We start from the raw sequence: 247,041 nt of genomic DNA on the forward strand, positions 1-247,041 counted from the left end.
CCCAGAGGCCCATTGTCTGGACGGGCATCATTCACAGACTTCCATAAGGAAGCTGCTGGGCTGTTGGCTCTGAACTACTGCTCTCCATCCTGGAAAGGTAGGTAGTAGTACAGCAAAAGGGATTCCTATCTGACAAATAGCTGCTGAGGAGCCTGTTGAGCTTCCTTCTTGTGATGAACCTCCATGTAAGGTAGCTTCTTTTATCAGTTCCTCCTCAGCTCCACGTGGCAGCAGTCTGCTACTAATTGTGAGCTGTGCTTTCAGGTTCTGCTGAATACACGGGTTTTAAAAAGATTGTACAACTATTGACTAGTTTCTTATTGTTTGACATTTTTTTAACAAAATATTTCAGCGTGTATAGCACTAGGCTTTCATTCCAGCTCTAACATGAGCTCTGTTGCTGAGTAGCAGAAGCAGCAATTTTCTGTACCATTACACATTATCTGTAGGAAAGAAACCACTAATGTAGAATCTGGCTATAAATTAAGCAGAGCTTCTTTGATATTTTTTTCCCCTCATATATGTTAGCCCAGAACAATCACCTGAACACCCTAAAAGCAGTTCTTCCTTAGGAAAAGATTAAAACATTTCCCGAAATGCTATGTAGCTTTAAAGATGGTTTTTAAACAGCAGCATATCAGCTAGCAAATGTTATGTTCGTATCAGTTTGTTCCCTCTGCTTCTGCTTTGAAATACATAGAACAGCAAAAGCTAGCAACCAAGCGTAATTGTGGTATTAGCTTTGTAAGTAAGGGAGAAAAAGTGGAGAAGATGCATGAGTCTACTTCAAAGAGCTAGAAGAATATTTGTAGAAAAGGCAGGCTTGTCCATGAATAGGGTCTGACAGCTCATTATCTATTGAAAGGATGAGCAGTTTTCGCTGTGGGAAGGCAGCCCTTCTGGATGCAGAAAATCCTACTTGGAGTACAGCTGAAATGAGAGGAAGTTCAGGTGCGGTAGTTTATAGATAGAACTGGGAGCTACAAAAGAGGGGGAAAATGTTGCTATCACCTCAGAGGTCGAAAGTGCTTACTCTCACGTAAGGATTTTGTTTAATTGGCTTAGCCTGCCCTTCAGGCTCCCTGTTTCTTCTGACAAGAAGGAGTTCTGCAGGCTGCGTGGAGAACAAATGGGGGTGTTAAAAAGGAAGTAGGGTAGATTTCTGAGACTTAAAGAAAGTGGTGTTCTCAAGAGGTTTTGGTGCTGATTCTCCAGAGTGAGAGGAATAAACCTTCCCTGGAAACATTTCATGAGCAACGTATGTTTATATAATTACATCTTGTGCTTCTGTCTGAGTCTGTCTTAGTGTTGCTTTCCAATGAGTGGTCAGGTCTAACTTCCTATTTAATAAGTGATTTGCTGCATGATTTCTGCAGCATGATCCTTTAATTTGAATATTCACAATCCTGAAAAATTAATTCCTTTGCATCATCTAGCAGAAAGGTAATCTGTGGCACAGGAGGGGGGGAATGGCATGCCGTTATATGTTGCATTTGTCTTCCTGCTTCTTCAGTCTTAATTGGACTAATATGCAAAGATCATGTGTTTAATCAAGCTGCTTTCACCATTTTCCTGCACAATGTAGTTCTGGTCAGTTGGTGACATCTAGTGAAAATAGTGACTTTAAGATTTGATAATGTTATTCTTCTGTGAAATAAATAAATAAATCTGTTCATTTGATCAGAATGTTTGGTTTGACAGTATACAAACAAGAATGTAAGACTTTTCTTACAGCTTAATTTCTATACATGGCTGCTTTCTTGTGTATTTAAGAGTTGGTATTATTTTACTAACTGGAATAGTTTTGGTGGTGTTTGTTTATGCACAGAAACAAAAGAATGCAGTTTGAAATTTGAAAACCAGTACTCAAGTCTGATTTATGTGCCTCGTGGCTGCCAGCGAAGCAGGAAATGTATTGTCTCAGCAACTTGAGTTGAACTTTATTTGCTATGCCTGCAAGGAGAGAAACTTGATGGGGATGTGTAGAATTAAGGGTTTTACAGCAGGCTTCCACCCCATTTGATCTGAACTATCAGCCTCTACAGTTTCCACTCCACAGAAGATCTCAGAAGGCATTTGCTCTTGGTGTAACCATTCAGGCTGTTTGGTGAATCTAATGGAGACAAAATGTGCACAGTGTTTCAGGAGGCACTTTCAGTCACTGACCTACAGCCTCATGATGCCACCTGTGCTTCTTACTAAGATGCACTGCTGTAGGTGTTCTCAGTGCTGCATGGGCATGAAGTATTATTTCCTCTTGTGTGTGGATGCTGGAGCTGTGAAGTTTAACAAGGGAGGTGGTGGAGTTACTGACCCTGAGGGTGTTCAAGGAACAATTGGATGCTGTGTTGAGGGACATGGTTCAGTGGGAGCTATTGGTAACAGGTGAATGGTTGGACTGGATGATCTTTCAGGTCTTTTACAACCTTGTTGATTCTATGAAGACAGGGATGTTATTTGATGATATGAGACAGGCTGTTGATGGATCCTTGCTAGAGGTCACCTCATGTATGACAGGAGGAAGCTACCTGTACCTGGATGACAGCTAGAGGAGAATTTTCTTTTTTTATTTCTTGTTGTCTGTTTTAATATAGCTGACTTCTTCTGTAGCTGAAATACCTGCTTTCTGTCATTTTTGATAGCCTTAGGAATCTTTCAGAGTGAATTTGGTTTTGTGAGGCCATTCTGCATTACACCAATTTGGGTGCTTGAAATTTTCTCTCTGTGGGGAGGTGTATCTTGCTTACTTTCCTGGCAGTACTAGATGGGATGTCTTGAAACAGAGTACCCTTATACCTGTTCATTTTCTTAAGTGTACTGTTTCTGAATGGACAGTGTCAGCCCTGCTCTGAGAAACTAGAAGTGATGGAAATGGCATCAGGGCTTAATTGGTTGTAGTGTACTTTCAGTCCTGCCTGTTCAGACTGACAGCTGTGTTGTTCAGTGCAATAGAGACTGTTATGCACTTATTGAGTGTGTGGCATTCAAGGGTTAGAGAGGCTGGATCTTAAGATTACTTACTTCAGTCCTTGTATTTGTCTTGTAGTTGGATGTTTGGGCTAAGCCAGTCTATTTCCAGCAGTTTTTGAGGACAAAAAGGCACTGATGTCTGACTTGATATCAACATCAGGTGCCATCTCATCCCCACTGAACCATGCAGGATGTGCTGTTCTTATCAGAGAGCCATTTATAACCAGTCTTGGTAGAGATAAATCATGGGTGTAGGAGGTTCTTATTGAGCTTTTTGAAATCTTAACAAAGGGAAGAGTACTTTGGGTTATCTTCCATGTGCACAGATACAAATGTATGTGTGTAGATGCACCTTTTTTCTGTGAGACTTGGTGTGGGTAAGGTCTAAGAAAGTAAGGTTTGTTCCTCAGTTTTTGTGGTTGTCTAGTCTATTAATGTGAACTGCTTAAACTGATGCAGGGAGTTGTGGCACCTCCTCCTACTGCATTAGCTATTAGCTTGCTTTTAGCTTTTGTGTTATTTTTTTCTGCAGATAATTTGGGTACAGCTGTTCTGCTCCACTGAAGCAGAGATTAAGTGAGAGGGTGTGTTGTAACTCTGGACTTTCAGCACCATTAGCAGTTAGTGCAGAATGAAAATGAGAAATGATGCTTCCTCTGCTGCACGGGTTAAAGATCTGCCAATAATGTTGCAGCTGTCTGTATCCAGACAGTGTCTGGGGAGGGTGTGATGCAAGGTAGGAAGAGACTCTTGGAAAGCAATACTCTCTGATCAAATAGCACTGGAGAAGCTGCTGCAAGTGGTGTGATTTTAATCTAACAAAGGGGAAAATGGATCATCGGTAATGGTTAGGCTTGCTTATAAGATGGGAAAGGGAAAACAATGGTGTTCTCTCTGGGAAGATGTGAAAATTTGCCTTAGTGCTTCTGTTGATCATTTTGTCACTGGTTTTAGCTTAGATTGCAACTAGGAAAGTATTGGCTAATAAATGAGCAGCCTGAAGTAGTAAAGCATGTTGGCATAACCTTTAGCAGGCTCTGTGGGTGCATGGTCTGCATGTGCTCCAAGCTGCCTGGAGGCCTGTGCATGTGGCTCTCAGCTGAGCTCACCAAGAGTGGCCATTGTCATGTTAACTGGAGCTACTACCCCCTCAGTGCAGCTGGCTCAGAGGGTGACCTTGTATTTGCTTGAAAAACGCATGCAGATATGATTAGTCTAGCTAATCATAGAATCCTTTGAGTTGGAAGGGAACCCTTAAAAGTTATCTAATCATACTCCCTTGTGGTGAACACCTACAACTTGATCAAGTTGTTAGAGCCCTGTCCAGTCTGACACTGGATGCCTCCAGAGATGGGGTATCTACCACCTCTTTGGGCAACCTGTGCTAGTGCCTTGCCACTCTTTTTGTAAAACCATTTTTCCCTTATATTCAATTGAAATGTCCCTTTTAGTCTGAAACCTTTCCCCTTGTTCTATCACAGCAAACTCTGCTTAGCCTGTCCCCTTCTTTCTGAAAGCCCCCTTTTTAAACTGAAAGGCTGCTCTCAGGTCTCCCCAGAGCCTTCTCCCTTCAGGCCTTGCTACTTATACCTTTAGAAACATTAGATGTTTCCAGTCAGAGTATTGCTGTGAGTTTAAGCTGAAAGAGAAAGCAATTTTTCTTCCTGAATTCTTTTTCAAGCATTTGAGTGAAGAAAATACTAACAGAAAGCTGATGGATTTAACTACCTAGAGGAAAATCTCACAAGATTTTAGTCACTGCAATGCCACAGTCCCACTAATTCTCCAAGTAATTGTAAAATTCTCTAGCATAAGCAGTTTTGGAAAATATCTCAATTTCCTATGTAAAACTGCTTAAACATCACCTCCTCTTAAAAACAAATTACAAAGACTTCCAGATGTGTCATGAAGAACAAAAAAAAAGCAAACAGACTACTGAGAAGTAGTCCTCTACAACCTCGTGGCTAGTCAGAGCTTCCTTATATTGTAGGTAGAGTTTGCAGTGCTTATTTGTCTCTTAATCTGAATAGGTGCTGTGACTACTTCAGTAGAGGTCACAGACTTGATTATTCAACTCAGCTTGCAAATATATTTATTTTAAGTGTACTGCATTTGAGGAAGAACTGTGCTTTGTGCAGAAGTTGTGCGCAGTGTGAGTTTTGTGGTGCTGTGTTCCTGTAGTTGTTTGGTAAACCTTCAATTTAAAAACAAAAGTAACACTCATCACGTGCTTTTCTTTGTGAGTATGGTTTTCAGGAAAAATTTCTGGCTGCTCTCAATCTAGGCAGGGGGATGCAATGCCTGGCAGGTTCATATTTCAGCTCAATTAAGTTGTTTTGGGAGCTCGGTAGGTCCTGAGCATGTGGTTCATTTGCTCTTCTTCACTTCTGCTTTCCTCAGGAAATAAGTGCAGCAGCTCATCAAGTGATTCACAGTGGAAAGTTCAAAGAACAGAGTGAGAGCTACTGCATGCACCAAGGTGCCTAATTGGACAGAAGCAATAAAGCTCTCTTTATCTGGATGTCCATGTTGACTGTAAGAGGAGCTGCTGGATCTAGGAGCCCAGGTATGTCGTGTGGATTTCTGTAAAAGCAAAATGAACAGGTTTAACTGTTGAAAGGATCTGCAGTGTGGTTTGCAACTGGTTTATTTTTGCAGAATCATTTTCTAGCGGCAAAAGCAGCAGAAGTTGAAAGAAAAATCAGAGCTGTTTGCTTGTATTTTTTGTTCTAGTAATGGTAACAATATTTCTTTTGCTGCTGATGGTGGAAATTCATTAGATTTGGTCCTTATAATGAGCTACTGTTTTGAGATATATGCAGTTGCCATTGTCTAGTTCCTTTGAGTTTGCACTACTATTCTGCCTGTGACTAACGACAATTACTCTCTTTACCCTTGTGTTGTGGGAAGGACAACATCTCAAAAGCAGGTGTTCCTGATACCTGAGCTGCTTCTCTCTTGGCTTCATCAGGGGCATATACAAGTCAGAGAAGAAACTGTTCCCACATAAGATATCTAGGCAAGACTTTTTAAAGGGGGGAGGGGAGGGAGGGGAAGAAATGAAGAGCGAATGCATGAGAGACAGTTTAAGACATTTTTGTATGTGTTTTTGAATTCCATGGAGATGCTCTTAAAAGGTAAATGCTCTTAAGTGTTTGAGACTGAAATGATTTTGAGAGGTTGTGCTTCAGAAGTGTGTCCAACTTGAATATCTCAAAGATACTGATATGCTTGAACAAATTATGTTCTAGTGTAAATTAAGGGGACTCCTTTGGCAGTAATAGTTACACTTTCTTGAAACTAGCTGAAATTATATTTACTGCTGAAAAAGTGAGGACTGTTTCCTACTGAAGTGCAACTTTGAACAGTATTCAACCTATGCAAAGCTGACAGGTGTTTTTAAACTTGTTTGTATTTTGTGTTTTGTCCACAAAACTTGGTTCAAATCATCAACCACGTTAGGCTTCTGTTGTATGAAGTGCTGTGCCAAAAGTTATGAAGAGCAAATCCTTTTCTCAAATAATCTACAGTTAAAAGACTCTGGAAATGATGGGTAGGAAACTTGAGTCTTGCATGTTAGTGACCTCTGCAACCCTTGTAAGGGTGAGAAGGTAAATAGTGCGATAATATCAAGGTATAAATCTTGTTGGTGTGCCTTTTGGTTTTGTCTCATGAAATAATGTGTCAAGTATCAGTAGAATTAGGACTGAAAGTTGTAAATTCAGTACAGTGCAAGCTCAGTAGAAGTAACAAGCGTGATTAGGAGGTGCAGAAATAAAATAGTAGATAGTCTTGTACTGCGCTGGTTCTAAGGCACCTGTAAGGACAGAATGGTATGAGTTACAAAGAGGGAATTTGGGGGATAAGCCAGTTTGTTAAAGAATTGAAATATTTCCTACAACTTAGATATTACACCTTTGGGCAGCTTTTTTGTGAGGAGGTAGGGGAATTCTTATTTTAAATATTTCAGAATATTGACTGGCACGACTGTCCAATTAGCAAGCTATCTTGGCTGCCTAGGAGAGGAAATGGGTAAAGAGATATTGCTGCTGGATTTTTGGGGTGTTGTGAGCTGTGTGATTCTAACAGTTACCAGTCCTAGTTCTTAAATTTCCTTTTTAATTTCTTTGCAGATGCTCTGAAATTTGGTTTCAGGCTTCATTGTGTCTTGGTCAGTCATCTTGCTGTGAGACCCTTCTCTGATAGCAAATGATTTTAAGTATTTAAGGAAAGGTCTTGATTGTGGTGCTGATCAGTTTGTGGTTCCTTTTTTGTAGCATTATGAGATCATCCTTTAAACTGCTGGTGGCATCGAAATCTCAGGTAAATAGAATTTTTAATTAAAAATACGTATTTTGAAAAACAGTAATGCTTGTTCAGTCCTTATATCAACATTGCTCATCTTTTGCCAGCTTTGGTGAAGCCCTTATTCTCTTTTATGCTATCAGTCTGAAAAGACAAAGGCAAACTGCAGTGTGATTTCACACAGGCTTCTTGTATAACATAAGGGAAAACACAGGAATAAGTTCCACTTCCTCTTTGTTACCTGACTCCACTTTCTGAATGATAGCATTAGGTTTCTTTTGTATATTTTCACTTTCATGGCTTTTTAAAATTATTAGTATTTGGACTCACTTTTTTTTTTTAATAATTGTGATAGTTACAACTCACCCAAACTGAAAGGACCCCTTAATTTAAAATGAGGATTAGGACAAATGTTGGAGTGTAGTAGAAAGTCAACAGATTAGGCCTTCTCAAAATATCTAATTTGCCCTCGTTTCTAAGGATGCTTTATTCCTAGGCCCTGGGATATGGAGACAGCTCCAGGAGATTCATTATCCTCCATCAGCAACAGAAAATGCAAAGGACTTAAAAGTCTGAATGGGTCTGTAGATCCACTGAAGGACTGTTAGGATTAAGAATACATAAAACAGAAGATCCAAGTGGAGAGAACAGACTAATAGTATATTACGTGTCTGACATCTAATTTAGAATGTCTGTTTTAGTCTCAACTGATGGAGTAAATATGTGAATTGTAATTGCCATTTTGCTTTCATGTACTTCTTGAGATTAACAATTTCAGAGTGCTAATATCTTAAGTGGTTGCAATGAGTCCATTTTAGGGCCAATTTTTGTTTTAATAAATGTTTTAATAAATGATCTGAATACAGATCTCAAATCTGCACTGTGTAATTTTGTTGATAATACTAAGTTGGATGGATCTGTTGACTCCCTAGGTTTGTTCAGCACAAAGACCCTCTGAGGGTTCTTCTCTGACCTACCTCCTCACAGGGAGCAGAGGGGTGGCACTGATTTCTTTTCTTAGCTGTGCAGCCAGGAGGAAGGGCTTGCAAAGTAACCTGTGAATAGAAAGAGGAAGAAATTGGTAAATATTTTTGGCTCTGTTCATGTAGTGTCACTGCTTGCTCAGGTGTTGGCCTTGTGATGTAGCCAGAAACACTGCATTTTATCTCTCAGCCCCAATTTCAGTATATGTAAAATGTCTGCCTCTGTGAAGGATGTTGATCTTCTTATACAAATGATCAAGGTGAATCTAGGGAATGAGAGTTGGGTTACTTTTTACTTAGCATTGATTTAAGCTTAGCAGAGTAGTTTCCAAGGCAAGATATTTCCATTAGGTAGGGGGATGGTGCAATTTGGGATGGGATTGCAGCCTCCTTGAAAAATTGTCTCTGAGCTGTGCTCTCATTGACTCTGTAGAGCAGTACCCAGGCATTTTCAGAATATGGTACAGCACCATGATGACTCAAGTGGGCTGAAATCCTGTACCAGGGCAAAGTATAACATATGACAAATGTTTCTCCCACACAGTCATGAGGAGCAGTGTCTTCCTGTTTACTCTTCATAGTCAGCCCTGTGAGTAGAAAAAGCATGATGTGTTGTTCTGACACAGATAATTAAGGAAAACAACAGCAGTGAAACACAAACTGTTGTTGAGGTAGGAAGTTCCAGACTGACACTGTTGGAGAGTGATGAAAATCTCACAACCCTCCATCTCCTAGTGAAAGCTTGAGTATCAGCCACAGTAGAGTTACCATCCTCTGTAGTTTGAAGGATCAGTATCTGCATTCAAATTTAGGTCTCGTGTGACTGTTGGCTTGCTGCAGACAGTGTGGTGCACAGTGATTAGCATTCATACTTCATGAAATGTATAACCAGGATCTTTTGTGCTAATCTGTTGTGGATCTGATTATGGTAATAGTTAAAATTTTTTCTTTGACTATGGGGCAAATGAAGACTGACTCAGTATCAAAGTTGTATGTAGAATCTGGGTTTCCTACCTGGTTTATCAGTTTGTCCTGCTAAAGCCTATATGAACTGTGTAGGAAAAAAAATCCGTGTCTCTTGGGAGATAGCTCATTTATATGATTGCAAGGTGTTAATGTTATTGTCCAGGAGCAGCATGCTTACCTACTAAAAGTAAAAAAGAATCAGTGGCTGCAAGCATTCCCATGCCTATGAACACACAAACTCTAATCACTATGACTAACAGTCTTGTTTTTCAAGACAGTGGGATAGAATGGGATGATGTAAACTGTAAATATCTTTAACTTCATTTCTGATTTTAGCATGGACAAAACAGCTGAGCTCATGTGGCAGCTGGAGGATTCACCTTGTGAAGCAGGACAGCAAGATCAAAGCCCTGATGATGTCAATAAATCAGAAGCGCCTGAACAGCCTGCACACAAAAAGGACAAACTACCCCAGAGTCATACTCTCCAGTGGGAGGCTCTAGGCAAACAGTTTGTAGAATACGAGCAGGTGGCTCCATTTCTTATTGCGGAGGAACAACAGAGAAGGCTGCTGGACTTTCTTCCCCTCTTCTTAAAGGTTTGTTCTCCTTATTGCCTTTGATGCAGATGCCAAAGATGTACACTGAGATCTGCTTCTGTGTATTATGTGACCACTTTAACTGCCAACAGAGTTGATTAGCATTTGATCTCTGGCTAGGAGGTGGGCTCTTCTGTTTCATTGAGAGCCTTAGGATACAGTGTCTTGATCATCTCTCATCTAACTAGCCTGCTATATTAGCATGAAAAAAGCATATAGTGGAGCATGGCTTTGTTTATGTGAATGGCTAACTTGCTGGAATATGCTCTTTCAAAGTGAGTACCCTGTGAAGTGGTTATCTCATGTATGCCTCCACTATTCTCTTACTTAGTGAAGGCTGGGCATAGTTTCAGTCTAGGGAAAATGTGACTGTGGTATGCAGCTAGCTAGGGGAAGTGAAGGGGTGCAGTGTGAAAGACAGGATTTTGGGGTTGATGTCTAATTCTAGTACTTGAGAGGTGTTGTTACAGATAGGGAAACTGCAGCATGAAAAGCGGAAGGTCATACTGTGGGTGAGAAAAGAGCTTTGAAGTAGAAAGCTTCCAGTAATAAGCTCCACTGCCATGTTCCTTAGATCTCTCATCAGCCAACAACTTCTAATGTGGTGATGTTGAAAGGTGAACCTAGAAGAACCCCTTAATGAATGGGAGCCTCATTGGTTCATTTTATTAGTGTGAGAAATGAAGCAAGCTATACAGTGGCATGATAGCATGGCATAATCCTGAGAGGCAGAAAACCTGGCCTGAACTTAAATGTTTTGTGACCATGTAGTATAGAAAGAAATATATATTTTTTTTCCTTAATTACCTATGATATTTATGGGTGTAGAATCTGAGATTTTGCACTCTCATCTTATAAACCTTTCAGAAAGAAAACAAGAGCTTGATTTTCTTGAAACTGTATTTTAATGGTGGCGTATTATGTCTGTATTCAAGTGCTTTCAGTGTTCTTAGGTGAACAAACTCAGACCTATCCATTACCTCCGTATCTGAGCCAGATTTCCAAAAAGTAATGAGCAAATAAGGAAAAAATGTTGTTAGACTTGGTAACTGTATATGTGAGAACGGTGTGAGACACAAAAGAGATGCTACTACAAAGAATGTATTGAAACGTGTGATGGTAAATCACTGTGCTCAGTCCTATGAAATCTTTGCTGTCCATTGTGGCAAGGAAGAAAATAACTTCTAGATAGTGGAGAGTATTTCACTTAGCTGTGTGAAGAATGAACCTGTGAAACTTGCAAATCTTGATACAGTGTAGAGTTTTGAAAATGCTACAGGGGCTGATGTCAGTTAAACTGAATGAGGTAAGCCTTTGGTGTCAGTGTGTTGCAAACCAATTCACTGCAGACTGAGTTGCTGATAGTATCTGGCAGGGGCTACTCTCGTACATATGAATGCAAGCTCGCCAGGATCCAGGGTAGTGCAGACAAAAGGAACTGAAGGGTATGAAGAGTCAGGGAGTACATTGCCTGAGTCTCAGAAGTGGCCTTTTCATTTAATCTGAATCGTTCTACATGTGTTTTGCATAATGAGTAACACTTCCTCTTTTCACAACTTCATCATCTGAATTTGTTTACATAGAATTGTGTCCCTCCTGAACCAAGAGCTGGATCTGGACAGTAGTACTGTGTATCTGTATACACTCTCCTGCCTCTGAAAATGAATCTCAGTCTCTCTCCCTGCATATGGCATTACAAGTGCATGGACAGACTTGTCTCTCTTGTGAGCTCACTGCAGCTTTTTGAGCTCCCAGAATTATGGCCTTGAAAAGGGTCAGTGTTTTCCTCTCAGTCTTCAGATAGTGCTCTGTAACATTATCAGTCCTGACTTAAAAGTTTTCTGTCTTATTTCATGGATCTACTTTTTAAATAGCTTACCGCAGATTGCACTGCTAGATCTCTGAGACAATGAGGTGCAACTTTTTCATTTGTATTAGGATGTTCTGTTTTTCCTAGGGCCGTTCTCAGAATTCCTTTCCTTCCTTCTCTTGAAGCTATGTGGGAAGCATCCTTAATGCTTTCAAGATGTAAATTGATCATAATTAAGATAGCTTTCCTTTGTAATAGTCTCTTCAAACTGCCCACTCCCCCTTTCCTAAGCATAAACAATGTATTGCAGATTGTAGGAATTTGTAAATGTGCTGAAACACAGTATTTATTTTAAAATTCTAAAGGATATTATGGTTACAAAATGTATTAAGAATGAACACTTTTCTCTTGTGTTCTAAGAGAGGGATTCTTTACCTTCCCTTTTCTTACATTTATCAGAAGAGCTTGGAGATGCTTTGTAGTCATTTAGGACCAAATGTATGCCTCATCATGTCCTTTCCCTTATGACCTTTACTCCCTTCTCATAAGAGCTTCCTGCTTTCTGCTGAGTCCCTGATTTGACCTGGGAAGACCATCTTTGTTCAAGATGTATCTGTTATAAAGCTCTTAGCTATGCTAACTACTCCTCGTGCCCCTTTAAGGATTTTCATCTGTCCTTTCCTTGCTGAAGCATGCAAGTGCTAATGCATCACCCTCTGAGAGCTTTGGATTTTACTGGGTGTAGAGGGAGGGCGCTAACTAGGAGCCAACTGAGATATGGAGGCTCATTAGCCACCAGCACTCCTTCAAGCAGAAGGAAAAGAGAAAAATGTCAGCTATCTAGGAGTAGGCTGGGAGGCATTTTAATATGACCTTTGCATCTTCCCTCCTGGTGCCTCAGAAAGCATTAGAATGTTCTAATACATGGATGGCTTTCAGCTTAGCATTTCTCCATTAAGCTCTGCTCAAACTTCAGAGGGAAATGTCATCCTCCTTAACACTGAAACAGTTTGTTGTTCAGCATAGGCAATTCTAACATAATGCTCTGTAAAACAGTTGGGAATTTGTACTTTGCTGCTTGTTCCTCCAGTCTGTGAGTAGGAAGGACAGATGGTAAGAGCAGACAAGGAGCTTGTGGCAGAATCTTAGACATCTACAAAACAGCCTGGCTTAAGAGGAAGAGAGAACAGATTAGGTTGACATCACATTACTTCATTTTCTTCTGGGGGCAGACATTCTGGAATGGAGTTGGGTTGATTTTCTTCAAGATACAGATCTTTATATGTTCAAAGACTAATATGTTTTTTGAGGAGACCATATTTTAGGGATTAGTGTCTGACTCACAGGATGATCACCCATAGAATTAAATTGGAATGCTAGTGGCCTGATCTGTAAGTAGCATAATGTTCTTGGTTTGTTTAAAATTAATTACCAGGGTCACTGTGCAGCTGCATTTCACTCTCATGTAGCCTCTCAAAAAGAGGCATGTTCAGAGAAGACAATTAAGTGAAACTCTAATGAAGTGAAATGAAAGTGCTTGCCTTATTGCCTGAGTTGTTCTCTGTTTACAGTTTTGCTTTGTGTAGGAATGAAACAGCTTTTCTGCAGTCTGCCCTAAGCAGAACAAGGAGGAACAAACAACTTGGAAAAGCACTAGCATGCTTTTTGATACAAATAATTATTGGCACAGGGGCATGACAGACATTTACACAGTTATGATTGTGTCCATTGAGGAAAATTAAGTAAATACTGTCTGGCAGATGTACTACAGGATTCAAATATTAGTTCCAGGTAGACTCCTGTATTTGTAGTGCACCAACACTACCAGTCCATTCAGAAGCATTTGACAAACAACACTGGAAACTTACGGGGGAATGTCAGTTTCATGTGTATTTATTGGTACTTTGCAATCATCAAAGACATGCTCTATCAGAAACATTTTAACTGTTTTTCAAACTTGGATTTCAGGCCTGGGAAGAGTCTGCTGGAGTAATTGTATTCCCCAGCATTCAGCTGCTAGCCAGTGAGGTTTCCAAGCTTCTGACAAAGGAGATTAAGAGGACGCTCAATGGCAAATCTGCAGGTAATGTTCCTGTAGCACATCCACTGGGAGTTTGCTGTCATCTGCCTGTCTTCTATGCTATGTGTTACGCTTAATGAAAGGAAAGAAAAGAGACAGAAAATGCTAGGTGTAGGAAGACAGATCTTCTAGTGTCAGCTAGCATTGGTTTTGTATGACTGCGCTGAAGATCTGGCTTTGTATGCCATGCTGACCTTATTTTGGAACTTTCTGTGTAGTAAAAGAGTAGGCTACACTTAATATTCCAAAGAGCTTTCTTTAATGGAAAAAATTCTGCTAGCCCTACATGGTTTTCCTTGTGGCTCTTGTGCACTCTTTGCACCAGCCAGCTGGCCAACCTAATCAACTGAGATGGTATTTGCAGTGAAGCTCATCACTTTATGAAAAGCACTTTACATAAACCGGCCTGAGCCTGATGTTGGATCAAAACTGTTTAATGTATTTTCATCCACCTCACTGGACTCTTGCTAATACAATTTTATATAATTTGTCAGATTACTTAAGAAAAGATCAGTGCAATGTTTTCACCTTTCATTGAGGAATTAAAAGTTCAGTGTTTTTGTACTAACAGAGGAAGCTCGGCTGGGTTTGGAGCATTTACTACAAAAGAAAGGGGAAGCAGAAGATGGCCATTTGCTCCTGAAATCAGTATATCTGCTCTCACGGGCTGACTTGGTAAGAGAAATCACTACTGGTGATTATTTTGTTGTTGCTTTGTTTGGTTTGTTTGTTTGTTTGTTTGTTTGTTTGTTTTTGGGGTTTTTTTTTTGCCCCAGCAGTGAAATGTATAGAGCTTATGTTTATGTTGTTCCTGAAGCTTTGTACATCAGCATGCCTCAGGTACACAGCCAAAGAGAACACATGACATGGTTTATAGTTGAGGCTTTTCTAAAAGAAGTGCTCTGTGCTTTCAGATGCCTGATGGGCAAAACAAGAAAGGTACCTGTTTTCTCTAGTGTTCCTCTGATCCTTAACTTTTCTTTTGCTTCAACTTATGTAGCAGGCAGATAACTAGTAAGGATCTGTTTGTCTGATAACATAGTGGTTAGATTGTCATTTTCAAGCACTTTAGAGTGTGTCGGTCTGTACAGCTGCTCTTGATGAAGACTGCTATCAGCACTACAGCATGGTGGGGGGGTGTGAAGGGTATGTCTGCCCTCATATTGAGCTGTGCAGTTTGTCTCCTTATTCAGATGAATTATTTTAGTAGGCTTAGTCTGTGTCACAAAAGGAGCTCTGTAGTTAGACACAGTGGGAAGTTTCTAATGAGATTTGTGCTTTTCAAATATAAAATGTTGCTTTTTTTTTTTTTTAAGTATAGACTCTCACAAAACTTCGTATCACAAACCCTGCTCTTTCCTTTAGTTTGCTGCTGATTTTTATTTTGATTATTGCATGCCAAATGGGCACCCTGGGATGCCACTTCTCTAAGTTGTGCAGAGTCGTTAGTGGAAGTAGAAAGAAACTAAATGCTGAGAAATACTGCAGAGAAACAGTGCCTTAAATTTATAAAAGGGGTAATAAGAACTGTTTGTACAGTTATTTGGTAAGTTACAAAAATAAAGGAATTATAGCTAAATTGCCTCTATGCTGAGTCAAGGATGGAATGAAGAATTCATACAGCTGTCCTTTTAGGCTCCTATAGCTACAGGGTATCTCCTTTGAACTAATGATAAAGGAAACCCTGTCCCAGATAGATCATACTATTATTTTAGCTGCTAGTGTGTAGATTGCATGCTTTATCAACTGCAGATCCCCTTACACAGAGTATGGTATGTGTCAAAGCTGTAATACAGCTGGGGTGGGAAGTCTTGGGAACAGCTATGCATGATCAGTGTGTTCTCCTAAACAAGTCTGTAGAGCTGTGGTATGATTGCAATGATCTTTCTTAAGAATAAAATTCTCAAGTAGCTGATTAAGCTTTCATGGGTACTCATAGTGTGTAGGAATGAGGAAAGCACAGCTGGCAACAGAAGGGGATAACTTTTATTTTCCTAACATAGAGAACAATGTGGAACATCATTGGATCGGGACTTCCAGCAGCTCTATTGCAGTGCCTGTACCTTTTCTTTACTTTTCCTCTGGAAAAAAACAGTGATGGTGAGACAAATGAAGATGAAACTCAGGAGATGCTTATTGAGGTAAGATACTGTTCTAGGAGCTACTTCACCTGAGTACCCATATATTCATGCAGGTTTGAGACTGGAGCTGGTGGTAATTCAAATGACCAAAGAAGGGATGGAAAATTATTGAATAATTTGAGATTATACAGTAATTTCTTGTTTAATAAAAAAGTAACAAAACTGGGGAAAACTCCAGAATATCCTACTAGAAGTTGTCATTGCACCTTCTGGTACCTGTATAAGAACTGTGGTGTTCTGTTTCTTAATTTTTTAATTTCCCTATTCATTCCCTGCTTAACTTCTCCAAAACTGCTGATGGATGGAACAACCAGTGGTTTAGTTTTTTTTTTGTTTCTCAGACCTGGTTCACAAAACTCAGTTCTCATTTCACAGTACTGTTGTTCAGATGCTTGGGAGGGCTTCGATACTATGGTGCTGTGGTCTCCCTGTAAGCTATGCATGACCTGTTCGGAATTTTGTGCTGTTTTGTTTTTCGGTGCTTGTGTATGACTGTGGGTTAGTGTTGGCCTTCATTTCTCAAGCATTTATAAGGGTGTTTATTCCAGCTGTTGTTTTTTTTTTTTTCTTTCCAGATAATGCTTAACATGTACAGAGAGGAACAAGGTGTAGAGGAACTTCTGGCAGCTGATAAGCTTCAGTCATTAATTATTGCAGCTGCTTCCCTCTGGGACCAGTGTAGCCATCCATGGAAAGTACCCACAGGCCGTGTGCTACGAACAATTTCAAAGGCTCAGACCAAAAACAGCATCTTGTACTTACAAGGTATGGTTTTGTGATTTGGCTCCTCCTTTCCTTGTGGTTTCCCTGAGAATTAATTCTCAAGAAGCCAGTCTCCTGTGTAGTTTTTTGCTTCTATGTGGTAGAAATAAAATTTGGTACTCAGTCAACTGCAAAGTACAGGCTTTTGATTTTCTGGGCAAGAATGTTATTTAGTGCTTACAAACATCTGGAAACTGAGGATTTTTCCTATGTACACATAAAAAAAACTTCTGGCAAGGGTCTGTCTCACTAATGTAGACTAGCACAAGATGTATTATGGTTTGGTTTTATTTTTATTTTTAAGTAATGTGACTCAGTGTATGAGGCTTGTCAACTTTCTAAATTAAGAGATTGAGGAATAATAGTTTCAAGTATTGAATGGTTTAGTAGTTTGGAAGCTATCCTGGAAGAACTGTCCATTAGATTAGACAAGAAAGAGTAGTCTTTGCTCAGAGCAAACTGCATACAGCTCAATGCATATGCATCATTAAGCAGAAAATTCATTTGTGAGTTCTGCACAGGATGTGACTGACTTAATACGTGTCAAATATGTCTGCTTCACACTTGTCTTCTACTGAGGCAGCTGAATTCAAAGAATATGAATTTGGGTGGGTGGGCTACGTGTTTATGTTCTTCAGAGTGAGCTTCCCTAGGTGAAGTAAAGAAATGTATGTGTGCTTTAAGAACAGACGTTCTGCATTTAGCTTGCAGGTAAGCTTAATGTTTTCCTTCTTTCTGGCAAGAGCTTAGTGTCTTCTATTTTATTAGGAAAACTTTACAAACTTGTTTGTTGTTCCATTTTTATCAATAACTTTGGACTTATTTGACTATCATTCTTAAACAGCTGATTTTCTTTTCTGCCCCACAGCTGTGGACTGCATTAAAATAGCTGTTCAGAATCTCTTCAAATTGGCCGATACGCTACCTGCTTGTGATGCATGTCAAGCTGTTAGTATTGTCTTGTGCTTTGTGAAAGACTCCTATCCTGTATCATCAGCTTTATTAACAGAGTTTGAAAGTAATGATGGCTACCAACTCCTGCTAAAAGTTTTACTTAGGTAAGTATAGAGATGTTCTGTGGGTTTCTAGGAGGTGGTAGTACTTCATTTTCAGAATGCATGGCGGTCTGTTCTTAAATGTTAGTTACATATGTCATTCTGTGTGGGTGTAAAACCAATAACAAAGGCTCTGATGGATTTTTTTTCATTGCTATTTTAGGAGGGGAAGCAGTTTACAATTTCTGATACAGTTAATTTTTGTTATGGTTTCAAGAGAAGCAGTTAGTCCATAAGTCGGGTAGGGACTTACTGAACACATGACAAAGGTTATTCATCAATTACTAGCATTAGAAGAGATCTAGGACACTTGTTTCAGCTAGGGTGGACTCTTAATTCAGGAATACAATCAGCTAGGGAAAGAAAGAAGATCTTGCTGTGCAGAAAATAAACAAAAATCCACCAAGGTGCGAAGTTACTGTTTCTAGGATGACTAAACAAAGCAAAAAGGTGACAAAATAAATGAGGAGGGGAAAATGTGTGTTCAGTGCCTGAGTGATTTATCCAAAAAAGTTTGTGTTACTAAGGCATGAATATATGACTGTCCCAACTTTTGTTGCCAGATGTGAGGGGCTGCAGCAAAATGAAGGAGATTCCTATCTGAATGAGATTCTGGATATGCTGACTTGCCTTACAACCTGTGGGAAAACTGAACTGAAAGTTTCAGGCAATATTATACATCCACAATTACCTCAGTTTGATTATGAATGGACACGGTCTTCTGGTACAGTATATATGTGTGGCAATGTAGGTGGGTCGTAAAACAAAAGTGTTTGCTGCTTGTCTCTAGATGGTGTATGAAATAGCATCCACTGATCTATGTGCTTAACGTTACAGAAACCTGAATGTTACCTACACCAAAATGAACTGTTTGTCAGCTGTACTGGTTTTAGGTTGAGGATGTGTGTCTGTGAATCTTGTTTCTGGTCTCAGATGTGATTAAGCTCTGTAGCTGCAGTGCTTAAGTAGCACTGATGCTTAAAAACAGAACACACAAAAAGGGCTATCTCACCTGTTTGTCTTGCAGGAATGACAGTCAAAAACCTCCAGGCTTTTCAGGTCTTGCAGTCCATTTTTCAGAAAAGTAATGATCAGCACCTGTGTGGAACAGTCTTAGGAGCAATTGGTACCATATGGGCCTGGGACACAGTGAACTTCTTCCTTCTGGAATGGACACTGCAACCTATCAACCAGTTTATTGATATAATCCATTTCAAACCACATCCAGTCCAGATCCAGTTCTTCGGACTGGTAGAGTCAATTGTTTTGGACCTGTGCTACATCCCCCATGAAATTCTGAAAAAGATTCAGTGTTTGATAAAGGAAAATGTAGTGCCTTTCTGCACTTTGACAGCTCTCCGGTGTCTTCTCAGCATTACCAAGAAGGATCTGCTCTTCAGTGACATATTCCGGGACTCTGGGCTACTAGGTCTACTGCTGGCACTTCTAAGGAAGCAAGCCAAAATCCTAAGGAAGTCAGGTACAATTTAACTGGTTCGTGATGACTGTGGAGGCAGGCATACCAATAGGAATGAATGCATCTTTGTACTATCAATTAATACATTTTATATACTGAGTAGCTAGACTTGTTTGGAAGCCGACTGGCCCAAGTTTAAATTTGGGATGTTTCTGTCATGCTAAGCCCTACTAAGGTGCCCTCTGAAATCTTAATTGTATATCATTCTGTGCACTGTTCTAAGGAGCTCATGTACTGTTCTTTACCAATGTACAATTGATTACTCTGGAGGGTACCGTTCATCCCACACTTCTATAAACTGATTTTGACTTAGAGTTCTCTGAGACAAAGTTTTGCACAGTACTCAGGTCATCTTAAAGCAACACTTAGTTGGGAGGACTGGTTATGGAAGGTGGTTTCTTCAATTTTGGCCATATATTAATCACAATTACTGCCTCCCATTGTCATCTGCTATAGTTGTCTCCTATATGGTTATCTGACAGGAAGGTAAGAGTTCAGGTGTGGTAAGTGTTGAGTATAGCTGATTTATGGTATGCACTCACATATCCGAAAGGTGTTTTTTAACTGCTAATTTATATAAAGCATGATAACATTTTGTGCTGTATGAACTGGGAAATTCATTTAAATTCTAGTATGATTTTTTATTTAGTTAAAAAGAAACCCAAAGTACTAGATTTAACTTCTAATGTAGCAAGCAAAATTGAATTATTTTTATGTATTTATGTTAAGCAATAAATTGAATAGGAATTGCAACACCAGTTCTAGTGTGTGGGTTCTGTTAACTGTAAGGAAACAGATTTGTGTTCTTGATATCAGAGAACTAGTATTTTGAGAGCTCTTAAATAAGGAACATCAAGACAAGTTGCCAAGAACTGTGGCATTTATCTTGCATTCATCAGTTCTATTTTACTGCCTTAGATTGCTTGGGGATGTAAATTGTACAGAATGAGTGACTGAAAAGCTTGTTAATTTATGACACTGGATACATGAGTAAAGAGGGGCAAATGAGAACGCAGTGTGAAGAGGTCACTGCTTCCCTCTCTTGGTTTCCAGCAATTTAATCTGCAAACTTCATGGACTTTAGATCTAACAACTTATCTTACACTGTTTGATTCTGGAAGTTCTTGCCTTTGAATGTGGAGTTCTTGTTTTCCACTTATAGTTTATATTCTTAATTACTCTCTGTTGCTATGCTATTTTACCAATTTACACTTCAGAAGCTACAACATTTTGTTCATACATGTACCTGCTAGGTTTCACCAAAAAAGGTGACTACATCAGCTTTATAAATGGGAAGTAAAAACACAACTATTAGCAGTATTTTCTGTAGTTATGCAAGAGATGTGAGATGCAGCACATAGAGTCAGACCTGTGTTTCCCAATCTCAGATTACAACCTGGTCATTACACACTGCCATGTCTGTGTTTTGTTGCTTGCCTTTGAGTTCAAGTAGCCTGTAAGTAGTATTTAAGTTAGAGCTAGAATTTGCTGGAGGATTGGTTTTCTTCTTATGGTACTTTAGCTATGTCTAACTAAATCTTGTATAATTTTTGTTGTTAACAATCCTCTGATAGCTGGAACCTCTCTGCCTGGTCTGGAAGAAGGCACTGATAAGGAATTAAATGCTGTAATGCTGAAGATGGTGGCTGCCCTTACTGTGGGATGTGTGAGAAACACTGGTAAGAAATGATATGACTGCATTACCTTTGTGATGCTTTATGGTAAGTAGTCATGTTGCCTCTTAAGAAGAACAAACTTTGTCTTTTGTGGTTCACTGAGTGATGTTGCGCTAAATCTCCCCTCTTTTAGTCAGAAACCATTTCGTCTTGGCCTATCATGACAGACCCTGCTAGAGAGTCTGTTCACTTCATTTTTTTAGCTTCCCTTTAGATACAGTACAGCACTGGTATAGTTGGGAAAGGTTTGTGTGGGGAATCTAATGGAAAAGAGTAAGACAGTAGTGGAAAGGATCTTCTGAATACCAGAATCTGCTCAGTACATTCAATGTGAATGGTGTGAATGTATTCTTATGAACAAGCCTCCTTCATAAACTGGAGGAATGTTTAATCTAAAAACTAATTAGGCATAATTTCATGCATTATTGTTTTGGGAAACTGCCATTTCTAATTATTAGAGACCATTATCATCCTGTAACTTTATTTCTAATTGTTGTGCTCTTCAGTTTGTGTCCTTCAGTGTAACTCTCTTCTTTCCTGGCTCTCTTCTGTATGTGTAGAAATGTGGCACCACACTGAGAATGTGCCTTTGAGAACTACAATTAAAGGATAGTTTAAGTAACAAATGATACCTTACTTGTCCCAAGTTGTTTTAAAGGACTATGGAATGGTGCCATACATCAAGATATTTTTGGATGATGAGTGCTACAGGGGTGCTACTCTCAGCATCTTGGAGCAGCTATCAGTCATCAACTATGAGGAATATATGAGCATTGTTATTGGAGCCCTTTGTTCTTCTACTCAAGGGGAACTACATCTGAAACTAGATCTGCTGAAGGTAATTCACATGGCTTCCAAGTTGCTTGTTGTTTTCTTGGAAACTGCTTGTCTTGTGGCAAATTGCTCTTAATCTCATCCCTAACACAGAAGAGGAAGACTGTGAACTAGTGAACAAGGCTTTGCTAGATCTGTTCCTCTGTTTTTTTTTTATCAGGGTGTGTATGTATGGTCAGCACTTCCACTCAGTATCAGACCGAAGTATTTTGAAGACTTAATTAGAAATGCAGGGCAGAGAAACAGAGGTGACAAATGTTAGGACACAGTTGTAGGTGCAACTATGTAATGTGACAGAGAAAGGACAATCTAATGTGAATGAAATGGAGATGTGGGGAGAGGATGTGAGAGGAGCTAGAGGAATAATACAGGGGGGGGGAGAGTGTAGGCAGGCATGAGAACAGCTTGATTTTTATTTTTCCAAGGTTGTAGCTTTGCTGTCCTATTTTTGGTAATCTCTTGGGTACACCAGTGCCAGGGGGAAAAAAAAACACAGATAAGTTGGTGGAAAAGAGAATATTTGGAGGGTGAAGTTAGAACTATTTGTGGCCTCTATTGTGTGTACAGTCTTTGATCCATTAGCAACTGAAGGAGAGGAAAGAATTCACATGTTTAAATTTGGTTTAGTTCTTGAACAGCAAATTAAAAAGCAGTGGTGTGTTAGCATGAAACTAAGTCAGGGTTTACCTTTTTTATTAAGTGTGAATGCAATTCACCTTTCACTGCAGTAGAGCAGCTTTTGTGATTTAAAAAATAAAACAAAACTGTGTTACTCTAAACTTTGTAGCATGTTTGTTTTTATAGCTTTGATATGAAACAGTAAACTTAACAGTATTTATGCAGAAGTTGAGTACAGAGTCTAAACTAATATGAAAATAAATGCAGCTTTGGTGTCTAATTCTGACAAATGATAACTGTATTAAAACAATGTAAGCAAATGAATTTATTATCTGCATCTATTGGGACTGTGATTGCATTATACACAAATTCAGATTGATTTGCTAATATATATTTAGCTGTTAAAGCCTGAGCCAAAATGTAATTAGGAGTGCCGTATTCCAGTGTGGCATGTAGACAATTATGAGGAATAACAAATAATGGAATGTGAAATAAATTCTGTTAACGTTAACTGAGTTAGGGGGTTTCCAACAGACATCAGTTTTATAGGTTCAAGACAGAGGAATACTAACTCATAGGCGATTAAATTCTAACTGAGTTAGAGCTGGAGGAAATGTGGTTACTGTTGACCTTCTCTGAAATGTGTTAAAGCCATCCTGAAAACTTCAGCTCTGAGTTATTAAATTTACTTGCTATTCAGAATTCTCTGCCTGGTTTGATACATTATCATACAAAATTGAATGGCAGTAATGGTGTTTTTCTTCCCCCTATAGTTCTAGAAACATTGTAACAGCATCTATGACTATGAGAAAGAGATAAACATTTGTTAGAACTGCTCCTCTTCAGCAGGTTGTGAAGTGAGTCACTTTCATTGGATGTCTGTAGGCAAAAAAAAAAAAAAAATTAATTAAAATGAACTGATTTTATATGAGAAGATGCAGCCTAGCATTTGGAACATGCACGGTGCCTGAAAGGGCATCATCTTTGCAAAACAAATACTGGAACATCCAAAAAACCTGGTATAGGTTACATTAGATTACAGTAGACTGTTTCCCAACAACCTGTTCTTGTTGTTTGTTTTTTTCCCCACTGACTTTACTTCCACTACTTTAGCTCTTAATGACTTTACTAGACTTGTTTTCCAATGGCAAACCTTGGTATCAAAAATTTACAGGTGGAATACATTTGTTTTTATATCTGTGTAATATCATCAAGTGACACTTAACTTATAACCTGACTTCAAGCTCTGCAAAAATAGAGAACCTGTGGACTTATTTGTCTTTGGACATGACTTCGGTGCTTTTTTTTTTTTTTGCTTTTTTTTTTGGTTGTTCAGTTTCAAGATTGTTGGTGAAAGTTTGAAAAGATTGGTCAGAGAATAAGCAAAGGTCTGAAACAGTGCCTCCAGCCAAATTATCTAGGATATATGATGCAGGAAATTTGTTTTTGTTGCTTTATTTTTGTGAGCACTATTCCCTACCTCACAGGTTTGCATGTGGGTTTTCTCTTGAGAATGTGTTCTCATCTTGGTCACTTGACTTTATAGGTACATGGGGAAAGGTAAAAGCAGGGAGGCGATGTAGTGATGACCTTGCTTTAACCAATTATTTTTGTTTTTGATAGAGGAGTTTCATTGAAAGAATTTCACACACACACACACAAACACAAAGTGATTTAAAAAATATTCTGCATATTTGCTCTTTATTTTAAGTTGTTCTTTTGTTTCCTTTTTTCCCCGATGTTTATAGTCACTCTTAAGAATTCTGAACTGTCCCAAAAGTCATTCAGCTTTCAGAACTTGCAGCGGATTCAATGGACTCCTGTCTCTTCTCTCAGACATGGAAGGTGCCTTGCAGGATCCTCCATGTGGGCTATGGGCAGCAGTTGGACAGAATTGCATATTGGAGCTTGTCTTCCGTACACTTCAAGGGATAACAGCAGCTCTTCACCTGGACCCTGTAAACAGCAACTTCTTTCAGAAGAATGGCCTCTTTGAAAAGATGGCAGAGGATCTTGGGTCACTTGGATGCTTCTGGACGCAAAGAGAATGGCACATCCCCCTGAGCCTTGAGAAGACAAGGACATTTGCAGAATTCTTAGATGCGGCTTTCTATTCTTCAGAACCTTTCCCAGCATGGCTGAAGAACTGTGTATGGGTTCTGAGTTTTCTTGATCATATGGTCAAAGGAACCCTCCATCTGGAGAATTACTTGAATGAAATAAGGTCAGAGATGGGTGAAGAATCAAGAGATGACCAGGAAGGAACTCAAGCTCAAGGGGAATGTCCTGTTTTTTCCAAGAGACCAGTCAGTGAATTATGTGCCTCTGCTTATAGCTTATGGGGAAACTCTGAAGAGAAGTAAGTTCTGATTTACTACAGGCAATATAATTAGACTAATGTCTGCATTTTATATGGTAGTTAAAGGACAAGGTGTGGCAAAATTTCCCTAGAACAAACTATTTAGTCGTACAGTCCCAAATTCCAGGAATCATCTACTTGTACAGCATAGAGAAAAATGAAAAATGAATGGTTATGAGCATTCCTGATATGAGTATGGCAATAAGGAAAGGCTATACCAGAAATCAGTGTAGCTTTCAGCTATGAATCATTCCTGAATTATTGATGTTTTGAAATTTTTTTGAGATCTTAAGCCTCTTTCTGTGTCTGCAGTCCTTTTCTCAATAATGTTTCTGACTGGAACTCCAGTTAAAAAAAAAAAAAAAATTCAATGTTTGTAATGGGTAATTCCTTCAACCTTTGTTTTAAACTGTCCCTTGCTTATCACTATATACAAACAAGGTCAAAGGTATTCTGGAAAACCGTCAGTTTTCATGATGTACAGCATATATACTTCTCCAGTAGTATTTCTTTTTTAAATAAAACATTCTCAGAGTTTCTGCAAGCCTGTAGTTCCCCTAAAGCAGCTTCCTCCTAGCTGTACTCCACTCACTTCCTCCTGAAACTTTCAGCAGGGAGCTATGCAAATTGAAAGGAGGAACTTGAGTGCAGTCAGTGTTGTTAGCCTGTGATACCCTGTCCTGTGACATGGATTTAATGTGCCCTGAAGAGGGGGATCAGGATGTGATGTGTCAGACATGGGGAAAACTGGCATTTATACTGGATAATATTCATATCCCCTTACACTATTCTGTGATCAGTGATGCAACAGGCTGCTGGGTAACAGGGGAATTTACCCTTTCATTCCCATCTGAGAAATGGCCCTCTGTGTTCCTGCCCTTGTGTTAATGTTTGAACCATCTTCTGTTTTTCCTTTTGAACATGATGATTTGAGACTGCTTGCTGCAAGCCATGTTAGTAAGGCTGACCATGCTTTGGGAGGGAAGCTGAATGCCCACCCCAGCAGAATGGTTGCTGCAGCTGCTGTTGGGTGCATTAACTGTGCTAATGGCTCTTTAGATCCTTTGTATCTTTTCATTTTATCCCCTGGCCATCTTGTCTGACTTTTAGGTAATGGCAAGCAATAGAATGTTTGAGATCCAAGCAGCAGTAGTGATGGGGTAAAGGGTTGAGTCACTAGGCTGACTGGATAACTCTGAGGCTGTGATATTTGTAGGATTGAGGAGTTGGTATATGGAGACAGCTTTTCTACTGAGACAAGTCGGCCAATGAAGGCATCTCAGAAAACCACAGAGACGAGACTTGCATGATACATTGATCTGACATTCTTGAGGGAGTGGGTGCTGGTGTGATGAGTTTGGTATTGGTCCGGCTCTGGATTTTACTCATTTGTTCTGTGTTCAAAAGCCCAAAATAGCACTAAGCCTACCAGGCAGTGTTCAAAAGTAACAAGGCGATGATAAAGACTTAACTACTTAATTTTATTTTATTCTTTTTGGAAGCATGATCTTACTGTCTTGTCTTCTGATGTTTATGATTTGGTAGGTCATGTTTTACATTTGCTACATGGCATATCAGAATGAAAATTCATATTTGAAAAGGATGATGGGATTCTGAGGTAACTGTATTTCTTCAGTGGTCAAATCTTTAGGGAAGTTGTTGTTTGTTAGAACTGTGCTTGCTGCCTGGCAATTTATTTTAGTGTCAGAGACGGATAAATTGCAGGCTTTGGGAAATCACAGCAGGCTTAGGCTGAAAACAAATTTGCTAAAGGCAGAAAATGCAGCAAGCAAGCTACTGCTTTTGAAGTAGTTTCTTGAGTCTGCAGTACGGGTTATTTGCCGCTGTGTGGCGGTGTTACACGGTACTTGCTGTTCTGAGACATTTAGAATAAAAGGCGTTAATAATGACATTTTATCCTCCTTTATGTCTCTTGTCCAAAATTTCGATGGTTGCTCTTTTACTTAAACTCCTTATACTACCCATAAAGCACACTGTAACACTTTTTTTTCTTTCTGCCTAGTTTTATGTTATCTGTTGTCTTCACTCAAAATCTATTTGGGGCATGTGTTTCTGGCAGAGTGCATCGTAACTCCAATTCAGAGGTGCACCCAGAAATAATTCTCTGATCCTGCTGAACCTGTGGTGCTCAGAGTAGTTACTGCTAAGAATGCTGAGCCTTGTTACTGCCAGGCAGTTTTAACACTGTACTCTGCTAGAACATTGGATAAAAACCCCCTTCTCTGCTGTTAATTGTAATGTTAAATCTTATATGTTTTCTTGCAGGTCAGAAATGAGGGACTGTGTCATTGTAAATCCAGGTGCTGTCTGTGTTATGGTGAGGCTGCTGCCCAAGTTGTACAAAGAAGGACACTCTCAGGTGAGTATGAGCCATATTAGGTTGTCTGCTACTCTTCTCTAGCTTTGTTTTTGAAATTTAATTAATATTTCTACATTAGTAAAGAGTAGAATTTACCATGGAGTTCTGGCAATAGCAGCACAGAATTCTACTGTATCAGACCAGATCAATTAAAAATTCATGGTTATTGATTTGACTAAGCACTCATACACCTATCTGATGCAGTGTGTTGGTCTGGGTTCCAGGATACTGCAAAGGCAGCAATGAGATGTTAGTTTCATTTTTACTATAGAATGGTGTAGTCATATCCAAGGAATGAGGTGGGGAGAGAATAATTCCACTTTCTGAAGTGAGGTCATTAATTTCCTCGGGTTTGAGTGGAAAAAATGAAGGAAATAGGAATAACACTCAAGTAGAGATGGGAATGGGGCAGGTGAATGTTACTTTGAATTTTGTTTCTGTTATAATGGTAAAGCTGTTTTAAATAGTGTGTCTCTTAAGTTCCATTTCAAAATAAACCTGGTGGTTGGTTGAGTGAGCCACTAAGTGACAAACATTACTGTTGTTCCTTTCAAATAAGTTATAATTAAATACTAAAAGCTCTGTTTAGTTGCCTAAATTGCATGTGTGAACATTTCTGCCACTGCCCTCACTTAATGGTGTGTCAATGACCAGGAACTGCATCGTGCTTCCTCACAGTAATAAAAGAACACAGACACTTGTAGGTGCACTATGCATATTCTATGTACCAAGGCACAGAAGCTACTTAAGACGGCCATCTTTGTCTCTATTTCAAGTGCACTCTCTCTGCACCAAGCATAACATTTTTAGTGCAGATAAATTTTGAAGGTTCTGGAGGACCTTAGAAAAAAAAACAAAACAAAACAAAAAAAAAAAAACCAAACACACTTATCTCTTATGGTTGTATCTAAAACTTCCTGACCCTGAGGTGCCACAAACTCACAAGCACAAACTGCAGTGGCTACATCTCTTTAATATGTGAGTACACCAGCAAGGCAAGCACCATTAATTATTAAATATCCTCATCATTATTATTCCTTTAAATCCCAGGGATTTGACTTTACCATATTTTTCGTATACTACATTTCCTGTCTGCAACACAGTAGCCAAAATTTCTTTCAAAACAATCATTTTTACCTGTACCTTGGTGTCTTGCTTATGTGGCTTTTGTTTGCAATCCTGAGTAAGCTGGGCTTTGGTATCTTTAATAAAATCACATGGAATGTAGCAAAGAATGAACTGAACTAGCCCACTGATAATTGTTGAAATGTTGATATATCCGGCAGCCAGAACAATCTGACCCTTTTGATCCATAAACTTATTGCATAACTTAGACTCACCTTTGCTTTATCAGGCCTTCCATATGGATAGGGAATTGGAGCAGTAACTTGCATACATTATATTCTTCTGTCTCATCTTAAATATTTGAATAGGTAATGTATATGCAGAGATGGAAATAAAACCAGATTGTTCATCCAGAGCTATGCAAGGTGTGATTGCAGCTAACTGCTGGCACATCTCAGATCTGTGTAACAGAACCAAGGCATCAGCTTTGAAATTTTGGTAATTGCAATAATTAATTTCTGGAAAACAAGTAGGATGGTTAATTGGATGAGAGAGCGTTATTAAGGATGTGCATCAGAACTGGCTCTGTGGTTAAGCTGTGAGAGCTTGTGGAGACCCTCAGTAGATGGCAGTGTTCTTAAAAATATGAAAGTCTAGAGCACAAATTCAAGCAATTTCAATCTTGTATTTAAATGTGTTCATTTTTCCCTCTTTTTTTTTTTTTTTTTTTCTTAGCTAGTAAGAAATCCTTACTGATAGTGCTTATTCATCGTTGCTGTTGTGAATAGAACTGCCTCAGGTAGAATGGGATTACTCTTATGCTCAGTAGACTCAATAGAGTTTAACATCTTGAAATTCTGTTCATCAACTGAACTACAAAAAAGGATGGAGGAAGTTGTACCCATATGTTTTGGTGACTAATTCTGTCTAAAGATGCTGAATGAATGGATAGAACCTTGTGTCTTGCTGTTTGGACAACTGAATGGTGCTACCAGGCAATGACACAAAATGCTAAACTTAATTACCCTTACTTTTAATGTATGCCATTGCATGAACACTTGTGAAATGAAGTCCTTCTGGGAAAGTGCAAGTCAGGCAAGATCCAATGACAAGTTACTGAGTAGTAACTGAAGGATTTTCCCTTGGGTTTTCGTCTGTAACAAATACGGTGCTTTTTTACTCTTAGTTTGATAGTTATGAGAGATGAAGTAATTCCTTTGTGGATAGAGCTTTCTTAATGAAGTTTTTCTTTTAAAAAAATCTAGGGAGGCTTCTTGCACTGAGCTTAATGCTGAGCCAAATAGCATGTATTTTTAAGGAGCAATGGTGAAGAACAGAGAGTGTAGCTCATGTCTTACAGCTTGTTTTTTAGTGCTATGATAGATCTTTAAAAGTGTCACCCTGAAAAATAATCAGTATAGGGCCAGGTCAAGTGTAAATATTTTGCTTTCAGCAGAATGGCAATGAGAAAGCCCTGCTTTTAGAGAAATGTTAATGGAACTCAATAAAAGGAACTTGTTTTTATTCAGACCCTCAGAAATAATATCCATTTCCTGCCAAAATTGTTGCTGATAGGTGGCCTTTGTGGGACCCAAGCAGTAATGGGCTAAAGCAACATTGAGTATGTTTGCTTAGAAGAAATAATTGAAAGTAAAACATATTGTGTAGCAGATAAACCATTTCTTCTGAGCATCCGAAAGAAAATTAGAAGTTGAGAACAGATATTGCAGCAATTTCTAGATATAAGATCATTTAAATGTCATATCGATATGAAACCTTAGGAGCCTTTAAATTCCTAAGAGAAAGTCTTTGAATTGATAGATGTTATTTAGAGGTTATTGGTCTTATTATTGCATGGGAGTCACATGCCAGTTCCCACTGAACTACATGTAGTTTGATCGCATTGAAGATTCTTTCTTTATTGTGCTGCTTATTCACTGCCTAATGATGGCATCATTGCATGCTGCAAAAACTAAGTACCAGAATTAACAGAGGAATTCCTAATACTAAAAAAAAGTTTTGTTGGCTAACTTCAAGTGGTCAAAACTTGTTGGTGTGTATATATTTTTAGAAGGTAGTAGCAAACCTGGTATTCAAAGAAGGAAAGCTCTGTGGCTTCTATTATGAGTTCTACCAAGATGGAAGATGATATTGTGACAGAGAGAACTTATGTGGTATAATTAAGATAGACCTAGTTAGATTCAACCTGCTGGAAAAGAAGTAGTTCACATATGCAGTAATGTAGTTCATAGTGCTTCTTTTTCCTGTTTATTTGTGGGAACCATGTGAGCACCAGTCATACTGTAAGTTTGTAAAGCTAAGTTATACAGACAGTTAGCAAAGTAAACTTTGTTAAGATCAGTGAGTGAGAATAATCAGCAAATTTTTGTAATAGAATGGGAACATGCTTGTGGCTGGGAACTGCATCTGTGATTTCAGCTATAACTAATTTGAGTGCTTTTTGTGTGTGTTAATACATATTTTAAAGAGTAAAATGCACAACTGATATTTCAGAAGTAGAACCAAACTATGATCAATGTTTTTTAACTCATGGATGTTCACTTTTTCTTTGAATGCATGACATAAAACCCTGAGTTTTTGAAAACATTACTTTTGATGCGTTGATTTCTTTGCCAGGTAATTGCCAGTCTGTTAGAATATTAATTATAATTTTCTGCAATGGGCTGATAGCTTTTCAAGTGCGATGTGCTCTGAATTTGAAAAGTATTTTCTTTTTCCAATTGTATGCTCAATTATTAAAATATAATTCTTAAACATAAGAAAATTGAAAATCCTTATGAAATTAATCCTTGTCAGTAAGGGTTCAAAGTTCTTAATCATCTTCCACATCACATAATCATTATGAAATGGAGTAACAGTGATTTAAAATCAAATACCAAATTTTGAAACTATAGGTCCTTAGGAGCAAGAATCTGGGAACTACTTAAACAATCTGGGCAAATTGCTAGTTGACATCTTGGCCTTTTAACTGTAATCTGAAGTGGAGCTGTGAGCCCAACTGCATTCTAATTGCACCTTCAATATCTTGATTCATGGTGCAGGTAATATGTGTTAGGAAAATCAATTTATGTTTATAGAAACAGCCTTATTTTCTGTCCATCACTGCTATTTCCACTAAAATCTCATTTTACTGGAACTAACATCCTTGAAAACAGCGCATTTTATTCAAAACAAGGCAATGCCAGTATTGACTAAGCTGCTAAGCTTGATGAAAATGTTCAATATTTTTCTATGTCATTGTGGTTTTATTGGATTTATTTTGGAGTAAACCAGTATTTTCACTTAGCCAAGACTGTAAATTTCTTTATTTATGCTCTCCTGGTCTTATGTACCCAGAGGCTTTCCTTCATCCAGTGAAAAGGTGGTGTGAGATGACAATTAAATGTCCAAAAAGATGGTGAGGTTTTGTTACTCACAGTACAGAATCAGTTCCTCTCTTTTGAAGAAGTTTGTTATGATTTATTTGGAAGCATGCTGGAACTTGTTTCCCTAGGAATGATTGTTTTGAGATAGCAGAAAAGATTTTTCTGAAAAAATCTCAGGTATAAAAACCAGTTGTCATAAAAATGCAAGTGCTAGTTATTGCCTAAGTGTTTCAATTACAGCTAAGGCTTTTGGTTGCTGGGTACTCTTAAAAAGAACTTTCCTGTATACTTTATCTGTCCTGTATTTGTTTTTAGCTCTCCAAATTGGGCCTTTATACAAAAGAGCTGGATTACACTTTACTCTTATGCCTGTTTGTTCAAAATTCACTGAAGTTTCTGATTGCTTGAGTTATTATCTCTGTGCTTGCCACCTGCATTCTTCTTTGTTTTTTAAAGTTACTTTTGAGAGAAAGCTAGTTTGGTCAGGGTTAGACTTCATTCTTAAGTGGAAGCAAATTGTTCTAAAGATAATTCATGAAAATTCAGGTGCTTTAAGACCATTAAGATGCAGCAAAGAAGTAAAACATCAGTTAAGAAAAATCAGCAAGTGTTTAAGGGCTTTGCTATATTGTTTTCTTTAAGCAATAGCTTTTTCAGAACACAGAGATCATGTCAGTGTGACTCTCCACCTTAGATACGTTCTGAGTAACTGTATTGGTGTTGAAACTAATGTCTAATAACTTGCCCTAGGTGCTTCCCTCTTTTGCATGAGAGGTGATTGCTGTCATCCTTTTGCTATTATGGTGGTGTGACAGGAGAACTTAACTGCAGATAGCTGAGCAATTACTCAGATGTGGATATATCCAGACTGCTGAGGTGCACAGTTTTATAGAACAGTCATATAGTTGCATGTGAGACTCTGGCTTTAAGGGGCCAGATTTCTGTGCTCAGAGACTCAAATTGCAAAACCAAGTTCACTTGTCATGTATGTTCCTGGTGTCTGACTTCAGGTCTGTCTTACAGATTTCTCAGGAAATCCAGTGTGCTGTGGTAGATCATATTCAGTCCCTGGTGAAGTCAGAGAAGAGCCGCCAGGTGATGTGTGGATCTGGCTTGCTGAGCACTATCATAACTTCCTGCCAGGATGCCTTCCGCAATGGCAGCCACCCTCTGCATCTGCCCCTCACAAGAGTTTTTGAGAAGCTTGCCTCACAATCTATTGAGCCAGATGTGTTAAGGTATCACATTACTTTTAATTGAATGAATTTGCTGTAGTGGTGCATATTTTTGTAAAGTCTGTGATAGTTGGAAACTCCATGTTACACCTTGATTCATCAAGATGGGTTATATGATTAAAATACTGAATTATACGATATAATTACTGAAGCTGGTATAAGTCTTCGGTCTCATGCATCATCTCTGCAAGGGTTGTAAAGCCATTCATGAATGATAACTAAATAATTGTAAATCAACTAGAATTATTTAGGATTATTCTGCTCAAGAGTTGAAGTGATTCACTTGGTTCAGGTCAATGTTAATGACAGATCACGGAATCGCAGGGGTTGGAAGGGACCTCCAGAGGTCATTGAGTCCAGCCTCCTTGAGATGCAGAAATAAAAAGTGAAGTTTTGTTTCTATGTTGAGGATGTGCTTTTTCCTTAAATTTTCATATGGCTTGGTGTGAAATACATGGTAGAGATTGGAGTGCAGGTATGTAGTGCAGTGTATTTTTCTGATTAAAAAATAGATCCAAAGATCTTTTTTTTTTTATTTTTTTTTTTTTTTGGGGGGGGGGGGGGGGGGAGCAGAAGGAAAATTAGAAATATTTAAAAAAGCTCTGCTAAAAAAAAAAAAAGTCAAACCTTTAATTTTTTTCCAGTGGAGGACTTTAAAATTGAAAGTATAAGCCCAAACATATTTGCGATGATACAATGGAAAGCACTCTTTCTGTTTTATTTGAGATCTTTAAACTTGTGTTTCCAATCAGAAAATTGTTCTCCCTTGGCTTGAGTTTTGTGTGGTTTCTTTTACTACCAAATATTGTATTGATTGTTTGGGGCTTTTCTTCCATTGTTTTTCAGACAGTTTCTTTGTTTGGGAGGTTCTTTGTCAGTACCTTCCCAGTCCAACACAAAGAGCACTGAGGTCCTTTCATGTCCGGAGAGTGATTCATCTAAAACGGGTTTGAATGGAGGTAAGCACTCAATGAACAGTCTATTACTGATACTGTAGCTGGATTATAGATGTCTGTATAATGACAGAAAACTGCTATTGGAGCGAGCTGTCCCAAGCTAGTCATAGTTGGAAATAGTTAAGCATGTGAATGAGAGCCGTTTTTTGTAATCCTTAGGATATCTTAGTCTGCCTGCTCACATGGTCTGTTTGCTGTCCCAGTCCTTTAACTATTCTGTTTTTCATGTGAAAAGCTACCATAGTGGTATTTTGCACTTTTCATGCTTAAGATACCTAATATAGCATTGCAGATTTGAGACTTAAATTTTTTGCAGTCATTTTTTTTAGATCTCCCACATGTGGTTTGTAAACATTTGTAATGGTGCTATTGACTTTTCTAAGTGTGAGGAAAAATGGAACCAAAGAGCTTGGGAACCTTTTACTGGAAATGGAGTTCAGAGCTGCCTGAAGATATGGAAAGAAACCTTCACTGTCTGTCATTTCTGCGAACTCATCTATTTTGCCAACCTGCCATTTTGAGATTCCATCAGTGCTATTCTTTTGTCTGCTACTAAGAATTTCTGCAGACTGTATTAGTATACAGCTGAGGCTGTATTACTTAAAAAGCTAATGCTTTATGTAGTGCTAGATCTTAGCAGTGATGAACTGAATACAAAGTGTTGTGGTTTTGGTCTGACTTTGTGCTTTGTTGATCTCGTACCTGCAGAGGAGGTGGCAGCAGACAATAAAACTGCTCTTCAGGCAGCTGTATCTCTCAGCAACTCACCTTGGGTGTCAAAGGGATCTGCATTGGCACTCCAGACTGCAATGAGTCTCATCTCCATGACATCACCACGAAACTTACAGCTCCACAGCACTGCTTTGGCTCCATCGTTTGTGGAATTTGACATGTCCATGGAAGGATATGGGTATTTCTGCAGCTGTTCTTCTTGTTAGCTGCTTTGCAGTCTTTCCAAGACCTTATTCTGGACACTACTAGTCAGATTTCTCATCTCAGTTATTCCTTTATGCCCTTTAGCTGCCTTCCTCACAGCAAAGTTGCCAGTGTTTTTGGTCTGTAGAAAGTATATCAACTTACTGCAGACTGCATGGACTCTGCCTTGCTACCTTGACTCTGCGGTATTAAGACACTGATGCTTTTTAGGGATGACTTTACATTTCTCTGAATATTTGCTTGCTCTTGTAGGTGCTTATACCTCCCTACTTTAGCCACTGTATTGGGCCCAAGTGCAGAGCAATCTGTCTCAGGTGGAATTGGCATGGGTAAGTACTTCTTACTTCACCTACAGATTTCTGAAAACACAGATTTTTCTGGCACATTAAAGGCGTTCCATTTTTGTAAGAAATGGTAGCTGTGTGCTTTAATACACTTCCATCTGTGCCCCAGTACAGCTCTGAGCTGTAGAACTCACCTCTCAAAAATTATACATTACATGCAGCTGTGCAGTGTTACATGTTGACATGAACTTCAGCATCATAAATTTAAATGTAACTACTAAGTAAGCAAGTAAGAAATACCAGATTTTAAAGTTGTCTTCCAGGGAGAAACTCGAAATTGTCAGTTAATATTAGATAAGATTGTTTTATATGTGAAAATCCTCTTTTCTGTTTAGTGGGAAATGATTATTCATACTGTATCTTTTGCTTCCTGACTGTTATGGAGTCTGTTTGAAGTTCTTTATGGCTTGGTGCTACCCAAACAATGAAGTCTGTGACATAGGGATCTAGTAATTTCTCAGCAGTCAGTTTTAGTTCAGTTATACATACATGTGCATTTGCATCTGCGGTCCCTGATATTGAAGACAGGCAGTAAAATCAAGTAAAACAGATGGGAAATGAAATCTCAAATTCAAATGTTGTGCTATAAATCAAACAGCAAAAAGTCTGCTGTTGTCTGCATGGAGAGAAACCTCCTTCTTAACTACCTTTTGTTTCCTATTTACAGGCAACAGAATGTTCCCACCCTCAAGTGGTCTGACTCTCTCCTGTTGGTTTCTGGTTAGCAAATTTGGTGTGATGCACAATAGTCACCCACTCCGTTTCCTCACTATTGTGAGGCACATGTCAAGAACAGAGCAAGAATTTGTTTGCTTTTCAGTAAGCTTCTCCCCTCAGGACTGTTCCTTGGTCATTTCCACAGAAGAAGTAGAATTCCAGCCACTTGGTGAGGCTTTTCTCAGTCAAGCTGCAGTGTTATTCTGTGGTGTGTGAATGACACTTTGTCTCTTTGGTTTTCTTCTTGCAGCATACTGTTCTTGATCGTATTTAAGTTTGCTTTAATCATTGAAAATTATCTTCTGGCCTGCAATAAGTGATAAAACTAATGAATACTCCAGTGAATCATTGAACATGAGCTGTTCGTACGTTACTGTGCAAAGCTGTAGGGACTGGGTGTGAGGAACCAGCTGGCTCCTGACTGTTCTAGTGTGGCAGCTTACAGGTTTGGAGAGTAGGACTGAGGAATTTTGGAGCAGTATTGCTTTCTAATCAAACAGCTTATTTTCTTTCTTCATTCTACATGTTTGCTATCATGCCAGCCTGTTTATCATCTTTCCTTGTTAGCATTTGTCCCTTGGTCCTCATTGAATACAGTAGGTACTTCAAGTGTGGATTTGATTGAACTTTACAGAGAAGGATGGAAATGGAATGAGAATAGTAGGTGGGAATTTCATGGTAGTTTTGAGTGCTTTGATTCCTGTAAATGAAGTTAAAAATTCCAGCTTGCTTCTTTTTCATAAGAACCACAATTTAATTTACAGAGTTTTATCTATTGAATGTGCTAGGAATTTTTTTCTGTCAGTGAACTCATTGAGTAGCCTGAGGGTTTCTCATTTCAGCTAATATTTTGAATTTGGCGTAGTTCTCTCTAGTTTTACAGTATTTTTACAGTATTCCTAGGGCTCCTGGAGCAGTCATGGGAGTTGTGTGAGTCTCAGGTCCCTTTAGGGTAAATTTTATAGATATTCAATGGAATAGCATCAGCTCATTCTATATTCAGACTTCTTAATTCTGTCATGTTTAATGGCTGTGTTCCAGAGATGGGGAGGTGAGAGACTTGCTATTGACTGTCCACTGTATTTCTTGTTAGATATCATGGAACCTGAAGGAGAGATCCAAAATATCTCCCCATTTCCAGAGCAAGTCCAGTTTGGCTGTGGCAAGCTGCTGGTCACTGGCCAGTGGCATCATCTCACAGTGACGGTTGCTAAGGAAGCAAAGAAGAACTGCATTGTGTCAGCATTTATAAATGGTCAGATGCTTGGCTCTGCAAAGGTGAGAACTGCATAGAACTTGTGCCTTACAGCTTAGCATTTGCCTTTCATAGTATTTCATTTTTGTATCACTTTGCACATACCATGTCTTCTCAGTGCAACCATATTTACTTAAGATATACATACCTGCATTTGAATGGAAAGATAAATCCATATGAAGTAGGAAATAACTCTGCTGCTGTTCAGAACTTAAGCAGCTTACACTGATGGTTTGAACTAGGTTGAGTGTTGTTTTTTTTCTTGTTTTCCCCCTTCCCCTAGCAAGCAGGAAACTTGTCAAAATTGAGTTGTTATACATGGGAGTCAGGTTTACCTGGTTTACGGGTAACCCTGGGTTATGTTCATGAAAATCAAATGTACTTTCCTTGCAGTCTGTCTTCTGTATAGGGTTTTTCACATAGAAAAATGGTGAATTAAAGTGTTTTTAGTTTGTGTGAGATATCACAAGAAAGCAACCTACAGAGCCAATGAGATGTCATCATCATGCTCCTAGTTCTGAAGCTAATCTCACATAATTATTGTGATTTATAGATATTGAATGCATGAGTGCTGAAAGTGCAGCCTATTTCTATTGCAGCTCTAACTAGTGTGGTGTTATTTGTTTTGTAAGGTTTTTTTGATTCCTTTTATTAATTGGAATTCACAACCTTGGTCTCTTCCAATCAGTTCCCATGCTTCAAATCAGACTTAATATATGCAGAGCTCACTTGTGAGCTTTCTACTTCCTCTGTTAAAGCAACCTGCTTAATTCCAAATATTCTCTTTCACATACTTGAGAAAAATGATCTGTCTTCTAAATGTCTTTTGGGACCTATATCCATTTCAAGAATGAAAATTTAATTTAATTTGCCTTCCTTCAAATGAGACTGAAAGTCATCAATAACACTAGGCCTCAGCATTGCAATTGATAAAAGAATTCACAGCAAATATATTTAACATACAGTTACAGCTCATAATAAATTAAACAAGCATTTAGTAAATAAAAATGGTCCCTATACTGGGGTCTCTGACATGATGCAAACCTTCTTGACTTACAGTGGAAAAAAAGATTGTGTAATAAACAATAGCTGCACAACAGTTGTTAACATCGGAAACTGCTTTTGGGTTGTGGGGGGGGGAGGGTGGGGAGAGAGGGCTACAATGTTGCACCTGGACTAAAAATCATTAGTTTAAACACCAAGTCCTGCCTCTTGTTACTGACCAGCGCTGTGCTATGTATCTCAGCTGGTCAGTTCTAGCAGTCTCCCTAACAGCAGGTAGTTGGAGGCTGAGAGAAGCACAGAAGTACTCTACAGTACAAAAGCCATTCTAACTAGTTCTTTTTAAAATTGTCTCAGTTGCAGAAGCTGCATCTTTACTTTGTTATCAAAAACACTGGTCTGATCTCCTAGAATACTAAGCTTTCAATGACACTAACTAATGCGCTTTAGCACCTTATGCTCTTCAAAACTGATCTCTGAGTGGCTAACACAAGGCCCAGTTTGGCTTCTGGTCTTGAAAGTCATTCTGATTTATGAAGTTAAAAACAGATGACAACCAAATCTTGTTTGCCGCCACTTGAAATGATTTTGACTGTTCCCTAAACAAATAGCTTTGAACTTCCCATAATAATTATGTTTGTGTTACTTATGAAAGCACAAGTTGTAAGCAGTAGCTGATGATAATCATCTCACACAGTTGTGAGACTTCACTAAGGAAAGAGGAGGCAGGCTGTACCTTTTGAAAAAAGACCAGGACCTCAAGGGACTCTGAGTGTGAGTCCCCTCAGTAAGTTCTTCCTATGTTGCAGATGCGGTATTTCCAGACGTTACCAGGCAGTTGTGTTTCCATGGATCCATCTTCTTTTATTGATGTCTATGGGTATATAGCTACTCCTCGAGTTTGGAAACAGAAGTCTTCCTTGATTTGGCGCCTTGGCCCCACATACTTATTTGAAGAAGCCATTTCTGTGGAAACCATGGAGATGATTAATAAGCTTGGTCCACAGTATTGTAGCAATTTCCAGGCAGTACAACTTCAAGGTATGTGATAACTTTTCTCTGACAATATTTGTTTTTCAGGGCAAAGTTTTCTTTTATTTTTACTAACTGCCATTAGAATTATAGCTGTGCATAAAGCTCTCTTGAAAATCATGGAATTCCATGTTGATGGATGTTGTACAAAGTTATAGTAATATGCAACAAGGATGTTTTAACATACTGCAAAAACAGGAAGAAAAAGAAGGGGGGGGGGGGGGGGGAGGAAGAATCAAGAAGGAATTTTATCCTGATTCTTTCAAAGAGGGATAGGATAACATTTCCTTCAGATGCAAGATTGCAATTTCTGTTGGACAAATGTTAAGGATGGAGATTTGTAACAGAAGTCTTCTGCATTTATGGTACTACTGAATAATATGGCAGCAAAAGAAACATCTGTCATTGTAAATGTTTGCAAAGTAGGGTCAAGAGAGGGGTAGGGGAATAAGTTACATTAAGTTTAATGAAGAGGCTTTTTAACTAAAGCCATATTATTAGCTTCAATTATTAAACAAGCAGATAAAACATTTCAGTTATTGATTACTATTTGTTCAACAAGTAATGCATTCCTCTGTGTACTAGAAATCAAGAGTAAAGTAAGATGGTCATCTCCTGTAAGAAAAGAGCAGAATAACCCCACCTAATCATGTGCTAGCCTAAAACAGAGTGAAAAGACTGGTGGAAAGCCCTCCTTCAGAATGATGTCTGTGTAGGGGGGAAGAGAAATCTCAGTCAGGATGCAGGAGGAGGTGTGGGGTTGTAAGACAAATTAGATGGAAAAATAAGTCCCTAAAATAAAAAATAATACTGATAGAAGTCAGATGGATTTTTTTTATGTACTTAGTCTTCAAGTCTAGTGCTTGTTCTCCTTTGAATGCTGGTCTTCCCAGATGACTTCAGAACTAAACAAGTATTGTATACATTTGACTCCAGCCATGTCCTTGTGCAGAAAAATCATTATGTAATCAGATCATTGTGAAGCAATCTTTCTATCTGCCCCCTCTCTGGGAAATATCTCACAGCTTTCTATTTCATTAAAAAAATTCAGAGAAACTTTCCAAATAAGAACTTTGACTTTAAGTTTCAGTGCAAAAGTCACAAATACTGTGCTACAATTCCATGTCCCTTTAAGGGCCGTCACCATTACTAAACAGCTTCATAGATCAACTGTTTTTCCACTTTATGAAATGGTCAAGTTGCCCTGCACTTGTTTGAAGATTCACGAATTTTTCTAATTCTAGTTAAGCCAAAATTAAATTCCTGTCTGAACTTTGTTTTCCTTCAAATATTTTTCATTTTCCTCTCTTCTGTCTTTATGAAGTTCAAAACATTCTTTCAGAAGCTCACAGTCTCTCATCTTAGGTGAGAACCAGTATGGTGAACAGAATCCTGCACAGCTCGTGGTGGAAGAGAAGATTTCTTTTGGAATCAATGCTGTGTGCTCATCTTTCATTACAATTCAAGATATAAAGAGCTCCTACAATGAAGTGGATGGCCGACTGGTTGCTAAAGAGGTATTGTTCTCTTTATTTCTCATTTGCTTGGTTTACTCTGAGCAAAATTTATGACTCTTCTTCATTCCATACCTTTATTTATTCATTTCAGCTTCTTTACCCATTCCTTCACTTGTCTGTTAATTGCTTTAGTTTTCATCTATAGAGATAAATAGATGGAATGGTGTGAACACAATACTGAAAGCCTTTCTTGAAATAGCAACAGATAGGGTCCAAGGATAATTCATTTACTTGGTGAGTTTTCATACACTACTGCTGCATTCTTGACAGTGCCAGGCCTACTTGATGTGCCAAAAAGATTAAGTTGTGCAGTGTTTTTGGGTGGATGTTTGTCCTAATGAACTCTTATATACAGAGAACTTTTCTGTATTCTGCAAGTAAAACATCTGAAGTATTATATCCTTTTCTTGTTGCTTTTTGTCTCCCAGTAACTCCACTAGGATGTCTCTTATCTGTTTCAGATTGGGATTAATTCCCGGGACAGTTCAACTCCAGTATTCTTGGCCAAGAATATTGCTGGACACCTCTCAGGCTCCTTGAGGACTATTGGATCTGTTGCTGTGGGCCAATACGGTAAATGCACAATGCTTTAATGTTTCTGAGTTTTGTGTTTTTGTTTTTATGGGATGATCACTGTCTGATAATAGATACAGTCTGTATGACTTACTGACAAAGTAACGCTATAATTTCCTAGGGGTGAGAGTATTCAAGTCCTCTCCAGCAGCTACCAGCCTGAACTTCATTGGAGGCCCTTCCATTCTCCTCGGTCTCATTGCTATGGCATCTGATGACCACACCATGTATGCAGCTGTCAAAGTCCTCAACTCCATCCTGAACAGTAGCCCAATGAGTGAAAAACTGATGAGACACTTTGGTGGATACCAGGTGGGTGCTCTTTTGTTCATTCATCTTTTCTTTAGAAAACCTTATTTTACAATTTGTCAGTGGCAACGAATATACTGGCTATCAGCCCTAGTGATTGGAACTGTGCAGTTCTGGGATCTTGGAGGGGGGAATATGGAAATCCTGTGCTTACAGATCTCTTCTGAATTCCATGATTTTTGTGAACTTCTATAACATTATATCTACTGGTGCAGGTGAGGACAAATGCATTTTGGTCAAACACAGTCTAATAATGGAAGGTGTCATGTTCCTCATTTAAGAATGTTGTATATAGTTGGTAAAGTCAGTGAGGAAGATTTGTGAGTTATCCACCTTTTAACAACATGCTTCACATTTCCCACAAAGACCTGTTCTCTAACAAATCTGCTTTTTGCCTGTGGTTCATCCACCCTCAGATTCATTTTCACAGACATGGGGCTGACAGGGTGTTCCTATGCCTCAGTCTTTACAATGTATGATGAATTGTGCTGAGAGAAATAAGTGCTGTCTGCATTTTTGAATGTAAGTGTTGTAAATTGATCTTTCAAACCTGAAAGCCATTCAGACTTGAGAGTCTGGCCGTATCGGAGCTTTGAGGGAATGGGCAAGTTTACAGCACTGTGTATATAATGGGTGTTTTAAGACTGAAGTGTGGAGTTTTGGTTCAGTATCCTCTATTTATGCTTTGTAGGCTAAGCAGACTTATATTGTGCAGAGATGGTTTCAAGCAAAACACTCTTAACATTAGGGCTTCATGAATGATTGATTATAGAGTTTCCATGTTCCCAGTTTGTCAATTTTTCATGAATTGATCCTCATTCCTATGAATATATTTATCAGTCTTAGGTACTACTTGCTCAGTACTTTCTAGCAGGTAAACGGTAGATTGTGCACAAACTGTTCCTTTCTATTCTGTGCTAAACAGTATTCTCATGTTGCAATGGAATGATTTTGCTCTTTATATGTCAGAGCCTTTTTTTAATTTTAAGTAGGCGACTGATAAGCATGTGTTGTGATACATATTTTCAAAGGAAGTCTGTTCCTCCCAACTTATTTAAATTGTAGTGATTTGCTGAACATTTTTCTTACTATACCAGGAATTGTTTGAGTAGTTAAACACTGCTTCATTTTAAGCACTAGAAATGTTTCACAAAACTCTTTCATTTGAAGAGGTTAGTATAGTTTTTTAACTAGCACAATTTGCAAGCAACTTAAGGAACAGAGTAGAAAACCCACTGAGGTTCTTTGAAATGACTTGCTGTGAACGGCAATTTACAACTTGGATGTTATTCTTCATAAATCAATTGAATGTAGTATGGTACATATTCTGTGCTTGTTCAATGGCACGATTTTCAAACACCTTCAGAAATTTTACTTTTCACTTAGCACACAAGTTTGTCTAAACTCAGATATTTACATGCATGTTACATGCATGAGGCATGTTGTATGAACACATGACTATCACAGCCAGGTAAATGGTGTATTTGACTTGGATTTTAAAATAGTGTTACAATTGTGTTTTCAGCAAATACTTGACCTTTTTTGATTTTATTTCCAGCTGCTGACATACCTATTAAAGAGGAAAACACAGCTGCTAAACAACAGGATTTTACAGTTAATGTTCTCTCTAGTGGGCACAGCTGAACTTGGTTTTGGGTCTTCAGTCATCAAGAATTATAATGCTTTCCAGTATATTCTCTGCAACTTTGAGGTAATACTGTGAGTTTGATCTTAGTAAAGATGCATTTAACATATAAAGTTCAGTTTGCTCTTAGCACCTTCTGTCTCTGCAAGGACATATTGGCCACTGCCCCCTCTACCTTCCTGGTTTCATTCTCCAAGCATATCTGTAAGGCACAACGTGGCTGGAAGTTGTTGTGTCAGAAATAAAATATCCCTTCATTTGTGGTATTTGGTAGCTTCTTTTTATTTCCAGTTATGTCTTGGTTTTAGCTCTTCATTCCACAGAAGAGTGTTGTGATTTTCCTGCTCCTCCTATAAGTAAATTGTTCCCTTCAATCAGATTTACTTTTTAGGCATCCTTTCCATTTTGCTTCTTTGCCTTGAGAAATATAACTGTTACTGTGTTCCTCCTTCCTAAACTACAGAAACCATTCATATGCTGAGAATAGTATTTGTACTTTTATTTACTTGCTTAATCTTTGTACATATGCATGAAAATAAAGAATTCCACACATTGTTTTTCAGAGACTAGCAGTTGGAGGTTATTTTCTCTGAACCACTTACTAATCTTCCTCTGCCGCAGGTAACTGTACCGTAAGTTCATCACAGTAGTGAAATTTCTTCTTTCCTTTATCTTTCAGCTTTGGATGAAGGCACCAGAAAATCTTGACCTTACTCTTTTTGCACATCTTGTGGAGATCTTGCAATGCTCCAGGTACACAGCTAGTATCTCAATCAGAAGCACATGGCTGAGACTGAAAGATTGATGTGGAGGGCCTTATCCTAGTTGGAATGATTGGGTTCTCAGAGTGAATGATGCATCTATACTCATCTCTAACTTCAGGTGTGGAGTTGGTGATTTCATCAGACAGATGAAAGCAAGACCAGACTAGGAGAAGTTCTTTGACCTTGGTATATATGGAACTATGAGTGCACAATAAAAGTTAAAATGCATGCTAGGGAGAGGCATCTGAATCTTTGAAGGAGTGTGGAGTTTATTAAATAAAAAAAGGGGGGAGAGAGTCATGTTTTTAGCCAGAAAGCAACTAGGATGATCTGTTGTTGTTTTGGTTTTTTTTAATTAGTATACTTTCTTAACCAGTTCACTGAAGTTAAATGTATCTGAGGAGATGTAGCAGTGCAGAGGGGCTGAATAGAGCACAATGCTGGATTCCTTCATTTTGGCATCTGAAAGCTCTCTGCAGAACTATTTGATGTCCCTTGCCGAGTTTTACAAGAACAGCATTTATTACCACCAACTCACTGCTTGGAAAGTCAATACTATTTTCTTTGAACTCAAATGCAGCAGGTTCCTGGGGAGAGGGTGAATGCAAAAGGTGGAAAATACACAAAGAAGTCTTTAGATCTCCATTGTTGACACATATTCAATTTGTCTGATAATGTTTGATTAGTTGCCAAGGCATCATCAGAAGCCAAAGGTGCAAAGTATCAATGCAACCTGAGAATCCCTTTAGCTGAAACCCAGCAAATTTTGTCCTTTCCAGTAAAAGCTTTTAATAGTCCCTGTGCTTTTATGCAGAGGTGGATGTCAGAATGCTGAAGTTGCCCACCGGGTGCAAATGGTACCCAAGCTTATTTTCCTCTTCAATGATCCTGAAATCAGTAATTCCAGGATCACTGTGATCTGCACTATCCTATCCCATGTGTTGCAAGGATACTTTAACACAAAGGATGTTCTCAGGTAACAAAATCTATTTTTTTTTTCTCAGCTTGCAGATGAACTATTCTCCTGCCTGTGTTAGAGAGAAATCCGATAGAACTTCTCTAACCTTATGTTTGGTAGGATCCCCAAATCTTTGGCAACTCCAAGTTCCCACTGATTAATGACTCTTATGCCTTCAAACCAGTGTTACTTAAGCTTACATTTATGTAACTCACAGGCCAGGTGATTGTCCTTACAGTGATGTTACAAATAGTCCCACTGATATGGCTGTGACTACAGAGAGTCTGTACTTAATATTTGGTCTTACTAAAGCCTATTCTGGAAGTATTGCAATACCTTCAGTACTGGAACATGGCCCCACTTGTCTATGTGCTTAACCACACTGGCTTGTCTTGTATCCCAGTAACTGTACTACTTGGTTTTGAATTTCTGTCAGCTAAACATGGAATTGTTAGGATTTCATGAAGTGGAGTGTTTCATTACTTGTTTGCTTTCCACAAAATGCTAACAGTGGTCCCATTTATATTCTGACTTAACACAAAGCAAATGCACTGCACAGAAAAAAGCTGTTTAAAAGCTCTGTCTTTGACCAAGCAAATTGTAGAGACAGTTGCTGAAATCCGTGGTCTCTGCAGTTAGCTATTAGCTCTATTGAAAGGTATTCAAGTCATTACTGTGGAGTAAGCTAATGTGAACTTACTGCTAGCCCTCCTTTTTTTTGGTGAAATTGTGTGTTCCTACCTTAGGCTGAATGAGTTGGCATGTTTTCTGTTTTTTGGGTTTTTTTTTTTCAAAGGTGTAAGTAATGGATTTATTACCTTACATTTGTCTTATGCTAAGGAGTGAGCATAAAACTGTCTTCTAAAATCTTATAAAAGGCTATTCCATGGGAATTTGGTTGTCAGGCCCGGCCCATTGGTGTGGACTAAGTGGATGAAAATTGTCACCATATTTTAACCTGCCTGAGAACAGAGACTATAGCAGGCTCTCTATGGCACTGAAAGGTGCTGAGGTTTTCTACTGCTCCTAGATTTTACACATGACCATTGGAAAATTCCCTCAGAATAAATGATATTCTACCCCTTAAGGAACACCTTTATCATGAAGCTACACAAAATGTGTATGTAACATCTATCTTTATAACCAGATTAAGTGTTAAGGCAAGCTACTGGTGAACAGAAATTACCAGTTTTCCTCCCTGAGTAGCTGCTGAGGTTTCTCTGCTTTTGACTATACAGTTGGAAGGCAAATGCTAATGACAGTGATATCCAAATGTCCCAAGATCAGAGTTTGCCTCCAGCTTTAGGTAAACACAGTGCTTAACCCAGTTTTGCCATCCTTAGAGTAAAAGACCTTTCAAATTAGGAGATAAAAACACTTGTGCAGTAGAATAGACATCATTTATATTAGATAAATAACTTTTGTTTACTTCCTATGTTATAAATGTGTACCATCCTATTTCCAGCTTGTTTTTTCAAGCAATTAGAATTTCTAGCAGTCATCAACACACTAATGTTTACTGGCAAAGAATGTTATCCCAAAGTAATTTGACAAATGTTTTTTATTCCGCTGACCAAAACTGCTTCCTTCTATCTCTGGAAGGATTGGTTTGTTCCTTGTTTACACTTTGAAACCTTCTTCTGTGGATGAAAATCAGCTTTGCCTGGACAGTACAGCTGAGATGCCCAGTGAAGGTGAGGAACTACCTTTGGTGCATATGTTCTCATAGATGGCTGACCACATTCTCTTTTCCCTGCATGATGGACTCTAAATGTAACTAACATATTGCTGCTGCCACTAGTGGCAGGAAGAGACACAGCTCAGATGACTAAGGGACAGGTTACACTCACATGACATAAAATTGTGGGGAAGAGTTGCGTTGCTATGAAGTCCCAATGTGAGGAATGGAGTGGTAATCATAATATTTATCCAGGAAGGCCTGGTCTCTCTCTCTTAGCTTCTCTCTGCTAAGCCACCAGTATTTTAACTGCTTTGTCCAGACCATACACATAATGTTGGATTTCACAGATACACACTGAAGTGAAGGCTAGTTAAAATGAAATTGCTTCCAATATACTGGATTTCATTTGACATCCTGGGTTTTCTATGAATAATTTGCTACACTTATGGCAGTTAATTATACTGAGCTCTGCTCCTACGAAGAATATCCATTCATTTAAGTCTCCTATATGTGGAGGAGCTTCCAAAAAACTGACTGTGATCTCTCAGTTTAGATTATATGGGATATTGTACCTTTAAACAGTATTTTAAGTAGATACCAGTAATTGTAGTTTGTACCAATAGACATCACATCTAGGAAATGCATGTCACTTCCTGTTTACATTTTCCTCTCTAGTTAACTTGAGATTGCTTCCTATGAATTATTATTTAAAATGTAGTTCAGATGAGTTTTAAGAAGCTCTAAAGGCAGAACTTTTATAATGTACGCAGAAGTCATTTCTAATTTTCGTAAAATCTGATGTTGGCATCTTTTTACTTTGCAAGAATTGTTAGAAGTGCTTCTATTGGGATAATCTAATGCAAACAAGGTTGCTCGTCAAAGCAATGGAACGTGTGTTTTGTTTCTTCATTACTCTTATACTTTCTGATATTTGTAGCCTTAAGCCAAACATCTGGAAAGACAATCTGGCTTCGAAACCAGTTACTGAAGATGCTGTTAGATGTAATTTGCTCAGCCAAAATTCATCTGTCCTCTGAGTAAGTAGGAAGAATTGGGAGCTAAGAGTGACTCATCCAGACTTGATCTATCTTCATGTTTGATCATAACATAGCACAATTATGCATTTTTGTGTCAGCAAAATGGTAAGATCAGAGTGGATTCAGAATTGTTTTGATAGTGATTAACTTGGGATTGACACTGATATCCATGAAAGAAGTTTCATGTTTACTGAAAAATATCTTGAAGGAATGCAGGGTTGATGGTTCTTCATTGCAAGAATTGGAAAAATCTCAACTGTCTGTGAAAATCTAATGTGGAATTTCTGAAGTCCTTGTATCACAGTCATAAATATGCAGTTATAGTTGTACCTTGAGTAAGTAAAAAGAGGAGTTTACATTGCTGGATGCTGTAACTGTGCATTTCCATTTGTTAACTTACATTGGACTTCAGAATTTAAACTTGGATTCTGAATTCCCAGGCTGAAAGACCTAGTTGGTGATGTCGTTTATATCAGCTATCCCTGTGCTTTCTCAAAGGGGACAGCAATGCTAATAAGCTTTTTGTAAAAAGTGGTTGAATTTAGGGCAAATGAAGTGGCTCAAACTGCAAATGTCTTTAAATCTTCCTAAGTCTGTGCTGTGGCAAAATTTTAATCAGATTTTTTCTGGGGAAACTTGGGTGTCTAAATTACTAAGAGGTGATTTTAAAAGTGAGGAAATTTTTATTTACCATATCTCTTTCCTTGTACTTCCATTTCTCTTGTTTATTGCAGGGCACAAGAGGAAGCTTTTTTGGCTTTAGGGCCAGACTGGTTTCTGCTGTTCACACAGAGCTACCTGCACTCTAGCACAGTTGTGCTAGGAATCAAGCTACTTCTGTATTTCCTACACAATCGTTTGCTGCTGAATAAGTTCAAGGAAGGAATAGTGGCTGGGCGCTGGCTGGAGAACAGCACTGCTGGATTGAGTATTCTAATGGGTATGTATGTGTTGGTTTTTAATGCTCCTGAAACAATCCCTTGATTCAAACTCAGTAGCAGAATTCCTACTAATCTGGCTAGACCAAGAACTAGTATTACATTTCAGAATGGGCTTATCCTAGTGCCTTGGCTCTTCTGTGGTGAAAGATGGAAAGCACTGCTGCTTGCACTGAAGTTGTTGGCTTTTCCAATGAGAAGTTATAGACATGACTTTTTTTCTTGCTTAAAATCAAGCCTGTGAGGAATTTGTATGTCAGCTTGTGTACTGAACCCTTTAAGTTTTTTTTCCAGCTTGCTTTTTTTCTGAGTAGTTTTTAGCAGCTTCTTCTCAGCTGGACATTAGATCTGTGGTTAGGAAAGAGAAGAGGAAGAATTCAGGGACAGTCTCCTGTAACAAAAGTGGCAATGGGAAAAAATTGTTACCTGTTAATCTGAAGTAGTTTTGTGAACTTTTAATGTTTGAATCTAGCAGAGCTCTAAGTGGCCTAGGGCACAGACAGAGGAGGACGAAGTTGGGTCAGTAATTTTATCTTCAATTTGGCATTTATTTGTAGACACTTCCTCAGAATGTTTTCCTTTACAGATAATTTAAAAACTCATCCTCTGGTACCTGACAGTGGCTCCATCTTGATTTTTGGGTTTTCTGTGTTGCAAAAATGTCTGACTGATCATATCCACATTCCTGAGATCTACTTGCTGGTGGCAGGGCTCTTTTTGGCAACTCCATACAGTGAGCCACCTGAAACAGTTAAGGTAAGAAAGTAGTGGACAAGCATAAAGCTGCTGTAACTTTACTACTTCGACATTTTACTGCCTTCTGTATGGTAACGTTTTTGTAAATCCTGCCATACTTAGTTTTTGTGGTAGTTAAAATCAGTCATCCACACTTTAAGAATGAAGTAAGTTTGACTTGAGAAAATGTTTTCTGAGCAAATTTCTTTAAGTCTTTTAATACCTTTTAACTAATTCACATTAGAAGGCAATTCATTCTAGTTTTTCCATCTGTTTTTATGTTGTCAGAACTCTTTAAAATCTCAGAATTAGTGGATTTAGGTACTTTCTCCTGGTGTTCTTAGAAGGCATAAGGCTTTCCACTCCACAAATAATGCCAAAGACGTCTTTCAGAAGGGAGCAATGTATTAGTGCTAGATGTGAAGATGTGAACTGATGTGGTTTTTGTGTGTGTTTTTCTTAGAGCAGACATTGTACTTGACGTGTCATAAATCCAATTCCTTCTTAAAATATCTCTTCCTGATGTAGGGAAATCTTGACTCTATGTTGCAGTGGATCTTGCAGCAGCATGTTACAGAGAATGTCCTCAAAAATGGGTTGTGTGCAGAGGCAGCTGCTTTATTGCTAGAAATGGTTAGAGTCATTGTGGACAAGGTAAGACTTGTGGCAAGGAACGTGTAATGTAAATGACATAATTAACTATGTGAATGTTAGAGGTGCATGGCAGTACTGAGCTTAACTGGTGAGCATGGACTTCAAAATGTTAGCATATATATTTGATGAAGTGATGGATTCATGTTTAAGAATTCCAAACAAGGATTCGAGTTTTACCCACAGCATCACCCATTTTGCACATTCTTTGTGATTGAGATATATAACCTTTCTGATCAGGTGAATCTTTGGTCTGCAAGCTGGGAGTTAAGTATTTGTGCCTTTTCCGGCTTCCCTGTGGTGATGGTGTGTTTGCTTCCCTGCTTAGAAATACCTGTAAAGGAGGAAAGATAAGCTTTATCTGAGTGTGGAATGCTTTCTTGACCAGATGGATGCTTGTGTTTAGCCCATTACAGGTGCAGAAGCCTCCTGGGAGACTGTCTATCCAGGAAATGTTATACAATTTCTCTGCTTGATCTATCATAGTTACACTCAGGACCCAGTGTGGCACTGTCCTGAATTCTTGAAAACTTTAGCTATGGTTGCCTTCCATTCTGGACCAGTCAAGGTATGTGAATGTGAGACATCACAAACCCTTCAGAAATGTGTTGCTATGAAAAGTAAGCTTCGAAGCAGGTTAGAAATTAAAATCCTGTTCTTGATCTGTGTCTACAGGGAGGTTCTGAAGGTCTTTTGACCCCTGAATGTCCAGCAATTGCTGAAGGGAAAGGCTGCACTGATTCTTCTTCTCTCCCACTCCTGCCACATCCTGCCAAGAAACAAGTGTGGGATTTCTTGCACATCATCTTGACAGACAGTCTTCTCAACATCCCAGCAAACAAACAAGGGCATCCACTTGAGCTGCTTCTTGAGGTTTTTTCCATAGTCCTCAGGCTTTGCTGCTCTGCTTTGTGTTAGGGGGTGGAAGGACAGGAGGCAATTAACATGCTAGTGGCCTAGTGAAGGGCTGGGAGTGGTGAAGAGTGTATTCAGTGAGAAATGTCTGCAGCCCAGGCTGGATCACAACTCTTAGCATGCATAACTTCCTGGCAGATCAGGACAACATATTTAATAGAATTCCAACCTTATCTGCAAGGAAGAGACTTCTTTTCTACCTGCTCTGCCTTCATGTGAACTAAGAGAATGCTACCTCTAGACAAAAGCAAATGAATTTTTTCAGGAAAAACCTAACATTAAAGTAAGGCATGGAATTCTTCCCTTTTCCTCAGTAATGCCTGTGTATCATTAGAACTTCCTCTTGAATTCTGAGGGTGAAAGATTTTATATGAAGCATTCCTGTATACTGTTTTTTCAGACAATTTCTTTTTAGTGCCCTATTAGCCCCAAATCAACTGTCTTTCCTCCCTCTTAAAATAGATAAGTAAAATCTGTACAGTTGAACCTTGGTTATGAATTCCAGCCACTCAGAGTGGAAAGATTTAATCATCAAATTGTCAATAGTCCAGATTCACTGAAGACAAGATTTCTTGGGAGCCATCTGTGAGCCCCTATTCTACCCTTGTGCACAGCTTTGCTTGTGCTCAGTATGCAGAAGTGCATTGTGCTGGCTCTCTTAAAAGAGTGTTGATTTAGTAAGATATTCTCTTCTCCCAGCTAGGATATGAGGATCTGCTGTTACATTTGTCTGTTAACAGTTCAGGAATGTACTTTTGACAGGCTTTGAGAGCTACTATTTTGTCATTGAATGCCAGTTCTGTTTGTGTTCTCTGTGAATATGATGCCAAAGGTAACTTGTCACACTGCTTTTCATATGCCCTCAGTAAGGATTCAAGCACAGAAGTGAAATAGTTATTGTTCTTTCTGTGTTGTTTTTCTCCTTATCTTCCTAAAGCAGTGCCAAGGGGGTTAAGGGAGATGTTTAGCAATCTAAATTCTCAGGGTATGCTCCTTCACTTAGGACCTCTTCTTATTGCTCTGAGCAAAGCTTTTACCAAACTACTAAAGATCTAGTAAAATGAAAGGCCATTGAATAAAAGCTGAAAATGAATGTCAGAGTCTCTAATTTTCTGGATGTTTGTCTGCTGTAGTAATGTGTACATGGTGACTATACAGGCTTCTCCAGAGGATGCCACCAGTGAGCAGAAAAGACATTTTCAGACAAAAGTCTTGCTTTCTGCTATGGATGTCTTCCATGTTATCAGTCAAGGCGAAGGGAAAACAAGACCAAGAGGTGAGTAGTAAGATGCAGATCATTAGTTAGCTGGCATTTGTTATTTAGCTGTAACTATTAGGCAGGCTTGGAAACAATATGTAAGACTCAGTTCAACAATCTGGTCTGTGTATTTAATCCTGTCACAGACCAGATTGCATAAATTACTGTAGTATTATTGTGTTTCTCAGTTACTTTGAACAGATTCTGAACATTAGAATGGAGTACTTCATAAGAAATAAACCTAGGGCATTCCTTGAGTGCTTCTGGAAACAGCCCTGGTTGACTTAGTTGTTGCTGCTCTACTTGCTGAGTCATTGGTGGGACCTGTCCTTCCATGCAGCATTTTAGTGGGTTTGATTCTGTCCTTTGGGTGGAGCAGTCCCTCCCAATCTAATTAGCATGCTTCTGCTATACATAGTTTTCTTAGACATGTCCCACCTCTGAGTCACTGACATCAATCTGTTAAGATTTAGCTCTGATAATATCGTATCTCACACCACGTGTTTTAATCTCAGCATATTCATCAACTATCCTATAATTCTCTCCAGGGAACAGCGATCTTCATAGTTCTTCGGAATCAACTGCATCTGTATACATGATGAATGTTACTTATTTTGTTCAGAAGCTGATTGAGAAAATGATCAGCAGAATGTTTGCCACAGACACCAAGCAAATCCTGCTCTTCATTGCCAAGCAGATTACAAAAGTGAGTCACATGCAAGACTTTTTCAAACCACTGTCAACATTTTCTGTTTCATGCTGTTGGTGATGACACAGTTCTCAAGATGGCTACAATTTGCTTGTTGTTATTCCTCTTTTCTTGCATGAGCTCATTGTGGCTGTAAATGACAGCTAGAGCTGGACTGTTAGCTCTTCTCCCTGTGCCACTGTCTATTGTCTACACATGTGTTACAGAATGAGAAAAAATTACTGTTCCACAATTCAATAGACTTCCACCAAACTACAGGAAGAGTGAGTCTGCATGTAACAGGTGGTCTGGGGGAATATTCCTGAAATAATTTTACAGCAGCTAAAAGAAGTGAGAGGAATGGATCCTTGGTGATGGGAGTTCATTGAACAAGCCAAATGCACTACTGCTTGTTTTTTTTTATTTTCACAGGCCTTAGAAGCCCCTGTTTCTCAAAAGGATGTTTTACTCAGTGCCATGTATGGCTTTTTAAACAGAGCCATCCTCTACTGCCTGTCCAGACCACAACAGTCACTTCCAGAACAGTTTTATGTCCTTAACACGCTCAGTGTTCTGCAGGAGCAGTGGGACATTATTTTTGCAACTTATAACTCAAGTACTAACTTCATTATCTGCCTAATGCACTGTCTTTGCCAACTGAATTCTGGCAGGTACAAATGTCTGTCTCAGTGTGATGTCTACTTAACTCTGTGCTGTCATGTATAGCAGTGTATACAAAAGGAGGAATCTTGCAGTGGTTCCTGCTTACAGTTGAAATAATATAGTATGTTACAAGTGCCTTTAGTGGGTCAGAAAAAAGATCTAGGCCCTGACTCCTATGTTGTCTAATTCTGGCCCTTAGAGAAGAATGAGAACAGAGCAAATGCTAAGTGATACTTCCCTACTTGATTCTTTTAATCTCTTGTCTCTTCAGTTCATGAACTTTCTGACCATTTGGGATCACTTTGTAGATAGTTTTATATTTTGTGATGGTCTATTTTGCTTACATGGATTTTAAGAAAGATTGTCATATTTTATTCTCCAGCTACTGATAGCATTTCTGGATCCGTGTACAAGTTGTCTTCTGGCTTTATGAACTTCATTATATTTACTTTGAGTATTACTGCTTAGATGAAGTTCTTGGTGTTCTTTACCTACTGAAATTCCCTGACATCCTAACAACTATAATTCTTTTTGGCCATAATATTCTTAACTGTAATAATATCTACCTGATCCTAATAATATGGTGTTTAAGTATGTGGCTTTGATGTGCTGAATGCTTTTGTAAACCAAATAAGTAAGCAGGTCAGCTCTAGGATATGGCAACACAGCGTTTACTGCAAAATGGTTGATAGCTTCAGTGAAGAAATTTAGAGCAAACAGTTCACATACAAGATGCTCGGGAGAGATGCAGGGAAAGGTGGATGCAGTTTGGCTGCCTCAGAACAGTCCTGTGCTTTGGCTAATTGAGGTAAATGGTAGTTATGACTACATCAAGGATTGCAGGTATAAGACCTGTAGGACATAATGATCCATAGGATCTTGATGAGTGCTCCATAACTTTGAAAGCCAGACTTGCTGTCACTTAGTTTCCATTTCCTGTAAATTCTGCTGTGTCATCTGATTGGTGTAAGCTATTGAGTCTGGGAATATTGACCTGCTGTGTGAGTCAGATAGTAGAGGTTGAGTGGAAGTTCCTCTGGCTTTTTTTACTGTTCTTGGTTTGTTCTACATTTCCTTTCCTCACATGCTCTTCTTTCCTTTTGCCATAGTTATCCAGAAGGTTTTGGGGTGGATGCAAAACCAAAACTGGCTTCATATCACCAAATTTTCCTTGCACCCAGTGAAGAGGAGAAAGGTAACCTGCCTACTCCAGATGATGGTAATTCATTGCACACATTGACTTCAGCTTACAGAGTAGGAAGGTGCCTGGTCTAGACAGCTATCCATACAGCTTGTGCAAATGCTGCTGAATTCTCTCTTTAGAGTTTGTAGGAGCTTCAAATCACATTGTGGAAAAGGTGTTACTTATGCAATATATTTTTATTTCAAATTCATATTCTGTGTCCTTGGGAATAATAGTTATGTTTGCCAATCTCTTCATCAGATCATTACCACTATCAGTGCACTGCTACTTCTGATTTATAGTTGATTTTTTTTCCAGGATGCATTTAGATTACTGTTACACATAAGGAGGAGCATGTGGTTCTTGTGAAAATATATGAGCATGATTCACTGGGGAGGCTGTCAGTTCTGTCAGTTGAACCTTACTGCAGAAGGATATTCCAAATTGGTCTGATTTGCAAGGAAAGATAGCAAAACAGCTCAGCACTTCCTTGTAAATCTCCTGCTGCTATATCAGATTGTTTCATGACTTGGCATGTTCAGATTGTTTCCTCCCACTGTCTCTGACATTTGAGGACATTTAGGTTCTTTAGAACTCCATGTAATAAGGTCATCAAACTTCGGATGAGATGTTTTCCAAGAGAGGAGCCAGAAAGAATCATTTGTAGTTCCTACTCATTTCACTCAGGCAGCTGAAATGTGTTTTTGTGTATTAAACTGAATAGTCTGGCTTCAAATGTCTGGAGGCAGTGAGCAGAATGAACAACTTTTTGGCAGTGTTTTGCCAAATTAGATGCTTTCACTTTATCTGTTGCTTGACATGTTACTGATAAATTGATTCTTCATTCATACTGTTGTCAGTTCATCAGGAGATACTGAGAAAAATAGAAGTCATCTGGAAGCAACTCATCTCACAGAGGCGGCAGGCTTTGGAGGACATTTATGACATGGATCTCTCTGTAAAAGGAAGTGACAGAGAAAGGGACATGAAGATAACTGAGATCACCCCGTTATGGGAAGAAATGATGACAAAGGCTTGGCAAAATTTTCTAGGTATCTACTTTTTTTTTTTTTAGCATAACACTCACTCTAGTAAGCAAAGGTTCTGCAGTGAATACAGCATATAATGTAAAACTGCCGGTTTCTTGGCTGTACGCATCTCATTTTCAGTAATTGACTACTGCGACTGTTTTCTATGCTGTCCTCAGACCTTCTGTAATCATCTGGTGAGGTTGTAGGGCTGGTGTTGCACTGCAAGAAGGATGTTCTTTGACAGCTGTATCCAGTTTATTTTAACAGTCTAATGGGGGGGGGGTGGGAATATTTGGGTGAAGGTCATTCCAATGACAGCTGTCTATAGCAAACCTCAGTAAGATTTTGAAATACAGGTTTTTAATGTTCTTGTAAGTAGAAATTTTTCACTAGTGTCAAATGGATATGTTATACATGACTTTTCCAAAAGCTCAACTTCAAGATACTTTTTCTTTTCTGGCTCACAGCATCTGAGAAAAGAGTTCTCCAGAATAAATCAATACTAGGCCTGTCTCAAAGCAAGCATAATTCTTGGAGTGAAAGCCTTTCTTCTGCTATGAGGTTGATGCCTAGCCGAAATACAAAGGAAGTGATGTGCAAATCTGAGGTAACATCTGCTTTTTGTCTTTTGTCTCTGCTCTTCCTCTGGCATGGTTCTGGAGAATTTGTCTGGATTTTGAAGGCTTTTGGGTATGTCAGTTGAAATGTTCCTCTGGAAATTAGCCATTGCTATTAAGGTTGCTTTCCTAGCCTTCAAGACTAGAAAAAGACAGTTCTGTGTAATATTTTTCTGACCTGGATAGCAGTGGCCAGAAAGCTTTACTTCGGGTTTGCCTTTCAGTGAGCTAAAGACATAAAGCAGTGTTGGAGCTCAGGGCAATCCAGGTGTTTGTGCAGTAGTGTTGGGAGCACGCACTGGGACTGGGCAGAGGTACCTACACAACCCTGATTAGTCATCTAAAGTTTATTTGATCAGTCTTAGAGCAGTACTGACATGCTGTGAAATGGCTTTAGACCAACAGATCACCTGTCCATGTATGGAATGATTATGTAGCTCACATGGGAGTGAGAAAACATGATTTTTTTTTCCTAGAAATGTTGTCATTTTGTGTGTATGTATAGCTGTTTCTGTTGGGAAAAGTGATGGGATTCATGTCTGTGTAGAAAGTGAAGTTCAGAAGTTGTGCTTATAATGCTACCAACTGGATTTGTTAATAGTGCCTGGTCATCCATATGCTTTTCGTATTCCTTCATGTACCTCACATTTAGTGACCTAAGTCCTGCTTGTCAACACTATCTGTTAGTTCTGTAGTGCTTTTAAGTAACTGAGGCGTAATAGTATCTATAATTCTAAATCCAACTAACTCTGACGGTCAAAAACTTTATGAACTTTCTAAATAATCAAGTTTAAAAAGCAAGGCAAAAAAAGTGTAGGGGAGTAATGTATTTTTAGGGTGGGAAGAGTAGGAAACTGAATAGCCAGGTAATAAACTAAAGACTGGGATTCACTGAGATCTCCCTTCATGAACTACTTATGTTGGCAGTATTGATTTTTATGACTAGGAGGAGTGAAGTGTGAGAATGGTTAATCCAGAAAGGTTTGCTCCACTTATCTGAGTGGAGTAAATCTGGCATTTGTATTTCTAGGCTGCAACTCTAATGATAGAATTGGTGGTGTCTACCTATAGGCACATTTTCACTTTACACTTATTTACTCTGCTCTTTCTCTATGACATTCATAGCTTTCTGAGTCTTGGTGAATCCTACACTTCTAGCTGTAAAATGGAGTACAATAAGAATGTATGTTTTACTGAATGTGATTTCTAAGAAGTTACAATAGCCAGGGCCATATTATTTGTAATGCTCTAGTAGCATTGAACCATGGCCTTAGTTAGGCAGCCTTAACATAATAACATGTATTAATGATGCTCCTTTTGACTCTTATGTAAACCTTGTCCTTAAGACACTGAATTACGAAAAAGGATCAGGTGTTACCATAGCACTGTTCTCTCATTTCTTACCTAATGCTAAAGATTAGAGGTCCAGATCTTGATTTTTTTTTGTGTGTGTCAAGAGATAAGGAGAGCTTATACAAAGCAAAGGTAGGTCTGGAGTGTATGCAGCATTCCTATTGCCAGCATTTATGTTCTCTGATGTTCCTTAGTAGAAGTGATGCAGCTGGACTTGCTTTTCCATTTGTAAGCTTTTCCTTTAGGAATGGAGACGGGGACATTTGTGTTTTGCTAGGTGCTTGTCTAGCATACCAGTTAGTTGTGTGTGTCGGGACTGCAGGTAGCTATAGGGTAGGGACACACTGTATTGGCAGACTATTCAGAGCTGTTTCAGTGGGTCACCTTAGAGTCTGGCATTCTCATCTGTGCAGAAAGTATCAAGGTCTTTTCTCCTGTTGAAGAGACTGTCTGCTACAGAACCTGCTTAAGAGTATTTGAATCTGCTAGCTCAAGATGCAGCATGCTGAAGCTATATTCCCAGTGATCACTGCTTCATTTCCAGGTGTGTTGGTGAGAGGCTATGATAGTAATATGTCTGATGATAATGCCTTGCTGAGCAGCAGTCTTTTCAGTATGCCACAGCATCCTTCTCATTCCTTAAAATCATGCTGCTGCTCAGAGTGAGCAAGTACTTCCCAGGTACATATGTAGACTGTGATGTCATACTGCAAGAGCATTGACTATTTGCCCTGGGGTCTGTTTAATTATTTTTTAAAATTAATTTTGATTATTACAGCTGATTACACCTCAGTGAGCAATGTAATTGATATTTGTAAATGTATCCCAAGGAACATTTTGTACAACATGCTTTCTGCTGTTGAAGGTTAAAGACTCCGTTATTGGTTTTTCCCTAAATATGCCCACATCATTAGTTCCTCCACTGAAAAGGTTGCCATCTGGAAAAGGCAGCATGGAGACATTATTCAGGCACAAGTGCATGAAATTGGTGTTTCTGCATCTTCTGTCTCTCTTCTGCAAGGAAGCGGCTTGTAATTAAAGGAGCTGGGTCTGAAGGAAACATTACTCATTTGATGTTATTCCTTATCATGTCAAGGACTGACAGCTCCCTAGCTCTGATAAATTGTTCCTCTCATTGAGATGCAAAGCTACAGTTCCAAATATTGTTCTCCACTCTCCTTCTCCCTCCAGCCAATATTTGAAAAAACATTGCTACACTTTGCAGAGATAAAAAAATTTAAGGGGAAGAAAATATGCTTTTCTGTAGTCCTTTGCCTTCATAAGAGAAATAAAAGATGGGTTTCTCTGTAACAAAGTAATCTTGGAGCACAAGTTACCTTTAAAGTAAATGAGATTCTCATCAAATGCAATTTATAAGCTTCTGCAGATTTAATTTAGCTGTATCCTGGATGAAGTTTTTTGGACTTGAAGAGTGTCTCTACACTGCTGTACCAGTATAGAAATGACTATAAGTTACAGCAACAGGTTGTTAGATGAAAATAGTATCTTATTGATAGTGTCAAAATGTCTGTAATGGAAAATGTGTAAATAATGTCACTTGGAACTTGATTTGGTATTATATTATTGCCTCTAACTTAAATGCATGTGTTGAAGGAAAAAGATGATCATATAAAGGCTGAAGTTGGAAGGTATCTTGTTTAAATCTGCTGATCAAACAGTATCACCTAGAGCAGATTACTTAGGAACACGTCCAAGTAGTTTCTGAGTGTCTCCAAGGACTTACATTTCATAAGCTTTCTGGGCAACCTCAGTGCTTAGTCACATTCACAGTAAGAGTTTCCTGATGCTCAGATGAGACATTCATTTGTTTGTGCCCATTGCCTGTTGTCCTGTGACTGGGTGCCACTGAACGCACTGCTTTTGCATTTACAGCCTAGCCTTCAGAAGTGCAAGTGCATTGTCAGGCATCTTATACACATTAAGAACCCCTTGAACCTTCTCTTTTTCTAGACAACATAGTCTCAGCTTTCCCAGTATTTTATCATATAAGAGATGCTCAAATCTTTGCTCGTGTTAGCGATCCTTTGCAGGACTCTTATCCTGCATCTCCATCTGTTTTTTCTACTGGGGAGCCTCCAACTGGACACAGTACTCTAGATGGAATATATTTACTGAGAACTAAGTGCTGTTGTTCCTAACTGGGAAAAATCTTAGTGAATTTGAGAATGATGTAAGCCAGTCAAAATATGAAAGCTTTGCACAGCAGAGAGAGGAAAGGGGTTGATTAGTGGGTTATTATTTGCATTTGATACTCAGATTAAAGAAGATGAAACAGTAATAAGATTTGCTATGGGTTTAGAACAAACCACTAGACAAAGTCAGGTGCTTCTGTAGCACTTACAAATTGTACAGGAGACTTTTAACTTGTTTTGTGCAGTGTCAGGACTGACTTATCTGTAATGTAGCTTTGTTCCAGATATGGAATTAGTTCAGCCTGGCTTTTTCCCCCAACATGAGTCAATTAAAAAATGAGTATGATGCCTTCATTCTCTCCTGACTGTTAATTTTGCTTCCCTGTTTTGGTTGCCATAGACATACTGATTTTTGCATTAGGTGCAAAGGAACGTGGAGAAATTATCTGCTTGAAACTAAAATTCTTAGCTCATTCACAAACTATTGGGTCACACATTTGCATGCAGATATCTGTATTTCAGAGGGTTGTTTTGTTTAAATCTTCTCAAGCAGGAGTGTTTAATATTAAACTGGAAGGCTGATGCACATCTCCAGACTCTTGCTGAGAATACTTGGCTCCAGCACATAAAGTGAGTATTAACTCAACATGCTGCCAGTGATGTTTGTTTTTGTCTGTGAGAAAGAAACTTTATCTCAACGTGGTGGATGTGGACTTAAAGACTTGGCCTTGATCACCCAAATGTAAAGCTCAACATTTTGTTCAGCTGCTTATAGTGGGTCAGTGCCTTCAAACACTGGCTGCTTCTTTCCTGTTTTGTTATGACCTCCTTTGGTAAATGACTATAGGAGGTGTAGTGAAGAGCAGACAGGGATTGGACAAAGTGAACTTACTAATGTATGTGTTATATTTGGGATACAGGGAGGCACATGCTTAACAGTTCATGGTAGGTGAAATAAAAGTTAAATAAATTTCTGAAACATAGTATCACAATTATTATTTATACAAATATTTTTCTTTTCACTCTGTTGGTCTTATCCCAGCATTTCAAGTTAGCAGAGTTAAAATAAGCAAACGTAATAGTATTTCTTAGAAAAGTGCATTATTTGTGTAACATTTTTGTCTTCATAATAGAAGGATAATTAACATCACTAATTATCTAATTAAGTTCATTAACCATCTACCAACAGTGCACTGTGAAGTTGACATTATGTTCTACTGTCAACAAATGCTTTGATTTCTTAGGAAGTAATTAAAATGTAAATTAGCATGTCATTAAATGCACAAGGGAAGATTGGAATCAAATATTCATTTCAAAACTGCTCATAGCACACATTTTTAGTTTAGTGAACGCAGGCACTTTGCTATTAATGATGTATATTAAACAATTTCCATTATAATATTATTGTCTTGTTTAATAACTGGCTCAAAGCTAAATTACAGTATGCTGCAGCAAGCTGTAAAAGTTTCTTTAACTTTGAACAAAGAATTTTTTATGTCCTCTTAAGCAGTTATCTGATGTACTGTTCATTTATCAGTTTCAGATACTTTGAAGATGATAAAGAAATAGCCCAAGAGGTCAGCAGGTTGGAGAACAGCTTAATGAAAGCAAAAAATATGAGGCTATGTAATTTTATATGCTACAAATCATAGAAAATCCTGGAATATTTGGAATTAATTTCCACTGTTTGATAGAGGAATTAGAATATAAACATAGTATAATGGAGAGTACAAATCATTGGGCTGTCTCCCCATAAAAAGCCAACAGCAATTGCTACAGGAGGTGGTGTGTCTCAGCACAATGCAGTGTAGGGAATCTATCCTAGGAACATTTTTCCTTTTTTGATTTATAGCAATTACAGTTTATCTAAAACCTGCAACAAAAGATCAGTTACCCTTCCAAAATTTCTTACTGGCAGCTCTTCCTTCCAAGGGAAATTTTCAGTGTTTTTTACACAGTTAATTCCTGTGTCTCTTAATTACATGTTATGTGAAAAAAAAATTGTGTTTTTTCATCTTTTTTCTATTTTTTTTATTCAAGCTTGTCTGGTTCAAGTTTAAGCTTGGATATGGAATTCCAGTCCAAGGAGATTGATGCCTAAAGCTGGTAGCATTGAAATCTCATCTTTCAAGAGCTGCTGGATGCAAAGTTTTGTTTTCACATAGCAGAGATTGTGCCAGTTGAATTGAATGGGGTGAATGCAGATAAAGTTTTATTTTGGTACAGACAAGCCCTAGAAACAGAATTATTTTTCTCTGCATAATATATGGAAAGAAAAATCACTGTCCATGTTTCTTGGTTCAGAGACATCCGTTTTCTTCAGGAGTTTCATATTCATATTAATTTCAGGAGAACGATTTGATTTAAATTGCTATACACGGGGATTTCTAAATCATATTATTTTTTTATTGAAAATCTTTAAAAGGAGAAGAATTATGATCAACTTTTCCAGAAGTTATGAGGTTTATATTGCAGAGAGCAGTATGAACTACACATAGGAGTTCACTTAGTGAGGATATTAAATTTCCATCAAGGGGCAGGGTTTGAAAAGAGCTGAGAGTATAACGGTAGTGGTACATGCAAAAAAAGAACATGAAATCAGCAGAGGTCCTAGAAATCTCTGCAGAATGGTCTTAAACATTTCTCCTGAATGAGGGTGTAGGCCTGTGCTGTCATTCCATGCTCTTTTCAACCTTGTTAGCCAAGTTAAAGATACAGCTTTGCTGCACTTGTCTGTGTTCCGTTCATGCTTTCTGTTGCAGCGTATCATGTGGAATATAGGATTGTCCTACAGATACTAAAAAGCTACAGAATTATTTTATCACCTTTAAATGTGTGCCATTTTACCAAACATAATCTTGGAAGCCAGGAGAAAGAAGTGTTTGGGACCCTGAGTTCAAAGCCTATACCAGTGTCACAGTATTGCTGAAACCTTACCTTTCAGTGCTCACTACCTCTTCTGTAACAGGAGGGAAACTGTGCTGAAGAGGTGGAGTGAATTGTCCCAGAATCACAGAAGCCATTCTCAGAGACAGGAATAAAGCACAGGCCTCACCTTACATTGTGCTTTTTGCTATTAGGAAGTGACTTTTAACTGTTTTGATAGGAATCCATGTCTTCAGTAGTATCAGCTGTTGAAGAGGGATGTGTGCGCATGCTTACATATGTATTATACATAGTTGCTATAGAAGTGGGGCAGATTCTGTGCTGCCAAAATATAGCTGATAATACAGTGTAAAAATCTCATCACTTGTACCCTGTAGTTTGGGTTTTATCCTCTTGAAACTCATCACTCCTGTGTGTGGAAATGTTTATGGTGCACTGAAATACAGAGGTTTTTCTCATTAAGTCTGCTATTCCCCAACCAACTGGTGATGCCAGGAATCCATCCATGATCCTTAGGAGCAGTTGGCAGTGTGCATTAGCCTCCTAGTGGGTTGAGGCATGAAGCTCACATGCCACACTTAACTGCTGGAACTACAGTCTGTTGAAAAGCTAAATGAATTTTGGCAAAGTAACAAAATCCACATGGTAATAACAATTTTGTTATTCAAAAGAGTGCAAACAGTCTTCAGTGTGGAGAGTATGTGCCAAGGACTAGGACAAACTGCTTTTTGATCTGCTAAGAACATTATTTGCCTTAGTATACTGGTTTGCTACCTGATATCGAAGGGGACAATTTATCCTCTTTAGTAAACATACTCACTTCCCAGTGTGTGGTCTGTTACTTAAAAAGTAGTTGAGTCACAGGATGGGTGGCTTGTTTGGGTTATCTGGCCTCTGATACACTATGTTAGATGTTGAAGTGGTGGTTGACTTGGCTTTCATTGGAAAGCCCTTTGTCTTCTGTGGCTGAGCACCACAGTGTCAGTGAACTGGAGACTTCAGCCAGCTTTAGTAATTCACTGTGACACTTGGGTGCTTGTCTGTAATGCTCTGGATGCGAACTGGATTCCTCTGCTTCTGAGGCTGATGTGTTTTTCCTGATCTAGCAGGGAAAGTCCAAAAGTATTCAGATTTAGTTGCATCTTTTTAGGAGGGGGAAAGAAGTTCTGGTTAGATTAGAAGAAAAAGGATGAATATGGGAAATGAAGTGAGTACTACAAGATGGTATTTGTATTTTGGAAGAGTTTAGCTTCAAAACTGAATTGTTGCCAATCTAGCTCTGTAGCATGTAATGGCATTTCAGAAATTTTCTGTCAAGACGATTGTTGGCTCTAGATTCAGTTTCGCGTAGAAACTGAAAGTGAAACTGAACTTTTAAAATCACATTTCTTTGAGTTCTGTGTCATTAAAAATGCATTTCACTGCTCGATTCAAGACAGGACAAAAGATTGAAATATAGAATTTGCATTAGTTTCACGTGTTTTTTGTGTTTCTAGTGATGCTTGTTTTTTGGATACTGGCTTTAGCAGTCACTGCCCACAGAGGTTTTAAGCATGCTTTACTGTCACATCTAAGGTCTCCAATCATTTATTGTGTACCAACCTCAATGCTAATCACGTTTGTTTTTATTTGCATGATGTCTCCATGCTGCAAGATGAGGAAAAATGGCTTTGGTTTCTGGTTGTTCATTTGTTGGTTGTGTTGTTTTGTTTTTTGTTGCCTGTTTCATTGTGGTTTTTTTGCTTGTTTTGTTTTCTGAGAGAGAGCTTATAAATCGCATTATCTTTTCAAGCTTGTAAGTATTATCTGGAAAACGTGAAGCAGCAAGATGACCTGATTGAACTTCAATGCAAGTGCCTACTGCTACAAAGTAGAGGAGTTGCTGTAAGGAAGACTTAAAGCATGATACCACCCTAGGACTTCTAAGCAAGCATGGATCAGTATGGCCTTTTGGTCTGATCTTTCTTTGCATACTAGTCATGTTTCCCTCCTTCAGATTTGCTTTTATGTAAAAACACAAACCTTATGTCACACAGTACAAACACTTATCAAAGCCAGTTACTTCCTTTTTGTTTGAAAGAAATACTAACCTGTGGCACTGTTGAATTACATCTGCTGCATAGAGTTGACATTTTAAAGGATAACCACTTATAGCATATGATTTCAATTGCATTTGTAATGGAACCTGCTTATTCATTCAGAGGTTATGGCAAATAGTCATTCGTCAATCACTGCTATATATTCTAATTGTTTTGAGCAAACATTGAGTGAATGATAGCCTAGTCTATATGTTGTATTTATTGGATATGTTTTTAAATGGTGTTTTTTCTTTTCCCAGTAATGGTGATCTCCAGTTTTGTTAACCATTCATTTTTATAACCAGATGGATTTCTTGTGAGGATGATCACTAGGAGGGGCATGTTCATCTGGTTGAAGATGACTAGTTATTTGGAAGCTGAAGTGGTGTTAGTCTTTCCTGCTGGCCTCATCTGACAAGAAGTTTTTCCTTCTTAGATCCCTATATGGGTTCCAAAGATGAGGGGCTGGGGCAGCAAAGTCGGTGAGAGTCTTTGGAGTGTGGGCTTTGACCTCAGGGGTCTGATCGATGACCATGACTGAAGTACAAGCTATGTGCAACATTGAAACAGCTGCCAGTAGGGCTCCAGCTCTGCTTGAATAGCCTACGGGTATCTGAAATGGCTGCTAATACATGGAGGAATTGGTCATCTTTTCTGAGTGGTTTTTACCCTATGTCCACAAAAAACTGGGATCTTTGCTCTCCTCCTGCACTGAGCCTGGCTCAACAGCACAGAGATGCTGTTGCTTACTAGGTCCAGCCTTTATGGGAGTTTTATATGAATTATGGAATACTTTTGTGAGGCCACAACTGTGATTACAGGTTTAATGATGCTTTAAACAAACAAAAATGTAATGACTTTCATCAGTGTAAAACAGGGGCTTCCTGCAGGGAAACACCAATAAATGTGACTTCACGGCAGGGGTACAGACCTGGCTGGCAGCCAGCAGTAATCGGCACACCACATAGACCTTGTGTGTTAACTTAATTATAGCACAGTGCAAGCAGCAGTCAGACAGTTTGCTGTGAGGAATCACTGCCAGCATGGCACAGAGTCCATGCATTTAAAAGTTATCCATCTGATCCATGGCTTTAGGTAGTAAGGATATGGAATTTCCACAGCCAGTTTAGACATGGGCTGTGACTTGCAGCAATCTGAATCTTTTACCTTTGTTGGAAACCCATCTGGTGGGCGTGAAAGCTTTAGCATGGTACTTGAGGCTCTCTAACCTATCCTATACGATCTCTGAATGTGTTCTGTCAGACATGGCAGACTGTAGTTGTAATAGGGTAGAATATTTATCTAGGGAATGCACCCTCATACAGGAGGGTGTTGTTTGTTTATTTTTTTTTAACTTAAGAACAATAAAGTGCTGAACTCATCCTAGCACCTTCTTGCTGGCAGCCACAGGGCAAGATACTGAGCAAGGAGAGAGATATGGATAGAGCAACAATCTTTGTTAGCATAGAAAAAATTTTTACAACACTGGAGAGCAATCCCATGAGTGTAGATGAGTCTATTAAAGTCAAACCCTGAGCTGTTTCTTCAGTGCCTTTGTGAGATAAAGTAAAACAAGCCAGCAGCTTACTCAGCAGTGGCTTAGCGCTTCAACTGTATATACAGACTTTCAATATGCTGTGTGTCTTTGATCAGGCAACAGATATAATGACAACTAATGCTTCTTGTTTCAAGTCCTTGGGACCCAGTATTTCCTAGGTTGAAAGGAAATAGAGAAAAACCATCCTGGCATTTTCAAAGCTTGGAAGATTGTCTTTGAAGCCTAAAATAAGATTTTAGTGAATTAGTATGACACTAAGTACCCTAGGTTCTATTTGGTACTATTCAGATGATAGTAATTCAGCTTATGATGTATTCCATTATGTTTAATTTTTCTACTGATCATTCCAGAAGGGAGGCTTAGACAGGATGTATGGTTTGAAATTCTCTGGTTTGTGTTTTATATTGGTCTCTACTGTGAGTGCTACATCTTGTGATCCAATATTTATAAAGATATAGGTTTTGGGGAAATAGGTGTGAAGATAATCAAACTCATTTCATTTCCCTGTTCCCTGAGATTAATAATCCCCACAATGGACCACTTAACCTATATACTTCTGTGATGCTAGATTTATATTCTGTTATGTGACTGGAGAAGTAGACTTAAAGCAATTGCATATCATACAGAAAGCCACGTCTGTTTGTGAAGTTCAAAGTGCAGCTCATAATCTCCTGTCAGCACTGCATCAGTTTTGTGCTTGAACAGAGACTTTCAGCTTGAGAAGTTCTTTCAAATAAAATAACAAATGAAATGCATGAGCGATGATGCACCTTCACTGTTCTGTGAGTCTAGTGCATTCTGGAAAGAAAGGTGGCCAGGAAATTCTGTCAGACTGCTTTTGGATGTGTGTTTCCAGAAGTATCTGGGTGGTGATGGGGTTCAGGGCTGTGTGGCGAAGCAGGCAGTTACTGTAGGTATCTTTTTACACTGGCACAGTTCTACAGTATTATAGCTGTAGAGCTACCTCAGAGATCTCTGCATCACATTCCCAGTAAGTAGTGTATTTATAGTGAAAATCACTTGTGGCCAAATTGGACTCAGGCTCCTAAATATAAAAAATATTTTTAGGAACAGAAAGGTGATGTGGCTCATTCCTTTGTCTGTACTTTCTGTTTATACAACAAGGAGCAGACCTATAGTGAGAAATCTTGAATCCTTATGTCACTTGGAATCTCAACAATAGATAATGGTCTTTTATACTATTTGCAATGCTATTTCAGATTCAACGGAAGAAACCTTACCATCTCATTTAATGTTTTCATTCTCCTTGAATAATTCCACTAATGACCCTCGTTAAAAGTGGTGTTCACCTCCCTGGAGTAATCATACAGCTTGTTCTCAGATATTTGCTGCATCTCTATACTGTTCTGGAGAGCTGTCAAGCTCATAAACACAGGCCATAGTCCCTAATTATTCTTGTGAAAAACATAGTAATGCCTACTTCTGCCTTTCTGTTTACCTTTAGCACCTTGTATCAGCATAATGTGTTCTGATGTTTTTTTCGTAGGGATTTGTGTCCTGTATGGAACGATACCGAAGAACTGGACAGGAGCTGTATGCCTCTTTGTACAGGAATCATGTACAGGTAAACACAGCAATATTTTTTCATGTTCTTCTTCACCTTTTCCCCAGGAATATGTATTTAGATTCGTGCTGGACTAAGCAGGAGTACAGTATACTCCTGAGACTTTCAGGTTTTGCTTTCACTGAGCGTAGTTGTTGCTGTTAGACATGAGCATTGGCTAGGAAAAGAAAATTGAGTGAATAAGTTCTCCAATGCTGCTCTCTTGGCTTGGTGCTTTTGAGCTGGCAATCTAATGGAAACAGCTATTCTTGACGAGACTGGAGTTTGCTAAGTTCTTGTATTTGTTGCTGTATCTGACTAGTAGCTTTTCTCAAAGTACTTTTTCAGTGAGCTGTTGGTCCCAAATTTGCTGGGTCTGCGGCAGTCTACAGCGATCCCATTCAGCAGATTGGTCCCTCTGAATCTGGGGTGGTTCTGTCACTGAATGGGAGGAAGTAAGCACACAGCAATGACACAGAGTGGTTCTGTCCTATAGATGCTGCAGTGTGGTTACAACAAAGCCGCTAAGGACTGGATGGTACTTGAGGAGCAACTCTTCCACAGGCAGGGCCCATGGGGAGTTTCCTCACAGTCATTAGAGCTGCGATGGATTCTTGATTGTTATGAAGGGCCTTCACGAATGAGGAGGAGGATTCAGCAGGCAAGCAACCGAGCGACAATGATGCGAATGAAGAGTGAGGTAAAAGCTTTAACAGGAAGTGCACAAATCCTGTAGCAGTTACTGGTGAATTTATATTCCCTGCTTTCCTCTGATTTCTATCAGCTGATTTACCAACTTGCTCTGCCGTGTGTATGATAAGCTTGATTATAACCTGGGGTATTTTTTTTGCTTGCAGTATACCAAAGGTACGGTATTTTGGTATGTATCCAGCAGGGTCATTTACATATTAGAGCAGCTAAAATTGGTGGATGAATTAAAAGGAAAAAAAAAGTTTGAGTCATTTGAACTAAGCATTGAACTGTGTATGTGAGACGTTTAGTACTGTTTGTCTCCATAGTGTCTAAGTGCTAAATTCTATCAGTCAGAAGATGAAGCAATTTAAGTGTCAAGAGGTTCCCATCTTCAAGGCATTTTCAGCTTTTATGCAAAGTTCTAAATCTGACAGACTTCTGCAGACTGGGCTGTACCATTTTATGCTATAAAAGTCCTTGTGGAGGGTCACCTTTCAAAGGGCGATAGACTTTTCCTTAATTGTTGACATTTATTCTTACATCTAATTATTCCTTTAGGTTCTTTGAAATGCATTTATTTGAATTTCCAAGGCACTTATTTGCAACGTGGTTCTAAATCTATGTTTTGCTCTACAGCAGTGTTTTGAGTTATGTTTATCTAACAACATATTCCAGTGTCATCACATCTAGTCTCTTTTCAGGTTCTCCTAGCAAACAGAAATGTAACAACCCCTACTGCTGAAGTGGGTTCAGGTAACTATTTAGGGCTAAATTACGTAGGGGTACTGGATGGACACAAGGAGAGCTGGAGATAGAGGATGGAGCTCCGAGTTAGAATTTAGTCTTGGGAAAAATAGTGTTCTGGTCTAAAAAGCACTGGTACAGTTTTTATTGGCAGTATATAAACATTCCATTTATTTTATGTTGCTGCCAGAGAGGTCTGAAAGTGAAAATGCTAAATAGAAATGAAGACTTTATTTTTTTGCTTTCCTGTGCATCTGAAAAGTTCTCAATGGCTTAACTTCAGGAGGAAAACTGTGTAGCCTTTCCTCTGATTTTATAGATTCTTCAGTTCTACTTCTAAAATAGTCTTTAAACCCTGTTGATAAATGGCTTAGGGAAGTGGTAAATGAAAAGTGACTTTCCAAAGATGTGGACAGAATGATGGAGAAATTGCCAAAAAATTAGCTTCTAAAATTGTTTTTCAGTGTTCAAAATAGAACCAGATTTTTCAAAATATGATGGTTGTCAATGTATTTCATTTTTTCAGGCCAGGTTTTCTGCTACTTGAGACACTGAAATAAAAATTAAAAAAAGAAATTAAAAAAAAAGAATTAAAAAAAAAACAACAATAACAAACAAAAAAAAACCCAGACTTGTGAAATGCAGTACAGAAGTTGATAATTTTTTTCAGAGGTGGGGGAAACTGAGAAACTTCTTGACTGTTTTTGTTTTCTTTTGGCAGATAAATATTGCAGTTTCCCAAGATAGAACAGTTTAAGCAAATGTCTAAATTGCCAATACTTTTGCTGTCATCCAGCTGCCATTAAAATTGCAATCTCTTTCTTACTGGTATAGGAGAGCTGATGTTAAATGGATCAGGAGAGGAGAGGGATGAGAAAGGATTGGACTGCAACCAGCTAACATTCTTCCCTGCTCTACATGAAAGTTTCCATTCAGAAGACTTCTTGGAACTGTGTGTGGAGAGACAAATCATATTGCAGGAGTTTGCAGAAAATGAAAAGGTAGTAAAGATTAGCTTTTCTTGAGTTGGCATTACAGGGGGTGATTTGGATGTGAAGGCCTATCTGTTCCTTTCAGTTTTTGGTTCAGGCTAATTCTGTCTACACTAGAGAAAACATCAATATATGTTAATTGTCCTTTCACACACCTTTTTCTACACCTTCCCCTGAATACTGGATAGATTCAACCCCCTGAGGCCATAGAGACCTGGCAACCTGCCTTCCACTCTTGGCATAGTCCCCACAAATGGTGTCTTCAGACCAAATCCTTGATGTTGGAAATACACCACACAAAGCTATTTTCCCTACAATTGTGAGGAATTTTGTCACAAAGAGCAGAGCTGACCTCATTCTCTCGTCTTCTGCATTCTTCTCTTACTTCCAGAGGAAAGTTGGCTCAGGAGCTAGCATCCCATAGTGGAAGCTGGGGGTCAGACTTAATCACTTAGATTGAGCTGTTAAAGTGCTGCGTGACGTTTGCACCTAGATATAGAAATAGTTATTTTATTTTTGTCTCAATATCATAGCTGAATTTTACGGCGTTCTGCCAGGGGTCATATTGGTGCTCTCCAGTGTGGTGGCTTCCTTATGTTATTAGATCTGTTGGTACACTGTCTATCTACACAACATAATTCATTCCCCTGTTCCTGCTCCTCTTCCCTGCCCACATGTACCTCTCCCCCAACAGAAGGAGACAGGCATGAAAATGTGAAGCATGTTTTCCGTGTGCTGATCTCATTTTGTGCCTTTAGGCTGTCTGTCTCTTCTCCGTGTAACTCCACAGGAAGCTGTCAGAAACACTAGGCGTGTTTCTTCCAGCAGCAGTCACTGTGTTGCTGAGCTGACAGAAGTATTAAAAAAAGCAGTGGGGGGTGACATTAACTGTCCTGCGCTCACTTAGTGCACTGCAGTCCTGCCTTGTAAATGGCTGCCTCGTGAGCTGTTTGCACTTTAACCACGCAACTGGAGCCGTCCTACCTACTGCACTGCACAGAGTGCATGTTGTGATGCCTTGGAAGCTGCTTGATTAATTTCTGCAGCACAGGGATGGCTCTAGTCTGGATATTGGTCATTGTTTCATATTGTTCATATTGTTGTGAAGTGATATTTGTTGCTTTTTTTTGCATTGCTATTAAACAGAAAACTTCACGTATTCAGACGTGAGGTGGCTGTTTGCATTAAAATCAGCAGATCCAGCGCTGTTGATGTTGTTGGCTCAGAGTTTGTCAGCAAGTCAGGAGCATATGGGTGCAGGTGGGGTGTTATCCTAATGTCAGCTAGTCACTTGTTTAGACAAATCTATTGTGACTTCTCCCTTATATCATGTTTGAGCAGCACTCAATCAGTGTGAAGTTCAGCCTTTAGACAAGTCCTTTTCCTTGCCTTTTTTTTTTTTTTTTTAAAATACATTAAAGTAACTGTAGAGGAACAGATTTTCAAAGTCAAGCTCTCTGATTTGGACTCCCTTCTGCTCTGCCAGTACATAGGATTGAAGGTATGTATATACAAATTCATACCTTGAAAGTAGTTAATTTACTTGTATTAACTGTAAGTTTTGCCTCTTCCAACCACAGACCGTGTAACACACATTGTTGCACTTTCAATGTTATACAGTTAAAGAGAATTTGACCTCTAGGCATTTTCTTTTCACAATGGTAACTTTTCATTAGAATTTCCAGTTGTGAGGCACTGTGAGGTTCTTTTCCTGTTTCTTTACATACTCTGCACCAGTTTTCCCAAGTTCTTATCACCTTTCAGTGATCTGTTAGTGCCAGATCCAAAAGCCAAATCTATATGTGTGGTGCTGGTGAAACTAGATGCAGAGTGCCATTTTTTAGCTTGGTGTTGGTACAAAAAGAAATAAGCTGCTGGTAAGAAGACTTGTAGATGTCTGTAGTTTACCCCACCCTAAGTCTAGGCTCATAGAATGGAGGTTCATGGCAGTTGTCAGCGCATCAAAGGAGAATGGCAGGCAGGGTGCCGAGAAATTTTGATGCTTCTACTCCTTCCTTACAGATAGCCCCAGCAGTGACCACTTGTGAAACCTAGGCCAAAGGACACCTCTTGGTGGGCTTAGGAGAGCTGTATAATAGCAGTGTGTGTATACAGGCGAAGATGGTTTTGCATTTATCTTTAGTACAGAGACTGTGTATGTCATGGTGGAAGAGGTGGGTGGATAACATGATGCTGCGGAGTTGTTTGAGAGAAATGCAGATAGGAACCTGTTTGCCTACCAAAAAACAGGGCCAGTCCTTTATAAATAACCCTGGTCTACCAGCTGAGACAGGGAGACTGGATTCCTCTATCTGCAACCTGAGTCCCCAGCTGCTGGATTGTCTCCCTGATCTTTTCAAGCCTGAAGCAATCCTACCAGATTGTTAAGGTGCAGTTAGCATGTAATAGGTGAAGAAAGTACGAAAGGGTTGGGAAATGGTTTTTGGTGTAGAAACTGACTTTTTTTGTTGTTGTTGAGAAAGATAAAGCTCTGTTTGCCAGCAAGTCGTTGGAGACTAAGAAATCCAAGCAGCTGGAGTAATGAATCTGAAGTTAACAAGAGGGCATGGCCTATCAGAAATCTGGGCACAATGCCTTTCCTTAAAGGAGGGACTGGGGAGAGCATGGAAGATGCCAAGGACAATAATAGAAATGACTAGTATAAATCAATTAAAGGGGAGATTGAAATCCATGGCTGCAAGAAAGGAGCTTATTAAAGAACAGGTTCAGCTGAAGGAGTGAGCAGCTGTAAGGTTCAGCATCTGGGGCAGATGGAAGTGTGCAGCAGCTCTGCATCCACATAGTGAAGCCAGTGATCTTAGGAGCATCGCAATAACTTCTCAGCTATGTAGGACACCAAGGCAATTTGTTTTTGTGGGAGCACAGTTACAGTTCATTGCAGTTCAATGACGCTTTGTTAGTCTGAAAGAACTCTGCATGTACTAATGTGCAGTATGAACAGGGACTGCCTCTTGGGATCCAAGTAGGAGGGTGGGAAGTCGGGAGATTGGAACAAGTCATCCCCTTTTCTGTGCCTCAACCTCTTTTTTTTTCCCTGGTACATGTGCAGAAGCTCTGATGGCATCCTTGCTGCTGAAATTAGTGCTGAATATTCTTAAGTGTTTTTGGTGTTAAACTTTTCCTATGTTCAGATGGGACTGCCTGAAGAAGGACATGTTCAGATGGTTATTCCTCTGACTTGCCTCCTCTAGGGTTCTGCTGCAGTTGAGTGGCTGCTGGGAGTGTCTTCTTGCAGCCTTACCCCAGCTCAGCCAACAGGTGTGCTACCAGGCACAAAGGGCAGTGTCTGATTTGTACTGTGTCAAGAAAAGACAACCAGCCCAAAGATCCAAACAGAGCATCTTCAGCTAATTCTCTGCTTTCCTGAATGTACTGCTTCACTATGGTACTTTGTACTCTTTGAATACCTCCCACCTCCTTTTGTATGTGCTCCCCTGCTTTTTTGCTTTGAAAAATGTCTTGCAGTTCTAAGCCCATGGTATCTCCCAGGATCTCTGCTGAGCTCCTGACAGCTCCGTGACCCTGACTGCACCATCTAGTTAGCACAGCCCACCCCTTAACACAGTCACTTTCTGTAGAGTGATGGAGCAGGGTGTGGTGTGGACAAGCTTTGCTGTGTTTATTCCTGGGAGTCATGAGGAAGGACATGAACTCAAGTGAACTAGCGTGAGGGGAAAATTAAAGGACTCATATTAGTTTTTGGCACCATTTTCTGTTTGAGAGGAGCCTGGAGTGAGACAGACGTCTGAGTGTGCAAGAGGTATGAGCACAATCCTATTAGTGCTGGCTTCCAGATGCTATCATCAGCTGAGGGATGCCAACTTCTCAGGCTGGCAATGGGCCGGGACAGATGGCAGCTTTCAGAACAGAAAGCAAGGACAAAGAGCAGCCGCAGTGCCCATGGCATGAATCTTCTTCTGTCTCCTTCCTCTGAAATGCCCAATATTCTTTTCCTGCAGCATTTGGGAAATTGTTAAAAACCTGATAAGTGCATGCTTAGGAAACACCTCCTGTGCATAGGGCTTTTGCTCCAACAGATGTTGGGAGGGAGAAGAGAGTGGATAGAAGCTACCTGTGAAAGTGTTGTGTTGTGTGTCTTAGGAAGCAAAGTTGGCATCACAAGGCTTGTTACTATCTTTTTGGTGTTTGCAATAGTTTAATTTAATTCCAAGTAGAAGGAATTTGAGCCAATGTTTCTAACAGTTGAGATGGGATCAGACTTGAGCCTGAACCCCTGCCACGAAAGACAAGCAGGTTTCGTTTCCTTTGGTCACTGAGCTGCTGAGGAGAATGAAACAATCTGTCATGTATTCTTAAGCTGTGATTAATGAGCTGCATGTGTGTCTGTTGAAAAGTAAGATGAGTCTTCAACAACAAGCAAGCTAACAAACACTGCAGGAAAGATCTTATGAGGGGTGTCGAGAGCTGGACGTATATGGCTATCACTACGAAAGCATGCATCTGTTTACCTAGCAAAAGTTGTGAAAGCAACGTATTGCGTTTCATATATTCCTAGTCGTTTTAAACTCTGTGTCTCTAAATAACATTGATCTGACTTTACTGACAGATTTGTTGTAGCTGATGCACCCTGATACATAACAGAGCAGACAGAAATAGTATATATATACCGTTCTCATCTCCAAGCAAGTGTCTAGAGATGGCTGCATTTATAGGGGAATACAAGATGTGGTATTAAAGAGATGAGGGAGCTTCAGGATGTCACTAAGCTATTGATTGCTGAGAAGAAGATATTAAATATTTCTTCCTCTTCATATATCTAGCATGTTTCTTATAGTCTATCCATAGGCTTCTGTTACTAATACTCGGGGCAGCTGCTTACCCTGATTCAGGGTATCCATTCTTCTGTACACATGTAAAAACGCTGTACTCTAGAATCCCTATGACATGGGTAAATGTGTTCCTTTGGTAGGGTTCTATGACTTAAATTTCCTTTCTCTGTAGTTTTCCCTGGAAGGACAATGCTAACGCTACTAGGTTCTGTAGGAATAGATAGCTAACTTCCTAGTGCTTGTATGCCCTTTAAAGACTGATTGCGTTTTCAGGCATGTAATTCCTTTGGAAATCTGACTCCTAAACTATAGAACAGGTGTGGTTTTATTGCTGTTTGTTCAACTGCAACTGGATGCACTTATAAACAGCTCTTGTGAAAAACAGGGAAAAGGGGGAGCCTACCCCCCCTCCCCTTAGCCCCCTTCAATTAAAGAAAAAGCCTTTAGCTTTAATTCCTTTGTACATACAAATAGAGCAATCAAGAGATACAGAGCTTTAGGCGATACCTTAGAAGGTAATTATTCAATTATTTTATGTCAGCTTTGCGTCATTGATTAATGATTCTAGTAGCTGATGAACTGGATTCTGTGCTGTTTTGACAGAACAGTAAAGTTTTTATTTAATCTGTGGTAATTTCAAGCTGCCTGCTGTTTTGATGCAAGGCTTGTAGGTACAAGTCTGTCCTGGTGGGGGTTCTGTAGTACACCACTTTGTTAGGGTTGTACTCAACTGAAATAAAAACAAGCCCTGTTCTCCAAATGAGAGGAACTGACTCTGCCCAAGGTCTCTACTATTTCTAACAATGCAAATGTATTTAATTCTACTGGAGGTATTAATGTGAAATGAAGAAATGGATTTGGAACCAGTGACTGTTAGTGGCTTGACGGTACAGAATGCAGACTGTACTGAGAAGGAGAGGTACATGGGTTTTCCTCTTCAAGACCTGTTAATGTGCCCTAGTCCTGCCCTAATACTGAAGCAGTTATCTGTGCTAGACCATGTTAGTAATTGTATGCAGGCCCCCGCCACAATCTGTACCTCTCAAATATACCCACAGTCTGTCATCTCTAGTCTGAATTCCCTATTTGGGCAGTGTTTTTTGTAGAGGTCTGAGAATGGTTTTGTGGAAATACTTTCTCAGGCTGACCTGCAGACCGTCCTCACTGCATGCTGTGCAATCTTGATCCACAATTAAAGCTCCAGGAATTGTATGTAGTTTGACCTTTGTTGGGTGCTGTAAACTAACTAGGTGACCAGCTGCAGTTTTTGCAGGGTTTTCAACCTGTCTCATGGCTCTGCCTGGTCTCCCATGCTTGCCTTTCTTTTTGCTTCATCTATGCTGTTCCAAGAAACAGCTTTGCCTCCTGTACTGCTCTGACCAGCATGTGATTTCATACCATGCATACAGTCAAAGGGCTATCACTGAAAACTTTTATCTGATTATTGTAAATATATGGCTGGACTCAGCATGCTGTGCCTGGTGTCTTACGCCTGCTTTCAGATTAGCATAAGACATAAATAGGAGAAGTGCGTTCACACTGGTGCACTTAACTTCCTTGTTGTTTTTAATTCTATATCAAGCTGTGCAATTTTGGGACTGGCCCTACTGCTTCCTGAGCTTTACCCTAAATGCTCTTTAATTCTGTATTTGTGGTTTGAGTTATTCCAGACCCCATTCCTGTTGGCTCTTTGTTTTTCGACATTAAGAAGATCAGAGATATAAGTCATACTTGTCTTTATTTTTCTTTACTGTTTTACTCACCACCTCCCTGCTCCTTTCTTGTTATTTATTTTTCTTGCTACCTATTCCCATACAATTTCATGCTTAGTTCTACTTGAGAATCTCCTTTATCTACTTGACTTCTGTCTGTCTGTTTCTTCTGCTGCCTGCCCAGAACCCCATGATAGCTGTGTATGCAGCAGAACAAAATAATAATAAAGCAGAGTTAAATAGGTCAATTGACTTTGCCTTCACATGGAACAAAGTGCTGGTTTTGCTGAGGCAGATTTCTTAGAAGCCTCAATTTCAATTTTATGTCCATTTAGCTTTTTTATGCAACTGCCTGATGTTTCATTATTCAGTTACCTTCCATTTGGGAAGAAGCAATCTTTCTGCTATATAATGACTTCAGGAAGCCATGTGGCTCACTAATGTGAGCAGAATACAACAGCACTCTCAGTGCAAGCATACATGCCTCTAATCGTGCAGTGGCATGTGCACATGTGGGCACTCCAGAGTTCTGTGGTGGCATGTTGCCAGGAGAGAAGCATTCCAGAGGGATCTGTGGAAGAGGTGACTGAAATGCTGGGTTCTTCCTAAAAATAATTGGAGAGGAAAGAGGACGGGAGAGATTTTTATCAAAAATTGTTTGTAAAAATTTTTTTAGAATACTTTTGTTTCTCCAGAATTCTGGAATGTAACCAGAATGAAATCAATCTTCTATTCCTACAGGAATGATTTTTTAAAATGAAACACCTCCATTTTGTTGCTGAAAAGAACTACTTTTCATTATTTTTTTATTTTTTTATTTTTTTATTTTTAATATGGGATCAAAATTTTGTTTGAACTATTTATGGATTGCCACTTTGAATTCTTGCATCTTTCCATCTCATGCAGTTTTCATTCTGTACTGAATTTCAATCATTCTGAATTCAATCATTCAAACTGAATTTCAAAGCAGAAAACTTTATAATTTTGTCAAATTATGCTAGCATCCAAGACTGGAAGGTTTGTAATAGTGCAGGTCTCCTGAGTAACCTTGTGTGCAGTTTGGAATGGAGACAAGAAAGGCTGTAGGTTTGCCTCCAGAAATAAAGCAAGATAACAAAGGCAGAAAGCTAAGTTGAAACATGCAGGCTCTAGAAAAACAGACTTATTGTATGTACCTTCATCATAGTGATTTGGAGTAGTCTTCATGTGATTTACTATATCCAGTGCTCTTTGAGCATGTCTATTTTAGCATCTGCAAGAAATAATACTGGACTCCTGATCTGATTAAGTTTCATAGAGGTATGGTCACTGAGTCTTTAAGAGTAAAATAACTCATGCAGAAAAACAGAAAGCATCTTGCTTCTGAATGCTAGGAAAACTCTTTGCACTGAAACCTTGCTTAATTTAAAATCAGAACTTCTACTTAAATTTCCTGCACACCAGTTTTCCAAATCATTAGAGATTCTTTTGATCTCTTTATCGCTTTGTGTTGTGTTTTTTTTTATTTGGTTGGTTTTTTGTTGTTGTTGTTTTTTCCCAAACCATCTCTCAGCCTTAAAAATTGCTCCTTAGGGATAGATTTTTGTATTTTTTTAATCAAAACTGATCCATTCCCAAGAAATGTTTCAGTGAACTAAAATAAACTGCAAAGAAATTCTGTTTGAAAATTCCCATTGTGTTTTAATTTTAGATTAAAAATTCCTCTGTTTTAAGGACTAGTTTTTGCGTTGTGTTTTTTTTCTTGCACTGGAAGGAAAGGGTAGTGAATCTCAGGAGCTGAAGGAGGCCATTTTAGCTATTCCAGAATGTTAAAATAAATTTTCCTTTTATGGCAAGTGGAATAGTAGTCTTGTGTATTTTGACTGGCATATTTTAAAATATAGGAAAGTACCAGTGGAAGATTTTCTATTCTGTTTTGCCTGACCATAGAGGGATAGATACTAAGAGTATTTGATCCTTTCCTTACTCATCGCTTCTTGGAATCTGCTTGTGGGGTTTTGTTACTGTTTTTGTTTTTTTGTTGTTGTTATTGTTTTTCTTTTTAATAAGTGTATTTTTTTACTTTCAAAAGTATTTTCCCTTTTGCTGCATTCTTTACACATATTTGTTATATGCCACTGTTATGTCAGCTACTTCTTTCCTCACTGCTTCAACCCCAAGCTCTTGTAATGTTACTATTGCTGACAAAGTTTTGCAATCGAGTCTTCTGTGACATTTACAAGACCCTTATGTTCTATAGTGATGCAGTCCCAGGTAGATGGGAAAGGAGTAGATTTATTAGGTGAAAAGGAGATCAGACCTTCCCACTTTTGTTCCAAAAATGCATATGCTCTTAATTTTTTGGTGATTTTATGACTGCGTCCCTATAGACTTGCAAGTTAATATGATGTCCATTTTGGTGCAAATATGTCATTCTGCATCAAGTCTTGCTCCTGCTGTCCCTCTTGCTTGTGTAAACCACTCTTGATTATGTTTACTTCTGTAATAGGTCTCATTCAAGTGCTCTGTGGCAGTTGTGCAGGGGCACACAGCTCTGGAAGGAGTACTGCTCTTTGGCAGAGAGCACTTCTACATCTGTGAATGCTTTGTATTGTCACCTCTAGAAGAAGTCTCCTGTACGCAACACTGTTTGTCCAGGTGAGTCATTCTTTCCTCCCAGAGATCTGCTTGATTAACTTCAGTGTTAGCACATTCAGCCTTTGATGTTGCACAGACTTTGGGGGATTTCAGGATGAAATTAGAACAGCAAGAAGCTTGCCATCCTTTCCATGTTTGTGAAACTGTTTAACCTAATTCACTGTAGGTTCTTGGAGATGTTTTAGGGACACCCAATTCCAACAGATGGAGATGGTGAGCAGTCTAACATGTCTCTGTTCTTTCATTCTTTTCAAGTGCTGTTAATGTTCCTTTCTGGCTGGCTCCCATCTTTTATTCATATGGAGCAGTCATTACAAGAGTCTTTTACTTCATTATCTCATAAGTTTCTGTTTGTTTCTCCAAGACAGAGAGAATCATAATTAATATTTGGCACACTGCTATCATCTTTGACTCATGATTTATTGATACTGATCAATATTGAAAATGAGTCTTTTAGACTTAGCTCTTTGCTCATACTGTGTGTTCATGTGCAGGGCCCAGTGGGATGGTGAGCAACTCAGTATTTTTATTCGCTGAAAGTCTGTCTGCTCTGCATCCGATTCTTACGAAATCCAATACCAGTCAATCTGATCGAATGACTTCCAGATTGATTGGACAGTCTGATAAAAAAAAAAAACAACAACTTGAGTTGCTTTTCTAGGGGGCTTGCTGTGGGTCAGATTGTGGATATTAATTGAAATACATGTATGCACCTATAGTAGTATAGTAGTAATGACTTATTAACTGGAACTAACAATTAAGTTGATATCTGTTAATAACAGCAGCATATCCACAAGACGCTTGCCTTTGACCCTGGCTTTCATGCTCTTCCACCCAATTCTTTCCCTTGCTGCTGCTCAGACTTCAGCAGATGGAAAGCACTGCTGTCTACATTCTTGCATACCCTAAATTCATCATTCCAAATCTTCCTTCAGCTTCCACAGGCATTTGTGTAAAAATAAATAAAATTAAAAATAAATAAAAAATAAAATAAATAAAATAAAATAAATTGAATGGTTTTTTTTTCCAGTTTTCAAATTATTTGTTATTACTTTAGGAGCTAGTAAGAAAAAAAACCAAAACTGCTGTTGTTGTGTAGTCTTCTTTTCAATTCATGTGTGCTCCAGATGTCTTGTAAAGAGAACTTACCATGTTCATGAAGGTTTCCCAGGTCTCTTTTGTTTAAAATTCATTTGGTTTTGTTTTTACTTTTTCAGCATCAGTGATCCATTCATTTTCAACTTATGTCATAAAGATCATGTTGTAGGAGATCAGAAGTGTTCCCGTTACTCGTATCATGATATCAAAGAGATCCATCTAATGCGCTTTCTTCTGCAGGTAGGTAATAACATTCCCAGTTGTTTGAGTAAAAGCTGCTGCTGCAGTAATATTAGGTGCCTGATAACTACTTGCACAATTTTTGCTTAGACTGTTGAGTTTCTCTGTGCAAAACACACCCCTCAATTGAGTGATCAGCCCATTAGTTGTTAGGCTGACACTATTTCTTACAGTCCATCCCAGTGGTTTTGAAAAGATGCTTTGTTTTAACTGAAGTTCCTAGTAAGTGTCTAATTTTTCAGTGATATTCAGTTCATATTCTATGATGTATGTGAAATAGACTGTTTCAGCAGGTGAAACCTACTTCAGGATATATAGGACATGGGGTACTTCAGTGGTTAGGTCACTCTCCAGACATGTAGACAGATGTTAAGTCTTCTTATGAGTAACTGTATGAAGCATGTTTTCTTACATCACTGATGAGCTATCAGAGCAACAGAATGGTCACCTCTTCCTCCATTTTGTGAAAATCAGAGTTGGCAGTAGAATTACTGACTTTCTTCACATGAATTTATATATATGTTTTTTGTTTTGTTTTGTCTTTGAACATGAGAAATTGAAGTGTTTTGTGTTACCCAAACTGAAAAACAGAGACTTGTGAAAGTAGTCTCTGATTGGACCTTGGGTGAAAATGTGAAGGTGTGCTTCAGATCAAATGCTTCAAGTTGTCTATTGTCATAGCTGCTTTCATATACCCTTTCTGCTGCCTATTTTGCTATGCTTTTTCACACTTGCTACTAAGTCATGGCCTTTGTTTTTAAAGCCTTGAAGAACTTGACAGGCTATAGTGACCTCTTCACAGTGCTGATGTTAGCTCTGCGCTCCTTCAACCTGTAAATGATTTACCTTTCTAGGAGATTGCCTTAGAAATATTCTTCAAAAATGGTTACTCCAGATTTCTTGTCTTCCATGATTGTGACCGAAAAAAGATATTTAAGAGGTAATAACTTCATAATACTACGTGAATGGTTTGTTTTTATCTTGGCTTCAGATGTCTGTCTTTGTGCTGTCTCTTTCTTAGATTATAACTTTTTGCTCTTTAATGACTTACACATAAACAAAGCTATGAAATTTTCCATTTGCTGACTTGTGAATTCTTTGAAGCATTACGTAGTCATTGATTTATCAAGGGAGCTAATGCATCTTCTTCTAGCACCAGATGACATATTGTGTTATATATCCTTGCATCCCAGAGAAATGCAATTGTAGCTGCGCTGCTTCCTCTCCAAGATCTTTCTGCTCCTGATGTCTGAGCACTCTAATGGAGAATTCATTAAAAAGACAATGTGAATTTATCCATTTTTTCCTTTCGAAACTGGATGCATAGTGTGACTTCTTAAAGTTACCAAATTCTGCCTGAGAGATGGTTGCTTTTAGTCCTTATCTTAGCTGTATCTTAGCTCTGAAATGCATCTGCTGGTGTCATCTTGCTGAGACAGTTCAAGTCAGTGCATTAATCTTTAACTGCCTGTGTTGCCATTTAGGTGCAGGTTACCAAACCCATGGGTTTAGTGTCTGACATTTAAAAAAAAACAAAAAACCAAACAAAACCCAATACCTACTCAAAGTAAAGAGGGGAGGCTGCTATGTGAGTTGGTATTCCTTTCTGCCAATTTTGCCAGCCTGGGTTGGTGAAATATTGGGATGTTCCATTACTATAGGTGGGGACACCTCCAAGTTGGTTTGGTGGAAGATGTCCCTGCCTATAGCAGAAGGTTGGAACTAGATGTTCTTAAAGATCCCTTCCAACCCAAACCATTCTTCATGGGATAAGCTGCAGTTAAGATATGGCATTATTTAATAGATTATATGCAGATATTAAATTATATACATACATCTTGCATATAAATAACTATTTGAAAGATTGTTTTGTTATCTTTTACATCTGTAGATTTTGCTTTTTCCAACCTGCTTTGAAGACAAAGGGGGTAACAGAGGATTCCCTGAATATAAGGTAAAAATGGGGATCATTGGATAATGGTAGAAAATAAGAGCAAATATGTGGATAAGCTGTACCTTAAAAACAAACAAGAACAGAAACTGGAAACATTGCTGTTTGTACCCTCTATTTTAAAGATTTGGTTGCGTCTCCAGAACTCTGAAGTGTTCTGGTGTACAGCATCCATGATTTGAAGGCATGAGGAATGTGTTAAGTAACAGACTGCAGAGCTGGTTAATAATTATTACCTCCTTAATGTGGCTTTATTGGTAAAATCTACACAGATGGTTAGTGTGGAATAGAGACAGTCAGTGAGGCTGAGGTTATAGAGCTAATCCATGAGGTTTCTACACAATGGGCTCTCTATTGCGTGTTTATAGTAGACAGTGACTGATGTGTGCATGGACATTTTGGAACACTGCAGTAACTGCTCAGTGGAGATTCCAATTTGTTGTCCATCAGATTTACCACTGCAGAAAAAGAAATCTTTCTTTCCAGTGTCAGTTAAATGAGACTGTTCAGTGCAGGCCTCTTTTTTGTTTGTCTTTACTTCACCTGTTGCAGGTCATTACCTATTTTAGAAGTGAACACTTTCACCTTGAGTGCTAGCCATCTGCTTGCAAGAAGCATCAGTGAAGTGTGCAAGCAGCTCTGACTAAAGCATAATCTGAGCCAGAAGTGACTGTTAACTCTATGGAGATGGATGTGTTCTGTGTGGAGCAACTGCTAATTCACTCCATAGCATTTCTGCTCTTGCCTTACATGAGATGGGGGCAGACCAGACTAAGGTCTTTGTCCAGACATGCTATTAATAATGGCAGAGCTGAAACATGGAAAGGAGAAAGGATTAGTTTATTTTAGTATGTGATCTTCAAGTAGTGTTGTTTCTTGGAAATTAGATACCAAGTTTTTCAATCTAGTCTGTCAGTATACTATGTAAGAGTTCTGACTCTTAGATGCTACTCTGGCCATTTAAATATTGATAATTGGATATTTCTGGACTGCTGAATGCTTCACCCATTGAACTTCATTGTTTATTTAAATATAGTTAAGTCTGTGTTGTCACCATATGTTACTGGGGCAGCAGTCAGCACCTCTACTTGTGCCATGCTCATTTTCTTTTATAATCTGCTAATTGCTTGCACCTGTATACTGTATTCACTGAGACTGTGATGACTGTGCCTCACACTGTGAAAATTAACAAGACTAGTGTTTGGGGGGCAAATGGTGTGAGACAGTTAATAGGAATCTTCACAAAAATAGTTATTTCTTCAATGGACATGTGACAAGGACACAAAATTCTGAACAAAATGAAAAAGCAATGAAAAAAAGACCACGCTGTAGGAACAGGTTCAGGTGCTAGAAACTAGTCTTTCCTAAATGTGCATTTGTTTTACTTGTCTGGGATTCGGTTCTATATACCTCCTCAGATCTGCTTCTGAAACTGGATGTCTTTAAATGAAGAGAACTGCAGGAAAAGGCAGGTGGATACCTTTTTAATTAACTTGAGCTGATTTTCATCAGACGTTGCCCATGGAGCATATTTGTAGATTTCAGAGATGTTCATCTTTTAATCTCCATTGTTCTTGGTCATCCATTGCAGTGGAGTTGGGTGTAAGGAGTGAAGGGAAACTGAGCTTCTTGGGGGGGCAGAGTTCTGTGTCCTTGAACTGGTTAAGTTTGTCCTTTTCTCCCTGACAGTTCTTCAGGCAAGAAGAGCACAGGTCTTTCTCTTGAACTAAGTAAAGTGATTCTACGCGCTTAATGGGGTCAATGTACTCTTCTTTTGGCTCAGGGAATGGGTTTCTTAATGTATTCATTTTCTCGAGCTTAGGGAGCCTTTTCACACTCTTTGGGATGGTGGTCAACAAATTGTCAAAGAGACCTAACTCCTTAAGTTCCTTCAGGGCTCCAAGTGAGGGGGGGATACTTTCAAGACAGTTCAAGCCAAGATTGAGAATACGCAGGTTCTTGAGAAGATTCAACTCCTCTGGCAGCTTGTTGGTAGTCAGCTTGTTGTTACATACATTCAGGTAGTACAGATTCTGAAGTGTACCTACTGCCTTGGGCAAGTCTTCAAGCTGATTGCTGTGCAGGTCCAGCCAGCGCAGTTTCTGGAATTTCTCAATGGTGTTTGGAATCTTTTTAAGCATGTTTCTGCTCAAATCAAGCTCATCCACATCAGCCAGCTTTAGAATGCACTTGGGAAAGGTAGTGATACCCATCTTACTTAAGTCAAGACGGATACCTCCTTCAGGAGAGATCCTCATGGAATTTTTTGCCATTTTCAAAGTAATTTTTCTTCCTTTAGGACCACCTTTTTTCTTGGCCATCTTTCCTCAGTGAGACAAACGCACCAGACTCTAGAAGAAGTGGGGAGTCCCAGCCTTTGAAAGCAGTGACTGTTAATTCCTAATTAAAAACAAAATAAGGTCTTAGTCATCAAGTAATACATGACTGTAGGACTCTTCAGAAGTTGTTGGTTTTTTTTGTTAAACTCATGACTTTTCAACCCTAGGGCTGCAACTTTGAAAGGTTTTTCTGAAAGCATTTTGAGTAGGTGAAATTCTAATTATTAAAAATATAATTTTATTGCACCACGACACTTGCATTGCTCTGTAAAGCAATATAAGTGTTACAGGATGAAATTAAAAGTATTACAAGTGGGAGGAATTTGCTGTCTTTCATCCCTGGATACTGGTTTGAGCCCAGCATGTAATGAAACTGAATGAAATACGTTATCCATTTGCTCTATAAGGACTCAGGTGAAATATGTTATGGGCCTCCACGCAGTCTTTGAGGACAGCACTAAAAGAAAGCATCATTGTATATATTCTAGCAGACAAAAAGGTAACCTTTTTTACAGGCTTGGCATAGGAAGATAGGTTGGTTAAGTATCCTGTTGAATGGACCTGAGACTTTCAACTCTGGACACTCCTGAAAGAAAAACGGAATGTTTATAAAGCAAGTGATCAAGAGTTTTTCTTTAAGTGGGATTTGAGAGACCCAGTTGGCTCACAGATTTGCCAGAACTGGTTGCAGTTCACATATTTTTAGCAGGGCAGACTCATCAAGGGCTGTGTCAGTGCTGCTTATTGATAGGCTAAGCTAGATGTCTGTGTCTCTGTCCTCTCAAGCAGACTCTAGATACTTCTTTGTTGTTGCATGCATGTTGTAGGACAGATCAACTCCCATGGTGAAGGTGTGTTGTTCTCAAATAACACATGTAAGTTTTCTAGTCAGACTTGTGAGTGCTGATACTAAATACATACTATGTGCTGTGAATGGGGATCTGTGTGAGTAGTAGCTCATTGTAGTCTCAGGGTTGGTGGCCTGTCTATATAACTGAACATCATTAAATACAAATAATAGTCACAGCTAGTGACAAAGGGTGAATGACCCATGCTGAGAGGAGCATGGGGTGAGCTGAGTAACCATGGGATAGTCTGGGTGCTCCGGCATTTAGATGTGAAGAGGCAAATCACAGCTTTGATGGATGACTGATTGTGACAAAATATGGATTTGTCTACCGTACACTGCCCTATTAAAAAGGCTTCATTACAAACCCTTCAGGCTCTTTGGCTCCTCATTAATCATGTGCAAATACATGAAGGGTTAGCTCAGGCTACAATGAAGGCATTTCAGCTTCTTTCAAATACATGCCATAGCCAAAAACGATGCAAAAGCAAAATGATCTCTGCCTTCCCAGGAGTTCCATAATGAGGCAGCCACTCCAGGAAGCAGTGCAGTGGGGTCAGTCTTGTCCTGAGGGTATGTTCCAAAATTGAATCTTTCTGATATTTAAAAAAAATAATAATTTAAAAGGTTTAAACCTACAAGATTCTGTCTCTCACTAGTGATTAACAGGGATATATTAACATTGTATCTGAAGACCTCTTAGATTTTTCTACATTTAAAGTTACTGCCTCAGGAGCAGTATCAGTGCTATTGCTCTCGTAGTATAGACTGGAAACTGAAGGAAACAAGAAATTACTGTGGAAAATCAAGCACTTCATAAATGTTAGCTTAAATAATTTGCCCAGGATTTTGCAGGAACAAAAACTTTTTTTTTTTTTAATTGCAATTCTCATTTTAAAGGAGTTGATGGAAAAAGATCTGCAGGACAACTGCATTAGGCTTGGGCAGGCTGGAGAGAGACTTTCTGAAACTGACGTGAACTTGGTGACTGGGGTCTGACTTTTCCCTTTTTGCTTGAACTTGTTGTTGATGTTGAACTTGTTGATGAAAACTTGCAATTTTAATCAGTGAGATTTTGTGCTTTTTTTTTTTTTTCAACTAAATAGCCTTTGATAGAAATTGAATTGGCCTCAAGAAAGAATATTTGTTTTCTAATTTCAATATGATAATCTTTTAAAATACTTTTAAAGACATCTTTAAAACTCTCACAAGAAAAATATTTTGTTCATTTCCTTGTGATTTTTTTTTCTGAAACTTTTCAGTGCAAATCCTGAGGTAGGGGGGGAGTTGCTCAGTGGGGGGAAGAAATCAATGAGAGAAGGTAGCTCTGCTTTCATTCCGAATAATTTTCTTAAAATAAAAATAGTTTTTAAAGAATAACACGATATATTAATGCTGGTTCCCGGTGCTGCTGTTACTCTATGCTTTGCGCACTTGAGAACACTAGAGGGAGCCTGATGTGGACAGCTAAGTGCTGGAGGAAAATTGGTCGGGAATAACAGCGTGGTTTAATCTTTTCGGTACTTCTCTACCAATGAAAGTTACAAGGTGTTCTCTCACTTCTAAGGGGCTGCTTGTTTTGGGCTGGAAGTGGGATCTGGGTTTTAAAATTAATTTCCCAGAGACAGAGATCAGCATGAAAGTTTCTGAAGCACCACTGTAGCACACCGGCATGCAGAGCTTGAATAGCTCTTGTCTCTGCATGCTTGTAAACTAATTATCAGTGTTTTTCAGGGCTGTAGCTGGAGATAATGGAGCTTAGTTAGCCGTGTCGTTTTCCTCAGCTTTGTGTAAGAGGGATCCAGTTCTGTAGCCACTGATATTAAAAATTCAGGAATCACAGGAGCCCTCCTTGCTGTAAATATTAATTATGCTCATTCGATCTCCTGCTCACAGTGCATCTCTGGTGGTAGCAGAAAAAGAGGTACATGTGTACCATTCTGCTTAAGAAAGAATGGTGCTAAATAGCAACTTCACTTGTGTTTGACTTTAACCCTTCACATTCTGAGCTTCTGGGAGGCCTCTGCCCCTGGACAAGGTGCTGCATTTCTTATTGTTTGAAGACTAGACCATGAAGACTAGGGCTGTGAGCCAAGGAAGGCTTGCAGATCACTCCTTACTTGCACGCAGCCTTGCCACGACTCATTGTATTTTAGGCCTGTCCTGGGAAGCAGGTTTGGTGCTAGAAGAATACAGATTTTGACCCTGGTGCATTCTCTTATTTCTCACTGTTTCTTTTTCCTTCCTCAGCATTGTGTTGGCAGGAAGAGATATGCTTTCTGCCCACACTGTCTTGAGTGTTTCAGGACCTTCTCTGGAATTCTCCTTGTTCTTTCCCTCCAGTGGGTTGCTGCTTCTTACTTCACTGTACCCTATCTCAATTCCATCTTGAACTTGCCCATGGAAAAGTTTGTTCTGTTTCTCTCCTGGAAATTGTGTGTTGCAGAGCAGCAGGCCTGCCCAGTCCAGTAGAGCCTCTCTGGGGCCAGGACAGTGAGGCAACATGTTCTGGCTCAAAAGAAACCATTTCACATACCACTTAAATACAGCATTCATACAGCAAATGAAGTTATATGAAGCCAAGCAGCTCCAAACGGGACCATTTTATTTCCCTACTTACAAGCCTGTTACTGTTTCTTTGTTGTTGGATACGACCTATTGTGGAAGAGAGATTAATTCATTGACTATTTTAGATGCATTCTCTTGCTAACAGGCTGTTGGAAACTAAATACTACCAGGAATTAATAGATACTATTTTCCTTCTTTAGTTTTCCTTCTTTTCTAGATTGCTACTGTGCTATCAGCACGTGCAAGGTCACTTGTAAAACCAATAAATACCCACCCCACCAAGGATATACAAAGTTACTGCCTGATCTCAGCAGTTCTGCTGCCCTGTTAAGATCTTACCAGCTAGCAGCTAGGAAGTCTTAAAAGCTGTGGTACCGATGTCACAAGTTGCTTCTTCCTTTCAGCAGTGTGAGATGAGCCTTCATGCTCTTCCTCTGGTCTGCTCTTCTGTGAGAAATGAATTTGTCTTTCAGCTGGCAAAGCAGGGGAGCACAGGATAATTTCCTTTTCAGAGGCTTTTAAATTTGGAATTGGACTTCCTTGAAAGAAAATGGTAGGCCTTCAAGAAACTGCTGTGTTTATGAGTTTACTGAGGGGAAGAAGAGTTGGAAAAGGACTTCCCTGGCTACAGTGCCTCTGTTCAGTTCTCTGTCTGCAGCCTGTAAAACTTCTGTTCCTAAGCAACAGCAGTGCTGGGTCCTTGGAGATCATTAGCATAATGTGTGGTTCCAGCATGCAGGTTCAGGCTGGAGGGAAAAGAACTGAACTGCATGTCGTGTCTGGAAATGTTAGATTTCAAATTATGCAGAAAGAAAAAGCATCTGGACCTGGTTAGAAGCTATTTGTCAGCTTGCTGCCTTAGCTGTCCATCTTAGTAACTTGGCTATTTCATTTTACTTAGCTGTAACTCAGTGTGAAATGCCTGTATGTATATGTTAGAACTCCCAACGTTTGTGATACCATCCATAGCACATGTCAGACCAAGTAGATACAGACTAGGAGGGAAAGTTTGTTCAGCCCTGAGCTGCAGCTTGCATTCATTTATCTGTGACCCTTCAAAAGTGCAGTTACAACAGTTTCTTCTTGTACAGTGTGAATTTCCTGGAATTTTTCTGTATGGCTACAGCTCATTATTTTAAGCAACTGGTTGCAATTATTTCAAAATTGTATTTGGGGCAAAAAAAAACAAAAAACAAAACAAAAAAAAACTTCTGAAGAGCTAACAAAGTCAATACACAGAGCACTTCTGAGTTGACAAGGGAGATTAAGTACTCAGAGCATCCCATTTGGACCACTGAGGCCCAGAAGCATGGCTCCTTCAGGAAATGACTACTCTGAGCCTTTTATGTTCTCATAAAGAGTTGAACTTTGTGTCATATGGTAGTTTCCACCTAAAGGAGGTAGCTTTAGCTCTTGAAGAATTCTTATTGGGCTAAGACTTGTGACAGAGCAAGATTTCCAATGGAGGAGAGTGGCACACACAAATCAACATATATTATGTGCATTTGTAAAACATGCACACAGACTAGGCCAGTTTAGCCCTGTCTGTAATATTTCAGTTCCCTTCTCTTATAATACTCTCACTTTTACTCATTCACCATAAATCCAAAATAAAGCTGGACAGTTTTACTGTGCTAGGAAGAGCCTAACCTGATCATTACTGGACAAATACTCTAACCCAGCAACAGACTGTGTCTGAATTCCTTATCCCCTTACTTTCTATTTGAGATGCTCTGCAAGGCAAAAGCTGTTGGAGACCTTACAAAGGCCAGTGGAGCAAAACTCTCAGTGAAACTGTAGTATGGAAGTTCTGTATTATAAAGGCCCACAGATGTGTTTTCCAGTTGAGAATTCTTGAGTTACTTATAGTTCAGAAAGCTGGGTGCAAAACCAGCATAACTCTTCTCCAGTCTGTAGACTTTCTCCCATTTTGCGCTGTGTAAATTAAAACATCATTTAATCTCTTTTTTTTTTTTTTTTTTTTTTTGACGAAGAGTCAAGGTCCTATCTTCCTATTTGAATAATACCTTTTTGTGTTTCCTGTTTGTTACAAGTATAACCTATCATTGTTAGGTTTCATATGCTTAGCAGGAAAACTAATCAAAGCTTAAGAGTTGTAGACCATGAGCCAAAATTGGTCCAGGGTTTCATATTTGTTCATGAAATAGGTAATTCAGCCTGTGCAAAATCCTTGCCTTAACTACCTACCATCCTATCTGGCAAGAATTCCTAAGCAAGGAATAAAATACTTTGTTGAGTAGACAGTACAGTTTATCCTTAATGTATGCTATTAGCTGGTCTGAGACTGAATAGGCAGTAAAAGAATGATTCATAATCATGAGATGCTGTTTACAAGAATTTACTACCACAAATTCAATAAAATTGTAATGATCATAGACCATCCTAGTATTTTATTTAGGTCTTTGAGACTAACTTTGTGGACTGCTAGGGTGATCCAATACAGAGCACAGGAGTGCAAAGTAACAGCTAGTTTTTCCTATAGCTGTTTTATTTTCTGTGATTGAACTTATTCCATCATACTTTATGAAGTTAGTAACTTCATCTCTGAACTGGCATCAGCTTTGGTGTGAAGCTATGTACTCAAAAGGAAAAGCATCTTCCACCTCCAGTTATGTCATATCATGTTGCTAACCTCTTTATTTTGGCAGATAGAGTCTCTTTAATCAAGAAGCCATCACTTGTCTCAGCTTGATTACCTGCAGCTGGCAAGAACAAATCCATGCCCTTCTGATATTAACAAAGCTGGTTAAGCTGAGCTGCAGTGTTACTTTTGCCTCTTCCTATTCTTTGACCTTTTCACCTTTTCAAATAAATTTCCCTGTTTAGAATCTGCCTTTGGCTGGTTTGTTTTAATTTAAAGCATTGGCAGAAGTTGCTCTGAATTTTGAGAACAAAGAAAGTTTTTAAAAAAAAAAAAATTAAAATTGTAAGGAATGAAAAAAAAAAGCAACTAAAAAAGCAATAAATCAACAAATGCAAAATAATCTTTGATATGGGGAATGAGAGACTTTTGTTTTCAGCTGTCTTTCCATTCCTGCTGCAGGGTATCTTCTCCCCCTGTCTGGCAATTTCTGAGCTGTTTCAGAGTTATTGTACTTGAGGTGATATTTCATTCAGAAGCAATCTGACATGTAGCTTAGCACTCTGTGCAGTTAGGGAGAGTGACTGGCTGTGGTAACCTCATCTGTTGTCTGAAGCTGGCCATGCTTATTCATCAGGCAGCACCTTGCCTCCTACTGAAAGCAGGAATGAAACTGGGATCCTGCAACGCTGACCTAAGCATCAACGCTCTCTGATATTGAAATTATTTGGTCGCTGTTGAAATCTCAGTATTCTTTTAGTGTTGACATAGGATGAGAACAGGGGCTCAGGGAGGCATTAATGTATTGATTTTTTTCTCTTATGGTTTTGAAGAAGTCATTTCAATCAAATATCTGTTTCATACAGGAAACACTCAGGAGGAGAAAAAACAATGCTCCAAAAGTGGCAGGTAAACTAAATCTTGGCTGTGTGTGATTAACCAAAGATTTTCATTACCCATGTGTCCACTCACAGTTATATATTGTGTGTGTATGTGCTTCAAGACCTAAGCTATTCTCTCACAGCTGGAGGTGGGGTTATTGGCAAGATGAGCAGAGTATTTACATCTGGTTATTGCAGAGGTTTTGCTCTTCCCACTGTGAAGCATATGGCCAACTGTCTGACAGATTGTGTGATCCTATGCATTTTTTAAAATGGAGCTCAAAAAAAAGCCTCCTAGTTGAGTGGCAGATCATCTAAATCAATGTTCATCTTTTGTCTCCACTGACTTTATACTGAGCTGAGAAATACACTCACTTTCTTGTACTCCTGATCTTGGTGGTTCAAGACATGCTGAAGAAATCTGTATCCTTTTGATTAAATGCAGCACTTTATGAATCCTTTCCATACAAGCAGTTGTCCAGAATTTGCAAATACACAGATTGTTTGCATTTGGCTCTTCTACAATCCAAAAAAACCCACCAAGTGCTCCGTTACTTGAATACCACATAAAAGCATGGGTTGATTATAGACAAATGCAAATAGACTGCCTGAAGAAGAGCCTGAAGGAAGACTTAGATTCTGTTGAATGGGCTGTGGCATAAGAGCTGTTGTGTTGGTCTGAATGGCAATGGGGGATTGATTCCACTATGTTTAATGTTTACCTTGGTGGATGGGGGAGCTATGGAGCTCTGAGGTTGCCTTTGAGGCATGGTTTTCAGGGGTGGAGTTAGGAGATTTTAATGTCTGCTTCTTCTCTTCAACAGAAGAGGGAGATCAGCAACTTTGATTACCTCATGTACCTGAATACACTGGCTGGCCGCAGCTACAATGATTACATGCAGTATCCTGTGTTTCCATGGGTCCTTGCTGACTATCATTCCCAGGTTAGTTTGTGCTCCTTAGCAGGACTCTTCCTGTGATTTGTTGTGTGACGTTACTGCAGTAGAAGGGCCTGGACCAAAGAATCAAAGTTTGATGTAGTAAAGTCAAACTGTACTGAAAATTTCTAGATTAGCCTTGTCTTCAGGTCAGCTTGCTAAGGAATGTGTTCTGCCTCAGTAAGGTGGACAAGCACGTGTTCCATGCTTACTTAAAGAAAGGCTATACTGGCTTTGTAAGTAGTCAGGGGCAGACTTCTGTCACTTGCTAAGGAGATCTAGGCAGAAGAACCTTTGAAAACAATTTGAAATATGCCAAGACTTTTATTCAGTACCTGGTAGGTCCTTTATTTGTGAAACATCTTGTACATGCTGTTTTTTCAGTGGGGCATGTTGCCTTTCTGTTTACAAGTCCCTTCCCAATTCTGGAGATGAGTATTTCAATACTGAATCTGTGGCTACCTTGTACAGGTGGAACTTCTAACCAGCTGTGCCATCATCCAGTGCTTTAGTCTGTGTTCTAAAAAGTCCCATGTTTGTTATTTTTGTGCTTCAGACTCTAAACCTTAGTAATCCCCACACATTTCGGGACCTGTCAAAGCCAATGGGAGCACAAACTATGGAAAGGAAACAAAAGTTCATTCAGCGCTACAAGGAAGTGGAGAAGAGTGAAGGTGAGTATTTTAGAAGGCTAGCAGACAGCAGAGGTTTTAAGGCATGCTTGTGAGGCCCCTTGATCTTTCTGGAACTGTAGTCATGGGAAGCATCATACCAAGGAGGCCCACTTGCTTGAGGACTGAAAGAGAAATTACTTTCTTGCAAATGTTTCCTTCTTATATGCCTTACCCTGCTGCATTCTGTCCTCTTCCCTTGGGCAGAAAGACACAACAGCAGAAGGCAGTGTCTGAGAAAAGATTGCTCTGTTAGTTAGGTTGTATGCATCTGTCTTCTCTGATAGCTCACCTGCACATAGAAGACTGCTACATGCAGTATAGCTAATGACAGCTACACTAAGAGGAGGAAACTGGGCATTGAAAGTATTGACCTCTGGAGATTAAGGTCATTTTTCATTACTAACATGGTGATATAAGAGGATAAAGTTAAAGACCTTATTCATCAGAAAATGAAAGGTAGGAGGTAAAGCAAAAGAATACACAGATGGTTGTGACTGCATGTTCAATACAGACATAAAGGTGTGCTTTTGCACATCTTTGAACACATCTACTTTAAAGGATTACTCAATTGTGCCATAATAATTAGTGTTATGGACTTGAAATTGTGAAGTTTTCTATTGAAATATGATTTTGTGTCAAATTTCCAGGAGACTTGTCAGCCCAGTGCCATTATTGTACTCACTATTCCTCAGCAATTATAGTGGCATCTTATCTGGTCCGATTGGAGCCATTTACACAGACCTTCTGTTCTCTGCAGGTAAGGGGGAGATAGCTTCTATCTTACACCTCCTTAGGTGCTGGAATAGGTTGCCCAGAGAAGTTGTGGATGCCCTATCCCTGGAGGTGTTCAAGGCCAATTTGTTTGGAGCCCTGGACAACCTGATCTAGTGACTGGCAACCCTGCTCACATCAGTGGGAATTAGAACTAGGTGGTTTTTAAGGTCCCTTCCAGCCCAAACCATTCTGTGGTCATGGAGCACACTATGCTGACCATGTAATGAAGATAAATTCATTCTTTTGGCACCTCTAGTCTGTTCTATGTGGACTCTGGGTTAACTGAAGGCTATGTGTTGTGTCTGCTCAATTCAGTGGAAATTTTTTAATGGGGCAGAATGATGCAGAAGGGTTATTTTGTTTTGGTTCTGTGTTGTATTTTACAATTTTGGAGACATTTAGCCACCAAGTCCATGTTTTACTATTGCTCTGAATGTTGCCTTCTGACTTTGGGGCACATGCATTTAGAATGCCTGTTACCAAAGTCTCAAGCGCTCATACAATAACATGATTATCAGCAAACACTTGGAGCTGGCACAAATGAAGGCTGTCTGGATTGATATGATATGATTGATATGACAGGAACCATAGAAATGATGTATCAGAAGTAGAAGTAGAGTGAGATAGATCTAGTGCCCCAGAAAGAATATTTTGATTTTACTTGTTCTGACCCTGGCACCAGGAGGACATGTTGTCAGACATGTAATTTAGGAGACCTTTTGTTGAGGTTTGCCTCTGTTCATGGGGCAGTGTGAGAGAGGCAGCTGGGCCAGAATTTTCTACAGGCTGCTTGTATAGCAATGGTGATATGTCCTGCAGCTCTCCAAAAGCTTTGCTGTTGAGCTGTTCTCTAATTTTTCAGAATGAGCTAATACAAATAAAGCAGTATGCTAATTAAATAATGAGCCCTATGATATCTGCTGTTACCAGCAGTAGATGAGTTAGCGAACCACCTGAGGCAATGGTTATCATCATGCTCTGTGAGCCATATGTTAGCTGCAGCCGTGTATTTCTGTGCAGCAGCTATTCCTTGTAAATGATAAAGGTTGCTATGTCTCACTGGCACAGTTTTTATGCAGAACAAATTCCTAGCCTGCTTTGTGGTTGTTCTTTTGTAATTAGCAGGTAACTGCCATTTCTGCATGGATGGTAACATTCTAAGACTGCTGAGAACTAAAGCATTTAAAATGTTGCCTGGGTATGGATTCACTAAAACTGCTGAACTCCCATTCTCATTCCTTTGCTCTTTTGTTGCTACATGTTAAGCTGTGCTTGTTTCCTATAGGTGAGCAGTCCTACAGTGGCATAGGAATTACTAAGAGTGAGATGCAGTCAGGCAAACAGCAGAACGGAAGCCTTTATACTTAGTAAAGAGCATATTGGGAAAGCACTCCTGAAGTTAAGGCATTGGAAAGACGCTGAGTCAGAGGCTGGGAAAGCTTCTCCACATCTTAAAAATTGGAAAAGCTATACTTATAACCCTAAAGTGCCTTTCTGAATGCACGTGACAGGAAAGGCAGGTACTTGGGTGTACTCCTTGTGGAAAACTGATGTTGCAAAACATCCTGTTTGTCACACTGGTTATGTGATTTGCACCTAGCCACAGAAGAAGTCAGTGTACAGGAGGTTACAAAACCTTATGTTTCACGATTTATTTAAGTGTATTGAAATCTGGCTGAAGTAAAAATAAAGTACTTTGCATATTATGCTAGCACAGATGAAAGATTCTCATCACATAAGCATTGACTGGTACATCTTCTTCCACTGATTCCTGCAGTTACCTTTTTGAGGTATCTCATAAAACTCCTTTCAGGAATTGGTCTCATGTCACAAAAGCATAGTAAAGGTTTCTGTTCTTAGTGTTTCTGTTGGAAAGGTATTCTGGGGCTTCATGGGCTCAGTAAAGTAGTGATACTTGTGATTCACCTTGTATTTTAGAATCATAAAATCGCCACAGTTGACAAAGACCTCCCAAGATCATCCATTTTATCGCCCGTATTTCCCTGCTAAAACATGTCCAGTAGTACAATATCTGAATGGTTCTTATTCCCCTTTTTTCCTATCCCACTGCTGCATTTCAGCTAGCAGGCTGATTTTCCTTCTGATGTTTGCCCCTCTGAGGTACTTAGAGAGAATAGGTTTCTTGTTCTCCATTGTGTTGTTGAGCAGTCATTTACACAGAATCACAGAATCACCCGGGTTGGAAGGGACCTCAAGGATCATGTAGTTCCAACCCCCCTGCCTGGCAGGGCCACCAAACATATGCCTTTACTAGATCAGGTTGCCCAGGGCCCTGTCCAACCTGGTCTTGAACACCTCCAAGGACGGGGCATCCACAACCTCCCTGGGCAGCCTGTTCCAGGGCCTAACCAATCTCCTAGTGAGTTTAAGCACTATCTACAATTGTATCTCGAGGGGTGTGGTAAGTCTTTGCACTATGAGTGTTTCTTAGAAATGCTTGGATGTCTTTGGCTTTTTTTTTTTTTTAAAGAAAAAGAAAAAAAGAAAGACTTGTTGCTTAGTTTTATGAATGTGTGGAGTTCCAACTTCACTGCAGAGATCACTTTGACCAGTTGTCTTTTATGTACCACGCGTAGTGGTACACCAACAGACTTAGTGTATCTAGCTATAGAAAAGCAGTAAGAGTTTACATTGACTCACAATCTAAAGGCATAAAGCAATTCTTGATTCTTTTTTCCTTTCAGTGCACTTTTTGCATTCATAGAGAGAGAGAAAACTCATTAATTCTGATATAAATATATGCAAATAAATTTATTAATATAGGAAATGGGAAAATCAGTTATTGCTTCCTTTATAAATAATACAGGCTTAACTTTTAAAGATATTACTTTTCCCTAAAATGAATTAGACAGCCAGGGAAAAAATCACATTTTTTCGTGGTGGTAATATCTTTAACCAGATTTGTCGCGCTAACAGCATTTCCTATGTATATATTATTTTTATTTAATACAGGTAATCTTTTTATTACAAATCATATTGTTTCTCAGGAGATTACTATCGGCTCTCATAAAAGCTGTAAAAAAAGATGAAAAAGCATCAATCACCACCAGACACGGCACACTGTGTGTAGATTAAATATACAAAGCCCTTTAATATGCTTCAATGAGATACTTGTTAGCTGTTGATTTATTTATAGTGCTTCTTCTACTCTGTTTTAATTTCAATTTGAATTTGACTCCAAGGGTCCCTCTCTAATAATGATCAAGAGCAAGATGACCTTGTGTATCAGATTAACTCCAGCTAGGCTTACTCATGTGATTGCAGCCACTTTCTTGCTCAGTCCCTTCAGTGGCTGTGGGAAAGCTTCACAATTGAAGCTTGGGTAAGGATGAAGGACTTGAAATGCACAGAGATGAAGCAGAGCTTTGTTCTGATGTAGAGCTGATGCTGGACCAAAGTCCATTCAGAATTCACCTCAGGGGAAACGGCAACAGGGTCTTTACATCTGGAATACATGCTAGCTTTTGTTGATAATCTAAATCAACTTGATCATTCTAAAAAGCTCAGTTGGATGATCTCCAGAAACTAATTGTCCATTGGGTTATCTCTGTTACTGTAAAACTTTAAATAAATCCTTTGTTCAATGTGGGGATCTCTTTATAGATGTGCTCGTGGGATTTTCACAAATTCATAGTGTATCTGAAATCCCATTAGAATATCCTGTAGGAAATACAGTTCCATCATAAAGCATACACCTGTCACTCAGTGGTTGATTTATTTTTATTTGAAGGTCTTGGCTCGTAATGGTGGTTAAGGCTAAGAAGGGTGCTGCTATCTAGTGCTTGACTGCTGCTAAAGTAAACATATTCAAAAGCTCTTAGGACTTGAGTTAGTTTTTCCTTCCACATGCAGCAATTCAAGCCTTGTGTTCAGACGTTCTTTCCCTCTTCTCCCTTCTGCGCTGTGTTTCCTTTCCTGCTGTCCCCTGCCCACTGGATATTTTCTGCTTGTCTGTATCTTCTCAGGAGGACTGAACTTAAGATTTCTCACAACTCTTTGGGTCACAGATGAAAACACCAAAGCTGTGTTCGTTACTTACAAATCGCTTTGTGATGAAAGGAGTTACATTGAGAAGCATTAATATTGGTTACACTGATATTTTCAAGCAGTTCTTGATCATTTCTGCTTGCTTCCAGATTATTACAAGCTACACAGATTCCAAGCTGTATGGCATTCTTTATCTATCTGCAAATTGGGGCTAAGGTAGTAAACAGACCTGGGACAGGTCATGAGATACCACCTAATCAAATGTGATGATGATTGCAGAATTGTCTGAGATTCTCTATCTCCTTCTTGTTTAACAGAATATTCACAATGCAGTTTTTTTGGTCTGTCTACATTTTACAGGGTGGGAGCTTTGATGTTGCAGACAGGATGTTTCATAGTGTCAAGAGCACGTGGGAATCAGCATCAAGGGACAATATGAGTGATGTCAGGGAGCTCATCCCTGAATTCTTCTACTTGCCAGAGTTCCTCACCAATGCTAATCACTTTGAACTTGGTAAGTGCTAGAAGGGACCTTACTTCTATGGCTGTGAAATATATATTAATTTGATTTTTGGGAATAGATTGGTTGCTAAATAGTAATGATGAATGGTCTTTTTAAAATCTGCCTGTGGTGCTTAATTTTGCCACATGTGACCTGACTATCACTTCGAAAGATTCATACTTGGCATCAAGCAGTGTCATAGTCCCTTCTGAATGAGTGGATACTATCTCTCAACCTGTAGGGTGATGCTGAGATGTAGTTATAAATTGTACATAAGAGCTCAGTGGAGTGAAATATGCAATAAAAAAGGCAGAGTAGGGAATGGATGTTAGAAGGCTGTTAAAATATTGTCAAGAATTTGGGCATTTTTATCTTTGAGACCAAGGAGCAGAGCCTGGCTGATACCAAGATCCAGAAACTGACCTAAACGTATTAAATAGAAGGACCTAAATAAAAGGAACCAGAATCTCACTGATGCAAAATCTTACTATTTATTTGCTAATAGTTCAATCCAATAATCCAAATCTGTTCACTAGTGCCCTGTTAGAAAACTTGCAGTCGCAGACCTAAGCCTTAACTTAGATCATCAAGTTGTGCAACTCTTGTCCTGATTTGAGAACTTATGATTACCTTCTGAAAGGAATCAGACTGCAAAGGACTTGAGAAAAAAATACTTCCTAGAGGCTGCTTTAGCAGGAATAGTTTGCAGTTAGTCCAGTGGGATTATCTGTAAGAAAAAAGTTGTGTTAACAGGTCTGTCTTGTCTGAATTTACATCCAGGGCTAAAATGGTTTGTGGTGAGGACATGGATATCTTTACTGTATTAATTACATTTGCTCCTTTTTCACCAAAGGAGAAAATATTCTTCAGTGTTCTGTGACACTATAGCATAGATTCTGACGTTGCTTGTGTGAAAGTCACCTAAATTCACCTTGACTTCACTGTTTTGGAAAAGCTGTTACTATTTGCAGAGTGTGTGATTCTTGGTTTTAATTCTTCCTTTTAATTCCTGCAGGCTGCATGCAGGATGGAACAATGCTGGGAGATGTGCAGCTTCCTCCTTGGGCAGATGGAGATCCCCATAAGTTCATTCTCCTGCACAGACAGGTTAGTGAATATGGTATTCTGGGACGTAATACTGAACTGATTCCCATTGAAAATGAAACCCTGGAGGCCTGAGTCACAAACAAATGTTAACACCCAAATAAATCCTGCCTCTGTGGAGTTCACAGTGTGTTTTGGACTTTGCTTGTCTGCCTGACAATTCACTCAAGACCAACTTTGCAGACTGGATGAAATTAGATCCAAGCCACAGACCTAGATCTGATCTCAGCCTCTAAGAGCATGTGAACATAATTTAATGCATGCACGTGACATCCACATGCATGCAGTTCCATGTTGTTGCTAACCAGCTACGTGTGTATTCAAACTACCTTCCTCCATCTGATGCATGCTGGCACTGCAATTACTTTTCTGGGGGCAGGTAGCGGAAAGGAGTAAAATCCAATATTTTAGAGTCAATTTGGTGTTTTAATGGGAGTAAATCTAATGTTTCTGCCTTAAATAAAGTCAGTCTTGACAATCTGAATGCTAATAGATATAAGGCTGTGAAACTTACTGCAGTTAATGCATCCATAGGTAGCAGGACAGGTGTAGGAATTTCTATATAGTAATGAGTACAAAGGCAATTCTGTATGAAGATTTGCCACTGAACACAGAATTTGCAGCTGACTGCTGTGGTGTAGGTCTTTGTTAGGGCTAATAATAGAATGGGCTGTACTACCTGCCCCCCTTCTGGGTGTATCTACCTTATTTCATCAGATTTCTTCAAGGGGAAAAAAAAAAAAAAAAAAGGTGTATTTGTGAGTGCATGAAGTGTTGCTGCTTTGTACAAGGCGTGTGGCAACTGTGTGTTAGCATTGAGTTGTCAAAGCAAGTAGCCCATTATTTGTTCTATTATCACTTCATTACATGACAGTAACCCACAAAAGTGAATGTGATCGTCTCTGTTTTGGTATCTTCAAATAAGCCTATCTTTATTTCCCCATGTGCTGGTTCCTAAATCCTGTCTCTGACATTCTTGATGACTGTATCAACTTTTTATTCCTGTTTTGAACAAAAATCAGACTCATTCTTCTCTAAATATTCTTTTCTCCACTTTCTACTTCACAATTGACAGCGACTGCTTTTCTTCCATTAAATTACCATTACTTTTATATCCCTCACTTTGCACTTCTACACTGCATTTAGGGCATGTTTTCTGTCACTATCTGTACTATTAAAATATTTCCCAGTTTTTCCTGTGTATTTTCTTTAATCTTCATTTCATTCCTTTCTACCAATACCTTATTTCATGTCAGAGAACTAGGAGGTGACTGTCTTCATGTGCCTGGTGTTATGTACAAGCCTCCTTCTCTGTGCCTTTATATTTGGGATTTCTCTAGCTCCACTCCTCATACCTAAGATTCCTCTCCCTCTGTCTGCTTCATTCATTTGTTCTCATCTCCTCTTACAAATTCTTCTCCCTGCAGCCACCTGGGTGCTGTCAGCAATTTTGCTTTAGTTCCATGTTTGGCAAAACCTTTTTTATCCATGGTTGTTTTTGCTTTTGTTTTTAATTTATATATCCTTTATAAGCTGGTTTACATGTTGTAAATCCATCCTGGTGAAAAGTTTTCTTCTACGAAACCACTTTTAAAAGAAACAGGCTCCTGGAAATGTGCAGTGTTTGCATGTTAGCTGGTGAATTAGTGATATTGCAAGTCACAGAGTGGAGTGAATAACTGCTTGTTATTATTAGCAAGTCTTCAGATTCCCCATGCTTAGTACCTAGATGCTGTGGTGTGTTGCTACATAACTACATAACTTAAACCAGTATGTTGAACTTACTCATAAGTCACTGAACAAAGTAACTTCACAGAGTCTATGTTTATCTTTGTTGATTTCTTTTGTATTTCTGTAGCTGTTAAACCTATAACTCAGTGTTGCTGGTGTGACAATTTCTCAATCATTTCGACATTCCATTTTCGGCTGTTCAGGCTCTTGTACGTACACAGTAATGGGTATTACTGAGGTGCCACAGAAAGTGCCTAGAGAGTGATCTAAAGGCTCAGAGCTGTAGACATGCTGAAAGATGGTGCTCATCACCCCATGACAATTCATCTACTGTAAGGATGGAGGATTCTTGTTGTAAGTGTTGTGGGCACAGTGAGCGTGCCTGGTTCAAGTACAGTTATTTCCAAAATGAAGAGTTGAGCCTAAGGAATGCCCAGTTCCATCACTTAGTGATGCAACTCAGTGCATGCAGGCTTTGGCTATTGGTATCAAGTACATAACTCTTCCTTGGTGTTCTCCAGTGTCTTTGAAGAAGGTGTGCAGACTCCAAAGAAGGTGTGTAGGTTTGGAGGCTCTGGTTTCTTCCTCTGCTCTGTCTTGTGCTCACTGTGTAACCCTACAAGATGCTTAATCTCTGTCTTCCAGTTAGCCAAATATGGGGATGACATCATTGTTCCTTAACAGAAATACTGAAAACAGAAATCTATAGATGCCTAGGAGCTCCTGCAATTTTTACTGTTATTTTTTAAAGAAAAGTGTAGGGAGGCATTCTGGCCTATATTCTGGCTTGTTTGGATATAAAATACTGAGCTTTGCTCCTTATTTCTTGTGTAATGCTGGCTACTCTGAAGGCGCTTAGATACAATAGGACCATCTGCTTTAGCCTTGTAGTTTGGAGCAAGGGTGCAGTTTTGAAATGATCTGTCAGTCATCCCTGCATAGCACGCTTCTGTTCTCATTGTAAAGAGATCTCTGATTGTTAACTAGATTAGCTTTGGATGAAATAAAACCAAAAGCTCTGCTCCAGTTGTGCACCTAAGGTATACTATTGCCACTGGTGGCACTCAGCCGGAGGGAGCAGACTAGATCTAATTTGAAGTAAAGCCCCCACAGTGCATGTAATGTGGGTATTGGGTCCTCTCTACCAGCTGTTGTGTTTTGCAGACCTGCTTCCACTGAGCTGCACTGTTTGATAACATTGGCACAGATGATTAAGCCGCATGACTTGTACAAATTAATTGAAATCTCAAAGAGGAGCAGTTTAGCAAGTGAAAATCATGCTTATAGATTCATATTCTTAATGATTTGCCAGGCCTGATCAGACCTCAAGTACAGTCAGTCCAGTATTTTCTCTCCAACCATAGCTAGCACCAGATGCTGCACAGGAGGGTGCAAGAAGGCTTGTCATGGAAATTTAGTTGTGATTAGGCTGCCTGGGAAAGCTTTGTCTAATCCTGAAGTGAAGAGTTAGAGGTCTTGAACTCCACAATGCTGAAGCTTCTCGCCTCTGAAATCACCTGCAGTACTAGATGTACTTGTTACTGGTGTTGTCGTCCTTTTTAGGAAGCTTTGCAGAGTTTGAAGAACTAAAAAGATCCAGTTAAACACTGTTGTGAAACCTGGCTATTTCTTTAAGGAACATGAGAGCAAAGATTGATGTGGATTATAAGCTTATGAGTAGCTCTTGTTTCATGTGTATTAAGTTAGGAATCTATAGGTTAGGTTTACATAAAGTAATTGTTAACTCTCTTTTTAGATTAAGTTCTCTCTTCCTTGCTGGGCACATCACAGTGCTCGGTGACAGTGAATGACTTCATGGTTGCATCTCTGTTGGTTGCTTTGTTTTGCTCTGGTAGTGATGCCAGGCAAAATGTATAGTTTGTAATTCATGCACTAACTGCTTTTATTAATAAGGATGAATTCTGAGTAGGTTTGGAGGTGTTTTCATGTTATTTGCAGAGGACAGATCGTATGCTGTACTTGTGCTCTGAGCTGCCCTGTGAGCTGTTTAGCTGTGGGCATGGTCATTTAAACCAGCTGTACTGGGCTCACTGTCTGCTCTGTGAAATGAGCCATTGTTCTGGATCCCATTAGCATGTTTAATTCTGCTGTGCTTTGGGTAGGATGGCCTGTTTGGGAGACCTTTAACTGAGCATCAGGGAGTATTATACAGTCAAATGATTTGGAGTCAGGAAAGTAGTTTTAATCATGCTTAACACTGGTGCTTGAATCATTGGGCAAGGTCACTGGGGAATATACAAATATTTGGCAATTGCAGGTAATATTAGGGTCAGTACTGTTTAGTGAAGCTTCATAGGTAAAGTTTACCGGAGGCTTTATAGGTAAAACTGGAGATGAGCAAGGGTTGGACATGAACTTGTGGCTGTTGCCTGTAAACTTGTCTGGGTCTTGCATGCACAAATTTCATTTATGATCACTCAGTTTTCTAGGGAGTCCATGTTGGGTTGGATACGTGCTGCCTTGTAGTGTCTCTTATGGTATTCTCCAGCAGTAATTATTTCTTCTGGTTATGTTAATTCACATGCTTGTGACTTGGATTGCAGATCTGGTCAGGCAAAAATAGACATTTCTTATATTGGTATTAAAAAACCCAGACCCTGTGGTTTTCCAACATGATGGAATCTAGTTTTTACAACATTTTATGCTTAAACCTTGTAAGGATAATAGAAATGTGTGTACTGATGAAACCCAGGCAGTAATGAAGCTTCTGTCAGCAGTGAGTGCTGCAGAGAATTTGTCTCTAACAGGGAGTGATAATATATCTGCAATGAATATGCTCTGCTGAATTAATTCATTTTCTTTGGTTTCAGGCCCTGGAAAGTGACTATGTCAGCGCACACCTCCATTGCTGGATAGACCTGATTTTTGGCTACAAACAACAGGGCTCAGCTGCTGTGGAAGCAGTTAACACCTACCATCCTTACTTCTATGGAGACAAGATGGATCTCAACAATATCAAAGATCCTCTTATTAAGAGCACCATCCTGGGTTTTATCAGCAACTTTGGACAGATACCAAAGCAGGTATCACTTTATTATGAGAGCAGGAAGAAAGGCAGAGAGCACAATCTATTTTGATCTTGAAATATTTCAGCTGGAAAGCAAGCAACTTAGATTAGAGATGGCCTTTGGTTTAAAATGTGCAGTATGGTCTGTAGAGTTCTCCAGATTGTTTCTCCATTCTCTGAATACACTGTTCTTATCGTATACTATACATATGTGATGTCAAATCTGGGTTCTTCTCCTTCTGTACAGTCACATGAGTATTCACTAGTCTGGGGTTGAAGTACAGTCAAATAAAAGCAGCTTAAATTCTCACCTATAGTCTCCTCTCTTCTCCCAAACGACTGGGACTAGCTTCCTACCTATGTAAGGGGTGTAGCCTGATGAAAATGGGATGACAGGGAGAAGATTATCAGAATTTAATGAAGAGGTTTGTAAGTTACAGTTCCAGAGTCTATGATTAGTGATTTAAATAGATGTTTCCTTTGCAACCTGGCTGATGGAGATGCATTTTTCAATTTAATTCTTTTGTTCTAGCTCTTCACTAAGCCACATCCACCCAGGAATGCTCAGAGTAAAAGTTCATCAGGAAGAGAAGCAGTACTGTCCTTTCAATCAAGTGGAACTCTTCCTCCATTTATCAACAGCCTGCAAAACCTGAAGTTCTCACCAGTTACGGTAAAAGGTACAGCAGGGGCTGTGCTCCATTTTCTGAGCTAATAAGCGCTGAATTCTTAAATGGGGTTAATCTGAATTTTTAAGAGCAGAGTTCAGAGCAGATTTTTTAATGACATCTAAATCTTTTTTATCTTCAGCATTCTGAATATATCAAATTAAAATTCAGTACCTATTCACTGTTTTCCCTTCTATTTCTCTTTTTTTTATATTAATCAGCAATGTAAATATGTTCTTTCCCTGTCTCTTTATCTTGGTCTTCATCTTCTTTTTAGTCTATTATTCTTAAGTTGTAGAATCCTGAAAAAATGCATTGTGTGTATTTTTTTTAATCCCATGGCAGTGGTTGCATCACAGTTTTGTGGTGCTAACAGGCTCCTGCAGCTGTAATTCAGAGGCTGTTGGTGACATCCTTTAGTTCATAGCATAAGGCATTTTGCCAGTGAAAAGAAGCTTAATTGCAGTGCTGTTAAATCCCCACCTTTGGAGTCAGTCTCTGTCTCTGCATGGATTTATTCAAATGGGGAGTTGCCTGAAATTGCAGTGGCAGAGTGGGTTTCTCCATGGACCTGGCCACCAGTCACTAAGCCCAGCTATAGGGCTTGCTAGCTCACCACAAAACTGTGTAAGACAATAAGCTAACCTTAGTGTTCTAAAAATAATAGAATGAAATACATTCTCTGTCTTGTCAGAATATCCAAAGGGAGCTGTTGGGCACATTGTTCATACTGAGAAAGGCATTCTGGCTGTTGAAAAAAATAAAGTTTTGATTCCTCCTCTTTGGAACAAAACATTCTGCTGGGGATTTGATGACTTCACCTGCTGCTTTGGCAACTATGGGTCTGAAAAGGTAAGTGAAGACAAAATCTAAGTGCTTCAGAAATTATGTTGTGACCTTTGCCTTGTTTGGGGACCATTTTCAGAGGCTGTTGAGGAGCTGATTCTGGAGGGTGCTTTGCAATACTTCTTTTGCAGTCAGGCTTTTTGAGAAAAGTCAAATTGAGTATTCCAGTGGAGTACAAAATGATTCCACTGCTAAAAAATGTGACATTTCCCCTCTAAATTATCTCAAGCTTTCCTTCAAGTGATTGTGCTGTCTATCACAATGGAGAAACCTCATTTCATATGTTATAAGGACAAAACAAGGTCTCCTGGCCTCTGATTAGAAATTCCATTGTGCAGAACTTTCTGCTGGAATATAGATAGGACTATCTGTCAGTTCCTCTCTGGCTTGCAAGTTTAGTCCAATGCATTAATTCAATGTAATAATGTTTCCTATTCTGGGAAGTTAATACTCTTGCTTCTTCTGTTAAAAATCAAGAGTCTGTGTCACCGCATTTCTGGCCGGGCCACTGGGCAGATTCAGCTTTTCCCTGTTACAAACACACTGATTTGGAATGTGTTTGGGATAACATTATGGTGTGCTAAGACACGCACATTAGCTTGGATACCAAAAGTATGTTGTTCAGCTTGGGTACCAGTGTATGCCACATGGTTATGTTTTTATAGACATACCCACAGTCACTGGACATGAAAAAACAAAAAAAGAGATTTATTTTGCAGTCTGTGCCCTATAAAATCACTTTTCTGTTAGTTCCAATATTGGAGTGGCTGTAAAAGCTGAGCTTTGATATTGTATGCTTGCTCATTGTCACTATATGGTAGCAGAGTGAGGACTGAGGCCATGTAGGAAGTTCGTAATGTGAGAGGTTGGAACTCTGGTGTCCTAAGACACTGAGTTAACATATAAAGCAACTTCTCTCTGCGAAACACTGTTTTTCAACATGATCACCATCATTAGCTGGTGATGAAAATGAGAATCTCCATACTGCATTCAAAATTTGTACCAGCAGAGGTTGCCCATCGTCACTTTCACCACTGTTGAAATGCACCTCCCACTGCCTGACTGCTGGCATCCACTGTTTGGCCTCCATAAACATTCAGCAAGAGTTATGACTGTAAATGAGTACTTTTTTTTTCCCTGAGTAGAAGAATTCCATTCCAAACTTTTGCTTCATACCCACTTCTGTGTCAGATGCTGTTCTGCCAGGCTGCCTCTCTGCTGCCATCTGTCACATGGCATCAGAATGTAATGAAATATTGGTAGGAGGGGTTCATCTACTGTCATAGCACCAACATCCACATCTGACATTGTGGGCCAACAGAATAAAACAGGAGGTGTTACTTTTGGAGGAGCCCTTGTACATAATTTGCGGTCGTGTTGTCAGCTCAGATGTGGGATGAGCTTTTATTTCCTTTGTTTGAAGACAAAGAGGTTGAGTTCTGAAAATGAAATCTGCATTTAATAAATGCATAGTATCACCAGATGAGTATTTGTCTGACAGCTGCTTTCTCATACAGAACATGACTACATTTGAGTGCATGGCAGACTGGGGAAAGTGCCTCTGTGCTGTGTGTCCTTCAGCAACTACTCTAATCACATCTGGAACAAGCTCAGTTGTGTGTGTGTGGGAACTTTCTTTGGTCAAGGACAAAGTGAAACGTCTACACTTGAGACAGGTGAGAGACTTCCTCTTAGAAGAAACCAAAAACAGGAGACAAGCTCTTCAGTGATGATCTTTTTAATCACTCTGCTTAGTATTCCAAGACAGGAGATGAACATAGTAATGGAAGAAAAAGCAGTAGAAAAAATGTAAGCAGTAATCTTTACAGCCATCAAAATTATATCAATCTGGGGATCTGCTTGAGTTTCAAGCAACTCAGTAAAGAGGCTCTGTTTTATCTTCAGTACAGTGCCTTTCTCTTTTGTTAAAGAAAATTCAGAATTGCCTTTGATGTGTTCCACTGTGACTAATCTGATATTACCCATTAGTCCATCAAAAGGCATGAGGTCATACAGTGACAAATGTTGTATCTATTTTTTTCCTTTTCTTTACTTGCAAAGGTTTTGGTTTTTGATGGCTGGGATAGATGTAAATTTGTACCATGGTTCTAAATGATTTCCAGTGAATTATGTGTTGCTTTCATGTCATTCAGAGTTTTGTGGGGGCTGGGTTTTTTGTTTGTTTTTGGTGGTGTTTTTTTTTGTTTGTTTGTTTGTTTGTTTTTGTTTTGTTTGTTTCTGAGGGAAAAAAAAAAAAAAAGAAAAAAGAAAAGAAAAAGGTATCATCTTTCCTGAGAGTGAGCTTTGCTTAAGTAAAGCTGATGTGCTATAAAGTGGATGCTGTTCACTTACCAGTTGTCTCATGGGACTGACACATTCTGGTTTGGAATGTAGTAAAGTGCAGAAAGTATATTTCACCATAAAAAGTCACTTTTTCCTCTCAAGCAGGGGCTGCTTCCACAGTTTTGTGGAATACTGAAGATTGAGCATAATAGCCTTAGTATCGATCCATGCTATTTACTGGTTCCCTCAGTATTCATGAGTGTAGCAACCAATGCAATCCCACCCCCAGAATGTCTCGGCCAAATTAACCACCAGGTTGGAGAAGCCCTTGGGCCAGCTGTGCCATATCTGCTGTGCAGACCTGCCAGGGAGGTGCTGAACATAACTGTGGAGTAGTTGTGCCCATGTCAGCCAGTTAAGTTGGATTAATTAAAATTAAAATTAAAATTAAACCAGCCTGGTTTAATTTTGATGGACGAGCATTCCTGCAGTGAAGCTGATCCTCTTGTTTGTTTGTTAATATTAGTCAATTTACTGTGGACGCAGGCCTCTCATTTTTTCCCCAAAGTCTTCACAGAGGAATAATGAGATATTAGACAGCACTTGTCTGTTTTTTGCATTAATGCATACTGAAACATCAGTGGATTGAAGCTGAGATTTTTAGCTGAGTTCAAATCTATATTTCTTTTCCACACTTAGCCTGCATTTAAAGTAATTCATCACCAAGCAGGAGGTCTTCCTGAGTTAAAAATGGAAAAAATCTTGATTAAAATTTGCATAGAAGCATAGCTTGTCTGGCAATATGGATGCTGTCACAGCAGGTATGCTTCCTTTCATCCTTCTGAGGAAGGGAGGGGAAATCTGGAGCCCCTGATATTGCCTTACCCCAGCCCTTTCTGCAGTGCTCCTGTTTAGTTCTTGAACACAGGCATAAGGTTATGCCCAGCCCTTTGTAAAACAGACCGTTCTACTGCCAAAGTTACTGTAGAGAGGATCTCTGAGGACCACTGTTGGAGAGAAAGCCCCATTTTTGTCAGTATTTTAAATTGGCAGTATTCTTCAATGGAATAAGTTACAAACAGAAGTTTGTCCCTTGCAATTGCAACACACTTTCTGTACATCATAGGCTGCTGCAGCTCAGCCGTGTCCTTGTGTTGTTTTAATACTGTTGTCCTAATAACCTTGTCTACTGACAGCGCATGCTAGCCAACAAAAGTTCAGTCCGACAGTCACAGGCTGGAAGAGTATGAGATGTGTTTGCAAAAATTATTTGAGATATGTGGCTCTCTGACATAGACCCTGAAGATCTGGTAATTATGTCATGTAGCGAAAGTCAGCAGGGAGTATGCAGTTACTGTTAAAACTAGCAATAAAACTGGTGGCTCTGATTTTTCACAGTAAGGCAGTTAATAATTGAACCCTGAAAGGCTTTTTAGGAAAGTTGTGAATGTCTTTCTCTGCCCTACAGAATTTAATGTCACTGGTGATTATGCAGCAGAAATGCTGTTGTCACTTGAGAGTGCTGCATTACACAACTGTCGTTAGCATATTTCTGTCTATGACTTCTGTGACATTAAATCACTTAAAATGTAATTTACTTATGTATTTATTACAAAATTGTTTCAAGTTAAACTAGGTATTCTGCATGACTCTGATACCTGGAAAACAGGAGAAAATAAAAGTGCTGGATTAATGATTGATGTGAGAGGAAGAAGTGTATGGTTTTTAAAGCAAAAATTCTCCTACAAATGCAATTTTTATTCTGAACTAAAATTGGAAAAATGTTACTGCTTGTTCAGAAAAAGAGAAAGGATGGGAAGGTCACTGACATTTGACAAGTTTTATGTTAAAATATTTTCTAAATTCTGAAAAGTGATAATTCTCAGGTCCAAATTCTACTTGCTTAAGACTGAAATATTGACTGAAATAAAAGGTGACAATTTGTTCCTGCACACAAAACACTGTGGTAGACTCAGAAATGTAAGCCAGGGTTCAGTTGTTCCATCTGAGTCACTGGGCAGCTTAGAACAAGCCATTTAATCTCTTTGGGGACTCAACTTTCCTGAACTACAAGTTGTAGACAAGAATAATTCTGTAAGATACTTCGGGATTTTCACTTCATACCATTTTCGATTTTCCAGAAAGTGGCTGGGTCACTTGCTCTTAATAAGTAAATGGCAGTAGGACTGTGGTTCCCTAATAATTCAGCCACCCTCTGATTTGTTGGTTACTTTTCCCCCACTAGGCTTTGTATGGGCACTCTCAGGCAGTGACCTGCCTTGCTGTGTCTGTGACCTACAGCATCATTGTGAGTGGATCTGATGACAGAACCTGCATCATTTGGGACCTGAACCATCTGACGGACATAACCCAGCTTCCTGCCCACGGGGCGAGTATTTCTTCTGTTGCCATCAACAATTCAACAGTAAGATCTTCATTTATCATCTTTCTTCTGATGCATCCATGAACATTTTATGATAACTTAATGGGTACTCTTCCCAACAGAAAAACATCCTGAGTCTAATACATTGATTTTTTTTTTTTTCCCTTTCTATTGAGATTGCTAATAGTGTTCTTAATGATGAGAGGGGAGCACTAAAAGCAACAACATCTTAGACTGGGTAGCTATGCAGAAGCATCTTTGGATAGGTAGGCAGCAGGATTAAGAATCTTCTAGTTTACAGAGTGTGAAGTATTGGATCTGGCTTACCCATAGCCTCATTGTTTCCATTATTCCATTGATTTCTCCTGACATTCAGGCAACAGACCAGGTTCAGCTAATACCTGTTGGACCTCAGTCTGCCACCTCAGTTGACAACTTTCTTACACCCTTGCAGAGAGTGTTGTGTTGTTTTTGTTAGGTTGGTTGGTTTTTTTTCTTTCCTACCATCAGCTGAGAAGCTTGCTGCTGATAGCAGTGGTTGGATTTGCATTTGCCAGCAGTGGAAAAAATGCTATCGTGGCCTGGCTGCAACTGCGTGCACGCTGATAGGAAAATATTCTGTGTTGGGTTTGAACTGTAAACACTCTTGGTGTTGGTGTTTTTTTTTTCCAACCTTCTACCACCCAAGATTGTTGCTTCCACTTTTGTCTTTTATATGTCTTTTAGTATACTAGAGCAGGGTTCCAGCTGCTTGGGCAATTTGAGCTTGCATCTAGCAGTAAGACTAAGAAGACATTCTCTACTTAACCTGTGCCATACTAGAGCTCTACTAACCATACAGTCTGATGACTAATGATTGAGGATGGGATTTAATTAGTCTCTTTAGTGTCAGCTCAGCACTCAGTCTCAGAGGTCTTGGTTAGCATTACATGGCTGTTGGCTTTAAGCAGCCAACTTGCAATACCTGGTGATCCCTTGAGATAGTAGCTTAAATTGTACCAAGCATTCAGAAACAATTGAGTGGGCTGGCAAAAAACCATGGGCTTCAGACCTCAAGATAACGGAGTCCTCTTCATCTTGCACATCAGCTTACCGTTAACAATAGCTGTTTGCTGGTGTCTCTTTTTCTGAACTATCCAAAAATAGGATGGTCTGTGCTGGGCACATTGTGGTGACTGAGCCAAAAGAAGTTTTCCAGCTTGTTGGATTGTAAATGGTTAAACTGATTGGACAGTAGCCTGCAGAAAGGTTCATTTAGAAGAGAGAAACATTGGGAAATTGTTTGAAACTTCAAGGAGAAATAATTGAAGGGAACCATGTGTTAGGGATGAAGAGCCTTTTGACCCTCGTGTAGCAGGATGTTTCATTTTGAAACTTTTGATTGAATTATATATTTATGAAGTATAACATGGAGATAGAAATAATGTTTACAGTGTATTCAATATTTCAGTTGACACAAAATGATGATTTTGGTGATGAGATTTTTTTTTTTATTTTTTTATTTTTCCTGAAAAATTCAAAACATTTTTGAAACCAAGATTTGTAGGAAACAAATTTCAGAATCACATAATCTTCTCTGAAATGAGAATTCTGTACACTCTTTGTGGTAAAATTTTTGGGCGTTCTATTTGCTTTAACATCTGGAAGCTCCATTTACCTTGTAACATTTGTGTCATTTGGTGCAAACAAACAAAAACTGTATCAAAAAGTTTTAATTTCAGTGGGACTGTAAAGCTTTCTGTGACTATTTCAGTAAGCTTTAAATCCCTTGTCTACACCTGGAAAACACTGTAGGTATCATTACCAAGTGCATAGATACCATATACTTTCATGCTGATAAGTTAGCTGAAATTTAATCTCTTTAATTACTGGTAATTCAGTGTCAAATATGCTATCTTTGTTTTATCTTCAGAGTTCTCCCCTCCAGTGTGAAATGCCCTACATTCAAATCAGGCAGAGATGAAGGTCAGCATTAGTAAACCGGGCAACCTAATCTAGCTGTAGACATCTGTATTCATTGCAAGGGAGCTGGACAAGATGACCATTAAAGCTCCTTCCCAACTCTAAGGATTCTATGATTCTAGTTGATTTAAACCAGATGTGCATTGCTAGCTTTAAGGGTACACCAGCCATTCCCAGAATCATGGATTTTGTTCTCGCTGTTCTGTTTAAGTGGTTCTTAGCATGCATTGAGGGTAAAAAGTTTGGGTAGAATTTATAGTTAGTGTCTTGATCAAAGGGCACTTTTGATAAGGTTACTTAAAGCTACAGCATTGGCTTTTGGTTTTCTAAGTTACTTGCTCTAAGGGATTACGTGTGTATCTGCTCCTTCTGCGCAGTCACTCGTAAGACCATGAACCTTCACTGACAGAACAGATGAAAGTCTGTCACAAAGATGTTTTTTTGCATGCAGTGTACAGCTCACTGAATGCTGAGCTGGTCATTGCTACAATGCAAAGCAGTATAAAAAGCAGTATAAAAATGCGATGACATTAAGCTCCCTGTGAGGGGCAGAGGAAGATTGTGAAATCACCAAAGGCTTCACAGCTAAGGAGGTAAATGCTTTGTCCTTATTTAAGAGAACTTTTATTTGTGTACCGGTAAGATTTAAAAGCTCTAGTTCTGGCCCAGAACCTACACTAGGTGTTGACTGTGTACAGTTGCCATCCCTAGCAGTAGCTGATGCTCAGCTGGGCTGTGTGCAGACTAAAAGGTAAGGGCAGAGCATAGCAGTTAGCTTTCCATATTCTTTTCTCTGTTTACCTATTTTTATATGGTTCTTCAAATCATTTGTCATTCTCAAAAATTGTCTTTCTTGACAGGCAAGGAGAGGATTCTTTTGGTTGCCTGACATAAAGCTAATGGACAGTTATCTTGGTGCAGCCCGCTGTGCTGTAACCCTGTGCAGCCTGTGCTTGGCTGTGGTGTGTGCCCAGGACTGCAGAATGGTACTGAGAAACTCCTTTAGTCCTCCCCTGCCCAGTTATAGGAAATGTATCTCGAGGTTGTATCTGTGGTTGGCATGAAATGAGGCTTTTTTTTTTTTCCTTTTTTCTTTTTGGACACAGCATCAGGTGGTCTATATCTGACATGTCTGTGTATTTTTATCAAAAGTTGAAGCTAAGATTTTACTGGCAAGTCAAGAGTGGAAAGAGTTTGGCAAGCACAAAAGTGGAGAAACAGGTGCTGGGGCTTTGCCTATTCACGAGGATGTGAAGGAAAGAGTGCTTAGTAATTAAATGCTTTAGAACCAGCAAGACTACAGGAGAGTGGAAGTAGATTGGAGGGCATAAGGTTCTGTGGGTATTTTATAGCCTCAAAGTGTTTTGCAAAAGGAAGTGTCATTCAAAATGTCATCCAGCTGCTTTTATTTTATGAATGGGCATTACTATTCTAATCCAAGTTACTAAATGCTTTCTGGTGAATATGTGAAGGCCTCCCCATTTTGTAACAAAAGTTTGCTGCTTATTTGCATCCTAAATCCATTGCCTCTGCCCTCCTGTGAGAAGGATGAGTGTAGGATCTTGAAAGCATTGCCTTATGTTTTGTTACAGGGTGATATTGCTTCCTGTGCTGGATCCTACCTCCACCTGTGGACAGTCAATGGCCAGCCTCTTGTGAGTGTTAACACCACCCGCAACCCCAAGAGCTGTATTGCTTGCTGCTGCTTTGCTGAAGTGATGGACTGGGATACACGCAGCATCATCATTACAGGAAGCACAGATGGAGTGGTCAGGGTAGGTGGCCAGGGGTGAGAAAAGGAGGAATCCTAATTCAGTGTAAACCTGAATGGAGGGACAGAGCTACTAAAAGCCCATGCCACTTTCTCAACAGGGCAGCACAAGTAATAGAACTGAAAACTGGAGTCAACTTTTGTCCTCCTCGATGAGGCATGTCTGTCATTTGGGAAGAGTTTTGAAAATGCACTTTTCAACCTGGTGTGTTTTTGAAAGCAAAAATGCTATTGCCTATCAGAAATATATCTGTGTTTCTACCAGAAGCAGTTCTTTGCAGGGAAAAAGTGAGAAAAGCACTGAGGTTTAATTTTGCATAAATCAGTACTGCAGAGCCCTTTGGGATCCATAGTTTCTGAGAGCTGGTTCACAGGTTGGTTTATGAAATCATGTTCTCAGGAGCAGAAGTTCTTTGCTGGTTCTGCTTCCAGTCTGGTGGGAGAGCTTCCTGAGTGACTGGGATTAAGGTTACCGCCCTGCTGGGAAGCCCTGCCAGCTCCCTACATACCTTTCTCCAGTGTGACATACTGTAACATAGTGGTAGGAGAGAGAGAACCTTGCCAAGTCCTGTTCAGACCATAGAAGTCCAATTTTCAGCCCTTAATAGGAAGAAAACAGCCCTGTTTCTCATGTGATAGTTCTGTTATAATCCGTTTTTATTTTCCTTTTCCCCTCTTGGCTGGCACAGCTGTGGAAGACTGAATACACCACCAGTCAAGGGCAAGCTGCTGGCCCAAGCTCACAGAGAGGAGCCGTGGGAGAGGCAAGCAGCCCAGGTATGACCAGGTGTGGGCTGTGAACTGAAGGGTGACTTACTGCAGGCCTTGTTCTATTGTGAGAAAAAAGAGGGTGTGAGAGCACAGTGGTGTGACTAGGACAGTTCAGGGGCTCATACAGTATGAATGTATGAGCAACAGTAGTGGGTGGCCACGGCACTGCCTTAGAGCTACAGAACGGACCTGAGCCACTGGTCTCATGGACAAATCATATGTTGATGAAGCTGAGAGGTTCTTCATAGGTTCTTTTAAGCTTGACAGACTATCTTTCTGCATAAACCCATGAAGCTAATGAACTATCCTGGCTCCGTAAATTCCATTTCCTTAGCACATCTACTGATAGCCTGTACCAGCGTGGGCTGAGATGTCACAGCAGGCAGGCTGTTGTCTTTGCTGCCTTAAATGAGGTCAGAGTTCATCCAAGCCAGTGGGATTCCAGCAGTGTGATGCTGTATATTGAAAGCAGTGCCAAACTGATGCCCTGGAGTTCTTGCAGAGCCAAAATGAACAAGGTGATAGTGCTATACAGTACTGGCTGGTATTAAAAACAACTCAGGCTCACTTCTGTTTTCTAACAAATGCAGGAGCTGAAGCCTGCCAGGGAGCTTTTAAGGCATGTCCTAATAGCACAGCGTACTTCTGTTCACAATACATTTAAAATAAAAAAAGAAAAGCTGTGTTGTTAACATGTATAATTTACACCACTTATTTGCTCTGAACTACATTAGACATTCTCTATTGCTTCAGTTTTAGGCATACAGTTTACATGAAGTTAGTTGTAGATGTTAACATCTGCACAAAGATATTATGCACTAATTGCACATTACCACTGAGATCTTCAGAACTGCTGTTTGTGGAACTTGGCATCTGAAGTACTCAGATTGAGATGCAGAAATATTTATAGGTACAGAGGCATATTGAAAATGCCAGACCAGATGCCCATCCTGCCTTTTGTCACATCTCTGAGAGTAGGTAGAGCCAGATGCTTCTAGGGAAGGAGCGAGAACACCAGAGATGCCAGATGTGAGGCAGTCTGCCTGCAGTAGCTGGGCTGTTTTGGTTTCATTGCAGTCTCTAATCAGAGATTGCTGCAAGTCAAAGCACAGGTTTCAACTCTTTTTGGAATCCTTGTAGTGTTCAGCAGTTACTTTGCAGATTCTTTTTTCATGTAGGAGCACCTAATTAATTTTAAGAATTTTCTAGACTCTTGTCCTTCACTCCCTGTGGTAGATATTTCCATTTTAGTTTTACTCAAATACAATCGTCTCATTTTTGTCTGTCAAACTGTGATTTTTGCTATTAAAAATAATAAAATTTAAAAAGTGATCTTCTTAACCAATTTTCTAAGCTAGGACTTAAAAAGCTGCCCATGGGAGCACAGCAAGATACTTCTGTTTGTGCATTTGTAGTGGAGGATCATAAAGAAAGATATGCTTTAACCAGGCATCCGTCGGTGTGTATGTACATGCACCTGTTCTCACACAAGAGTAAAGAAACATGTTCTCAGATGCATGCAGCAACAGCATCCCTTATTGAAGAGCTGAAGTGTGATCAGCGCTGTGACATTCTCCCTTAAAAGTATCCAGATGATTTCAGAATTATTTTAAATGGCCGAGTATTCCCACATCTCATTCTGTGCATTAAAGAAAATAAAATTAATACAAAACACAAGTCATTAAGAAGACTAAAGTAACTAGGATTGAATTATGTTGTTAGGTCTGTGTATGTATGTGTGTGTATGTGAAATGTTCTCAGCATTTAATTATTGGTTCTGTTATGCGCAGATTTAGATAAGTTGATAATAACGGGGCTTTATGTAATTTCTTTTTACTAGGCAATTATGAGCTGTATTATATCCTGGCAGCAAGGTATTGTGGGGCATCTTATTAAGCATAGAGCCAGTGAAAACTGATGAACAATTTTGCTGAACTAGGCATGCAATTTAGAAAGCAATAATACACAAATCCAATTTAGCACACAATTGATACAGCCACACGTCAGCACATGTAACTATCATAGCCACAAATTAAATTGGGATGGGCCTATTTTGCAACAGCACAGGCCAGGATTGAATATATTCATTCTCAACAACTTGCTGACTGTAAATAATAACAATCCCTTCCACGTTGCCCCCCAGGTACTTTCTAAATATTTATTTTTTAAAAACCAAACAACAGGTAACAAGTGTGGAAAACATCTTGTTCTCTTTCGGGAACTGAATCCCAGCCTTGCCTTGACTGGAAAGCCAAGTAAGAACAGCCCAGCAGTGACAGCGGTCACTGTATCCAGGTATGGTTCTGTCCTTTGCATCATAGCGTATGCCTGGCAGAGAGCAATGTGTCAGCTTCTGTCCTAAATTCTCAGGTTATTTCGTTCCAAAGTTTGTGTTTTGTTTTTGTTCTGTTTGCAAGTTTTGGTTTGGGGGTTGCTTTTTAGTTTTCATTCAAATTGCTTTTTGCCAGATTCAGTCATTCTAGGAGCTGGCCTGGCTAGCAGCATTACATGAAGGGTGTTGGAACTGGCAATAGTCAGAGGGGAGACAGCTCAGAAGCAGCAGCAGCTTTTGAGTAGAATAGTTGGAGAGATTAGTGGATGCTACGCTGTCTCTGTACCACAGAAAGAACACTGTCTGAGGAATTGCTGGAGGTGCCATCTCCTTAACAGAAATGTAATCTGGAAGTTTTTGACAAAAGGATAACTTTGCAGTTAAACTCAGCTTGCACAGCCAGCAGTATTTTAGTTTACTCAATCCCCCCTCCTGCAGTGTCATCTGGCAGTAATATTTGTTGCTCTCTTCTACCCCATGATGTTGTAATGTTCTGTAAAACAGCTGGTCTCTTCATCTCCAGAAGTGCTGGCATTTTGATGGTTGCTAAAACGATCTCAATATTCTCTATACCGAGAGGTAGAGCTCTTCATGTGATACTTATATGTATGAAAGGTGTGAAGGTGTTGCTGACTCTGCATACAGCGAAGATTTCAATATGCTGACAGGTCCGAGTTCTGAAGCTGCCCTGGTGATTTAGTTAACAATTAAAGATTCTCTGGATCAGAGGAGGTTAAAAGCGCCTGATCTGGGTTGATCATTACGAAGAACCTCATGACATTCAGGAAAATGTGGGTCTATTTCTAAGCTCAGTCTTTTGTCTAGTCTAGATCTTTGTTAACATGAAAGACTACTTGCTGTCCTGCCTGTTGCATTCTCCTTATTGCTGCACAGAGAGGAGAAAGTCTTACTCTATTTGCTTCTTATTCCTAAACACTTTTTTTTTTCTCTCTTTTTCAAGAAATTCCTCCAAACTTCTAGTTGGTGATGAATGGGGAAGAATCTGCTGCTGGTCTGTGGATGGGTAGGAAGAACTAGTCAGGAACTTATGTTTTCAGCCTTTTGAATGGGGAGAAAAATGCCATTCAGAGCATGAAAGAGTCACAGACATCTGGAGCATATGGCTGGGGACTGAATCTCAAAGGAATTGTTGGACTGAGAGTGCAGTCAGCTCTAATGCAAATCAAATAAAGGACTCCAAAGTGGTGGGAAAGACACTGACAGACATGCACACAGACAGTAAGAATTTGTGGTATTTGTCCTTGGAAAACTTCTGTCTTTTAAATGTTATTTTAAATACTGAATTTGGCATAACGCTTTGTTGTTCACAAATAATGGTTTGCAAATAAAGTATTTTTGATTTATGCTGAAAGCAACGTAGCTTAGTAAAATGAACCAATTCTAGTTCTACAATCATGAGATCAAAAACTACTGAATCTTCAAACTGGTGTTAACTGAATTTGTAGCAGAATCTTTGTTCTTACTGACGTACGAGTATGTTAACATCTCTTCCTGCCATTCTTCCTTCTTGAATCTGCATGAAGAAAATGAATGTGTGCCTTCAGGAAAGGTATTTTGTCTGCAAAATGAAGGTAAGAACTCCTAGATCCTAGACTGTGTTGCCTTCATTCAATGCAGCTGTAAATGTCATGGAGCAGTCTTTATTTTGAAATTAATGACTTTATTTTCACAGTGATCTGACACAGCTGATAAATATTTCTTTATTTTCCCCTCCTGCCTCCTTTCTTGGGTGTGTTGTGATGCTATTTTGGCTATCAGTATCAGGATTTACCTTCATAATCATTCTGTGTGGTAGAAGTGGATTTTTGTATTATAAGAAAGCTGAGGACATAATATAACAAATATAAAGGTGATTTATGTTACTAGTCGAAATGGAGGAAGTGTGAAAAAGCAAGCTCCTTAATATTTTATTAACAAATTTGAGGGAGCTATATTAGTGATAATTGCCCCTTTCCCATCACTTCTTCTGTCTTGCTTTGGTAAAGAAGTTGTATCTCTTAGCTTATTAAGGGAAGGCGTGAGGAAACCGGTTAGGCAAAGTGTCTTCCTGAACATCACAGACTGGATCAGGGTTGAGCCTGGATGAATGCAAAGGACATTGTGTCCATAAAGATCTGTGTGTTCATGCCACCATACATACCCTTGGACAGCCAGAGCCATGGGAGTTTCATGATTTCCACTGCACTGACTGCTTAGTGCTGCAGGAAAGAAGCCATGTGTGTGCTGTGCTGAACAGCAGGAGACCAAGGAACGTGAAGAACCACCGTATGTGCTTAGAAACTTGTAAGCCTCATTAGGAGGAATCTGGAGTAGATTTTACTGATCAGCTCCTGATGCAGGCATATGAGGAAGGCTGTGTTATGTCTACACAGAGGACATCCCAGGTTCAAGTGCATGACTTGATGACTCCAATACCAATCTTCCTGTGTTTGGTGAAAACGTACACTTGGAAGTAGACACAAATTCACCAGCATTATTTCAAATAACCCTGTTGTCATGCCCAGTTTTCTTGAGGACTGGAGAAAGATCAATTGTCAGAGAATTCAACAATTAGGTACACTCCTTTTAGCTTTCTCCCTCTCCTTGCACTCCTTGAAAGTAAACTGTGATTTGTCTACACAGCAGGATTTGGACTACTTTCAGTTGGGAATATAGCTGTGCTGAAACATTGTAAAGGTAATTAAAAGCCATGAAAAAAACTTGCTATCCATGCTTTAATTTACCTATCAGACATTCTGATGGCTTCCTAATTATCTGCTCCCTTTGTATTTTCGTCTAGCCTGTCTTTGCCAACAGCAGACATTCTCTTTCTTAGAGCTGGCTCCAGAAACTACTTTGCTGCCCACACAGCAGTACTAATGTTACATGTCCTCTACATAGCAACCTGGCTTTGTCAGGCATAAGAAGAGGCCACTTGAAGGTGCAGATTAACTGTGCATGGATATAGCTGGCTAATCTCCGTGTACTTTACGTTGTTTTTCTTAGATCTTCAGTGAGACATCAGGTTGCCTCAACTGTTGTTTTGGATCACAGAGCAAATCCAGTGCGTGTGTGTGTGTCTGTGAATGGGAGTCATCAAGTTAAGAACAAAAGTCTTCATGAGCCAAACCTGTTCTAATACTCAAGGATATTTAATCTGGGAGAATATAATAGTTTCTCTAATAGCTAATGGGATGTTAGGGTTGGAAGATCTAGAATATGTTTTAAAAAATAAGCAGGTAGAGCAATTCCACAGCAAATGCTTTCAGCATAACTCCATTGCTGCTGTAAGTGGCACGATGCAGGCATTACTAAAGCACTGTAATTATCTCAGAAGCAACTTTTGTAAGGGGTGAGTAGCTTGGGGTGAGAATTACCTTTAAAAGAAATCCAATTGTATTAGGATACAAAATGCAAAATAACTCTGCCCTTTAGGTAAATCAAGAAGTGAAATATAGAACAGCACAACATTTACGTGACTTTAAAAACCAGTTTAATCTAATTGGGGACCATGAAACCTAAATGCTTCAATTGCACTTACTTGGTTATAGCACAGACGACCATGCTGCCTCCTTGTTCTGGATTCCATAGTTGTTACAGTGAGCATTGAATACTGTCTGATTTATGTTGTTTTCTATTGGCTAGTAAATGCTAGTTAAGCAGTACTTGCAGGACTGTCTGTGTACTGAAGATCCTTTATACCTTCATAGGGAGGGAAAAATGTATTTGCTCAAATATTGTTTTGGTAAATTCATGCAAACCTATCTGTAATTCACACAGGGAAGTTTCACATGATTTTCACTGTGTGCTAGTGCTTCCAGGTTCTTTTCATCCACAGATTTTGAAACTTGTTACAAGGGGGAATTGGTAAGCATATCATCTTACTCAAGGTGTCATATCCCTCTTACAAGGGTAGTATTTGAGAACCATATGAATAAAAAACATTAGCAGCAATATGCTAATGTCTTATGGGAGTCTGGAGTCCAGAACCAGGTGAGTTTCAGGAGAACATAAGGATCTTGGCAACAAGCAGTACATTTGATGCAGTGAATACTGATGGTAACATTGCATCTCCTTTGCCAGCATCTGTGTTTAAAACCTCTGCCTTCTTATTTTATTGACAGTACTGGAATAATTGAATTATGATGCAAAGTGCAGTAATATAAGTTGCTGCCTTTGAACGTTGCAGTTGGTAAACAAGCAAAAGGCACATATTTATTTACGGTGAGACCACATGCATTATAAACAACGGATTCCAGTAGTTTTATTGAAGTAACTGGGGTTGCTGCCAACCTAGGAGTTAGTTTGGTTGGGAAGGTGATATGCTCATTTGCTCCATAGCTTTTGCCTGTCTAAGAGGTTGTCCTCTGCGTGTAACCTGATTTTTGTTGACTTTGATTGTGCAAGGACTAAGTTGCTGTCTTACAGAGTACAGCATCATGTGGTGTTCCTGGTGGGTGTATGTTTGAAGCTTTGGGCTGCTTTTGACTCTTCTAAACCCTATTATGATCTGAATATATACTCCATGTTTGGGCTGTATATTTACAGGCCCTTCCCTGAGCAATGCTAGGTCTATGATAAGTGGGAGGAGGCCCACTAGAAATCTACTCAAGCAGGTCTAATTGTACCAAATAGAACGGCTCAGTAGAGTGGAAAATAGTCCTCATATATCTACCCGAAGAAGATAATGACCTTTTAAATAACAGAAGCAATTTTATTTCAATACTGCAATTACTCTGAACTCTCAAATGTCAAAGTGCTGGGTACTTTCAAAATAACTTAATTTAGACATTTATAGCACTTAGACACTGCTAGTTTCTTATCTAACCTAATTATGGGTTGTACAGGAAATTGCAAAGCATCCCAATTAATGTTATTTTTTATAGTGATACATAGAAGTGGCCTTTGCCATTTGCTGTCATCATGTGCACAATGATTTACTCATTTGGGCTTTTGAGTTGGTTCCCTAGCAGGATAGAGCTCTCCTGTTCTCTGACTGATCTTTGAGAGTAAGCTAGGAAGAAATAGGGGTAGAAATGAGTGTAGTTATGTTTGCTTGGGGGATTTGAAGGGCACAAATTTTAGTGAAAGCAGAGTGACTTTGCAGGGCAGACTATTTCAGGCATAGATGTGATATAGAATAATATCAGCTGGCTGTCAACCTTGTTGATCCCCTCTGATCTGAGCACTTAGGCCAGGATTCTTCACTTACCTCTCAGCCTTGGAATGAGTGTAGTGATATGAAGTCTCATTTTTCCTGAGGATAATCCAAATGGATCTATGTTTAATTTCTCAGAGATGTGGAGCTGTAATTAGCTGTATACTGTATCTGCTGTCAAATATGTCCAGAGACAGCACAGAAGAGGAAGTTAAAAAATACCCCAAAGAAGGTCTTATCTCATGAGATTCTCTGTGTACAGAGCCATAATATACTGTTGTGTTCTTGTTCACTTTCTGATTGTGAAACATTGTTGCTGGATTTTAACCAGAGTTCAAGAATCATTTGGATGGTGCTCTCAGAAATATGGTTTGAATTATGGGTGGTCCTGTTTGGAGCCAGGAGTAGGAGTATATGATCTTTGTGGGCCCCTTCCAACTCAGGATACCCTACAATTCTATGATCTCCTGGTGTTTTATGTAGTCCCAGGTTCTGTACAGCAGGGAGAAGTGTGACAGCACTGACTTGTGTTATTTATTGAAATAAAGAACCTGTGCAGCTCTCAGCTGGAGGCATAACAAAGACTTCATTTCTGACTGGGACAGTCAAAGACTGAAAAGCCTCTGAGGGTTGAGCAAAGAAAGCAGCAATGCTGATGAGGAGCAGGAAGTTAGCATGTGGTGGCAGGAGAGGTAGGGTTCTTGCCCTACACAAAGCTTCATTTAGCCTCTGAGCAGAATGCTGCAATATGCAATAGCTGCCAGTTTGCTGAAAGAGCTGAGGAAGCTCTGAGAGGGGATGTTTGAGATTCACAAGTTGGAACAATGGCGTGGAGCGATTAGGGCTGTGAGAACAGGGGAGAGTACGGAACCCTATCACTGTGAGTTTTTGAGAACAGGTGACACCAACCTGATCAACCACACTGAGTCAGGTTAAGTCAGGCTGAGTTGATCCAACCTTTAGACCAAATGGTGGGCTAGCTTGCATCTCATAATCACCTCCACCTTTATTTTCTCCTTTCCAAGAGGAATAATTCAAATTTGGAGTCTTCAACTTATATGCAGTTTTTCCATCTACTCTACCTCCCAACTACAGTAATAAAATTGAGACATACTAAATGTGGAACAGAGCACACCAAATGAAACTCAAAAGAACAAATGTTAGCTAGTAGAATTTATGGATTATATGTTTCACTCTGGCATTTTAGACTGTGAAAGCCAAAATGATCTTGGCACTGTGATGTTGCTTACCAGTTTTGCTCTGGAAAAGTCCTCAAAAAAAAAAAATAAAAATCAACAGATTGTGACCTACATATCAGAGGTCACATAAAATTTCATCTGATTTGGGTCTAACTATGCCAGCAGAACTTGGCCAAGCCCTGGCTAAGGATATAAGTTGATTGAACTTCTTAGAGAAACCTAGTATAATGTAACTGTTATTCTAAAACAAATAATTTGCTTGTAATTACAGAAATAATGACATTCCAGCCACACCTACCAATTAGAAAGTTGTAATAAAGAGTGATAAAAACTCCTCTTCCTTGGGCTGCAAAATCAACCCCCACACAGCCTGCAACACTAATATGATTTACTCCTATTTGCTGGTGGAGGATTCTGGTAATAAAATTTAATGTGGGGGAACAAGGAGCATTTAACCAAAGCTGTAAACATCTCTAATTCTGTTTACAGCTATAGGGTGCAGTACATTAACATTTAACAATCCGACAGTAAATTGGAGTGAAGCTAATAGAGCTGTATTTGTTAAAATTTCAGCACTGGGCCACGTTGCACCAATGACAACAGAAGGAGTAACCAAAATTGTGTGACTCAGCAGATTTGAACTGCTGTTTAATAAGGTATTAAGAGTCTTCATGGAAGCTCCTGTCGTAAAAAGAACAGTGGTCCACACTCAGCTCTGATACTATTCTGCTTAAGCATGATGGAGTTAGGCCAGAGTGCATACCTTACATTTCCTGTTAGAAGGAACTATCATAGTATCATAGTCTTGTGCGGGTTGGAAGGGACCTTAGAGATCATCGAGTCCAACCCCTGGGATTCGAGCCTCCTGTGTAGCAGAGCGGCACTTCTACCACTTGCGCCACAGGGGGGATTCGGACCCCGGGCCCCAGTGTTGCAAGGCGGCATTCCTATCACTGCGCCACCGGGGCACACAAACTAAACACATAAACTAAATCCAGTTTATTCTGTATTTCTCCCAGGTTATACTCGAGGAAATTTTCTTCTCTGTGGTCTTTGAACTGAACTGCTTTGAAACTTAAAAATACATTACTTGCAATAGGAAGGATGGTGTCTTCCGTTCTCCAATAAAATGACCTGATACTAGTAAATTTGGATGGACACTGTCTAAGAAGCAGCTTAAGAGATACCTGCTCATGAAGACAGGTGTTATTCTAAGTAATGTTTCCAGCCTCTTCTTTCTCAGCTGTCAGGATTCTGCTGTGATCTCAGTCACAAATGGAAAACACTTAAAAATCATGGAATTTTCTGCAGAATGAAAAACTCAGTTCTCACCTTACTGAGATCATCTTGTGCCTTGCATTTTGACAAATACTTATATATCATTCTCTAAAAGCAATAAATCCTACACAGAATGGGAGAAATTATCTTGACAAAAAAGGTAATTTATTTAGCTCAATTAATTATTACTTTGGGGAATTAGATATAAAACATAAACAAGAATATATAGAATATTAATACACAAAGAATGGTATTAAAATGGTATTAAAATACTGGGCATAAGCTTATAGTAGAGGACTTGTCTGAAAAACTGACATAATGGCCAGTTTAATTTAAAAAGCAATGTTTATATACCAAACTTGTGAAGTTTTAATTGACAAAATTAGTAATATTTTAGGGTTGTACTTTTAATTCCAAAAAAATTACTAGCAAGTCCTGTAACTTTCTAATGCTTTCTTTACAGCTCTCCTCTCTGAATATCCAGACTCTGAATGTTACAGAATGTATCCCTGAATGTTTGATGATTCTTTAAGCACCGTTTTTTTTGGTCAGTGAATTGAAAGCTCATGAGAGAATACGGAATGATACCATGCTGTTTTGGTGGGTGATGAAATTGCTACGGTAATGAGAAGGTAAAACAAACATCCTTGACAGCTCATGATCCCAAACATAAAAAAATAAATAATGCAAATAATTACTTGCAACAATCTTATTAATAAAAGCTGGCTTTAGTTTGGAAAGAACCACTTCAGTGAGGAGGTAGGGGTGGGATTAGTACTGTACACAAGGGCCAGCCTGACACATATTGAATTCTTCTCTTTTTTATAAGAGGTTTTCAACTAGCATGGAAACAGGTGCTGCATTTTACATTTACTCACCCTGTCTGAAAGATAACACTTTATGTATGACATGTAAGCTCTATCCCCATTCAAGAAACGTTTAGAAGTAGTTTTTATGGACTTGACATCCAAAGACTGCTATTCTCTGTCACATGTCCCTCCCTGCAGTGCCGCTACTTCCCTCTGCTCCAAAGTGCTAATGGCAGCAGCAGCGTGAGGGTTCCTTGGAGGGTTCCCAGCGGTGCTCTGAGCCCTGCCATGAACTTGCTATGTCACTATAAAGGCCTGACCTGCAAAGGAAGAAGGTACCTGGATCACTTTGATTAAGGGTTTCAAAGCACATGGCCAACCAGTGCTACTCAAAACCCTACACATACACTGCCAAATGAATGGCCCATCAGGGGGCTGCCTCTGCCTTATACAGACCTGGAGAGTACCTGGCATGTGCTGAACATCAGACATCCAGGCATGGGCTAAAGAACCCATGCTTTTATGTCCCTGTTAACTCTGCAGTTATTCAAGGGCTAAAGCTTCTAACAGCAGAAAGGAGCTGGGTGTTCAACCCCTGACCATGAATGGAAAAGAGCATTGCAAATTCAGGAGTTTGGCATCCCAGAGAATAACCAATTTTCATCCATGGATATCATAGGAAAAGGAAGAATTCCTTCTCAGCTAGCAAGATGGGAAGCAAGAAGAGCATTTTTGCAGCCCAGTTTCCCATCTCCCAAGCCATGGCCTTTCTGAGAAACAATTCCAGGATGAGTGAGCAGAGCGTTATAGAGTCTGCTCTGCGCTAAGGAAGAAGGTCTGTGATTTTCCTTACACATCAGCAGCTTGCAAATAGGCCATGGGAGCAAACTTTTGCAGGTTTAGGAGCACCAGCCCACAGCAAGGCCAAAACCAGAGTCCTGGTTCTCCGGAAGTTTCAGACTCACTATCAGCTTTTTCCTATTCTCAACCAGAACTATAAAAACATCAAATCCTGGAAAATGTTCCCAGGCTATAAATATTTTTTCCTCAGATTGGTGTGGTTTAACTAGGAATGTTTCCTTTGGATTATTTTGAAGTGTTTGAGTTCAAGTGTGCATAGAAAGGGAAGTTAGAAATGTAGAAACCAAACTTTCTGATAGCTACTATGAGCTGGGGAGAAGGCAGAAGAAGTAATTCTAGCTTTCCATTTGCTATGGAAAAAAAAAAAAAATCTCAATTTTACTGAATTAATACTTTTCTGATGGGTTGAACAGCAGATATTTGATGAACTTCTGGTCAGTGGTCTTTCTGTGGTGGAGGAGCCTGATGTGCGCTGATCTTGTCACCAGTGTTTCTGAGTTGGCTCAGATGTCCATGTCTGCAGCTGGACTTGTGACATTAGTGTCAAAGAGGGAATAAAGATTAGCACTGAAAATGCCCAAAGTGAGAGCTTCATCCTCTTTAAAATGGAGGGAGTGAATGCTGCAAGGGTGTCTCTGGGCTGTCACTTGTTGACCAGTTGCTTATTCTGTGATTGCATTCAGCTATGTTTTGTTTAAAAGTCACATCAAAATACAAAAACACATGAATATCAATTAAAAAAAAATACGGACATTTGTATGATCTTTATAAATAAACAGCACAGCAAGAATTAAATAGAACACAGACAAAGGACAGTTATGCAGGCATGAACTGTTACAGCTTGTTCTCCTCAAAGAGTATCTGTGCATAGACTGTTGTACTGGGAATGCCTTTGGCTTCCTGAATTGGCTTCATAAGTTCAAGTTCAGCGTATGTTAAATTTTCCTCTGCAATTTTTGGCTAGGAAACAAACAACAAATTACAGTTAAAAAGCCATTACCGCAGAATGTAAAAGTCACTTTAAATATCCTATAAAACAGTGTATTTCTTCCTTCAAACATGCTAGTTCTACTCTGCTGCCAACAAATTTACTCTGCAATAAATATAGTTAACAGAGAAAATAAAAATAACTTTAGTGCTTCACAAGTTATAGCTACAAAGGAGTTCCTTTCGGTTTGTATCTGAGCCTTGGATTTCAACTGGGCTCTGGTTTGTCCATAGAAAGTTAGTCTGTGTTCCTTGGAATAGGGTGAAGTGCAAATGCTCTTCTGTTCTCATGTTGAAGAGTAAGAAGGACAATTTAAAAAAGCAGTCATGCAGTTTGTTGCAGTCACAAAACTATACCTCATAGGAAAGCATCTCTGAGATCAGGAAAGGCTTTCCAGCTGCAAACTGACTCAAAGTTCATAAAGTTCTGTATAGTACTTAAGCATTATAGTGAGGGGAAAAAATACCAACACACACATACACACAAAATATTTTCCCAACAATAAAATTCCTTTACGTTTCAGTTACTGCTACCTTGTCCCTTCTGATTTAATGCAAATGATTACTGTTTCCTTTAGAGGTGTTTGAGTACTTATTATATTCTGACTAAGAAGATAAATATTGAATATTCTCTGTAGCCAGTCCCCCTGCTCCCTGCTTCCTGTCTTTTGTGCTCTCCTGGAATCCTTTCATTGTGCCCTGACAGTTACTCACACTCTTTGTTTCAGATTGTTTCCCTCTGGGTGGATCAGTTTATGCTTTTCCACTGTGAATTTAATCTTAATTCTCCTCTGTAGATCTGATGCTGAAATACTCTGTGCAGCTGCTACTGCAAGTGGTATTGCTGCACTCAGCTGATCTGTACATGTGAGTAATGGCCATCTGGAGGATTCTAACCTTTGCATTTGGTTCTTTGTATGTTCTTCCCCTACCTTGCATGGGTAGCCTGACTTGACTCAACTTCTGCTTCTAATTCACTACTGAGTGCTTCGCTGTTGACTTCACGACATTTCCTGCTTTTGTGTACTTTTCTGGTGCTATGATACAAAATGACGTTTTATGGACTGCAACTGGACCTCATAAATAACACATAAAGTAAGTATTTTTGATCATGTATTGGGAATGACTTGAAGGTCAGAACGGCATCCATGCTACCCTGGCTATGGTTTAAAGAGTTAAATAAGTTCTCAGTCATCTGCTGTGATTAATTACATTTCTCCTCCTTCTGGCATGAAAGTATTTAACCTCATGGTTAGATGGGCAATCGTTTTTTTTTTGTTTGTTTGTTTGTTTGCTTGCTTGTTTGTTTTTTAAAAGTATTCTTTTTCAGACCTCAAAACTATACCTGCCTGTCTATTAAGTTGAAAGTGAGCTAAGTTGATGGTGGACATCACAGTAGCACCTGCAAATGCTGAAAATTTTATTCTCAGGGTTGCTTAGTAGATCTAGCTTCTGTTTGAAGTTATTGGGAGTTTTGCTATTGGCTTTAGTGGGAGTCACCTCAGGCCCTGAATAGAATGATATGTTGCAAACACAAAGGTTTCTAAAAAAGAATCTGATAAAAATTTACAAACAAGCAATTGTTCACTTCTAGATTAAAACTCCACTTTTCCTATGACCAATCCAGTACATTTCTGAAGTGGAAATGTTTTCATTGTTCTGTAGAAATCAGTTGCTGAGGGCATACTAAATCTGTATGTGTTTTCCCCTCCATTGTTTAATTGCATTTCACGTTATGTTTCCATTTAGAAAATGCATCATGTCCTAAAATAGCCACATCAACACCCAACTCATGTAAATTTCAGAACTAAGATTTATGAAATCATATTGTCCAGGTGTTTTATTGTATTATCTCAAAATTGCATTGTTTTCCAGTGTAGATTATCTCTTTATTCTTACTTTATTCTATTATGTTTGGATATGAAAAATAACACTAGATTCCCCAAAACAGGTCATTGGGCAGTAGTGGCTGATGTGTTGTTTTCATACATTTTTATGATGTTCCTATAGTAAACATAATTTAATAAAGCCAAAACACACTAAATAAATAATTACATCTAGAAAAGCAATAAAACCAAATAAAATTAGTACTTTCATAAGTGGAAAAGGTACTTCAATTACTGCTACAAGGAACAGCACACCATAAAATGTGTAGAATAATTTCCCTTATGCATATTTCTAGTATGTAATAATTTGATTGAAAATATGAGGAAACACACAGGAGGTTCAAAATTGTGAAGTGTATACAGTTTTCAGCAAAGGACGTGTAATAACAGCACATGGAAGCCAACACTACTTCACTACTTTGGAGTACCAATGGTAGCCAGGGCTGTTTTTCCATGCATTCTTCCATACTTCATTTATCAACCACGTATTTAATTTAATTTTGATGGTTTCTTTGTCCAAAAGCTTTTTTTTTTTTTTTTTTTTTTTCTTTTGCAGGCAGAGAAAGGAAGCTAATTCTGTGATTTCATCTCTCATTTGGATTGGTCAGCAGTTTGGCAATGTAAGCTTGGAATCCTGCCACCGCGTCCTTTTTGGAACAACAATGTGACTTTCAGTAAGTGTTGTCTGAGGTGGGACTGACACTTGGACAGAAAATGAGAAGCAGGGAATGACTGACCACCTCTCTCTTTTTGTCCTGGCTCTCCACCCAGGAAGTCATTGAGATTTCTATGGCTACAATGTCTTTCTGTGAAATAACATTATTGTTCTAAAATGATATTGAAATTGTGTCTTTGAATAGAGTTCTGTTCCAAAGTGAAATTTCTAGATGTAGCCTTTATCTTATTCATCTGTTTTGTTCTTGTCTTGGGATTGTACCCTTTGCAGAAACATGTATTAGGAAGAGTCATCATTTTCCAGTGTATCTTCTAGCAAATACAAAATCACTTCCAGTTTATTTATTCCAGTCACAGCTCTTTCCTTGGGCAACTATTTGAAAGAGTTCAGTCATAGGAACATTTTCTCTAAAAGACAATCTGTGAAGTCTGCCACGTAGCTTGTTTACAAAAAAAGCTATAGCATGTGTGTACACAATTTTGTTTATTGAGTTTGTCCAGAACAAAAGTGCATAGAAAAGACATTTTTGAGTTGAGATTTTAATGGAAATTACTCTGATTATGTCCAGATGGGTCAATTTTGTTCTTCTTAAGCTTAGCTGAGTTGTTTTTTGGCAGCATTCAGGATGTTTACTGTGAGCAATGTCAGATCGAATTTTTTACGTTTTAACTTAGACTACTTCTATCCAGAAAAACTAGGTATAGAGAAAGCAAAAAAATACTAACCTCATAATTTTTAACTTCCTTGCAATACAAGTCTGAAGGTTTGGAACTAGGTGATATTTGAGGTCCCTTCTGACCTAAGCTATTGTATGATTCTATGAAAAATAACTGCTGCCAGCTTTCAATTACAAATTTCTATACCCTCACTTTTTGACTACCTTACCAGTTATTGAGAAAACGGCAAAACAAACGTAAGTTTCTAATAAAAAAAATAATATGGATACCCTATCAAATCTAGTTTACCATCAAAAGTAAGCAGGCAAGAGCTCACTTCCCAATTCACTAAAGCCTTAAGTGCATCATTGTCTACTGCTTCAGACATCTGCCTAAGAATTCTGTCTCCACATAATCGCGTGTGATGGAGTTATTTGGGATGTGATGCAGAATGACTTTAACAAGGGATGAGGTTGAGAAGAATTTGCTTATAGAGCAAATTGAATTATTACCTAACAGAGGGAAACTTCAAAATTGACTTCTGCAGACCTTTTGAGGAGCTGAAGCTAGATCTATGAGATGAATTATCCCTCAGAAATGCAACTGCTGCCCAGTAGGAGCTCTGTGGTATCAAGAGAGCCATCGTGTTCTCTGTGCCAAGGCTGAGAAATATGACACTGGAAAACTCTGGAATAGGAAGCATGTCTTTTAGTGGCACTATCAAATTTAAAAAGTGATGGCTTCTTTCCACTAAGATGCCTGGTTTTTAATCCCCAGAAGCAGCTTCATCACTGGAAACAACATCCACAACAATTTGGCCCTTACAGCACTACATCTAGATTTTGCTTTTGAATCCCACAGAAGTTATGATTACAAAGAAACAAAGATGACTCACTAAGTCAAACTGAAACATTTCTTTTAAAGAAACAGAATTCCATTAACATAGGGCTGGTCATATCTATATGGAGATAGTTCATCTTTCTTCATTAATAGAGTTAATGTACCTGGCAGAAGTTTGTCCTGACTGCTTTAACATCTTTTACAAAAGAGTCTTTCCCTTTGCTAATGTGTTTTGCCGCTGTACAAGGTGGCAGAGTTATTTCTTGATTCTGAACCAAGCCAACACTGTTAGAAATCAGGCTGATTTCTTCTTGTCTTTCAAAAAGGCTCAATGACTTCACTTTTCTGGTGAGACATAGTTAGTGCTCCAAAGGTGTTATCGCATAAAAATCATCTGCTGTGGGATTCTGTAAATATACAGATCTAGCAAGAGCTTTTCTGTACGTACATAACCTGTTCTTTCTTGGGGGTGAAGGTAGTAATGTGGGACCTGGATGTGAAAGCAGACATAGCTCAACAGTCTTGAACGTGACTAGTTCTGAATTTCAGCCTGACAATATAAATGATCTCATGAAGAAGTGGACTTCTCACACCTTATTGAGAGACTGCTGAAGAGGGACTGTTCATCTGGCAGAGAAATAAATTATGTGGACTGAATGGAAATATTCAAAGATCATAGGGAGCTGAGGTAAATTTTTTCTTCATATATCATATGTACAACGTTATTTAAAAGTCTTTGGAGATAAATACTGTAGAGAAACTGGGATCTTAAAGCACGGACTCTTACATGTTGTAGAGGAAACTACCTTTAGCAGAGAGTGACTTTTAATTTAAAATCGTGCAGGAGGGAGGGAGACCTGATAGTTCTCTGATCCAGAGTCCCAGAGGTTACTGAGCAGTATTTCATTTTCCTTTTCTTTCTTACACAAAAGATCATGTTGAGACTTATCGGGAGTTCTATTTGTTGCATAAAAAATGAAAAGCCCACTTTTCCTAGCTAGCATGCTGAATATGGTGTAAGACTGGTTTTGAATAACGTACTGCCTAATTGTAAGATGACAAAGAGGGAAAGAATCTGTTAATCATGCATAATAATCTTGCAATGGGAAAATTTGCTCCTGTATTCCTATGAGGCTAAAGTTGTAGGATAACAGCCTGGAGCATCATTTAGAATTCACAAATTCCCCTGCAAGCAAAAACCAAATGGAGCTTCTCTATGTATGCTTCAAGGTTCCCTGAAGCAATTCTGAGACTGCAGATCATTCAGTTGCACACCTAGACCCTTTCCCAAAAGGACTCCAAAGTCACCACTTCAGACATGCAGTAGGTCTGGTTGGTTAATTGTACAATGGAAAATATACTCTTGAAACCTAAAAATCAAAATGATTTTTTAGGTGAAGGAACCATTCAGCTTCTGGGCAGCTCTAGGAGCACCCTTCTTCATTGCTTGATTTAGGATTGTACACTTATATAGAACACTGAGCTAACGGTGATATAAGCTTAATTTGGATGAATACATGCAGACAATGAGAGCGAACTGTGGCATTCGCAGTTCCACAGGTGTCAAACACATGTCAAGTTCCTGTCCAAAACATCCTCCTTCTGCCTTGTAGACACAGCAGAATCAGGACAGCTGTGCTTTGAATAAGTTGTTTGCAAACAGCAGGCCTTCAGACACACTGCTCACCGCAAAGTCAGCACAGTGCAGGGACTGATGTGCACTGCCTGGCATGCAGCACACTGTCAGTGCTTAGCCTGCAATGGTAAATAAGAATGGGATTTTTCAAAGCTGGGAAAAAAAAATTCCAAGCTTCCTATTTGACACATCTGTAAAAACTGGGACTGTGGATTTCTGGGATGTCAACAAAATAACTCTCAGAAAGTTCCCTCAGTCGCAGATAACCTTTCCTGTTTCCTCAAGAAGTGCTTACATCATCATCATAAGTCTCAGCATCACATAGTGCTGAGCCACCTGCAATCTGGCCACTGCCAGGATAAACAATGCTATCTGCACCATGTGGGCTATAGGCAGTGATGCTTCTTACAGATAGCTCAAATACAGTCACTGAAAGCCCTCTGCTTTAGAAGACAAACAGGACCAATATGTGTTCTGCGATTAACAGAACTCGTCCTCTAGTAACACCTTAGTCAATGAAGGAGCAGTAAAAGCCAACTTCTGTGAACCATGTGCTTTATAGCCGTATCAAAGGAACTAGGCCCAGTGGGATTATTTGTAACATGGAATAAATTCATTCATTTTCAAAGTGGGATGAATATCTGACTTGTCAGTGGCAGAATCAGTCATAATACCTGGATTCTGCCTTACCTGCACAGGCTTTCCTTTCCTTCTAATTTAATGTAAAGGTGATGAAGTCAACAAAAATTTTACTCAAGTTTGCAGTACTTGGTATAACCTGAAATTGGGTTCTTTCCATTAGCTCCAATGAATCTCACAAGGACTCCTATGTCTGGTGGTGCAAACATTTGTGAAAACCTTTCCATTTTGATGTTCAGCACCTGAACCTCTTGGACTATGACAACTAAGCTGTAGGAGGTAATGAAAGATTTAACAGAAAATACGGTCAAAAAAGTACAAGACTTGCATCTACCAACTCAAAGGGCTATATACTTAAGGCTGTAGCTGAATGTTCCTTAGAGAGAAGAATTTGTGGGCTTCTAGAATTTTCTTCTTCCTAATGACTCTCTGTGCTTCTTGCATGCTATAAAACCCATTCTTTTTTGTAGTTCATCATCTCTATTTCCTCTGATCTGTATACATTTCTCACTGATGTTAATAGAGAATGACACTGATGGGGAATATTTTTGCAACAAGGGGAGCATACAATTGTTGTTCTGGCTAAAGCAAAAGCAATATGACATGAGCAGAGTTTTTTAAAGGCTTTGCTCAAAGCTGTGCAATTGAACATGATATTAGGTTTTCTCTTTTTGTTTTTAATTTTCATTGAGATTATGTCCATATTTTATCCAGGTTATTGTATTCTTGTAAAATTATACTGCAATCCACTCTAGCATGTTAACAACAAAAGAAATTCTCTGGTTTATTATAANTTCAAGAAACCAGAAGCACATGTCCTCTGGAAATAATTCTGCCGGTATTTAGGTTATTACAAAAAATTTCCCAAAACACTGGAATTATTTTGTAATGTTTCCTCATACGCAAGCTTGTTTGCTTAGGTTTTCTGGAATATTCTCCTGTTGTGGTACTTCCTTGGGCTGCATGGGGAAGCTGCAGAAGAAGCCCTGAAACTCAACAGTCTGAGTCTCTTGTTCCAACTTTGTGCCATCTGTGAAAAAAGGCCCAGTACTGACACCAGCTGTGCAATCATTACTGCTGGGAGGAAAGCAGTCTCTTATCCTGCAGATATTTGGCAGGATGGCAATAATATTTTTTTCACTCCAAAGAAGACTGAAAGTTTAAAATCTTAGAGATTTTTGAGGATTAAAAAAAAAATGGCCTTGTGCCCAGGAAGCCAGGCTGTGCCCTGACCATGTGTAAAAGAGCAGGGAATATTCCGTGACAATTGGTGGGAAGGTTCCCAATCCCAGTCCTCACCTGAAAGTGAGCCCATCGCAGAGGCATTTATGTTACTCACAAAGCGTAACTTTAGGCACCCACATCCACCCAGGTGCTGAAGTCAGGGAGTTAGTCACCCTCTCCATTGCCAGCGAAGGGAGAAAGTATCCCCAGAAATGAAGAGCACGTGGCTGGGTTCCTGCTCCAACTCACCTCAGCATATTGGCTCCACAGGGAGCCCTGCAGGGGCTTAGCCATGGATGCAGCTGAAGTAACTGCTATATAGCTGTCTCTGCTACCCCAGGTATATTGGCTGGGTGCTGCTATATTACATTTGCTCATCTAGCTGACTTGTCTGGCAAATATCCACAGGTGTTAATTAACAGAACACCCAACAGAAATCAGATCTAAGATTTCTTTTACATTATTATGAGCTGCAAACGTTCATTTTATCCCCTCAGCTTCAGCTATTGCTGACTTACACCACTGTGGGGCAGAATCCAGCCCCCCTTTTTCTGACTTGAAAAGTCACATGACAGCATGACAGCACAGCTATGATCTGTTGGAGACAGGCGTGTTCTCCAGAGCACCAGCTCCCAGCAGCATGTGAAAATCAATAGCAAGTTTCTTTTAAGAACAAGCTAAATCTATAGGTACAACAACTGCAAGAAAGTGGAAAAACGCAGTCCAATGTAAACTAGGGCTCAAAATGAAAAGGTCCAAGGTAATTCATCACTTTACAAAGTCACAGAATTACAGAATGGTTGGGTTGGAAGGGATCTTAAAGAACATCCAGTTCCACCCCCAGCCATGGGCTGACTGTCCCCCACAAGGTCAGGACCCAGGGACTCCATCCGGCCCAGCTTTGTATGCTTCCAGGGGTGGGGCACCCACAGCTATCCAGGCAGCAGTGCCAGTGAATTACTGTATAAAAAAAACACTTTCATGATTTTTAAGCCAATTTGCTTTTTCTGAACCTGGCAACGTTATAGCAATTACATTGAGAGAGAAGTATATGAAGAAAATATCATAGAAAATTACTTACCAGGATCAGTTTTCTTTGAGGTTTCAAGAGCTTGGGCTTAGGAATATTGGCTATTGGAGCTGTAAAAATAAATATTAAGGGGGTCATTTCATATTACTGTAATTCACTGTCATTTTTTTAGCATATGCATTAACCATTTATAAATCACAGGTGTATAGTGGATTGGGAGTAAATAAATAGCTGTAGTTACACTTGTATAGGATCTTAGCTATATTTCAGACAACTCATTTTACAATGAAGCATAGGGCTTATGAATTGGAAAAAAATGTTAGATTCAAGGATCTGATATGCATACGATACTGTTTGTATGCAGAAGCCAGGGTCAACACAGCTCTTGAGAGCTGGTTGCTTGTGATATTATACACAGAAATCTTCCAGCTCCTTTTCCTCCCCACTGCTGGAAGTACCCTGTCACCAAACACACAACTCTTCCCTCCTCAGTGTGCCCAGCTTTGAACTCTCTCTGCATCTCTTTTCTCATACCTTTTTCTGGGATGGCTGGTGGCAGCTCTGCTTTCTCTTTCCTTTTCTTCCCCTTCTTAGGCTGCAGAGGGGACATGCTTGTCACACTGGTCACGGTCTCCCCTGAGCTGCAATGCAGAGGGACAAGTGAAAGCAGTGCAGTGACAAATAGTGGCAGTAAATTCATGCAAGTTGACTTATTGCCTTCCACTTGTGCAAGTCCCAGCCCAACAACTTGGATTCTGACCTGAAAAGCCTCTGAGAGAGCATTGCAATTTCTTGCATTTCTTCAGCCATGAAGTTGGAAAAGGCCACTAAGATTATCTAGTCCAACCATCAGATGTATGTCCCAAAGTCTGACACAATAGAACCTGCTTTGAATATTGAGGGGCTAGGATATGCAGTCAGGTTGCAACGATTTGATTCTGTCACCATATACTAGCTTGCAACTAATGTGAAACAGAATCATAGAACTATTTGAGTTGAAAAGGAGCCTAAAGGCCATCTGGTCCAACTCCTGTGCAATGAACAGGGACACCTACAGTGAGATCAGGTGTTCAAAGTCCCATCCAGCCTGACCTTCGATGTCTCCAGGGATGGGTCCTGGAGACATCTCTCTGGGCAACCTGTTCTAATGCCTCACCACTGTTACTGTAAAAGCTTTCTTCCCTATATCTAAGAAGTTCTTTACAATAACGGTAGTGATGTAGGATGGCTGTGGGCATGATCCTGGCCTGTGCTGGTGCATTACACCATGCAGTGAAACCCTGCATACTGACAGCAGTGAATTCTCTGAATTTAAAGTCATTTGTCCCAAGATGCTGCTCCTCTCCAGGTTCTTTTGCATAATGAAACATTCTCTTTTTAATTAATAGAATTAAATATTCAAACTGGGCCAAAGTCTTAATGAAAGTTGAGATGTCTCATCTATTGCCCACACAAGAATAACAAAATAACAGGCATTACAATTTTACACAGTTGTAAATCCAAATGAATATCACTATCATAGGTGAAATCACTCTGGATTTATGCTTGTGTCAATTAAAAAAGTCAGTGGTTTGCAGATTTTGCCGAATTTTGTTCCTTGTATTCAGTCCAAAGCATAAGATTTTTGCCAAATTTCTTTAAAAATATGTAAGAGGTAAAATATTTTCATAATTCATAAACAAATCATATCAATTATGTAAACTGAGGGTTGCATTAAAGTAATTTTAAAGTCTGCCTGCCTAACTGTGAACCTATCCCACAACAACCATTTGTTTCTCTATTAAAATCAAGATGTTAAATTGTTTTAAACCAGCAGGAAATGAAGCTGTCCTGCCTAGTGCCATTGCTCAAACACAGCAAACTGCATAGGACAGAGAGCATCAAAATGGGGAGGGAAATGATTTTTTGTTTGGTGTTTTTGGTCATTAAGGCAGACATATAGCTTAAAGGTACTACTGTTCTAATATCGCTGCTTTTAGCATAGTATATGAAAAGGCTCAGTGTCACTTCATTGCATTCCTTAATCCTGTTTGGCCGCTGAAAATGCAAAGCTACAAAATAATGTATTTGTGGCTTACACTTTTTCTTGTATTTGCCAGGGCTGTACAAGGTTAACTGATTCTGGGAGATACAATAACTGTGCTTGCTGTCTCCCAGCTGAGCTCTTCAAACCAAACAAGAAGGCTCAGAAAAGACTCCTTGGCTCTGAAACACTGCGTCTTTGTGAGCTCATCTTGTTCTGTGTTGAGGAAGTAAGTTACTTTTTTTATCTTTAACTCCTCCTCTGGCCTCCCAGCTTCTATTTCAATAGTGTCACATTGTGCATTTCTTGCAGGATCTAATGAGCTTTTAGAGTGAGAAAGAGACAGGAGTTTGGGGAGTAGAAAGCCTGCGGGAGGTTGCTGAAAGCTGTGTCACCAAGACTGTGGTTTCCTTGGAGGTTGTGGCTGGTAATTCTGAAGTACACTATCCCAAGAGCTGGCAAACTGCACCTATTTGGTCCACTGCTACCCTTAACATGTGGGACTATTCCTCTGGTTGTCTTGGTCAGCTATTCCCTCTTGTCAGTGGTCCAACAAGGATGATCACAGAGGCTGGAAAGGACCACTATGGCCATCTCATCCAATGATCAACCTATTGCCTCCATGTCCACTAACCATGTCCCCCAGTGCCTCTTCTTGAGCACTTCCAGGGACGGTGACTCCACCACCTCCCTGGGCAGCACTGGTGGATTCACACAGATGGCTGCATGGGAGGGTGCCAAGGGGCTGCTTGCTTGGTTCTGGTTCAGTGTGGAAAACTTGCTCCTATGCTGTTAGATCAGTGGCATGGGACCAAGGCATTGGGAAGAATGGCTTGGTGAGATGAATGCTTTTTGCACCCCATTTATTTGTCTCTGGAAGAGCAGTGGCAGAAGGGCTGGAGGAGAGCTCAGGCCAAAACAAATAAATAAAGGGCGGGAAAAATATCCCATTTTCAAAGTTACACCTCCTGAGGGTTTCTTTATCTGAACACTGGAAAATGATCCAATAACAAGGCAGATAATAAGAAGGAGGATATTTAAAGGAGGATATTTTTTTAAAAATCTCAGAAAATAGAATTAAGTGGTTTGGAAAACCCAAAATAACCATACTTTTTATTTAGTTATTTATTTTTTAAATGTGGGAAAAAAATGTGTTTGGGTTAACTCATTTTTTTTTTTCCCCTTTAAATTGTTATTGGTAAAATAGTAAACCAAAGCCCAAACATTTGCTTTGTTCCACTCGGGAAATCTGGTTTTAATTTTCTATTCTGCTGAGGGTATTTTGCGAGACCTGGGGCAAATCACTTAGCTTCAGTTTCCAATTAACTGAGGCTATCATTATGATGTCAAAACATGAAATATTTTAAGTTGCTTAGGTATTACTGCAGTGGGAGTGCTGACAGTTCTTAGATACCAGACTAGTCATGTAATTTTAAAACCGGATTCTAACTGAGCTTGAAATATTGCTAGGGGAGTTGTAGCTGAGCCTCTCTAGTCCAGGCTGAGCCCTTTTGACTGGCAGGAATCCCATGCAAATATGTTCATCCTGGGTTCCAAGTCTGAATGATTTGAATTAAGAATTCAAATGTTTGGAATTAAGTTCCAAGACATGCTAGCTTCTAGAGGAATAGCAGGTAAAGATCTACCTACAGTGTGGGTAGATGAGGCTCTGTTACACATCTCATATCATCTATCACTTTGAATTGTCTCTGAACTTCTAAACTCTGTCACTGCCTGACTATAGCACTGCAGGTACACTGCTGACACCTAGATAGAAGTGAGCAGTGCCCAATACCAGCTCACACAACTGCATTTCTTTCCTTTCAACTGATTTACCTACAGCAGTAACACATCTGGATGAGCCATAATATGAGATCTACTTGGAATTCAGGTTTTGTGATGCCTTGAAGCTAGGCTAGCTTATGCTTGGCTAGCTTATTCCATGCTTGGCTAGGAATGAATGGACACAAATGTTTTACATTAGATATGGATCATAACATGTCTAATATCAATTACAAATTTTTAGGTGTGAGAACAGTCCTAATGTGTTTTAAGAAACTGATGGTTCATGTTTGGAGTAGAGACTGAAAAATAATAGGTAATAAGAGTAAAACAACAAAAATCGTGATACTAATAACACATTCATAGACGCTTATTTCAAAGCCCTGAAGTCAGTGTACTTTCAGGGAGAAATGAAAAATGTTGAGCTGTCTGTACTTTTTTGGTGTGGTGCAACGGCTAGTTAGGGTCACAGAACAAAGATCTTCAATGAATAACATGAAAGCTTCAGTTTGTACTGACCTTTCCTGAACTCACTGCTGCCTTTTTTTTTTTTTTTTTTTTTTTGACTTTGCTAACATCTGAGTGTTGGTTAGATTGAATAAAGCCATTATTTCATGAGAGAGCACTAAAAATTACACTAGTTGAGCATCTAGGACATGCTATACTTGGCAAAGAATCAGTTTGCTAAAAAGATACTATGAGAAATAGTGTCTGTGGTACCAAGTGATGCTGGATTTAAACTACAGTGCTAGAAACATATGGTTTTTGTCACTGAAAACTAGGAAACAGCTGTTCTTTCAAATTATTATGACATATCACTCTTTAATCTTTTTTGTTTGTGAAGTGTGTTAGTCATCTTTCCTTTACTGCTGGTCTAGCACAGTTGTATTTCAAGAAGCTATATGTTGGAAATCAGTTTTATAGCACCGTGCAATCAGAAACTTGGCAGTCAGTACTATTTAAAGTGATTAATTATTGCAAGAGAAATAGAGTTTTTTCCATCCCTTGGAGTCTTCAGCTGGAAACAGAGCGGGCCTAGAAAGTCTGATTTGAGCCCCATTCCAGGTTATGTATGCAGGATTTGTTGGGTCACACTGTGATATGCTTTGTGTAGGAGGATGGCTTAGGCCACTGACATCTGGTGAGGTGCTGGAAAACCCTGGAAGGCCGTACAGGATGAAAGCAGGCTTCTGCAAAAGTCAGTTCTGACTGTGAAGGAAAGGCTTGCCACTAAGGTAGGCACTTTGGAAAGCTTTACTCGTCTTCTCTAGCATCCATAGAAGAATAGAATAATAGAATGCCTTAGGTTGGAAGAGGTCTTAAAGATTATCGAGCTCCAATCACCTGCCACGGGTGGGGTTGACACACAGCAAAACCAAAAAAAGAACTGATGACTTGAATTACTGGTAAAGATAACTGTAATCTCTTACCTGTTCTGGGGGCATTTCACCAGGTAATGCTTCACTGTTAAAGAAAAGAAAGAGAGAAAATGTGGCTTCCCACCAACACAGTTTACGTTACAAATGGACACTGCAGGTAGACCAGTGATGCTGGAACTGCAGAGGCGCCACTGGGAGAGCTGCCCATCAGCACTGTATGTAGTAGGATTAAAATGCAGTCTGTCACAAAGCTACACTTGGGATATGCAAATGTATCAAATAACAAGAACAATCTGCTGTGGAACTACTGGGCAGCTCACATTCCAGTGGTCAGCCCAGCCAAGAGACGGCTTACTAAGGAAAAGAACAGCAGGCCAGTAATTTTACTTTGAAGACTTTTATTTCCCTTATGGTGCCTCTATTTATTTCCAGAAGCCCAAAATAAACCATTCAGCCACAGGAGCCACTGCCATTCCTAATGCAGGCTGAGCTGCAGCCTCAGGCATACAGGAGTTGCCTCCTGGGATCATACTGGAGATCTGGACCAGCCAGAGCCACCTCTGACAGCACATGTGTGTGAACTGCATAAATCCCTTTGCTTCATACTGATTTGAATCAGTAGCCTTGAGCAAGGGCAGCTTCCCTCCTGCAGCCTTTCAGGAGCCAGGGTTATTGAGATGCTCCCCTGTGGCTTTGTGGTTTCTGTACTCTGCCCAATCTGGGCCATGTGCTAAGCACAGAGAAAGGCAGGCAGAAGGATAGTCTCTGGTTCTGCTGGTTAACTTGGGCCAACTTATTTCTCAGGAAAAGAAAAAAAAAAAAAAAAAAAGGTGTACTCTGTGTAATGCAACATAGATGTACACACACCGTCTATCAGTTTTTTCTGTTCTTGCAGAATTATGCTCTTCTTTGCAGGAAATTTTTCACATTTTCTTACCTCAGTTGTCCTATCCTAAGGAAGCTGCATAGCCTCTTCTGGGCTATACTTCAAACTAAAGGAAAGGGGAGCTGAGAGCACTGGGAAAGGAGGCTAACACAACAGACCCAGGTCTCTGTGTCTAGGCTGGCTAAGGCAGGGCTTCCATCTATCTCTGTTATCTTCTCCAGGTGTACATTTAGAACAGTAGGTCTGATCCATCAAGAGATATCATGCAGACTGTTGGAATATATTTGACCATTGCTAGGTATGCATGGCTTTATTCTGCCCTAGAGCAAAAGCTCACATCTTTTGACTCAAGGACTGTGAAGAGCAGACTTCTTCCAAAGCCCAAGGGTGGGGTTGGGGCAGGTGATTCTTTTTGTGGTATTAGGGCTGAGAAAATGGGAGGAACTTGGAGAGAAGGTGGGGGGAGAGTGGAGGGAGTTGTAGGTGTGTTTATGTTTTGTTTCAGGTGTGTTCCCCTGACAGAGATAGTTCCTCTGACTAGAGATAGTCAGGGAGAAGCTCTAATGGAAATATACCCAGCAGGTGAGACAAGGAGGTAGTTTTGATTGTTCTAGGCCTCTGACATAGTTTTAAGGAGAACAGCAGAGCTGGGCTTCTCTTGAAAGGGGAGGAAGGTGATGGAAACCATCACTTTACCAATGGTGGAGGAAAAAGGAGGTACAGACGGACAAGGATGGAAAGAAGGTAAGATAACGCTTATTCTAACTGTCTGAATGAGAGAGCATTACTGTTTTAATTTCCTGCTGCTTAGTGGGTTGCTAAGCCAATTAATGTGACTCTGGAAAATATCTGATCAGGTGGCCCTGGGTGAAAGGCTGCATACATATATATATATATGTTGAATACTGAGTGTATACATACATATTTGCTATATGTGTAAGTGTTGAATACTGAGTTCTTATCTGCTAAATCTTATTCTGTTACATTTCCATTCAAACCATGTTTAATGCCACCAGTGTTTACTGGATAATGCTCAGAGTCTAAATAAATTTTGGTTAAGTGTGCAATTATTCAGATATTAGGGTAGTGAGAATTTAGCAGCTCAGAAGAAATTACTTTTTCTCTCTTGCATATATTTTTTGTATTCTGTATTTATCTATATTACTTTTATATTTAGCTTCTGGTGGCTCATTGCAAAGAGAGATACTCTCCATGCTGCTCATTCACTTATACCAGAGTGAATAAACATAAGTGGAAACAAAATCGAGCCCAATGTTGGCTGGAGGGAAAAAAAAAAAAAAGGATAAATCAGTGCTTGTGGCTGCAAGGTGACTCACCATGACCAACACACTTAACTGTGGGTACTCCCTTGGCACAAAACCTTTGTCATCATTTAGCAGGGTAGGAAGAATAACATTGATCTTAATTCTTCCTCTTTGGCAAGCACTGTGGCTGGGTTCAAACAGAACTTGAGCTACACTACTGAGTGCACTACCGGGAAAACAGAGCTGTAGCCTGAAATACAGCTGTGGTCAGGCAAGGGCTTCTGTAGAAATCAGTGTTCTGGCTTACGTGCCTTCTCCCTCATGTATCTGAGTCACACATTTCTCTGTGGTACATGTGAAGTGCTGAAGAAGCAACAAGTCATGATTCTCTCCTGTCATTATCAGGACGAATCACTAACCAAACTCTTTTTTTTCCAAGCTTCTGTTTGGAAGTGGCCCTTTGCACTCTCTCTAACATGGTGGTTGCTAAGCGTGCAGGCATTTCAGTTCTCCCAGTGTGAGGTCTCCCAAACATAGCATTCTTAAACAGAAATGAAAGCAGAGCTGCCAATATGCCAATATTTATAATGAAATAGCTACTCAAAGGGATCAAAATGCCTTTGTTCTAATTAACCCGTGGAGGAATCCAATTTTTGTCTGACAGTAGTAAAGTGGTCTTTCCTTCCTACCTTTCCTTTTGTGTATTTTCTTCACTCTCCTTCTCCCCTCTCCCTCTTTGGTGTGGGTTTTGTAGCCAGCAAGGAAGGGCTTTTCACTCACCTGCGCATCTCCTCTTGTTCAGAAGTGACTGACAGAGAATGACGAGTGTAAAAAGGAGGACACTGATGATTCCTATTGAGCACACAAACACTGCATACACATACAGATCTGAAAGGCAAGCACAGGGGAGGCTCAGTGCTGCAGCTGCATGTTTCATGCTTACAAGATAAAAAAATGTTATGTCAACAAGACTGAAACAGGGCATGGCCTGAAAGAATTAGGGTAACTGTTCAGAAGCAATTAACTCTCCTGAAATTTTCATACAGTATCCATTTGGATGAAGTCTCCATAAGCAGTAATAGGTGTATTTATGAGGGCTTGCTTTTGGGAAGGAGAGAGCTGGTTTGGTTTCTTTGTTTGTTTAATTTTCTTCTTGTAGTGGTGGTGGTTTGGTTTTGGTGGGGCTAACAGAAAACAGAACAACTTAAGCTGGATTATTTCCAAAGTTTAAACAGCTGTACTGATTTAAAAATAATAATAATAAAAAAAAGAAAATTCTGTTTAAAAGTGGCACTAGGGAGAATGTGGGAGTGCTGAGTGACTGAGGAAGAAGGAAGGAAGTCTGCAACTGTTTATTCGATTGCAGTACTGGCTTGAAATTGTTATCTATCTATCTATATATATATATATATTTTTTTTTTAGTCTGCAGCATTAGACTCTCTTTATGGCTTTCGGTCATTTTCCATAGCACATTCTCACCTGAGGGGCCAGGATTTCTACCAGCTTTGGTGACTTATTTTGCTTTTACTAGAATTCTAAATAGTGCGCTTCAAGGATGCTCTACCCATTAATGTCTTGAAATGCCCTTAGGGAAGTATATTGGCTTCTTTCCTGCTTTACAGAGAGGAAACCAAGCCTCAGAGGTCAAGTGTTCTTGCAGAAAATAGCACTGCTGGAACTAGACCCCTGACCTACAGCTCTGTGCTTTGTTTTCAGCCTATCCTCCCATACACAGAACAATAGAGTCTGTAAGTTGTGGTTTAAACAGCAAGGCTCCCCACAGAATGGTGTGAGCAGAGACTTGGAGGCAGCAGAGCAGTATGGCTGTGAACACAGGGGTGCCGCTTCACCAGTGTTCTGTGCTGGGAGAGAGTGGAGGAGGAGGGAATCCCAGCTGAATGCGCGCTCTGGATTTTCAAGTCTCTTGGAGCACACGTTCTCTAATCTACAGAGAAAATACTGTTTGCCTTGAAACTCCAGGGAGCTTTATGCAATGCAGAGAAGCATTTCTAAGGCCAGTGGGAACACACAGTTCTGGGTACCTCTTCAGACATGCCCATCACCCCTCTGAGTAAAGGTCTGCATTTGTATTTCACAGTCATCCAGGCATTGAGTGTTCCCTGTTGACTGTAATAAGCATATAAGGAACTGGAACCTTCCATTCAAATTTTGCCAGCAGCTGATTCTCTTTGGGATGCCTTCTGAGGTACAGCCTGTGTTTGTACAGTGTGCAAAAACAGGTACTGTAGTGTTTGGCCAAGCCAACATCTTGTATGCAACCAACAGCAGTCAGATGCGCCTTTACCTTCAAAAAACTTCCAAGCTTCATGTTTTTTCTTGTAAGTGGGATCATCAGATGCTTTTGATGAAATAACTGAAAAAAAAAAAAACAAAGAGGACATAACAAGAACTTAAAATACAGAGTGTAAAGTGTTGGGATTGCTTGGAGTAAAGGTTGTTCTGGCTTACATGTCAGCGCACTAAGATAGTAATTTAACTCACAGGATAATTAACTTTCAATGAAACACTTCACTTATAAAATAGCATTATTGACTTCTATCAAGTCTCATCTGGTTTGGTATCCCCAGTGAGGGCTGTATGGCTTGTGAGATGGGATTCCTTCTGTCATCTTATGCTGCAAAGATGCAGCATGTGGCTCTTCAATGCAGTTAAATGCAGTGAAGGAGAGATAAACACACTTTTAAAGAGCCCAGATTTTAGGACAATGGTGGCCACAGTCCTGTAAGATCTGTAATGGCTTTGTGAGGATGGTCTGAGTATGCCAGGGAAGAAGCTGCCATTAAAATCATATGTGGCTATTTTTATTCCCACCCTCTGTTCTCAGTTACCCAGAACTACTGCCTCTAGGGCTATAATTTGTGTGTCCATCCTAAAACCAGCTACTTCTCTGAAAGGAGTTGAACAATTTTTTTGCTTAAAAGAGCAGGAATCTGTTTTATTTAAGAAAGCTTCCTAATGCTGTAGTCCATTTCTAAAAGGAAAAACAAGCAACTGGAAGTGACAGCTTTACTGAAGGACACAGCTCTGAATATTTCCTGAGTACTGACTTTTAGCCAGACAAATTAGGCACAGGTCTTTTAAAAAACAGGGAAGTCACTCTGACAATGCTTGGCACTGAAGTGATCTCTGCAAACATGGCAGTGATTCTCCAGCCTCAGGAATGACTTTCCAGGCCCTTGATTTTTGCCCAGCTTGCCTTATTTCTACAGCTCTTGTGGATGTCCTTTGACAGGTTGTCTCTTCCCTCTAATTCCAACATCAGCACCCAAATAATCCATCAAAGTGAAAGTGATGCTCGTGAGTTCTTTTTTTTTTCCTGCTTCCCTCAAAAGCTGACTTTTGTTTACACCTTTTAGAGATACACAGATAGGATGCTTGCATATCTGAACTAGGAAGCAGAACGCTTCTTACACTCAGTGTTTTTGGCTTAGCAGAATAAACAGGCTGTGTCGAACAGTGTAACTATATAAACTGCTCTATCACTGCCATATGAAAGACACTGCCGGCTGAAAGCAAAATAGCTTACGTTCTTACCTGTGGAAATTGCTGTGCCTATTTTGTGGGGTTTTCCTGACATGTGAGAAGAAAGTTTGTGCACATGCAAGTTGTACTGACTTGCTTTTATAGCCTAGAGGAAAGGCTAACTGAAATGACTATGGTCTAATACAGGTAACAGGGTAAACGGCAGCAAGTTCTGCACAGACTTGTCCTCTCTGAAAGAGGAGCAGACTGCAGAGCTCTAGGCAAACAGATGAATGTCAGTGTTTTATCAGCTGTACAACCCACTTCTAGAATCCAAATGCTCTGACTGCTGGATCACTGTCCAAACCCCTCTCTGCTCTCTTCAGCCTGACTGTTTATGCATACTGACTTCTTTTATGACATAAGATTAGATGATCTCATTCATGTTAATCCATGAATTCTTCTGCTAGCCATCATTCTAATGCAATAGCTGTATGGTGATGTCCTTCAGGTTGCATCCAAAAGCAGTTTGCAGGGCAAATCACTACAGAAAAGTATCCTACTCGAAGGGAAGTTAATTAAGGTGTGTCCTGTAGGGTCGTGATGTGTGGGGTCAACTCAGTGAATATGGAACTACTTTCAGGTTTGATGAAATTTGCTGTTTAGTCATGATGAGAAGCTCATCTGGAATAGTTATTTTACATGTCTACTCAGCATGACATCAGTAGATTTTTGGCAAGCATTTTAGAATACATTCACTGGAAAAGGGACTTTTGTTCATTGGGGGGAGGGAAAGTCTTGCATTCTTTTATTTTGCAACGTTTGTACTTCAAGAAAGCATCACAAGCTGCTAATATTCAAAAGAATTCAGGATCTGTCCCATAGGAAACTCACACACAAACCTTCCAACACGGCAGATTGTTGTGATCAACTCTTCATGTTTGTATTGTGCACGCCAGCAGGATTCCAGTTGGACTGCTTAATTTTCTATTTGTCCTCCTACAATCTCATCTCTTGGATCATAAACCACTTGGAATACATACTGCTGTTCCTAAGCCATGTGCAGCACTTGGTACAATGTACTTGAGGGATTACCTGACTGTAAATGACAGACATGCTGCATATTGTTCTGAAGGCTACTCGCTGTTCTGAGATTTCTTATAGGAAGGTAGTAGGAGCAACACATTTTCAATGGCACTTTTTCTTCAAATAAACTCTTTATTTGTATGTGTTTTCTGTACTATAATGAAGATTACTAACTTGGTTTTAGGCTAATATTGACCAGACCAGACCAGGAAAAGAACAGATGCCCCTAATGAGAAGATGGCCAAAGGGGAAAAGGTCCACCATAGTTTAGATTTAATATGCTGCATGGCTGGAGTAGGAGACACTTCTTGGTAACTTGAGGATGTGGATTTCTGTAGGCTTTACTACTAATAGTTTCTTTGTGTAAAATGTTTGCTACTGTATTGTCAATATACCTGAAGGGGCAAACTGAAATGAGGCTTCTTTTCAGAAAAATGTATTCAGGTCCTGAAGAAGGTATATACGTAACCTATCTTTTAACTACCACCACTAAACAATAAGAAACAGTATAGGCTGTAACTCAGCTTTTTTCCTTCACAACTCCAGTGTGTTTGTCTGCAAAGAATTGTGCTTCAAGAAAATACATTTGGAACTTCTTTATGTAAGAAATGTACAAATTCACGCAAATTTACTAGCAAACAACAAAATCTGAATTAACAGCATTATATACTACAGTCTCAGGCTTAATCCATCAAGTTATTTTACTTGGGATGGTTCTATGCTTTGTGAGTGATAAAGGCTATGGGCTGAACTGCCCTGGGCTTTTCTGCTTTTGAAGATGCAGAAAGACTCTTCCTTCTGTGTTCCCCGTGCAATTTTCTCTTACTCAGTGACCTCCTCTTCTTGTGTGAATCAAGCAAGCAATATAAATGCTGTTTCTGTGTCCACTTGATGTGCAAGCTTGTATGAAATTTATCAGGTGCTTTAGCAAAAAGATGTCATATTGAATTAGTGCATAATTGCAGCTGCATTAAATGGAACAAAATGGTAGAAAAGACAGCAACTGTAATGTCTGTGAACACTGCTACCTTAGTTGATACAGCACAAGCAATACAATTTAAGTATCCAAGTGCTTTAGGCAATTTGTACTGCTCCTTTTGCTCTGTCTTGGCTCTAGCTGTAATATCACCAAATCCCTTTGCAATAAAAAGTGTAACAGATTATAATATAAAATACCGAATGTGTTTGGAAAAAAAAATTCCTTTAAAACCTCAAGTGTTACCACTGAGGAAACTGGAGATTTTATCACCACTCTGAAAAGTGGTGCCTTCCCTCCTGTGAGTAGCAAATCCTGTACAATCAGTGTGTTATCTGAATACTAGGACCCAAAGGTCCCCCTTCCTACTAGATCTTTCATGACAGTGGTTGAATCTCTCATTTTAGCCAAATATGGAAGGGTAAAGAAGGAAAAGAGAGGGAGAGGAGGATGAGGAGGAGTGCCAGTTCCTAGGCAAGAGCAGCAGGGAAGAATAACTGCTGAGTGAGAAGCAACTTAATGCCTGAAGTCCGTAGAGCTAAATCACGCATACAATAAAGTTTAATTTCATATCCCCATGTAATTGTGAGACTAACAACTGTGCCTTGGCTCCAGCCACCCATCGTAGGGTCAGTGCTAGTGAAATTTAATGATCTCCAGAGATGCAATATGGCTGGGCTCAGGAGATGCTGGGCTCCAGCATTTTTACTCCACTCCATTTAAAAACAAAAGTGTGAAGGCAACAGTAAAAATCAAGCATGAAACTGTTCATTCTTGGAACTGTGAAGTTAATGAATCCTTTATCCCCTTTCCTACTGCCTCCACACTCAGCTATAACCATTGTACTGGGCACCTTCTCCTGTGGTATGTCCAGGAGCCCAAGTCACTGACTGGGACTCAGGTCCTTGAGCACCTGGCAAATCAAGAACAAGTTACTTGTTTTGCACTTGTAACTCTCCTTTAATGAAAGAAAAGTTCTGCACACCCAGTAACCCAAACAGTTTAGGTTTTCTTGTGATTGTTTAAAACTGATTCAGTCTTTGTTACTAAAACAGAGCTTCAGCATTAGATTGTTAGTGTTTTTCATCATTGCTACTAGAAGTCAACTAATTACGTATGGCAGATTTAAAAACTGCTGGTCAAAGTGAAGATGTTGTTTCTCTCCTGTTTTTTGCACAATTGCTCTTGTCTTTCTCATAGATTATAGTGAAATCCTATGATACCTGAGTGCTGTTCACAAATCATGCACTCACAAAGATGATTTTTTACCATTTGATTTGTCTACCTGCTGTGTGTGTAATCCAAGGAGGGATAGAGAAACATGAATGATGCCAATGAAGTTGGTACTGAGGGAACGTGCTTTGCATTTAGTCTACCATTGTAGACTCTACATAAATGTACTTGAATCTATCTTGAAAAGCCTGTCCTCAGTAGGGTTCTCTCAAAGGAAAATTGTTTTCAGAGGAGAGTTAGGGCCATTTTCTGCAAAACATTAGTTAGATAAATGGGGTTGTGTTTTCTCAGTTACAGGAATAAAATTTGTGGTCTAAACACAACGGTAAACTTAGCATTAGTGGCATAAACTTCATGAAATGCTATTTTCTCCTACAAGTTTTTTTCTGACTGCTCAATTAACCTCTTGAATATCCAGACCTATGGACTAAGCAGTTCCACTTGATTTTTCAGTGTTATCTTGAGAGCCGGCTGTGTGTGAAATTAGCTTTTCTGTCTGTAAAACCACAAGAGAGGGCTTGTTTGCCAGCTAGCCCTAACAGCACAACTGCTGAGATCAGCTACCTCTTCAAAGGATTCTGTTCTTCAACATCCAGTTTCACTCCTCTCTGAAAGCTCATATCTGGTGTTGTTAGGTTTGAGATCACCCACACCAAAGAGAAGGCCTGTTTTCAAGTTGAGATATATAGTTCAAAATCCTCACTTGTATATAAATGTTATAAACAAAAGTTCAGGAATGATGCTAGAAATGCTACTTGAAACTGCTTCTAAACTAGAATTAAAATGCATTGAACATACCAGGAGGGACAAAACATACACCTAAAATACCCAGCTTCCATCTCTGACTGACTCCCTGTATATTCATTTGAAAATAAGTTAATTTCTCTCATTTTTATTTTGCATTTAAATAATAATGGCAGCTGTTCGTTCCCACTTGCAAAGTTACAGAGACCTATAGATGAGTTTGAATTGCTGCAGTTCTGGCAAAAAAAACCAACCAAACAAAACAAATCTACTCATCTCACTTCTTTAAAGTCTATTACAGGCTGAATAACGTTTAAATTATTACATTTAAGTTAAGAAGCAGAGTATTTGATTTCTCTTCTCATATTCACAGATAATACTAAAAAAATGTTTTCCTTCAGATGTCTTATTGATGAACTTGACAGAGAGGAAAGAAGAGATCATGGGATAAGGAAAGCTGTAGAACTGTAATTGATGATTTCTCACCTCTTATTTCGGTAGCTGCTGTACCATTTGACCAGGCTGTCCACTTATTCCTGTGTTTCCCAATTTCCTGAACTTTACATATATAATGTCCTTGATCTGTTTGCTGGAGGCTTAGAATAAGAAATTTGTACAGAGTTCCATGTTTTTCTTTAAGAAGACGAAGTCTTTGCTTGTGGAAATTATGAGTATAATTCCCATAATACTGGACAGACCCAAATTTGGTCATCTTGATCATCAGATACTCCTGGGTGGGTGACACAGCAAATACCCACCGCACAGCCAGCAAATTGTCCATCTTTCTCTTTTGAGAAATGTGGCAGTAAAGGGTAGCATTATCTCCCTCAGAGTACCTCACTGTTGGTCCTGGAGAGACTGTCACATTTAAAGCCTCACAGACATCTGCAAAGGAAAAAGAGACAGTGAAGAATCCCATAGAGGCAGAGCAGCATCATAATCTCTCTCAGCTCGCAAACCCACAGCAGGTAAACAGACAGCATCAGTTAGTGTGCAGCAACTCAGTGAGCTTCTAGTACCTGATGTATCAGAATACATCCTTCAGTGAATCTGCTCAAATATTCTCATGTTCTCTAATGAGATAGGGCTGAGGTGGACACTTTGGTGCTTTTACAGGCTCCCTGTTACCCAATGCTTTAGACAAGCCTTATGTGAAGCTAGCTTGGAGCAAAAGCCCAGAATATCTTTTGGCAAGCTGTTCCATGACCAGCCCTTCTGGCAACATGCATCCTTCTGAGAATTTCCACGCTAATTTGTTTTAATATCCAGTTCATGCTTCTGTGCCAACTTTATCTTTTAAGTTTTTAAATGCCTCTTACTTCCTGACTCCAAATAAGTGGTCTCTCAGCTTTTGCTTTGTTGAACTAAAGAAGTCGGGTTCTGTTAGTCTACTGTTACAAAGAAATGTTTTGTTTCCTTATCCGCTTCCCTATTCAGTTAGTAATCTTCCTGTGCACTGGTTCCAGTTTCAATCTGGGTTTTATTGTGATGTTCTTGTTGCTGTCGTTGACCTCTAATGTCCTGTGAAATAGTCAGTGTACACCCCAGGTGATAAGAAATACCTTGCATGTGTATCCCAAAACAAACTTGACCTTTTTCATGCTATTTTGAGATTATTTGACAGTTTATATTTAGGTGCAATAGAATGTTTTCCCTCCTTTGTCATTTGTGGTTCAGCTCCTAGTTTATCCAAGAAATTCCCCAAGTGCATGACTTACTAAGTTCTGCTCCACTTTTGTTTCTTGTTCCTCAGTTTTTCCTACATTCTACTCTGATCATACGGTGACTTGATAAAGTCACAAGCTTAGAAAGAAAGCTGTTTCTTTCTTTTAGACATATTTGTGCAAACCTTACACAATACTGTTACATAGATGGGTCACTGAAAGTCTAGCAACCTCCCTAAACGTCCATAAGTCCTCGTATATGAGTAACTTCTCTCTTTACAGTTCCTTATCTCTTCTGTTTTAAGTAATGCTCTTCTTGTCATAACCTAATAATCATCTGGATTAAATTTGTCAGAACTCCTTCTGACTGCAAATTTTATTTAATGACATTACTTGCATGACAAAATGTGACACGTGGTTATATTGAGACAGACAGTTGTTACATTTTCCCATTCATCTGTGACTCATGCTTTTCTGTTTGCCATCGCTAGCCTAACTCAGAACAATTGTTTGTCCCTCTGCTTTCTTTCTACCAATAGTCAACATAGGCAAGGGTTAAAAGAAGTCCATAGCTGTTCATTAGCAGATTTTTATTTCCTGACCTTACTTATTCACAGTTAACGTCTTTTCTGAGGCATGGGATTAAATACTCATTCTATTTCCTTCTCAGTGTATGTTAAGAATGTCTATTAGTCAATCACAGACGGATCCATTTTTGACCAGTAGTATATTGGGACACTGTGTTCTCTTAATTATTTTTCTGATGGAATCCACTAGAGAGAAAAAACATTTTAAGAGGGAGCAAGCAATCCATGCAGTACACTCTGAGAAGCATGAAACGTCCTCTAAAATATGAATATTAAAGCTTCCAGTTATGTACTGAAGAACTAATGAGAATTGCAACTGTGGGAGATGTATTTTTTTTTCATTTCTGGACACTTTGCTAGCGTATCAGTTAGGAAGGAACATTTTAAGAAAGGGGATGAGCATTTTGGCAGACTCCTGGTTGACATCAGCTCCTGAAACACAAACATGTATTTATCTTCAAAATAAGCAAGTAAAGTATTTCCATCTACTTCTGAAGGAGCATTGGAGATAGAGACTTTGTGGCCCTAGAGGACTAGTGAGATGGAGTGATTAAATATATCAGTTTATTTAAATTCTCTGAATTAAAAAAGTTGTGTGCTGCCACTGTTTGAGAGAACCCTCAGAAAGTTCACAATATTACCCGTTGGGGTTGTTTGTTTTAATAGAAAGCATTACTGATTGGTGTAATTTTTTTAAGGCAGATGCTGTGGAGTAGGCATATTAGCCATATAGACTCTTTGTGAAGGAAAGAAAGTTGTATGATGAAAGTTGTATGTTATTTTTTAAACTTCTTTAAGAAAAAGAAAGCTAAGCACGGTTTACATTACTGTTATAATTACCTGTGCGTGAAGTTTGTGTGTGCAATTAATGCAAGCTCCTAATCAAGAGATAACTCATACAAAGCACAAAAGAAAAACAGGATGTTGAAATTTAAAATGAAGTCTGAATACCACCAAAGATTTCCAGGCATAAACCTTCACTTATTGCATGCTGGTGCTTTGCAGGCAGAAGTGAAGATAAGGTGGCTGCCTCTGCCATCAAAATAACATTCCATTTTTGAAGATTGTGCTGCTTGGGAAACAAGAAACAAGTTCAGAAATATAGAATTTTTTGAAGTTACTTATAATTGTGCTACAAAAGATTAAGAAATCAATTATAAAAATATGGTTTGGGTAAATGAAAAAAGCAAAATTTTTCTACTGAAATTATGAACGTGTCATGAAAAACTGTAAAGGAAAACAATTATGTCACTTTCCTGATATGTGAACTTCTTGTTTGAAAAAGCTGGCTAGGATTAATTGGAGAAGACTGACCCTAAATAAAAAGCAAAAGAATCATTGCTTCATTCGAAACTAGGCAGAACACACTGCCAAAAAGTACTCCAGAGAAAATAGAGAGAAATTCAGATATAGTGATGATGGAAGCCTCTGTGAGAAGATAAAGAAGCATTGTATGTGGCATCTCTGATCCCTTTCTAGCTGCTTACAGTCACACAAACATTGGTGTTTTATATATAGGGTTTCTACTTTTCCTCAGGAGATGTGCCCTTTTGTGAGGAAGTATCAAATTTTGCATCTTTCGTGTAGCGAAGCTCATCTGCTGCGAAGGCCAGCTGTTTGAAGGCTTGTATGATCAGTGGAAACATCTTATCTCTCTTCTGCAGCTATCAGTGTAACAGAAGGAAAAGCTTTCAAAATTTCTGATGCTTTCCCTGTGACCTCTTCTCATTTTACATTGAGCACAGTCAGGTGATGCTTTATATAAAACAGGAAAACAATCCATTGGACTCTACCCTCCCCCACTGGAGGTGGAATGGTGCTGGATGGTTTACCTCTCATGTGGAAAGGAAAAGCCTCGTTCATGGCTCCCACGCACTTGTGGAAGCTTATTCCGTCTTTACTGCTGCTGGATCAGCCCCAACATGAGGTTTGTCCCAGCAGTGGGTTCTATGCCAAGACAGGAGACTCCTCCACCACTTAAAAGTAGGCTTATGTGCCAACGCAGCACTTACTTCCTAGACTTCAGATTCCTGCTTTGAGCGAGGAATCACTGTCTTTCTTTTCCTGCCTTCCCAGTATAGCATGGTGCCACTCTGGCAGAGTTCACTAGAAGAGTTTAGTCCTACTTGTACTTGAAAAGGGAAACTATTTATAGAATAGGGAAGGAGAGTGGGTCAAACATTGAGGATTCCTTTGTGTATCCTATCATTGATATTCCTATCAGCAACCAACTCATTTTGTTGCCCCCACCCCTGTTTCTTTGGTACCTTCTACCTGCATTTCTCACTGCAGTCACAGAAATTTAGCACTGTAACTTAAATTCCATTTTGAAAAACCCTATTCTGAACATATTAAATAGGTTTGGACTTTGTTATCTGCCAAACTTCTTAGCAAAATACATTCATGGCACTGTCAGGAGTGAGGAGCTACCAGTTTAGCACCTAGAAACCTGTCCATGCTGGGGCTGTCCCCGTGGTCTGCGCTGGAACAGCAGCAGACCAACAGTCATAATGCCTGCACGCTTGCTGGAAAATCCCAGCTCCTTCGTAAGAGATGCTCACATGAGAGGGGCTGTTCCTGGACACTACTGCACCCAATCTGGATTTAGCATTTTTAGCATTATATAGATCCCTCCTCCTCCTTTTTCCATGGACACTGACAGGCAGAATCTACAGCCCAACCTTCATGGCTAAAAGGGCTTTTTCCTTAGCCCCTGTTGAGGGGACTACATAGACCTGCCATCAGGGTAGCTGCTTTCTCATCTTGGATTTGTGTGACTAGAGGCAGGTGGGGTGGCTTCTATTTGCCCTATTGTTTGTTCTGTGAAGTGATATTACTGTCACAGCTTGCTTTATTTTTATTTCTATTAAACAGTAAGAAGAGCAGATGAGCCAGGAAGAAGCAAAGCTCTTTGTTTAACTGAACATAATTAGGAGCTGGCTAGAAAGATCACCAAAAGCAACCAGCTGTTTTCAGTTGAACGGCTGCATTTGCAAGTTTCTCAAGTCAGAGAAACCTTCTCTCACAGTGCTTCTGCAGTGACTGAACTTGAACCAAACCTTTGCCTCTGTCATCTCCTGTCTGAGGCAGAAATCCTAAATCCAGCCCTTATCGCTAATGAATGAGACTTCCTCACCCTCCTCATCCTCACTGCGTCCTGAAGTTCTGATCCATAATCTTATCCATTTTTTACAGCTTTAGAACACAACTTCACCAACACTCATTAGATTTTGGAAGCATAAGGCTTGAGCAGAGGGTTGTTTTTAATAACAAGAGATCTGGTGCTTCTATTCCCTTATGCCTCAACTTTGTTTGCAGTTGTACGAACGCCGTCCCGCCTGACAAAGGAGGCGGTGGAGAAAGCGTTTCCAGCAGCTGCTGTACAGGCGGGGGGTTTTCGCTCTGAACCCACGGCTGCGGACGCTGCTGCCGCAACGATGCGAGAGCAGCGGACGGGGGCGGCGGGTCCCTCTGCGCCGAGCCGGCCGCCGTGCAGTGCCGGGTTCCTGCTCCCCCAGCCCGGGCGCTGCCCAGACCCTTCCCGGACCCCGCGGCGGGGTCCCGCAGCAGCCGGAGGGAGGGGCTGCTGGCGCTGCCGCTTACCTGGGGCCGGGGCCGAGGCCAGCAGGGCGGCCAGCGCCGTGGCCAGGAGACGCATGGCCCGCGGGGCGCCGGGTCCCGTCCCTTCACTCTCCGCCGAGCTGGCTCCCTCCTCTCCTCCCCGGCCGATCCTCTCCTCTCCCCTGGTCTTTCATCTCCTCCCCTTTCTCCTCCTTTTTTTCCGCTTTCTTCCTACCCTCCCTACTTGTTTGCTCTTCCCACCGTCCTGCCCCCTCCGGAACTCCCCTCCTCTTATCCTCTTCTTCCCTTTTCACGCTCGAGCCCGCTGCGATGGCACTAGGAGGGGCTGGGGGCTGCTCTGTCTTCAGGCTTGGCAATGCCTCTGAGCAAGCACAACCTGCCCAAAGGACACGGATCAGTGCAGACAGCAAGTGGGATGCTCCCCTCACCATGCACAGAAAGCCTTTTATGTGAACAAGTGAGAGAACTGGTCATGGGACAAGGACAGCGTCCTCCACTTTCCTAAAGGTGCCTGAAATTTTGCAGGCTTTGATGACCATTCCCCATGCCCACTGATCTGCTGGAGCAGAACTGTTGTTACTATGAGATTTCAATTAACAGCCAATCCCCCTTTCAGGGGCTATGGTGGCAACCTGGGGTTGAACCTTCAACAGGTATGGGTGGGGATGGATGCTAGAGGCTGTTTGATCACCTGTGCTGGGATGTCACAACTGGTGTTCTAGTGATGGAGCAGCCTAAGGTACGTTACTCCAAGAGTTCCATGCTTATTTTGCCAAATGATACAGTGTTCTAGATGATAAGGAACCATTCAACATAACTCCTTTGTGAAGATACTCCTAAGGCACTGACCAAATGCATTTCTGGGCTCCTATACACAACCATCACCACCTATTCCTGTTTGGTAGCTCTGTGCCGAGCCATATAGCAATAACTCTTGTGGGAAGGGATGTGTCCTGCCTCAGCCTATGTGCAGTCTAATAATCCATCCTGAACCTCAGTGAAGATGGCATTCACAGTGAAGGAGGCTTTGGTGATACCACAGCCTCATAAACACCTGAAAATAGCAAGAAAAGTGTTTGCTAAAGGTTGCTGGTCACCACCTTGATTGGTATCTAACTGAACTGTTTTTGTTGGGAAGGTCTGTCCAGAATCTGGCCATAAGAAGGCAGAAGGTGAGGGCTGCAGTGCTGCATTGCTTGGAGCAGCTGTTTTGGTATGTTTGACACTGTTTTCCAGCTGCTTTCTCACATGTGTGAGGAAGGCTTGAGTTGAACTGAGGGGCTGTAAACTGAAGAGTTCTGGGTCTCTTAATGGGGAGACTGGAAAGGCACTGGTAAGCAGGAGGATAGCTGAACTGCTAAATCACTGTGCTGTGGCTGAAGAAAGAGCATGATTACCACTTCCTTAATTATCCTAATCCAGCACTTTCATCCTGTATTGGCTTCTGCATGGCATAAGGTGGGCAATTCTGTTGGGGAAGCTGTTACCTGGCAGCCTCCCCCTGCCATTCCCCTTTGACTCTTGATGATTATCATTTGAAAACCCACAAATCTCCAGAGACAGGGACTTAATCCTTCTATCAACAGCTACGATGAATTATATCTGGTTTTAGTATTCATCTTGCATGAGTTGCTGATGATACAAATACATTGGCATTCCTACTTGCATGGATAGGGCAATTAGTAAGAGTTTAGTTGCTCCACTCCTCTCCTAGGAATCCCTGAGGCAGAATCATATAATCATAGATTTTTTGCATCACAGAAAAATCAGTATGCGTTTCATCTGATCCTTCTGAGGCTGAACATTGTCTTTAACACACGTGGAAAGAAGCAGGAGATCTGTAGGTTCAAATATACTCCTTTAACTCAGCAAAAGACAATCCTATCAAAGAGAAAAACTAATTCAAGAAGAAGCAGGCGCTCACAAAAAGCTGTGTCAGCATTTACTTACCTTGATGGTCCTAATGGAAGATCTAGCTGAGGAAATGCCTGGTATGCTGATTGAAAGGTGAACTAGGGATGGCTGATGTTCCGTACTCTTTACCAAGCCATTTGCTGCATACCCTTGTTGCAGGAAAGATACTGGCTTGGATGGGCTTTCTAGCACTTCTTATATTGTTCTGCTTGTTGGGCTTCACCCCACATCATGAATTTCTTCAGTCTACAAATCCTTTAAGGATATATACAAAATACTGATGTAAAGATAGCAACAAAGTATACCTAAGCTCTCATACGGGTACCTGAGCAGGTGCACTGTGAAAATCAGCCTCAATCAATATCTGTCTCTTTGCAACCATCCATTATCAGTGGTGTTCAATTCTTATAATTGCATCAAGAACCCTAATGAGCTGTGGAATGAGCTGGATCAATCAGTGAATTAGAAGGCTTACTGTGAAGTGTTTGCCTGTGGTTCAACATAGGCAGAAGTCAGAGGCCCTCCGAGGTTTATCCAGCATTATGTGCACATGAGCTCAATGAAATGTGTTCTGTTTTGCAGCTTGCAATCTCTGGATGTGTGTTCTGGTTTATCTGTATTGAGTAGAGCATTTAGTTGTTTTCCCCCCCACTGAAACGCTTTTGTTAATATAACAGCATGAGAAGTGCTCCTTATTCTTATAGGGGTGTTTCTTTTAAATTTTTGAAAGCACTTTTTGAAGTGGTTCAAGTTGAAATTCTTTTGTACTTATGACGTAAACAAACACAGGTGATGCTGACCTTGTGTGGCTTTTACTAAGGGTGAGCATTGCTCAGCTGGAAATAGGACCTGCGAGCTTCTCTGTTGCCACTGATATGCATTTCAGATGCATTTGTTGGGCAACACAGCACTTAACATACCTAAATAAGCCTATTATCGTTGTTTTGGGATGTACCCCTGGGCAAGACAGTACTAGTCAGGCTGGCAAATAGTTAGGAAACACAGGCCACCATTACCCCCACCATCTTCTCAGATTTGCTGCTGATTTCAGGGACGCTTTGACTCAAGTTGGCCCCAACTCTGGGCTGCAGCTGGGTGATCTGTAAACTCCTCCTGTCTGGGTTGGAAGGGGCTGTGATGGGACTGTAAATACTTTGGCAACTTGGATGAAAGGTTGCAACTGTATGGTTTGCATTATTTCACTGTTAAAGTCTTCCACCCCTTCAACCCATTATGCTGCATTGTAAAACTGATTCTTCCACTTTTGCAAAATGTTTTCTCCAGATTGTCCATGCTGCTGACCTGATAGGGTCACAATCTGTGCACCAGAGATCTCAGAGGCCTCAGGAGCGTGCAGTGCAATCCCTACAGGGCTGCATCAGATCATCCACCTCCCCAGCTCAGCTGAGCACATGCCGACACAGGTGAGCTGAGCCCCACAGGATACTGCTTCCTCAGCTCTGGCAGCAGCAATGCAGCCCAGTTTCCTGTCGGGACAGGCCTGCTGGGAGGAGGAAAGTGCCTGCTCAGCACTCTGAAGCAGCTGACGCAGGTCAGGTCTCCTCTTCCTATGCAGCCTTTAGCTGTGTACCCATGGAGAAGAGTTGGTGAGGGCTCATGCTTGAGGTGAGACCTGCTGGGCAAGTTGCCCTGTCTCCATGCACAGCCACAGTCAGGGGAGGTAGCCATAGCCTCCTGGCTTCTGCAGACATGCCCATTCTTTGCATCTCACACCACAGGCACGATGCTCCCTGCCTGCCCAAACCTTCCAGCAAAGGCAGTTACAGCCAGATCTTAAGAATCCAGCAGCAGGTAACTCCATGGCCCAGGGAATCCTAATTATAAATGAATGCTCAATGATTAGAGATGGAGAAAATCCAGACCTGTTCAGTGTTGCCAAGGAAGGAGGGAGCTTGGATCTGTATCCAGATTTTCCCATCCCTTTAATGGGCAAAATTAACTTTAGATTTCAACAGCCCAGAGTTGCTGAATAATTCAATCTGGGATTTAAAATTCTACCTTGGTATTTTTCCCTGGCTATGTTGTAGGCTGGTATTTGGGAAATACAGTTCTATAGCTCTGGGTCTGCATGAACGCTACGGAGATTGCATAAGGGCACCTTTAACTTTCCCCTTTTTCTTTCGGATTTATGAATGCTGCTGATGTACCTGGGTAGGATCTGATTTTTTCTGTGGGATATTTCTTGGAAAAATGAAATCCTATTCTGAGAATTTGTGCTGCAACAAGTTACTCAAAGCCCCATCCAGACAAGCATTCAAAGCCAGGCTGAACAGGGCTTTGATCAACCTGTTCTAGAGGGAGATATCCCTGCCTATAGCAGGGGGGTTGGAACTAGATGATCTTAAAGGTCCCTTCCAACCCAAACCATTCTATGAGTCTGTGATTTTCCATTTTATCTTTCTTTAAATAAGAGCACATTACTTAGTCCAGAAAACTTGCTCTGCTACTACTTTTATGATTGATTGCATTTGGGTTTGCATGAGAAGAGAGGATATTTATTATGTTTTTTTCGGGCCTTGTTTTAAGTTTGGTTATTCCAATTTGGAGGGCACTGCTAAACCTGCAAAAATGAGAACTGTGAATGTTTCACAAGCATTAAGAGCTTCTATCATATGAGACAACCTCTGTATTTTCTGCTTCTTTAGAGGTAAGCAAGTTGTTGAAATCTGATTAAGTCTTCTTAGGCCTTACTATGCATCATCATGTACATTGGCATAGTCACAGCTTCATACAGCAGTAGACAGCAGGGTCATTAAGGCTCGTTAAAAAATCTATTCCAGTTCCAGCTCTGTTCTCTAACTATGTGAAAATGTAGCATTTAGCTGTCCTTATTTCTGGAAGTAGATGAGTACATGTCACACTAAGATAGATTTAAGAGCCTTTCCTTTCCAGTACATTAATAGGTTTTGGCTACGCACTCTCATTAGGCATGTGTCCCAGCTAAATATTCCTCCTGTTTTCCTCTGAGTTGTCCACTAGGAGCCTGCTCATCCCAGCCTGCCTGGCTTCAAGAGGCATAGATCTTAAAGCTTCATGGTGAGAGTGCTGCCCTCATACTGCACCGTGATGGCTCCTGCTTTGGCTCGTTTGTCTCCCCAGTAAGTGATGTCTACTGGAGTAACTGAGTCTACTGGAGTGTGACATGGCTTGTCAGTGATGTCTGCTGCCTAATGGCATTTGCTCTGTGCCTTCTGCTCATCTTGTGCTAGTAAGGTTGGATCTTCACTCTAAGAGATGTCTTGTGGCTTCTTTATCACAAAAAAGGGGGTAAGAATGGCTCTCCTGGGACAGAGCAGTCATCCGCCCAGCTCAGTGCTGTCTTCCTGACTCTGGCTATCAAGAAATGCTGGAGAAGAGTGGTATGGTCAGGGCAGGTGCACAGTAATGTGTTCCCAGGGGCCTTTTACAGCTTCAAATGATTTGCGGCACTGACTTTCTTGGCAGGACATTGTGTCAACATCAAGCAAGACACAGTTTGCCAGTGTACTCCTCCCTGACCAGGGCAGCTTAGGGTGGTGCTGGATGTGGCCTTGGTAGCACAGTAAAGCACAATGCTTGTGGAGGGAAAGCTTTCTGAGGTTAAATGGATCTTAAAAAGAGGCACTGAGCCTCTCCTAAGGCTCCCTGGAACCAGACTACTACTGGGACTTTAGAACCTGCTATCTCACCTTTATAAAGACCTGAAGCTCACAGCTAGGAAAAGACATCATTTGAGGAAGGCCACAGCTCTTGTGAATATGGCCTGTTAGGAAATGCTGCAAAGTTGGATTTCTCGGTGGAGATTGGGTGTATAATCAATCTTTAGGTATTTTGAGGCTTTTGCAAAAAGAGGGAGTAAACAGCCCTCCATGTCCACTGACAGTAGAATGAGAAAATATGGATCTAAATTGCAGGAAGGATGATTAGATAGCAGAAAATGTTTTCTAACCACAAGGTTAGTCAAGGACTGGAATAAGGAGCTTAGGGGCCCTCCTTATGGGAGAACTTAGATGTAGATTACACAAACATCTGTCAGAAATAGTTTAAGAGTAGTCAAGAAGCCTTTCAGGAGGATGTTGAACTAAATGAGATCCAGAGAGCTTTACTAGCTTCTTTTTTGATACCATATTGTGTTCTTTCTCTGTTTTCTCCCTTAGCAGAATGACTGTCCTTGAACATGCAATAGAAAAGGCACTTCAGCTCTTCACATCTGAAGGAATAACACTTCAGCTGTGACTTAGCTTGCCCCATGCAGACATAGACAGCACCTTGCTCTCTTATCTCCATTTTCTACCATCTCCTAGACTCTCCTGTGTTTCTGCTTTTATTAGATTTGGATAATAAAAATCTATTTTGCATTTTTTAAAACATTCCATCCTGGAAGCGAAGTACCCGCACACATACCCACATCACGGTTTGTTGTCAGAAAAGCAGGGAATCCTTCCCTAACCTCAGGAATGTCCCTGGAAGATGTGCTTGCCTTTTGCTCTCTCATCAGGAATGGTGTTGCTACGCTTTGGCAGCTGCAAACTTCAAAACAAATTCTCTACACTTTAAATCAGAAGTAAAACCATACTCAGTACAGATCTTTACCAGAGATAGTTCAAGCCATAAGCTTCATACAAATTTTGCATGCTATCTGCGGTTGAGTAGTGGCCAAATTTGGGCTTCTGAGCTTCAGGAGGATTTATAGATGAGGCACGTGGTTATATCAGTGAAATACTAATGGAATTCCATCCAAATATCCAGCAGACCCGTGAATTACTGAAAAAATTACCTTGCTTGTGTTTCTACAGTGACCATTCTGAAGAATTTTTGGCACAGCTTTGAATAAACAAAATAATTGACTTTTATGCCCTTCAAATACTGAATGCTTCAAGGTATAGTCTTTTGTGTGCTGTAGATAGGGATATATAGTGTCTGCCTTTAAGATAAAAATAAAATGATTCTGCAGTAAGTTAAAGGCGTCTCCTTCACATAGCTATTAGTTGCTGAATATCATGTGTTCTTCGCCATTTCCTTTAAAGGTAAAAATAAGCAGGAAAAGAATTTCATTATCTGTCCTTTTTCAAAGTACAGAAATGTAGGTGCTATTTGTTAAATGATTCTTTGCAGAGAGCATGAGAGAAGCCACATTTTGCATACTGAACATACCGTATGCTTGGATAAATCCCTTAACCAAACATATTTTTCTTAGCAGTGTTGTGGCCACTTGGCTAAGAGATAGGGTTGCCATGTGACAAAACTAGCTTGTGTTTCTTCTGTCTCAAAAGTAATCTTGCATAAACTTTTGAATTTGGACTACATACTAAAAATAAAAAGAACCTGATCCTTTTCTCCTGCTTTCTTCTCATTTGACAGAGCAAAAGGAAAAAGGTCCTTGTGTACCTCCTGCAGCATGGAGAGGAGAACTGCCTCCAGAGTGGGCTGTAGAAATGTGCCCAACTTCTGGCACTGCCTTGGGGAAGGGGGGAGATCCTGACTGAGCCAACACAGTGATTGTGATGTGGTGAAGCAACAGTCAGCTCCCTTTTGGCTGTTTCCTGCTTGGTTTGCTGGCTCCATGGCTACATGGAACAATGTTTGTGCATGGGAGCAGGGACGTGGGCAGCATCACAAGCAAGCATCTGCAAAATTCCTCTGTGTAAGTACATAAGGGGGTTTTCCTCTGCACACTTTAAATGACAGAAAACCTGTATGAATGATTCTCTACTACTTGGTTAAAACACTCCAGGTTATTGCCTGGAAATGCATGATTTTTTTATTTTTTATTTTTGCTTAAAATACCTCAGGATCTCCAAATTAGTAATCCCTTGGTTAGGGTAAGGAATGCTTGGTAAATATAGCCAATACCTCTCTGTGGTGTTCTATGAGTTTGTGGGACTACATTTCAAAAGTGAGTGTGTGCCTGCATGGCCATGCAGGTCTGATTTATTCATACTTTGAAGAGACTTTTCTCTGACTTTTGGTGCAAAAGCTGTTAACAGTTTAACTGAAAAGTTAGCTGTGGTGTAAAATGGCCAATACAAATAACCATAACATGGGCCGTGGCATACACAAGTGGTTTTCAAAAAGGAATATATTTGAACATCACTCTAAAGAAAGAGATTGTGGGGGAAAAAAGGGAAGTGTGATAAAAGTCACAGCACACAATTTGGGCTACAAAATATTCCATAATTGTTTGTGGCCTATCCCCAGGACAAGGAAATATTATCATTAAGAAAAAGTAATTTGAGTGAAGCTGGAGATCATAACATTCCTCTTACCAGTTGCAAATGCGTACCACCAAAACACAGGTTTTCAATTACACACAGACCTTTTCTGTGTGTGTGTTTTTTTTAAGAGTTAGCATGCAGAAACTATACTTTCCTTCTCCAACACTGAACTTAGGAAAGTAAATAAAATTAAAACATACTTAAAGCACTGACTCACAGAAAACGTTATATATAAAAGGCATATGTTATATTAGTCATTGTAATTAAAATAATACACACATCTGTTTTACGAAGAAATGTGAGCAATGCGCCACTAATTACTTACATCTGTAGTTCTTTCTAGCTAGGATATTTCCTTTTTTAAATGCTGGACATTCTATGGATTAATAAAATGTGCAAAAGCACACTTAAATTTTAAATTTAAAAATGATAATTCCCTGAGCCATACTATGATTTCTGTTATATCAGCATGTGTTCAGGGAATTTATGTCTTTCCAGGAGTTCTGTGTGTTTTCCCACTGCAGCAACCAGACTGATGTTCAACAGCCAGGTTGGTTCTTCTTCCCCCTGTTCACAAAGAAGTTTTCCTGGAGACCTGCCCTTGAGGCAAGTGTGTCCCTTCTGTTCTGTTCAGCACTATTTGGGAGCTTCCTAATTCCCTGAAAGATGCTCTTAAATCTTCTCTAGATTTTTCAGTCACTCCTTGTCCAATGAATGTTCTGTCTTGTTCAGACTTGCCTTGTTAAGGTCTTCAGTAAGATTTTCCTTCTTCAACCAGTCTTAGCAAATCACCTTGTTTCCAGCTAAACTTCCATACATCTAATTCATAAAGTTCTTTGCTGGGCCTTGCCTTTGGTTTATTTTGTTGCCATTGTAGTGCAAACAACACTCTGGGCATTCACTGATTTGCTCATCATCAACAAAATTAGTAAGTATCCTGCAGTTGGCAGCCAAGTCCCAGTCTGTAGCCATGCTGCCCATACTTCTGCAGGAGCAGAAGTGTTGGTGTTGTCATCATTGAACTTGCTAGGCCTTACTTGAAAGCTTGTTGGGAACTGTGATTCTCACATTGTTTTGTGCTCTGAGCATGGTTGTGGCTTGTGTGCTGTCACGTAATGATGTTTCAGACTTGCAGATCCATGTGCAAGCTGTCTTGATTTCTTAGAGTGTTTTCTACATATACTCATGTCTGCTGTATCAGAGCAGTCTGCACTCTGTAAACTTTAGTCAAGTCTGGGTGACTTCCTTTGCTTGGCAGATTCCAGATGTTTTGCCAAATTTTATATCTGGGTCTTTTCTTAGTCTGCCTCTGAGTATGCGTGTATGCGTGTCTTATATGCCGATGAAGAAATGTTCTCTTATCAGGGACCTGGTTAGCCAGCTCCCTTCCTCCCTTCTTCAGAAAAAGAATCCAACTGTCAAATCTTAGAGCAGTTGCAAACACTTTTGTCTTTTATCCATTTTGCTCTCTTGTCTTAAAAACATCTTGCCCATATGTTCTGCAGTACTCTGTGAGTTTCTGCAGACCATTTCCATTGAGAGTCTTGGCTATCTTAATTGAAGGCTAATAAAACCTTGATTTTGTATCCAACTTTTATCAGAAATAAATTGACTTTCTGCCCAGTATCCTTCTGTGAGCAAAAATTGTTTGTAGCTGTGGAGACTGTGCAGGATTTCTACAAGGTTTGTTTTCTCTGGAAGAGAGTTTACTCATGCTTTTCTGCATTCGTGCAGAATAATTTTCTGGTTCAGTTCTCCCCCAGTACTGAATGTTGTCCTGAGATAATGCCAAGCCTGGCATACTGACAAACTGTAAATGTGATGTCCAAACTTGTCGACATTACTCTGCACAAACCTCTGTCAAGCCAAACATTTCCTTCTGCACATCTACCATCACAGACCTACATGTGCTGTGAACACTCCTTTTTCCCCAGGGCATTTACTTTCCACGTATCTTCTCTGTGCCCTGAAGTGGGATTGATGAGGAGAAAAGTTAAGAGAGCTTAATGCACCCTGCAGGCCAAGGCTGTGCATTCATCCAGCTGCTTGTGGAGTATTAATGGACACTACTACTCAGGCCAAAAAGGGGCAGATAGAATCTGTCCTGACAGTTTTTAAAGCTTTGCCACTGCTGCTAATGACACCCCTGAGAGTTAATGAAATAGGTTTTGGAGTTCTGCTAATACTTGTGAGTGTGAGTGTATGAGGAGTATTGCATGCTCCAATGGGAAGTTTACTCGGGCACAGTTCCCACTAAGGTCAGCTGGGCTTTCTCCAGAGCAGTCCTTGCCTAATAGATCCCTTAGTGGTAATAATTATTGAGTTTGGGGGATGTAGTTAAATATAGGAACACTTTTAAATTAAAAAATACACAGGCTCTGCTCTCCTTCTGTCTCCTTCACTCTTTCCTGCAGTAATTCTATCAAGTCTCCCAGTCTTTGTTGGTGTAGCTAAGTGCCTCCTATCAGCACTTGGGAATCATATCTTCTGTTACCACTTGAAACAATACATGAAAAAAGCCTCAGATTTATACAGTTTATTTCAAATACAAATTTATGGCTTTAAACTAGTGCACAGCATGCCACCCAGTGACTCTTGGCGTATGTTAGCAAAAAAAACAAAATTAAGGAAAGTTTCTATTTTCCCTAGACGAGGGTGTAATGTCAGTGGTTACAATGTCTGGCTTTTTGCCAGCGGTGTATGTTCCCCCATTGTGCTAGCAATGAGTGTTTTCAAAGCAGGTAGAGAATCAGAACATGCTGCTTTGGGGCGTCTCGTGGTCATCTCAGCTGCAAATGAGTACCAGTTGTTTCAACTGCGGAGCCAGAAAGGCAGCTGCCTGCAGTAAAAAACTCTGTTTTCTTAAATGTGGCTTACCACGAAATTGGCACGCATTGGCTATGGCAGCCTGATCGGCTGAACTTAAACTGTGGCCATTTTCCTGCTGTGTGTTTCAAGTGTAAGCAGATCTGTCTTGGGTGCAGCGGAACTACTGAAGTCCAGTTCTGAACAGATTTGTGTTGTCTGCTTACATGGCTTTTTAGCTAAATAAGGCTGTGGCTATAGTTAGGTGCTGGGTAATCTATAAAGAGTGATGTAGAGAACACCCCAGCCTTGGAAAAGGTCCGTGTATACTATGAAACTCTGTAGTGTAGAAGGTCTGCAAACAAATATGCAAATATTTATCTCTCTGACAGTTCTTACCCAAGTCAGAGAAAGTGTCCTATTCTCCAGAGTCCTTTAGCATGTGCTTAACTCGTGGAAAAAGAGATTTTAAGGAGAATTTCTGTAGAGCAATGTGCACCTCCTATCAGCTGCTTCCTTGTGGGAATCAGGCCATTTATGTATACAGTTCCTGACTCTGGGGCAATTAAAATCTCAGCCATAATGTTATATTAACACAGAATTTGGTGTGCCTAATGACATATTAAATCTTCCTAAATTATAGCTAAATTACAAAAAGGACTAATTTACCAAAACCAGTTAATAAATGTTTAGAAAAGGAAACTAATTGAATTATCCCTTGTTTGTCAGAGACAGATAATCTCCTTGTGAGAAATCTCATTTTTTTCTGAAGCATGATTAATTGGCCTGACGAGTCAGAGATTATGACAAATTACACAGGAGGAGATAATAAATAAGTCAGTAGGAAGGCTTGGGAGTGGGGAACTAGCAGCTGTTATTTAGTCTGAGCCTGATTCTGGATTTACCCTGAGTTGTGGATGCTTTCTTTGGGCCTGCTGAAGACAAGTCTCCCTTAGCTCCTTCCCGTTTCAGATCAATGGCATCCTCAAGGAAGGTGCCTGAAAAACCACATGCCACTAGGCCAATAACTAGTTCTTACTTCATGAATAATCAAGGCCATGAGCTGAGGTTTTTATTTTTCCTAAGTTACAGTGGAAGACATCTATAGTTTACACAGATGGTGCAGTCATATCTTCACCTTGCTCCTGATAAACTCAACAGAAGAATTAAAACCAGTTGTAGCCATGACAAGCTCTGAATGTGATACACATCTAAACCCTTCAGTAAAATGTACCTTAGGGACTGCTGGTGGCTACATGAATTCTCCTGGAAGAGAAGGCTTTGGTACCTGCTCTGGGACTTCCCAGTTTTAGTGAATGTTGCTGGGATGCTGTTGTGGCTCAAGTTCCAGTACTGAGCAGAGACAAACCAAGGTGGGACACTCACTGTGCAACAAACTGCAGGCTCTCAGCCCAGCATGGGCTGGTTGGTCCAGACGCAGACATTTTGGACACTAAGTCCAAAAAGGGCTTCTGTACTTTGTATGACAGAAACTTCTAGGGCTTGGTGTGTGTCACTAGGAAGTGACTGCTTCTTCTGTATCACGCTGGTGTGAGCTTGCCATTTACTGAGCCTGTGTTTGTAACTGAAAATTCAAATATTTACAAGCAGGCACAAAATAGCCCTGACAATTTAAAAGTTCTGTGTTTGGTTGTTTTTTATAATTATTATTACTATTAATTACTAATATTTCTATTGATTTCCTGGTTTCTGAGCCTTTATGTCATAGCAGAAATCAAAGCTTCCAGCTATACTCTACAAGCCTCTACAAGAGCACAATGTATTTTAACTTAGAGGGGTATTGGCCACAACCACACACTTTGAAGACCTGATGTCCCAAGTAAAGTATCAGATAGTATAAAACTTCAAATTAAACAGTGTCTATTGGCAGCAATCTGCTTTCTCTGTTGGTTCTGAATTGGTTACAACACTGCCTTGAGGTGATTGCTTGCTCACGTATTATGTCTGTTCCTCTGCAATCACTTTCTGTACCTTCCCAGCACCAGTCAGGTCTCTTATAATTAGTTCTCCTTTCTGTCATCAGTTTGCTTATCAGAAGCACCTCCCCTGGCATTCCCAGGCCAAGTCCCTTGACTGTTCTGCCAACCTGCTACTACCCCCAGGACAAAAACCCACCAGTACTGTCCCATATAGAGGCCTGAGTAGAGACAGCAAGCCCCTAGAGGCGGAGAGCTGCTGGAGGTACCTGGAGGATGAGGATAGGTTCACCAACCAGCCTGCCCAGCATTGCCAGCTGCTTTGCTCATCCCATGAATATGCAGTAGCCATTTCTTCTCAGTAGCTGTTTTCTGCTTTATATCCCTTCCAAGGTGGCACCTCTTTTGAAGGGGTCCCCATGGGTATCCATTCATTCCTTCAAGCCACTCTAATGACTTTAAATATGAGACTGCTTAAAACGTACAGGGGTTGCTCCCAGAGGGGGTGAACTGTCAATATTTTATCACCATTGGAACAATTCAGCTAGTTTTAATCACAGCAGAGTATCTTTGCATCTGGTCCCAGTTCTGTGAGTCTTCCCTTGGTGCTGTGGAGTAATTGAAGAATATGATTAAAGGTAATTATTTTAATTGCTCATTGACTTAGAAAGATTTCTGATAGCAATAAGTGGAATCTGATCTGTAAAGTGAAAGGCTTTATGGATTTCCTGCTTGAGGATAGAGTGCTGCCAGGAGCAGCATAAGGAATGCAGATGAAACATCACTGGCCTCCCACAGGCACTGCATGACTTGTAGGAGGGAATATTTTTGTACTAAATGCAGAATACAAGGGCTGCACGCTGTGCCAGTTTGCCTGTGAAGCTTTTGGGCTTGTTTTTATTACACACAGCATTCAACTCCAGAGCAATACCACTGACTTTGCTGTTAGTGCCCAGTACAGCTGTGAATGAAGGGATAGGGATATTTGAGGGCTTAAAGCCTGAAATATGAGTATCGAGACCAATAATATTCAATAAGGTGAAATACTTAGCACCTAACTATTCCAAAAGTGGTATTTTTCTTGGAAGCAGTAGTAAAGAAGAATGATGGTCTCATAATAATAATTAGGTCTCCCACGTTGGACTTGGAAAATGTCTGTATTCTCTGCTCTGCTGAGGCTGCATTGGCCTTTGGCATAGCACTTTGGCACCTCCATGTCTCATTTCCCCTCTCTATAAATTGTGAACATGCCTTCTTAGGAGTATGGGAATTGCTTTCACACCGTGGGAGTGGGGACCATGCAAATTCATTAATGTACTGACAGTGAGGGTAAAGGCCTCTATTTTTTTAGTATATGTATTTTCTATGGTATCCACCACTTCTGACCATGGAAAATACATCTGGAGATATCAGACTCAACAGCATCTCTTTGGGCTTAGTGATGCTAAGCAGAAGCATGCTGGAGGCCAGTAGCATTTCCTAGGAAAGCAGAGGCATGTGTTTGCAGGGCTTAGACTTTGTGCAGGCGTTTGTTACAAGCCATTGTGGCAAAGAGGCTGTTGGAGAAGGTGAACTTTTATTCTGACCTAGGATGGCTATTCTAATACCTCTGGATCATTGATTGTGATATTCATAAGTTTGGAGCTTCTACCAGAATTATTTGTTTCTTCTTAGAATGAGAGGTAATGGCCTTAAGTTGTGGCAAGGGAAGTTCAGGTTGAATATTAGGAAAAAAAAAATGCTTTTCTGAAAAAGTGGTGATGCATTGGTACAGGCCGCCCAGGGAGGTGGAGGAGTCACCATCCCTGGAGGTGTTTAGGAAATGTGGAGATGTGGCACTGAGGCATATGGTTAGTGGGCATGGTGGGGATATGTCAATAGTTGGACTAGATGATCTTAGAGGTCCTTTTCAACCTTAATGATTCTGTGATTCTGCATTAGCAGGCACTTGGTATTTCATACCTGGTCTATGTCATCATACCGTGCTACACTTCCTTGCCCTTTCTTTAATTCACATTCCATTTATATTTCTCTTTGTAGGTGAGTATAAAAATCTTTTTATTAAGCAGGTTTGGTAGGTTTCCTCTCTTTTTGTTTTACCGTTTGAAACTAGCTAGTGAAAGTATTTGTAATAATCTTCTTTTGTATTTAAGTGTGGTTGTTAGAAACAACAACGACAACAAAAAACACTTGACTAAATTGTTCTGATTCTTCACTCATAGCCATGAGAGTGAGAGACCAAGGAAGATTCAAGTTTCAGCTGTTTTCACTGTTAGGAAATTTGCTATTCTTTCTGTCTGAGAGGAGTTGAATCTGGCTGTTCTCTTACATCACACAGAGCAGATTTATGTATTTTCCAGTCCAGTGCCTTTGTCTGATCAAAATTACTAACTGTAATTCTCCAGGCCTTTCTCCCCTACTGCTTGTAACTTATCCTTTTTTGTTTATTTTCATCATTATTTCCTGTCAAGTACTGAAATGATGCAAAAGAAATGTTTGTTCACACAAATAAGGGAAGGTAATAGCTTCCCTCCCTGACCACATGCTCTCTTCTTTTCCAAGTCTTAATTAAAATGGTACTAAAGGAAGCAAATCAATTAACGGATACCTTACAAGATGGTTTATTCACTTACACATGTACACGCACACAATTACTTGCAAGCATCACATTACTGCTTTAGTTTATCCATTAGCAAACGCTACTAATGAACTGCACTGGTACTGAAGTGGGTAACAGACACCTAGGGAATCCAGGGAAATTATTCCAATATATCACTTTTCTCTGAAATGAAACTTGCATTTTCTTGTTCAAAACATTTAAAAAAAAAATTAAAAATCAAATAACAGGGTTTCCTTTGTACAGGAAAAATTACCTGACTTGCTATGGTCAGAACAAAAATACAAAAAATACATCCAAATCATTTCAGTTTCCATTGGTATTTAGAACAATATCTTCCTCAACAAAATACAGTTTTGATATTTCTGCTCTGAAGGTTTTGACTGTAAACCCCTGACACAGTGCATCAGCTCTGCCTATAACAAGTGGGGCTGATTGTGGCTGTTCCAAGTCTGGAAGTTACTTACTGGGTGGGGGCACCTGCTATCCATGAGTTTTTCAAGTCACACTTTTTAATAAGATACAGGTTTTCCAAGCTGGAGTTGAGTTGCCCTTCTTTCTTTTTGTCATTTGTAAGAAGGCTGTAACTAGATCTAAGTGATGCGGAGCTGATGGAAACAAAGTGAACAGAATATACAAGGCTAGAAAAAGAGTGAAGAAATGGGACACCGAAATGATTCCTGAATTCAGCTTGAATTTAGTGCATTTCTTTTAAATTGAATAAAATGAAGATGGGTGGATTTTAGAAGTATAACTTTGGTGTGAATGAAATGTTTTCAAATGAACACAAATTATCTTTCCCATCTTACTTCAGTCTCAAATGAATGAGTTTTAATTCAACCTCATTTGAAATATGAGCACAACTGTGAATTCTGCAGCCAAAATGTATTGCTAGCTTTTCGTTTACTCTGTATTTAATTGATTTTAGAAATCAATCATACACTTGTCACAGACTAAACAGGATCTGTTAATGAGCAGAGCTCATCTTGTTTGTTTTCCTCATACATTTCCTTCTTGTGCATGCTGTTGGGGATTGCAGGCTTTGTGGTGCAGGTGATGGAAGTTAGCACACACTGTAAGCTCTTCCTGTAGTCAATCAATCGATTAGTCTTTCAATTACAGAACAAAGAAAGGAATTGCTGCTAGTGAGATTCCTGTTTGTGTTCAAGAGGCATCCATTGATTCTCAGAACAGGTAACTGTCAATAGCAAAAGGATTATTGCTTATTTGTACTTTGCTGTTCTGGTGTGTTGGTGTCATCTCTGAAAAAAGAAAAGACATTACAGGTTAATGATAACTTTCTGGTGTTTGTTTATCTAAAACTGATTCATAGCATCATTATAAAAACAGAAGTGGGTGCTGCACAGAGAAAAATGACAGGATTTCCACACAGTTATTATTATTGGGTTGTAATTGCATTCATGAAGTCCTCCCCACTTGTTCTTTTCTTTTCTAGATACGTCTGTCTCTTTGGAGGTGCCTGTTTTCCTTCAGTGAGCTAACAGAACAAATGAGGGATCCTGGCTATGATGTGATTCCTAGATGCCCCCTCTGCTGTTAGGGAGGGGCATGCAGCACACTTCAGGGCAGCATCCTGCTGAGAGAATCTCTCTGCATCATTGCCCTTAGGGCTGCTTCTAAGGACCCCTTCTCATCATCATCAGTGGGGAACAGCTCAGGTACCCCACTGTTGCTGCAGCACCAAGAGCTCATTGCTCCAGTGGTCACTTATGTGGAGTGGCTGCACTGCAGCGCAGTCAAGCCATAATGTAAGCGGCCTGCAGTATGCCTTATATTGGGGAATCCCAGGTGTGCAGCTAGGATGTAGGAGGATGAGGCAGTTGTATGCCTTGTCACAGCCCACACGGAGTAGACCTGGACTCTTTGGATGTCAGTTGGAACCAGGCAGATTGTCCCCAGTCCCATGTGCACACAGAAACACACCTGTTCTGGCTCGATCCCATGTTTGACCTGCAAAAAACAGCAAGTGAGATATTAATAGCAACTTTCAGTGCATTCCTCAAAATAAATATGCAAAGCATCAACATGTCTGCAGCTGGTGAAATGCAGGAACTTTTCCTCCTTTCTCTTTCTGTCATTGCTCTTAATAATTCAGCTTTACTCCATCTAGTGTCAGTGCTTGGAAGTAAGATCTCATCGAGCCTTGCAGCCCTCAGCTGTTTATGTTCTTAGATCTTGTGGCATTCAGTCCCCCTCCTTCAATACTTCCTAGGCATTTTCTCATGATTTTGCTAAAGGAATACCTCACAGGACACCAGGCACCCAGGGATAGGCTTCTTGTAGCATGCCTCAAACTTTTTCCTCCTCTAAAAAAAAATTTTTATCACATTGTTCTTTTTGAAGTTTGTGCCGAAATCATCTGTTAATGTGAAATTTGCTGTGTCAACCATTTGTGTCAGTAAGAAACAGCTAAGATCTGCAACTTTCTAGCTTGAGCTGGGCGTAAAGTCCTCAGGAGAATGTACAGAACCCACAGGTTCCTGGAGCTTTTCTCTTTTGCCTTCACTAGGTTACTCTGCAGACAAAGTAATTCCAAGCAGCAACACTGCTCTGCTGTGGTCTGAGGTATTACAATTAAATACCAGCTCTTTCCAGAGAGGAGAGAGACTTGAGAACACCATCAGGGGATCTGATCTGATGTCTGCAGTGCTTATGAACTTGTTAAAATTTCTTTACACACACATAAAAAGACACAAAATTAAGCATGTAAAATAAGTCACACAAATTTCTGCCTGTCTGCAACTGTAGTCATTAAAATAGTAATTCCCCTTTTAGTCTGGTCAAGGCTGCTGATTAATGCAGAATGAGGCCAGTGCAAAGTGATCCGAGCTAACTGGAGTGAATCAGCAGTGGGTTAGGTTTAGGGATGCTCACTTGATCCCATCCCCTGCCTGTGTTTGGGGGGAGGTGGCAGGGAGCTGCTGGGACAGGCGCTGTCTTCCAGTACTGTTCTGAAGAGATTGGCAGCCCAGTCCTAAATAACTTGAATTCTCTGCATTCTGGAGGAGCAGAGAAGACTGCTCAGGAGGCTGATGCTCTTTGAGCTGCCCCATGTACTCGGTAAGTTGCTTATAGAGAATGGTTTTCTTGCTGATGCTCTCAGGCTTCTTTCCCACAATTAGCAGTGCCAGCTGGTGCACAGAAGGTGGTTCAGCCTTCCCAGGCATGCTGGCTTTAGAATTCCATCGCTTCCTTTGTGCTGGCCATACTTGAGCAGCCTGATCTTGCTGAAAGTGGTAGTGGTATGCCATGGAGATTTGCAGCAAGTCTGATTCCCTGGGCAGAGCACACAGCTGTTTTGGGAGGGAGTGGGGAGCAAGGCAGGACTTCTGTGAGATGGGATCATCTTTTGGGAACAGCTCACATTGGTACCATGCTCTCCTCCAGGGAGCAGTGGAAGCTCACTCCCGGAAATCAGCTCACAAGGACTTGAAAGGCAGCACTGCTGACTAAAGGGTAGCTTCTGCCTCCACCACCTCTTCTGTACCAGTAAATCAAACCAGGGAGTGGGCCAGGTGTTGTGATTTAATGCACTGAAAATGCCCTACTTACTTCCAGCTAGTGGTTTTCTGTCTCTTTCTCTTTACAAGTCCATACACACTTTCAATTGAAGTGTAGGCATCCGTGAATGGTATTTAAGCCCAATTTAAATACATGTGAAAAGACTTTAGGCCCTGTAAACCCCTCAGAAATAGCCTACAGACCTCCCAGGACACTTGCAGCCTGCAAGGCAGAAGTCATGGTTACATTTTGTTACGCTTGCTCTTTTCTTTCAGCGCTCAGACGCCAGGCTGCAAACCTGTGGTACCCAGTGAGACCCCGTACAAAATGCACATGAAGCACAGAGGTGAGTGCATGCAATGACTAGAAGAAAGGCAGACTTAGCCTAGGTGTGGGGTAGGTGCCCTCTGGAAGCAGGAGTCCTTCTGCCTTGCAGCAGCCAGGGCAGGAGTTAACCCAGGTCGGTGTTGGCAGCAGCCCAGAGGGTGGTCTTCCACTTGCGAACTTTTATCCAGGTTTGCATCAGCTCCAGGGGAAGGCAGAATTATTTAATTCTGGAGTCAGAGCACCAGTGAGTTTGCCAGCAAAGACCAAGATGGCTGTGGAAGGAATTGCCTCCAACAGGTGTCTGAATATTACCAGGAAAGCATTTTCCTCACTCAGCAGGTTTGGGACCAGCTCTTACAATCAAATGATTTAGAGCTATTCAGGACTAGCCTCAAACAGTTGTGCAGAGGAGGAGGAAGGAATAAGGATTCCTGCCTGTTTGGCAGCTGTAGAAAGGTCAACTGCAAATGCAGCCCCCAGATCTGACGAGAGCACAGGCATCTTGGGGCAGATGCTCTTCTAGAGAATGTGGAAAGTAGCCAGGAAGGAGGAAAAAATAGCCAGAAGTGTGGCTCTGCCCATCAGGCTAATAGCTGGAAGTATCCTGGAATGGGATTTAATGAACCCTAACAATCTGGGCTGTGTGTATATAATACTGCTTCTGTGTGTATGTGCCTGTAGATGAAGTATTCCCTGGTTTCATGAATAGTGCTGAAGGTACTGAGGGCCTGAAAGTGCCTACCAATTGTCTTAGCACTGCTTTTTAAAGCCTGGTGTTCCCAGTACGGTGCAAAGCTCAGTGTCCTTGGTTTTGAAGTACGTAATTATAAAGATTAATTTCATTTTATTTAAAGGGTAGCCTGAGTAAAAGTAACTTGCCAAGGTTGTTCAGAAGAGCAACCTTCTGCTAGGCAGGATAGTTGCAGAACCAGGTAGAAAAGCCAGTTTATTGCTCCATTTGTTGGTGACCACCACTGCCTTAACAGAGAATGGGTATTTAAAATTTGCTTCTGCAAGTATGTATTTGCAAGAGGTTAAGACAGCCATTTTTACTAGGAATACTTGCCCTTCTTTTTTTAAATACAGTTACAAATACACATGGATTTTGTTTAGACCATCTTTGCCTGTTTCTACATATATTTACTGGCAATAGCATGCATGGTTATAGTTTTGGGTAACTTTTAAACGTCTTTCATTAACCTCAGTTGCCAGAGTGCATACTGAGAACACCTATTTGGATTTTATTTTTTCCAAAGAATTGCTGCAATGAGTGCAGCCTTCAGGCTATCAGTCACTCACCAGTCCTTAACTCTGAGCAAAGAATCAGACTTGCTCCAGCTGGGCTGGGCTCATCTTGTGCAGATTTGTACTGGTCCTTAGCTAAGTGTCAAAGCACTCCTGCCTAAGTGGACAGCAACTTCAAGTTGTCTTCAACTTGTGTTCCCCCAGTAGTTGTTCACTGTTGGTATTTTGTCATGGTGACTATGCAAAGGGAAACTAAAAAAACTAAGCAGACTACAAAGAATCGTTTTTTACTGATTTGGTAAGGAAGATGCCTTCTTTGTGAGCCTCGTTTAGGTTATGGAGGCTATGTCTTTGCCAAGTTTGTTTTCCCTTATTTGTAATCCTGTAACGATTTATGAAAACCCCACTGACTTGATGGTTGTGCTGTTTGGAGAATGCATTAGTTGGGAGAATTTGAGAAAGTATTCTTTGGAAAGCTTGGGTGATGTAAGATTAGCTCAAGATATATATATAGCTGAGGAACATTAAGAGAAAGCTTTCTCTTTGACTCTGGGGTGTCAGAGATTCTATTGAATGGTTGATTTTTCTCCAGACCCAAGAAAAGATGCTGACCATCACAGTTTAATATCCCTCAGAGAGGAAAAGAGAGGCTTGTTTTAGGAAAGCAAGGACAGACGCAGGTGCCCCAGTGACACTAGGGAAGCTGGGCTTGCCTGAATGACGGAATTTAAAGAGAACAGAGATGCAAGTTACAGCTAATTCTTTTCCCTTTGATGCCTCACTTCTGTTACAAGATGCTTCGTGAATGTGCATGAGAAAGCTTCATTGAAGTGGTGCTAGTTCCTGTAGGGAGAAACTATAGCAGTGAATGGCAGCATTCACGCAGATGTCTGAGCAAATCCTGAACAAGACCACAGCTTGAGTGAAACACTGAGAATGGACTAGCCTTTATGCCAGGTAACTCCAGGCTGAAAAGTGAAACACCTTAATGCTGCAAATATGTTCTCTTAACTTCAGATTATTTGAAAGAAAACATCCACCTCCAAGGCTGACATATTTCCACAGGAGGAAATTGGTGCACTGAAAAGTAATTAAAATTCACAAAAATTTCTCTGTCTTGGTTTCAAACAACCAATAGCAGTGCCTGTTCCCTCCCATCTACATTTAAAAATTTTCTGTGGAGAAGACAGTTTAGTTACTCTGACTAGTAACTATAAAATAGAATTCCTCTGCAGATGTATTTTTGGCATCTTGCTATTTCAAGAACTTTTTCCTGTGAACTTGCCTATCGTAGAGCAGCAGTATGTGTTTGCATCTTAAGCAGATATTGTTTCAATGGATAGTAGAGTGACTGAGACCGTATCTCTCCTTGGCTGCAGGCTATACATATAATGTTACATGTGGATAACTGATCCTGGGGCTGACCCACTGCAAAGTATTTCAGCACCCACTGTCCAGGGCAGCCTGTGTTCTAGATCTTAATTCTTTTTCCCTGTGCCACCACTCCCCATGACACATTTAGATAAGGGCAAGGCCTCTTCTTTTTAAATGCATTTTTACTTAAAGATTTTCATTTGTGAATTTTGGCCCTATATATAAACATCTCTGATGTTTATATTTTCCAAGTGTATGATTTCCCTTCCTGTTTAATCCATAGCAATATTTTTATAGTTGAACATCATAGAGAATGGAGGCTTTCAAGATGCAATGATTGTTTCTCCTTGGTTTTAGAGAGGGAGGTTAGATGGAAGCAATGAGCCATGACTTCAAACTCTGTCTCAGCCTCAAAGCTTATAATTTCACAGGGGCTTCAAGAGTTTGCTCAGCTGCAGGCCCTTCACAGATTGCTGGCAGCCTGGACAGTAACAGGCTATTTGTACAAAACACTTCCTGCACTCTGCAATTGTAATTTGCCCCTGCTAAATGGGGTTGTTCAGTGCAAGAGGATAGTAGTCCCGTTCCAGCAGGCTCCCATTACGCAGTGAAACTGGATTGGCTAAAACTAAATGTGGCTAAAATTAAGCCTTGCCTCCTAGAGGAAAACCTTTGAGCTGGAGATGCAACTGTGTCCTGCGTTTCTGAGCTATAGTGAACCTTCATGTGCCTTGAGAATATAGTGTCATCATGTGCCTCTCAATGTGATTTGTTGCTGGTAAAGGACATCTTATGTTTGTTTCATGACGGTATAGGAAGAAAGGAGAACTGTTTTTCATGGAGCTGCTTCTAATTATAGTCTTTAAGTGTCTTGCTGCCTAGAAATTGTTTATAGACATCACTATTATTTATGAAAATATGTCATGACCAGGAAGATGCATTGCTCATGCTTGGAGTGCACAGACACTGTGTGGTGGGAATGAGGAAAGAAGATTTTTCCTGTCAACAGGCACGGTCTGCTACAACTCGCTGGAAGATCTACACCAGCTGAGAATAGTGCAATGATTATTTAGCAGAGTTGTTTTTCCATTCAAAAAAGAGATCTTAAAGATATAGTTAGTTTAGTTCCAAGCCCTCTGCATTTTGTCTAAAGAATCCTCTAATATGCATACCATGCATTTCACAAGAAAAGTCTAGCAATGGAAAGAAAAGTCAGCCAAGTGTAAAACTCAAGAACATCTATGTGTTTCTTTAGGTAGCAGAAGAAAATCACCAGTCTGCTTGGCACTTTGTGTGTGCAGCTCTGAAGCTCCTCCTTCACATATCAGAATGACTTGTGCATTGCATTTAAAACCTGATCTTATGCTGAGTGATTTACTTATGAGCCTGTATAACCCAGAGAGATGCATGATGAGTTTTGATATACATTGCTGCCAGGAATGTGTTGAGGCAACAGATTATTTTAGCTATTTCAGCAGGCTCAAATGTGTGCCTGTTCCTTTTTACTACATGTCCTCTGTCTCTCCATCCTTCTCCTTGTCTCTGTATGCCTCTTCCTTTGTCTCCTGTCAGAATAAATCTGGCTGCCATACACTGTAGTTAACTCAAAATATTGCTAGCATTAAATGTGCCCAGACATTTTTATTAATACATTAAACTTGCATGAAATTTTAGGCATTATAATTTACTAAGCTTACACCAAGATGGTATTTGAAACTGACATGAGCTATTAATTAAAAAAAGGACATTAAATAATTGTCAGTTGACATCTAAATTACTGTTTTGTTAGTTGACAGCAGCTTGCCTGAAGGCTCTTTCCCTTCTCAGGTGTTAGTAAATATTCCATTGTGTTTAAGGGCAGCCCATTATGAACTGATTGTTTCAGTCACAGTGTTATATACCTGACTTAATAAAGTTGTAAACAAATATTTCACAGTGAACTTCTGGTATCATTTGGAGGTAGAAACAATTCTGTTTTAATGGATTAGGAAAGCAGTGAAAGTGACATGTGGGAATGCTCTCTGACTTTGGTGAAAACATGACTTTGCAATGTTTTCTCTTCAATTTGGTTCCAGGGCTCTAGAACAAAAGGAGATTCTCTGCATTCCTTTGACTAGCATAAGTGTTATGACCATGATGGCACTGCTTTGGATGACATTCTCCTAAATATATGACAGTCATTGGGATGGCTTGAGGCACTTGTGGGTACAATGGTGTGACATTTGAAACAACATTTTGTTGAACACGAATTCAGCAAGTCTGGTGCCAGTTGGAATAATGTGGTGGGTTTTTGTTTTACTTTTCCCTAAGCATCAGTGATATCTGCAGATTATATACCAGTTCTCCTCTCCAGTCTTAAAGGGGTGATACACTGATTATCACTCAGAATAGCTGTATGATTGATTGGAATAAACCTAGGTAAATAAGTAATTTGTGGTAGAGGAGTTTGGTTTACCAAAAGGGTTTTCCAGAATGAGCCACTGACCTAAAAATGCCATGAATTAGAGTCCACATAGTATTGAAGCAAGTAGTGAAAATTAGGTTAGATCTGATTATTGTGTCTCCATTGACCTGAGTAAATGGGAAGTTGTCCCTCTGACCTATAGGAAAAAATGAATCTAATACAATGAGCATGTAGCTTCGTTACTCTTTTTTGATTACTTCACAGTACTTGCAATACTGTAGCATTTACAATGTAAGTATTCAATGTAAATAATAGTTGTGGACTGTTGACTAGATGATCTTGGAGGTCTTTTCCAACTTTGGTGATTCTATGATATTTAAATGTGGTTTTCAGGAAAGTTATGGTTTCTGGTCCAGCGTCCTGAGGGGTTTCAGTGTTCATGTGTTGTGAGGTTTTTGTTTGCTTGCTTTTTTTTTTTTTTTTTTTTTCATTTTTCAAGTTGTTAGGAACAGCTCCCTCCCGTACCTCTTGCTTTTAGATGTATACAAATGTTCTCAACTTAAGTGATGAATATTAAAATCTAAAACCTATACCACCATTTGTTGAGTTATACAAAGAAGAGATGCCATTATTGATAAGGTCCCCCTCCAAAGGGTAGGAAAAAGATGAAATAGGACATTGGATTTTGTATGCTGTATTTCCCTGTGATTTTTCTGTGACTAGATAGTTTATATTGAAAAATGATGGTGCAAAAACAAGTTTGTTTGTGGAATAGTATAGATTTGTTTATAAAACAAACTACAACATATGCTTCCTTGCTAAAAAGTAGTGCTATCTCAAGAATAGCTGCATTTCACAGATAATACTGTTGTTGGTTTTCTCACTTATATCCTCCTCATAAGCTCCTTAGAGCCTAATGTACATGCTTGTATCATCTACAGCATTGTTTTATCAGTTGTGCTACTCCATCATTATGGTAGGCAAACAAGAACAAATTTCATATTTGTTAGTTACTGAGGCTGGCATTGTGTATTTACTCTTTTATGCTACAAAACAATGGTTTCCTCAAGTAAAAGTCAAGATCATTTCCTCAGGTTAGCATCTGTTTTTTAGAACCCCTTTAAAATCCACTAGGAGGTAGTACACAGGTGTATTCAAGTAAACAAGAACAAAGGAGTTTGTAAATTACTCAGTGCTACAATAGAATTTAAAAGTACAACTAAGACAAGACAGTGGATTTCTAGTTGTTTTCCACTTAGCAGAAAAACATTATCTTTAGCATACATAGTTTTGCCCCCAAATATTGTGGAATTACAGCTTCTCTCACAGGTCAGTGTCAGTGGTTCAAAGGCTGAAAACTTATATGTACTGCATCCTGTTTCTGGCCTAAAGACCAGGATTTTAACATGCAACTGGGAACTTCTACCTTTTAGCAACTGCTTGCAGACTGGAACGAGGAATCATCTGAGAGGTCAGTGTAAGATCATCGTTAAGGCTGCTAAATTTTGCTGCCACAACAAAATCAGTTGCTTCCCCTAGAAAGATCAGAGGGAAGGTATCATGGATGCTCATACCATCTCTGAAGGAAATATCATACAAAATAGACAGCCATATGGTAGTTAAACAAAATCCAGTGTAGAATAGTTCATACATCATGCCATCTGTATCTCATTGAGATACATCTCTCCTTGTCTATTCTCTTCTTTCTCTCAACTCTGGTGGCTGTGGTTTCTGTCTTGCTTTGGTTTTCTCCCTCATCTGCTCCTCCCCGTTTGCTGCTGTCCATACTGTCCTTAGCACACCAGAAACAGTTTGCTACATGCTTAATCTTCTGTCTTCTGACTGTATGATAGTCCTATTTTGTTTTAGGTTGATAGACAGAAATTGTGAGTGCCTTGCAGGAAAATAGATTGAATGCTCTGTGATATGAAAGGAAATGGGTTTTGTGACAGATAGCTGGGTTAGGTTGTGAAAGCATCTCCCTGGGAAAACATCACATGCTCCAGGCTGGGGGCTTTCTCTGTCAAGCAAAATGCTGAAGTACTTTTCTCAAGGAATGTCCTTGCTTTGATCTTCAACTGAGTGTCTGCATATGTTGTACGGCTTCTGTGAGGAATGGCTGTGATGGGGACATGCCTGTTAGCACACCTATCTGCCTCTCTGAGAGAGGCTATAAGGCTTTTCTTAGGTCACTGAGAACAGCTGTTGCCTTCACTTTATGAGAATGCTGATTAATATCTGTAATCTCTTTTCTACTTATAAAATGTCTTGGAGAAACACAAAACGTCATCTACTCCTGCAGATTGCTGTGATCCAACAGAAAACTTGCAGGCTATGTTTCTCATTCTGTACATCTCCGCCCTACTGAATGACCTCAGATGAGGAGCAGCCATCTCCCAAGCAGTCTGGGATTGCCTCTCATCTCCATGAGCTCCAAACTTACAGGGTAAAGGGTAAAAATGCATCCCTTCCAGAATGATCGCTGCATGACTTGATCTGTAAGAACCTGGGGTAAAGGGAGATTTCAGAACTGGTCCAGTCATAGTAACTGGGAAGCTTTGGACAAAGCCATTTGCTCTGGTTTGTATGTATTTAATCTAAAGCACTTGTGAAAATATCGGTATAGTAAAAACAGAAAATACAGAAAAATTCTAATAGTGTGAAAGAAAACCCATGAAACAAGGCCTTTGGCTTTCATCTAGTAATTCATTTAATGGTTTTAGTTTGGGATTTTTGTTTGTTTTTCAGTGATGTTGTTTTGGAGGGTTGGTGATTGAAACTTGCAATTATAATGTGTAGTACAAAACAAATAGGTAGAATCAAAAGCATTTTTAAGGATTTTCTTTTTAAGACGAATCTCATCTTGCTGATTATTTATTTATTTTCCCTAGTTCTTACATGACAAACCCCTGTTGAATAGGATTTCCCTTATTCATGCTGCTCCTTCAGATGTACTAGTGTATGGCAGGTTCTGAGTCACAGCCTGAGACACTGATTGATCACCTGGGGAAAGGACAAGTCAGCCCTGGGAGCACAGGTGAAGGCAATTCAGCTCTGTGACCAGAAGGGGTGAAGCCTGGCTGCACCTCTCTTAGACCCCATTTAAGGGCTGACGGCCACTGGGGAAAGTTCTCTGGTTGGAGATCCCTCCTTTGTTGAGTTTTCTCTGCAAGCTGGGAGCTTCAGAGACTGGTAAGCACTTTTCCTTTTTCTTTGTAATATCTTTCCATTGCATGAGTCCCTTTGTCATTATATTTCCTGTACTGCCATTCCACGGTGTTGATCTTTCTGATTGTTACAACTGGGTAGTGTGGTCCTCTAGAGACCTGCATGTATGTTGTGTTATCTTTCAAATCACAGCTGTGGGGAAGCATCATGCATAAAGAGAGGTTAGTTACTACAGTTGGCATATCATGCTGCACTTCAGAAAACCCTGGGAACAATGATTCTTACCTTCTATCCATTTTGCCCTCTGACTCTAAAGAGAGAACAGGAGAATCGGGTTAGTTAAAAAACAAGGAATAGCAGTGATAGGCCTGTTCAGAAGTAGTAGTGAGGGTGCAACCAGAACAGGTGGTGAAGTAGACAAAGCTATCCTATCTGAGGCAAAACTCTCTGATACTATTAGTGCTACATAACATTCCTAAAGTCTTCCCCTGTTCTTCCAGCTAGAATCTTTCATGACAGTTTTTCTGAATTTTTTATTATTTTTTTAATTTTGGATAATTTGAGTTTGTACTACGTCTTTGGAAGTGTAATGAAAAACAACTTCAAAGACAGATGCTTGATGAGAATTAGGAATAAGTACTCTCTTCTTAGGGCCACTGTGTGCATCCCATATGAAAGCATCAGCCATTTGTCTTTCAAGAAGTGGCATTACAGTATCATTTGTGTCCACATGGGGTACCTGGAGAGTCTGTTTGCAGAAATATCCTTTAAGAGATCAGCATTTGCTGAAAATGGCATTGAATCCATGCTATGATGAAGACCAATAGGCTAGGCTCAGGGAACTCAGTCCACTTCGAGCTTGAGAGTTAAGACAGCTCTGTTTTTACTAAGCGAGAGACTGTCTGCTATTGAAGTGCTGGGTCATGGTAAACTGCTGAATTAGTAAAGTTATATAGTTTGGGATGCTGGGATGTCACTTGTTTGTCACTTGAAGACTAATGTGAAGATACAGTCACAGAAGCAAGTTCTTCTGGATATGGTAGACAGATAGGTGGTTCCCAATCCTGAGCTGTAGCAGCCTGGCTGCACTGAGTTCTCTCACTGAATTTCTCTGATTGACATCATTAATAACTTTTTTTTTTTTTTTTTAATGCAGTGGAAATTTGTTAAGTTTAGGGGAATTCCTTTGTTTTGAAAAATGGACTACAAACTGGTGCTTTGCATGCAACTTGAACTGCAAAGTTGCTTTTTGAAATCCACTCCTGTCCATCCTACAAATCCAATAGACTTATGTTGAATAGTTAGAATTTTGTTTTAAAAATTTGTTACTCAAAAGATACCCAGACAGTAAGCTGTAGTGAATCCTATTTCTCTAGTTGTGAGGAATAGCTGAGTTAGTTACACTGAAAAGTGAATTCATACTTCTAAGGACCCTAGAACTTCAGATGCTTCAGAATAGTTCTTCTAGGAACTAAAAGTAACTAGAGAAAAATTGGAGTTGTAACACATATGTAATTCCTAACAGCAAAGCTCACATCGTCTGTACCAAAGCACAAGGAAATATAGAACTCTGTCTAAGAAGTCAGGAGTAATTTCTCTTACCTCTGAAGACATGGTCAAGCATTTGTTTTTTGATCATGCAAATTATTACTGCTATAAAACCAATTGCTAGAAAGGCTCCAAGAGTAACTCCTATAATAAGATACGTGAGATCTGCAAAAATTGAAAACAAACCTGTGAGTACACACCAATAATTAATAAATGTAACTGTGTTTCAGATATGGTGACATAAAGTTGCAAAGTTAAATGTTTGTTTATTTTTCTTGTTTTTCTCTTCTTGAGAAGGGGCTGACAGAGTTGAGCAAGACTGGTTAGCTGAGAATACTAACATGCCAGACTGCCCCTGCACAGCAGAAGCTGAGCAAACCTGTTGGCTAAGGGGCTCAGTGTGGTTTTATGGTGTGTTCAGGTCTCAGCTGAGGTTTATAGCTACAACTTTGACTTTTCCCTCAATCTGGATTCCACAATCCCCACTGCCCTTCACTCTATATCTCCAGACTCATACTCCTGACTGCTCTGCATGTGAGTCCTTGCTAGGAAGATTTTTTTTAAGTGTAAACTGCAAAGCATATATTGATTCATACAATACTGTGTGTATCATAGGGGTCTGCCTCCATCTATTAGGCTCAGGGGTTGCCTGTGTGTAGGATCGTGCTACTCCTGGCTCTGGCCTCCACATGCTTGTTATATTTCCATAAACAATTTTTAAGGCAGTGGTCCCATGGCAAGACTTTTCTGTGCTAGAAGTACAAGCACATAAGCAGAGTATGATTTTCCACACGTAAAAAGTAGGTGAATTCTTCTATGTATATGATACGAAAAGGAATATAGTTTTGGTTTTTTTTTCTTTCCTGTCTGGAAGTGAAAATCTCTCCATGAACTCACCTATTTCCTCTGAGTTTCCAGAAGCACAGGCCTTTGCTTTCCAAAAATCTGAAACACAAATATTTTAGCCTGTTAGGACATCAAGAAGAAATGTTCTATATCTATGTAGGCAAAACTGAGAATGTTGTATCATTCTGCTTTCTTTGTTTGGCGGCTGTGCTTTCATTCCTTCTCCAGTAAAATGAATGCTAGAAATAGGATTGCTTTTAAACTTCAAGTATAATCCTCTTCTCCCCAAAGTCACACAACCAATCGTTTTGGTCCCTTCAGAGAGTCCACTTTGTTTGCTTTTCAGACAGCTGAAAACCTCTCTTGAGCTGTGTGTGGGCTCTGAGAATTCTGCTATGGTGTCAGAAAAATCTGATATATTGGATGGCTCTGAACAGGTTTGCTTTTATTTACTGGTCTAAGTCACATTTCTAATCCCAGATTTTCATAAGTTATGAACCAAACTTCAAAGTTATGAAGAGAAGCTTAAAAACGCTCTTGCATTTTAAACTAAATGTATTTTGGGAGCTGTAATTCTCAGCTGAAAGTCTTTACTGTTTTTCATAATCAAAATGTCTGGAAACATATTCTACACAGAAATAGAACGTTTTTCTCTTCAAAAATCCCATGATGCTTTGAAATGGGAGTTGGGAGGGGTGAGGAATTTTTTTCTGGATACAACAACAAAGATGTTTATTTAATATGACCAAAATCAAAGTTATAAAGAAAAAGAAATTTAAATAAATAAAACTAAGACTACACTGTAGGTGTAAAAAGCAAAACTCCTGGGTTTCCAGATTCAAAGTCAGTCTCTTTCAGTCTCTTTGCTCTTGCCTGTGAATTTAATTAATTATAAATTAAAAATAACTTTAAAAAAGCCACCTTTCCACCTCCCTAATTATTCTTTGTGCTCATATGAAGAATGTTTCAAATTCAAACATAATAAAAGTTATATTGTATTACTTTTATTATCCTAATGGTCATAATACATAGACCTTAATGTATGCTTTCTAATGGAATTAAACCAGTGACAGATTATGTGTTTTATGGCAGAAATAATATTTTACATGGAATATTTTATGTAGGTCAGTTTAATATATTGAGATTTAATTATTAGTTTCCTTTCAAAAAAGGGAGGGGAGGGAAATCTCTGAAAACACTCAGGACTAAAGAGAATCATACTTCCAGTATGATTTTAATTAATATTTAATATCATTTATTGGATGCTCCTTGAAAACCTTTTGCTTTTGAGGAGTGAGTGTTAGATGGCTGTCTTCTGTTTGCTTTGTTTTTTCCTTAGGTGGAAAGAAATGGATTGATGCAGTCATAGAATCATTAAGACTTGAAAGACTACTGAGATCATCTAGTATAACCATCAGCCCATATACATGCATGTCACTGATTGATCTAAGTCCCACCTTCAGCTATGATCTCTTGGGAATGAATGCAGTCTTCAAAGGTGATAGCAGTGATTCCCAATGCTTTGCAGCACCCCAGGCCCAGTTCTAGCTTTTTGACTGGCTCTCATCTCTGGGTTCAGACTATCTCCTATTCTTTGAATAGACCCTCTGAACTTCGACAGGATTTGCTTCTGGGTCACAGAACCTTGAAGGTGAGTTTAATATCTCTATTGGAGTGATTTCTATCATTCTCAAAGGGTCTCAAGGTAACTGATGGAGCTTTCTCACCCCTCAAATGTGCCTGACTCATACATAACATGAAATTTGCACCATAATGTAGGTAGATTACTTTGTGTTAGAGACACCACTGAATTTTACTGATAATGTATGGCCAGTTTGCCTGCCTAAATCCAACCTAATCTGCAGTACTGGATACCTGGGTGGAGAGCAGAATGTCAAAGAGGTAAAAACAGCGAGTGACTTGAATTATGTCATGGTAAACCTTAATAGAATGTTCTAGGTGTAATTCTATCAATATCTGCAACTGCATGATTTTGTCTATAATAATCTGTGCTGGATATTTGGAATGAGGAATTGATTCTTGTCAAGGCAACAGTAGAAGTCCTCTGATAACAAACAAAAACTCTGTGTGGTTGGTTGGAGATACCAACTGTGGAACTGGCTGCACCAGTCCCAATAGGCCTGGAGTTTATGGAAATATGACGGTGTTTACATGCCTGGGATGTTCTAGTATATTGATTGTGTTGATGTTGTATCTTATGGTTGAACCAGGGGCCATGGTTTTATTTGCCACCCTAGAGATAAAGCAGCCAAGCAGGTGATGAATCCATATATATATATATATGTGTGTGTATGTGTGAATCTGAATCTCCTCTAAGCTGCCGTAATAAAAACATGTACCTTGTTTCTCATGATGCACAGCTCTTTCCTCACTCCCTTCTATTGCCTCCTGTTTCCATGTGACTCTTTTCCTCTGCCCTCTCAGATTTCTCCTTCTCATTGCAGCGGGTAATGGATGGCCTTGTGATACTGAAGTAGCCAAGGGTTCAGCGCCTGCCTCCTTTGGAGCAGCAAAGGAGGAAGAAGGAAAATACCTGGGAAGCTCAGAGGTGAGGTGGAATAAAAGGTCTCACAGTGTGTATGTGAGCAACTCCAGAGTCAAATAGGGAATGACTTCAAGAAACAAGGTGTTACTGGCAATTACTCCACTGAAAACAATTCCTGAAAATTGTTTCTAATGGAAATGCTGAGTCACAGTCTGAAGCAGTAATTGAGCACCTGGTGGGAAGGCAGGTCCAACCCAAGGGAGCTCAGGTGCAAGCAATGATCCTGATTGACCGAAAGCAGGTAAAGCCAGGATCCACCCCTTCCCAGACCTCATTTAAAAGCTGGCAGTGGAGGCAAGGGTTTCTTGGTGGAGATTCCTGAATACCTGAGACCTTCTGAAGGTAAGAAGTTTTGGGCTTTTTTTCCTTTTGTTTCTGTGCTAATGGCTAATACATCTGAATGAATCCTCTCTTGCTGCAGCCTAGGACTTTGCTGCTCTGTTGTCATTGCTGCGCTTTCCATCATGTTATAGCATTATTTAAAAAGAAATAGATAAATTGGCTGGTGTTTGGTACAGCAAAAATCTAAGCTGCATCTAAATTTTGTAAGGTGGACTCTGTTTGCATCTGTGCAAATAGTTTCCTTCCTCTGTCCTTTTCCACAGAAATAGATGAGGACAAGAGTCCCACCTACAACGAGGCAGGAACTCCTCTAGTCCTTACCAGGCTCCCCTCTATCCAAGGCCCACAGATACGGCATTGCCTGTGCCTTTCTGTGTAATGCTTGGAGGCATGTCAATGCATTTTTCACTGTATCTGCTGCAGAGTGGCTTTTGCTCTAGGGAAATGCTGCTGTATTAATGGGGCTTGCATCATTTGTTTGCTAAACAATAGCTAGTCAGTAATAGGAAGCAATTGCTGCTGACATTCTCTTCACATCTGTAAGCACAGCTGGTTACCCATGTCCTTTGTGGCAAGCAGCCTCATTCCTCTCTGGGCTCTTGGGAGCATCCATGGGAAGGTGCAGAGAACTTCAAAAGCCAACAAAATGGTAGTGAGAACGACAAATTTCTGTGTATACCAAGAAAGATGGTATGAGGACAGGGCACTGTTCTAGACCTGTGGATAGGATTGCTTGCAGAGGCAGGAGCATGTTTCCAGTGAGTGCTAGGGGAAATGGCAGCTCTGTTTGCTTCAAATGGGGAAAACTACCTGTGGGATTCCCCAAAGACAGCTGAATTCTGTGAATTTCTGCTTGAAGTAGGGTGGCATGAGGTGTCTGGTGATAATGAGAGTTTTGCCACCAGAGGGTGCCTGCCCCCTTACCTAATGTAAGGGTCACTGTAACCCATATAAGCTTCTGTTGTGGAGTTGCTGTCAGCTCCTTCCTCTCTGGTAGTCCACCTCAGCCCCAGTGTTAACGTGAGTTCTACTGATACTTCCTATCTGTGTGACCCACTTCTTCCCTACATAAAACGGAGCTGAGAAACCATGAAGCAAGAGGCAAGTTATGACACTGACAAAGCCCTGCGTTAGCTTGAAAGCTATAGAAGTATCATCCTGAGTCAGGAGCTTCAACACCCTGTGAGATAGACAGAGACCAAAAGTGGTTTGCAGGTAGTATGTGTAGATCAATTTCTTTCTAAGCTCCACTGAGCTGCTTTCCTGCATTGTGCTGAACAGGATGCTCAGCAGCTTTGCCATCTCATCTGCAAAGGTGCATGCGTTTAACTTCAGGATGTCTTCTGGATGATACTTTAGCACTCAAGCTAGGAAGTCTTGGCTAGAAAACCTAGCAGAATTCTACACTGATTCCAACATAACTTCCTTCCTTGAGGATCAGAGATCTAAATAAATTCCTAAACAATACACATTCAGTCAGACTCAGAAATAAACGACCTCACTAAAGTCGGGAAAAAAGCACCTATCTAAAAGGATGAAAAAAAAAAATACAATAGATCACTTACGTAAGAGAAGAAGAAACATCATTAGGACTGGTATCCAGCTTGTTAGTGAGGTCATTATGAAGTTTTGACAACAGAGTAATTTCACCCAAGTTTTCTGGATTTAGTTCTTCTGAAGTGAAGATAGAAACAGAAAATGCAGGTCACGTGGCATGCAGGGAAGTAACAGTCACATCCTGCATAGTTAAACTTACAAACAAGTTCTCTTTTTGGGCTTAAGTTCCATATATAAACAATAATCATAAATATACTCTGGGGAAGATCAACAGAGCTACATTCAGCTGTTTGGTTTCTAAGGGAGTTTTAAATGCTAACATTTATTTTTAAAACACTGAAAAAGTCCATCCAGAGTGGATTGGTCTCTGATGGAATCTTCTGAGTCTAGTGTGGTGCAAGTGGCTTTTCTGCCTTAGAAGGAGAACCATCTGTTGCCAGCCTATTTATTTTTCTGTATTTTAGGTATTTTTTCTGTATTTTATGCCATTATAATATTTTGGGAAGAGTACTTGGCTGAATGCAGAGTGGAAAAAATTCACCACAGCTGCAAATACACTACAAGTGAGTCCCAGGGCAAGGAAGACATCAGTGCTGCTTCTACCACAGAATAATGTCCAGGTATAGTAGGAACCAAAAAGCAGCAACTTACTGTACTGGCTGATCACAGAATTGTAGGGGCTGGAAGGGACCTCTAGAGATAATCTAGTTTATTTGTTGAGCCATGGTGGGGGGGGGAAAAGTAGGGTCTTTTTTTTTTTCTTCATAAAAATTCACATTTTCAAACACATTAACCTGCTGCAAAATCAAGTGACAGTAAAAACATGTAACTAAAACTACTTGTGAAGTGACTAAAAGTCACTTCAGGTCTGTTCCTTAGGAATGGAAGACACAAAACGTTGCCCGCTCCCCACCTCACCCAGCAGTCTCTGGAAGGTCTCCATGTTTTTTTTACCTTTTGATTCTCAATGTGCTTTTCTGCTTTAAGTAAATCTTTTGCTGTCTAGTACCCTCATCTCATATAGCTGCTTGTATAATGAAATCAAAATAACTGGGAACACAACTTGAGGGCAAAATTTTAAGAGAAAAGCTCTTGGACATTTCTTTTTTCTCCTCTTTGTGAGGTTGTTTCTCAGCAGATTTTTGCATCTAAAGGCTGGGTGAAAATACCTTTTCGGCTGAGAAAATTACAGCTGTGAAGCCCTCCTTCCAGAAGTCTGCTTTTAATAGGGCCATTGTAGGCCATAAGGAATGCTAGTACATCCATATGTATGGTCACCTTGGCAGAAAAATGACTGCAGATGGGCAGTGTTTAGTTGATCAGGCAAGATATGAGTGAAGAATCTCATTTATGGCTCTTAGGTGTTCGTGCAAGTGTAAGGAAAACATAGCATTAGACAACAGGTATGACTCTGAAAGCACTGAAAATACAAATAAAGATGACCCATGAACTCTAAGGTGGTGGTAATTTATGGCTCGTTGTGCTTTGTGAGGCATAAGTAGAACTGTTTCAATGTGGTACCTGTAACCACAGTGTTTGTTAATGGCTTGACCCATTCGGAGCATGTAGAAATGCACACGTGTAATTCTCTTATTGTTCACGGTTTTATCTGGAATAAAAGTTGGCAACTCCAAAATCAAACAAAATTCTCTGCACCAGATAAAGGTAAAATATATCAGGAACCTAGTTAGAAACTCTGTGTTTTTGTACATCATCAGCAACTGATCCCATGCTCTTAAGATCCTGAGAACCTACTATGGAAGGAATAAATAACATGAACGTTGACCCTCTTGCTTGCTTGCTTTTTTCCACTTGACTAGCTCATTGCTCTCTTACTTCAGAGAAGTAAGCATTTAAATATTGGTTGTTTGGCTGAACTCTCTAAAGCTTCTTGGTTTATCTTTTTGCCAGTTGTTTCAGGTAGCTTGGTTGGCTGGCTCCACACTGCTGAGTGTGGATGCTTTGCTACTCCTGTTCAGAGCATACCTCTGGTGAGGAAGGGCCCTGATCAGAATAAGCCAGACTTACTAATCTACTTTGGAGTAGGTTTATTCCAATTCTTGACCAAACTGGGAAATGTAGTTTCAGGCACAATCATCGTTACCAACCCTCTGTTACCCACCTCCACCACTGGGCAGGATATATATGTTTAATTAATTCTGCTTTTACCTTTGACCTGTAAATAGTGGGAGTAGTGTCAGATTTATATGTTATATGAGTAACAAGGATTTCTCAGGAGACCCTATCCTGGTGAAAGAGGCTAACTGTAATTTTCAACTGTGAGTAATTGTATATAATATAATCCTAAATGATTTTTCTTCTGTAATTTCATTAGAGTTTAGAAATTTAATTAGATTTTGAATCACTCTGAAATAAAGTAGCAAAACACCCAGAGACTAAGAGCAGTGGTTATTTTGTCCTCTGAGGCCAGAATTCTTGGTCTCAAATTGGCATGCGTTCATTAGAAGGAAGTTCGCAGAAGTTCTTGATATATTATTCTCTTTCAGAATGGACTCTGAATAGGCCTTTGGAGAGCATTAGAAGAGCACACAGTTATTATACAGACTCTTTTTGAGGTTTAAGATCATCTGCCTTGCATATACTTAATAAAAATATGCCTCTAAAGTTGTTTAAGAAACTGTGGAGATAGGGAAGATGCACCTCCAGTGCCTCAGTGCTCTTCCTGGTTTATTAGCAACTCCAGTACCTGTGTATGATGATACAGAGAGGAGCTGTTTACTTTATTTTAATGATTAGGTAGGTTTATGGTTATTTTTATTGCTACACATATGAACTGTCATGGTGGCTGTAATTAGAGGCGCGCTGAAGTGCTGTGCCTTCTCTTCCATCTGAGGTTCAAAGGAAATCTCTGTCCTGCAGACTTTGATTCTCTACTGAATTCGTCCTGATGTGTGAAAAACAGAAACAAAACAGGGCACAGTAAGGTCAGTGATGGAGCCTGTGATGGTGGGAGTTCCCAGGGCAGCTGCAGTGGGTTCAGAAATTGACCTTCTTAAAAAACTCCTAGAGCTTAGGTATTCAAGTGTTTGCTCCCTTTTTGTTCTAACTGGTATAGCACTGTTTGCATCTGTGAAGACGCTGAACTGAAAAAAGAATTTGAATGTTTAGGAGCACATTCTGTAAAGCTTTTCATTACCCCCTTGTCAGGGACAGTTTTCTCACTGTTGTTAGTTGTTTGAGATAGGACCATCTGCTTGATTTGTGGATGTTAAGTCCTTACAGGGCAGAGTGTTGGGAACAGAGAAGGAAATTCGGGCTACTTTCAGCATGGCAACAATATCAAGAACTGTAACTGCCACAGACAGCACTAATGGGAGAATCTGACTGAACTGAGCAAGGTGGGAGAGACAGCAAATGTGAAATGAAGAATTCCAGTAAAACAAATTAAACAGAAATATTATTTTTTAATGGCAGTCCAAATTTTTGAAGAGAAATAAGGATCTCCAATGCAGTGAGGTGCATATCAATCCCTAAGTGAGCAGTCAAGAGTAAACTTAGGGGCTAACCAGGATATTCTGTCACCAACTGGTCTGTTACCATTGATAACATCCTCTGTATTGGCCACTGCAGGAAGAAATGGAGTGAGATGATTCACTGGGCTGATTCTTTTGTCCCCTTAGCAGTTTTTAGTGAGAGTGCATTGTTGCATGCATCCAGTATTCTGGCTCAAAATCTGTTTCCAATGTGTCCCCTTAAACCTTGGGGTCATTTCAGGAAGAAAAAGTTTGGTGTACGGTACTTGGCTTGATGGGTACCAATGTATCTTAGGCAATCTCAGGGTTATCTGCTGTATGTGGGCATGCTGTCATTAATGTGCCATTCAACATCATGGAACAAATCAAGAAAAACTTGTTCAGACTGGTTACTGCTAAAAAATTGAGGGTCTTTTGCTATGGGCATCCGGAACAAATTCAAACCATGCTTGAAAACTCACAGCTGCTCTTCCTTTTCTATTTTCTCCATCTCCTCCTCTGTCAGGACTCTGAGATGCTGGGACAACTGGGAGGGATTCCACGTCTCAGCAACTAACTGAATCACAGATGCTGGGTGTGTTAACAAAGGGAAACACGCCTGCACCAATTATTTAGTGCCCTCTTCACTTGACATTAAGGAATACTACAGAAAACCATTCAACATTTTAATCTTACTCCTTTCTTCTCTCATTCTCTGTTTACTCTTCAGCATGGGGGTGCAAGCTTGTACATTTAAAAATAGCTTTTTCTTTATTTTTCTTGAGGGATTCTGTAGCTTAGTGCTATTAACAACACAAAGAGGTGTAAGAAGATGAAGAAAAAGTTTTGGGACAGAGGTACTCGGTCTCTTTCCTGCAGCACCATGAAAGAAAATGTCAAAGCAGTTCACAGCTCCTTGTTGCAGTCTTCAATTTGCAGGTGTCCTGCCCCAGATCTTGCTCTATTCTCACCAGGTTTATAAAATGGTGTGTATAGGATTTCCTAACATTTTCTTCTATTGCAAGTGGATTTGAATTATTTAATCAATTGGTCTGCATCTGTGTGTCATTATCTCAGAGGAAAGGATTTTTTGTGTTTCTAAACCAGACTGATCTGTATTCTGCTGTAGCAGGGAAGAAGGGTACAGCAAATGGCAATTTCTTTTTCTATGGTGAGGGAAGTTACCTGTGCATCCATTTAATAAGTTGTTTATCTTTTGGGTTAACACCTATCAACCAGTTTGTTAGGAGATGAAATAAAATGCAGGTGGATAGACACCCAAATCAGTATTGGCAAAATCAAAATCTTTATCAATGACATGACAGGCTGAGGGAGCTGGACTTGTTCAGCCTGGAGAAAAGAAGGCTGAGGGGGTGACCACACTGCAGCTTTTTAGTACCTAAATGCAGCCTATAAATGGGAAGGTTTCAGCTCCTGGAAAAGGTAGATAACAGCAGGACAAGGGGAAATTGTTTAAAGTTGAAGGACGGAAGATTTAGATGTCAGGGGGATGTTCTTTACTTTGAAAGAAATAAGGTGCTGGAACTAGTTGCCCAAACAGGTTATGGATGGCCCGTTCCTGGAGGTGTTCAAGGCCAGGTAGGATGGAGCCTGGGGCAGCCTGGTCTAGTATTAAATGTGGAGGTTGGTGGCCCTGCCTGTGGTGGGGAGGTTGGAGATAAATGATCCTTGAGGTCCCTTCCAACCCAGGCCATTCTGTGATTCCGTGATCAACACAGAAAACTATGTGGCTCATCTTTCTGCTTGAAAAGTGCATCTCTGGCACATTACAACAGTCAAATTCATTCTAGACTGAGTTTTAGACTCTTAGTACAGCCAAAAGCAAGGTTTTGGATCCCAGGGGACCAGGTGACACTTTTCCCAGAATGGTGCTTTAAACCAAAGGATTTCAACTACTTCCTGGTTTTGAGCAATTGGGGAAAAAAAGTGCCAGGGGGAGGTATCAGTCTCCAGGTAGTACATTTAGGCTCACAGATTTGTTCTTAAGATGACTTTTGGTGACCCTTAAGCATAGTGCACAGCCTCATGGATTTGTATCCCACAGCTCAGAGGAAAGAAACTCATATCCCTATTTGTCTTTAGACAACCCTGTTCCAATCTGGAGCTTGTTGCATAGTGTGTTTATGAAAGTTGGAGACAAATAGTCTAGGATGAAGTAGTTTATTTAGGTTAAAAGATTACTAAGAAACGATCTTTCAGGCTATTCATAATATCACCAGCTGGTCTGTCAGTTAGTTGTGAGAGTCTACAAGCAGGAGGGTGCTTGAAATGACTGGGCTAAGGAAAGAGGAAAAAGGAAAGAGATCAGGATCCTGTCTTAGACATAGCAGTCCGTGAGTCACTGGTTGGGATGTGTGGGAACATGAAAATTAGCTCATGTTTCTCCAAAATCAAGTTTGCAAACAGTAGTCAATGGAGACAGGTTCTGCTTGTTTTTGTAGTTTAACCTTGTTTTATTTTTAATAGGAGCAACTAACATTTTAGTAGTAACTTGAGACTGCCTGATCTGTTTTTTCTCATGAAATAGTTTATTTTCCCTATCTTTCAGAGAGCCAGCAAGTGGGAAGTTTCTTTTACACCTACAGAAACTTCACCAATTTAGGATACTTTAACTCTCAAATTTGGTTGAAGTAGTTCAGTGAGTTCAGATACTTTTGGGAGGTCTGATGTACACGGGTATGCAATACTGTAATCATACCAGTCCTGTTGCTTATCCATAGAGATTCAGTGGATCCTGGCTCTCACTAATCTCTTGGAGATCTCCTGCAATGCTTTGGTCTTGGTTGTCTAAATAATGTGTTCACATGGGTAGCATATTGCATTTTTGCCTGATGTCCTTCTCTACTGTATAGGTGGATTTCTTGTATTGAGTAGAAGATGGAAAATTCAGCAGTGATGATGCTTGAACAGATGGTGTTACAAAGATAGAAACTGTACTGTGTATATTTTTTTCTTTATTGAAAACAAAAACAAGCAAATGAAAACCACCGCATGAAAAATTGCATTAGGATATCTTTTTGGAAATGGTGCTATGGGAAGCATCTGGAATAAGAAATGTTAACTCAATGAACTATGTGTTTCCATAACTGTCTTTAGTAGTACAGTCCTTCCTGTTCCCTTTTCCTTCTCTTGTTCCCACGTGACTTCAAGAACAAATCCTTTCCTCGTTTGGAACCGCTGGTGAAGAAGGCAGTTGTTTAGCATATCTCTTTCTTCCCGTCGTGTTGTGGGAGTGACACTCCTTATTTATTGTCCAGTCTTTGTGCCAAACACAAAACAAACTTGTATAATCCCAACAAATCCACCTGCAGATAAGCAGGCACTTTGGCAACTGAGACAGCTCCTGTGGCTGAGCACATGACAGAGCAGCATTGTGAGGGCCCTTCTGCACCACAGAGCCTCATTGCAGGCAGATGTCCTTCACCACTTGATGCAACTCCATCAGAGACATATGTTGGTTTGGGAAGGGAGGTGTCTGCTTTTTTTTTTTTTTTTTTCCCCCACTGTCTTCTGCTAGCATCTTCTCTGTAAAGGTCTGCTCCAGACTGGAACTGAGTCTGCTAAGGGAGAAAATGGTCCCCCTTCTTAGGCCACGTGGATTTCCATACACTTGGCATCATACTGGAAAGCCTCTCTATGTTGTGTTTGTAGTAAGCTATTCTTTGTGGGTCTTTGGGGGTGGGGTTGGCTAACTAGCAGTGAGCTTCTGCTTGGGTGACCTTAAATGAAGGCCCCAGTACTCACTGGTTAATATTGTCTGCTCCTCTGTTATCAAGAGTGTCTCTGCTGGAGGGCTCTTTGTTGATAAAGCATTGCTGGAATTTTTCCTGTGTAGGTTTTCATATGACACAAACAAAACATCCCAGGCAGCCCAGCTTTGTCGTTGTTGCACATTCTGATACACCCATCTGTGTCTTAAAATACCTTTGAAGTGTATGATGATAACTTGTAAAGCTTCTAAGCTGCCTCTGGAAATGGCTGTGTTTGCTCTTTGCAGGTGGCACAAGTAGTGGGGTTACAAAATGAACTGTCTGGGAAAATTCATGGCTAGAAAAAAGGCCTATGTTTCTGCTTGTCTAGTTTCCAGTGTTTCTGCTTGTCTTCTCTTGGAAAGTAGTGCACAGCCTTTAACCAGAAGATAAAAGTAAATAGCTGTGCTAACATTAAACCTAAGGGTGCTCAGAAAAGAAATGAGGAAGTCAAATAATATGAAAATGATGATACTGTAGCCAAAAATGAGAGCTTCCACTGTTTCTTTTATTTCTAAAACACCCATGTTTACATATATCTATACTTATTTAAAATAATATGTGAAATAAGCCAGATGAGAACTATTTTTTAGAACTGTACCTTCTCTTTATGCATTTGACTTCTAATTGTACAGGTTCTTAAGATATTGTTGGATAACAACAGTTTTAAAGTTACTGGTCATCCTTCTTCTTTAGGATGTGCTATCAGAAGATGACCAAATAAAACTGTGTAATAACACTTATAATGAATCAGTTAGGCTCTTAAGAGGAGAATCAAGTGAGGTAGATGGGAGCAGAAGGTGTCAGAGGTGACAGATTTGCTCGATTTCAGTAGCTATAGTGGATGCGATTTGATATTTTGCTTCAGTCTTCACAAGTGTGTTTTTTTGGTTTTAGTGATGTTGATGTCTGGGAAGGAGAACAGTTTATTTGAATCAGGCCCAGGACAGGATGCCATGTTGGAGGAGATGGGGCAGCTGAGTGAGAAGCAGGAGAGGATTTGTGCAGCTTGTGGTCACAGTCTCATCTAACGCAATGAGAGCTGTGTTAGATCATGCAGCAGGGCCCACTGTTCTGTCAGAGATGCTGCAGGGGAGTGAGAGAGAAATAGAGGAAGGTTTACTATGGCCTTCAGTGCTCCCTTTAGCCCTGGAAAAATCTCCATTTGTTACGGTATGTCTGTGTTTATTAACATGTAGCTTACACCTCTGAAGCAAAAGAGAGATGTTTTATGGAACTCGAGTGCTTTTATGCTGATTGTACAGTTTTCACAGTGAATCTTGTAACTGTAATGACAGATACTTGCTTTTAGTTGCAAAATTTTAAAATCAGGACAAAATGCAAATGTAGGCTTAGTTGAGATAAACCCAACCTTAATTTAAGCATTTTTGCTAATGTGGCTACAGAGACTATTTCTTTCCCAGCAACAGCTGTCATCCAGGAAAGCATGCATATGAAGAGGCTCATTGTTTTGCTAAGGAAGGGCAGGGAATGAGGATTTCCTCCCTGGCTTCTCCCCACACTGATCTGAAAGAATCTGCATTTGCTGGCCTCTGTGGGTTGCAATGAAGGCCACTTGCTGTGCTGACTGGTGAATGGGGGATGCAGCATTTTGCTGCGTGCTGACAAAGTAGCTTCTCAGTATTTTGAGAGTAGTGTTGTCAATGGCATGGCATCTGGTTCTAAAGGCAGTCTGTGGAGCAAATATTTCTTTCAGTGAGATATCAATGATTTCTTATAAAAATTGTGCTGTGCCATCCCTCGTAGTACACAGGTACCTCTCAAAACGCACAGCTGTCCTTACGTATCTCAAATATAGTAGGAAAAAATCCTGTAGTTTGCTTACTTCTTCTGAAACCAGGGCACCTTCATTAAAGTGAGAACATGTTTAAGTGATCATGGCTGACATCACCACTTGGCGAGTTAAAATGAGTTATCTAGAAAATTTAGTGATTTATTTAAATATAAAAGTGACAAATTCACTCAGTGATATACATTTTCAGGAAATAATAAGATTATAATAACAAACTGCTTATACCTACTACCTCCATCAATGGGTATATAACAATATAAATACAAAAAGCTCTCAGAGTAGCTTTGCAACCTTAGTGGCTAGGCAACAGATGGAAAAGTCTGAGAATCCATTGCTGCTTTTAGCCTGGGCAGAAGTCAGGGTTTTTTTTATTTTTTTTTATTTTTATTTTTTTAATGGCCAAATGACTGCAATTTGATTCTTCCAAATGACCAGCTAATGAATGTGGTGTTGCTCAGGATGAAACGTTTTTTGTTCCTAGGTGTCAAATAGGGTTGCCAATAGAAGAAATGTCTCAATAATACATGGAAAAGTTGAGCAATCAGAAATGAACCCCTGAAATACACCTGTTGTTCCTCTTTGAGAATGTAGATGATGTGCTCAATCCAAGCTGTGATTCAGGTACTTCATGTCCCTGTTATCCCCTCTTGGCTGGTTCACCAACTGAGTTGCATTCTCATGATGTGCTGTAACCAGAGCACAGAATGATGCATTGCACTGACACAGCAAAAGATTTCACGCATCCTGGGATGTTGGTTGTTTTGATTTTGTTTTTTTTTGGCTAGTGAACTCAGCTATTGAAAAAAAGGGTGTGATACTGAAATTCACTAAAAAAACACAGTAAGTTTCTGAGTAGCAAAGTTTAGCTTGGGTTTGGTTTTGTTTTTATGGTTTTTTTAATTATAAAAAAACTTTAAACATCCTGACTATCTTTAGCTATGTACCAGGTAGTAAGAGAGAGGTGTGATATCATACCACTAATAAAGGGCAGTGATGACCAGTGGATAGCAAGCTGGCTCTTATAAACTAACAAGCCTGCATAAATTGTACCTCAAATGTACAAACATTGCATTTTACACTCGAAATCCTGTTGTTGGATGCAATCTGTGAATGGGCATATTGTAGAGCTACTTAAACAATCAACTCAGTTCTGCCTCAAAGTAATTGCCACTTATTTTGTTTATAATTTGGCCAGTGCTGGTGACGTGGCATTACAGCATTACACTTAACTGCATCCCATTTTGGTGCTAACTAATATTTGCCCTAACACTAGGCATTAATAAGCTGGGGCTTCTCTTGAGACAAAGCAGATATTGCCTCTTTAATGGAATATAATAGGCATAAACAAGCCAATTGCCTTTCTTTGGGATTGGAACTGTGTGATTTTTCTCCTTTTGTAAATGTTGAAAAGCATTACAAGTCATTAAGGCAATCTTCATAAACAGCAAGTTAAAATAAAAGAACCATTCATCACTCATTTCCACGCAGATTCCCTTCAAATATATTGTCTGTGAAGACAGTAATTTTGCTTCTCTACATAGTGCTGTGGAAACTAAAAGCTTTCAGGCACTGGCAGAAACTTCCCAAAAATCTGTGGTGCCTGCCTTGTTCTGGTGCACTGAGTAGAGTGAGTGGAAAGGTATTAATGAACAAACAAGGAAAAAGGTCACCTAATCTGAATGCCTGAAATGAAATGTATGTTTGTTCCTAGTTACTTCCCTGTTTTCTTTAGGCATTTATGTATAGTTAGGTGAGTGATGATCTGTTTTAGCTCCTTCCATGGGAATCTATGTACCTACATTAGGATTTAAATGCTTAAGTGGAGTGTTGTCTATCTGACAGATGAGGCCTGAGATCTTTCCCATGGAGACAGTGTTAATGATGAGCAATAAGCAGAAACAGTGTCTCAGTGCATAGTCACTTTGCTAGTAAAATCATCACTATGCACCATCAAATGACAGCCAAAGCATTCGACTTTGACTACATTACTAGTTTCTTCCTGCATCACAGCACAAATTAATCTTATGGGAGGGATCTGAACAAGGCAGCCTTTCCCACTAAATCCTTGAGGCACACCGGATTTGGGCAGATACCATTCTTCTGTGTTGTCCATCTGCAGATAGCCTATATGGAATCACCCACTGCCCCTCTTCCACTTAAAATTTAGCATTCTGTTACATGGATTTATTTGAAGAAATCCTTAAAAGCCCTTCCGTCATGTACAAAAATACAAGGTGACCTTTGGTCACAGCTTCCATGAAGCAACGTGTTCTCTGGTTGTATTTGCTCTGTGGAAATCAAACCTGTAGCCATGACAGGTTTTCTTGTTTTCCTTCCTCCTTATTTGTCACCATCCTTTTCATTCAAGAGTACATCAGATGCAACAGTTCGGAGGTAACATGAGGTCGTTCTGAGGTGCTGATGTCTGGGGTGGAAGGAGCAGAACCACTATGTGAAGAATTTGAGGCTGAGTTTGAAGTATGTGAATTTGTACTATGCAAGCTGCACCAGAAAAGGGAATGTGAGGTTACTGCAGTCACTCAAGCTTGGGTGTTAGTCATTCCAAAGCTATGCTGTTGAGGACTTTGGTTGAGGGATAGCATCAGAGAGGGAAAAATAGAAAGTGGAATTAGTTTCCCAGTGTTACAAGACAAAAGTTCCATCATTACAAACTCCCCTATTACTTACCCAGAGCAGTGGAAACAATACAGATTCCTTAGATCTCTAACACCGATTTTATTATTATTATTTTATATTTTAATAAATCTGGTTCAATGCATCTGAATTCAGATCATGACTGCTGTGTTCAGGGGAAATCAAAAGTACATTCTTACCTCATTTGGGCTCTTATTCTTTTTCCTGCTCCTTTTCTAGCTAGGCAAGTCCGTGCCTTGCAAAATCCTGTGTGAAAATGCAGATTGGGCAGGAGCCAATCTCTTGCATACTTGCTTGTGTCCATTTTCATCTCTTTTACTCTTCAATATAAATTATCCATGTTATGTTTTCTGAGCATTTGTTGATGATGTTCCTGTTATCACTTGGGTCATTGAAAACTTCATGATTTTCCTATGCTCAAATGATCTGACAGTGACATTAAGGGAGGCAAGAGCTCGTTTCCAATTGTTTTTTTGGGTTTTTTTTGGCATTTTGTTATCCAACCAACCAAGTAAAATTCTAATCTGAGTTATGTATGTACAGCTTAGTATCTTACTTACTTTTCTATATGACTTACGTATAGTAAAACTCCTAAGGTTATTGGAACATTTAGGCAATGTTACTAAAATTGTAATGTGTCTTTCTGCTGTAAGATCCTTCTCATCCAAAGTCCCTTATGAGTGATGTTAAGAGGTCATCCTTTCCTCCTTGCAGCCTTTACTGACATGAAACATAGCCACTGTTTCCAGTGCTTTTGATGAATAAGCAATAGCGTAGTTGGGGTCGATGTGGTTTCTTGAGGCAGTAAGGCAAATTTAGGGGGGGCCAACCTGAGCAGTATTCATTCCTGAGACAAGTGTCTAAGGAAGAATTTCTTATAAGCCCATGTCACTGGCTTTCTGCATTGATCTGAGAGCATTATGTTGTGTGGGGATAGTGAGCAGAGGGGCAGAAGAAGGGCTTATCACATCCTATAGATCTCCAAAACTTACACAGAGTTTTCCAAAGAAGGCCTGTAGCAGTCAGATACCTCTTAACATTTGCAGCTCCTGGACTGGGTGTCTATACACCTTAGCTCTTCAGACTATCCCCTCTCTGTTCAGTGAGCTCTTGCTATCTCACTTGGTGTGATAAAAGAAACTGCTAAAACAAGAGGATGCTGAGAGCTGCCTCTATTCAAATCTCTGATGAGCTCCTCCTTGTAGCTCTAGGTTTAATTAGTTTTCATTGCAATATTAATGATCCAAACAAACCATTTTAACTTTCCTGTTGCACAGCTGGAACCTTCTTATTTAGTATTCTGCTCTATAAGGGAATCGTATCAACTTCCTCTCCCCTCCCCCATTTGTCCCATTAATATGCATTGAAATCACAGTCTCGTTGGCATAGAGTTTCAGACCTGCTATAAAAGACTAATAATTTCTAAAAATGGCATGATTGAACTAATCACAAAGTCTCATCCAAATAATACAAAGATAGATTTCTCCCAGAGTTTGATGGCGGTGATGATTAATACTTCATTTATTTATTTACAGTGTATCAGCACTTACAAAGATTCGCTCATTCCTCTGAGCACACATACAATCTCTCTTGAACTCCATGGTATCACATTGCAGCAGAAATGTCTAATCTGTAAGTCTCCAACAACAATATCATCTTTCTATATTTTCCCCCAGGAAAAGGGAATACACTTCTCAGTGTAGAGCTAGAGACAAAACAGAATAGATGCATCTCTGACAGAAAAAAAAGTCTTTTTGTCATCTTCTGATGTGTTTCTGCTCCTAGACTCAGCAGGATTTATAGAGAATTCTATATATTTAATTCGAAGATCATCATGCTGACGGATGCTAGGGAAGAGTTGACTCTCCTGTGCTAAACGATTGATGTGGAGTCATTCGTTTCCACTGCCTTCTCCTTCCTTTGCTGTAGAAATTGGGTGAACATAGGTAGCAGGGAATCTCTTTAGTCTCCTGCTCAGAGCTTGTCCATTGCTAACACGAGTTCTGTCTTGTTTTGGCACTGTCTTGTTCAGAACTGAAGGTTTTCTAGATGCTCAAAGAGCTGTGCTCTGCAGACAGACTGTCAGCTACTGCATAAAAGGGTTTTCTTGGCTCTACTGTACAAGCAGAAGTCAAGATACATTTCTGAATGTGCCAAAGAGATTTAGTGTTGCTGTCAGATCACTTTTCATTGAGACTTACTCTCTTATACTCTTGTGTAGTTTTTGAAAATAGGGCTTTGGAGTGAGTGCATTAAGATTAAAGGGTGAGGTCTGATTGCGTGCTTTGACACTGTCTGGAAGGTCTAAGTTCAAGGGAGCAATGAGTGACTTGATGGCAGAGTAACAACCCCATAGCCCAGGCAGTGGGAGTGGGAAGCGCCTTACTGGACCCCTACACTGGGAGCCAGGCATAGGCAGCCTTTTCTCATTCATCATCCCTAACTCATCTCAAGAGACGTCCTTACAACCCACTTTTCCTCATGTTGCCATCCTTCCAGACGTAACCTAAACACACACTGGAATTTAAGCTAACACACTTTACACCAGATTTGTGTCACCACAGTACCTTCAAAAGAATCTGTCCTCTTCCTTCCTACAACTCCCTTTAGATACTGAAAAACTGCTCTCAGGTCTCCCCAGAGTCTTTTTTTCTCCAGTCTGAACAGCCCAGCTCTCTCAGGGTGTCCTATGCAAAGACTTAGGCAGCATAACTTAAGGCTTAGACTAAATTAGCATATGGGTTAGCACATATAACTCCTTATTTATGAAGAGGCTTATACTGTCCTCATGGGTCTGCCAACATTAATTACTTGTGGTTTCTTCCTAGCCCAGTTCCATCAGAAAGATGCAGGTTAGTTTAAGCACTTGTTAAGATGACTTTCATTCTGTGCTGTTTCTACAGGGTCAGGCTAGGAAATCCAAAGCAGCCAGTAAGATCCAGAGTGAGAAGATGGGCAGTAAGATTAAGCCAGAACACTGCTGGGCACTAGCCTCCTGACTGGCTTGGCAGCAATCAGCACAGCATGTATAATTGCAGCTTCAGAGTGACCTGCTTTGTTCTTGCTTCACTCAGTCCCTTAGCCAAAATAGCACTCTCAAGCTAAAATCAAAGAAAGTATACCTAGGGATGGATCTGATTTAACAAAATTGTTTTCTAAATTGATTTAAATTGGTGTTCAAACTGTGTGCACGGCTTCCTTTGGTGACAGAAGTATGATTTTACCTCTTCCTATTCTAGCTGTGCAGTGCTGAACCACCTGAGAGGAAACAGGCTGATGCCTCTCCATAGCTGGGCACTTACACTAAAACTGAGCCAACTTTTCATAATGTAATTGTCAGTGATGTTTCAATTAAGAGCCTTGGGTGACTTTCTGCTCCCAGACTAAATCATATGGTACTTAGAGAAGCATCATTTTATCCACAACAGAGTACATTTTCCTTTTCTGGTTCAAGATGTTTGGGCCTGGCAGTGTCTCTTTAAAACTCAACATTTTAGGAGAAACAGATGCTTCATTTTATTTCTATTTGCTTGGCACTTTGAACCTTTGTAACACAGCAACCTTCAGGCTTTCCTTATGCAGCTCTGAATGTCAGCAGATCAGGTGTTTTCTGGAGGAGTGAGGTCTGACTGCCTTGTGTAGAAACCATTCAGCCTTACTGTCCTCTCATTTAATGAAATAATCATTTCTTGTGCTAAAAGAAATGTAAAAATTGGTGCACTGTGGGGATTAGCTAATGTGTCTGCATTAAACATTGAATCTTATGACTCTCAATGGAAGCATTAGGACAAGCAACCTTGCCTTAGAAGTGAAAGCACTGAAGAATAAAAACCCAAACATTTACCTGTGATTTCAGCATACACAGTTTCCAATGACGAATGATACTGAAGGTGCTAGGTACATTTATTGCTTTTTATGAATAACACATATTAAGTCTGTAGGGTTGAGGAGGCAGAATTTTTTATTCCTTCAGGGATAAAATTCTTGTCTCAAAACCTTTAGCTGTTTGGCCTATGATTGAAGGCTGGGTGATGTGGTGTTTCCACACTGAAGCTCATTGCAGGGAAAGGCTGGGAGCTGTCAATTGTTCTGAGAGCTAATGGAGGCATTAAAAATGTAGCAGCTTACTGGGGGGAAAGCAGGGTGGGTAGGGAATGTGTGTTACTAGCAAATGCTGTAACTGGACTGTAAGTGGTCTCCACACATTCATGAATGATGGCTGACCTCTACTCTGCTAGGGCACATGTGTGCATGTCCATCATGGCAACACACTCTGAACTTACTGCATGAGAGGCTCTTGGGAGCATAACCCCTGCATCTATCTCCAAATATAGCTCTGCTGGGCTGCAATATAAGGCAGTGGGGAGAGCTGTGGGATTGAGTAGCCATTTGGAAACTGCACTGCAGTGATATCCACCAAGATCCCAGTGCCTGGTTGGTGACCTTCTTTGCTAAGAGGCAAATGTCTGCAGCTTGTAAAAGAAAAAGATGCCTCTGAATGCCTTTCCACTTTTAAAGGCTCCCCAGTGCCGGCTCAGCAGAGCAAGTGAAACCCATGGCAGTGCTTACTGTACTCATACTGTATCAATAAATGCAACCATACATCTGGACAGGGAAGCATGCTCAGAGCAGGGGGCTGGGAATTATTCCTGGTACTGCCTCTGACTTAGGGTTAGAGCTTTGACCTGAGTCAAACTGCTAACCAGGAACTGTTTCAAGGCCAGTAGCTTTGAAAATAATGCCAGTTAGTCCCTCTCTGACTCCGAGTCCACACTTATAAGTCCTTTATGAAAATGAACTACATCAGGATCCTTTGAGGAAAGTTTCCTATTAAAGCAATAATGAATAAGAATTATAGCAACAATTCAGTTGTCTCTGTGAAATTGTAAGGATTTGGTCATTGTCACTTGACTGCAATTTTGTTTGTCCTGCAGATACAACAAAGAACAAATCAACCTAAGTACTTTATTTATTTTTTTAACATGGAGGATGAAAATGATATATTGCTGTCTTTTAAAAGAAAATTAAAACTTTAACTCTAAGGTGTGTGTAATAAAATGGCACTTTAATTCTCTAGTGTGCCATGAAGGCTTCTTCTGTTAATTTATTCTTTTATTTTCATTTTTTGTGCTTCCTGTAATTTTCTGAAGTTATTAATGTGGCAATATATTTGACCACAAAAACCTGCCTTGTGGTGTTGTTAAGACTGTGAATTAGCTCCACAAATGGAAGGCATTTCTGAATTCAAGGCAAATTGATCGTGCTTTGGATGTTCAGGGTCTTCTAGGGAAACATCAGCAACTTGAGTGTTTGTAGCATCAAGACCTGAACTCACCAGTACTAGCCTAGGTTGCTAGTACCTGCAAATAACTTCCCTAATCTGTGCATAAGAATTTGTAGGACACCTCCTGTATCTTTGGTACAGTTTCCACTAAATGCAAGTTAACTGGCATAATTTCATTCTTTTCTATTTATGTGCATTGGCAGTGAATGGCTAATTCACTGGAAAAAGAAACAGAGTTTTTATGTCAGGGTTATCATAGACTTGTAAATTGATATTATTGTTTGAGTTAGAAGGGATCGTTAAAGGCCATCCAGTCCAACCCCCATGCAAAGAACAGAGCTCAGTCACACTGCTCAGAGTCCCATCCAGCCTGACCTTTGATGTCTCCAGGGACAGGGCATCAATCACATCACTGAGCAACCTGCTCCAGTTCTTCACTATCCCTAGTGAAAAAAACTTCTTCCTTATAGCCAATCTAAATCTGTCTTTTAGTCTGAAACCATTTCCCCTTGTCCTACCACAGCAAACCCTGCTAAAGAGTCCATCCCTTTCTTTCTTGCAGCCCTTCTCTAGATACTGAAAGGACACCATCAGATCTCACTAGAGACTTCCCTTCTCCAGGCAGAACGGCCTCAGCTCTCTCAGCCTGTCCATTCCTCATATCATTTTTATGGTGGTATCGTCCTCAAACTTGCTGATGCACTCAATCTCACTGCTGATGTCACTGATGAAGTTGTTAAAGAGCATCAGTCACAGTATAGAGCCACCACTCATCACTGATCTTCATTGAGCCATTGACCACTAACCCCTGCACTGGAAATGTGCACTGGAAATCATGCACTGAAAATGTGTTTTTAAGGAGATCATGGACAAGCTAAAGTAGGTGGTAAACTCCACAAATGGTCTCAGGAGTTGCTGAGGCTTCAACTTTGTGGTCAATGCAATACACACAGTTGGGGTGGAACTTCTTGGAACAGAACTAAAAGGAACAAAGGTTTCAAAGATACTTTGCTGAAGTGTACTGCTTTGTTAGCTTTGATGTCTGTCTCTCCATGCTGGTAGGATGGACTCATGACTCTGAAATGTCTGTTTAGTGCTCAGCAGTCAGAAAGACAAACAGAAGACTGGGAAGGCAATCAAGAATCATACTGTGTTGCCACGTAAAACCATTCTGAATACTGACTGTGGTAATTTCTGTCACCTCAAGAAAGATGCAAGAATAGATTAGACAAGAAAGATAGAGCAGAAGTTGAGAAGTGCACTTTTTTCTTTTTTTTTCTCCCCTCCCCTCCCCCCCAATGAAAATTGATTAAATAGGTACAATTCTTCAGCTTAGAAGAAAGATGACTGATGGACTGATGGGGTGAGTTGTTACCATTTCTCACAGTCTAGGAGCTACAAAGTGAATACCAGTGAAAAGATAATTCTGGCCAGAGTCAGAGCCAAGTTATTTTTTCTGTTGTTCTTGAGAAGCAATACATAATAGGTTTGCATGGAAGAGAGTGTTTCTCAAATGCCAAACTACTCATGGCCACATCTCATGGCTGTTGATTTTACATTCTCTTTCTAGATCTTGCTGGTGAGACTACTGGCTCCAGGCTATTGTGTGAACATTACTTTACCTCCAAGCTCTGTAGCACTTGGCACACGCAGGAGTGAGATCAGCTCATGTTGTCTTGGACTGTGCAGGGGCAGGCTGTACAGCTCTGGCCCTTTGTTGGATTTGTTCTGGAGAAGAATGAGGTGCAGTTAAGGCCAGCTCCTCACTAGGATGAATGAAGAGCTGAGCTATAACCTCTCAGCCCCCCGTGGTATCTAGGCAAACAACTGGTGAAGTGAGGCTCTGCCATGGCTGCCCTCTCCTTTGCCCTAGCCCAGCAAACCAAGAGCCAAGGACCTGTGCACTCCAAGGCTGTCAAACAAACAGTGAAAGGAAGCAGACCTAAAGCCAATTGTCTTTTTAGGTGAAATCAGGGTTTGCTGTCATTCTCGTCAGTGACGGCTCTGCTAGACGGCCCCACAGGCACCTGATTACATCAGGGTCGGGGGGGAGGGTGGTCACACTGTCATACTGTGACACAGCAGCATAGCTGGCAGGGAAGGAGGCTGTCTGCTCTGGCAGGGTTCCCATACAAGGGTTCCCATATATATATATCTCTTCTATTCATCTCTCTAGGTAAAATGCTGTTTCCTGCTCGACTTTGAAGTGAGATACAGCACCCTTTACTTATGTGACCTTGTTGTGATGCTCCATCTTGCTCAGATTTGCTAACAGCTTCTGTGTCCACCCCCACTGCACTGCAGTGATCAGGAAAAACACTCGGGCACGAATGCAAAAGCTCTCAGCAAAGCCAGCCAGCAATACTGTGCTTGACTGTGTTCACAGAGTTTGGCCCAGATCTTCCTTGTTGCGCTGAGGAAGTCAAGTGTCTAATTCATTTGTTTAGCATATTTTTTCTGATCCTGTGCAATCTTATTCTGTTCATATTTCCTCCCAGAGAGAATGTGCTGGTAGCCAAGAGAAATAGGATCAGACCCACCCTCAGAGTTTCAAAGCCAGAAAACCAGTGACTGTTGCTGTTTCACCTTCTCTTCCCACCCCCCCCCCAGTTCACCCACTCCCTTTGTATTCCTTCTTCTCGTATACATCTTTCCTTTGTATGTCCTGGCTGTGGAAGTGCTGGGTTTTGGTCCTTCTCTGGGGCCATGGCTTCTTTTGCTGTTTCTGGAGGAGCTGGCCCCTTGAGGCTGTGATTCCTCCTGTGGTTAGGAAGGCATTTCAGACCTCCTAGAGCCCTCCAATGATAAAAAGACAGCCAGAGCAGCCAGCTTAAATGTGTAAAAGTCCAGGGCTGAGAGTGATTAAATCCATCCACTGAATCTCATCTTCATGCTCTTATGGGATGTTTTGTACTAGAGCTTTTCTCTCCCTCTTATCACTGATTGTGAACCATCCATGCATTCAAATGCTGAAAGTGTTCTTGAGTGTCTCCGTCCCCTGAGGCTGAACTGCTGCAGTCCTGTCATCTCTCAGTATTAATAATAATAATATATTCTATTTATAGAGCTTCAAAGCTTTTCATCCACCTTTGGGATAGAACATACCAACAGTTAGATAGTGCACAGCAACCCTAGACAACAACTTAAGACAGATGAGTGCATCCAATTGAAGCTGAATATGAGATTTCATTTGGCAGAATTTAATTGCAAAAGTTATTAATTATTATTGTTGTTGTTTATGTAGCTCCAGACTCGAGAGCAATAGGCACTTTCTAAATACTACCAATAGTTAGACAAAAGCACAAAGGCCTTATGATCATATCAAAGTAATTTGCAGAAGGCAGAATGTGCTAATAAAAATCCTCCCCTAGAGATTTTCCCATCTAGGACTCAGCTTAATCTGATGAATTGTCCATAATGCTGGAATCTACTCTTTTCCTGCCTCTTCTATTGGTTCTTATTGTAAGCTTTACTATACAGTTTAGTTGCTTTGAATCTAAATCACATCTACACAGGCATTTTGCAGACGTTCAGAAATAATCTGATGCAACTATTTGATATAAATCTTTACGTGTTTTGCAGAATTGTTTAATTTAAATGGACAGTTGTTAGTTTCTCTGGTTGGGGTTTTTGTTTGGTTTGGGATTGTGTTTGTTTTGTATGTTTGGTTTTGGCTTGTTTTTGTCTTAAGGTACAGGACTGGGTGTACCTGGGGTGTGGTTCTAAAGATCATCCCCACTGAGTGTAAAGTTAAGTGCTTGCTTACTCTGGTACTGGCCACAATGAAAACCAGTAAGATAACTGATGACTACTGTTAAAATCTCATTAATGGATAAGAGACTTTACAAAATTATGCGACTCGCATCATGAGTGAACAGGACTGTGTGAATCTGCGTGTGGGTTTTTTATAGGCAACATAAATGGTAGAGTCATGAAAGGTGCAAAGAAAAATGTGGATCCTGACACTGGAATTAATGAGAGTAGCCAAAGTCAAAGAATGTAAAAATATTGCTGTTTAAATAATATTTAATTCCTACTCAGTTCTGTTTACACTACCCTTTTCTTGCTTTCTTGTTTTCTGCATTTAAATTACTGCCATGGAACTTCAGTACTTGTTTTCCTGAAAGTCTGCATGCTCTCAGAACTTGTGGTGATATTTTTTTCTACAGAGATGTTTCATGCTTGTCATGCTCAGCTAGGCTGGAAAAAGACTATCCCAAGGTATCATTAGCATCCCTTCTGTGAGAATAGCATAAGTTCCATCTTTAAAGCAGTAGGGAAACAGAGGGTGTTCCAGCTCCCACTTATGTCTCTAGGAGGGTTTCTCTTGATTGGAGCTGCCTCAGCCATATCTGCCAGGCTGCTCCTGCAGTCAGTATCAATTTCCAAAATATTCAGGTTCAGAACATCAAATCGTTTGAAATGTCTGGAGATCTGCTGTCCTTCAGCAGGGCTGGAATATTGAAATCATTGGGTTTGTGATCCCAACTGACATGGACAGCGAAATGTCATCAGTAGAGCATCAGACTTTGCCTCTTCATTTTGGTCTGTCTGCATACGCAATCGGCCTGTTAATGGATTGCAGATATACCCTGGCTTTGAGTAGTGCTGTATTTTGAAAAAGCAATACTTTCTTGCAATAAAATTGCACTTTGAGTTTAACATGCTTAAATGCTTCAGTCTGTGCTCTACTTTGTGTGTAAACACTTCTGCTGAAATCAGTGAGAGCATCTGCATGAGTGAAGTTATGGACTTGCTTACAGCCTTAATTCTGCAAACATGTTTAGTTTTGCTCCTAAGGAAAGGGCCCCTAGTCTCTGCCGGGAGATAATTAATCACATATATTTTACAGGAATTAAACTTTTATCTGTACTCATTCTTTACCTTTTGTCAAAAATATCTTTGTAAAATTTAAAGAAAAAAAGTTGCAACTTTGAAAAAGTATGTTATTTGTCTTTTTATTCTCACTACATTTTTATTGAAATATTTTATAATGTCTAAAGAGTTTTGCAAACTACAACCCTTTAAAAAGTGTCTGAAGTCGGTGGTTCTTGTGACCATAATTCAAACCATGTTCTTTTCTGAATGGAAAGGGACTAAAGAGTAGTTCTTTTATTTGCATTTGTCTCTTTATTAATACCAGCCATTTTAATATGCAGATTGCTCCAAAAGTAATGCCTCCTATTTATTTCTGTAGAAGGTGTAACAGATACAAAAGCACAATAGAACTATTTGATAGAGCAGACTCTCAGCTCTAAAACGCTATTTTATAGTATAGTCACAATCTTTTCTATGCTTTTTTGCCAGAGATGAACAGGCACCTGCATGCCATGCTCATCAAACTCTGCACCACCTCACAACCTCTGTCACCACTGCTGAAACACACCACTCACTGCCTCACTGTGCTCACATTCACTCTTTGGTCTCTGTAAACATTCTGCAAGCATCAATGAATATCAGTGGGTGCCGTTTTTCCAGCCTGAAGGAATTCAGTCATACACCTTTACTTCATATGCACTTCCATGTCTGACATTGTTTTGTCAGGCTCCCCCTCTGCTGCCGTCTGTTACACAGCAGCAGAATGTGATGGAATATTGGTGGGAAGGTTCAGCCTCTACTGCTATACCACCGCCATCACCCTGACTTTGTAGGTCAGCCAAATAAAACAGGAGGCATTACATTCAGAGCAACCCTCATACAGTGAGTTTCAGTTCCAGGAATCACAGTACTGCTAAGAGAAGTCTCTGATTACCAGGGACCCATCTGCATAATCCTCAGTAAGGGTCTGTGACAAAATATTTAGGACCAACAGTTGGGCTCTCTGATGCTGCCCAGGCTTATCTCCAGGCTGAGGACCCATCCCCAGTTTCCCAAGCTCCATGAAAGATGGAGCCAAGGATGTGACAGCCAGGCCCTGGGCTATGGTGGACGACCCTGATGAGTGCTTGGTGAAGAGCTGATGCCTGGAGTGAATCTGTACAGCCATGCTCTAATTTTGATGGCTGCATTGCTGTTTTCTTGCTTTTTCGCATCAGTTGCTTTCTATTTGTTTGGCTTCTTTCTTCCCAGTCTTATACAGCACTCTCTGCACAGAAAACATTTGCTATCTTTCAGGGCAGGTTTTTGCTGTTCTTGGCAGTTCTTTGTTTGCCTGGATTCCTCCTGCTAACCCTGATAATCTCATCATCACCATCTGTTAGCTTGTTAATCTTCCATTCAGGACATTCAGCAAAACCCTGAACAATTACACATTGGCTTTTTCTGAAAGGCTGGCCATCAAGTTCTAGTTCCCTCTTGTATGTTTCCTGTCTTACTGAGAGCCAGTTTTAGATTATCTGCTCTCCTTTAGCATAACTTAAAATTGTACCATTTTAGAAATACAATAGTCTAATTCCTCAGATTACTGGAATGGGAAAAAGCAAAAGACTGCTTTTCCTGGTTAGCTGATGTTCTCTGATCTGATAAGGGGCTGGAAACAGGTTGGGCAGCGGTGGCTGTGGCTGTGGCTCACATTCTAGTGGTGCCCATGGTGCTGGGTTGGCAGCAACCTTGGGGGGAAGACAAAAGTGCCTTTGCTCAGGCAGAGAGCATTTCTCATGCAATGGAATGTAACCAGGATATGCAAAACTGAAGCATTTTAAATTTTTTTTTTTTTTTAATTATTTTTAAAATTTTTTGTGTGTGTGGTTTCCAGCACTTCTTTCTTGAGGAAGGCTTTGAGTTCAGAAGAGTGTTGGTTTCAGAAAGCAAGTTTAAATGCCTTCCTTCCCTGTCTGATTCACATCTGGAATGGAGTCTCTCTCCTGAGCCAGGCTGGTCTGTCCATCCCTGCCCATCAGTGCTCAAGCATGGAACAACACAGACACGTATTTGCATCCTGATTTTGTCTGAGTACACTGTGAAGTGTTCTGAGTTTAGGAGACAACATAAGTATGCTTTGTTCCTGGTGAAGAACTAAATTCTCGTGTTTTCTTTTGTTGTTTCCTCTTTTGGGCCCCCAGAAAGTATTATCTGCAAACCACAGAATGGAAACCACTGTGAGCAGGGCAAATCCACAAGCATGTAACGAGTTGTTATGTTTTATCTTTTGCCTCTTTACTCCTCCCCACCCAGCAGTAAGCCCACAGTTGAACAGCAGCTACTTCTGCAGTACCAGCTGCACTGCAGTGTGACACTGCTCCCTCCTATCAAACACTGTTAATCCCCAAAATCTGCCAGGGGTCACCCCTGCAAACGCTACCCAAAGCCCATCTCTCAACTGGAGAAGAACCTGGCACAAGACAGTCAATGGCCCTAAGAAAAATGCCATGGAAAATCTTCCAAGCTGTTGTGTGAAATGCAAAGAACTGCGCAAAATCTGGATGAGATGTGGAGAGGGAATGGAAACAGTCCCAGTGGCTGGTCCCCAATCTGTGGTGGTGAGGTACAGTGCTCAGGGCAGCCATGTGACACCTCCACATTGACCAGACTTGTAGCTGGTTGGGTGCTCATATGACTTCCTAAAAATAGCAGCTTATGTTTCCCATCATTGCCGTCCAGCTATTTTAATTAGCCTGTGGTCTCTGGTTTTTGCTTTGTGATGTGTAAATAGGAAATATTTATGCTAGTCCAGTAAATCCACATTCCTCCCACCTCTTTTCTTAACTCAGAAGGATTAGAGCTATGTTTATAAAATTCCTAATGCATTTGTCTTAGCATCTCTAAATGTCACTGGCTTTTCTGTAATGTATGTGGGTTTTTTTGGAGGACTAGTTTTTAGGTCACTGCAGCTATTCACAGGTATTTTTCCTTCATCTGATCTGTCACAAGCCTGCTTATTTCCTAACATTCAGTTGCAAGTCTGCTTCGTTGCTCATCCTGGGACAGGCTCATACTCTCTCTGTTCTTGCTTATTGCATTGACAATTCCTAATGGTTCAAGAAAGGCCAAAGTAAAGAAGAAGAAATTATTCCCAAGGTAAATTGGTGCCCAGATGCACTTAGGTACCTGGCAGGTTTTTTTGCTTAGTGGCTTATGTACTACAGTGCTTTCCATGACTGAACCCTTTTTTGCAGAGTAATTTAGCCATCTTCTGCTCTTTAGCATTTCCTATTGTAGGTTTCTTTTAAGTATTATCTGTCTTCTGCTCTCAGCAGAATGAAATTGCTGTGCAAGAAGCATCTTTTTGGGGTTGTGCAGATATGATCAAGGTATGTGATGCTGCTGTCTTACTGTCAAAAGCAAGACTTGGCTCCTGACTGCATTATAGGGAAATAGATAGGATGTGGCCATGACTGACATCCTTGCCAACATTTGTCAGAAAGGCTTCTGGTCTTCAGAGTCCCTGTCCCTTCAGAGTCTTCTGTCCCTAGGAGCCATCAGAGGATTGCTGAGCCCAGACCTGCCATTGCAGACTGGCACCTCCCAGGGCTTTCAGGAGGGTGCTCAGGGCTGGAATCCAGAGGAGCCATCTCTGAGTCAGCTGAGACTAGGTGATACTGACTGGGCAGCAGCAGAGAAAGCAGATCAGACTGGAAAGATTTGTTATTAAATTGAATTTAAGGTAGAGCTCAAAAGATAGCACAGCCAACATCTGCCAGAGCTCACAAGTGCATTTGAAGCTGAGATGTAGCAAAGATTGCTGGTTTCAGGAGAAATCTGATTTCAGGGAAGAGTTATAACTTTCGGTTAGTGGGAAGAAAACCTCTCCTAATACTTTCAGAGGGCACAGCAAAAACAGTTTGGATTTTGTATTATATTAAATACCGTATTGTAAAATCCTGAATTGTAAAGTCAAGGAAATGTTTCTTTTGGTTTGACCCATGCTGAAATTTCTTTCAGAGCTTCCTTTTACAGCAAATTTTTATTTTCCTAGACTTCCTTCCAAGCTGCAATAAGGGTAAATAGGGAAAGATCCAAGGACTTAATAAATCAGAATTGCTCTCGTTGTCAGAGCTCTAAGAGTCTCTGGCAAGGTTTGCTCCTTGAGAAGCAGCTTTGGATGATGGCTTTGGGAGTGTAAGTGTAAACAGCCTTTACAGCAGGTTGGAGAAATAGCTGCAAGGGAGCAGGCTGCGGGACTGCTCTGCTGTGTCTTACATCTGCTCTGCTGATTTTGTCTGGACAAAAGTTTGTTTTGAATCTAGATGTGGGTTGAAGCTGAATGCAGAAGAGGATACAGGTAAAAAGGAATATGACAAAGATCTATTTGTCATTTCCTGTGCTGCCAGTTGCAGCATAGCCTGTGTTAGCTAACAAGAGTAGCTGAACAGAAGATGTGGCTTTAGTTTCAATTTGGGTTGAAAAACACCTATAGCAATAGCAATAACAAGGAGACTTCTGTCAGAACCCTCAGTCCTTTGCAGCCTCCTGCATTTAGGAGAGGCCAGAGCTTGGTCTAGCAGGGCTTTTGGAGAAAATCCACCTGCTTGAGGAAGCAGTGATGCTTTCGTACTTGAGAGAAAATGTGCACGTGCTCAGACAAGCTCAGTGCTTCCTAAAGGAGACTGCAAAACTGGAGACCTTCAGCTCACTCTCAGTCTTTCTCTCTCATCCAGCAAGGTGTGAAATGCAGAGATTGCAAGAGGAAGGATAAACTGAGCACCTCCTCCCCAGAAACTGTATTTCTATTATCAGAGTAGGTATGCATTCAGATCAGCTTGAGCCTGGAAAGAATTTGGGTCTGCTGACATAATGCAGGAATGGGACAGAAGTTGGCAGCCACCTCCCCATCCAGACAGGTCCTATGGCAGTGGAGTCTCTTGCTGGAAAACAACACTGGGTACTTGGGCTGTTGCATGGGGTTAAATGGAACAGAACCTGGTTTGCAGCATGACTCCTTGTTCAGCCCTACAACACTGCTGCACCTCTGGGCACATCCAGGAGCATGCAGGTGGTAGAAACATCCTCAGAAAAACAGGCTTGGCAAAACTTCAGGTGGTGTACATGTGGACCAGGTGAAGGTGTTATCAGGCAGTATGATATATCTGTCCTCTGCCCAGAGGTGAAGTTATTGCATTGACTGTGGAATCAGTCAGCAGATCATTCAGTCTGTCCCTGCCACATGAGGGCTGAACCTGTATTGCTCCATAGGGCAAAAAGTGCTGTAAACAAACAACTATAAACTCAGTGTAATGCTCTTCTGGGTTATTGAGTAGGCCCCATGCTTGTCCACACTAAGAGAATTATGAACCATTTAATTTCTACAGTCAAAGGAGTTTGATGCTTGCATTTTCCTAGTCTAGAGTGGCACATTTTCATTTCTTCTTATAATCAGATCCACTTTTTGGTTTCCACATACCGGGGACCTTTTGCATGTAATTGGTCCATTATCCCATTGAGTTCTGCATTCTACTGCTTCTGCAGGACTTGCAGCTAAGGTAACAAAGAAAAAGCCTGGCTCCCTTAGTAGGGCAGAATTCCATTTATTTCCCTGAAGAAAGTGTTAAGAGGTGGGATACAACTCTGAAAATCTTGAAAAAATGCTGCTTTTGCATAAGGCTTTCATGTGAGTGCTCTCAGCCTTGCCAAGCATACTGAGTTTCAAATTTGTATGTGTGAGAAAGTGTGTGTGAAAAATGGAGTTCATTAAGCTACATACATTCATTTGCTATTGACATATTTGTGTTAATTGCATTCTCATTTCACATAAATTTAGAATTTCAGTCCAAATTGCTGTCTACAAAAGTTTGATGTGATCTGTTATTGCTCCACACTCACCGAAAGGAAGCAGCAGGAATTTTTGTTTTCTAACTTCCCTGGGAGTAGGCTAACAACATCTGTGTGCCTCTGGGTTGTGTTTGCTGTGTGCTGTTCAGTAATTTTCCCCAGAAGTGGTTTTATTTTAACGGCAGGCCATCTGATCCCAGAGTCTCATCTGAGCACTGAATTTGCAAATATTTGTATTTATTATCGTCATATTTGAACAAATATAATGCCTATCCTAAGATGTGAGCCTGTTCAAAGCTGGAGCCTGCACAGCGCATTAGTCATGCCCAGCACTAACCCCAGCTGCCTCTGTTGGATTTTCCAAGCCCTCAGCCACCCTTCCTACACGGGCATTTACAGGCAGTTTCCATAGGGGTCTTTTTAGTTGTGATTCAGCCTCTAAGCAGTTCACAAGTTCATGGGCTCGCAGAAACCCAGGCTATACCTGCCTCTCTTCATAGATAGCAGGGATGGATTTATTTTTAGCACAAGTATTCCAGAAATACATTCCACCCTTCTTCAGAAATGTGTGGGAGAGACAGGGATACGTATACAGACAGTTTTGCCTCCAGTAGTGTCAGCAGGTGCCTGAAAACTGCTTTTCCACTGCTTGTTTTCATCCCAACCTGTTTTTGCAGTGTGCAGTAGTTCTCTTGGATGGCTCAGCAGATAGGGGCCATAGCTTGTGCACACACAGGATCATAACATGGGTGCTGTCATGGGTTATGGGTATGAGTAGCTGTTGGAGTGTACAGTTTGGGACCAGAACTTGACAGAAGTGCCCTGATGTTTGGGAAGACCAGCATTTGGTTTGGGATGAATTAGCAGAAGCAGCTGAGCACCAAAAGCATAGACCAGGAGTGTAGGAGTGTGGCCTTGGCAACATCTTCCTGCTGGGATATGTGGGGAGCAGTACAACTCTCCCAGGTAGGAAAATCAAGGCTGAAGGCTGCTTTGGGGAAGGCAGATCATTGCCCCTCCAAGGACAGGTGAGTTCAGGCTGCTCCTGGGTTGCAGAGCTGTTTATCGCAAGCCTCCCAGAGCTTGGAGAATCTCAAGCGGTGAAGATGACATGGTTGCTGCCTTACTCGTGCTGTAGCAATGTAATTAGCAGCTCTTTTTAAAATGCATTTGAGCACTGGGCTCACATAGAGCCCTAGTCTAGCACAGAAATGGAAGTTGGGCCATAATCACAGGAGATTCTTTGTTTGCTGTGGGCTGAGACTCAAGTCTTGAACAATGCTGAGTCCCAGAAGAAACCCATAACTCCAGCCAGAAGCTCTGCACCTTAAGCAGGGCACAGGGGGGCAATCCATTGTTTATATCTGCGGTACAAAAACTTAGCTTGCTGACTTTGTGGCATATTTCCCCTATTATTCAGTATCCTATTGCAGTTTGCCAGATGAAACCCAATGCTGGCATGTGCCTCCAGGAGGGCTGCTGGTGTTGTTTGCTTTGGAAGGAGGGTGGAATGGGGTCCTTACTCTGGATACATTTGTCCAGCTCTGATGATGAAATGAGCTATTTATGAAAAGGCATTGGTAGGACAGTAATGCGTTACTCATGCCCGTATTTCTTACACAGTATATTTCATGGTGACCTTAATAAACACTTTGACTCCCACCTGTAGGTACAAAAATGCAGTGCTTTCAGGTTTGAATCACTGGCTGTAGCAAGCCAATCGCACACCATTACTTTCTGTATTAGTTATCTCTCAAGCATTACCACGGGCAAATCTGAATGTAAAAATAGCTGATGACTGTTTGTTTCATCTGTCTGTTACTTGACACCGCATGGTTATTCCAATACGTATGTTTGCCTCTTCCCCACCATGATCTCCGTTTGGCTTCCCCTTGCCTGATAACTATTTAAATACATTTTACTAACTTTGGATTCCTTGCTCACTTCACTTCACCTGGCCTGGCAGGTCTGTGAGGGCTCAAGGGTTAGCTCCTCCGCTTTTCTTTTTTGATTGTTTATTTTTCAGCGACTGTTTCTGTTAAGATAACCATGTTCAGAAGGAGAGTCTGAAGCACATAAATAATGGGAAGTGCTAATAGTAAGCAGACTGCTGTAAAATGTGCTGGGTCTTTGACTTAAGGGAAGAAAGAACAGCACTGTACTGTCCCTGATCAGGAAGCTGGAGCATTGAAGGTAAGGGGGAAGCATATGGGCATTTTTAAAACCTGGAAATGATGAAGAATGGTGGTGTCTGAGTGTGTGAATGTGTAACTGATCAGATGAGAGAAATCAAACAGCGTTTTTGTATATTTTTTTCCAGTGATGAGAGGTGGAAAGTTGTTTCATTTTGTCCAGCTTTTTTCTGCTCTTAAAAATGCTGGATTGCCTCTCAGAGTCTGTGTATGGAAAAAGGCATACATACAGATCTGTATGCAGTGATTACTGTTTATGACACTTAGAACTATTTTGTTAAAGGAGGATGATTTTTTTTTTTTTAAGACTGCTAAATTGCTCAATTAAATTGTCCCGCACATTGTGCTGTTAGCAACTTCAAGCAAATATACATTGATCTTATTTTCCAGATGATTGCTGTGTAGAGATAAAATGCTCCTACAAACTTCAGTGATTTGTGTAGGGTTGCAAAGGTATTTTTGTTTGTTTTTGTTGTGTTTTTCTTGTTATTGTTTTGGTTTTTTTTAAACAAATAGGAAGAGAACAGTGAATATTTTATAGGCTGCAATTAGTTTAATATAGAACCTGAAAAAGTAAAATACTTCAAATACTTCAGCAGCGCTAAGAGGCCACTATAAATGACACTGTGCCTAGGACTTGTATCCACTTTTAATCACTGGAAAATTTCTTAAATGGCATAGGCTTTTCTGAGTCCAGTTGTTGCAGAACTTCTTCATCTGCCATCTGAAGGAACAACACACTGTTAGCCTAGCACAGAACTCAGAGCAAAGCAAGAACAGGAATAGCTGAAATGAAGCTTGGGAACCCAAATCACATATGCTTTTTTTAATATGTCCTGTAAATAGGCAATCCAGTTTGTTCTGAATAGGGAAAAAAAATCCTTGCACCAGGCCACAGTGGCCGACTAAGGCTGACTTTGTCAGCTCTTAGTAATCCCTTGCTGGTGTCCTGCCATTGCTGGTGGGGGAGTGGGAAGGAAGGAGAAGTGAGAAGAAATAAGGAGTTCCTTTTCTGGACCAGCTCAGAGCTTGCGGTTCTTTCCCTTCAGTTCTTCAGAGAACTGCCCATGTAAAGAGCAAAAATGCTCAGTTAATTGCTTGGAGGATAAGACTCGTGAAAAATACTAATGAACTAGAGATTCTCAGTATACAGGGGCTCCATACTTAAATTTCTCCATCCTTCCATGCTGGAACAATATTTAAATCACATTAATTTTTTTTACAGCTTACTTAGCAAAACATTATTAACAGGTGCTCACCTATGAACTGGAAGGGCCAAGCCATGTGAGGGTGTGCAAGTGTAACTGCATCCCTGCAGCACAAATCTGCATACAAAGATTTCACTCTGCAGCCTCTTACTCCTGTCTGCTTCTCAGAAATTGTCTTGTCTGTGCTTGCATTACTTGAGCTGAGCAAAATACAATGTAAATCTCTCTAAGACCAGTAAAAAGCCAACTAAACCTATGTCCCAGCTTGGGAGAAAATACCACTGCATCAGTCTTAATTTCTCTACTGGAGCTGGGATTACTCACACAGAAAGCTGCTGGCAGAGGGGAATTATGTAGAGATTGCTAGCTGTAGGCTTAGCTGTTCTGGCTTGCATGCAGCTAGGGTGTGTATGTGGTCAGAGAGACTACCATGGAGACCCTACTTCCAGGCAGCTCCCAGGGAATCTGAGGCAGTACCGAAACCATCAGAGTAAGGCCCTTCCCTGATCTCCCTCTTCCTGGCCAAGTGATCCTCTTTAGGCAGGGATAGAAAGCAGATATTTAATTACAGTCCCGGGTTTCTTTATTATTCATTTCCCATGCTTGCAAATAATGATATACATGAAGGTGTTAGCTAGTAATGATTAACTAAATCACCCAGTAACAGTCATACCAACCTTTCTGTGAGCTAAGCAGGTCAAATGTTGCTGCATCTCTTTTTTTTCAGTCTCTCACCTTGCAGTTGTCTCAGGGTTGTTCTCCTTGTTGCTGAGAAAATATGTCTGAAGTTGTTTTGGTGACATAGCCAGGTACCTGAAGAGCACTCAGCTCACACCTTACACTTATTATAGATGAAAATCTGTGAAATTCCGAGGAAAATCTCTAAAAGGGATACATATTGTTAACATTTAGATACACCTTTACAAACAGTCAGCAAACAGCAGCACCCATCAATTTACAGCCACTGAAGATCCTCAGTCATGCCTCTGCCAGCCTACAGCTGTATCAGGCATAAACTGTTACACCTTCATGTCAGCTTGGCTTGTCTGTCAACTTCACTGCCAACCACTGTACAATTCTGCACACTTCTGATGACTTCTGCTTTGTTGAAGCATATTTCAGGTGTGGTCACAGTGTCAGTGAAGTTGCTGATGGGGATACTCTGGGCTGTCCTCTATCAAGCCAGTCAATGGCCTTTCTTAGGGAACAAGGGTGGATTCTGCTTACAACTTCATCTTTTCTTGTTCTTTCTCTCTTTTTGTCTTTATATAACTATTGCAGGATAATCTCAAGAAATGCCTTAGCATATGCATTAACTGTAAAAGAATAAAGAAGGGCCTTAGGGACTCACCATTAAATCAGGGCAATGAATCGGTGCTTGAATAAGAAAAAGGAATCTCCACATCCCAGGGAAATAACACATTTTACATTGAAGAGCAAATTAGAAGGGTCTTTCATCTTGTTCAGGAGGAGCCCAATAGCTGGCTTTTTCTCTTCAAAAAGAAGAAAATAGTGCAGCTTCCAGAGGTACCAACAGGGAGCACAGGTGGTTGGGCTTTCCCAGCCCTCTCAGAGTCCCCCAGTGGGTGGGTAGCTGTCAGACTGACTTCCAGGTGGCAGGCATGAGTTTGTATTTTGTCCTTCAGCTGGAATGGCTCTGCTATCATTGCAAATGGTTGAGGTGTAGTTTTTCATTGCAAGAAAGATGTTAAGAAAATGTGCTCAAGTCATATGCTATAGCATGTGCCAAAGTGTTATTTTCCTGCCTGCCACATCACTTGCTCAAGAACTGAGGTCTTTTGGCTGCATTTGAATGCAGTAGCAAGGCATAAGTAGGACATATCTCTACTTATGTAGCCTGGGACAGAAAACCTTGAAAACCAAGGCCTTTGCCTTTTCTTCCCTGCTCAGGTGCATGTCCCTGTCTCCTGGCCTGAACTGTTCACCGTCTGAGCTACTGGGGTCTGATTCTGACTGCAAGGATGTTGCTAGGGCAGAGCTCTTTCTCTGGATTGGATCTGCATCATGCTGGATGTTGTTAACAGGTCATACTTATGCACCTTGACCCTGCCTTAATTTTTTGTAAAGAAAAAACCGAGGTTGTCTGGAGCTGATGAATTCATTCTGGTGCAGATCTTCAGTGAAGAAAACTGGGGCTTGATTTTAGCAAGTTTAGACAGTTTAAATGGTATGAAAATCATCCTTTGTTGCTCAGGTGTGTGAAGATGAACTAAAACTGGGTACACGAATTCTCATCATCCAGTTATGGAGTTTCCTTACTGATTGCACCCTAGCATTCAGAGGGACTGCCTTAGCTGCTAGTCAAGGGAGACTCAGAGTGCAATTGGCAAGCATTGTGCCTGTCACAAGTTGCCATGTGCTGATATTCATCTCAATTCAGCGTTGTGTCTTCTCTGCTCTTCTGTTGTGTTTGTGTGTGTCATCCATAATATGTGTGTCTCGGGATACTACTAGTTGCATTGGACTTTGGGGGCAATGTGTCGCATATTGTTTTGGGTTAACTCTCAAAACACAGTGTGTGAAAATCTGTGTCTCCCAAGGCCTCTGGGAAGTTCTGCGTGTTTCCAAAGTCAAGACTGATGTATCTGTAAGGTTTCTTTAGTAACATAGGACAGATATTTCATGATGTTACTTGTCCTGTGGAATTCACTGGGTCATAAAACTACTTAGAACATGAACCCTTGCACCTACATATGGCTTGATTTTTATTTTTAATTTTTATTTATTTAATAGAAAACAAATAGATTATGCAAATCCTTTTCCAAAACTTGGAAATATCCAGAAGATATAAAGGAAAAGAGCAGGTGAGAGTAAAAGAGCAGATCTGTAAAAGAGCAGTACTTGTTTGTTGCAAGCCTGTTATTTCCTGAGATTGTATGAGTGGGTATGGGTCAGACTCTCCTTGCCTAGAGGCTTCAGTGGTCTAAGCATAACCTAGAAGGTGCAGATGGTATGATAATACATGAAAGTGAATTACATTTTTCCCTTGACTAAAGATGGGACTGTCCAGCGCGCTCCTTTACAAGGTAACCAGGTTCTCTCATCCATGTTTTTCCTCTTCCCTCATCTCTAGCTATTGCAACACTGTAGTAGTCTACACCTTTGCTGTGGGAAAATCTCCTTTCCTGCACTCAGAAAGTAACAACTCAACTTTCATCCTCTAAGACTTGTTTAAGTATAAATGAAAGGAGCTGAATAACTGTCTAATTAGCCAAAATCCTGACAATGTTATGTGAAAGGGCTGCAGCAATACAGTGTCAGTCATCACTTTGAACTGATGAGGAGGGATGGTGTTTTCACAATCTAAAAAAGAGATACGGGTGTCAGGAACCTGAGGAGGAGATGGGGACTTTGCAGTAAGAAAGTCACTTGCAAATCTACCTGATTTTCACTATAAAATATAATTCTGAACTACATCATCATACTGAGTTGAAGGGTTTTATACCATAAATCTTCTTCCTTGCTCTTGCAGGAGCTTGTGATAAACTACCATGCTCTAGAAAGGGCAGTAGAAAGACACTGTTTATGCCTTAACAGACAAAGGTTATTCTACTCTTGTGGGATTCAGAAAATAAAGGTTCCTTGCCCTGCCACAGATGTTTTGATTGATCTTGAGCAAATTAATCAGCTGTAGTTGTGTGCTTGCTACTGAAGTGTAAACAAGGTAGAAATCCTTCATGTAGAATGAATGTTTCTATGGATAACTACAATGTATATACATACCATATTACTTGGAAACTGTATGAATATCTCAGAGTATAATGACTGATGTAATTGCAGACAGTGGCCTTATCTAGTCAGACACTTAATATCAAGAGATATTGGGTTCAGTTGCTTAAATGTCACTTGCTTATGCAGGAAGTCATGGAAGGAGCATCAGGCTTTTGCCTTGTGATTCTTATAGAGTTGAACTGTTTGTCAAGTGCAGCACCTGCTCTTTGCCTATGTCAGTTATGTTGCTTACACCTTTTACTTTCCTCCATCCTTTCTGTGTGTTAGTAACTTTACAAAGGCAAGGGACAGGGCTCAGGTAGTGGAAGAAGTGAGCAGAGATTGCAAGAAAGCCTCAGTTCAAGTGCAACCCTGTCTGAAAGACATCTCTTTCTTCCAGCCTTGACAGGCCTCTTGACAGGATGGGGCATTTAGAGGACACTGGCAGCCTAGACAGCAGCTGGAAATAACCACTGGGTCTTTGCCATTGAACCAGAAAGAGAAAGGTAGAAAAATTTGCCATGACTCTCTATAAGTATTGCAAGGAGTCTCAATTCCTCCCATTTTTCGTCATGTCTCAGTGCTTGATGGCTTGCATTCTGAACAGAAGAAATAACCATTCCAGCTGAGGCCTGGAAGAGGTTCTCTCTGGAGGCAGAACACAGAGCAGGATACGCAACACATGGTCATCAGCTATGTATATACCTTCTTTACATTAATTCTTCTACCAGGTTGCAGCAATCTTCTTTGATTCTTTGATCTTTGATCTGATGAGCCCTCAGTTCTAGATAGCAGAAACACCAGCTTCAATAGAACTCACTGAGAGAAAAAGGCTTCAACTGTTTTTTCTTCAGAAAAAAAGCTATTTTGATTAAACAAAGAAAATAATGGTCACATTAATTTTAACAGGATTTCCTCTAGAAAAATAGTTGGAGTAGATTTTTATGATCATTTGGAATATTTACTTAGGGAAACTTCAAAACAAAATCACATTCCCTATAACAGCACCACCAGAGTATTGTTTGATGCAGGAAATAAAATGAGCATTTTTAATTCATGCAAAACTGCTCTCTCTCAGTTAAGGACAATAATAATAGACAATTTTAACTACTCAAATATATGTTATGAGCTATTTCTTGTGGCCTGTAATGTTGCATGGTGGCGATTCAGGTTGCCAACCAACTCTGCTAATCCAGTCTGGGATTGCACCATGTCTACCACACCACTCTCAGATCTAGATACTCTGGTTATAATTGCAGGAAATATCAAAATTACCACAAATACATTCTGGCAATAGCTAGAATTTCCAGATGAGACAATTTGGTAGCTTAGCAATTTACTATAAGTTCCAAATCCTATTCCTTCACATATTGGTCTGAATGCCACATGAGGATGAGGTTTGGCTCTGGAAAGATGTTGGATTTCTCTGTACTATGGCTACAGTTACTTAGGTAGCCTTCTGGATAATGCACCAGTGTCAGCTTATTGTATTTTGAGTCACTAATTCTGTTCTCAGTTATTCTACTGACGTCAGTAACATGACTCTAGATTTATATGAGTGTAACTGAGAACAGAAGTTGGCCCAAAGTCAAGAACAGTGTCTCCTCTTCTCTGGCCCAGGACAAGCTTTTTGAGACACAATTGCAAGGCCAAATACTCAAAGGAAATGAACCCTAGTCTACACTGATTTACCTTTGCAGTGATCAGATGCTGGAATAGCTGAAGTCACCTTGTTCTGTGCTCTTGCTTTCTGTCGGTGTTTGAGATCTTCACTGCAAACTGCACAGACCCAGTTCTCCATCTTCTTTCAGTTGGAGCAGGTGTTTGTACTTCAGCAATGTAGTATCTCTTCTACCAAGAAGGTGAATTCACTTTGTCTGTCCATTATGACAACAAAGCATGAGTGAAGGTGATCATGCTGGATGAGAGACTTGTTCTAAGAGCTTTCACCTTTTAGCCATCTAAATCCAGAAATTGCCTTTCCTGATTGATCGGGGAAATGTGGCTGGATTGACGCTGTCTCTATTGGCAAAGAGCTCCTCTCCTTGCTGAGGGTGCTGTGATCCTTCCTACAGAGCTTATGCCCCAAGTAATGCTCAGAAGTACTCCTCATGGAGATGCTCAAGCAGCAGGACAGTTCAGAGTGAGCACTTAGCTGTGATGCAACCTGGGATGACCAACAATACACACAGTCTTGGCAGCTCAAGAATCCAGTAGTCATTGATCTCTGGATTTGGGGCTTCCTTTTGGATGGATGCCATGCAAAGAGCACCAGATACATAAAGAAAACAGCTCAAAAAGATTAAGAAATGTAATAAACCTTCCCTTCCCATGCTCAGGGGGATGCAGTGCTGCTACTGCAGTGCTACTTCAGGCTGCTAAGTAACTTGCAAGGGCGCTGCCAAAATGCCACTGAGATGGCAAAACATTTCAGCCAAATAGCAGCCCATGGGGGTGTGGAGGAACAAACCATGCCTTCATGTATTGCAGCAGCAGTGATGTCACCCTCTACAGCCAAGTTTGCTGGTTCACCCAGCTCCTGCCTATTGAAAACAGTTGACATTCAGTCTCTGCCAGGCCAGGAATAGTCTCTGTAACTTAACCTCCTCATCACAGCTTGCTAGACACTTAAGAGGCACTGAAAAAGCTTCCTTTTTAAGAGGGAAGGGAGGTTAACTTCTAATTAAGCTCCTTGAAATCTGTACATCTGTACAAGGTTTTTCAGTAGCTCACATCAGATGGTACCCAGAGCCTGGTACCTGACATGTTCTTCAGCATTTCCCAAACAGTTTCATATGTTTAGCTTTGTTTTTCACTGTAAGGAAAAGAAGTAGAATAAATTCACATATCTGAAATTTTAGAACTGAATAAATACTGAACTAAACACAAACGCTGTGTCTTGCATGCAGACTGCTGTTTGTCCACAAAAGTAGAGAAATATGATTTTATCAGATTACCAAACAGACTGTGAATAGCTTATTTCCTCAGCAGTTCAGAAGCTGCCATCATATTTATGTAAATGATATCCAGATCAGTACAGTGCAGTTGGTTCAGTCCAATCCTTGTAGTGACCTGTATCTTGAACGCTTGATGTGGATACATTTCCCACTACACTGCCCAAGTACTAATATTATGACCTGCCAAGACAAGGATTTTCACAAAGGTTTCAGAGACAGGGACAGTCACTATTCTACTTTAATCAGTAGCACTGAGTTGTTTTTATAATAGTGACTCCATCTAGGAAAATAATTGCTGGGATTGCTTCATGATCCCTGTGTTTATTGTTACCCTACTCACTTTTCAGCAGATGTTCTCAGTTTACAAGGGACAAGACGTCTCTTCAGACCTCTGCCCATGAGCTCTGAAAGCCAAGCTTCTTCCTAGTTCAGACCTCACCACCAATAAATAGTGATAAGCATTGTGCCACTGGAATTTAGTCAACAGCTCTGTTGATGAGTGAGCCAGAACATAATCATATGCTCCCACAGCTATGTTGGCTTTGCACAATTAAGAGTACCATAGAAGCCGTAAAATCATAATTTAACCTCAGAGCAAAGAGATAACTCATCAAATGTCTCTGTGATGAGAATGTTCTTCTATATCTGGCTGCAATGAAATGTGGCATTTTTCTGTTTCTTTGCTTTTACATATATATTTTTAGCCAGCAATCTTAAGAAAGACCATGAAAAGTTCTGTTGGGTACAGGTTTGTCCTTAAGATAACAGTAACAACAATCCTTCCACAGATAAGGTTTAGGTGACCATCTCAGTGAGCAAGCTCTTGCTCCTTTTCCAGTATTGTCATGGCTTTTGTTTTGTTTTGTTTTACTATTGCAGGCTTACACAGAAGTTTCCTCAAAGGGGGCTCTTATTTCAAGAAAATCTACTTTACTTTACCTACTCCTGCATCCTATTTACCTGACCTTAGTGCCAGGCAGTTCCCCCTGTGGAAAATAAATATTGTCTTGCAAGAGTTAGACAAACTAGCTGTGGGGCTCTGCACAGCTAAAGGGGAACAGCTGTGTGTGTCCACCATAACTGAGTTTTCCTTTAGCATTCTTTGGCTTGTGTGTGGAAGCACAAAGATTCCTTGTTTACTGCCCCTCACTATCCCATCTGTCCGTTTCCTCTCCTTTACAATAGAGGCAGAAGAAAGGATGGGCTTTCAGGTCTCAGCATCTTCTTAGTCCAGCAGATGGACATCTTTCTATCTCCACTGGCAGCAGAAAGTCAGATGCATCTGGAGTGGAAATACATATTTTCCTCTGCAGCCCCTCTGGAAGTGTGGCACAGCTGTGAGGCAGAAAGCAGTGAGGAAGGAGCCATCTGGCACAACTCCTGTTGGTCTCTGCTGGGGCTACCAGTGTTGGAGGTTGTGCCAGTTATTTGCACTCTACAAGCTACCAGCCCCACAAGTTATCAGGTTATTATCAGTGTGTCTCTTTTTTACGAAATCCTCTAAATCACTCCTGAAATGGCTGTAAAATGTGAATGAACAAATGAGTGAGTATAGCATGTGAGAATATCTTCATCCTTTGCAAACAAATGTCTTCAATGTTTTCAAATTACAGAATTCACTTAAGATCAAAAATGCTGGAGGTTGGAAACGTCCCAATAAACTACTTCTGTCGAAGCTACATCATTGGATTATTTTTACCTCCACACTAAAGATGCTTGGAGATGAAGCCAAATACAAGCATGAGAGGAAGTTCTAGAGATGAGAAGCAAAACTGGCAGGTATGTACCTGTATTTCCCTCTCATATAACTGTTGATCATTTCAGCAAAGATCAGGCTAGCCTTTCTAATCTCTCTTTTTCTTGCTGCATTGTATGCAAAAATTATGTGGGGTGATGGAAGCAAAACTCTGTTTTTAAAATCTTTGTACAATGTAAAAGAAAAAAGCTCTTTTTTATTTCTGGTGTTAATCTACTGTAGCTCTACCTAAGTCATAGGGCTTTTTTGACTGGGAAGAGAGAAATCAAGATTCACTATGATCATTTCAGTTTATAAGTAGGTTGACTGAATTTTTAAATAGAAAAGGAAGGTAAGGAGTGTATTCATTTGAAGAACCAAGTAATTCACCTGAGAAACCCCAGTTCCTCTGGCTTTTCACACTTGCTAGCACTGAATCATCATGGGGAAAGATGTGCCCTTTCCAAGAGTCCTACAGATCTGAGCCAAAGTGGAGTTGTGGATCTGGACAGTTGGAGGAGCTGGATTCTGTATTTCATTGCTCAGTTCTACAGTGAATCCAAGCTCTAGGTGGGGATGGTCTCCACCTGAATAAAATGGATTGATGGATGCTTCTTCAGATGGGAACTTCCATGTTCCAGCTCATTATGAGTTAATGATGAAATTCTACTGGGATATGGAAATACAGATCAGACTTTCTTTATGACTCTTGAATATGCTTATAAACTTAGTGTCACTGTAGTTAGCCAATAGCCTACTCAAGTCCTTGAGAGTGAGAATACTTATCTAAATTGCTTAGAAAGTAAACTATGAAGAGTTTTAGAGTATACATTCCAAGCATAGCTGAAGGGTCTACTGCTTATATTCATTCCACCCAAGGATTCCCCCATTCTGTCTCCAGACTGATGTAAGGATAGACCTTGATGCAGACCCTGCCCTCACACTGTAATCAGAGATCAATGAAAGACTGATATTTTATAATTGTGTTGAATGTGGTACCATTCACTGCCATCAGTTCTGGAAGTGAAACCAAAGGTTCCCTGCACTCCTTTACTGGGACTCAGAGAGTCCCCTAGGCACTCCTGCCTTCTGCTGGCTAAACTGATATTAGCAGCTTCTTCATTTTCAATACATCAATCCAACCATATCTGAATATAGGTGGCTAGAGCATGTTCCCTCAGCAATATTTTCTTGGAACGTGTAATGCACAGCAAACTTTTTTAAATTATTATTATTTTTTAATGCTTTACTTACAGTGCCATTCTTTTTTCTCATATTCAGGCAGGTAATTATGAAAGCAAAGCTTGACTGGTACAGAGAGGCTCACCTCTGTAGACATAGCGTGCACTGATGTACACTGACATTCTTTTTTGAATTTGCTTATTCTTTCTGGCCATAAAAAGGCCAATCTCCACAGCACTTGGAAGTGTTAGAAGTGAGCAAATAAAAGTTCTTGAAATTTGGCTCTTAAGTCTGTAAGGAATCTGATATGAAATCACTTTTAATGACCTTTTCCTATAACTAATCTATCTACTGCAAACTACCCAAATTGACTAAAATAATAATTATTTTTCATACTGTTTAACATGTTCCTAGCATTTAAACAGAAAATACACAGCAGCAAATTAGTCAGTGACTGATCTATCTAGAAAATACTCTTTTTCTTATAATATTACTACATAAAAATGATAATTCATAATCTGTCTTTGCAGAGGAGAAAGATTCCTTCACCTGCTCCATAAGATGAATCAATATGCTGCAGCACTGACTGGAGGAATTGCTTTATGTTTATAAATTGCATATGACTGGAACTCTGCAACACAGCCATCTGCCTGTTTGACACCTGGTGTTAATCCTTTGGATAGTTCATTCATGACTTCCATGAACAATGCAGGGAAATAAGAAACATACAGAAGGGCAGAGTGACTCCTCAAGTATTGGGAGTCTCCTGGATGACACAGACCGAGAAGTGAGCAGCCTCACAGACCGGGCTTTCAAAAGTCTATGTGTGGCAGAACTTGAAGACTCCTACAATGAACCAGATCTTGCCATTTCACCTGACTTCACTCACCAGTTCTCTGCTAAATTTCATCCAGGGGCATTAAACCATGCCGTCAAGTTAACAGCAAGCTGTAACAAGCTAGCAGCAAGAAACAATGAACATGCAATATGGGCTTCAACATTCCAGCAGTTACCAAAGTGTGCTCCAGAAGAGAAAAAGAGTGCCAAGAATAACACACTTGGTACAGAAAGGAGAAGGCTGAATTTGCCAGTCCCTGGTCTAAGGAACAATAAACATGTTTCAAAAGTTTCTTCACTGATTAAGACATTTGATAAGACTGCAAATCAAGGGTCAGGAGATTCCCTGACAGCCAGTAAGCAGCCTATTAAAAATAGCTTTCAAAGATGTAAATTAAATCATGGAAATGATATGACATGTTGGGATAACACAGCCATTTTAAACATTCACAAGGAACTGTCTGGATTTTCTGAGGATAGACAAGATAGCCACCATGTCAGTGGCAAACAAGAGCCACAGAAAATACCTAATAAAATAGATCTGAGTTATTGTGGTTCTGATGGTTGTTATCCAGTGCTGATTGAGATGTCAAAAGTAGCCAAGTCAAATTTTTCCCGTTCATCCAAAAACGCTTTGAAAAACAAAAATTTGAAAGTTAATGAACCAGCAAAAAAAGGCAATTTTCTTCACAGTGAGAATAGTGCTTTTGAATCATGGAATGTCCATCATAAAAAATTGTCTGAAAAAGAGGAATTTGTTGATCCAATAACAAAAAAGGAAAGCCTTGCATACCTTGAAGAAGCACCATTTATTAAAGGATCTCATGCAAGTGAACTTAAATTGCCACCTGTCAAGGCCACTGTTACTAAGAAGCAGAAGAAAGATTTTCAGATGGAGCCAATTCCACCAGAAACTGCTTTCAGCGTCCCCCTCCCAGCTGTATTTGTACCTCAGGGTCCCCTCCCTTCAGGAACTGATTTTCCTGCTGCTCTTCCTCCTGTACCCCCACCTAGGATCCACATGTACCAGGATCCTTCTCAACCACCTCCAGTCCCTCAGTCACTTTCTCTCCCAGCTCCCCCCCGTCCCCCAACACCACCCATCCATGAAGCCCCTCCTATACCACCCCTGCCACTTCCAGCTCAACCTTCCCCTCATGCCATGTCCCAGACCTCCATCTCACCCCAGTCCATGTCCCACAGGATGGTTTCCCCCTCATCTTCATCCCAGGCACCTGTCCCACCTCCACGAGTGCTCCTAGCCACCTTAACCAAAGAGGAAGCCATCAGTCCACCCTGGAGGAGGCTGAGGGCTACAAAAGGGGCATCAGAGAGGAGACAGACTTCAGAGGAGTTCCCAGTCAGCAATGAAACATGTTTGTTGTCTGAAAAAGCATCTGGAGCCAAACCTGATCAGGATGTGATTCCTCTGATTAAACAAGCAAACTCCCCTGGATCAGTCAGTCCCATTTTTAACATCACTGAACTCTTAACACCCATTATACCACCAAAACAGGAGATGGACCCCATGGAAAGTGAGATGATCCCACTCACACCTCCTCCCACTGAGAGTGTGTCAGAGAAAGACGATGAAGAGAGTGTGTTTAGTGATTACAGGTCTCGGGACAGTTACAAATCAAAAGCATCAAGTCTGTTGTTCAATTTGAAGGATGTGCGTAAACGTGTTAAAACCATTTATACTCCTTCTCCTCTATTAAGAGTCTTGGAAAATAGAAACAAGGCTAGGGAAAGTATACAGGAGAATCTGCAAGAAAAAAATAACATGAAGATGGCAGAGAAAGATGAATTGAGTGATATAACTTCAGCATTGTCTGAGAGTGTTCATGAAAAGGACAATAAAACTGATTTAGCTGGACACTTCACAGACAATTACCTGACTTTGAGTTCACCCCAGACAACAGCAGACCTTTTATTTCACCAGACTGGAGACAATTTGCAGCAACATCATTCAACACATGAAGATCTGATTAAAAATACAAGGGGTAATGAGGGCCACTCCTTGTTAGGGCATCAGTGTGAAGAGCCCAATTTAAGAAAAAGTTTGCCTTATCCAGCAATGAAACTATACAGTAAAGACGATGCAGATAGAACTCCTGGGCAGCCCTTGCAAAATTCCAGTTTCCGAGCTGAGGAAAAGGCTGATGAACTGAATGAAAATGTTGCTTTCAAAACACCCTCAAGCCAGCTCTCACCAGCAGAGGATGTACCTTACAGCAACATCCAAACCAACATGGTAGTCACTGGCAATGAAGAACAAGGCAAAAGAAGCCCTAGTTCTTCTGAACAGTCTTTCATCTCCACAGTAGAGCAACCATTTCATGAGGAGCCACTTTCAACAGAGCCCCTGATGAAGAAGGAAAGCCATGAAGAAAGCCAGAGGACTAAGGCTGAAATGAGTGAAGAAAGTAAGAAAAGCCATGAGGAGAGACAGAATGCAGTTGGGGAAGACAAACTGCAGTATTATGCTTGTGTCAGCTCTGGTACTGGTGCAGCAGAGAGGAAGGAGGGTGCAGTTACTGAGAATGAACAAAAGAGCATGATGAAAGAAAAGCTAAGACAAGAGAAAAAGGAAGAGGCCAATGGCAAGGATTCTGCTTCTGACAGCATAAAAGACACACCCACTACAAGGTTGGAGGAGCCACAAACTCGACCATCTTCAAGTTCAGCCAAACCCCGTCTTTTTATGATTAAAGATAATACATTTAGGTCACCTCAGGTAATAAGAGCTGTCAAGATGCCTCTGTTTAGATCCTTTTCCCTAGATGATACAGTGAGCAGCAGTTATAAGGAAATGGAAGGTAGATTTGCAACCCCAGCTGCACACAGCAAGCAACCCCAGGATGTGCTGCATGCCCCGGAGCAAGGCTGGTCCGCCTCAATGCACAGAGGGCAGCAGGATGTGAGGGAAGGAGCAGCCGACAGAGGGAGAGATGCCAGTGGGTCTGGAAATACTTCTGCAACACTGGACCCCAATCTTCTTGAAGATACAGAGAGCTTTTTGTTAGGGAAGCTTATGGAAAAAGATGAAGAGACTTGTGCTTTGTTAAATGAAGTTGGGAAAATGAATGAGGAAAGTATTTGCAGAGATAAAGAAAAGCCACAGATTAGGAAGGCGGGACACAGCTTAACACAGCCAAATTTAGGTCTAGAAAATGACCAAGCACAAAACAGCCCCAGCTATCCAACAGAAAGAAAGGTAAATTACTTTAAGAACCAACATTTATTTAATCGCAGAGGAGGTTCTTGTGCAAAAAAGATAATAACTACAGAGACAATTTCCCCTGTGACTGAATCTATACCAGAGGACCACACATATCTTTCTGCATCCCACGAAGCTTTAGAAGACATGCTAGACGTGGAAGATACACAAGTTTTGTTAGACAGTCTTGAATGCTCTGCTGTTACAAGCCCCAGATCAGGAAGCACAATGCACTCTCTTGTTGTCAGTTTACCATCAGATAAAACAACCATTTCTAGCCTTGGAGAGACAGAGGGTGCTATAAACCCTGCCTTACTGAACATGGCATTGAAGAGTCAAGCTGATACATCTGCAGAAGAAATACTGAATCCAACACAGAGGCATCTTCTACTTGATCCTGCAGGGGAAGCTGAGAGACGGGGTCTTGGGGAGAGAGGAGCAGGCAAGCCTCCTGCTGTGCCACCAAAAACAGAAAAGGCTCTGCGACGGGCCAAAAAGCTGGCAAGCAGGAGAAAGAAAATAGAAGAGCAGCAGAAAAAGCATCAGACAGAGCATACAGATGCTGTAGGGAGAAAAGTTTCTCAGTCTGGACACACACTAGCATCTCCTTCACCATTGGGGTATTCTATCCATCCTGCTCCTCACTCAACTTTGACTCCTCCAGAAACCAGTATAAGAAGACTTAGTGGTGCATCTGCAGTAAGCCCTTCACCTTCTTTGACCCAGCGTAAACTTCTCCAAGATCCTGATTCTGGCCAATACTATGTAGTTGATTTACCAGCTGAAGTTAATTTAAAGACATTTTATGATCCAGAAACTGGCAAGTATGTTCAAGTCTCAGTCCCTTCCTCAGAAGGAAATGTATACCAGCCTTCACCTTCCGAAATTAGGAGTTCTCCTTATTCCTCCTACCCTAGAGCACTGCCTTTACCAGCTTCATCTGTGGCAGTGCTGAGGTCACCTTCTCAGCTCTCTGAATCTACCTGGTTAATGCCAACCACACAAGGAGAACTGGAAGAACTACCAAAAGATGGCCAACAAGAATATAGATACACTGGAGATGTGGATACCCAGCCCTGTATTGAACTGGCCTCTCAATCCTGCAGCCAAGATACTGAAGAAACTCACATTTGCTTAGGAAAGGACATGAGCCCAACCCCAAATACAGCCCTAGTGTCACTCACTAATTTAGATAATTTTTCTGCTGAAGGAGTATCTTGAAAAATGAAGGAACAGAACAAGCCAGCTGATATTTTTAAGATCCTTTTGGACAGTCACACGTACACATGAGCACACACAGATCTGATGTTTGTACAACACTATGTCTGAATCTCATTATGGTTTGGGTGGGAAGGACAATGAAGGATGACAGTGTTGAAAGATAAGAGGAGATGGTCACTCTGAAGAAGTGTAAAATTGAGTGAGCCCCAAATCATTAGTGAGTTAAAGGGGCAATGTCAGCTAAACAAATGAATACAACAGCATGAAGCCACTGCTTGTTGCTACTGCTGCTTTGCCATTAGGGTGGCTGGGTTTGCCAAAGCAAGTATGCTTTTGCCCAGATGTGTTGCACGATACATGACAGAAAGTAAAGCCTATGAGACCATCCTGTCCATCCTGAGAACTAAGAGAGATGCCACATCTCTTGAACTTTCCTCACTCTGTGCCTTTGAACTGTATTGGCAGGTAGAAAGCTACAAAGATACCACAAACCTGAAATTCATTTTTTGCGCACATTGATTAACCAGATGTTACTGACAAGAAGATTGTATACTGGATGCACAGTACAACAGCCATACCAAAGAAACACTTAAACAACCAGAATACAGTTGCAGCTGCTCTTGACTTCTTATATACTTTTGCAGTGTCCACTAACCTGCTGCTGAATTGTTTATATTTGTTGATAATTTCCAAATACACTCTAGCACCAGGGGTTATTTATAATGCAACTTTAAACTTCTATTTATCTCGATATTTGGCCCAAAATATTTTGGTAAGGAGCAAGGCTGAATGAAGTCCCATAGCAGTATTTAACTTTTTGTTAGGATGAAAAGATCTCTGCTTGATATAATTGAAATGCTTTTGGTTTTGGTTTGGTGTTAGGCTCCCTCTGAAATACAGTGCTAACTTTTACAGTCTGAAAAATGGTGTTCTTAATTTTGTTTTCATGCATTCTGTGATTAAAAAAAAAGAGAGAGAGAGAGAGAGAGAGAAAGATATAACAGCCAAAGTGTTAATTTCTGAAAAAGTGCTTTTTGGGATAATCACTGTGTATCAAACTATAACTCATCCTTGCTTAAGATATTTTTTATCATCATAGATAATAAGAGAACCTTGGTGAAAAGATGGAAAAAACCTGAATGTAATGTGTCTGCTTATAAATATATATATTTGGAGTAACTGTTTTCCTTTTTTTTCCTGTCTCATTTCATAGTTTTTCTTTTCCAAAATTGAAGTGCGGGAGTATTTTAACAGCTTCAGACATTGAAGTTTTTCCATAAACTTTGAATTGGAACAGTAAATAACTGCTAGATATTTGAGGAAAGCATGGTGAATTTTTCGATTCCTGTGACAGCAAAGCAAAGCCTGGATGTCTGAAGAGGGCCCAGTACTAACTTGAATACCAACCACCTTTAGCCGATCCTTTCTGTTAGCTGCAGTCACAGCAAACTGAATCTCTAAACATGGATGCGTGTAACACTGTAGTGCTATAATGAGATGGAAAGCACAGCAATAATAGCAGTGTGGCACAGTCTAGGCTGCAGCAAATGAGGACAAGCCCAAATACAGCAGCCATGGACACAGAAACAAAGGAAGAAAAAAATTGCTTACCTTTGGAAGGCCTCAAGGTAGATGGGAATCTCCAGCAAGATACCTTCACATCCACTGCCAGCCTTTAAGTGAGGTCAGGGAAGGGGTGGATCCTGGCTCCACTCCTTCTGGCCCCCTGGGTTGGCCCTGCCTTCCCACCAGGTGCTTAATTACACTTTCAGGCAGTGAATTAGCATTTCCTCTGCAATGGGTCACAGAGGGAATTTTGGCCAAGCAAACCAGAGCCAGAGGTCTTTGAAAATAAGTCTCAAAATGATTCTTATTGTGTATTCAGACCTGTCCCCAGAGTGCATCGCCGCACGGAGTGAATGCTGTTACACAAGTGTTGCTTTGGGTCCCAGACAGATTATTTCTATATATGTATATAGAAAAAAAAAAAAAAAACATTTTTGTTAAATATGCATATATTTTATGCACCTATAGAACTGCTGTTTGCATGTCAGTATAAGAAGACAGCAGTAAAGTCTATGATGGTCAACACAAAATGGTTGTCTGTTAAAAGGTAGCAAATCAACAACTTCTCAAATAACAAATATTTTCCTCCCTTTGCACACTTCTGTTTTGTTTGGTTTCTTTTTCCATTGCTGTAGTGGAATATCTAGGTCTGCTGGACAAGATGACAGCTGTTAATTGATCTCTTCTGGAGAGGAAGCTATGGGAAATGTGCAATAATCACTAAAACATTTATTAAAAAAGCACTGTATTGTGATGCCAATGACCATGACATTAAATTAGAATGAAGAGACGTGTAGGTAAACAGAGATGAATTCTGCCTTGCGGCAGCCTATGACTCTGTATACATAGAAGCACAGCAGGCTGAGAATGGGGCCATTTCTTTCACTGCTCCCTTCTCTTGTAGTTCGTGTTTCCCCATGTTGCATTTCTCTGTGCTTCCAGGCTTGGTTGTAGTAATGGATCTTCCTTGCTAAGATCCACGGGCCCAGAAAGAAGCACAGGCGTCCCTCAGCAAGGCACTGTCACCAGAACCTTCTCACTTTGAGCCTTTCTCTTTCTGGGGCAGCCCCAATGCCTTTCTCATTGCCACACAACAGATAAGAGTCTGCCAATCTGCTGCCATGATTCAGTTCTGGGAACTCATCTTTCCTCATGCAAAATGCTGCATTTGTTTCAGTTGAAACTTCCCCTCCCCAGGTGTTCAGGGCTTTTGTAACCATTTCTCTAGGAACACGTATGTCATCAGTACATTCTGTATTTGCAAATAAATAATTATTAATTAACAAACAAAATAAACAGGACTTGTTTTGCAGTACTGGGATGACTTCTAACCAGTCATTTCATTACAATTACATCTCACTGTAGCTTTATCTCCAGTTATGCCCAAAAAACTGTTGATGACAGCAAAGAATGTGTGGAGTACACAACCATAGGTCTGGGAGCTGCCTTGTGCCTTTTTGTACTGAGTGGCATTTTCATTCAGATTCTGCCTGCTTTGAATCCTGACTAGCCAAGCAATCCTTGCTGACTGTGAAAATGTTAGTATGTTTTGGTCAGGGCAGAGCACAAGCAGAAAAATTTATTACGTGTGGTTTACCAGAAACTCTTCAAATGGATTTGCATCTCTGTATATGGGGGATGTACTCTGCTTTCTTCCTGTAAAAATTAAGACCTCTATGTTTGCTCCTCTGTCTCACTCAAAAGCAGCATCAGGAGCTGGTGATATTGTATGTGATAGGTTACGTGGGCTCTAGTGAATACACTTACATGTGTAATTTGGAGCAACTCATTTACATCAGTCATCTTTATTGAGGAAACTCTGTGTCAGATCCTTATACAAGATACAGAGAAAATGGAACACTTGAATAAATTGAATATTAATGTGATTTTTGTGTGTGTGAAGGCCCATTTTAACAATAGAGGTCAATAATTAATTAATTTCTTCTTTAGGATCATTATTTCAGTTGTAGGATGATCTTAGATTTACCACTGTTCCCTGATATTAAAGATAATAATGTAATTATGGGGTTGAAGTGGAAAGGGAACAGCTGAAAATGACCTGTGGTCTTCCCTTTCTTCTTTGCAATATTCTCAATATTTTCATGATGTTGATTTTTTTACATTAAGTAGTCAGGTCTTCGGTACTCTATGTGCAATTAGAGACTTGTTTCTAATATGTTACTAAACATACTTACAAAGCAGCGCTTCAATAGTGCAGAAGAGAAATCATTTATGTCCCAATTGCTTAAAGCTCTGTTTTTATTAAAGCAGATTTAACTCAGGACTTTGGGGAAGCAGTTTTCCATGCTAAAAATTCAACACCTTCCCATGTCAAAGTCCAGTAACAAAGATAAATAAACCAACATCTGAGGTACTTTGGAAGGCGGTAGGAAGATGCTGTGAAAAGTAGGGATAGTCTTTGAAATTTTTCTGGCAATGGAAAGAAGTTAAACCCCAGCAAAAAGTCATACATGTTTAAACCTAGAGAATGCTTTTAAAACTCCTTCCGTCCTGCCAGAGGACTAAGCAGCTGTGCTTTCCGTTCATGAAATCCCTTCACTGTCAGCCTGAGACAATATACACTTCTGCTGGCAAGGAGGTCAGCCATAGCACTGCTCTAACCACCAGTAAACTTCTCCCTTTAGCAACCAGCTGAGCCTTCACATACACCAAGCAAGGTCAAATACCAGCTGGAATACTGGCACCAAGACCTACTGGCACTCACTGGCTCCAACAGTTTCCTAAGAGCCATATACCACCCTGCTTAACTGCAGTTACCTTGGTATCTGCCATGCAGGCAGCAAACCTCGGCCTCCTGCTCATGTTTGGGTTTTCCAGCTGCCTTCTTGTGAGTTGAGACATTTCCTAGAAAAAAATTGAGTAGCTCTCACTTGATGCTGACATGCTTACATACAGCTGTCACCACTAAGCCACTGCAGAGCTCCCTCTGGTGCTGGGCTGCCTGCATCTCTGTGTACAGCTGCTATGAGACAAGCTCTGTGCGGGAGGTCTTGTTATCAGCGCTGGGGGCTGCTCCTGCTGCTATAACCAAATGCATTTTCAAATGGTAGAGGAACCCGGTTGTGGTTTTATATCCTTCTGGGCATCCACAATATGCTTAATGGTGTGCAATATCTGTGTCCCTGGAGGGTAAGTAAGTGAGATTATCTGATCATACTCAGCAGGACACTAATCATGTGGTTTAGACTTGTCGATTTTTAAGCTTCATCTGAAAAACCCAAACAACAGCCAGGTCTTTGAAAAGCTTCTGGCCACATCCACTGTAAGAGTAGCACTGTTACAAGGTATATTCACACTGTGCTTGCAGCACATCGTCAGGCAGCAGGGCTTTGTCAGCAAAACTCAGCTTTGTGCCATGGCAGTAAGCCCAACCTCTTAATAAATCTCACCCAAGTGGTAAAAACAAAGGTTCTGTGTGTGTGCCTGCATCCATACTGTGGGTACTGCTGGACAACACTGGGCAGGGCCAAGTAGCCCTGATGAGGAAGGAGGAAGCCTATGATGTTCAGAGGCCACAGACAGAGCTATTTGAATATTGGTGTGTGGGTTTTTTTCCCAGCTAATCCTAAATCCAGCCCAAATCAGAGTAAATGCTCACTCACTCTTAATTCCCCTCTCATCCCCCATCAGTGGCAATTCAAGTTGCTGAGCTGGGGAAGAGGTGGTCACAGACAGAATAAAGGGAGAAAGGAGACACAGAAGAGCAGAGTGGTTAACAGATGTCTTCATTAAAAAAAAATCCAAACATCTGACAGATGCAACTCTCCTCTGTAGCAGGTTTCTCATGAGCTTTGTTAAACCATGGCCCAGATGTACCCACCCTGATATGCAAAACCTATTTTGGCTGAGTATGACAAGTTTGAGAAACAGACTGTGAAATGAAGGCCAAGTCACATGCCTGTGACGGGGGAAATAGGAGTGAAGCATCTCCAGGACCTTGGCTCCTCTCTCCTGGCTCATTAATGAGATTCTAAAATCTAATTAATAATGATGACTCCTGCTTGCTTGTTCCTTTCAGGCTTTCAAAGTTTCTGGCTGTAACACTACAATGCAATGGAAAGCACAGTACTAACAGCAGGGTAGCAAAGTCCTTAGCTACAGCAAATGAAGATAAGCCCAAAAACAACAGCTATGGATGCAGAAATGATGGGGGGAAAAAAAATAAAAGAAAAAAAAAAAAGAAGCTGCTTATCTCTAGAAGGTCTCGAGTACACAGGGATCCCTTTGCTTCCACTGCCAGCCCTTAAATGAGGACTGAGAAGGCATCAATCTTGACTCCACCCCACCTGGTCTCTCAGTGCATCGCATCTACCTGAATTCCCCTGGGTTGGCCCTGCCTTCCTACAAGGTGCTCAATCACCACTTCAAGCCGTGACTCAGAATTTTTGTTGGACTGGCAAATGACATACTGTGGAACAGAAAAGAACTGGTGTCACCAAGGGTATTTTAATATGAAGCTCTGATTCATAGGGCTAGTACAAATGCATGGCTCTTAACTCACTGGATTATTTTTTCAGAAAGCTTGATTTGATCTAAGCTGAATAGAGATTGGAAGTTTTCCAGAGTTTCCCATAAACAAGAGGCTTCCCAGCCTTGGCAGCTCTCTAGATACTCAACATTTGCGCAGAGCAGCAGATCTCAGTCATTTTAACAAAATATAATGAATCTGACCATCATTATCTGAAATAAATAAATAAATTCCACACTGACCTCTCTCATTTCTGTAGGGCAAACAATATCTCCACCTTCATACATGCTGCTCCTCTTTCCTGGTGTCAACAGAAGGCAGCCAGGGCAGTATGGCATGGAGAAGCAATTGGCTTGTGAGCCTTCACTGAGGGGGTGTCACACACAGTGGAGTCTGGGACGGTTATTAAAGTAGACCCTGGGACACAGGCCATGAGCTCTGACCCACAGAGCAGAGTGGGGATAAACACTGTGTGCAGTCCCGGGCTGCTCAGGTTGCATGGAGCTGGCATGCAGGTGTCTCCTTCAAGTGCAGGTCCTGAGGCCTTTGGAGGGAAAGCCCATCAGAAAGGATGAAGCTGGGTTTGTAACACTGCTCATAAATAACCCATCAAAAAGGATGAAGCTGTGTTTGCTAACACCCCCACTTGTGTGCATACACACCAAGGAATGCCTGGCTGCTTGTTCTCACTGGCATTTGTCCAAACAAGCTGCAGCACAAATCTGGATAACTCCTGGGTTCAGCCCTGCAGAATGCCTCAGGTATTTGTGTTCCTCAGTTTTGAAGCTTTCTTTTCTGACCCCCACTGAACTATGACTGTGAAATTCTCCCTGGAGAACCCCTGTCTCTGATCCAAGTAGATCTTGCTCTGATCTGGAGTAATGTCTCAGACGAGTAATAAGGTCAACTTCATCCTCATGTAGATCTTCCTTCTCTGCCGGCAGCCAATTTCTTGCACACTGCTACAGGAAAAATTTCCAATAAAAATAAACAACTCCCAGGGATGCTCCTGTGCCTCACTCTGCCAAGGACTGGTGATCACATCAGCATCTTGGTTCTCAGGCATCTGCCAAAACCCAATGGCTTCAGCCAGCACGGTGGAGCAGGGGTGAGCCAGCTGTGATATAACGGGCAGAGTTCTGGTTCCTGGGGAGTCTTCTCTGCAGAGATGGGCTTCTTCATTTAATGGGCCTTGGATCTTATTTAATACATCGTCTCATGTACTGTGCGGGTGTAAAGAAGCTGTGAGTATATAATAAAAAACCTCAGCCTACTCAATAGCTAAGGGAGGCCTAATAAATTTGCCACTACAGCAAGTGTTAGTCTCTAGGGCCAATAGTGAATGCTGGAGTTTAATAAACAAAAATTCTGAACTAAAAGGTAAACCACTTCAGCTGACAAAGCAAAAGCAGTGTAATTAGAAATGAATGATTCTCCTGGCCTTGACAGTCCCCAGGATCAGCATCTCAGTCTGGCTGTGTTGAGGCTTCCTACTGATGGCCCTTCTTAAGGCTGCTCTCAGGACATACCTGGTGACCACACCATGGTCCCAGCCTGGGTCAAAGGGCACAGCCCAGAGCATGCAGAAGCTGATGTAACTGAATAGAATTTGGCAGCCAATGAACTGTATTTGGCCAAGCCCAGGTGCAGGGCCTTGTGATTGGATTTGTCGAACCTCATGATGTCCTGTGCCCACTGCTCCAGCTTGTCTAAGTCTCTCTGAATGACATCTTGATCCCTCTCAGTTTCAGCTGTTGCAGCAATACTTCAAAATCACTGGCTACATAAGAAAACACCGGGGTTAAATACTGAAAAAAAAACTTTGCAGAACATTGTATTAAATTCTGGTGAGTTGTAGCTGCTTCTTGTTTACCAGAGTAGACCTGCCACAGCACCAAAAAATGGTGCCCAGACATCTGAGGAAACAGAGCAGCTCCTGCTTGTCTCATGGCAGAAAGCTCAAGGCTGCAACAAGGGCATTGTGTTTGGGTCATTAAAATAAGGCTGGATGTGCTATATGCCAAGGAAATTCTCATTCTCACAGGCCACATCTATGTAAAAAACTTCATTACTGTGTATCAGGAAAAGATTATTTATTTATTTATTTATTTATTGAAGTAGTATGGTCACCAAGTCAATATTTCACTGCAATGAAAAGGAAGTTTTTAACTGCAAAGAGTAAAGCATTATTTACTCCACAAAGCAGAAGAGGCTGCCCTTTTAATTATGGCAGGGGTGTCAGACTCCTTCAGTGGAGAGGTCTAAATTATGTGCTGAGAGCTTGGGTATGCATTCAGGGCTTCTCACTTCCTCCTGTACACCCACTGGTTCCACCACACAGACAACCAATACAACAGGATCTTTATTGAGTAGCAGCTCCTTGAAAGGCAGAGCGTGCCGCAGAAGCGCACCGCAAGCATTTCATCTCCATCCTCTGCTCCCTCGTGGTCCACCCAACAGCAAATGACTTCCTCCCACACAGCCCTGCCTGGTTCTGCTGCAGGGAGGCAGGAGTGGTGCTGGAGAAGCATGGTCTGAGGCTTTGATTTTCTCTCTGAATTTCGGAGAGCAGTTGCCCTGCCTACATGTGAGGGCTTGATGGCATTCAGCAACAGCTCTCCTGCCTTCAGATCCACGTGAGTGCTTCACTGCAGAAACATTTTGGGGTTTTAAAGCTGTATGGAGTCTCCCCTACAGTCTCCTCATGGAGAGGAGTTACACACACGGCCCTGATGAATGCTACCCCTAATAAGCAAGTTCAGACTTCATGGATAAGTGGGTAAGGGAGACCCAGGAGCTGGGCAGAGGACATCCCTGGCCCTCACGATAACAAGAAGGAAGAGTTTGATTGTGCTTTTCTGCATGCACATGGCCTGCAGCATCATTGTAAATAATACTCTTAATAAAGAGCCAATTAGCCTAACAGTCTCATTACTATCCAGCATGCAGAGAGGGAAGCACTAGCCAGCGGCATAACAGAGTGAAGGTGCATTCTCTGCTCCTCATTTCCTGCTATACTGTAGGTAGGCAGAAAGAGGCCTAAACAGATCTGCAAGACAGAAAATACATGGAGGGCTGAGAGGATGCCACACAGACTTATAATGAAGGTCCCATGGTGTGTTGCACCAAGCCCATTAACAAACCTAAAACAATATCCTGCCAGGACCTCGGCAGCAAGCCATGAGCTGTGTATGGGACAGAGGGGGGCTGCAGAGTGGGGACAGCACACGCAGAGACAGCAGAGATGGCCCACACAGAGGTTGCCTGGGCATTGTGGATGTCTGTGACCACATGAAGAAAGAGCCCAGGGCTGGAGATGTTTTACCAAAATCATGCAAGTGGTATTTGCATAGAGGCCATTCACTCTATGCCTGGCTCATGATAGTGTGGAAATACATAGAGAATAACTGCATGGGATCTAGTGATAAATGCAGTGATCATCAAGCAAAAAAAATTCTTTGTCTTCTGTCTGTCCCTCAAACCTTGGGCTTTCATTTTCTATCACAGAACTTTAAA

At 40.2% G+C, this 247,041-nt stretch overlaps 5 protein-coding genes across 24 annotated transcripts; 2 read left to right on the forward strand and 3 right to left on the reverse strand.

Moving 5' to 3' along the window:
- Window positions 1–5,376: 5,376 nt before the first annotated feature.
- Window positions 5,377–119,325, forward strand: WDFY4 (WDFY family member 4). Of its 5 annotated transcripts, XM_032445415.1 has the most exons (64): window positions 5,379–5,536; window positions 7,248–7,293; window positions 8,297–8,356; window positions 9,561–9,822; window positions 13,601–13,715; window positions 14,284–14,387; window positions 15,716–15,853; window positions 16,429–16,618; window positions 17,484–17,673; window positions 18,234–18,394; window positions 18,698–19,150; window positions 20,722–20,826; window positions 21,471–21,661; window positions 24,024–24,634; window positions 26,921–27,014; window positions 32,489–32,703; window positions 33,547–33,659; window positions 34,365–34,566; window positions 34,845–34,921; window positions 35,604–35,822; window positions 36,747–36,931; window positions 38,720–38,951; window positions 40,308–40,459; window positions 40,921–41,032; window positions 41,154–41,344; window positions 42,900–43,052; window positions 43,666–43,739; window positions 44,565–44,726; window positions 46,311–46,402; window positions 47,327–47,426; window positions 48,161–48,366; window positions 48,951–49,120; window positions 49,628–49,753; window positions 50,157–50,318; window positions 50,426–50,623; window positions 51,824–51,941; window positions 52,472–52,629; window positions 53,044–53,282; window positions 54,384–54,493; window positions 55,318–55,509; window positions 55,956–56,095; window positions 67,641–67,718; window positions 68,194–68,397; window positions 69,092–69,143; window positions 69,969–70,135; window positions 79,138–79,286; window positions 80,504–80,624; window positions 81,479–81,564; window positions 82,516–82,578; window positions 91,798–91,840; window positions 92,637–92,756; window positions 93,307–93,424; window positions 94,072–94,181; window positions 98,567–98,720; window positions 99,724–99,815; window positions 104,375–104,587; window positions 105,104–105,251; window positions 105,934–106,091; window positions 107,603–107,761; window positions 110,614–110,793; window positions 114,306–114,488; window positions 115,174–115,261; window positions 117,439–117,550; window positions 118,549–119,325. In XM_032445415.1, exons 4-64 carry the CDS (start codon window positions 9,562–9,564, stop codon window positions 118,613–118,615), a joined length of 9,576 nt encoding a protein of 3,191 aa, XP_032301306.1. In that variant the 5' UTR covers window positions 5,379–5,536; window positions 7,248–7,293; window positions 8,297–8,356; window position 9,561; the 3' UTR covers window positions 118,616–119,325. The 5 variants fall into 5 exon arrangements, with proteins under 5 accessions (XP_032301309.1, XP_032301306.1, XP_015722311.1 ...); XM_015866825.2 differs by lacking the exon at window positions 8,297–8,356; XM_032445416.1 differs by lacking the exon at window positions 8,297–8,356 and having other exon boundaries at window positions 54,384–54,469.
- LRRC18 (leucine rich repeat containing 18) lies at window positions 83,915–88,976 on the reverse strand. 2 transcript variants are annotated; one of them, XM_015866827.2, is made up of 2 exons: window positions 88,669–88,976; window positions 83,915–84,975 (listed from the first exon to the last, which is right to left on the reverse strand). In XM_015866827.2, the coding sequence occupies exon 2, from the start codon at window positions 84,894–84,896 to the stop codon at window positions 84,117–84,119; it is 780 nt and encodes a 259-aa protein (XP_015722313.1). In that variant the 5' UTR covers window positions 84,897–84,975; window positions 88,669–88,976; the 3' UTR covers window positions 83,915–84,116. The 2 variants fall into 2 exon arrangements, with proteins under 2 accessions (XP_015722313.1, XP_032301310.1); XM_032445419.1 differs by lacking the exon at window positions 88,669–88,976 and adding an exon at window positions 85,419–86,360.
- Window positions 119,326–125,365: 6,040 nt separating the features above from the next.
- On the reverse strand, window positions 125,366–157,336 carry VSTM4 (V-set and transmembrane domain containing 4). 3 transcript variants are annotated; one of them, XM_015866776.2, is made up of 8 exons: window positions 157,179–157,332; window positions 151,811–152,209; window positions 146,108–146,176; window positions 144,582–144,689; window positions 141,702–141,735; window positions 137,001–137,107; window positions 136,518–136,576; window positions 125,366–127,852 (listed from the first exon to the last, which is right to left on the reverse strand). In XM_015866776.2, exons 1-8 carry the CDS (start codon window positions 157,231–157,233, stop codon window positions 127,727–127,729), a joined length of 957 nt encoding a protein of 318 aa, XP_015722262.1. In that variant the 5' UTR covers window positions 157,234–157,332; the 3' UTR covers window positions 125,366–127,726. The 3 variants fall into 3 exon arrangements, with proteins under 3 accessions (XP_015722262.1, XP_015722264.1, XP_015722263.1); XM_015866777.2 differs by lacking the exon at window positions 125,366–127,852 and adding an exon at window positions 130,910–135,242 and having other exon boundaries at window positions 157,179–157,336; XM_015866778.2 differs by lacking the exons at window positions 137,001–137,107; window positions 141,702–141,735 and having other exon boundaries at window positions 157,179–157,335.
- C6H10orf71 (chromosome 6 C10orf71 homolog) lies at window positions 127,872–238,654 on the forward strand. Of its 9 annotated transcripts, XR_004307711.1 has the most exons (9): window positions 127,872–128,974; window positions 130,322–130,439; window positions 132,474–134,491; window positions 138,566–141,506; window positions 160,356–160,495; window positions 162,061–162,190; window positions 164,433–164,715; window positions 176,443–176,513; window positions 187,426–188,409. XR_004307711.1 is itself a non-coding variant. In XM_032445336.1 (8 exons), exon 8 carries the CDS (start codon window positions 232,899–232,901, stop codon window positions 237,468–237,470), a length of 4,572 nt encoding a protein of 1,523 aa, XP_032301227.1. In that variant the 5' UTR covers window positions 140,870–141,506; window positions 160,356–160,495; window positions 162,061–162,190; window positions 164,433–164,715; window positions 188,419–188,730; window positions 189,545–189,648; window positions 230,889–231,054; window positions 232,723–232,898; the 3' UTR covers window positions 237,471–238,654. The 9 variants fall into 9 exon arrangements, 7 of the variants coding, with proteins under 7 accessions (XP_032301227.1, XP_032301228.1, XP_015722254.1 ...); XR_004307710.1 differs by lacking the exons at window positions 176,443–176,513; window positions 187,426–188,409 and adding an exon at window positions 165,785–171,762; XM_032445336.1 differs by lacking the exons at window positions 127,872–128,974; window positions 130,322–130,439; window positions 132,474–134,491; window positions 176,443–176,513; window positions 187,426–188,409 and adding exons at window positions 188,419–188,730; window positions 189,545–189,648; window positions 230,889–231,054; window positions 232,723–238,654 and having other exon boundaries at window positions 140,870–141,506.
- On the reverse strand, window positions 172,634–191,685 carry LOC107315879. Of its 5 annotated transcripts, none has more exons than XM_015866779.2 (6): window positions 191,553–191,685; window positions 187,131–187,178; window positions 186,288–186,398; window positions 182,944–183,052; window positions 174,590–174,616; window positions 172,634–173,907 (listed from the first exon to the last, which is right to left on the reverse strand). In XM_015866779.2, the coding sequence occupies exons 1-6, from the start codon at window positions 191,605–191,607 to the stop codon at window positions 173,862–173,864; spliced, it is 396 nt and encodes a 131-aa protein (XP_015722265.1). In that variant the 5' UTR covers window positions 191,608–191,685; the 3' UTR covers window positions 172,634–173,861. The 5 variants fall into 5 exon arrangements, with proteins under 5 accessions (XP_015722265.1, XP_015722268.1, XP_015722267.1 ...); XM_015866782.2 differs by lacking the exon at window positions 182,944–183,052 and adding an exon at window positions 184,971–184,995; XM_015866781.2 differs by lacking the exon at window positions 182,944–183,052.
- Window positions 238,655–247,041: the final 8,387 nt, after the last annotated feature.

The sequence above is a fragment of the Coturnix japonica genome, chromosome 6 (genome assembly GCF_001577835.2).
Source record: "Coturnix japonica isolate 7356 chromosome 6, Coturnix japonica 2.1, whole genome shotgun sequence".
NCBI lineage: Eukaryota > Metazoa > Chordata > Aves > Galliformes > Phasianidae > Coturnix > Coturnix japonica.

Coding starts and splice junctions, on each gene's coding strand:
- WDFY4 (XM_032445415.1), top strand. CDS start 9,562: ATGGACAAAACAGCTGAGCTCATGTGGCAGCTGGAGGATTCACCTTGT. Junction 68,398..69,091: donor TGATGCGAATGAAGAGTGAG/GTAAAAGCTTTA, acceptor GTCTCTTTTCAG/GTTCTCCTAGCAAACAGAAA. Junction 91,841..92,636: donor CAATGCTCCAAAAGTGGCAG/GTAAACTAAATC, acceptor TCTCTTCAACAG/AAGAGGGAGATCAGCAACTT.
- VSTM4 (XM_015866776.2), bottom strand. CDS start 157,233: ATGCGTCTCCTGGCCACGGCGCTGGCCGCCCTGCTGGCCTCGGCCCCG. Junction 141,736..144,581: donor GAACAAGAGGAGATGCGCAG/GTGAGTGAAAAG, acceptor TTTCTTTAACAG/TGAAGCATTACCTGGTGAAA. Junction 136,577..137,000: donor ACCAGCCATCCCAGAAAAAG/GTATGAGAAAAG, acceptor TTATTTTTACAG/CTCCAATAGCCAATATTCCT.
- LRRC18 (XM_015866827.2), bottom strand. CDS start 84,896: ATGGCCAAGAAAAAAGGTGGTCCTAAAGGAAGAAAAATTACTTTGAAA.
- C6H10orf71 (XM_032445336.1), top strand. CDS start 232,899: ATGCAGGGAAATAAGAAACATACAGAAGGGCAGAGTGACTCCTCAAGT.
- LOC107315879 (XM_032445338.1), bottom strand. CDS start 191,607: ATGACCTCACTAACAAGCTGGATACCAGTCCTAATGATGTTTCTTCTT. Junction 187,179..191,552: donor GATGTTTCTTCTTCTCTTAC/GTAAGTGATCTA, acceptor TTTGTGTTTCAG/ATTTTTGGAAAGCAAAGGCC. Junction 183,053..186,287: donor GCTTGACCATGTCTTCAGAG/GTAAGAGAAATT, acceptor TGATCTTTCTAG/GGGAAGCAACTGATTTTGTT.